This window comes from Streptopelia decaocto, assembly GCF_964273445.1.
Source record: "Streptopelia decaocto genome assembly, chromosome: 1".
Classification (NCBI taxonomy): domain Eukaryota; kingdom Metazoa; phylum Chordata; class Aves; order Columbiformes; family Columbidae; genus Streptopelia; species Streptopelia decaocto.
In genome coordinates, this window is record NC_138663.1 from 74504972 (window position 1) to 74793329 (window position 288358).

Below are 288358 nucleotides of genomic sequence, written 5' to 3' on the forward strand. Positions count from 1 at the left end.
ACTATGATGAGAAACTCAGGATTCTGCTCCAAGTGAGCACAACAAGCACTTGATCATACTTCCACCTTTCCAACCTCTAACTTGGCTTTCTAGCCACCTCTGTCTTGTTGGGCCATGCATATTCATTCATTGACTCATCATTTCAATGAGCAGAGAAGAGAGTGTCCTAATCCCAGTCCTGCCTGTCATTTAAGCACTTCCCCTCATCTAGGGAACAGGGAGGTGCAACACTGAACCCATTTCAGTTCACAGGGGAGGAGGGAGCTGAAAAGGGAAACTACATCTCCTTGCTTCCTCTCATGAGAAAGGTGATACAAATGCTACCCAACCCATACTGCAACAGATTGAGTTTCACTAGAGCCTCACATGGTCTTTGCTAGGGAAGCTGAATCACTGATTCTGATTGCTTATAATCATATTATAATCAGACAATAAATCCTGGTCCTTCCCCATCCCACCTTATATAATATATTTCTTTTAAATGTGTTGCAGTTCCCCAGGACACAACATCAAGTTTGTTCCTAACACTGAACTACCCTTCCTGCGTATGCCTACTCTTTTTCAGTATCTGTTTTTATCTCCTTGGGCTTCTCCCTAACAGGTCTTGCAGTTTCTTCACTACATCATCTCCATCTTAGCAAATAGCTTCTCATGCAAAGAAAAAAAAAATCAGCTGAGGTACACATAGAGAGAATGGATGCCATTTCCCTTCCTAGGAAAAGCAGCTGTGTCATCAAAAAGGTAGATTAGTTTGACACACTGAACCTTTGGTTATGTCATCATCACTGGTTGTCTCATCTCCCTTTATCTCCAGGCCTATAAAGATAATTGTCCTTCTCCCCAAAACTTGTTCTAATCCCTTTTTTTTCCCTTCCTTTTTTTTTTTTTTTTTCCTTCACATTTCTCAGTTTATTCATTTAATTCCAATTACAGATTTAGCTGCCCTGCACATAGCTGTTTAGGATAAAGATCCTAGAGCTAGCTCTAAAATCTGGGACATCTGAGAAAGCTGATGCTACCTCATCACAAACACTGCCAACTAACCCTACTGCAGTTGTACAATATGCAGTTTCAAGATTGTCCCATTTATCTCAAGTATCACTACATAAACTGTGCTGCAATCTGTGTTGTAGGCACATGCTAAATCCTTTACTGAATCCAGTCCATAATCATTTCCCCATAACTCCAGGAATATGAAGTAAGGCCTGAAAGGCCACGTGATGAAAAACAAATATAGTTTTATGGGGGTAAAATCTATAAGGAAACCTGCATGCAGTTTACAAACTTTGGTAAACAGACACCAGTCTAGCCCAATGTTTAGCATGTAAATTCAGCGGGCATTCAATCTATCCAGCATTTAACCACCAAAAGCTTTTCCCTTAATCCTTTCAATTTAGCTACCACATTAATTATGGTATCAGCACGCCATTTTCCTCAAGTACAGATAAAATCAAATCTACCATAGAAGAAACTGATAGTGCACTCGCAAAGTGCCTTTAGCTCCTTAGAAGAAAGGTACCTTTTAGGTACTAGGTTAGATGGAGGCACATAATTGATAGCAAAAGGAACCACATAGGATAGAGCACCAGCACGAGGTAATGAGCACTACTGAACGGGTGGCAAGTCATCAGATCTGAGAACTTGGCCAGCCTTGAAAATCTGATGAGATTTTCTGTCATTGGAAAGAGAAGGATATGAGCTCCAAGAGACGATTGCCAAGCCCTGCTTGGAAACAGTGAATGTTTCCTATTACCTTTTTGACTTCCAGGGATTCATTTGTAATCATTGATTTCTCACTTTTCATAAAGCATTGTAGAAGAGATTGCTATATCATGATAGCCATCTTCATGGGGGAGGTGGTAAGGGATACCAGTAGTGAAGTTGAGCCAGTATCGCTCAGCAAGGACAGTTTCAAAGGTGGAGGAGAAGCCTGATTTAATGAGTGCTAAGCCAGATCAATAGCCTAGCACTTCTCCAGAAGGACAACAAAGTACCTACTAGAATTTCTGGAGCCCAGGAAAATTGCCTTAACTTGCTAATACAGTCTGTCATGTGCGTGACATTACTCTGGCCTTACCGAGTGATAATCTACCTAATCTAAAAAAATCAAGGCTTCATCTCTGCCTAACACCTTTTTGTGAATGCTCTACTGTGAAAATTTTCTGAAGAAACACAAAGCATTTGTTGGCACAGTTTAGGTGCCTTTGGTGAAAAATGCAACCTTGTCTCATGATAGAAACCCATCTTCTCCTCTCCCTAAAAGGATCCAAAGAGCAAAACTTGCTTATACTCCCTTTGAGATCTCTCATATGCGATGTTGCAAGTTTACCCCTCTTGTTTCAATGCATGCAGGGGAGAAAGTATGAGCTATGTGGTCTTTCTTATTCTGCTAACTCCTGTTTGTGTTTCCCTGAAGAAGCCAATTCGTCCCAGAAATTATAATCAATAACAGAGATTAATTTTACTCCTTTTGTATGATCATCCTGTATGATTATCCTGCTTGGGCAGACTATAAGGGAAATCCTACTGAATCAGTGGCCAGGAGACTGTTAAACAGCCTTTAATATTTAAAAAGCACAAGGAGCCACATGGCAGAAACGGAGAAGTGTTGAGTTACAGAGGGAGGTAAACTGAGGACAAATACTGATCATAACCTGGGTGAGGAATCCCATTGCACTCCTTGTGCCAACGCCCCACATGCACACTGCACCACTCTCTTCACCCACTTCTGCTGCAGGGCTGTACACTGGGGAGTAGGGACAGAGAAAGGATATTTAAATTTTCCTAGCCAGAATAAGTTCTCATGGTTTTTAATCTGCTTGCAGCACCATCTGAAATACCCTCACTACACTCTACACTAACCTTCACAGAGAAAACACACTTGGCACAAGCATTGCTCTTGTTCTATTATTGGCCTCCAGCAAAGACATAGGCACTTTGTGAGGATGTTTTTCTCTTTGCATGTCATATCATGGCCCACAAAGCTTGCAAAGGTCTCACGGTAACTACTCTCAGGTTTCTTTGGTGAGACATGGAAAGTAGGTCATTTCAGTGAAAGCTGCTTTTCCCTTGGGCCTGATCTTCTAGCATTTGAGTAAGATTTTGGGGTTTGGGTTAACAGTCCGGTGATTCTATTCCTAAGTGATTATTGTAGTGCATAGTAAAGCTGCAGAAGTTTAAGAGTAAGGTCTCAAAAGTTGACTTGTACACATCTAATACAGTAGACGCTGACAGTTTGAACAATTTTAGTGTAGCTTCCAAGCTTCACAGCATAATCCTAATGATTGCTTTGAGCTAAGCTAAGAGATCTGTTCTCCGAGATTTTGTTGTGACTGTGGACTAACAGGCTCCACTTTGGGCAAAGGGAAATCAGCTATGAAGACCTGTATGAAAAGAGCAATACAAAATCTAAAACCAGACAGATAAAGCAACCTCTGGAGTTTTCTATAGGCATCTGCTCTGATCTTCTTGAAAAGAAAAAAAAAATCAAGCATCTATTTCACATACCTTTTGCTAAGATCTAACACTAAGTCATTCTGTAGAGGCAGACCCCTATTTTCTCTGTAATATGGCGGAAGTATGGGGGCAGTAGGGCTAGCTTTTGAAAAAAATCTCTTTACAGGCCCTATTTCAAGCTGTATGTTCTTAAAAAACTGGCAACTTCATTTTGGAAGCTTTATCGGAAGTATTTTCTCTTGGTACTCTGCCTGGTATTGCATAAACTATTTTGTAATTATTGATGAATCTCAAAATATATAGGAGGTTCTCAGATTCAGGTCCATCTAGTGTCCTAAAAATTCTGTCTGTTGAAATCCTAATTCTGCTGCCAACCCTCACTTACTCCAAGTGATGTGGGAGGGAGAAATGTGGCAATCGAAATTTAGAAAAGATAATACAAAAAGTGCTAACTAACAAAACATATTGAGTGCATTTGCCTTTGACCAGCTTGTTTGTAAACAGGTCTCTCTAAAGAACATAAACTGTTTTAAGTGACAGCAGCGTTAGGGAATCGACTGCCTGAGTGCGTTGAGCAGCAGGTTGAGAAAAGCACGGTGCAACAGGCACATATGCACCATGCGCTTTGCAGCACTGTGCAGCTGGCAAGGGTCTAGTTAATCTAAAGCGCCTGTAATCCACTCACTGATAATCAAAAGCTATCCACCCCATGCTAAAGGAATGAAAACAGTGACTGAGCACTGTGACCACAGTCTTGCTTTGTCAATTTATTTCTAAAAGCAGGAAAAATTATCTAGTACTTAGCAAATTTTCGTATTGGAGGGTGGCTGGAAAGCAGTGTAACTGGTTCTGGTAGGAGAAGTGATGAGTTTTCATATCTTGAATTCCTTGGTGTGACCTGTGTTTTTCATTCTCAAACAGATAAATCCTGAGAGTTAGAATTTGCTTCTCAGTCTGTTGTCACAACCATTGCCTTTTCATAATTTCAAAACTATTGCACAGAATAAATAGCATAATACTATTTCACATGAACATGGTCCATTTTTTTAATATTTTCACATTATTTTTGTTTCGTAACTTTGTGGCCTGATATGTATGTGGCAACAGTTTATTGCAAAAGATCCCATACAGCTTTATATATCCTACAAATGAGAGAGAGCAATGACCGTGCCCATTGCCAACTTGCAACTTTATTTGATTAGTTACTTTTGAAGGATTTGTTATTCTTTAAGACAGAAAACTAAGAAGAAAGAAGAAAGAATGTGGATAATAAACTGTGGGGGAAATTCAGGTAGCCATCAGACTTAACTTTTTCAAATCTCGTCTTGCAGAGCACAAGTTCATTTTTCTGTTTGTAACGGCGCTATTGTTTTCTCTCATAAGCTGTGTCATTTCTATGTTAACTATATAATTATTTTTAATTACAATTATGGATATTTATCTGGTAACTGCTAGGTGACAAATAATGTTGCATCTTGAAGACCTACTATCTTGTCATAAAAAGACCTAATAATTAGCACCTTAGAACAGCTGCTGAGACAGATTCTCAGCAAAGCCTCCTTCTTGGTCTTGATCTAAGAAAATATTTCAAACCTGTTATTGCTCTAAAGACTAGACATCTGTCTTCCCAGCTTTTAAGACAAATAATATTTAGTGAATTATTTTAGAGGTAGATAGGTGTCAACTGCCTGAGGGACAGGATGCCATCCAAGGGGCCTGGACAAGCTCCAGGAGTGGGCCCATGCAAACCTCATGAGGTTCAACAAGGCCAAGTACAAGGTCCTGTACCTGAGTTGGGGCAACCCCCCGTAACAATACAGGCTGGGGGATGAAGGGATTGAGAGCAGCCCTGCCAAGAAGGACTTTGGGGTACTGGTGGATGAAACATTGGACATGAGCCAGCAATGTGCGCTTGCAGCCCAGAAGGCAAAACATATCTTGGGCTGCACCAAAATGAGCGTGGCCAGCAGGTCGAGGGAGATGATTCTGCCTCTCCGCTCTGCTCTGGTGAGACCCCACCTGGAGTCCTGTGTCCAGCTCTGAAGCCCTCAGCACAGGAAAGACATGGACCTGTTGGAGAGGGGCCAGAGGAGGCCACGAAAATGATCAGAGAGCTGGAACAGCTCTACTATGAAGACAGGCTGAGAGAGATGGGTTGTTCAGCCTGGAGAAGAGAAGGTTCAGGGGAGACCTTATTGTGGCCTTTCAGTACTTAAAGGGGGCTTGTAAGAAAGATGGGGACAAGGGGTAATGGTTTTAAACTAAAAGAGGGGAGATTCAGGCTAGACATGAGGAATAATTTTTTTTACAAGAAGGGTGGTGAAACACTGGCCCAGGTTGCCGAGAAATGGTTGATGCCCCATCCCTGGAGACATTCCAGGCCAGGCTGAACAGGGCTTTGAGCAACCTGATCTAGTTGAAGATGCCCCTGCTCATTGCAGGGGATTGGACTAGATGACCTTTGAAGGTTCTTTCCAACCCAAACTAATCTGTTATTCTATGTACACAAAGAACAATTTATCTGGCAGAATATTTCACAAGAGTTACGATGCATTTTGAATCTTGTCTTGCAGCAAAACTATCCATCAGCTAGGAAATACACGTGAAGATTATTTTATATTCACCTACTTACAGAGGTTCTTGTTCTGCAGAGAAACTGTGGACACAGAAATAGCTGATCCTTTATTTAGCACTCCTGAAACATAGAAACTCATGAGAACAGTGTGGCACTAACATTTGTAATAAAAGGAAATTATTGTTTGTGTAAATAGTAACCAGTAAGCTGCTTAGTGTGTATTAGCTCCTTCTTAACATTTGAAACTGTTGTAAGAAATTCTGGAGAGGAGATTACGGAGCTGAACATAGACGAAGATGCCGTCAGCAGAGTGTGTGGGTGGGATATAAACATATGCGCTCTGCTTAAATATAGGCCTTCATTATAGTAGTCCTGGTTCCCTTGATTCTTTAAATACCATGGATTTGAAATTCTCTGATTTTTTTCCTTCCAGTTCAAGAAGGGAAGAAAATTATACTGAACAGTTGCACCTTGCAGATGGCTAAGCCAAGGCTGGGTGACAGAACCTCATAATGCCAGCAAAAAAGGAGCAGGGACTTCACAAGTGCCACAGAAGATTGCCCAAAGGAGTTCAGGCAGTTTGTCTTGCAAAACAAGAATTTCTAGTGAGCTTTTGGGCAACAATACCAACCTGAGCAGTCACTGCCAGCCTTCTGCCACCCTTGGCTGTGCTCACAGAAACATCCATGTACAGACCAGCTGGAGGAACTACATTGCCAGGACATAACTTTTTTTCCCGTGGAATGTCTCTCAAACCATTCTGCTGAACAGCTAAACACTTGTGGCCTCACCTTGGACAAGCTTCCATGCTGTTTTTGTAAACCAGGTGACCTGGGGAAGGACACTCACTGGCACGTAACAGAGGGCGAGGGGAGCTGAGAGACTGGGGGTGGGAGGGGAGCTGCCTACATGGGGGTGATGTAAACTGTATGCTGCACAGTGTTTAGGAACCTTGCTGTTCAAATCAGCTATATTGGAGATTTGAGAGACTTAATGAAAGTTATCCCTGTGTTGTGAAGACAACCAGACAGTGCCCATTGTGGCCAGTCACAGTTCTGTAGCCTGTAGACTTCCTAAAAATGAGAGTAAAGAAAGAACATAGGGAATATGCCTTTTCCCAAATGGTCTCTGAGGACCCTGTTTGTGGAGCTGGAAGTTTGGAGCAGTTATTCCAGAGCACAGCTAGAGAAGAGCGACTGACACCATCAGAGCTGGTTACAGCTGCATCTATAGGCCAACCAGCTGTCTTACAGGAGCTGTCATAAGTGATCTTCCTCAGCCTGGACCTCTGTTTTAATCATTGAATTATAGTTCAAGGAGGAGGACTTGGGGAAGGCTCTCCATCCTATAGCTCTGCTTTAACAGGAATAGAGAGCTTTTTCATTTTGTTTATAGGGGAAGGATGTCATCTAAGGTCAGTGAGGAAGGCATCTAAGCTATGCATCTCTCATTGGCTTAAAATAAACATCCATCCTCATCATCCTCCTGTCAGTTATTTTAGGCAGCCAGCTGTGCAAGGCCCTGGCCATTGTGAATCCCATTTTGAATAATTCACTATTCTTCCCAAGCGTCACATAGGAAGTGCAGGCACAGCCTTAACTCTAGGCTGTAAATTTTATCCCAGGGTATCTAGTGTTTCAAGAGAGCTGTTGAAATGGAACATATAACAATACCTAATTCTTTTTTTTTTATCTAATTACCATTTCATTTTCATCTAGGTGGCACTAGATATGATCTAATTGTTTAGTAGGCAAATAATCTATACAGCAGAAAATGAGAACCTGTTAAGTTGGAACCTACAGAAGTTCACAGTCAGCAAGAATATTACTGTAGGCTTCCAGTGTCACCAGTTGCTTAAATGCCATTGTAAATCAACAACTCTCTATCCATTGGTATCTGGATTTAAAAGTAAGCGCCAGGTCCGGATCTTCAATTGCTGCAAATCATTGTATTCACATTTCAAAACTGCTGGTGAATTTGTATTTAGTTTTAGAAATCAGTAAACTGCTCTCCTTGAGTAACACTTTTACTTTGAGTGGTCCCCCTTCTGTGATGCTTTTCAGTGAGAAAAAAATAGTATAAAATTTGTACCAGAAAGAAAAAGTGCTGTTCTGTACCCATAAAACAGGATGGCAGTGATTAACTGAAAGGAGACATGCCACCTATGTGATATGGCTGCCTGAACTTCAGGTGAAGAGCAGGGATAACTAGAAGAGACGCTGCATGTACTCGTGGTGTGGTTTGAGGTGATCCTGAGCAAACATGCTACTCTGGATGGTGAATGATGGGATGGTGACTGCTGCCATTCTCTTCTCCCACTAAAACATGTCCAGAGAAGGGGCTCTAGCTCCAACTTCAAATGAAGAGAACAGCAAAGAGGAGGAACAAATGTAGGGGTAGACAGTGAGAGCAGAAATTAAGCAAATCTATGAAGTCACATTAGTTGCCTTCTACATGTAGAATGCTGAGAAGTTTGCCCAGTGTCCCCAGTCAATGGTTAGTATGCTCAGACCAAGACAACTCTTTATCAATTTTGAAACAGTTATATGAATAGGAATTTCTCATAGCACACTCAAACTCACACTTCAGTCTTACAGTGATAAGTGAAGCCAGGGAAAGTCTTTCCTCTGACTAGAGACCCTGGAGTACATCCTTTAAGCATGACACAAAGCTTTGGAGAATTGAAGTCTTGGTTTCACACAATGACAGTGTAGGATGTGATAATGAAGGAACACTTAAACAACCATCTGTTTACAAAGTAAGCACTTGTCAGGGCTTACCACTTCTCTCACTATTGTTCAACAATCTTACAAGCAACTCAGCAGAACAAATTAATGAGGGATTTGAGAGCACATAAGATGACAACTGAAAGATGGATTCCCCTCCCCAGCCATTAATGTTTATAATTAAAATGTGACTAGGTTTACTTCTTCAGCTAGAGACAATTTGCATAACCAATAATAGCATCATGGTCTGCATCATTCAAGAAACTTTTATTGGCCTCCATAGGAAGAGCTTGAAGGCCTCATTTAAAACACTGTGGTGACCAAAGGTGTCCGAATTGCAGCCCATCCCAAGATTTATCTGCTAAATAGAAGCATCTAATTTCCCTGTTATAACTGAATTATTCTGAAACTAACTAATGTAGCTCGTCCAAGAATTTGAGCTGTATGTAGAGCAAGTTCATTTTAGAGTTATTTTTATAGGTCAGTGCTGACTGCCACAGAATTTTTTGTTGTTGTTTCTCAAGAAGAAATTGCATGCATGTTCTCATTGTATGTTTGCTGGTTTTCTACTTCTGGCTCAGTCAGTTCAGTCAAATTCATACTACAGGACTCATTGTCTACTGTTAAATGAATAGCCCATAGTAATACACATTTTATAATATAGATTTTAATTTGATAAGCATATGTGTTCAGAATTTGTCACTGGAGAAATAAATTCATAAAAAGAGTTTTGACTAAATGGTTGAAGACTGAAGCAGATTTCCCAAACAAGCACTGCCAGTTCATACACTGTGCTGATGCTCTGCTAAATTTTTGTTTCACTGCCACATCTGATCTTCATTTAAATATTTGCTAGTTTGATATGAACCTTTTCCGAGCATGTTTTTCCTCTGACCTGGTAGTCATATCCGATAAATCCTACTCTTGCATCAGCAAAAGAGAAGCTGTAAAATGAGAACAGAATCAATACATCTTCTTGTAGCTGTTTGGGGCTCTATTTTTTATGATTTTACACCTTCCTTCCTCTGAGAAAGTCTAATATTTTCAACTATTATTGCATTCTGGTTTAGAATTTAAATGAGATTACTTTTCTTTCACTGTGAAGAAGAAAATAAATGATTATTTGAACTATTTCAGTGTGAAAATTCAAATATTTCCTTTAAATAAGTGGGTTTGATAATGTTAAAATATATGAACCAAATTAATGTTAATATGGAGCTAAAACCAAATGGGTATAAATATTTTACCTTACTGGAAGTAAATTGTTTACTAAAGTTAAATACAAAAGCTGAAGCAATTATTTTGTTCTTTTATCACTGAAAATTGCTGAAACTGCCACATTCCTGTGATTTATTATTTCCATAAGATTGAGTTTTCTGAAGGAAGAACCTGTTCTTTGTGGTTTTTCTATAATTTAGTTGGAACTGAAATATAACTTTATTTTTATCGGTCCTCTGGCCAAACTTTAAATCACAGAAGTTTGAATAATCCTCATCTTTGATCTTCACTTGTGCTTACAGATAAGGCCAGTGACAATTAAACTGAGAGCCACATATAGCACATGACAGCCTTTATTCACCTTAAACCAACTGTCCTTTCCTCCTTCTAATAATAACCATTGGTATCTACAGATGCCCACTGTTTCCACAACAGAAATATGTGAATGTATTCCTAGTACATAGGGTTGATCACTTCTTGGCCCCTATTTTGTAATAGTTTGTCCATTTGCTCAATCAGATTTGCTCAAACCCCTCATGTAGAGGGACACCCTGTGACCTTGCTCACTATTTTATCGTTATTTATAAGATTTCTTGTTCTGAAATAAGGAATTATGCAGGTGTTTCTTTGGACCGGGAGTACTGACATCTTTCCCAGCTCTGCTCTACTGCAAGACCAAGACACTTCACTTCTTGATACTTCCATACTTCATCTCTTCGCTCCTTGTTCCGCTCCCAATTTCCCTGTTCCTTCCTCCTCTGCTTCCATGTTTGTATGCTCCCCATCTTCATTTCCTTCTCCTGCCACTTCTCTGATCCTAGGCTTAGCCAATTCAATTAGCTAAATTCAGAAAGACTAGAGTGGGTGAGAAAGCTGCATTGGCTTGGCAAGGAGGAGCTCAGCAAGTACCAGAGCCAAGTTTTTCCCTTCCTGGCAGGAGCCAGCTGGTGGCCTGACTGTCTGTAGCATAACTTCACCTTAAGATGGGGGTCACGGCAGTGAGGCCCTGGGCACTGAGGCACATTTGTCATCGTCTCATCTTGCAACTCATGGGCAGCCCCTGCTTCCCTCACTTGGGAGAGGGCACAGCACGGTGCCAGCAAGAGCTGGGCAGTGGGTCAGACTGACCTTCACCTCCTCTGCCCTCTGCCATTCCCCAAAACCACATGCCATAGAAAGCAGACTGGTGCTGTATCTGCCCTCAGTTCTTTCAGAAGCCTAGTCTTCTGCAGTTTCTGTCTCTCCTGTGACAAAAGAATGACAAAAGGGTGGGGTTTTTTGGTCTGTTCGCCCTCACCTCCACATCTGCTCCCTGTATACCCCAGGCACATATAGATGCCACTTGATGCACTTCTGATATCTGTGTGCCTGCTGAGGAATGCCGCAGTGTACCAAACTGTTTACATTTTTAACCATTTTAAGTTGTGTACAAACCAGTAATCATCACCTTCTCATGCCTTAAGTTCTTGTCTATATACTAGGAAGACACAAAATCCTTTTCTCCCTTTCCCTTCCCTAATCCATTCTAATTTATTAATCTAGGCCACTGTGTCACACCACCACCCCATATTCACCACTCCCCCTTCTTTCCCAGCTGCAGAATGTTGGTATGCTGTAGGAAATTTGGCTGTGGAATGACATATCAGTTCTGTTGTGAAACAATCAGACTCTGATTTAACTGCCAGCTGGCACATTCAGAGAAATTCTTAACTTCAACTTTACCCACAGTGATAGATCTGGCCCTGACTTGTCACATGGAATGAGTTATGTTATTACAAAAATAGAATAAATACAATGATTGTCCTTTCCTGAACTAAATATTGGCTTGGGTCTACCTAAGAAGCAAGGTTTGTTTGCTTCAATCAATTTCAAAAGCAAATAATAAAGTTTAATCTCACTGGCGTCAAGTTCTGAATAAGAAAATTCCCTGTTTCTACCCACACGTCTTCCAGGGAATGCTGGCTGCCAGCCCTCTGCCTGCTGATTTCCCACTCAGCCCCGCTCAGTGTGCACACACAGCGAGGCAAAGCGCAGTCCCAAACCCATTACATCTAGCTGAACCGTGCTCCTCAGTTCAGCAAAAGATGATGTTCGGAATAAGACACTGCAGTCCTGATAGCTAGCAGATCAATCTCTTCTTTGCCACCTCTAAAAGGGGATAATATGCATCTCACTGTACAAGAGATGAGGCTAATACTGATTATTGTTAGGAAATACAGCAAGGTCAGAGGAAGCTCACAAGGACAGCAGCAGTGTGCCCAGGTGGCCAAAAAGGCCAACAGCATCCTGGCTTGTATCAAGAATAGTGTGGCCAGCAGGACTAGAGAAGTGATAGTGCCACTGTACTCAGCACTGGTGAGGCCGCACCTTGAATCCTGTGTTCAGTTTTGGGCCCCTCATCACAAGAAGGACACTGAGGTACCAGAGAGAGTGCAGAGGAGGGTGAGGAAGCTGGTGAGGGGCCTGGAGCACAAGTCTGATGAGGAGCGGCTGAGGGAACTGGGGCTGTTCAGCCTCGAGAAAAGGAGGCTGAGGGGAGACCTTGTCACTGTCTACAGCTACCTGAAAGGAGGTTGGAACATGGAGAGTGTTGGTCTCTTCTCCCAAGTAGCAAGTGACAGGATGAGAGGAAATGGCCTCAGTTGTGCCAGGGAAGGTTTAGATTGGATATTAAGAAAAAATTCTTCATAGAAAGGGTTGTCAGGCACTGGAACAGGCTTCCCAGGGAAGTGGTGAAGTCACCACCCCTGGAGGTGTTTAAAAGGTGTTTAGACAAGGTTCTTAGGGACATGGTCTAGTGCCAGAGTTAGGTTATGGTTAGACTTGATGATCCCAAGGGTCTCTTCCAACTGAAACAACTCTATGATTCTATGTGCCAGGCAGAGGTTTTTTTTGGGTTTGGGTTTTGTTTGTTTGCTTTGTTGTTGTTGTTGTTGGGTTTGGTTTTTGTTTTGTTTTGTTTTTCCTGAAACACAACAGTTTTTTCCTACTGCAGCAAAAGTGTTCTGTCATTTCTGGATGTTTCATGGAAGCGGGGAGATAGTTCTAGCCTACCACAGAAGAAACACCACTGCTTTTGTTCCCCTGGCCCAGGCATACAGCAGTATAAGTGAAGATTAACTGGGAGAATAGGAGGAAGAAAGAGTACAGGTAGTTAGGATAAGCAATCTTATCTTTAGATGACCTCTTTTAATCTCAATTGTTGCCAAGATAAACACAACCACAAGCTCTGCATATTCAGAAAACAAAAAGACAACGCACTTGGTAGCTTTAATCTCTATCTTGCATGAAACTTGCCAAACAGAAGTAGAAGCTTAGCATGATTTCATGGGGGCATTTCAAAGTTCAGCTAGATAATCATGCTTTATGCACAGGATCTTTCAGTGTGTCATCAGGGTAAGCTGTTTCTCTGGCATAATTTAAGGCACATATTTTGATCTCTCTCTACTAGAGAAGACTTCTATGTGGCTTTGCTGACCTCCATTCCACCATGAAAAATACTACATGTATCTACAGAACAAATAACAGCATAAGCAGTGAAATACAATTTTAGGTCTTTTGCTGCATCGTAGGTTTATAAACTGAGGTGTTACTCTATCACAAACTATTAGCATAAATGGTTCAACTACATAGACACATATATGCTTATAGACACACTTACTAACGTTGATGTCTGCTTACATTTTTCAGCCTTTTTATGAGTACCAAGATAATGCTGTTCTGTGTGGGGCCATGGAAATCCTGACCCCAAAGAGCAGGGTGCAGTCTCTGGAAATACCAAGATTCAGTCATGATTAGCTGCCACAAAGATTAGTACAATTTGTCCCAGTCCATGCCCATTGTCTGTTACTGGGCTGTTAATTCAATTTCAGCAAACCTCAGACCACAACCCTTGCTAAAGACAAGCATATAGAAGACAATACTACAGCCTACAGCAAGTGTTTTCATATCCAAAGTTCTACAGGCATCCTTTTAAGGGCCATATCTCACAGCTAATAGTTACTGAGGTTGAGATATGTTTAGCAACATAATTAAGATTATAATAGGGAACAGCTGAAGTAAAGGTTGCCTTTTCTATTTGCTCTCCAGACATGATGAGAGGTTATTTCTTAAAGAGGTACTTGAGAGCTGTGTGCGCTAAAGTCAGAGAGTTATGGCATATCGGTGGGTGTAGGGAGCAAGGAACCTGGTCGAGAAGCATGTCTAGCTAGACAAAGGGTGAAGTCAGAGAGAAAGAAAAAGATCGGTCTTGGGAGCACTGTTTTGTAAACACTTGGCTCTGCCCTCTAGGCTTAGTAAGCCTGTTGCAACAAAGCATGGCAGCTCCTCATGACCCCAGTTACCTGTACAAGCTTGCAGGACCTGCTCAGGTGTCAGCAGCTGCTCTTTTCTGTGACTCAGTACAATAATTGCTAGAAGAGGACACCAGCTGGGTTTACATTACCAGGACTACCATTTCCTGGCATTAGGACTGCTACCACTTGTGCTTCTGCCTGTCCTTGAATGCGCCTCTGCCTTGCCCTTTTCCTTTGCAGACAGCAGACTCCTTGCTCTGTTGCTATAACACCAGGCAGCGCTACAGCCTTCCTCCAGCATGTGCTGCAACTCTGTCCCCATTGATCTGGCCAACAGGCTTTTCAAAGTGGAAACACTGACAAACATGGGACTTTTTCCTGTTGTTAGGGGCAAGCAATCTGTTCTCTTCATGGAAAATATCTATTAGCAATGGGTAAGCTATGAAACCCAGCCCATGACATCAATACTCCAAGGGCTGTCTGCCCCATGGAAAATTAAAAATCCAGAAAAAAAACTTTTCATGGATGCCTTCTTAAAGAGGCATTAAGAGGTTTACTGAGTCTACAGCTAAAAATATTTTCATGTAGGTCAACACTGATGGGTCAGCTGAGATTAGTTATCATTCTATAATTCTTTCAAGGAGCATGTAGAGACAAACCACTCTTCCTGGATCCGTTTTTAAATTGGTGGGGTAGGGGTGTACCTAGTCTGGAAGGATCTTTAGACAAGTCTAAAGTTACCAGTCATTTTGTAAATCACAATTTCATATAATTTACATTCAAATCCAATGTCCAACAGAAAGAGCATTTGGGGATGTTTTTCCCCATTGTTTGATAGGAAGGTCCAGCTAGAAGCTCTTGGCTGTCCAGCTGTTAATCACTGGTGAATCCTAGAAGTACAAAAGGTCCAGTGTCAGATGGAGGCCTATTGTACACAGCTTGCCCAATACACATCCCAAACTGCTCACAAGCACTTTATCCATCCTGAGTTATAGAGACCTCAGTCAGCTCTCAGCCCAAGACCTCAAAAAGCCTTTCAACATAAAACCAACACTAATAAAACACATTCCTACAACTCCTAATCTTGTGAGTTGGCTGTGATGTCCCCTACCGAGGGGAAGCATCCATTCCCTTCCTTGTTATCTGTTGCTAGCTTCAGTGAACCCAGAACTTCAGTCCCAGTCTTCTGCTTAAACCAACACCATTATTCCTTTTCCCCTCTTGAGAAATCAAACCAGACCAAAGCTGTCCTCAAAATTCACCAAGTCTCCTGACTGAAGCCATAACATACTGCTTCCTAGCTTTGAAGAACACGTGCCTACTTCCAATTCAGCTGCCTAAGAAACATCCACAGAAAATGTGGAAAAAAGGTAGTTGTCCCCACATCTCATTTTCATCTTCCAGTTGCATCTAAGTGACTAATTCCTCAGATCCCCATACCACCTTTAAAAAGAGCGAGACAGAACACTTAACTGCCAAATAAACATAAGGAAATTTGTTCAGTATTGCCATCCTGGTCACCAGGTAATACCAATTAAATATTAGATTATAAATATTTTTATTTTCCCAGAATGGAATGGACATGAACATGTTTCCATTTCTGTCAAGATTTCTCTCTTCTCTTTCACGTATCAATAATGCACAGGCTCTAGGTCAAAGAAACAGCACCCTGCAGTAGCAACAGGCAATAGTTCTATGCTGCATTGTTCCTAATACATATATATTTCCGCTTTTCTTGTAAAGAAAAATCTTATTCTGTATGACTCATTCACTGATGTTCTGCTAACCAGAAGCCCAGCTCCCTAACAGAAAATCATTCTCAGTTCAGTGCTTAGTGTCAACAACCGCACACCTTTTATTTCCTCCTCCCAATAAAATCTCTGAACTTAGAGAAGGCTGCAGCTTATCCTCTCTCATCATGCTGTGTTTTGCAAAGTGAAGAAGCAGCCACAGAAGCAGTCAAATAACATGACTGAGAAGCCGTCTCAGAAGCAAATAAGCAAGAATGAACAGCTGAGGTTAGGCAAAAGAGGGAGATGGGCAAGTAACTGATCAAGAGAAAGTATGGTGGAACAGCAGCCTGAAACTGTTCTTTAATATGCTAAGCTTTTTGTGGGATCGGGGATATGTGCTGTCTTTGCCTCACAACAGGAATGATTAAGTTTAGTGCACACAAAATAGCTGCTTTAATTGAGTTTAAGAGATAGTCCTAATTCTATTTAAAGATGTTGTCTTTTGTTTAAAAACATTCCTGATGTCAAGTAAGCTTGATTAATTTGTAGTTTCCTGTAAGCACAAAATAAGTTAGATCCTTAGAGCAACACTGCATAGCATGACGATGCAACCCAGTTTGTCAATTGTTCATTTCATAATTAGAATAGCAGATTAAAGGACCACTGAATGTTACCTCTGTATTCATTATTTTTAGCGCAGAAAATATATAAATATATATATATAAATATATATATATATATAAAATATAAAAAAATTTTTAGCGTAGAAAATATAACTCTTATTTTTCTCATTCTAACTCTTTCACTTTCCTTTACAGAGAAGGAATAAAAAGCAGATCTAAGACCTAACTGCTCACCCACTTCTTGCAAACTACAAGGAATCATCTATACAAATAGAACTCTTTTGGTTGAGGCTTAGCACTTCAGACTAAGATTTGTTATGATCTAATGGACAATGTATCACTAAGCATTTACAGAAGGAAAAACATAGTGCTCAATATTTAGCTGATATAAATTGTCATAGAGCAAAAAGTGAATGGTGTTATAGTATTGAAAAGTAGTGCAATAACTATTGTTTTGCTTTATCCTACAGCTTTTCCTTTGTAATGCCAACAGCAGTAATCTGGAAAGCAGGTCTAGCACAGATTAATGCAGTCCTACTCCCAATAGGGAGTTTACAGTCTCAGTAGCTGGAAGGCACATACACAGGCAATGTGAATTCTGGTTTCTCAGTTCCACAGCCAGACCTAGTAAGCCAAGTTTTCCTTTCTTATTAATTTTTTTTGCAGTTTAATTTGGATGTAAGAGCATATAATGCTGATACAAATCCAGTGAGAGAAAATCCAGGTGCAAGAGAACTAGAATGAAATTAATTTAGTTTGTTGTACAAGAAGGAATACTCCCTTTCACGTCAGATTTTCAAAATCTGGCAGGCTGAATTTCTTCCTAAATTCTGACAGTCCCATTTGACATGTACCTGGCTTTTGCAAATGCAACAGTATAATAAAGGACAGTTTGAACAAGAGTTACAAAGGTTAGGTCATGCAGTACCTAGAACTGGGGAGGACAACAGACCCTCTATTACAGCTTAAGTGCCACTCTGTCTTCTGTTTATGTGCTTTTTCTATGCATATATTATTTACTTAGGCCATGAGGTATCCTTTTTTAACCAAAAATCATTTAAATCCATATTTAAATCCAAGACTGCCGCATCCCTATGACAGAGATGAAAAGCAATGGAGTTTACACTCAATGTGTTCCTAGTGTTGCAGAATGACAACTGGTAGTCACAGCTGTAGTCCTCAATTGGAAACCACCCCCTTGAAAGAGAAAGAAGAATTTAAAGGTGCAGCAGTCATTGCAGTTTCAGTCTGTGAATACAAATTGCATTGTCTGAAATTGCAGTGTAGGAAGTGATACACTTTTTAAAAAGTTGCCTTGAGTTATGCTTCTGTTACGTGTATTCTCTAGCACTGGAAATATTGGCACACGAAACACGAGTAGTGGATATTTCCTTATTATTTATTAAAATAAAAAGTATTCATTGAGATGCAGCAATTCTGATTCTGATAATGACTTTTGCTGTGCAAACCAAAAGCAATGGAATCACTGAAGTCCATGGACATGCTATTTAATTTGTAAAGCATGACCCTGGCCACAAGTTCCTGCTGTAAATCTATGGACCAGTTGTATCTTGTTCGTCTCCCTGCTACCCCTTTCTGGAGATGACTGCTCCCATGGCAACACTGGTAAAAGCAATGGGAGCTGGCATTATTTGCTGCAATGTGGAGTTACGCATTTTAGTTTAATTTGCTATAGAAATCCAAGGCTGACCTGCTAGTAAAGCAGATTAGAGGAGTGCTCACACAATGGATGTACATTGCTCCTGCAGGACTGGCTGAGGAAGCAGGGACACCCATCCAAAGAACGGCAGCTTCCTATCACTTGAAAATGATGACTCTTTCTTCAGGTGATGGTTACATCAGGAATGAGTACACAGTGATTCTGATCAAAAATAGTGCTCCATTTTAAAACTTAATTTGAAAAGAATAATCCAGGCTACTTGTTCAGCCTGTAGTGAACATGGTGGTGCTTTGGAGAACCCCTACAGGCTATCTACAGCTTCAGTGCAATTCACAGTGTAAATACCTAAGCAGTTTAGGAAACATTAATTTTTTTAACATATGGCTCTCCATTATTAATAAGAACTTGAAGCTCGACAATGGATTTGGGCCTATGTGTGAAACGCAGAGCAGACCTCACCAACGAGCATTTCCTGCCCAAATGTACCACCATCACTGAAGACTTTACCTCCCTTGTTACAAAGGAAAGCCTTACTTTCAGCAGCAATCCAGAATATCACCCTCAGCTTCAGATTCTGAGGAAAAAAAAAAATAATTAAAAAAAAAATCAAGCTGTACTTTGCAAAATTATAGCTGAGCAAAAGGACTTGAAGAATTCCACTGTTGTTAAAGTTTAAAGAGTACCCCTGTGCATTTTCCTCTTCCTAGTGACTGCTTCAAAAATCAAGCATAACTGTTGTAAAGCATAAGATGTTTGGCACATGAGTGCCAGTTGCACCTTACTACCTAACAACAATGTGAACTTCACAGCTGCAATATGAAAAATTAAAGCGTTCTGGCTTGGTCTTTAGAGACTTACAGAATAAATTTCTCCGTAACATGCTAGCTTGAACAGCTGGGATTGAAAAGCTCATTTCATATTTTCCTGTTTTGCTGGCAGGTTCCCAAGAGCACAAGACACTTGGAGTTGCTTTTGCAATTGGACTAAACCTCCCTCCAACTGACCTCCACAATGAAAGTACTCCTCCTGCCACAGCCTTTCAGAACACCCATCACTGATTTAGTAACTACTGGTTTGGAGTTACATTGTCCAGGAGGGCTTTTATCTGCATTAACAGCAGCTGAAAGCCTTTCATGTTAATTTGCACATAGCTGCTTGAAGGTTTTACTTCACATTAATTTCTCATATGCATCCAAAGAAATTGCCTTTACTACCCGTCTCAAAGTAGTGGCAAAGCAACTCGGTGACAGCTGAATTTATTTCTATCTGCTATTTAATACCTTGCTCAGTACAGCACCTTCAATTTTATGTAGAACATATTCAGTTATGACCTGAGCTGTATTTATTATGACTATTCAGTGTAATTCAAGATAGTTTGATGAACTCTCTACTAGGATTTTTAAGAACAAATAGGAGAATGAAAAAATAATACAAATTTCATAAAAAGGGTCCTGGAGCTCTGTACTAAATCACAGCCTGTTCAAAACTGCATTACTAAGCCAGCCAATGCCCCCAGCTCTCTGCTCAGTACCATGGGAAAGAAACCCAAGACTCCCGGGATGCACTTCTGAAGTTTTCCCTTCTCCTGGCCCCCAGACTCTTCTAGCCTGCAGCATCCACAAGAAGCATAGTGAGGGGGAGGACCCTTCATTTTCACCCAGTATATGTTTGATGACCAGGCCACAGTCCAAGGACATGGCTGATGGGGATTTGAAGCTTTCTCACAAATGTGTTTTTCATCTTTGTTTGCCCAGGCCCTCATTCAGGGTCCTTCAGTGTAAACACAAGAAAGGCTCATCTGTGAGAAAACAAGACTTATTTCTGAGGCTTACTGTAGTTTGTTCAGATGGCATCGGAACACATGCAGACTTGGACACCTTGCCTTCTGCTCCTGGAATGGTTTCCTGCACAAGCCACTCAACGTACTGGACATAACCAGAATAGCTTGCAGTACTAGGTCAGAAACTCCCAAGTCTTTCAATGCAGAACTTCTTGGGCAATAGCTTCCTTTTAACAGCTTCTTTCCCTAGCAACTGTCCTCTCTGTGTCAGTGCTTGATACAAATTTCATTTCCTCTGTATCATCCCCACAGGAGATTTTAATTATGTGCTCACTGCAGCTGCCTCTCAACGAAATGTCAGTCTTCGCTCAGCTTTCCTAGGTCATAAAAGCAGTTTGCCTGTGCTTTAATTTCTCCAATTACTCTGATGCCTCCTTCCTGTCTTGCACAAACTATACCAAACACGTGCAGATCAAGTGTTCTCTGAGTGGATTTGTACTGTTCACTCACTAGGTGGTCACACATACATGCCCTGGTGGCAAAGTTACAAAGCTTGCAACAGAAGACAAATAAGAGAAGTAGGCTTTAATAGTCTTCCTCTGTCATTGTTGCTCGGGTGTGTAGTTGAAGGTTGAACAAGTATGAAGTATTGGGAGCTGGAGTTTGTGGTGAGAAGAACACAGCACTGGATGTGGTAAACACTCTCACATTTAGCTCAGAAGAGGCTGCTGTAAGGAGGAGGCTTTAGTAAATCCATCATAAAGACTTTGAGACACTAAGAGAAAGACATTCGCTACACTTTACAAGTATGGAAAGAGGAAGTTTAAGAACTGGAGTAAGAACATCAAGTAAATAAGAGCAAAACTGCAATTGGGAACTAAGACTTCTACTTCCCATCTGCATGTTTAAGCATCAAAAAATAGTGTCTCTCCTGGAGTACATCTGGTTTGTATTGGTTCTCTTTTTAGAGATGAAGCTTACATCTCTTCATATGATCAGTCCCATAGAAACTAGTCAGAAATGAATCAGGATTCAACATTTAAATTACAGTCCTAAGGATTTTTTGGCACTTTTTTTTTTCTTTTAACCCAGCACCTATGCTTTCTTAGCACTTGGTACGTAACTTACGACAATAGAAGTAATTAGGAATAATAGCAGGTATATTCCGAACGCTCCAAATTACATTTAGCAAACAGGTACGCTTGCTACTGAGAGTATAATGTAAGAAAAACATACAGAGCTATTTGCCAGACTAATTAATGGGTTTGATTAATATAAGTCATAGTACACCTGAGCATATGACATACTCTTCAAAGACTGTGACCTATACCCTCATTACAGGTCCACCCACAGGATATGAGTGCAGTCATTTGCAGAAGACACATTATCTCTGAACTACTCATGGGTGCTTTCATGATGCAGCTGACAAAACATCCAGAATAATCACGATACTGCCACAGGCCAGCAGATACTGTATCATAGTCCTTGTGATGTTTGTCTGAAGAACCATATTGCTAGCTGTACATATTAGGATCAGGATGGAGCTAGAGGTGGTCTGGAAGCAAAAATCTCTTGACTGTGTAATAGTCAACATGTGAATTTGGCAGGTGAAAGATCAACTCCTCATTTCCAAATGCAGCAATTGCCACTAGAAGAGCCTGCTCTTCCATTTGTATATCACTTCAAACCTTGCAGGGCAGAATGGCCTTGAAGCCCGGCATATAGTAATGCAGTAATGTGTTTTGTTAATCTGCATTACAAGACACTTGGGCATGATCAGACCACTATGGATTAATACCGCTCTTATCGCAGAACCAGTTGTGGCATCTTACAGAGAAGGTTCAGTCAGTTTTGTGTAATCACTCTTGGGTACTTGAGGGTTGTTCTCTCTGTGCCTTACACAATCCATGCAGGTGATGATGTAGGCATTGCTCACATCTCTTCCTGCTCCCTGCTGAGCAGACCCTTTTGTGGTAAGAATAGAGGAAGAGCCTGGCTTCCATCTTCCTGTGCCACACAAGCCTTCAGGGAGTACAGTTTGCACAAGGAGCAACAGGCAGGATCAGAAAGAAGATGCGTCCTGAAGAACACTACAGTGGCTGTCACCACTCACACAAGAAGCCTTAGCAAAACAAGGGAAAAGTCTAGGCTGCAATTTCTGAAGTGCTAACAGCCATTCTGTCTGCACCCAATTTACATAATAAGAAATGTTATTCAAACACTTGTATGAGAAAATATATCCCTCCCTTTCAGCAGTACGTGCCTGCTACTGTGCCAGTGTCTGGAATAATTGTAAGGGAGATTTATTTTGTCCTGTGTTCACCAAGCAGCAAGATCATGGTCCAATCCTGCAACTTGTACTCTCTACAATGAGAGCTATAGGAATGATATTTTGATGCTTTGAGCAACTACCTTCCTCAAAATATCTGTCACCACACTTCCTTCTGCCTTTTTAAGTTCTTTCCAACCATTGCGCTTTCCCACTGCTGAATATTCTGCTAGAATCTAGCAGCCCCCTTTCCTCAGAGAAGCTGCAGCAGCAGCAATTGGTAGGTGTCCAGGATATTTACCCCATAGAGGTTGTCATCCTGGACTGACTACAATTACAGAAAAGGAAACAGTCCCTTAAAATTCCTCTTTCTCCACCACACACTTAGGGATCAAATGAGTGACTAGGGAGATGAATTTCAAGCTCAGACAACAAAAAACCAAAAGGTTTCTCTGAAGATTGAAAAGAAGCACTCTAATTGCATGATAAATAATAGATGGTACTACCTACCTTGCTTTGAGAATGTATGAGACATGTTCAGCTGAGGCCAGTGTTGGATGGCTGTACTGTTGTGGCTCAGGTTCACAGGTAACATGTATCAGGCACCACCTGCTCCAAAGATGCTTACCAAAGAGAAGGAAGGAGAACTTTTGCATTGATTCTAGTATGCAAGAATTCTGTTCTTACAAACAGGCTGTGTACGTGATAGACATTTTGTCACTATTCAGTGTCTCACATAGAATGAAGGCAGCCCTTAGCCCAGGATTGCCACAGGAGTTAAAAACAAGAAGCAGGCCTGTTTGTGAGAACCATGTGAGCCAGTTGCTCCATGTCTCTCATCACATTTCTTCAGGTGTATGTTTTGAGGCTGAGGTGACATAACTCACAATATTGGACTCTCTGGGAATGCCTTTGAGAATGAGTCTAACCTTGGCAACCATCATGGGTTCTGTCTGCTCACATGCACACAAAATATAAAGTAAAACTTGACAGATGGAACCATCAGGAATGACACCAAGAGTGACTATTTTCTTAATCATCATATCTAGCCTGACTCAAATCTGTTCTGAAGTGGTAGATGACTAGTTAAGTGCATATGTGATATCCATGAACATACAGAACATTGTGTCAGTTGTGCCACTGATGACATTACTACTATCAGTTCCCACTCAAAGTTTGTACATTTTAACATGTCCATGAAAGAGACTACTACTGCACATGGTCATTTTAAGTATGTGAATAGCCATATTCATGCTAATTAGTGCTCATGTAATCCAAGTCACATATTCTTCAATGTCGGCATCTTAAGTCCTAGTCAACGTTTAGAGTAGTTTAGTATGGATCACATTACTATATAAATCTGCTCTTACCTTCTTTTAGGCCTCTTGTGTGGTCTTCCATTTCCCACTCACCCTCAATTTCTGTCATATGTTTCTGGGACCTTTAATGGTCCTGACAGCAGCAGGCTCAGTGGCAAGCCACCACCCATTACTGCAAGCAAGCTGGCACATTCATTTCAGCATCTAGATCCTTCCACCTCTATCTGGTAAACACTTCCACTCTTCCTAGACTGACGACCTTTATGTTGCCTTTCTGTGGTTGTCCTGTCTCTTCCTCGACATTCTAGCTTGCTCACCTCAGTAGCAGAGATATGTTTCTCTTTTTTTTTTTTTTTTTTAATGGTTTCCCCTCAGTTTCTCTAATCTCTTCCTCTAGCCTTTCCTTTCCCAGAAATCCATTAGTAAATGAGGCAGAAAGCTGCCTCACAGTTACACACACCCATTCGGTTTTCTGTGTTGACGTGAGGCAGGGGTGTCAAACTCATTTTCACTGGGGCCCACACCAGCCTCGCAGTTGCCTTCATAGGGCCGAATGTAATTTTAGGACTGTATAAATGTAACATAGTTTGACACCTGTGATGTGAGGCAATTTTTGTAATGAATGTGTAACAGAGACTGTTGTTCTGTAGGTTTCTGAAATCATATAAGAGATTGTCTAGGATGACATATTACTCCCTTCTGAGGTAAGTGGTCTAGAACCATGATCAACACCTGTTGATTAAAGCAACTCTGGACACACCTAGGAAGCCCAGCTGAGCAGCATCTTTCTTTGCTGTGACCTTTTATTGCCATCTACAACCTCATTGTGAAAATGATTTCACAGCTATAGTAGCTAATTTCCTTTAACACTACCTTTTTTCTCTTTTAATTTCAAGGCTAGAGGCGAGATTTATAAAGCTGTAATTGCTAGGAGATGTTGATTTGGTATCTGAGTGGTTTTACAAAAGTGCCTGAAGGGTAGACATTGCAAAGCACAGCGCATAGTCCCTAGTCCAGTACCATCCGAAGCCTTTAAATCCGCACACAGTTGCTCAGCTGCCCCAGAAGGCTGAGCTGTTGTCTGGAAGCAGTGAAGCCCCCCTACATCACTACAAAAACTTGGCTACACCAAAGCATGACTTGTGCAGAGTCAGCTCAGAGTTGTCTTTGCATGTACAAATGTATCTGGACATGACATTTCTGCAGCAGTTTGAATGCCAGAAAACCAGTACAAAAGCATGCACTTTAAAGGCCATTCAGTAGTTCACAGAGTCTTGTGTGGTTTAAGGCCCATGACTTGAAGATTACCTATCCTCATACCTCTATGTCCATGTTTAGATAAAAATATTATACTAATATACTTTTAGAAGCATGATATAAATGAAATGTTTCTCACTGATTCTCATCAGGGACAACTGTATCTGTGTCATTTCTACAGTAGCTTGCTTTGAGAAAGATAAATTCAGAGGCATTTTGAAGGGAAAATAACTCTCAGTCCATAGCACTAAAGCAGCCACATCCAGTTCAGCTGCTATGAGTCTTCAGTATCTATGGTGTTGCAACCGTAACCATCACCAAAAACTCCTGTAGAACTGACTTGTTTGAGTGGTACTGAATCACTGAGATGTTCAAATCAGGCCCCTCAAAAATAAACCAGTTTAATATGAGATAGTTGCACAACCTTTATAATGAAACCAGCATATCCAAAGGCCACTCAGTTGTCTGCTTCTCCTAACACACTGAAAACTAACAGTTACTACATGAATACAGTGAAAGCCACACTAATTACTGCCTTAAAACAACCATTTACCTTCAGTGCCCTGATCTTACTTGAGACCATTTACGTTATGCCCAAAATGTTTCTCTTCAACTTTAATAATGACACAAATAATGAATTTAAGACTTCTAATTAATAAGCATAGTTAATTGATAGCATTGTTCTTTATCAACATTGAATTTTACTTTCTCCCATGAACACATAAATATGTTCACCTGTCTATGTCCCCATTTAAAATGAAGGGTGACTTAAGTGAAGCGTGGCAAAGCAACTCACCCAACTTGACCTACAGAAGCAGCAAGAGTTTGCAATGGAATCCAGATCCCCTACATCCCAGGCCAGCACTTTGCTTACAGGGCCACACTGTGAACATTTCCAATGAAACCTAGGGCAGATTAAGTCAGAAATTTTCTTTCCTTACAGCTCAGTCCCAGCCATAAATTTATGCTACAAAAAAAATCCCAAATTAAAAATTAGCTCTTTTTTAGAATAAAAGTTGCTGTTAAAAATAGCTACAAATTCAAAATTGCGGGAGGATGGAATAGAGATAGAAATGTGCAGACACCTAAAGCCATCTACAGCTTAGTGGGGAAATATTTACAGTGTGGCTAGCTGAGTTATGCAAGGTATCCCATACTGTCTTGTCTGGTGGAATTATCATTGCACAATTTGTGGTGGGAATCTACAAAACTGTAATTCTGACCTTTCAGGAAAGCAAAGCCATTAATACACAGCGCTGACTTACATGCTGCTCATCTTCCTCTCATGTGATCTTTGTTTTGACTCACCCAAAATATTGGTGTACCTCTTGCATTTTTCCTTTGAAGTGATACCATAGCTTGCTGATGATTTTTAGTTATTTGTCTTTTTATGTTACTTCCTTCATTTTATACGTAATCTATACCATGCATCAGCAAAGTGACCACACGTTTCCTTATACTGTTTAGGCTGGCGGTAAGGCAAGCTCATCTGAAAGTCTCTCCCTGCACAGCCTACTGGGAAGCATAGCGCTAAGAATAAAGATGATACATGATGTCTACACGTACTCATGATCCCAGTCTGATGACTTTTAAATGCTGCAGGGTATAATTTTAGAAGCACCGTACATTTGTGTAAAATATGATACAGTAAGGACCTGTATCAGAGTTGCACACTGACTGATTTGCATTGCTACTGAATCTAATGCTAGTGGTCTTTTGCAGCCTGGGAGTGAGCAACTGGCTCTCTCTTCAACTTTATCTTATATGAACACTAAGCAAGAAATACAAATCATATTGATCAGGATCACTGCAAAGAAAACGTTATTTGCATCAATCTTGCCTCCTAGAGAGACCTTGAATCTTGTGCTTAGGTAATGAGAGGCAAGAGATTATCTTCACATAGCCTTGTGAGGTGGATTACAGTACTTTGACTGTTTTGACATTTGGAAATTAAAACACAGGGAGACTCAGTTAATTAAAGTTATATAGAAATCCTAGCAGAAAAGGGATCACATTCCTTAACATCCTAGATATGAGGCCAGAACACTCGTTCCTGGTTACAGGTACTAGAAACAGACAAAAAAAAGAGATGGTGACTGCTGATTAATGGCTTGATCCTCAGCAGAATTAAATGCTGTGTTAGGATCATGTGCTCAAACCTCACAGCTATGGCTCATATTTGGGCTGAGTCAGTAAGAAAAATTCCTGAAAGTTCATGCGTACTCACTGAACAAACATAAAAGACAGCAGAAAAGACAGTAGTGCTTTATAAACACCAATCTACTGCACAGTTGTTTACTGCATTAATACAATACCACATGCTGTTGTTAGGGTATCACTAAATCAGCTTCACATGTAATACTTGAGGTAGCATTTACAGATTTCACATCTAAAACTAAACTGCAGTTGGCACCCCAGCATGTGCAAAAAGTCTATCTTCCTCTGAAGATGTCCCTTCAACCTTGATGCAGGTTGCTATTACAATGGTTTAATAAAGAGGTGACATAAAACATTACCACGTTTATATTTTTTCATCAGGTAGATTTTGAAAGCTGAAACTCCATTTTGGTGTGTGCAACAGTACACATACATCTCAAGACAGGGCCATTCTTTACAGTATCTTCAGCTAATAAGTAAGCACATCTGACAGCAAAGACAAGCAGACACCTTCTGACCCTTCAGCAATACAAAAGTATAGGAGTGCTTTTTGTAGTGACAGACCACAGAAATACAGGTATATTTAAACAGCACAGGAACACATATTCTTCTTTCTAGGACTAAAACCTACTTTCACAGATCTTAAAATGACAACATTTTCCTAATGTGAACATTTTATTCCTTTTATAAGATCTTCTTTTCCCATGTCTCAACCAAGTTTTACAGAGAGGGGAGTCTAGTGACTTCTGTGAAGTTGGTCCCAGTTTACAGCACTGTGAGAGAATTCAAACTTTTTCACCTACATTTCTTTCTGCTGCTTCATGGGAACACCGAATAGCTACATATTCTGAGATCAGTTACATTACAGAATAGTCTAACTGTTACAGAAGAGGCTGTGAACACATTCAAATAGACTGAGATGCTGTTAAATTTTTTCTTTTAAACAGGGAAAAAAAAAGGCAATCTACTAAAAGTAACTTTGCAGGCTACATATTCTGATTCCCTCTAAAACTCCTCTCTAGTTTGAAGGTAAGTCAAACAGTACTGCATGGTTAAGCTGTTATAGCATATTTTATTCTTATTTAGCTCTAATGCTGGATCATTCTCAAGTTGTTTGCAAATACCCTTTGGTAACTGAATGAAAGCCTAACAGCTTCAGCATTTTTGTTGTAGACTACCCTGTTTGCGAAGGGTCTACTGCCTCTGGGCACAATGTGTAGGTTGTTGTGGTTTTTTGTTTTTGTTGTTTTGGTTTGGTTTTGGTTGGTTGGTGGTTTTGGGTTTTTTTGTTTGTTTGTGTTTTTGTTTGTTTTGTTTTGTTTTTTTTTTTACAGGGAACTCCCAGACAAACCACTGTCATGCATTTTGTAGTTCAGCTGTCTTTGAATTCCCAGCAAATCAGATGTGTCTCAAATATGTCAGATGTGAGTAAGCACTGGGCTGGTGATCTGCATGCACACAGTAAATCCTGTATGCTTAATATCCACATGCATACATCAGCTGTGCAATTTGTGCACCATAGGTCCAACATTAGGATTTACTGCCCCATAACACAGGGATGATCTTTCCAACTGCAGTGAATCCAGGACGCCTGCTTTCTCCACCACACTGGGCTCCGATTGCTCTTTCATTTGAAACATTATAAGGTAAATAAAGCATCCATTGCTAAAGTGACAGCTCCAATTATTGTTGCATCCCTTGTGGTACTGCCTGCCTGGCTTTTTTGCTCTTCAGAAGCTGGTATTCCACCCTGAGTTATGTTTGTACAACTCCTATTAACTTAAAAGAAAAACAAACAGTTTTTCTATTGTCAATATGGCTCTCTCCACTTGATGTATTGAGCAAAGACCATATCCACAATCAAGGACTAAGTCAGGAATTAAAAAAACTAAATTAAAATTTCAAAAAATAATAACAGAGACCTGAATTCAGGTCTGTGTGTTGTGTTGGACTTTAAAGTTATTTATTACTAGTATAGCTTAATGTTTTAACCATCAGAAAATACCAATAAATTTTGCCTCAAAGGCTGGCTAGAAAACCCCACAACTCTACTTTCCACAGAAAACTGCAGGTTTGAATTATTTTATTAAGCAAGGAATAGAAGAAATCAAGCAATTTAAAACACCATAGGAGAAACAAACAAACAAAAACAAAAAAACCCACAAAACAACAACAACAACAACAAAACAACAACAACAACAACAAAACAACAAAACACAAAACAAAAACAAACAAACAAAAACACAAAACCAAACCAAACCAAAAAACAACCCACAAACCAACAAACCAGGCACCAGTGCCAGGATGCCAGTTGCTTCTGAGTTTACAATATTATCTTAAAATACAGAATGCCAGTTGCCCAGCTGCCTGTTGTTGTCAACCCAAGATGTTAGTTTTTGGTGTACTTTTCCTACCAGCTCTAACCAAAGTTCCAATGTCTGCAGTTTATTATTAATAGGAACAAACACAATTAAACTACAGTAACGGTGTTGATTTATGCATGCTAGTAGATAGAACTACAAAGGCTGAAAGCAGTTACTGCCCTCAGCTGTTTGCACTGTTGCTTTTCATAAGATTGCTTCTGTAAAAGGGACAGTTGGACAGGACACACAGCCACTGTCTGGTTGCTGTTTAAAATTCAATAAACTCAATTAAAATTAGCTGTAATTTACTCTCTAGTGCTTAGATGCACATATTTTCTAAGTCATCGTACCCACTTCCCTTGCTTTATTGCTTCTTTATATACTTCAAATATACATCTTCTACAGACACTTTGTATCTGAAGCTTTCAAATAAATTCTATTCTATTCTAGCATTATTACAGAAGCATACACAATTGAACACAAAGTAGGTGTTATAAGGCTGAGTAAGCTAAACCAAAACTCTTCACTGACTTTTTTAGAACTAACAGAAGTCTTAACTTTGTTTAGGTAGTTAGCTTTCCATTCATGCCTTATCAAACAGCCAAAACAGTCTTCATTTCAGTAATACAAGTGGATCTCGGAGGTGTTAGAATTTTTATACTTCCCCTTCAAGCACCAAGAGGACTTAAATACTCTGAACAGCAGCACCTGAGCTGTCTTGTCCATAAGCCCAGCTGGGAGTTCTGCCTCAGGCCTCATTTATGCTGCTAGGAGCAGTGAGATTGGAGTTGCTCTAATAAGAAGATTGAGGGATGTGCAGACAGGGCTGTGTCCTCACTAACCAGCCCTCTGTGATGTTGTGATAGGGGTGTTTTCTGCTGCATAATGACCACTAAACAAGGTAAGTTAGAGTCAGCTCTGATGGCAAAGGAGCAAGTCAGAAGGTGACATGCTAGGTACCTGCCCTTGCAGGGGCTGGGTGCCCAAGCCTGAGCTCACCTGCAAGATGCCCCAGGCTGTAATGAAAGCTGTTACCATCCCAGAGAGAGAGGTGGCACCCAAGAGATTGAGAAAAGGGAGCCAGGATAAATGGCTTATTGTGTAAAAAACAGGTATGGGTTTAAACCTGAGTATTACAAGGACTGAATGATCTGTGTTGCTGGAGAAGCTGGCTGTGTGCCCCCTACCAGAACAACGGAACAGGCTGCCCAGGGAGACTGTGCAGTCTCGTTCTCTGGAGACATTCAAAACCTACCTGGACACACTCCTGTGTAACCTCATCCAGGTGTTCCTGCTCCGGTGGGGGGACTGGACTAGATGATCTTTTGAGGTCCCTTCCAATCCCTAACATTCTGTATTTCCTTACTCTCTCACCCTCCCGATGCATTGTCCTGAGGTTCAGTGCAAGGACAGCAACGACTGCGCGGCTCAAGCCCCTCTCTCGCACATCTTCCCCAGCCGGCTGCCTGCCTTGAGGCCGGGCCTTGGCGCTGCTGCAGCACCGCAGAGCACCGTACTGCAGGCTAAGCTCTGAGGTGAAATTGAGGAAGGCAGGTCTTTCTCCTGCCCTCTGCCCAAGCGGGCTGCGGCCCCAGCACCGCGTGCGTGAGGAGGCCCGGCTGGGAAGGAGAGGTGCTGAGGGGCGGACAAGCCCAGCAGGGAGGGCAACCCAGAAGGGGCTGCAGCAGCCCGGCAGCTACCCGCCGTTGGCACCGCGCGCTGCGGCTGCCGCGCATGACATCACCGCGCGCGGGGCTCATGCGCCGCCGGGCGCGCGCCCCCTCCCCGTGCGTGCGTGGGGGCGTGCCGGGGCAGGGGCAGCCGCGCCCGCCGCCGCTCGCCCGCCCTCCCGCCCGCCGGAGCGCCTGCGGCCCCCGCACCTCATCCCCCCTCCCTCCCCAGCCCCCGCTCCGCGTCCGGCAGGGAACAGGATGGCGGAGAGCGAGGCCGAGACCCCCAGCACGCCCGGGGAGTTCGAGAGCAAGTACTTCGAGTACAATGGGGTGCGGCTGCCGCCCTTCTGCCGGGGGAAGATGGAGGAGATCGCCAATTTCCCGGTGAGGGACAGCGACGTCTGGATTGTCACCTACCCCAAATCAGGTAGGTAGGCGGGCGGGCTCTCTTCTCTCCCTCCCTCCCTCCCTTCCTTCCCCGCTGGGTGTGGATGGGTGGCGGGAGCGGCTTCCTCTCTTCCCCGCTCACAGGGTGGCCGGCCTGGGGAGGGGCGGGAGGCGCCCCCTCGGCCCCGACCCCGCGGCAGCCGGCCCTGCCCGGCGGGCGGTGCGCAGCGGCCGCCCGTGCCCCCGCGGGAGGCCGGGGCGAGGCCGGCGCTCTGCCGCCACAGGCGTGTGCGGGGAGAGGGGCTGCCCTGCCGGCCGGGGGGTCCCGAGGCACCTCGGAGTTGAGGGGAGCGCACGGCCCCGGGTCGCGGGCACCTCCCTGCCCTCGGGGGTGCCCACCGGGTTTAAATACCAGCCAGCGGCGGGTGCTGCTGCCGGTGGTCCTCGCCTCGGTGGTCCCGGTGCCCGCCAGCCGAACTACTTGGGAAGAGAGGCGCTTCTGCAGGCGACGGATATCTCGCTCTTCTGTGTTAAAAAATGGGGATGTATATAGCGTGCACGCAGGTTTCTGATGTGACAAGCAGGTTTACTGTCGGCTCTGCAGACCTCCGTGTTGTGCTCCCGAGGCGGCTGCCCAGATCGTTCTGGGAGAACATGTGCTCCAAGTACATTCTTGCTGCACTGTCTGAATTACCAGGAATATCTCCTGTTAGCAGCACCAGTGTGCATTTCTCCAGTAGCTGCATCCTGTGGCCGTTTTATACCATTTGGGTGTCTGCTTTTAATATCCTGTTTCTTGATTTCTTATCGTCTCCATTTCCAAGTGAAAATGTTTGAACAGAATTAACACAGATAAAATGCTGCCTGCAAAGAGGCAGACAACATGGTAGCTTTGTAACCCACCTGATAAAACCAGAACTGAACAGGGATGGATAGGCTCTTTTCTTGAGTGACTTTTTTCCTGGCAATAAGATGATTTCTTTCTAGAAAATTCAGAGTCCACTGGAGATCATAGCTGTTAGCTCTGTAAATACCCTTGTAAAATGATGTTTTATTATTGTGGGTTTCTGACTTATTTTGTAAGGCCAACATCTTTCTATTTCTTGGTGTGCAGTTTCAAGCATATAGACATTTTCTACAATGTGGCATCTATTAAGCTATCATTTTTTAAACAGTTTCAAAAATTTGTGTTCACATTTTTGTGGTATTTTGATACTAGTGATGCTGTTAAAGACCAGCTAGAGCTTGATAGAGGCACAGGTTAGATAAGGGATATTACGTAGACTGATTACCCCCAAAATGCTAGGGTTAGAAGCAGACAGCTGCATCTTATTGTTCTTTTAAACTGTTTTCTTAAAGATTTATAGAACGCAGCAAGAATGCTATTTAATCCTTCCAGTTTTGCAAATCTGAGTTTGCAATGTTCTTGTGTTAGTATAGTACCCCAGCTTCATATTTGTGGATTGTTACATATCCTCAGCTAACCTCTGTTTCCAACAGCCAAGCACAATATAACTAACACATCAGCTGGCAGTAGCTTAGTTTCGATGGCTATACAGTTGGCCATGGAAAGCTAGCCTGCATAATCGTATTTAATTTGCTATTATTTTGTGAGTATAGCAACATCATATTAGGTCTCTTGGGGCCCCAGCTGAGGCCAGTCACAGGGAACTGTCCACTTAAAAAGTTAGTAGCAGTGCTTACTATAAGTGGATTTACTAACAGTGTGTAAGAAGGAAAAGGAAGGTTGAGAGCTGGGGCAATAAAACTGAAGGCAGAGTGTTGTGTGGAGGAGCTGGGGGAACAGCCTTGGGATAAAAGTAGTATTTTACTTGCCAGGAAAGAGAATATTTAGGTCTTGAGGAATCTGATGTCCTTGTCATGGGAGTAGGCTCTAGACAATAATAATAATGTCTGCAAGCTTGACCTTCAGGTTGCCTGATGTTTACTGACACCCTTGGAATTTGTTTTGTCAGCTGATCCTGTGTGGCTTACAGCTCGGTGCCTTATTTAGGGCTTCTGAATGAATTATCAAAGGCTCTGCTGACTAGGGACAGGCATGTCAGTAGAAATTAGGCTGTCCTAATATTCTTTCCACTGATTTAGCCAAGGTCATGTAGGAAGTCTACAGCAAAGCCAGAAATTGAATCCAGAACCCCAAGCTTCTCTGCATTACCTTAACTTCGTCTTCTTGTCTCTCAGTAGCATTGACAAAGACTTTTCTGTTTACTGGAACTAATCAGAATTTTCATAATATTGCTGTAATCAAAAAAGTAGGTTTACAAAACAGATTTCATGGACAAATAGAATTATTTGGGGTGAAATACTTTGGGTCTTTTTGGTGATATTTATTGTTAAAACATGGTTGGGATCACTTGTCTATTCTAATGAAATACATTTGAACAAAATTTCAGTAATATTTTTGACAACAGAATTTTAGGAAAAGAAAAATGCACTGATGTCAGATAGGTTCAATGGAAAAAAAATGTTGTTCTTAAGGAAAGCAGTTTTGTTCAGTGTTTCACCAGCCCTCCATCTGCTCAAATTGTGGAAGATATACAAACAAGACCTGCTGGATGTGTGAGAGGCCAGAGCTTCTCGCTCTTACTGAGCCCTATGCTGCATTCTAATAGCAGAACGCTGCATTGGTTGCTGTTGACCATATGTTGGTTTATCTGGCAAAGAAAATACACAAGTGACTTACAGGGTCAGGACTGCTTCAGTAATCCTAGGGACTGGTCAAGTAATATGTATACCATTTTGAAGACATACTCTGCAAGACTATATGATACAGCTCTAAACATAAGTAATGCAGATAGTGCTTGGAAATAGTTATGGATATTGTTAAGTTGGGAATGACCCAGGAAAACGTTGGTCCAATAATGGCTGAAAATTGAATGTACCAGTGGCCTTACTGGGAATAATGTAATAAGCCTAATGGAAAATTAATCTGCTTTAATGTTATTTCCACTAATAGATGCCTAAATAATGATACCCCTTATATATTTAATTATTCTTCATACCTGTGTCCAGTCAATGGTAACAGCTTTTGGGAGCTGCTGGAGTAGAAGCTTATGCCTAAAACCCAAAGACTCATTTGACATGCAAATATGTGGGGGTGCATATATGCTTGTACATATCTATACAGTAGAGCTGTAATTACAGAAAACATTTTTATCATGATGCGTAACTTAAAATCAGGTGTACTTCTACTCGTGTAGAAATGACAATTTTCATCTTTCATGTAACTTCATAGTATAGAAAGGGCAGGCTGAATGGGACACACTAAGATCTACAGTAGTTGCCAATGTAAAATGGAATACATTCTCTAGAGCATTAAATAATTGGAGCTCACACAAAGTATTCCTTCACAAATAAGTTACAGATTAAATGTTCAAGTGAAACAATGTGCATTTGTCACAGCTTTCCTTGAACCCTCTCATACTGTGGGCTTTTAGTACCCTAGTTGAAAATTAAAACTGTTCTCTATGAACTTAAACTACAGAATTAATGAAATAAGCAAATTCTTTCATGGTGTTTCCTCAGTCACTGTGCTAAGGGCTAGATTAACTGTTTGTTAAGGTCAATTATTTTAATGGAATTCAATCAGTCCCCAAAGTATAAATTGAGTCCAGGTTCACTTAGTATTTTGCTATGTCTTAGGATGATAACCCCTGACTATACATGATCTGTCCATTTGCTTTACTCATAAGTGGTACACAGTAGCTCTCTTAATACCATCTTGTATCTCTTCTAAATGAATGTGCATTTTGCATTCTTGGGTCAAAGCCCACAAATTAATGCTTTTTGCAAAATTGGTAATTTGAGAAAGTGAGCTATTTACATTAATAATGAAGCTGTCTCTCCCATGCTGAGTATTTTGCCAAATAATTTCAGCGTTCTGTGTGGGAAAATGTCATTTGTTGGGCAAACACCAGCTTCAAGTCCGTAGTTCTTGCGTTTAGCACCAGACAGCAGGTCAGAAGAGCAAGTGCTGGGTGTGGCCTTTACCTATTTAAAGGTGAATTTTTTTTTTATAGGTAGCATTTTGAATTTTCCTTGCAGCATATATTAGCTTGTAGGGAATGTGATGGCTGACTCTAGGCCTTTGGCTTAATGAAGTGCCAACAGTAAATTTGCAGATCAGTTGAAGGAGAGTTTTCCTGTATGTACATTCATTGAATTCTCCTTTTTCAGATTCTTTAACACTTACCTCCAATGTTGTATGAAGTCGAGTTATCCATTATTTTATTTGCTTTATTTGCTTATTTTATATGTACAGAAGGAGGTCATGCTTCTCAATGTATCTGTTAGTAAAGTGCATTGCACACATTGTGGGTTTTCTGTTTCTTCCCATTCTGTGTGCCTCTCCCACTGCATGCATACCACTCTTTTATTATCCTTTTCTATTTCCAGTGCTACTAAATGGAACACCTCCTTTTGCTGGGACACTAGTAAATCCCAGTCCCATCCCTGGCTGACGGGAGGAGCTCTGCTATGGTTCTGGCCTTCTCCTTTCTCTGACACGTGTCAGGGGCTGTGTCTGCAGTCTTCCATGGCCCATTCCCCTCATACTATAATCCCTGTCAATCTTTGCTTGCCAGGGACACTGTGTGCCCCTGGGCTTTCTTCTGTTATGGGGAAACAGTTGTTTGATCCATTGGCCATTACAGCAGTGACAATCACAGCTGCTGGGCTCTGAACCAGATACAAGACAGTACAATGTAAACCCCACTTCTCTTGTTTGTTTCTTCACTTGAGTTAATAGACTTCTGCTCATCAACATCTAGAATATTCTTTGGCTCAGACTCAGCACTCAAAAGTTATTACACTTTGGGCAAAGTGAGGCTTGAACCATTGGGGATGTAGACATGTGCTTTTTCTTTGTCTGTGAAAACGGTTTAAGGATTTCTTATTTCTGGCCTCTTGCTTCTTCCCCTACATCTTCCAATCAATCTTAGCTGTCTATGGGACCATGTTATAAAAATGTATTGGCAAAATGTCTCAATCTAAGAAATACACCATAAAGAAAATGCACGAAGTGACTATGCCTTGTGTGAAATTTTTCTTTGTTTGTTTTGTGCAATCCTGCACTTCACATTTTCCCCAGATCATAAAAATCTCTTGGCAGGGATGTTATATTTACCGTCAAGGTTGGTTTGTGGTTCTTTACGCATTAATGTACTGCACAATAATACCCTTATTATTTAATATAAAGAGTATTACCACTTGACTAAAATTACGTGGCAACACATGACCTGTGCTTGCAGGGATGTCCTGCAGTCTGTGGACATCTAACCCACCTGCTGACATATCTGCAGTTACCTGCTGTAGCAAGCAGTGAGTAGGGGACAGGTCAGCACAGAGCTACGTCAGTTGAGTATTATGCCAGGGTATCACTGTGCCTGTGTCTCCTGTTGCCTGCCTGGCAGACCCCACTTATGGCTTGGTAAAATGTGCTTTTTGGTGCCGTGGCTTGCTGCCTAACTGGCTAACATGTCCTAGTAGCCTCTACGTGATGTGACAGACTGAAAAGCCTAAGTACAAGGGGTCCAGTTCTTCCTACCTACCCGAATACACACAGGTCCAACACTGCCGACAGTCCTGATTTGCACAGTCATCAATGAGAGGAGAACCAGGGTGAAAGTTTACCCCAGGATGTGCCCAAGTTGGAGGAGTTTCTAGGCTGGGGGGTGTCAGACACAGTGTTGTGAAGCAGCTGTGGTGGATTGCAGGGGTTTACCCTCGTAGTGGTGGGTCTTAGATGGTCTTATGCCATTGTAGCTAAGGCTCCTCAGGGAACGTGAGCATCCACATGGATGTTTGTGTGTTAAATCAGTTGACTTGCCTTAATTTCCAGTGTTCTCCTGTGGAACTCCTTCCAAGAGTTTTGTTGGTGTTTTTTTCTAGCAACAGCGTTGCAATGGCAAAAGAGACAGATTCTGCTGTTCTGCATTTATGGTCCTGTTCTGTTTGCAGGATCTTTGTGTGTTGAGCTTGATCCATTTTCATTTAAAGAATGAATGCACATGTTACTGGCCCAGAGGCATGCCGCAAGAAATCATGAGGTTGGCCCCAAAACCAAGAGGTTTTTATACAAAATACATGTAGGATTCTTTTCCTTTGACCTCTGTTTTTTTTTTTTAAGGCAATATTATGCACACTTACAAGCTCTTCCTTGTTAGATGGAATGATAGGAAACCTCAGTTAGTTTCATGAATGTGGATGAACAAGTTAGTTAATGTCTTTAAAATCAGAATATGGTATTTAACTTTTTTACAATAAAATCACAGTTACTTGGTTTATCTTAAGTAATTTTTAAAGCTCAGACATAATTCTATTTTAATGCTATATGAATGTGCATCCATTCACATGCCAGCTGGCCAGAAAGAACAAATTATTTAGGCAAACAAAAGGGAACAGCAAACTGCATTAAGTTATGGAGATATGTTTTGTGAGCTGTTCTTTAGTGATTGATGTACAGGGTCCATATTTGAATCTGATTTCATGCTCTTGGTGACTGAAGTCATGTTCCCTCCACTAATTAGAAGGGTAAATACTATGCTGCTTAAATTCACTCAATTGAATCACAGAATACCAGGTTGGAAGGGGCCACAAGGATCATGTGATCCAACCTTTCTTGGTAAAAGCACATTCTAGACAAGCTGGCCCAACACGCTGTCCAGCTGAATGTTAAAAGCGTCCAGTGCTGGGGAATCCACCTCTTCCCTGGGGAGATTATTCCAATGGCTGATTGTTCTCATCCTGAAAAATTTCCCAGTTGTGTCTAGTTGGAATTTCCCCAGGAGTAACTTGTACCCATTGCCCCTCATCTTTTCCATGTGACTTCTTGTAAAAAGGGAGTGTCCATCTTCTTTGTAGCCACTCTTTAAATACTGGAACATGATGATGAGGTCTCCTTTAAGCCTTCTTTTCTCAAGGCTGAACAAGCCCAGTTGTCTCCACCTTTCCTCATATGGTTGCTTCCCAGTCCTTTGGTCATCTTCATGGCCCTTCTCTGGACCCGCTCCAGTCCGTCCGCATCTATTTTGAATAGCAGGGACAAAAACTGTACAGAGTGTTCCAGATGTGGCCTGACAAGCACTGAGTAGAGTGGGACCACTCAGGTGCAGAAAGTAACACCTGCAGACAAGTGTTTGTGGACATGAGGGCTGCTGGGTTCCTGTGCTTTGAGAGTCCTTTTGAAATGAGTCTATCTTTTGTTTTATTTATGAATAGCTCAAAATACTTTTTGGTATTGACTCAGTGTTAAATACTGCCAGGCAAAGAAATGATAAATATAAACATCAAATAATAAGTAATTGAAGACAATGTTAACTTTGCCACTGATGTATTTAACTTTATTTCAGTGGGAGCAGGGTTGAACGGGTCCTTACATGCCTCAAACAGGAAATAAAGGTGGGGAAGAAAAATCTGTTGTTAAGGAACACTCGTTTTTGTTATCTGTCTAGCAGTGTTTCTCTCCTGAGCCTTTTATCAAACCAGTGAAGAGATGTTACTAGAGACAGAACAAATTGTTCAGAACAGGAAGAATTCTCCAGCTACCTAATAGGTTTCACTGGGTCTTTCGCAAATGTAGCGTAATTGCTTCCCTGCTGTGAAGTAGTGCAAAACTTGAGCAACTTGCTTTCTGAAAGCAGGCCCAGGATGTAATAAAAAAAAAAAAAAAAATAGCCTGTGTAAAAGGTGTATTCTGGACATGAGAAGTCACTTTTGACTGGATTAGATGATAATGACCTCAAACACTAAAGAATTAGAAAATGATGCAAATCGACCAAGCCCAACAGCCGGTCATTCTCATTTCATGTTAATGTTCATCTTTCATAGTGAAGATAGTAATGAAAGGAAGCAAAATGCACGAACATTGGACTGAATTAGATTAAGCACACATAATTTTTCATTCTTATTATGGAGTCTTTTATTAAGTGGAGACTTTTCTCTTATTGGATACAGTAGGGATTCATACAGCCCATGCTGAGGGGAAGGAACTACTGCCTGTGTTGTCCCATCAGTGTTGCTTTAGAAGTGATGCAAGGTTTGGTACACTGGATGTGTGATGTGACTTTTTGACTAGAGATTCTGTGACCTTGGATAAGTCTTTGAATCTTTTTGTCTACATTTTCCACTGGAGGCATGTGAAGGTATCTGTTGCCTACCAGAATTTTTCATGTATAATGACAAGAAATTATCTTGGTCAAAGGGTGTCTATATTTTTATAGAGAAACTAGCAATTTATGGCTTTGAAATGGAATTAAGTATCCAGGTATTAAAGCCGGGCACATAATGCTAATATGTAGGGATATGTTTTTCCCCTTAGTTAGACGGAGCAATTAACAGAGGATTAATAATGTGAAGCACCCAGCATCTCATCACTGACCCTATTTGGAGTTTCTAGAACATCTTGGACAATCCAGGAAGGTGCGGCACAAGAGCTGAAATAATTATGGTTCTGTACACCAAAGTCTTTTACAGACTTTTACAAAAGAAATAAACCATTTATGTCATGTGTTAATCCTGTAATACATTGCAGATTCAGAAGCAAGTGAAGTGTTTCTGCTGTGTGCAGAGAAGACAACATAGCAGAGGAAACCATCCATTATTATAACATCTTGGGCAAACTAGGCTGTAGGCTTAGAAAAGCTACTGCGAGGGGAGTGAAGGGGTACTGAGGAACATCAGGAAGGAAGAATGTCACATGGCTGAAAGTGCGTAGAGCAGGTTTAGCTAGTTAGGTCTGAGGCAGTGACTGAGACCTTAAGGGTTTAAAAGTAAAAAGAAGAGCACTGGAGAAACAACTGAGGAGGGATTTTTTGTCACTAAATGACAAAATCTATCTATAATTTGAAGAATGCAAGCTGATTTAATGTGCTTTTATCCACTTGCTGTTTATAGTGCAGGATATGAAGGCCATCATCCCTTCTAAGGTGTCAAGTTCTAGATGATATATAGTGACATTAGATCACTTTATAGGATATAGACAATGGTGCTGAATTAGCCTTTCACTGCATGAGTAATAAATTCATAAAAGCCGACAGAATGTGACAAGCGTGAAGCAGGTGAGATGAGAATAGTGTTCAGCAGATACACACAGACTATACATGCGGTGTCCTGTTGTTGCAAGGCAATCATAAACCCAGGTTAACCCTCCAGTTAAAAGCCTGTTTACTGCTGATTAGGGTTGCCAAAGTGGCACAGAACAGCTAGAGGCATTGCTAAAATTGGCTTGCTCTTTGCATATATAGCTGAAGTGCACATTAATAATGATCAATGTCAGTGCTACTATTGGATCACCGGTGCTTTCTATCAGAAATAGTGTGTTCTTTTCAAGGATTTTGCTGCAATACTGAGAAAACCCATGGTGATATAGATTGGCTGATCCCCTCTTATACTCCCAATTAGATCTATTTCTGTTTCTAATTCTGAAAAGCAGCAGTAGAGATAGAATAGAAATGGCTTTAATTTGCCTAAAACTGCAATTCAGCAGACAGAGGGAATGACTGTGTGCTAAATATGAGTGGAGGCATAGGTACCTTGCGAAGAATGGTTTTGCTTAGGGCAGTTATAATTTGAGGGGGATTTTGTTTGAGACAAAATGCTTTACTCCCTGACCTTAGACAACCAACAGCTGACTAAACAGACTGCCTAGTTTCATGCATAGAGTGTAAATAGTGTTTCTTGAAATTTTGAAACAAATTTGGTGGTTTTGAATGTATAACTCTTATCTGCAGTGGTTTCACACAATACTATTGCTGTCTTGTCTTCTTGCAATTTAATTGCCTAATATACACAAATGAACATTAATGTGTAGGCAGGTTTTGCCTAACAATTTTCCTGGAAGAGGCTGAGACTGAAGCATAGGATTGCATTTTGAGTAGTGACAGACTCCCACTGAAGTACACTTAGCAAATGGGGAGAGAAACACGTTCTCATCAATGGGTGTGAGAACTACCTCAACACTGGTTTCAAATGCAAGTGCCCTCTTGTCTCCTGTCTTCTGATTCTGTAATATTTGAGTCAGCAGAGCTCACTATGAGGCTCTGCATTCAGCCACAGACCATATTATGACTCTGTGGAACACAACACATAGAAATCAGTGGTGCTAAGGGTAACTGTGCACTTCAACATAACGAAGTCCTTGAGAGTGATTTTAAAGAACAATGACTTGTCATTACAGTAAAGTTCTTTTCTGCATTGTTATCTTGGGTACAGCGTTATGTCACCTGTATGAAAATGAATGGAAATTAGACACAGGTGGGGGGAACTTTCTGTTGGAGATTGAGCTCCTGCTGGGGTAAGGTATGATGCAATTTGGGCATGTTTTTGATATAGGCTCTAAAAGGTTGGGAGAGTGGGACTGCCAGAGGAAGCCGGGGGGACAGGATACAACTGAGGTGAGATTGGGGTATGTGTGCTCCAGAATGGAGGTGAAATTTGGAAATTTGCTAAGACACCTTTTGCCCATCGCTGTCAGGAGGTAGCATTGTTAGTTTACTTGGCCAAAGTTTGACAGATAGTTTTCAGATATTTGAGACAGAATCTGCCCTGTGGCATGTATTAGCCCATAAAGGTACCCTTCCTCCATGAATTGCTGTCCTGCTGCCCAACCCATTGGTGTGACTACATGATCCTACGTGCTCACCCTATTGTCATGAAAGGCATGGTGTCTCTGAATTGGGTCGTGAGGATGTCCATCAAAGGGAGGAGCCTGGGGAAAGAAGGTAGCAACTGAATGTAGGGGGTTGACTTTGGATGTGGTCAACCTTGAATAAGTGTAGGAAGGGTGAAAAGAGATGTCATTCTGTCAGGTAGGTGGTAAGGGGGCAGGCAGGCTTATCTGTTATTTTTACGTTCCTGACGTTATATTGTCCTTTTTTGTTTTTTTGGCATGATAGGTGGTGTGCTCTGTTATACCATGGGGGCATGTTTGGTTGATAACTAGAAACTGAGAGAAATAATCCAAGAGTATGGGTAGATGCCCTCTTTTAAAAGCATCTATGCTAGTGCAGGATGCTTAGCCTGTTGATTGTCATTTCTCTTAAAGAACAACCTGCAGAGTACTCAGGGTGAATGCATTCTAGTTTGTCACAGGCAAAATTTGCTAGGTGAATTGGTGCCAAGAATAAAAACTCCTTAAGCTTACTTGGCTGATTTAACTTGGAGTAACTTCATATGAACAGCTTCATTGGCAATGGCATCTGGTGCAGACACAGCGGACATATTTTACCAGCCCAGCTAAAGCTTAAAGAGAAGACTAAAATACTTTTCCCTTTGAATATCTGATACCAATAAATATCAGTTACCAACCAGTGTCAGCTGTCAGTGAAGGACTTGTAACAAAATCTGGGACACCTAGATACGATGAAATCATGGATGTCGTGACAGGCTTGAAGACATGAATCATGAGGAGAGGAAATGGTCTCAAGTTGTACCAGGGAAGATTCAGATTGGATATTAGGAAAAATTTCTTCACGGAAAAGGTTATGAAGCGCTGGAACAGGCTGCCCAGGGAAGTGGTTGAGTCACCATCTCTGGAGGTGTTTAAAAGACACATAGATGAGGTTCTTAGGGACATAGTTTGTTGACAGTGTGAGGTTAACGGTTGGACTTGATGATCTTGAGGGTCTTTTCCAATCAAAATGATTCTACGATTTATCAATTGGAAGGCAAATAAAGACAAACTGGTGCCTTGTCACTTTTAATCCCTAGATTTTGAGCAATCTGTGGACCTGACTCGTTAAGGCTGTTAGTATACTACTTACTTAGTCTTTGCTGCAGAGCATGTGAGGATGTTGTGGCTTATTGAGAGGGATAGAAAAGAAATACTTTTGCTCCAGCTGTCCTCAACAAGAGGCCTTTGCCTTGTGGATCTCTGTCTTCTGGGACAGATTAGGGTAGCCACAGGTTAGATTCAGTGGTTAGGGAGTATGTGGCTCTTGAACTATTTTATTCTGAATTCTAAAGTAGGCACCGTAGACCATGCAGTTACCTCCTTCACCATGGCTATGCTAGTAAACATAAGTATGACAGAGGCTCTGTCAGGCTGTCATCCATGCTATTTCCTTGCTAGCACATTCCCTGATGGTTTTGCTCTCCCCTGGTGCATTCCCCAGCATGGTGTGGGAGATAGGTGGAGCTGGGGACTCTTCCCAGGAAGCTGTGGATGAAGCTGCCTTGCTCTGGGGAATTGATCTCCATGAATGTGGGTTTGGCTGTCCTGCTTGTCCTCCCAGAGAACAGGCCCTGGTGTGTTGTATTTACTAGTGTTACTCCAGCATTAGGATCTAGCATGCTCAAAAGTGTCAGGAGGCCTTCTTTTCTGAGCTGCTGCGGTTGGCGTTAGATGTGAAACATGCTTCATCGCCTGTCTTGCTGTGTGGAAGTAGAGATGCCTCAACAGTTGGTGCCTGGGCTGAGATGTATTGTGGTCGATTCTGCACTTTTCATCCTGTCCTCTATTGAGTAGATAGTGTGCTAATGTACAGTTAGGACTCAGGCAATTTTTTTAAAAAAGTACTAATGCATTAGCCTGTACTAATACATAACACTGTTTTGTAACCTGTTTATTAAAGTAGAGCTTTAGGATACTGTATTACAAATAATAGCAATAATTCTGTGGATGATACATGTGTGTACACAGTTAAGGGACAACTTTTTTACCAAACAGAATATACATTTTAGTTCTGAATTGAATATGGTTTTCTTAGTTTGCTGGGTACAGCCTCTGGTGAAACACATTTGAAACACAGCTCAGACCTAATGGACCTACTGCTGTGTTCTCTGATACAAGTCTAGTGAAAGGCAAGCAGAATTTAGCTTTTCAGTTTAGTTTTAAAAGCCAGTAGCTGCAAGTGAAAACTAAATGGATTAATAAGTCTAAAAAGCCAAGATCTTGCTTACTGAATGTTACTGGAAATCGTGCAGTTAACATTTGTTTTAAATCCAATCTCACTTAAGATGTTGCCATCAGTTTCAAAAGATCTAGATTCATTTTCCTCATGTTCCACAGAATCCCTTGACAGGTCACTATTGAACTTACAGGCATTTAGGCCATGTAAAAGGAGCTTAATCTTAGATGATGAGTATTCAGTCCTTTCTGAAAATCGGGCCCTCATACATATTTAATTAGGCAGTCAAAAATATTGACAATATAACATCATAATTTCAGCATTTATTCTGAATCCCCAGTATCATCTAGGTACAGAAGAATTGGAAAATACGGTATCAAGGTGTATACATTATTTTTATTATTAAAACCCTATTTGCTAATGAAATTCCCTATTCTTAAGCCAGCTGGAATTCCAGGATATAGAACTACAACTTAGAGGCCTCAAGAGGAGATATTTTTATGGTTTGGAGATTGTTTTAATGGAAAAATCTAATTTTCCCTCCACTATTGCAGGATGAAGATGAATCTGTCATATTTACCTGGAGATATACACTGAAACTGGTGAAAGGGGAATGAGCCTGCAGGCAATTAGAGGAGCTATGTGGGGAATCACTTTACAGCACTTGCTAGGCCAATCTGACAGCTTTAGCAGCCCACATTTTTAATGAGCACTTACATCTACTGATGCTATAAAAAAAAAAAAAAAGGAGTTGTAATGGGTCCATTGCATTGTATTAGCTGAAAATTGATTGAAGTGCAGCTAACTGGGAGTGCTGGAAGACTGTTAATACTAACATTAGTATTTATTTATTTTTCCACATGGTTTCCAAACAATGGGTGAATAAAAGGAGCATACCAAAGATCTTTGCATCCTTGAGCTGTAGGTTTGTCCCATGTTAGCTGATATGGGTATATTTATGATATAAACTACATTAGAAAGCATGTAGGGAAGCGAAGTTTCACAGGAAAGGTTATGTTTTTATATCTGCCACTTCACTTTGAACAAATCTGTGAGGTTCAGTGGCTTCATGGCAGTGTGCCAGTGGCCAGGAAGTAGTGAGAGGAGCCAGGGAACAGCTGCACTAAAGATTATTTCTCCCTCCTGCAGAGTCTAAATTTGATGTCAAAAGGCATCTAATGCATAGAAACAGAAAGGAGTACCTGTGGTGTTTCAAAGTTTCAGCTGTCTTACTGTGCTGGCTGGCTTCTGCTGCAGCAGTTACTCTTGCTGATAAGCAGGGGCAACATCACCATGAACTGACTTTGCCATTGTTGCTGAGGCTTTGGCCATGAAAAAGGGTACAAATGGAGAGTTCCCATTCATCATGGACTGCTGGAGGGGTGATAGGATTCTTAATGAGTCCTGATTTCTCTGCATCATTAGGCATCATGGAAAAGGACAGTGCAGTCCAACTAGCGGACTTTCAAACTGCTGTCATCGGGCTGCTTTTATACATACTCTTATGCAAAGTAGAAATGCAGGTTCACAGATAATTTTAAAGGCTGTCCTAAAACCCTGCAAATTCTGACAGTAGCTTATCACCATTGTTTCCCATCCCGTCTTTTCCCAGATACTATGCAATAAACTGGAACACTGTTTTCTCCTGGGGTGTTGTATTGACATAACACAGGAGCTTGTCAGGGAAGAGCATTTCTCAGGTACAGTGCACCGATGTTCCTCAGATGCTGCCTGGGTCCATTTCAGTAGGAGCTGGATAAATGTAAATGAATTCCACACCTGTTTGGCAATATGACCTTGGAGGTAGCAGGGCCAGCAGTCTTCCTCCAGGATCTGCTGCAAGTGGAAGTAGGAGGGATAGAATTGCACGGTGCTTAGGAATGTTAAATCTGGTGCCTCATGCCTAAAGGCTGACCAGTTAATTCTGGTTGGACTCTTCCTGTACCATTCCAAGCAAAGCATGTGCATACATGCGCATCCACAAGGAGAAAACCGCATAAAATACTGGAGATGCACAAGATCCACTGTTTGTCTGCAAGAAGGGCCTTGGCTTCATATGCATACATGATGGCTTTTCCATTTAGTGACCTAATCCTTTAATTTCACTTTAAAAGTAACCCTAAAGCAACAATAAATAGTTGTTGGCAGCCAGGCCAGAAATTTAGGGAGTATAAAGATAAGTTCTGAACCTTTTTTTTTCTTTAGCTTCCTTCATCTTTTTCTGCTCTCCAACAAGTGCCATCATTGTCCCTTTTACTAAGAAAATGTCAGTGGCATTTAGATTTGGCCAAGTTTTGTGATAGACTGGGTTTATTGGAGGTTATTCCCATAATCTCCTTTGAAAAATCTCAGTTTCAGCAATTTACTCTAGCTTCCACCAAATGGTTGTTCTTGCACATCTCCACAGACATGAGTCTAAGTCGGTTGGCTGAAATGGCCAGTTTCTGTGCACTTTATGCATAGATAGGGAATCAGGGGCTACAGCAGAAGACTTGCATTCACCTCCCACCATGGCAAATTTAATAAATTCTGCTAGCCCTAGTCTAGGCCCAGACCTGTCATCACATGCATAGGTACAGTATACCAGTTTGATTGGCTTTACAGCCATCTGGTGTTCCCAGGGACTAGAAAATCTTACCTTAGCAGCTGGGTCTGGAATTTGGGTTGCCATTCGTGTATTGCTAGGTTAAGCCATCATTTCTAAACCAAAAGAACATTCAGCTCTGATATATGCAATTTAACTTGGGTTGTTTTTAATCCTAATAGACATGTGAGGAGGTTATATGTATTTGTATATAAAGACTTTTAGATATTTGCTTTTCTTTTTAAACAAATTAGCATGTGGTGTTTTAGGGTTTCTTTTTAGACAGGAGATCCGGTCAATAATTTTTTATATGGAGATCTTGGGAATGCGTGTGTGGGATAAATAAAAATTGTTTGAATAACAAGTTAAAAAAAATCACAATTCTCTCAAAAGTTAAATCTCTAGTTTTCATTTGCATTAAGACCCTGTAAGTCCTAAGCAAAGCAACTGGAGTGCTAATGTGGAAGAAAATCAGGCTAATATAGTGGGTGACAGAAGTGTAAACTAGCACAGAGATCATGGGTGGGACAATTCAGGATCAGTGGTCCTACTGCACATGTAAGGAGGAGGAATTCTAACCTGCTGAATAGCCAGAAGCCAGACATCTAAACTGTCAGCTTGCAATACTTTCCTTTGTAGAAGAGATATTGCAGAAATACTGCTTGCTGTGTGATTTGAAATAGGATGCTGAAATATGTGCAGCACTACATGCGTAACCACAGTAATTTGTGTATGTGCACGCGAATAAGTAGCACTGAGGTTCACAGATATATAGCACTGTTTTAAAAAAACCTGTACTTGATGAGGTTTTCAATTTTCTGCCTTGAGTACTTGCCACGTGCCCAGCATTAGTCTGTCAATGAATCACTGGTTTTGATGGAAGCACGTTTAGATGAAGACTTACGCGCTTCCAAAGGCCTACTTCCTTCTGAATCAGAATGCTTCTTTCCTATGCCTCATACATTAATATGTCATTTCCTATATCTGCAGTGCTCCATGGATCTGCTAGTGATTAAGCCAAGCCTAGCACGTGGCCTCGGGTGTGAGCAGAACTAGGTAAAGGCCATGGGGGCTGTGCACCCTGGCCCTCACCTCCTACTTCTCTGGTGGACTTTGTGGGGAGCTGGCAAGGAACATGCTGCTCTCCTAAAGTTTCAGCATAATTCTGCCTCAACCTTGCAGCCTTTTTGTATTCAGAAGCACAATGGAGATGGCTTCTTTTTACCTAGAGAGCAGCTGAGTAATGAAAAATTAGAAAGTCCTGGTGGTGTTGTTGATCCCCATGCAGTTATTCCTATTCCTTTCATGGAACAAGGTTGCTACAATAGCATTTTTCTTCGTAGGCAGAATTGGAAGTACGGAAATAAATTATGGAGAACTAGGATGTCTCCCGTCAGAATAAATATTTAATGAGAAACAAGGGTTGTGCTCATTCAGAGTCACAAGGACTGATACTGAAGTACTGTATGTATGTGAATTCTAATGTATAAAATATATGCTTGGGCTTAAAAAGGCAGAATGAACAGCCTTAAGGGCAAGTGTGTATTAAGTCTGTGACAGTTGTCTCTGTGGGTGATGATAATGTAAGAGTGTCTTTTTTTTCCAAGCCATTTCAATTTACCCACCAATCTGTCAGGAAACAGAGGAATCTTTAAAAGTATTTGCTCTCCAAAGCAATTCTTGGAGACTTGTGATCTTTTGCATTGTACCCAGACTGTATTCACTGTAAGCAGCCTCTAAAGTACATCAGCTTTTAACTCTTCCTAGCTCAGATTTAAGAAACAAAACCAAAACTAAAACAAAACAAAACAAACAAACAAAAAAAAACCAAATAAAAAAAAACACCACAAACAGCCTGAATAATGTTACACTGTTTTCTTAGTGCTGTAACAACACACAGTTTGTACATACAAAATGTGTTCATTAGTGTCTCCAGTCATGCTAGTTAACGTGAATTAGCGAGTGACTGTTATAAATTACTTGCAATTTACAAATTATTTTCAAGTTGAAACAGAAACAAAATGCATGATCTTGGAGTTTGCAGCTCATCTTCCCAAGGACATGGGATGTTGAGGCAGGCTTGAGCTCTGTAAAGAGTTCTGAAACAATTACTTGTTCCTTTCGGCAACATGAGAGAATAAATCCTGATCATATTTTCCTTACCGCTCACGAATCCTAAATAATTGGTCGATCTGCTGCAGTATCCAGGATGCACCATGGACATGTGACTTGTCATCTGAAGTGTGGGGTCCCTTCCCTGCTAGGTCACTTTGACCTCTCCTCATTCTGTTCCTTCATCTCACCAAAAGCCTGTGCCTTTCTCTTCATAAGCCCTTGTCAGATATCTCTGAACCTTTGTTTGCCTGTTTTGAGGATTTCCTACCTGCTTGAAGGTAATTTGAAATAATTTCCCTGTTCAAACTCCTGTTTGGAATACCTATTAATTTTCCAAAGTGCAGTCATTAAGGCTATAGTACCTAATGTTTGCTTTGTAAATGTCCTTGGACTGGAGAGAGATACATAATTGGGGCCTCTAAAGCTTATGACTAACTTGTGATACATTGATGCGTTCAGTGGTTTGTCCAGGTCATAATGTGGAGGTATAAATAGACTCTCAAATCATTGCATAACACTAGAATTGCCTACAATTTAGAGAAGAAGACACTAGCAGTCTCCCAGTACAGCCGCTAATGCATTTTTGTGAACTTCAATGATCTCTGTCTGCCTCTTTCTTTTTTTTTTTTTTTTTTCATTTTTAAAAATGGAAATAGTAGTATTTGCCTAGCTAACATTCACAATGGAAAAACTTTTCAAAAATGCTTTCCAATGTACAAGTAAAATGGTTGGGAGACAAACACATTTAAATTGTTACTGAAGAAAATCTCGGGTCTCTTGGGTGAAAGGAGATCTTTGTGTGTCTAAAATAAAACTAATGAGCAGACATACTGTGTTAAATAGCAGTTACAGACTTAGTTCACGGCAGACTGCTAAGGACGAAAGTTATCATTTTTTCTGTGTCTAGGTCTCTCTTCTGTTTAGATAAGAATTGTAATACAATCTGTTCTCTTTCATTGTTTGGTTTTTGCAGGCACAGGCTTGCTGCAGGAAGTGGTATATCTAGTGAGTCAGGGAGCTGATCCAGATGAGATTGGACTAATGAATATAGATGAACAACTTCCAGTCCTAGAGTACCCTCAGCCTGGTCTGGACATCATCAAGGTACAATTTATTGCAAAGAAAGTCTTTTCAGCATTTGGATATATTTTTCTTTGGTTCCATATTTATCAGTTCATTTCATCCCGTGTTCTTGTCCTTTTCATAATTAGAGTTGCTCTGTTTGTTGGAATGACTCAGAATATTATTAGGTTATTTTAAAATTGCTTTTATTAAGCTTTATTCTCTATTGAATGCTGTAGGAGATGTTTCTCCATACCCTAAATATCTTGGCAATGGGTTTCCTGAATAAAAGTTCCAGGCCTCTCTTGCTTATGTAAACAGAAGCCACCCAATTGAGGCAAATTTACTTTGATCCATTCCCTGAATTTGTGAAAGAGGAACTACAAATACAGATATTTATGGATCTGTAGACCCACTACTCTGTATTTACACATCTAAATCCTTATAGAGTTGGGATCTGTGGATCTGCAGACTCCATAGTTGGAGGAGTTTGGGATATTCTACACGAAATGAATTCTACATTATTAAAAAACACTGAGAGACTAGTGGCATGGCATAAAAGTGTGATCTTGTTGTTGCTGTAACTACCTCTGATACAGGCATATCTTGGAATGATTGGGCAAATTACTGGGCTTCATCCTAGAACAACCACAGTGCTTGTTGAATTGAGCTAGCTAAGATTGGCACAGATAGATTTAAGCTGCTTCTGGTCAATGACAACGGCAGCATCAGCCTCTTTCAGGCTGAGAGTGTTTGGACGTCAGAGGTTGCTTTTCTTTTTCATCTGCGTGAAGCCTAATCTGATGAGACCTCAGTGCTACCTTGATGCAAATAAATGGTGGCAACAGTGAGAGGTTTAGTTTGAGATTATAGTAAAATCATTGTGATCTATATTATGTGCTAGCAACTTGATCCAATATGGATTTTTGCAGTTTTTTAACTACTGGAAGGTTTGTGTCATAAGATGATTTTGTCTAAATTATAGAAAAATACTGTATGTGAAAACTGTTCACACGCTCAGATAAACCTTTGGATTGTCTGGGCCTAATTCTGAGCATAAAATAAATTGCAAGAGTAAAATTTTGAACTGTGATAGTTAGGGTAGGTTTTTCAGAGCTTTTAATATTTTTCAAGGCATTTTAGTGGAAGCATCATTGGAAACAAAATTAGTTTGATTAACTATTACGCTGTCTTCCTGAGAAGGTCCTACTTTGAAAACAGAAGGGGGGAGGGGGAACAAAACCAAAAAACAACCCACCAAAAAGACCTCAACACATTATCCAGCCTTTTGATATTTAAAATCCAGATGTAACTCCGTGACCTAATTTCTAGACCCAGACCCTTAGTAGTTTAAGAAATTAATTTGTGAATGTGACTCAGTATAGTAAAGGGCTTCAAGTATGACAGTTCAGGACAGCTCAGGATGCGCCAAACACTAATGCACAATAAGAAATGTTTCTGTCTGCTTTATTTAAGGAACTAACATCTCCTCGCCTTATAAAAAGCCACTTACCATATCGATTTTTGCCTTCGGACCTCCATAATGGCAATTCAAAGGTAAAAATGAAATGAAATCGTGTTTTTAACTGTATTGACAACAGTTGTTTAAGTGCTTGGGAAACAGAGTGGGGAAAAAGTTGTCAATAAGATTATTTTTTTTTTTTCCCCCCTCTCCCCTCTGTCATAGGTAATATACATGGCTCGCAACCCTAAAGACCTGGTGGTGTCTTATTACCAGTTTCACCGCTCCCTAAGGACCATGAGCTACAGAGGAACATTTCAGGAGTTTTGCAGAAGGTTTATGAATGACAAGTGTAAGGAGCTGTTCTCTCTGCACACGCTGTTACACATTTATTTTCATCTCTGCATTCCTTCTGCAAGTACAGAAATGAACTGGATAAAGGTGCATTTGTTTTGCATATACAGCAAGGAAGTTGCTACAGATAGTGCTGCGTGGACTTAGATTTGGCCATGCCTTGTCAATAATTGCCTTACAATATTTGACCCCATGGGCTCAGCAGTGTTCCACATGGCTCAGGCAAAACTGTGGTCTACTTTTCTAGAATTCAATTTGCAAGGTACCAGGTACCTTGTGAAAAGTGAATGTTCCAAATATTGTTTGGTTTCAGTTGTACCTCACTGTTAGCAGCTTCACAGAAGTCTTTCTGTTCCTCCAGTGGTTATTTTTTTTTTTTTTCCTGATAATTCCTTGGATGTTTTTATTTCATCCAAAACCTTGAAATTTGTCCCTTTCTAGGTACCAGTTAAAACAAAAAAATCTCTAGTTTGCATGAGATTGATCTGGAGTACATCAGTAAGTTGAAGTGAGCCACTGTAAGAAGGCAGTTGCAGTCTGCTACTATCTGAAAAATGCACCCCTATGTTGAGAGTACAGAAACCTTCTTTACAACTACTCATCAGCTGCTCACCCAGTAACTCCTTCAAGTGAGGGCTGTTCCGTGGCACACCCGCTGTGCTCCTGCTCAGGCTGCACTGCCTGAAGTAGCTCCATTACACAAGCTCAGTAAACTTACAGGGAGGACAAGCCCATGTTCTCACATAACTGGCTGCCACTGGGCTTTTTGCCAGTGGATTACCACACTTTCTAGCTAGGAAGAGACAATTTTTTTACTGCCTTCTATTTCTCTACAAAATCTTCTCTATGATACCTTAACATGACTCTAACAATTCACTAGGTGCCTTGTGCTCTGAGAGCAGGATCTCCTCTAGATCCAGTGCAGTAAACTTTCCTTCAACCTGAAATTTGGAGGAGTTGATGCTAAAGGAGCTGTATAATACTAAAAGGAAGAAAAATGTAAAAGCCCACCAATGGAGGTTACTTAACAGGCCTTAAAAACCTTTGCAGCTTTCTCCTGCAAGTTTGTGGAGGGAGGGTAAATGCTCTCCTTCCATCCCAGCCCACCTTCAGCTTTTTCTTTTGCATTTTCTGAGAGCGGGATATTTGTCTATAGACCATGATCAGAAACGTCTAGATTGGCGACATATGAAAGATACATTAGAAGGCCTTCAAAGACAGGAGGAAGGTTCATTATTCTTTTTCATATACATATACCAAGAGTTATTTATAGCTCCATCTTGTAGCTGCTAGCTGATGTACCACAACCTCCTAGAGTCAGTAGAACATCACAGCATGTTGTGTGTCCATAATTGTGCAAATTGAGTGTTTTGTAATACGATAAATTTAGCATTTAGCTAAATGTTTGCATCTCATGGAAGCAATGCAGCAGCAAAAAAACCTTCACAAGAAGTCATAGGATTGCTAGAGAGAAAAGCACTGAACGTACTCTTTTTACCCCTCCTTATACCTGACCATCTCAAAACAAATCCAGTCCATGGTAGCTATATTGTTTGAAAGCACACAGTTGGATAGGGATTAGTCTTGAATGTTCTAATTCTTTGGTATTACCCTCTAAAGGTAAAGGGACTGTCTTACATAAAGCATAGGTATATTCTGCTAATGTAGTCTTAATGGATTCTTGCCCTGTACCATTAAGAGCAGCTAGGAACAGTTTTTGTTTGACTGATGTGTTAGTTACATGCATGAAGTTTTTTAGGGGTGTATGGAATAGCAATAACCAAAATGGAATTTTTCCAATACCTTTATAAAAATTGAAAATTAGTCAGCTTATTAAAATAATTTTCCTATGAAACTGACCTCTTTGTCCATCAAAAATGTTCCATTTACCAAAACTAAGCAATTATTTTTTCCAAGAGAAAAGGTACCTTCAGAATACAAAACTATAAAGTTTCGTATTTTTCCTTAGCTTCTTTGCTGAAAAGATAAAATTGACCCCCAAAATAATTGGGAAATAATGTGAAGAACTGCTCACCATATTTGCTTAACTCCTGCCTTGATTATTTGAAGTCCTTTGGGTGAATTTATCACTGGTAACAAAGAAATATGCAGAGTGTGTTTCTCTTTGGGTTGTCTTTGTGGTAATATTGGCAGCAAAGTCATTCCATAAGTAATAAATGCTAGTGTCTGAACCTCTGCTAGACACACATAAATTGACTGAAATCAGTGCAAATGTGGACTTCATCAGAGAAGTTAAAAACAAAGTAGGAAAGTTTTGGGGAGAGGGTTAAGACTTCCAGTAACCACTGTCTCAGCAGTGTTGGGAGCACAGACGCTCCCAGTGTAGCACCTCAACTTCTCTTCAAGTCCCAAACCCCACACAGCAGATAAGGGGAACTGAAGAGAAGCTGCTGGTGGTACACGGGAGGTAGGAGGAATAACCTTTTCATCATTGGCAAGCCTGCACACTGGGCCTGCCCACAATTTGAGATATATGGGGAGTATATTTGTGATATATGGGAATATATCTGAGATACATGGGGAATATACCCCATCACATGGCACTAAGCTTTTGGTAGAACCTCATAGGCATCTGGTTGTAGTCTGGATTTATTGTGTAATTGAGATAACTGCTAACACTATGACTGAAACTGTGTTCTGGCATATCTGCAGAAGTTGTTTGGAAGTGTTCAGAAAATAACAATAGAAGAGAATAAGTCTTAGATTTTTTTGGGGGGGGAAAGACATAATGATAAATACAATATTCTGTCAGTACATACTACATTTTTGGGAATGACCATGAAGCATTTTTATAGGCATATTTCTTTAATACTTGTCTAATTAAGAAAGGACAATGGTTGGTAGCAATTCTTTGTTCATAATAGAGGATCCTCTATGGAACTTTCCACGAATGCTGTATATACCTTCGAAGTGAAGGATCCTGCAGTGTGATACGTTAATTGCAGTAATTCACACAGATTGGAGCCACTGGAAATTTTCCTTCTGCAAAGCTATCTGTGTAATTTTTATTTTGGCTCAATTTCCATTCAAAAATCAGGCATTATTAATACTGAGCTCCAAGAGGTCCCTAATGAAATATGGTGGCATTTTCAGTTGAACAGTTTATGGTAAGTTAGTTATTTTGAATATTCCAAAATGGTAGAAAAAACTCTTTTTTAAAATTAAGTTCCTTGCTGTGCATGGCAATGGGTCAAAACCAGATGCTTTTCTCCTGGGGCTATGAACCACTCCAGTTAATTTACTTTTCTCCTTTTTTTTTTCTTTTTGAAATGGGCTTAATAACAAGTGTTCATTTCCCTCATGCCAATCATAATGTCTTTGTAGTAGGATATGGTTCGTGGTTTGAACATGTGCAAGAATTTTGGGAACATCACATGGATTCCAATGTACTTTTTCTCAAGTATGAAGATATGCATAAGGTAGGTTAGGTGTAGCAAAAAGGTATTATAATTACATTTAGCATCATAATCTGTAAAATACATAAAGTAAAATATTTGCTTATCTCCATGTTTGGGCTCCCTAATGTCTGATACCATTTTTAAAGCATTGATATTCAATAGCTTCTATGGACTTTCAGCTCTCTCATAAACCCGGTAATTTGCTCAGGAATCTGCCTGTGTCCATGCGCATTAAACTACTCAGAGAAGGCAGAAATGTGTAACTGTTCAGTGCTTGCTACGCTCAGCCCTGGACATTCATTTAAAAGAAGTGTCTTGCAGTGTGTACTGTGTCAATGAGAAAAAAGCATATAATCAGTGTTTTGTCCTATATATTTGGCACTTACTCTGATTATTTGCTTGTTCTTAGTGTCTTCTGTGAAACAATGTTGAAAACCATTAGGGATGATCATGTAGCATAAGGTGAACAGAATTATTTGGTCCTTATGGTATGCTGGCTAATAAATCCACTGTATTTTAAATCAGAAATTTAGTGGAAATACTACATAGACTATTGGTTTCCATTTCCTGTTGCAATAATATATTTTGAGAATTAATGAAAATACTTCAAAATGTTTATTTGAGTGGAAAATTATTGCAAACATGGGAAGAACCCAGCTCCTATCTCTAAACCTCAAAAAAGCAAATTCAGGAGAGAACTCAATAAAGCTGAGTAAATTATAATTTCAGCTTTACTGAGCCTTCTGATGGAGTGGGATGCTAAAAGAAGATGTAATACAATCAGAATAATTTAAAAAGCTTAGTAGAAATTATTTCAAACCCATGGTTTTGAATAATGATGTATTCCTAGCTGTGCTCAATGATGGGTGCTGCCAAAAGCTGGTGGCATCACAGTATCCTTCTGCTTCCTGATAAACATTGCTCTTTTGTCCTTGCAACTCCAGAAGTCTTACTCATACTGAGGAACCCCGGAGTTTTGGATGTATAAGTTAATGACTGCTTATTCTCAGAGGCCACCTCACTAAATCATTTCCGTCTACATGAACTTAGCGCCAGAAGCTAATGATGAAGGAAGAGCTGCTCTAACATTTGTAGTCACTTATTTTACCAAGATCAAAAATCAAAGTAACTTTTAATTCCTCCAAAATACATTTGTATTCCAAAGTGATCAGTTAAGGCTGTGGGGTTGTCTGAAGTGGGAGGCATCACAGTAACTTTGCAGTTCCCCATTGTAGTATGTGAAGAGGTGAGCTTATGTGACTGTGTTTTCTGCTGATCTGTCTTACCTTAATTACTTCAAATGTGTTTATTTTCAACAAGCTGAAAGGTGGCAAAATTTTAAGACGATGCTTCTACAGCTTCTGCTTTTTTATTTTTCACACTCATCAGGATATAATTTGAAATATTTAAACTCATTGAAAAAAGGTCATTTAAAATATTGTAAAATAACCTATTTTAAAATATTCTCTTACAGGACCTAGCAACAATGGTTGAGCAACTGGTGAGGTTCTTAGGAGTTTCTTATGACAAAGCACAGTTGGAATCCATGGTGGAACACTGCCATCAACTCATTGATCAGTGCTGTAATGCAGAGGCACTTCCCGTTGGCAGGGGTATGTTTAAAACCCACAGTAAAACTCTTGTTGTGGAAGTTGCAAGAAGCAACTGACAACTTAGTAACCTCCAGGATGTGTTAAGATGTTGGTAAAATATTGCTGTGTAAATGATGGGAGGAAGCTGACTATCGGTGCAGTCTTGGGGTTGTTTTAAAATAAAGTTAGGTAGAAGTGACTAAAAAGAATGGAAACATCAAAGATCAACAGTGTATATTCAACGCCATGCAAACCACCCTGTTAGAGGGTCTTTGGCTTACTTCAATGGATTGAGCTATTCATGCTGAGAAGACTGCACTGCTCCTTCTGACCTTTAGCGTGTCAAAGCCCACACAATTTCATACAGTTTATCTTGGCCTAAGACCTTGTGTTTGAGTGTATCAGATTTTCTAGAATAACAGATAATTCTAATTTGAAGGCATCAAATGACAAGGAGCTGTAGTTTTGTTCATGGGCTTTTTCTTGTCGTTGTCTACCTTAGCTGTTTAAAATGTGTTAAACTTCTAGATGTTTATTCTGGTAAGGTGTCTCTGTAGGAACCTGAAGTGCCCTTAAAGCTACTGATGCATCTGGCCTTTGAATAATGTCAGGAAATCAAGTCCTTTCTCAGTCTTCCTTCTGATAAGCATGAAAAGTCACTCAGTAAGTCTCCCTCAAATTGTTTTCTCTAGGCTGCTTTACAGAATTTAAAAGTTCTTTTTAAAAATGAGGGCATAAGGTGAAGATGGAGAATTCCTATGTTAGCCTCACAAATGCCTTATCCAGACATAAAATCCCTTTATCCACTGATTTAATCCAGTTTTAACTGGAACTTTCTCTGCCCGTCTCCCTTGTTTGTCCATCCATGGCCACACTAGCACTTTTTGCTACAGCATCATACACAAAATGTGTCATTTGTCATGACCACACTCTTTTCAGAAGAACTAGTAGCAGGGTCTTGTCCCTTAGTCAGGGAGCCCGACCTGAATACTTTGCTCTTAGGTTTCTGTGTAGGAGCCCTTTCCATACTACCTCTCTCAGCCAAACTTATTATCTGCAGATTTTATCACCTATAGTTTTTATGATTATTTTCAAATCTCTGATAAAAATAATATGATCAGACCTCCTTGACTGCTAATTCTGAGTTAGCTGGTTGTTTGTTCATTTGTCATGCATTTTGTTGACATTATGTAGTTCTCTTAAAAAACATTGAGAGGGCACGCCTTACGAAAGCCTATTGTATCTTTTCATTCACCTTTAATACAGTCAAACTGTGATCTTAGGAACACTTAATCAGGTCTGAGGGCAAGTTTGCTTTCCCATGAAAGCAGTTTCACTGATATTCTACACTCTGTTTGTGTTTGTCTTGGCAGAGCCCTATGTCAGTTTTTTCTTTACTTGGCTCAGACTATCATCAGAGTAACTGACTTGAGAACTTGTTCTGTTTGTATGTTCGCACAAATGTTTCAGGATGTCATACTTGGAAAAAAAGCCATTGCTCTCCCCTCCTTGCTTTTATCTGTGAGGTTGCACACCTGTTATGGAAGGGCTCGTAGCATTTTATGTATGGGCCGTGTACTCCAGTTCTTACAGTAGGACCTAGAAAACAGATTTCTATGAGTAGTTTTCTGTCATAACTCTATATGCCACCTCATTTTGTCTGAGTTCACTTACATTATGGTAAATGATGAGTTCTTGAAATAAATATCTCAAGTTAGTTGGCTTGAGGTAAAATTCCAGTGAAAATAAAGGAGTTTGTAGTTTCTCTGAAAGGCCTAATCTGTTTGCTAATGTTCCTGGTAGAATCTCTACTGAATGGTGTGTTTTCCTGCCCTTAGTTATCTTGCCTTCAGCTCTCATCCTACCATCCTCTTATTACTTCAAATTGAAAATTCAGCATGTAATACAACTTATATCTTGTGTAAAAACAAGATACCGTCTCATTTGCAGTGGGATTTTATGGCACATTGCCTGTTTACCAACCCACTTCTCTTCTATGAAGACAAGATCACAAAATAATGAGTCTGGTAAGAAGACATCCTGAGAGCCTTGGATAAAGTGTTCGATGTCAGTGCAAGGTTTTACAAACAACAGAGCTGTATACTCCTCCATTGACTTGCATTTGACACAAAAACCTAGGTTTGTTCCTAACCTCCACGATGTGGACATCTCTGGAGCAGCAGCACTGCCACACACTATGCACAGCACAGAACCCCCCTCCTTGTCCAGTGAAGGCCAGAAAGGCATTTTTTAAAGAAAGGCAAGGTTGTAATACACAAGAAAAGAGACCAGAACTGCTGGTGAGACCTTCCACAGGCAGAAAGGTCAACTGCTGTCTCTGCTGGACCGTTCCTCTGCACCCAGATAAACAGGGTGATGTCCACTTCAGCTGCATGCACCGTTTGTACGTGGTGTTAGTGTTCATTGTTGTGCAGTGGAGTCTCCAAACTCCTAGTCAAGTGTCAGAGCCTCATATTTATACCGTCTACAAAGCTTTCAAAAAGAAGCCTCTGTTTTGTGATAGAGAAGGAAGGGAGCTACAGCAGTTAATGTAATATTTTGTCATTTGCTCACTGTGTGCTTTTTATTGAAAATATTCTTATTTCGAATTTCTTTTGTTCGCTGTCTCTAGCTTTTACAGTATTTCATTACTTCAGAATGCAGCTTCGTTAACAGTGCTTTGTTCCTTCTCTGTTTGTTTCTGTGACAAAGAATGGTGTCAATAACGACAGCTTATCGTAATTTGTTTTAAATACTTTTAATTTGTCATTCGTTACATTTACTTTCTTATTTTGCTTTATTTTAGTTCTTCATTTTTTTTTCTTTTAGCACATTGATCTTTACTCTGAAGATAACCCTGAGCTGCTGTGAAAGCAGAACAATGGTTAGATATGTTACTTATATTTGACTGTTATCACATCCTAATTTACACAGTTGCATGATTCAAATCATAAACCAGGTGGGTGACTTTTTGACAAGCTATCAATTCATATGGTTAAAAAAACAAAAGTGACAAATAATCCACTGTATATGTCCTTTATAGAACTTGTCATCTGTCCATACATGTTGTTAGGGAGATTCAGAAATAAAAGGCTTATCTTTCCCAAGCAGAGGAAGAAAATGTTTTATTACAGTTATTGAAAGGGAAATACAGGATTTTAGGTTTCATGCTGTACTTTATGCAATTATAGTTGCCAGAGCAAAACTGAAATAAATATCAGATGTTTGATTGCAAGTGTTCTCTTAATGTTTTTTTTTTATACAGGAGAAATTTTGTGAAAGCAATAAATGATGCATTTTCAGTGAGATTCGGGTTCCTTTGATCTTTTGATCCTGAAAACAAACAAGCACACTATCGTACCTTCAGGAGTTACAGGAAAATCCTAATTTCATAGAACAGCCTTTGCCACACATACTGCACCATCATGTTAATATGTAATTTGTAGATGTTTCTGGGAGTTTTGTCTTTGGACTCAATTATAGAGCTGCTGCATAAAAGCAATGGTAATTAAATTAAATGGGTATTCTCTTTATACATCAAATGCATAATTAAGCTCCCTACATGTAGTTTTGTTCTTGCTGTCATGATTAAACTCTCTGGTAGCACAGTCCCAATTCTCCTTTCATTTATTCCAGTTGAACAAGCCTGGATTTTGTCTTCATTTGTATCCAGTACAAATGAGAAGAGAATTGGGCCTCTCAGTCTAGTTACTCCATGGCTTATTCATCAATAAGTGACCTTGGCTGACTTGGTGTTAAATACATTTTGGACTGCAGTGAAACAGTGGTTAAGGGGTTTGCAGCCTTTGACTGGTAGGTTCAGCAGTGTCACCAGATTACGTTACCAGTTGGGTTCAGTAGAGTAAAGAATAGTCCATACAAGGCAAAAGTGTTCAGTGTTCATATTGCATCCACCAATTCCTGTGTACAAAATTTAAATTGCACAAACTGGGTGTACGGCATTTGTTCTCTTCTATAGATACAATCTACACACTCATGTTTAACAATTCTCTTCATACTGAGAAATGTAAATTCATCTGTTGAACTTATCTTTAAATATAAGACAGTAGAAATTAGTAATGATAATATTATATCTCAATTAGAATTCAATAGTCAGTTTAATACACCGCATTCCATGTGGCTTTTGGATAGTTCTCTAACCAATGTATGCTGAAAACACAGTAATTTTGAAATGTATTGTTTTTAGCTGTTGAAGTTATTAAACAGCCATAGTTTGCACTGAAACCAGAAATCCACTTGTAAATAAACACACAGACCAAAATCTGTATTCATTTCTAATTAAGACTAAAGCAAAATCTCACAAAAATCTGAATTCTTGTATAATACTTGCCTGGTACAGATGACAAGGTGTTTGGTGCTTATCTTGAGGCTTTGCAAGGGTTGTAGCAGGGGAATTGGGTAAGGCGATGAACAGCCTTAGGACTCGTTGAGCTTTCAATGGAAGCCAAGACTGATGAGCACCTCACAGGTGATACTTGATGCTCTGCACAATTAGACTGTAGATACTTGGTGTCCTGTTATGTACGTTCTCTGACTTGTGTTCCTTCTCTGTGTTTCAGGACGAGTTGGGCTATGGAAAGACATCTTCACTGTTTCAATGAATGAGAAATTTGATTTAGTTTATAAACAGAAGATGGGAAAATGTGACCTCACGTTTGATTTTTATCTATAAAAATGCATGCATATGATATCCAAATATAGCTAGAAGTGCTTTATGCATTCATTTATTACCTGCTGGACAAACTACTGTGGCTATTATATGTAACAAGATTTAAAGAAAGAAAAACAATCTTAAGTAAACCATATCAGATACAATTATCTTTGATCCTAAACAGCTGTTTATCTTCTGGTATTTTAATCCTTTGTCCACATGCAAGAACTTCTTAGACTATACTAGAATATTCAGCTGTTATGGAATGTATTATATAAGTATAAGGTATGTATCATATATGCAACTAGAATGTACACCTTTTCAGCCCCACATTGATTATTTAATGTGTTTTATAAAAGCTTTTCACTAGAACCTAAATAAATGTCCATAAACCAAATAAAAAATTATTGCAGAGGGAAACAAGTAACAGGCCAAAACTGTATGCTAGAATGATCTCAGGGGTTAAACGTCACATTTATTTTTATAGCAGGTGAATCGAGTATAAATAAATCCCATTCCAAAATAGTAACTAATCAAAGTGGGGTTCACATTAGCTTCTGCACACCTTTATCTGTATAATATGAGTAGGTTCTGTGCACTGGCGTACTCTGCAAGACGGGGCTTGTTATGAACTATAGCTGCGATTGTCACTTGAATCCCAAAACCCACCCATGCTTTCATGGATGACAGCACACAGCTGTCTTCCTGACGGAAGAAGTTCAGCTCCATGCCAAAGGCCAGCAAACAGAAGCTCCTTAAGCCCCCAACTCCAATTCAATCCCTCAAAATGGGGCTTAAAAGCAAGGCATGTGGTGCTGGGTCTTTCTTGAGGAATTGCTGTCTCTGACCTATATCATTTCGCTGTGTAGATGTGAATTTCACCCATTACACACAGTAAGAGAAGATAAGGTGCTGGGCATCCTCTAGTTCCACTAAAAATTAAGGGCGCTTAGCGCTGTTGGTGGTTTGTGCTGCCGGACTCCATCAGACTAAAGTGGAAGATTGATATACAGGCCACTGTAAGCAGGCAGAAGAAACTGTGGCACTGAAGGAGGAGTTTAAAAATACACCACCAGATGGGAGTATTGCACAAGTAGTCATGCAGAGTAGTTTCAGTAATATTTGGCCATGGAGGGTCTGGATTGTAAGCAGGATTCAAGTTTATTTCTGTATCTTTTTTATTCTCTACGACAGGTACATAAGCAGCCTGAAGCAGGCTGCTATCACTATAAAACTCTCCAGAATTGTTTTATTGTTAGGTAATGACAACTATGCTTTATAGGTTCTCAGCTGCAGAAGGCCCGTTTTTGCTAGTCAAATACTCAGTCTCACTAAAAGCCGTGAGGAAGGACTAGCAGGTTTTTAGTGTTTCAGTTATGTTGGGAAACAAACTGTCAGTTCAGCAACTGGCAAGTGGTGTAGCATGATGTGGCTTGACAGCACTTTTCCTTGTATATTTGTGAGTGAAAATGCTTTCAGTGAAATTTTATTTCTATTTTTATATTTTTAGTACTGTATGAATATTAAGCACTACACATTCTACTTCTGTGCTTGCTTGCTTATTGAATAAAAGATGTGTTCCGTGCATCGTGGTTTGCTCATTTTGTAGACCTCCTACTCAGGCCCGGTTGTCTTAGTACAAGCCAGAGATTGTGTCCCCTACCCACACCTCCTGACTTATGACAGAAGAACCACAGAAAGGTGGCATCAACTCAAACCACCATCTGACCCACTGAGCAGTCTCTGACAGCGGCCCATAGCGAATGCCTCTGCAAGAGTACAATAAAGAGCACAAGACTCTGTGAGGACATTTGTGTTTAATAGCCCTTCTTGGGGTTTTCCTTCCCCTCATGCAACTACTGACAGTATCCCATGGCAATGAGCTCTTCGTCTAAATACATGCTGTATGTAAAAGGACTCACTTGCTTAGAGACTGCCACCAGGTAGTGCAATTTGGTGTTCCTTTGCTCTTGTGTTATGACAAATGGTACACAGTCACTGTTCAATCCACTCAAGACTTTATATGCTTTTATCTTGCACCTCTTGGGCAACTCCATGCTGAGGGGTCCTACTGGTCTCTGTCATACAGGAGGCCAAAACCCATGAACTACAGCAAGCTGTAAGAAGACAGAAGAAGGATAATTCTTCCTTGCTACAGAGGAGCACAATCTCCCCACAGTTCCTGTGGATTAGAGTCTGAAGAAAATTTCATTAACACCAAAAATCTACTTAAGTCACTTAATCCTGAGGATGTATGAGTGATGTATCTTCACTGGCTGCCTAAAAGGCTTCTCACATTTTTGAAGGCACCAGGCCATCCTGCTCCTGTTCCCAGGCACAGCCTGTCTCCTTCGCTGCAAAAGAAAACCAGCCCCCAAAGACAAAAATGTCTTTTTAAGGGCACATTTTTAACAGCCAGGTGTATACACATGCCATTGACAAACTGAGCCTGTGTAGAGGGCCACCAGCTGCCAAACTAGAGGGGAAACAGCTAGATTGGGGTGGGGGAATCCTTCTTGTAGAGAGTAATAGCCTCTGTGACAGTCTATTGCAGGGGTGTCCAACTCATTTTCACCAGGGGCCAGCCACATCAGCCTCAAAGGGCCAAATGTAATTTTAGGACTGTATAAATGTAGGAGTAGTTACATTTGTACAGTCCTAAAATTACATCTGGCCTTTTGAAGGCAACTGCGAGGCTGATGTGCACGCTGGTGAAAATAAGTTAGACACCCCTGATCTGTTGTGCACGTACTGCTATGCTGGTGCTCCTTGCTTCAGGCAACAAAGTTGCTGTGTGCTAGGAATCTGCTTGCTAGGACCAGAAAGACTGTCCTCAGCCAGAGCTGTTCTTTCCTAACCCTTGACTCTGTTGCCTTCTGTGCTACTGGGTGAAATTCATCCAAAAATCGAAAGGCTGGTCAAAGCCCATTCCCACATAAACCATGCTGAAATTTGATCTTGGAATTTCTGGTCCTTGAAAGCATTTTGGTCTTTCTGTTAAAATCCATTCACGGCAAGCTCCTTCCTATTTTCACAACTTGAACTTTGCAGGACTTGGCCAAATGTCACCATGACTCTATCCAAATGCAGACACCCCTTGGTCAAGTGTGCTAAATTATCTCTGGAGAGAATTCCTCATTGATTCGAATGCACTGCAAATTAAGAAGAAAGATACCAGAAAATCAAGAGAATTATTTTTTTTCTCCCTTCAGCATTCAAATTCGGTCAGCCTCTCCTGCTGAGGTAACTGCCACAAAGCACAGAAGTCAGTGCTAGCGAGATCTATTATGGTTGTGCAGCAGGTAGCCCATTCAGTGATACAAATCTGCAAGACACGGGAGTATCTGGATGGCTTCATTGCAGTGGTATTTCAGAGCACCAACGGGCATTCCCCTTTCTTGTAAAGCTCTGAGCACCCTTGACATTAGCTCAAACCAACCAGCACTGGCCATATTCCTTCATGCAAATACCAAATATACCACCTCACTAAGCAGGTGCACATAAAGAAACACTTGAAAGGCCTTGTCTGTAAGACCAAGGTGTCAAGAGGATGGGGCCAGACTTTTCAGTGGTGCTCAATTACAGGATGAGGGGCAACGGGCACAGACTGAAGCACAGGAGGTTCCGTCTGAATATGAGGAGAAACTTCTTTATTCTTGAGGGTGCCAGAGCACTGGAACAGGCTGCGCAGACAGGCTGTGGAGTCTCCTTCTCTGGAGACATTCAAAACCTGCCTGGACGCATTCCTGTGCGATTTACTCTATGTGTGCCTGCTTTAGCAGATGGGTTGGACTAGATGATCTCCAGAGGTCCCTTCCAACCGCAACCATTCTGTGATTCTGCCCCCAGCAAGCCCCCGGGCTGTGCTGAGCACTGCCATGGCTCCTGGCTGTCCAACCCTGGTGCTCCAGCTGGTGTGATGCCTCCCATGCCAGCAGCACTGAGTGGCTTGCCTCAGGAAGAGCCTTCCAAAGTGTTAACATGAAGGAACTGAGTGAGAACTAATCTAGGTAAGAATTTTTGCACAATTTTGTATAGAAAAGGTTTGTGTTTGTTGTGGTGAAGCTGGGCAGTAAAGAGGAAAGACAAGAAAGCTAATGGATAGCCATTAAAGATTCTCAGCACTTTTATGTAAACATCTCAACACAACATGGCACCAACCGTTCTGGCAATGGTTATAAAAATATATAGGCTTGAGTCACCATTATTATAAGCCATTCAGTCTTGCCCGGGCTGTAAATAATGTCACTCAGTAGCTACCAGAGAAGATTTAGAGGCAGGATTAAGGAACAGCAGTTGCCTCTCCAGTCAAAATAAAAGGGCTAAACAGAGATTCAGCTGAATCAAATAATAACAAAAAAATTCCCAAACCCACTGACCACACCCATGGGAGGGACACAGTACAGACGTGATGATTTGTAATCTCACTGCATCCTTCTCAGCTGTGGGTGTGCTCACTACATAATCCATTTGATTTCTTTACTGCAGGATCTGCAGACTGGTGTCCTCTAGTGTTTGAATCATAACACATATGCAGATGAGCGTTTTCAGCTACGTGTCGTGGTCTATACCACACAGACAGAACAGAAAAAAATGCAACCAATAGTCCGCTTCATTCTGACAATGGAGTCTGCAAAAATGAGCACTTTCGTTTAAAAAGAAAAATTACCCAGTTTTCAGCATAATGAGGTTTAGACCTCAAGTGCTGAGTCATATTATGGTAAAAACTGCTGTTCTGTCTTCGGGAAGTGGCAAGAAAGTCAACAACACTAATGCCACTCTGCTCTTGTCTACCTGTGCATAAATCATCCCTCTAAAACAGGAGTGTCAAACTCATTTCCGCTGGGGGGCCACATCAGCCTCACGGTTGTCTTCACTACTCTACCACTCTATAAATGTAGGAGTAGTTATATTTATACAGTCCTAAAGTTACATTTGGCCCTTTGAAGGCAACTGCGAGGCTGATGTGGCCCCCAGTGAAAGGGAGTTTCACACCCCTGCTCTAAAAGATGGGAGAGCAATGGCAAATTCTGCAGGCAGACTGGAACAAAACCTCTTTCCAGATCTCAGGCTTGAACCATACATAGGTGTGTGTGTAACATCCAGCTTCCCTCTTAAAGCATCTGAGCTGTGTGGTATTTAAAAATGCATATGAGAAATGTTTACAAAATCCAGGGTACCTTTCTGTACTTTAGGACCCCAACATGCAGGACTCCTGACTATAAGCTGGTTTTAGAAACAGTGAAGCTGTTTACACCAATCAAATAGAGAAAAGAAAGGAAAAGCCTCTGTACTCCCTGCTTGTGCAGGAACCTAAATGAAGTTCTTTTGGTAAGCTGTGCTGTTTCAGTACCATTTTTCTGGATTTTGCCACCTCATCAATAAGTAATACTGTAAAGCCAAGCAACAACTTTTGCTGGATTTCTCACTGTGCACAGATGATAAGCCCTGGCAGTTCACACTAGAATGATTTTAGAAGCTGCCACCTCTAGCTGTCCACTCTGCCTCTCTGCCAGGAATTGCCACCGTGGAGGAGAGACAGCAGAAGCACACATGTTGTGGCTCCTCAGCTGCTTTAATTTACAGGCTGGCACGTTAACTTAAAACTGATTGGGATGATGGTTTCAGATAATAGGCTGATTTGTTAACTGCAGCTGTAAGGCGTCGAAGCATGTCCTTGGGTGCTGCCCTGGCTTGGAGGTGATCTCCCGAGTCTTTGTCAGAGCTCTTCAGAAAGAGCTCTGCAATCAGCTGGATGCTGCCTCTGCTGGGGAACAGTCCATTTCATATATGGACCAAGTTTCACCTGCAAAAGACAGTATATAAAGGTAGAGTTGTGTCCTTCAGTAAGAGGGGGAGACAGACCCGCACCACCACATGGAGTGAATTAACTAGAACCCACTTTTGGAAGGAAAGTTGTTTTGTAGGAGCTAGTGCTGCAGTACGACATGCTGTGTGACAGCGTGCAAGATGCAGAAATAACAGTAATGTAACGGCAGCTGAGCGCTCAGACCAATTCCAAGCTCTACCACTAATATGCCGACTTGTCTGATATGTATGGTACAAGTGATATTCAAAGTAACTGCCACCCAGACGTTAAATCCACTGTCACCATCTCTGTCACATACTCAGCTTTTGCCAGCACTGAACATAAGACGACAATTTAATCCTCACACGCAGATAACAGTAACACAGCTGGTGTAACAGTGTGCTGAGACTTCAGCCCTCACAGCCTTACATCTGCTTTCCTACAGCTTTGGAAAACAGTTACCTGTAAAGTGAGAGCTCTAGGAACTCAGCACAAGTGAACCAGTTAGAACAAAACAAGAACTAGGGAAAAGGTTTAGATTTCAAGCTCCACCAGGAAGACAGTATTTTATTTTTCCCCATTCATCACATAATCAAATGGCTGGGTCTCTCTCTCTCTCTCTCTCTATATATATATATATATATAACAATTTACCAGAGGAAGCAAAGTTCATGATGAATATTCCCTACTCAAAACTTGCACCACTCCAGATTTTAACTTTTCCCAGGTGTCCTGGTTTTGTTAAAAACAAGTTTCTCTTTTAGTGAATTTGCCTGTCAGCTAAAGCTTTCATATTAGCTGCATTTTCCTGGAGAACCAGATACATGTTTTGGTAAACATAGCAATGGAATGCGAGGTTATTGATAAGCATGGATGGACATCTCGCGAGAAGGGCAACAAGAGACAAGTGACCAAGAAACTGACCAACTGTGTATAACATTCCATTCATGTGAATACTTCATGTAAAGTGGGAGATCACAAGGATCTCGTCCTCCTTTGCCCTTCTTCATCCCTTCTGCTTATGGCCAACATTAGGAGAGGACCTTGCTAGTCGTCCCTGCGAAATGAGGCCTAGTGGGAGACTGAATCCAGTTTCAGTTGGCTGCAGAGTCCAGTCCAGGACTTTGGGTGCCGGCTCTGCAGTTGCTGAGACTTTCAAGATTGGTTTTGTATATTTTGCATTATTTTCTCTATTCTTATTAGTAGCATTAGTAAAACGTTTTTAATTTTTCCTACTCTCTTCTCTCTGTCCTCCTTTTCCTCCCGATTGCCTGTCCTTAGTGGGAAGTGGGGAGAGGGAGGGGAAAAAGGGGGAAGTGGGGGAGAGGAGGTTAACAATACATCTGCCAGGGTTTTATTGTCACCCCGCAATCTAAACCCTCGACACCAGGGTATTTATGTACCACTCTTGATTGCTTCTTCACCTTGTTTCTTGTTCTGCAACCCCTCCCTCCCCCACAAGAAGACAGTTCTAACCCTACTTAAACAGATAATCCTGGAAATGCTGCAGGAAACTTTCAATTCCTGGCATTGCCACCACTAGGATTTACACACAGACATGACCACAGTGGGTTTCTAGTTCTGTTCTTTAACCACTCTCTTTCAGCCACACATGCTTAGGGTTTGATCTCTCTTAACAGCAAAACCCTTTTGGATATGTTCATTGTTCCCTCAGTAAGTCCCAGTGAGATTAGAGATTAAAACTAGTTCTGACTTTGTTTTTATTATTGAAGATCTATGTAACCCTCTGTATTCTAAACAAGATGAAAAAGAGTATAAACAAAAATATAATATGGCCCAATTCAAGCTGTTAACATTTTAACCATGCAAGTATGGATCATTTGGTCACTTTTTTACTCAGTAATCTGTAGCAATTTACATGAAGTCTTCAAAATGAAGAAATAATTTCAAAACTATTCTTTTTGGGTTTTTTTCTAGCAATAACAATGATGCTATGTATAGCCATTACATTCCTGCAATCTTACTTCTGCTGAAGTTATTGTCTCTAAATGAGTACTACCACTGAATTCAAAGGGACCACATGAAAGTCGAGTTACATGCACAAATGTTTGTGGGAATCAAAGCTTTAACGTGCTCTGCAGGGCACGAGTCTACATCAAGAACTACTGAAATACTGAACTTGTTCATGGGCTTTTGAAAATAGAAAGCATTATCAGTTAATTGCTGATGCGTGGCCAGTGTGTCTAGACTCTGCAAGAGACTGTATTTTTTCCAGACAACAGCTACAATATAGTTTTCAACAAATTTCATTCAATTTATTAAAAAAAAAAATACACCAAAGCTTAGGGAAGGCCTTAGAATGAGGCCTCTTTTCTCATGTCGGCCTGCAGTAATTTATGCAACCCTTTTGGAATTAACAAAAAGGGCTTAAATCATGACAGTAACACCCTACCAATACTTTACATGGATCACCATACCATGAAAAAGTATGTTTTATACTGAATCAAAGTGGCTCAGTTTCCCACTGAAGTGCTCCAAGAAACCTTAAACATAAGCCACTCACACAACAACTGGGCAAGCAGGTACTAATACCTCCTTGGCTGCTCCTCAGTTTGGGCCTGGCCAGCAGTCACACCATGGCCATGGCCACCAGAGCCTGGGGGCGATCTCCAGTTCCCTACTGGAGGCTCTCCAGGGATGGCCATGGGGGCACCTGCCTCCCTACATGAGGGACAACTTGGATCACTCCAAGTAATCACTTCAATTTTCAGGCAAGCACTGCCTGAACCAAGGCTGTACAGTTGGCTTGCTCTGGAGGTTTGGGTCAGGGACTCCGCTGGCCCAGGGGCTCTCTGCAAGGGTGGAGGGAAAGGTGCCTCTGGACTTCGTGCTCCATCAGATTTGGGCTGAAGAGAAGATGGCATGGCTGTTGAAATCCTCTGCTGTTGTGTTCAAGGGGAGTAAAGAAAGAAAATAAATTATCTTAGGAGGGAGGCCATCCCTAAGTGCCTCTGATGAAGAAGAATCTGGTTTACATGTAGTTTATTCCACAGTTCTGTTTGCCATGAGTTCTTTCACCTTTTCTCTGAAGTACCAGAGAAGCATTATAGTTCAGGACCTTTGTGGACCAGTAGTCTGTCCCTATAGCCCAACTTAGAGGATGTCTGATAATCAGAATGACCTGCTACACTCTGAGGTAGGACAGGGCACTAGAGGAGGCAGACTGTGTGCTGTTGAACTTCTCTTTTTGATGTGTTGCAGGTTGGCTTTAACTTTGGGGAAATTTCTGCCTTTGGGATACAAAATCACACACTGCCTGAGCTCATAATGTATACAATTCTCTTTGCAAAATTAAATGCACATCCTGTAGATTATCTCGGTCTTTTGTGTTACTCATCAGAAACAAATCTTGGAATGCCCATTTCTATATCTGCTGAAAAACAAGATGGTTATTAGCACAGATTAGAGTGGTGCCACGTGCCTGCCAGATCAGTTGAAGGTGTGTTTCCAGCTGATAAACACAGGAACAAGTGAACATGCTCAGCCACTTGAATAACATACCGCCTTTTAGGAGGCAGAGCCCTTGGAAGCAATTTGTCTGTGTGAAAGACACATGTGCTGGAATCCAGAAAGCTCTACCTTAGCCTGTCACACAGGGACAGCCTACATGCAGGAGAGGATATGGTTCTTTCCAGAGAGCTTTCATGTTTATTTGCTTCTGTTTTGCATTTGCCATAAAGTAAGTGCTACTACTGTTTCCCCCAGATTGTGTGAAGTGAGAAGACTTCTTCAGTCAGTCTCTTCAGCATTCTATTCTAAATCTTCATTTGTTCTTCTAAAAAAAAGGATGTGGTCCCATAGGTCTGACTGAAACACTATAACAGATCCTCATTATCCTCTTAGTTAGAATTTGCCTCTAATTTCCTATCTAAAGTGGCCAGAAACATGTTTATATCATTTGTGAGATCCACCCATCTTGTAACTATGGAAAAACATGCCGCAGATGCAGGAACTTGGTACATAGATACTTGGGAAACTCTTATCAATTAAATTATTGAAATGAGAAGAAATGAGGGCCAAATCCCTTAGTGGCTATAAATGCTGTAATTCTTCTGAAGATAGGAAACAAGCAGACTTATTCTGATTTATGGTAACTGAGGATCTGGCCCTCAGACTAGTAGGAGTGTACTTAAAAATGTAAGCAATGGATCTGATTTATGACTTTGCATCGGCATGAATTCCAAGTAACATATAAATCAGGACCTATTCAGTGCAGGTAAGTTGTTCTTTATTAAAGCACTGATATTTTGCAGGTGTAAAGGCAGTGTATGTGAGAAGAGAACCAGGCTCTTTATCTGATCAAACTTTAAATTCAGTTGTTCTGTATCAGTAATCTTCTATCTTTCAGTTTATGGACTTCTTATGGACCATGGACTATTTCTGAAGGATCTGTGAAAAATAGCTAAGAAAGCCAAGCTGGCTGTTAGTAGACAAAGTGGACCACCACCACCACCAGAAAGTGTCTAGAGTCCAGAAAAATACCAGTTGCACTTGTTTTTTACAGGAGTGGTTTAGAACTCCATCCTGATTTTCTGAAGTCAAAGAAAGCTTTGCTAATGACTTCAGCAGCAGCAGGATGCTTTTCTACTTACCATACTTACCATTACTTACCATTGGTGAGGCCACACCTGGAGTATTGTGTTCAGTTCTGGGCCCCTCAGTTCAGGAAAGACATTGAAGTGCTGGAGCGGGTCCAGAGAAGAGCAACACGACTGGTGAAGGGACTTGAACATAAGACCTATGGGGAGAGGCTGAGGGAGCTGGGGTTGTTTAGTCTAGAGAAGAGGAGGCTTAGGGGTGACCTCATCACTCTCTATAACTACCTGAAGGGAAGTTATAGCCAGGTGGGGTTTCGTCTCTTCTCCCAGGCAGTCAGCAATAGGACAAGGGGGCATGGGCTTAAACTCTGCCAGGGGAAATTTAGGCTTGATATTAGAAAAAAATTCTTTGCAGAGAGAGTGGTCAGGCATTGGAATGGCCTGCCTAGGGAGGTGGTGGATGCGCCGTCCCTGGAGGTTTTTAAACTGAGATTGGACATGGCACTTAGTGCCATGATCTAATAAACGGACTAGAGTTGGACCAAGGGTTGGACTTGATGATCTCTGAGGTCTTTTCCAACCCAGTCGATTCTGTGATTCTGTGATATTCTTGTTGTAGCCTAGATACTGAGCCACATAGCTGTTGCTGCCTTAGCTGTTTGAACGGTCCTTTTGCTAACAAATTGATTTAAATATGTCTGCTGAACCTATAAAAAGGGCAGAGTAGTATTGAAAAGTCCGTGAATTTCCCTCTGGCTTGGGCATGGTACAAAGGGCTGGCACAGAATCATCAAGTATCAAACCCCTAATACCTGAGGTGGAGCTTGGTGGTGCCTGAGGAGGCAAAGGCAGAATCAGCTTGTGTATGTTTGTTTGTTTCAAACACACTTATTGTCTTCCATTATTTATGATGGGTTTAATCTTGCCGCCAGAACCCATTTATTTGAGCTCTTGGTCTCTGAGAAATGGACCCTCCTTGTTCATGGTTTCTAAGAAGCCAAACTTGCATGGGTGCACTGCAAGTGCATCAGCCAAGTGACTGTGGTAATGATGACACTGAGCCATGTATCAGCTGAAGAAAAGGTTGTTTTCCACCTGACTGGTGGAGAAAGAACACTTGGAGGCTGATTTCTTTTAATGGATGGTTACAGACCTAGGACATCTGCCAGGGGTTACTGCTGATAGGCTGATACTGAAGATAGGCTGTGCTAGTAAATTAAGTGTGCATGTGACTGCTTCTTGGCATTGAGCCGAACTGGCATAGAATAGTCCATGTCCAGACTGTTAAATGTTTCTTACCCTTTGAAACAGGATAGCTGCACGCTAACTGCCCATTGGGGATGGTTCTTGACTTCACTAGCACCCCAAATGTGCCCAAGAAGCTGCTTGACCCAAGCTTGGGTCAAAACTCAATCAGAGATTATTCCAAAAATTTGAGTGTATGGAGGATGAAGATGCAGTGCCCAGTGACAGTATCCAGCAACTGCTTAACTTGCCACGTGTTAAGCAGTGGGGATGGTCTACTAGGATCTATTTCATTTCTGTTTGATAATGTGGCTATAAGATTGCTTAAGTTGTCAGAAGGTGTTATTTCTTTTCCTCTCCTTTGAAGATTTGAACTGTGGTGGTTATGGGTTTGGGTTTTTTTTGGGGGGATGGAGGGAGGTGGCATGTAGGGGGCAGAAGGGCTTTTCTGCCTGTGTAAAATGCTGCACGGTGCCGCATTTTTGCTAGAGGACTAGTAAGCTGTGCTCTTGTCCTGCTGTTTCTCGCTTGGCTGTTCAATGTCTGCTTTTTTTTTTTTACTTCTCATCTCCCTTTACATAGAACTATCTGAGCCTCCTTACATAGCTTTCATCATTTGTACACAGCATGCTGCATTTTCAGAAGGCTACAAGTCATAGAATTCCCTGTGTTAACATTTGCTTTCTATACTGTGGTAGCTGAAATCTTGAGCAAGGTGCAATTGATTGGCACATATCAGAGAGAGGAGGAAATATGTTATGCTCTCTGATGGCTCCTCAGTTTGGGGAGAAACCAAATTTTAATTTTTGAATTAAGTTTTTAATAGAAGAACAAGGCCTTTTAAAATATTTCCTTTGAGGCGTCTGATTGGGTTAACTACCTAAGTATCAGTAGAATTACCCTGTGATCCAGTGCATAAGACTGCCAATATTTGAAAGTATTTGTGTGACTAATGACTGTAAAATGGCATGGAAAAGACTGGGTGATAGCACCACCACCTGAATCACCCTTATTTTATTAGCACTCAAAACGTGTTCCATGTGGGCAAGGACAAATGCCCCCTCATACCTGCAAAAGCCCCAGCGTGGCATCACCCAAAGTTTTGAGCTCTGTCACCTCTCCACATCCCTACCAGGAGCTTGCAGAAGAGTGTTTGTGACCACAGGCGCTGTAGGAGCTGCATGGTTGCATGGAGCAGATGCCAACGGTGTAACATCGCCTGGCGGGTCACCAGTGAGACAAGTTGACGAAACCCTTGCATACGCCATGTAATACTCTGTCTGTCAGTTATTTTCCCAGTTAGCTCTTCTGTTTACACTTACAGTGCAGTTTGCCTCAGATTTCTGGGTGTGGAGAATTAATAATAGCTCTTCATAAAACAGAGTAATTAGTGTAATCAGCTGGTGTCTGGTACATGCATATATCTCCTGCAAAAGCTTAGAAGTCTAAATAAACATCTAAGCAACTATACTGCTTAATAAAATAGCAGGTTTTCTTAACTAAAAGGTTGTGTTTTTAAAGATTTTTAGAGTACTTTAATGTGCATAGTCTTCAATATAATGGCCAAAAACATTTCCACTTCTGTGTTACTTGGTAAAAGATCTAGTCTACCATTCTAGTCTCCTACTCTAAACTGCATATCTGAAAGTGCTGATATAGGAAATGGTACCCAGCACAACCTCAGAAATTGTGAACTCCTCTCATTTGCTTGCTGCTGGTCAGCAAGAACTATCTCAGTCAATATTTTTATCAGCAAATTAGATCTCATCGAATCACAGAATACCAGGTCAGAAGGGACCTCATGGGTCATCTGGTCCAACCTTTCTTGGCAAAAGCACATTCTAGATAAGCTGGCCCAGCACTCTGTCCAGCTGAATGTTAAAAGTGTCCAATGTTGGGGAATCCACCTCTTCCCTAGGGAGATTATTCCAATGACTGATTGTTCTCATCCTGAAAAATTTCCTGCTTGTATCCAATCAGAATCTCCCCAGGAGTACTTGTACTCCCCCAGGAGTAACTTGTACCCATTCCCCCACACCTTTTCCATGTGACTCCTTGTAGAAAGGGAGTGTCCATCTTCTTTGTAGCCACCCTTTAAACACTGGAACATGGTGATGAGGTCTCTCCTAAGCCTTCTTTTCTCAAGCCTGAACAAGCCCAGTTGTCTCCACCTTTCCTCATATGGTGCTTTCCAGCCTTTTGATCATCTTTGTGGCCCTTCTCTGGACCCTCTCCAGCTTGTCCACATCTTTTTTGAATAGCAGGGACCAAAACTGAACTCAGTATTCCAGGTGTGTCCTGGCAAGCACTGAGTAGAGTGGAATAACTACTACTTTATCTCTGCTGGTGATGCCCTTGTTGATGTAGCCCAATATCCTGTTGGCCTTTGCCACAACAGCACACTGGTCACTCATACTGACTTCTTGTCCACCAGGACCTCCAGATCACTTTCCACAGAGCTGCTCCTCAGCCAGGTAGATCCCAACCTGGATTATGTTTTCGCAGGTGTAAGACCTTATACTTGTCTTCGTTGTATTTCATAAGGTTCTTGTTAGCCCACTCTTCCAGCCTATCGAGGTCATCCTACAGGGTGGCTTTCCCTTCCAAAGTGTCCACTTCCCAATCAGTTTGGTGTCATTGGCAAACTTCATCAGGGTACACTTGACCCCATCATCCATCTAGTGTCAAGAAATCAGTTTTTGTCTCTCTTGTTGCTGTTGCCAGCCACACTGCTTCTTTTTATGTTCTAGATCCGGATGTATTCTCATAATCCTGTTTTAAACCCGGGGAGACCATGGCCAGAGTGACAACTGTAGCAGAACTCAGCACCTTGCACCCGTCCTCTCATGGAATTATATTTACCTCAGGGCCTCATTCTACAGAAAACAAAACATTATTGTGTGGCAGCAGGCAGTGCTCAACTAAATCAGCTGCAGGTTTGTACTGATGTCTAAGTGTTCACAGTCTTGAGACTTTAAATCAAAATCCTTCTATTGCTCAGAGGACAAACACTGTGTAACTTGCAGGTGGCATCTTCCCCTCAGTCTTTTCTGTCCTATTTGCTTGGGGTTCAGCGATGCCTTTCAATGCAGCAAGTTGCAATGGCCAAGAAGCCCATGTGCTATTCAGGGTTTGGGACACACTTCCCTCACTACTTTGAGATAAGTTATCTGCCACAAATCCACCATGTTTGTTGGGTCCTGTGGACATGAACAAAGTCAGTCTAGTCCTACTGATGGAAAGAGGGTGGTAGAGGGAGCCATGGTCCTTCCCACCCAGCTCTTGTTCCTCCTGCTTCTATGTGACGAAACAGGGTCTTTATTTTCTTCCCTTCTCTGAAGTCTATTGGAACTTGAGAGAGATGCCTTCTTGGGACCACTGTCTCACTTCTGTTCTGAAGTCACTACAAGATCACTGATGCCAATTATAACACATTATCAGATGTGATATACATCTTATCCTTTGGGAACTCATTTAAAATGACTATACACTTACCAGAGAAAGCTAATTTTCTGGAACAGTAAGATTTATAGTTTGTTCCAATCAAGTATGCATTTGCCCTTAATCCCAATGTGAACATTCTTCTTGCAAGAAGTTTTTAATTATTATCATGCAAGGCTTCCGCCATCACTGTTCATTTTGCTTTTCCTACTCTCCTTGCCATGTGGTTTTAGATTTAGGGTCAAATTCATTGTAGAAGTAAGCTGTGACAGCTCTATTGATTTCACCAAAGCTGTATCCAGCTGTGAATTTGAATCATTTCTTTTTTTGAAATGGCTTGAAGTTGAAATGAAATGTGCAAGGTGTCCATGATTGTATACTTTCATTGTATGAAAGGATGAGCATAAGAAAAAAATTAGCTCTCATAAAAATGCAGCAAAGCTGTAAATAAAAAAAAAAAAAAAAGCTGTATGTTGCCATCTTGTTTTTTGTAAATAAATCTTCTTCTGAAGGCAATTACATTTTGTTTAAGAGCAGATCCTAGACCGAAGTTTGGAAAAAACAGAAATGCCTATGAACTTGCCCCAGTGTTCAGTTTTGTGTGCAAAACCTCCTTTGATTCAAGTAGAAGCTAATTAATTGCTCATAGTGCTGGCTGAATTTGGCTCATTATGAATCCAAAGGAAACATCAGGCCAAATCTTTTGGTCCTTGTTTAGTTCTTATTCAGGTTTAATGAAAGCCAGAGGTATCTTAAGTAATATAATAACAGGCATCCCTGCACAGTCAGGCACTTCCACTTTCTATTGCTGGTTATGCTTTTAGTGGGAAAGGGGCTGGCATTACTAAAATACTTACCAGCCAGACACACCATATGCAGGCAATAAATGCTGACCTCACTATTACCTGATATCTCTACCCGAAGCTAAGTAGCTGAATAAAGTGTCTCACTTTTACAGGGTGAAGAGATCATCTCTGTATTTTGAAGTGGGAGGGCTGCTGTCATGAAACACATCTGTGCACTGGAACTTTATTGGTTTTTAACCTGTAAAATTTAAGTGTATACTCCAACTTACTGTTTTGACTGGAGTAGCAGAAAGAGACACCTTGGAATCTTTTATTTAAATACTTACAATTGTGTTTGGTTACTTTTTGCTTTCAAATCAGTGGACAAACAATAACAGACTTACTTGTTTATTCCTAGAAATGAACTGATTTGTATTGAACTCTTCAGAAAAATACGTGATTCTGCCAGACTTAAGCGTATCTGATGACTGCCTAATATACTTAATATCTATGCCTGTGTGCTCTGTTCCAAATCTCACATTATTCTCCTGGGACAGCAGGCAGATCTTACTTCAAAAGACAGCTGAAAAAGAAGATGAACTCAAAAAATCATTTCAGATACTTGATATTGGTCAGACCCTGACAGTCACAAAAAGGCAAATTCAGAAGAGTGATTGAAACCTTTCTCTTCCATCTAGCAGAAGCTGAATTTGATGCTGTGCTGACAGAGATATGCTACGTCATTGCTGTTTATAATAATTTAGAGGCTGTTCCTCTTTACACCAAGAGCAAAATTTCAACAGGAGCAGGTTCCAGACCAATATTGTCAAAAAGGTGCTAGACATGGTCAAAACCTTCTTTGAGAACCTCAAGTGAAAGTCCAAGAAAACTTGCAAAAGTACTGTGAGCTACATTTGATGATTGGTATGTTTACATGAGGATTTTGTCTGCGTGGCACATCCCATTATTGGGAAGAGTTGCAATTTACTGGCAGGTTTTTTTCAGTGTGGGTTTTTTGTTTATTTGGGTTTTTTTTTGCAGGGGTGTTTGTTTTTAAAGAGCTCACAGCTTAAATGCACATACATACAGTGTTATGAATATGGATACCTTAGGTTGTGAACTCTGAGTCAGAGACCATCTGCTTTTTGTCTGAACAGGGAGTTTCTCAGCTCACTTTTGGTATTTGCTACGTTAAGAACCATCATCAGGTTGGACCTGAAGGAACGTTGGGTGTTCATATGATATTGTGACTGATGCTTATAAAAAAAAAGGGGGCGGGTGGGGGTAGGGGGGCAGGATTCTGATGCACAATCTGCACCAGTACTATTATACAATGAAATCCTTGTCCTGAAAGTGTAGGTGACTAAGTTTTATATAGCTTTTTTTTTTTTTTCCTAATGTACTTGAATCTTGTTTGTTTGATTAATTTGGATGAACTGATCTATTACATTTGCATTTTAAATTAGTCACTCTGTAATGGGTTTAGCCCATTTCAGCTAAGATTGATGTTAAATCCTCTGCTAATGCTAAATTTCCATTGGGGGATGCACATACACCTGAAACACATTTAATAGTCTTTTGGAACAAAAGAAAGATGCATCAGTAAGGCTAATGAGAATGCATATACTTTCATATATACATGTGAAAGATCATAGAGCTAGTAGAGAAATCTTTATCCTATATGATTGAAAGACTTGTGAGTTGTAAATTTTATGAAAAGGGTTTATCAGGTATTAAGTAAAGGCTCTTCTAAACAAGTTGCTGAGAAGTAGTAATGTGTAATACACAAAACAAACACAAATTTATAGGATAAATTTATTTTTGCTGTTTAAGAAAAGACTGAGTAATGCAAATGAAGTATTTAAAAAATCTGATATCACTGTAGGACTTCTACTTATCCATGTATATTGAAATACAAATCCCAAATACTGGCAAAGTTACTGTGCCACATCTTGACTTCCTGTCAAAAAGTCCACAAAAATTGCCAGAAGTACCAGCATGCTCAAAAGGTAAGTAAGTGTTCCATATTATGTAGTCAAATTGCTCTTAAATGTAGTCATGAATCAGTTGTGAGCTGTCTAGCTCTCAAGGCAGAATCTAGCTGCTAATGTGAGCTTCTGCTGACATAGAGATACGATGTACTTTTTTCTAAAATTGCTTTTTCTGTACGTTTAATTGGGCATAGTTGCTGTAGGAATGTTACCTTATTGCCAAAGGGAAAGAAATGGTTTGCTGAGCCACTGATCTGCTACTGGAAAAATATGAACCTTGAAGACTAATGAGTCTGTTCTCTAAATTAAACATGAAAGTTATTGTGTATGTTGTGTATGTGTATGGAAGAAATGATAACTGATTCAGTTTAATAGGGATTTGAAAACATATGACTCAGCTTGACATGTCTTCAAGGGAAATATAGAAACTAACCTAAGGGACCCACTAATGGGCAAGTTATAATGTTTCGGGATTCAGTCCTTTAGGAGTGGATAACTCACATTGGTCTTTGTTTCCAGTGCAAGTAATTTTTTCAATAATGAAGTTGAGAAGACACCAGCTGTGTGCCAACTGGGATTAAGTTTGGATTCTTACCTTCAAAGAACTAGAATGGAAAGTAGAGGCACACTCTACATCTAAAAAAACAACCAACCAAACAACAACAAAAAAAAGCCAAAAAAACCCCAATAAGAAACCCCCACAGAAACAATAATAACAACACGCCCCCCCCAAAAAAAACCAACCAACCAACCAAACAAACAAAAACACACCACCCAGACAAAACGAAACAAAACAAAAAAACACAAACAAACCAAAACCACAAAAATCCCCGTGTTTTCACAGTAACTTTCTTAGTGGAGCATTAAACATTTTTCACACCACACCGCTCCCCCCCCAACCTCCAATGAAATACAAAGGGTGAAATTCTGCAAGGGGATCTGCAGGGAAAATCCTTTTCCTTCAGTTTTTCCAGTGGGTTTGTATGATCTGGCCTTCAATAAAGAGTTGCCTCAAAAATATTCTGTAAATTCCAGTCGAACTTTGTTCCCAGCAAGTGCAAAGCTAAGGAAACTCTCAGACAAAGAGAGAATGAGGGAGTGTAATACTGAGGATACAAAAATGGGATTAGGAGTTTGAAAGGAGGCAAGAGGAAGAAGAGGAGCAGCAAAATAAAAGAAGAAAAAGGGAGGGACCTAAGCTACTTTCTCCCAGAGAGACAAGGGAGCTTAAAAAATCCTAATTAATTAGTGAAAACTAATTAAATAACAAATGAGGGATCTCTCCTGGAATCAAAGGGTAATCTTTTCTTTATTACATGCAATATAATAAAATGGTAAAGCTTTTTGTACACTCAAGAGTTGGATTTTCTTCCAGCGTTCAAGGAGAATATATGGGATGTTACTCTTGATTTCCTCTCAAACTCAGTAAAATGTGGGAAGTAAGGATCATGCTTAGACGGTCTTGTCTTTTGGCCAGCTAGTTTGTCAGAGAACTGCACTGAAACTGTGTGTAATGTAGAGAAGTGAAAATACTGTTGGGTTTGTTGGAGATCTGGGGCCTGGATAAATGTGATTTCACCACAGGAGGGCAGTGCAGGTGCTGTTTTCCAGGAGTTCTGCTAGGCCGCATTGTGAGAGCTCCTTTCTCTCCCTGTTTAAAACTCAATCAACTAATCCCACTACATTCAGAGGCTGAAATGATGGCAGAGACTGGCTTCTGGGACTTCACTCCACAAATACAAGTATAGACAAAAACGCATAAGGTTTTTCAGAAGCAGTTCCTGAAGGCTGAATTCAGAGAAGGATGTGCAGAGAGCAGAATGTGGCACTGGCAGAACCCATCAGCGAAAGTAAACTTGACAGGTTAGTCGCCTCTGAAAATGACCTGCTCTGGTGTGTGATGCAAGTCAATAGCATGAGGGAACAAAAGCAAAATCAAAATCAAAGCAACGCGGTTTTAGTTTTAAAGATAATTGTAAAAGTTACTGGTGACAAATGGATCTCGGGTTTCTGCTGGGGGAGGAGGGTAGGAGGTGGTTCTTCTCTGAGGAACAATTAGAGGGAGCAGAGGAGGAGAGAGCTGGCACCATAACTTTCTTGACTTTGGGACTTCTGAGTACTCTGTTATCCCAGCTGGTAATAGCCTTTTTGTCCCTTATGGCAGCAAAAAACAATCCCTGAAGAAAAAATATTTTGCACTGAAAGTCATCACATTTGTGATAGAGGAGCAGCTGTTATGTATCTGTTTTACTCAGGGATCCAGATTTGTGGTGACTTTTCCCCAGGAGCAGTGCAGAGCTGTGAAGAACAGCCACAACAAAGGCACGACAAAGCTACTTTATTGCATTTTTAATTGTTCACAAGCTAAAAAACCCTCTCCCATTGATGTCCCTACAGTGGTCTTCAACAGTACCGTGATGCACTTGTGGTTTATGTTCACCGACGCACTGGCGGTTTATGTCCATCTAATCTTTTTTATTATATTTATTTTCAGGTTGAACAGCCACAGTTGCCAAACAGTGACATTAAGTCAGCTGGAATCCCTGCTCAAGCAGAAAGTATGTTGACCAGGGTAATAACAGAAACCACATGCTGGGGTAGTAATTCATTTCAAATAAGTGGATGTTGCTCTTTGTGTACTGGTATCAATTTAGTAACATGTTTAAAAGGATGTCACGCTGTTGTATAATGAAGAACTGGTCATACTTGTGTGCTTAAGGCTTTGTTTCTTGCTGTAGTGTATTTGGGGTTTTTTGTTTGTCTGTGGTTTTTTGTCTGGTTGATTTTTTTTTTTCTTAATTTTGCTAACATACTAAGTAGTATTTTAAAAGCCTCTCTAATCTACACTGTAATTCCCTTTTTAGCATGAAAAAATCTAAGCACTCTTTCAAGCAGTCTTGCAACAAATCTCTGGTGTAGAACTGGCGTAGTCCTACTGTGATTTTATTTCTTACTTACTTAGATGCTTGTGGCTTGAGTAACAACACTTGACTTATTTAAGAAACTAGATTCTCCATGGCAGTACAATTTCTGTAATTGTTTAGCCTTTGCAAGACTGGTGTAAAACATTCTGTCACATTAGAAGAACAGCTTTTTAGGCATTTTGTACTCTTAGAAGTATCCAGCCACATGAGAGCTCAGTCTACTTAAATCTCGTTGCCAATTTGAACAGCACAAAACCACTTTTTTAAATCAAGGAGGAAGTGGTGGTGTGAGTATGGGAAAGCTAGTTTTTTATTATTTTATTTTTGCACAAACCAAGCCATGAAAATCCGTTCATCAACATAATGATATTTTATTATATTTGGGCATTTGCAAGGTAACCTAATGCCACATATCATGCCTAATAATAGTTATTATTTACAAGGATACAGAAGAATACTCAATGCCTTCTAGAGCACTGTGTGACACACTGTTGGCTCTACCCAAAGACTGTTCATAGAGGAAGAAATACATTAAACATAACCTGATGTGAATTCCAAGGAAAATCCAACCTCCTGCTGTGCTTGGCATGGGCTTGGCCTGTAATTTGGGAGTCAGAAATAAAATCTTTCTGACTTCACAGCTGTTATTGCACCTCAGGGCTGCAGTAGTATTTGCAACCCATTTGCTTCTCTTCCACTGAGTAGGACATCTGAATATATCCTCACTTTAGTCTGAATAAAATATTAACATATCGCAAGGCTGTTAGGACAGATTGTATCCAAGACAATCTTTTCTCGCTGTAGAAAAGCCTATCAATCATAACTTGGTATAGTTGTTATTAGTGTCATAGCTTTTATTCATTTGGCTATATGCAGCTAACTGAAGAGTAACATTTACGTTTTCATGTTAAGCATTTCCTATCACAAAAGAAACTGCTGAAATATCTTCTTATTATAGAATTTATGACTTGAAAATGTCCTCCAAAGTCCTAATTAGAGGTCCAGTATATTTAATTTACAAGGTTCTATGTTATTTTTTTAACAGCATTGTGAAATAGAGCTGTTACATATATTTTAGTACATTAACAGAAAACCTCATTAACTTAAAGCAAGGTTACTGCTACATATATATCCCAGGAGCAATTCAGTTTAAAATGTACTGCAAGAGATGATATACACAGATAATTATTCAGATACACTTAAGAGTTCATATACTAGTTTAAATATTTATCTGTAATGTATCACAGCGGTTATTCCCAAGCCAAACCTCATTCTGCTTCTCTTGGGTGCACATCATCAGTCAAGGATACCTTTATGGTGGTAACTCTGTTTTTTTTGGGGGAAAAAGAAAATTACACACACAAGAAAACCCACACCAAAACAACAACAACAACCACCAGCAACAACAAAGAAACCTGAACAAAAAACATCATGAAACCAGAAGAAAAAGTTCTTTGTGTCCTCACTAAAAGAAGGCGTAGTAGTTTTCTCCTTGTATAAGCAGAAAGCCACACTTGGACCACCTACCACATGTACCTGTATTTAGACATCTTAACTACCTTAATGGCCAAGACCAACAAAAGCAGGAGGTGGTTCAGAGCACCTTCTGGTCAGTGAAAAGACACAGGGGAACCAAGACTTGGGAGGCAGCCTTGAATTTCTCATCACTGTCCTGCACTTAGAAACTCCAGCCATGCAGACAGTTCACTTAATCAAATGATTCAGAGCTGACCTTGCCTGGTTTTGTGACACCGAAGTTATTTGTTGTAGGTAGGTCTTCCTGCCTTTTTTAGTCATTGCTCCATTACTTGCTCAGTAAAGCACAGATAAGCTAGGAAAAGTTTTTGAGTATTTCAAAAGCCAGTGCAAAACTCTTAAGTTTAGTTTTGACTATAGGGGTCCTTTCATCATTTTTAGTTAAATGCAATAAATGTTGCTTCTGAAGGTCACTGTCTTAGTAACAGCAAACTGTAGGAAAATGGCCACAACATGCAGGATCCCCAGTGCTCCCTCCTAAGCAAAGAACTTAGGTGTGAAGGAGGGTCAAGTGCTGAACAGATGTGTGCCTGGGAATATAAATGATGGTGTATGAAAGAGCTCTTTTCTGCTAACTCAGTGAGTTTTCAAGGCAGTAAGGCAGCAATGTAGTTGGGAGACTTATGCACTTCTTTATGTGCTGTGAGTAACAGGAACCAGAACTTTGACACCACACCAGAAGCCCAGACTCTTCTTTTCCATGCTCCTGGCCAGCTGATGCCCTGGCTGCATGCTATGGCTCTAGCACAGCAGATAATAACACAGTTCAATAAAGGGCATCGTGTCCTCTAAGCACCCAAATCTGCCACCTTTTTCTTTATAGAATACAATTTCACTGACCTGGTTGCTGGGACTCCAAAATTAGGGGCAGGATTTGTTCCTCAGTAACACTTGCAAAAGTGCAGGACACCACAGAAAGGAGCCTCATCTTCAATGACACGGTGTTTCTAAATGTTAGAAAATAAAACTGTGTTCAAGAAGGGCTTGCAACCTGATACAGTTGTTTTTTTTTTTAAGGACAGCTAAATTACTCTCCTGAAGTTAGTCCCTCCGTGTAATAGTTATCTTAGGAAAGGAATCCATAGAATCATAGAACAGTTTGGGTTGGAAGGGACCTTCAAAGGTGATCTAGTCCAACCCCGTGCAATAAGCAGGGACATCTTCAACTAGATCAGGTTGCTCAGGGCTCCGTCCAGCCTGGCCTGGAATGTCTCCAGGGATGGGCATCTACCACCTCTCTGAGCAACCTGGGCCAGTGTTTCACCACCCTCAGTGTAAAAAATTTCTTCCTTATGTCTAGAATCCAGCAAGTATGAAAAAGAAATTATGAAAACTCAGTTTGTTGGAGTGTATAGGTGGCTCTGTACTGCATGTGCACGTCCATTTTACGCGGAGGTCTTCTGCTCATAGCTGGTTGGTAGAAGTGGGAATATTACATTAGCTAAGTTCAGCCTCCAACTGCTTCTCTTTAAAGATTACTGAAGTAGTGAGATTGATTCACATTTACAACAAAGCTGTTCATGTAAAGAGGACTGAAAATGGATTTATTTTGTGTACTCATTGCACAAATTTCAAGGTCTCTAAAAATTGTTAATGGATTGTAAAGGGCTATCAATATGGATAAGCATCAGGCCCATATATTTTCCTTGCCCCACCCCTGCTCTAATCTACCCTCCCCCATTATTTTTTTATTTTATGTTTATGAGGATCTGAAAATAGTCTAATTCTTTTCTATCTGGTTTGGGCCTATCTTTACCAGCTGGTAAATAGGAAATGTTCACTGTAGGAAGCCAATACTCTGCAGAGTGTAAACAGATGGAATCAATATAAAGTGACAAGTTAGACTGTGCTACTGAGAATACAGAGCCAAAACTAAGAGCATAACAGTCACGATACTTATTTTGTTCCAATTCATTTGGTACTGAATAGCACTTCATATATGCACAGCTGTGTCCTTCCGTTTTTTACTTTCTTTCTTCTGGTTTGATGAGGACAATTTCAAAGAAAAACTTTAATTAAAGATTTTACACAAAATGGCCCGAAGTAGAATATAGGGAAAATGAGCACTGATGTGTTTATAGCAAGAGAAGAATATTTTTCAGGCATTTATTTTCTTTATTCCTTTCTTCCTTTTTTTTAACAAAACAAACAAAATCTGATGTGTGTATCTCTCTGTGTGTAATATGCTAGATTGATAGATTTTTGCAGATTGAAATCTTCCATTTGGCGATAAGGTATAGAACCATAACCCTAAAAGCTTCCTCATCTCCCCCTTTCTTCCCCTGGTGCCTGTTACAGCAGGGTACCTTGGAGGGCAGGAAATCTAAGTGTACATCTCTGCATGGGTGTGCTGGCTGAAGGGGACTGTCAGACAAACAGACTGCTGTCAGACTGTCCTGAGACAGTCTGGAAGCAAAGTGACCAAGGGTCTTCCTTCTCCTGCCCTGGCCAGCTTTCTCACGTGCTTCTCCTTCACCCTCAAGAAGGGTGTTCTGGAGACCGTGGATCTGATACACAGTCCCTTTGGGGATGGTTAGCGGGGTGGGAAGCTTCCAAGCTGTCCTGTGTTCTGGATTTGCCTTGAAAGCACATCTGAGCTCCAGTCCTTTTGCCAGAGAGAGTGCCAGGTGTTATAGGATGGGTTTTGCTTTACTAATTTATGCATTTTTGACACATTTTCACAAAAATGGAAGAAGGCAGCATGTTTTACCACTCTGTCCCCAACTTGTTCTTAGCAGCATATTTCTTAATGTTGCCATTAAAAATTTGCTATTTTTGTTTTCTTGGCAAATAATAACCCCAGATTTCCCATATGTTGTTTATTAGGGTGACTGTACGGCTCTAATGAGGGGCAGCAACCACAAGTTTGAACACAGATTTTGCTTCTGATCCTCGTGTCAAGGGCAAGCAGCTTTTGTTTCCCACAGAAGAAACACCAGGGCTGTCCCGGTCTCCTCCATGCATATCCCCCTAGATAGGTAAGCCATCGTAGTGCATCTGTGCGGAACTTCTCTGTTCCCCATCCAGCCAGCTGCCTTCTCTGCAAAGCACAATTCTTCTCCTAGCTATAGTGCTAGGGGCCTGTTTGGCTCAAGGATTCCCTAAAACCTCTTTCAGACACATTCGACATCAGAAAGAAGATATATGTTACTGTAGACAGAATTCAGGAGTTTGGAGTAATTTGAATGCATAAAAGCCCCTTTCCAGATCTCCTTCCCACCCTTGCCAAATACCCTGAGCCACTAAACAAGTTCCATAAAGGCTGAGAGAAGCAACAACTGACATAAGTGGCATCTTACAAGCCCAGATCCATGAAACACACAGTTGCTGAGGAAAATGCCTTGATATATGATGATTTGCAATACTTCAGTGGGTAACAAAATGAACTTAGATTTGTGGCAGGAAATCATTTCACACTAAGCCTGTGTAAGGGAGAGTCTGGTAGTTCCTCTTGTTGCAATGCCTGTAGGGGATGTTTTCAATGGATATCCTTTGTTCTTCTGAAGTATAAGAAAATATTTAAAGCATTTATTACCTTTCTTCTTCCCAAGGGATGCCCAAGTGCTGCACATGCATAAATGCTGCTGAGATGCAGTCACTGCTGGGGTGGGGAGCAACAGCCAGCTGGCATGTGTCAGTGACAACAGAGCGCGGTGTGCCAGACACGATGGCAAGGCCCTGTGCTTGCTAAAAGTGCTGTGATATCACTAATGCTCTGGAGAACAAACAGGAACATTGCTTCTCATGTCTCTGGTGAAAGATTCTGATAGCATAAACTGGTTGGTATGTAGCTTATCTAACCTGTAAGGACAAATGATCGTATCAAGCTGGCAGAAAAACGTACCGCTGCTGCCAGGCACCACAGTATCCAGCCCTGTGCTTCACTCAGTAAATAATACATTTCAGTTAAATCTGCTTACAGGGAGAAATGAATCAAGATTGTTGCATTTCTTTCTCCGTGAGAAGCTTGGAGTTGTGGTGGAAATGTTTTGCCAGTCATAGCAAGAAAGAGAAATCCTAGCCTACCCTGGTGAGGTCTAATCCTTTCTTTGAATTTGAATTTCCTTTGTTGTTTTATATCTATCACTATAGGAAAATACTCTTTTTTAAATAAATGAAAACTGTTTTTCTTCCTTCATGTCTTTAGCTAGATAAAAAGCTTTGCCCTCTTCCACCCTTTTTCACCAGGCAGATTTGCCAAGGAGCAGTCGTCTGCCTGATTCATAGCTACTTACTTTGGGCAACCTTTGCTTGCATCAGTGGATGGTTATAGCTACAAATAGACCTATTTGCTCTGAATAATGCTCTGTAGTGAGAGTATGGGTCTTGGAATAGTGACTCCTTTGGTTAAAACAAACAAAATATGAAATATTTGCTGCACTGGAGTACCAGCTTCATTGTGATCAGCGTTTCCTCCAGAGACTTACCTCCTCCTTACTCTCGGTAGCACTGCAGAGCATATGCAACTGAGCTGGACTGAATTCTGTCTCAGGCAGCCGCATTTGAATGAGTGAGTAAGGACCAGTGGCAGAATCTTTATTATTGCTGCTATTATGTGAGCCAGAAGGAACACAGCCTGACTTTCAATTCCCCAGTTGCATTTGCAGAAATAGCAGTTAAAAAGAGTGATATTTTTAAACAAGGCTTTATTCTTGTAAGCTGAACAATTCAACACAGAACAGAGTAAGCATAGAAGCTTTCAATACTGCTTTTACTGTCAGTTTTCAGTTTTTAAGTGTACTTTAAGGTCCAGGTTGCCGAGGCTTTTAAAGGACTTGGAGAAGACAGTTGCTATTGCTAGAATGTCAATATGTTTTGTCAGTTTGTCCAATGTATACATTTTCTTTGAACCCTAAATCTTCTAGATTTTTGTGATTTTTGAAGTGAAGTGAAAAAAGAATGCTTCTGTATATGTAGAACAAATAACTTGCTGTCATTCTGAAGTTCACTGAGACTTATGAAATATATACCTGCCTTGATCTTTGATATTTGGTTTCCAGCAAATCTTTAAGTTTCAGTCATTGAAGGAAGATGATCCTCTGCCTACTGTTTAAAATATATTAATTTATCTGAAATTCATTGCTTTGCCTAAAAGAGTTTTGTAGTAGTGCCACTTGAAGAGGAAATTGCCTTAGACAGTGAGTAAATGCAAAATATTCATTTCTCACAAAGTGTTACTGTAATATTTCCTACTGTGCCAAGGAAGGTTGTCCTGTATTATGAAAATAGGTATAAAATGGCATTTTGTACTATATGTTAGCAAAGCTTTCCAGTGCTTGCATTTGTGTCAGTATTGGTTTCTTGTTCATTGAAATCACCTGTAATTTGTAGGTTGCAAAGAATGTGAAAAACATTATCAGGTGCTGCAGACTTTTTGGATACAGCTGTGCAGGATGGATATAGAGGCACAAACTGAGGCGAGTTCTTGAGATCACCTTGTTCTGTGGTGAAGGACTCAGAATTTGAAAAGTAAGTAAACAGCCACGATTTTTTTTGTGAGAGTAATAGTAACAATAAATGATGAGGCCTTTGTGATCTTCTGAATGACAGTGGCTGGGGGCTGCTTGCAGCAGGCTAATTTGCCAGTTTATCTTCGGTATGCAAGTTGCAGCCTTCAGCTTTTCTCTGACTAAATGGATGCAATAGTATGCAAGGATAAATATGTTGGTAATTCATTCTGAAGGGATGAGTCCTTCATCAGAATTCAACCCAATCAGCTTTATTTTCAAAATGGAGGTTTAGATACTACAAGCATAATGTAGGCATCTCGTTGCCTGCAGTTTCAGAATGACATTGGCTGTGGACATTCTTGGCCTCAAACCCAGGACAGGGTTGAGGAGTGTGCATGGAGCTTCTGGCACCCGCTTCACTCCGAAAGCTGAGAAACTTGGAGGCTCTTCCAGAGGAAGAAGTAGTGAAGAGAAGAAAAGATTTCCTTACTCGGCTTATAAGAAGTGTTAGGACAGCCTGTTTCTTGACCCCTCCAGTTTCTTTGGCTGATGTAGGATATACGTAACATTTCTTTGAAATACTGTTCAGCAGAACCAATGTATCAAGGGGATAAAATACATGTGCAGGACATACCTGTAGGAGCCAGGACCCTCTCTGTTTAACCAGCTGATTTGAAATTGCTGTCTTCTCAATGAGAAAGTGGCTCCACACTCCTGCTGAGACCAGTGAGCAGAGAAAGCTGAGAGCAATTGACTCTCACTGGAAAAAAGATCCTGACAACCAGGTGAGTCATGAAATCTTGCCTTTGAAAAAGGCAACAGGCCTCATCAACTCTGTTTCATGATTTTGCTGAATTCCTGCAAATGGTTGGAATATGACTATTTTTTTTGCCCACGGGCTAGAGGAATGCTGTTATTTGTAATAAAATAGTACTATGGCACATCTCTGCATCCTGTGCAGCTTGAGGTGGTTAACATGGAAATGTTGTATCATGGATGCTATAATCTGCTTCCTCTCCCCTCAGCATGGTTTTCATGTGAATTCATATAGTGAAATGAAAGCTCAGAGGCCACCTGCAAGTAGGGTGAAGCCAGAAAGCAAGGAGCAGCTTGATTCAGTGACACAGTCATCTAGGCCTGGCAGTTGTTTCACCAGGAACCTCAGAAGAAGCACTCAAGCTTTTAGGGCTGTAGTTTGCACAGCTACATAAGGCAATAATACTTGCTGACTTCAGAGGTATGATGTGAACCTTGACTAATGTTTGTTTACCATTTGGAAGCAAGATTGCTCTTCAATGATAGTGCAGTGGCTAAGTATTTATATAGAGAGCCAATATGTGCTTCAGATATGGTGGATCCAGTGCGCCTACTGGTTTGTACAGGCAGGAGCTGTAGCAGATTGTGATCTCTCAGAGCAGGACTTGGGCATGTAGCAGGGACAAAGGGAAGTAGCGGGAGCTGTGGCTGCAGGGGGGATTGCAGGAAGAAGGACGGCTTAAGCGTGGTCAGGTAGGAGAGCACATGTGCAAAGAGCATGTGAAATACTTGCTTAGCATCTTTGCTGGTGGGTTCTGTGAAACTGTGCTTCTAAGGTACTACGCTAGAAATGTTAGATCAAGTGATGACCATGCCTGTGAATTGATGCCAATTACATGCAGGGACATCAGCTACAAACTGCCTTACACAAACTGGAATCTGATATTACATGCTGTGTTTCCAAAGCATGTTTAGCGTCCTATAATTTCAAATTACTTTCTGTGGATTTTGGAGTCCATGAAATCCATCAGGAAATACCACTGGAGATACTGTTTGCTGGACAGGAACGTAAAACAAAACGAAGCAAATTAGGATGGTACCTTATTGCTTGAGGATTTTTGTTTGGATTTTTTTTTTTTTTTTTCCCACTGTGAACAACTTCCAAAATAATCTTTGTCAGTTCATATTGCCTGGCTTACACTATTTCATTCTGTGTATTTTTTCTGGTTGGGATACTTTCCAGAATTAGATATCAACAAAACCAATTAAATAATTTGGTACAGGCAATTATGGAACATAAGCAATACTACTCTAAAGCAGGCAATCAAAAAAAACAAAATGATGCTTTATTTGACAATAAACCTTGTGTTTGGTACTGCAATTTGAAAGGTAATAAATCTGTAAAAATGTTACTACATTTCATAAGTACTGAATAACAAAAAAGAGCACAAATTTTCATTTTGGGGGTTTAAAGCTCTAAAATGACGAAGTTTCATCAGAAAAACTTCTGGAGCTTGACAAATAAATATAATGGTACCGTGTTACCTCTCTATGAAACAACAGAATATCAGAAATAATGGAGAGGTAAAATGTAATATTTATTTTCTTGTTGATGGAATATCACACAAATGACTCTTGAAGAAGCCTATTAAATTTGAGAGTGTTTAAATATACCCAAATTATACCTTAATTTCTTATTATAGATGAACCTTAAAGCAACTGAAAGTGTATTCTCCTCTCAAAGTACAAATTGCAAGATAATTAATGTTAACAACATGTTTAGGGAAGGAGAACGATGGCCTAGTCAAAGGAATAAAATGCTTTTCTTTTGAAAGCATGGTTAAAACCGTGGGCTAAATTCACTTCTGTGCTGACAATTTTGCACTCATCTGGTTAAATCTCAAGGACAGCATAAAACAGATGAGTGTACTCTTCTCCTCTGCCTGCACATTTATTAATGTGCAAAAATGATACATCCTGTAATCATCATGCCCTAAAACAACATTGTCCAGGTGACTTACATCATTTTGACTGGGTTTGTTTTATCTGTATCATAGGTGTTTGGGGAGGCACAAGCAATCCAAGAAATTTGAATCTAAATGTCCTCCACTATTTCAAGCGTATATATGTCTTCCTCTAAATTCCTGATAAATTGGGCAAGCACAATACTTTTTCTTGTATATTAGGGACCTTATTGAGTCACTTGACTGTTCCAAGAATCTGTACTGCTGATAGTAGCTAAGAAACTGGAAAAATCCAAAGCAAACAGCAAAAACTCTAACCAAAACGGGTCTCCCACAGAACATTTCAATTTACCAAATCACCATCCATGAAATTCCTTTTCAAAAGTCAGTAAGTCCCAGGCTTCTTACATGTCAAAGGCAGGTATGCAGGCTGGTGAAGTAAATGCTAAAGGCCTTTTTAGAGTGTTTAGATGTATCTATTCCCACTCAGCTACCCTCCTTGGGCAAAAGATTGGAGTGTCATAGTCCAAACCCAGCAGCCTGAAATGTTGGTTTCATCAGAAAGAAATGTTGTTCTATTTTTGAGTTTCCTGGTGAAGTTTCTCTATATCTAAAGAACCTCTGCTTCAAAGCTGTGGGTCCAGGGATGTTCTAGGGCACTGGATGCTCAGCTAGCTGCTGGGTCATGTTACTTTGATATAATTGTCTGTAACATTTTTCTGGAGAGTGTATCTTTCATAGCGTGGACCTGTGACTGTGATTTTTAGAGAAAATGCATCTTATTTGATAGGGCCTGGGGCACTGCTGTCTTTCAGGTTTTCTAGTTTTGAACTAGATATAATGTAATATAATGTAATGTAATATAATCCACTTAAACTGCTTCTTTCTACGTTGATCTGGAAGAAAATAAAAGTAATATCGTTCTTTGGATCAAGTTCTGCTGCCACTTTTCTTCCTGCTGTCCCTTCACAGTGTGGTCTCCTGAATTGATTTCTGCTTTTGGACTCTGCAGCTGTTTCTGATTCAAGCCAGAGCCTGCTGAATATTTGCCCTGGATTTATTAACAAATACTTTTTGCCATAATCCTGTTACGGTTGTTCTGGGACACAATGTTGAGTCTCTCAATTAACTTTAATGGACTTTGGGCCAGTCCTGTGATTATTAAGAGCACTTTTTCTGTCAAGATCCTGACATAAGGCACTGCCCATACATATCTTTTGGACTGGGGACACTTACTGTGTAGTCAGGGGAAACTATTCATTTTCAGAAATGTGTTTTGGATCCACAAACTCTACCAGAGAGCCCTGTGTGCACTCATAGCATTTCTTTCAGATAGGCCAGCCCAGCTCCAGGGAGGCAGAGTAATTATATTAGCTCACCAAAAGGATATTAAAAATTTTCTGATAAAAACCCGCAGAATCTAAGAGTTTTGAAAACCAGCCTCTGCTAGAAAGAAGTAAACTTTTTTTGGATGGACCTCCCATCTAAAGATTTGCTTGATTATGTGAAAAATATAAATCTCCTAGATGAGATCCCAGGACTTCAGCTTTTAGGGTTTCATGTTTGGGCAGTCTTGATCCTAATGGTCAGGACAGTTACGCCGGTTTCATATCAGGGCTACATTCTCCAGTTTTGTGGGGTAAACCACCCATGAAATATATATACCTTTTTTCTTAATATCCCAATTAGATCCTGAATTCCTTGCAGCCAGGCAATACAAGACTTCATTATTAGATAAAAGACTGAAAACATAGAAACAAAACTTGTCCGACCTATTCCTATATGCGCTAACTGGATTTAATTTAAAAATCAGAGAAAGAAAAGGGATATGGCAGCAATTTTTAAATATAGAACTTGAAAGCTTTTTCTTAAAAGTCACATGCTCAAGACGAAGCTGTCCCTAGGCACCTTTAATGTACTCATGTGGCAGTTATGTAGCAAATAACTCAAGGTTATTTTCTTTGGCAGCAATTTTAGAGCAAATCTTTGTGTAAAGAATGATTTCTTTTCCTTGAACAATGGGCTGGATTCATAAAAAGTATAATGGGTACATTTGTTTGTTTTTCAATTTTAACAATTAGGAGATATTTGTACTTGTGTAAAAATAGAAAGTAGGAAAATAATGAATAGTTGTGCTTATAATTAGCATATTTTGATACTTAGGAAACCAGAAGCCATTTCTATGCTTATTAAATGTGCATTGTCAGCTTCAATGTTTTGAAAATTACTAACTAAAAAAATAATTTCAGATGAAGTGTTGCTTAAGGAATATATGCTGAAATTAAAAGTAAATGTAGACTTTAAAATGTATAGAACAATACTTAGCTTTCTTGTGCTTAGAATCACAGATTAGTTTGGGTTGGAAGGGATTTTAAGAGGCCATCTAGTCCAACCCCCTGCAATGAGCAGGGGCATCTTCAACTAGATCAAGTTGCTCAGAGCCCTGTCCAGCCTGACCTGGAATGTCTCCAGGGATGGGGCATCTACCACCTCTCTGGGCAACCTGGGCCAGTGTTTTACCACCCTCATTATAAAAGATTTCTTCCTTATATCAAGTTTGAATCTACTGTCTTTTACTTTGAAACCATTACGCCTTGTCCTGTTTTTACAAGCCCTGTTAAAGTGTCTGTGCCCATCTTTCTTATAAGATCCATAAGAACTTACAAGCATGTTTGCGTAATAGTCTTATTGGCACTGAGATATGTGTTAGCCTTCTAATTTTTAAGCAAAACTTGTGCAAAGATCTCTCATTGTGGATCTGGGTAGTCCAGCTGTATTCATGGCACTGATTAAAGAATATTATGGCTGCACAGGACTAGATGCTTCATCCTATCAAAGCCAAAACTAGCAGTAAAGTTAAAGTAGTTGGCATGCACATGCTCTGAAAGACTGTATGTTTGCAAGAACAGGGCTTTAGAGAGGGTCTGATCCAGTGCCCTTTGAATGTAATGAACGTATTTTCATTATTTTCAGCTAGTTTCTATGCAATCCTTCCATCTTGGGTGTAGAGAGGAAACAGTGATCAAATTCAAGCAGGTATAGACCATAAGCAGGTATGGGAATCTTTTTCAGATGATGACCTATTAATTGGTTTAGGTTTTATAAATAAGGAAATGGAGAAGTCATAGAAATAAATAGGGAAATCATTTAATGAGAGGAAGGACAAGACAAGCCCATGACTAACTTAAGATACCTGAGGCTTGTTGCCCTTTCCAGTGAGTGCAAAGATATTAGCATAGAATCATAAAATAATTTCAGTTGGAAGAGGCCCTCAAGATTGAGTCCAACCGTAACCTAACTCTAGCAATAAACCATGTTATTAAGAGCCTCATCTAAACGCCTTTTAAACACCTCCAGGAATGGTGACTCCACCACTTCCCTGGGCAGCCTTTTCCAGTGCCTGACAACCCTTTCTGTGAAGAATTTTTTCCTAATATCCAATCTGAACCTCCCCTGGTGCAACTTGGGGCAGTTTCCTCTCATCCTGTTGCTTGTTACTTGAGAGAAAAAACCGAGACCCACCACATCCAGAGAGCAAGCAGATGAGGACCATAATTTAGGATTTCTGAATCATCCTGTGTGTAGTATTTGTTTTCCTCCTTCCCTCTATAGAAGATAATAAAAAAAGCTGCTGTCAGCGTTTAAAGCCAGTCTTTGGGAATACATTCCTTTGTCAATAAATTTATGAAAACAAACTAATCATTGTGATGATTAGGACCAATAATTTGGGTTTTTTAAAGCATATTAACATAGATCAATCAAGAATCATGCTACATAATTTGTGTTCTTTTCATATGCCCAGAAGAGGGCAAGAGCAAGACTCCTATTGATTTCTATCATGAAAAGAGGCTCTGGCCCAATTTTAATGGCTGCTGCAAAGACCGACGCAGTCTCCATTCGTTACAAGTCCAGACAGCCACATCCTTACAGAAGGGGCAGGATACTAATGGTGTGCCAGGCATGACAGTGGTCCTTGTCCATTCATGGGGATCCTGCATAAGAAGCTGGAGTATTAAGAACAGAGGGCAAAAGTGTGATTTTTGAACCACTGATTAGTTCTGTATTTCTATTTGTTTATTAAATGGGATTGACTTTCCAGCCTTGTTATATGCAGATCCGTAATAAGCTATCTTGTTCAAAACAGCAGAAATTGCCCAAGAGTAGCAGTAGAAAGTTCCTAGGGGAAGGAATGCAACTGTTTTCATGCAACAGAAAGCAGAGTACCCCATGGGTTGCTGAAAACTGTCACTAATGTAAGATAATGACTGAAGAGTGTTCCTGTTCCGTTGTAAGGCTGTGGTAATTTGTGTACGTCTCTGTTTTCTGTTTTAGGTTGGGGTTTTTTTTTGGTAGATCAAAAACTGAGCTGTAAACAAGGGAGAATTTCAGATGCTTCTAAAATATGTCAAAGTATTATTCCTGATGTGAGATTTACTATTAACCTGATCTTTCTCATGGCGTTTTTGTAAAATAAAACTGTCAATCCTCAAATAATCTAGTTGTAAAATTTTTTTGAAGTATTCCTTTTATTTTGAATGTATGCATGAAAAGCTTGTTCAAGGTGGAATCAAATCTACCGATTTTGTCATAGACATATCACATTCTACCACACTTAACATATGTCAGAGTACTGTCTGTATATTCATTCTGTATTTCCATATATACAACTCACAGCTAACATAATCTTAATCCCTTTAAAATTTTATTGAAAATAAATTCACAGATAATCCTTGCCCTCTAGTAAGACACAAAGAGAAGGCTCAAGGCAAAATATGATGGGGGAATTGCTGGGGAAGAGAAGTCCGCTATGAATTATGCATATACCCATGGCTTATATGCATCAAAAACAGGTGTGTGGTTTGTTGTGATAGTCAGGATAGCCCCATGGGTTAGGCAGGATTATAATTCAATTGTTACAAATGGGAAACTGAGGCAAGAGACAAGTCAATGCCTTCCCAAGTTTATAAAGTATATTTAATATTGTGATCAGGAATTCCTGTCTTTCAGAACCCCACAAATGTGATGGAATTATAATGAGTTTAGCCACTAATCATACCTTCACACTGTGCCATACAACCCAAAGAGTAGAGACAAAGATAGGGTATGTTACAGTGCAGCTCCCTTTTCTTGTCCTAAATGGAATTTACCAAATGGCTAACCTGGTTCTCTTTATCACCTAAATGGTCCCATAAATTGCAAGTGGAATTTCTCCTCCTCACTCCCCATGTTGATGCAAGTAGTGGTATTTGTCTGTTTTCATAAGATCTTGGCTCTCCGAAAGGATTAACGTCCCAAAGGTGTCTAGAAAAAGTACTGACTAGAAATCAGGCTTTTATTTTCAGATATTGTCAAAGTCAAAACCAAAACACAGCCTTATTCCCAGGATGCTGGAAAGCTGTGTGTGTGGGGGGGAAAAAAAAGCTACAGTCGTGATTCAAGGGATGTTGTGAATGCTTTAGAGCTTCATGTTAACACCTAAACTGTTTAGCCTTTGAAAAGGGAGCTTAAGAGGTCACTACATCTTATGGTGTAGTATCTTCACTAGATAGACAAATTCAAATGAAAAAATAAAGCAATCAGTTCTTCGGCTATTAATCCTTGGAACAAATTTGTCAGAACTAATGAGATGCATTTTTGTCAGACATGCTTTAATCAAACAGAAGTTGTGATGTGTTTAGAGATTAATTATGGGGCTAAATGCAAAAGAAGTTGAGAGAAACTTAGTTGCTTGTGATACACAAAGTATTCTAATAGTACCATTTTAGCTTTAGACTTTATGGATCCTCTTTATGCAATGGAATTTTAATTTTCATTTTAAAAACTACATCTTTCTAGGTTCCATCATTAGGAAGATGAAACATAAGCATGAGTCACAGCAGTATTTTCTGAAGGGGACTGGAAATAAATCCCACAGTAACATGATAAACTGATCCTGGATTCTGTAAAAAACTATAATTCTGAAAGGTGAAAACTGCTCGTTTTTTTCAAATATTTCATAGAATTATAGGATGTCCTGAGTTGGAAGGGACTCACAAGGATCATTGAGTCCAGCTCCTGCCCCTGCACAGGACAACCCCACAGTTCACACCATGTGTTTGAGGGTGTTGTCCGGTCTCTTCTTGAACACTGTCAGGCTTGGGGCCGTGACACCTCCCTGGGGAGCCTGTTCCAGTGCTCCAACACCTTCTGGGTGAAGAACCTTTTCCTAACGTCCAACCTAAACCTCCCCTGGCACATCTTCCTGCCATTCCCTTGGGTTCTGTCACTGGTCACCAGAGAGAAGAGCTCAGCGCCTGCCCCTCCTCCTCCCCTTGTGAGGAAGCTGAAGCCGCCATGAGGTCTCCCCTCAGTCTCCTCTTCTCCAGGCTGAACAAACCCAGTGACTTCAGCCACTTCTCATATGGTTTCCCCTCTAAACCGTTCGCCAACTTTGTAGCCTTCTTTGGACACTCTCTAGTAGCTTTATATGCTTTTTATCCTATGGCACCCAGAACTTCCAGCTCCTCTTGCTCGTTCCTCATGCTGCGCACATTTGTGCAGAAACACTTCAAGTGTGGTTCATTGTGCTGATTACCTCATGGAGCAGTATACAATCTGAGGATGGCAAGTGTATACAGTATTAACAACTTCAGGGCCAATAAGGAGAAATACCTAGAAAATAAACATTTCCAATCAAAGAGTAATTTCCAAGCTGTAGAAGTTAATACCATCTGGAAATGAGTTCTAATTGCAAAGTGAGGTTCCCATTTAATCCAAATTAAGCTGCTGCAAATTTTCTAGCCTGATATAAAATCCATACAAATTGCTTCAGAGTTTAGGTATGACTTAATCATAAGTTACACTGGAATTTGTTTAAGAATATCATAATATTCTGATAGTATTAGAAGAGAAATATCCTTGTGCAGATACATTAAAATTCATGTTCATGTAGATGGCCAAGAAAATGGCACTGTATGTAGGATTTGAATGATATTATACAGACAACTTGTATACTATAGACAACCTCCGGCAGAGGAAAGAGACCAGAAAAAAGTGTAGTAGGAAGGTATAAAAAAATAATTCACAGCTTAGTTGTATTTCACAATCTTTTACATATTACGTTTATAAAGATTTCATAAATTTCCTACTTCTGCAGTTCACTACAAGTATGATCTAGAATAGCTGTGTCCTCTAAAAAACTGCTATTTTCTCCAGGCTTTGGAACTGTTACTGTGTTAAAGACTCTAATGTGATGGGCTATAACCATTTCTGAAGAATTTTGGCATGAACATAGACAGTTAAAGAAAAAGCACAGATAATAAAGTTCCAGGTATGTGCTCAGAAAAGGAATGGAAACTTGGGTGCTTTTCCTCTTTCCAGTTAAAACAATAGAAGTAGTTCTGTTGACCTTGATGGATTTGGTTTGCAATTTTGTAGGACATTGATAGCCTCTGGTTCTTACCAGATACAACTAGGACAGGGAGGAAAAGAAGACAGATTTCCTTTGGCTTGGAAAATTCCACCAACTGTGTGTGAAAACTGTCTTTAAAATCAAAATGTAACACATTACATGGACCAAAATTTAAAATCACCATTACAAGCTCATAAACCCCAGATAAAACATTTGTTACTGCAACCTGGAATCTTGCAGCACTTGGGAACCTCAGTTTTCACCCTGTATTCAATCATACTGATCTTCACAGGTGGTCTTTGTGAAAAATAACTTACACTCTAAGGAAACAAACAGTGAACTTGGACAGGTTGGGGAGGTCCAGGTGACAGTAAGACTTTTTTTGTCAGCATGACAAGAGTAGTTTCAAGAACAGCAGAAACCTAATTTATTGGAGTGTTGGGAATGCCTTTGTAGACCTTAACCGAAAGAAAGGTGTTTAAGAAGGATTGATGGTCAGTAACTAAGTCAATCTGTGAATATGTATGGGCAGGTTCTCTGAAATATGAGGGTCAGCATAAGAGTAGATACAAAATGTATTTGTTTGAAATTGCAAGAACAGGACAATCCAAGGTCGCACAAGGGTCTTCTCTGAGTGAAAGGTGATTGGTATGGAGGATGTGAGCCATGGAGATCCTTAAAATGAGGGCATTAGCCTATATTTGTTGTTTATGGAAGAGTCATTGATAAGATCAGGACACGGTTGTTTTCCTCAAAGGCAGAAAAAGTGTTTCAGTAATCCAGTTGCTGGATGAATGGAGGCAGTGAAGAGATTTAGCCCTGTACATGGATGAAAAAGCTTGTGTTTGAGAGGTTACACAGCAAAAATTTGCCAGATTTACCCATAATGTGAATGTAACTATGAGTTTAAGAAGGTGCTCAAGATAGTGAGAAAGGCCCTTTCAGTACATATTAAAATAATGTCAATCTCTTTGTATACCTTGAAGTTTAATTTAGTGTATTTAACAGGGTATTTCTCTATCACATTTGTACATGTATGATATTTTGGCAGTAGGATTTTTCATGAGTGTGAGGTTAAATGCTAACTATTTTAAAATTTATTTTTGTTTAAAAAGAAGCATTTAAACTTATCTATGCCGAAGAAAGCCAGTAAATATTACTTGTACTTTGCAGGCTAAACAGCATTAGCTTCAAACATTGTTTCTTTCATTTGTACTACTTGAAATTTAGCACTTCATTTAGAGAACTATAGAAGAATGAAAAAAAAAATCTGTCCTGCTCCAGAAAAGAGAAGCCAGAAGTCCAGAGTGTGAATTATTATTATCCTCTTCCTGACAAGAAGTCTTCCTTTGAGTGGCAGGAATTACATTAGAACCAATTTTGAAAGATGGCCCAGTGTTCAAAGGCCCTGAATACCAACAGTTCACATTGACTTCAGAAGCTGAACACTTTTGAAATTATGAAGTCACGATATCTAGTATTTTAATAATACTTTTTCTTCACACCATTTTACATGGCCATGGTGTGACTATATAGAGGCTTGTAAGTTTGTGCAATACTATCAAAGATTGGTTTGAAACCATTAATAGAAGTAAATATAAAGATTTTTTCCAGAAATAAAGATTTTTTTTCCATGTGGGATACTGAAATTGTGGAGGAATAATCTTATCAGTTAAGGCACCTGGACCTTGCATTGTGAATGATCAACCCTCATAATTAACCCATTTAGTTAACGGGGCATGGGACACAACCTTCCCACTCATTCCACCATAGGGTGCCTCAGACATTCAGAGACCTTGCCTATGGGTTGTTCCTGCAGCCCTACTGTACTGACAGTGTCTTGAATTCACCTCTTGCCCTCTGATTCTCAGTTTCATCTCTTTCACTCACCCACGTGGAGAAATGAAGCCTTGTCCATGTGAAGTAGTTACATAAAAAAAATACTGATCAAGTCGAAACATAGATTCAAAAATCATCCAGATAAACGAGTGGTAACCTCTCTGGTGCGCTTTTGAGGTGCAAAAATGAGTGACATTTGTTCAATAATTATTAGTACCCAACCAGAACTAAATTGAAATGGGGCAGTTCTAAATGGAATTGAGCATTCACACAAACAATTTTCAAAATTTTAAGTCACAAGAAACACAGCTTTATTTAAACATGAGGGAAAATCTGTTTTTAGCAGGCAACTGAACAGGCAGAGGGAACAGTGGAGAGCGTGTCCTAAGCACAGAGCTGTCACACTTGAGTATTCTTTTCCATACAGAACAGCATTTTTGTTTCCTAAGTATCCCCACTGGAATAACCTTTGAAAGAGTTTGCTGCACATACTCTTTGTGCACCAGGTTCTCAAAATACCTGTGTCTTGGCCATCACAGTGGTTGCTGCTGAGCTCTGAATCAAATATAACACATCCACAGCAGAATCGTTACCCCAAGGAGTGTATGTGCCAACAGCACATTAAATAGAGCGGTATACAACAGATCACCATCACAAAATGAGCTGGGTTTTTTTTTTTGATGGGGCATCACTGAGGAGAGCTGTTTGATTCATAGTAACTGCAAGCTCTTCCAAGGACTGTGGGACAGTGAGATGGGAGTATGTGAAGGGAATGGGAAAGAAAAGAGCCTTTTGAAAGTCAACAGGCATGTTTATTATGAAAGGTCTGTAAGGACATTGTCTTCCATTTCCTGAAAATACAGGGTGTTTCAAAAAGATGGACCAAATTTCAAATATAAGTATTTTCAAATTGGGTCCATCTTTTTGAAACACCTTGTATATTTTTGGTAGTGAATCATTTTGGAAACATACTGACAAGGAAAGAGTTTCCTTCTAGTGGTGCCTTCTGATATTAAATGTAATAAAATTACCTTTTAAGATTGTAAGTTATGTGAATTACATTTTAAACAACAAATGCACAGATTAGTTAGCATAATTTTGAACTGCTGATCAAGTTTGAAATACAAGAAAATATAATGAGGTTGTATTTCAGGTTTGGTTTGTTCTGGTCTGTAGATAAAGATTGATCCAGTTAACAAAAACAGCCTTTAAGGGTTTTAGATGGCTTTATTTCTTTGATAAAGCTGTGGACTTTGCCAAATTAGTTTTCTTAACAGCACTAATCTGCCAGAAAGTAAAAGAGAAGGAACAGAAACAGAAAAAACCTTTTCTACAGCCTTTACCAGCAAAAATTTTTCTACAGCATTCACCAGCTGAGTGAGCTAATACAGAGTGCAGTCTGGAGAGCCCTGAGAAGGCATTTGAGAAAAGGTGAGGGAGTGCCATTGATACCTTGGGATATTTTGACAAGTGGAGAAGCTGAGACAGGCACCACACAAAAATTGCCAAGCATTGAGGACAGTTAATTATATTAACGTCTTTTATGAACTAATTCCATGCACAGGGTTTCTTGTTTGCTTTTAAAGTCGGATAGCAAAAGCAGCAGTTTTGTTTTATTTTGTGTGTTCAATTCTTGCTTATTAGATTCACACCATTAAAAACATATGTATTGGAACTCCAGATTCCTTAGGTTAAAATGAAATGAGAGTGCATCAAAGCTTGATGGCTAAGGTGTTTCATAATGTGAATTGCTAGATCACTCTGTCAGATCAAAATAAGTAATGATTTACACTGAGTGATGACTAGTTATCCTTGTCTGACAATGGTTTTCTGACCTGCATGAAATAAATCATTAGTGGATAGGTGTTACTGCAGAAACACACTTTTTCTAATATGTGGTGGCAAGCTTTGAATAGAGACTGGAGGTGGAATGGACGTGGCAATACAGCTCTCCTTGTACCCTTAAATGTGACCTTAATTGAAGAGGGCTGGGGAGTGTGATGATGGAACATAACTGTGTTCCACCTGCTTTATTGGGAAGGTGAAAAGAAACAAAATTTCCCAACACTCACTCTTGTGCCTTTCTGTCATGAAAATCCTGACTCTCTAAGAAAGAGAAGCCCATACTGTGCATTGAGACTGCATATTCTGCTACAAACTCGATTACACAGACCTGTTACTGTGCTTTCTCAGCCTTGAAAAGACAGGAGAGGAGGGACAAACAAGGCTACAGGGACATTCAACATCTTGACTCTTTTTCATCTTGTGTGTCTTTGATATGGAGGTCAAGGCCTGGATTGGAAACACAGTACATCTCACCTTACAAGCCTTCCCAGTCCTTGATGTTTATTTTGGGCTTTCTAAAGTCTCTCTATACATTATCTTTACACTGGGATTTCAGCAGTTTTGAATGAACAATAATCAGCTTAGAAGCAGATGGGGTACTTGTCAAAAAATGGTGGGGGGAGAAAAGCCTCAGGGATGCTTGCAGTATTCAACAACCCAGTGTGAGCTAACATTTTAGAAAAACAAACCAGTCTTACTATTGTTTCATGAGCCTTATCAAAATCTGCAGTAAGTCAACTTCCAGGCATTTTACAGGTCCCATAAGCAAAAACATACCCACATAGCTCCTTTGCAACAGCCCATGAATTAAAAAAAATAACCAAAGAAATGTGTAATATGTTTACACAACAGCTATGATAACTACTCCATGTCTTCTAACGTTTTCCAGTGTCCATTGTGCTAACAACCCATTTTAATAAAGGGAACTTTGATACTAGGTTATGCAGTGGATGGTTTTAAAGTTACCTTAAGACAGATGTTATCAAGCAGGCTGATCCAGCAAGTACTTTTAGCTCTGAATTTTGAGACAGAGTTATTATTTGAGAAACTTGTCTGACCTGTCATTTGAGAGTGTGTGACTGGGAATACTGTTTTGTAGTGAGCTTATTAATTAAACATCTGACGGTCAGAGCATGCCAGGGTAACCTATTTGATCTGTTCACAGAGAAAAACATTTGAAAAAGTCTTGTAAAAAATGCATCATTGTCTTAAAAGCTTCATGAACTTGATTTTTCTGAACAAAACACTATAAATCATATTCATTACAGCTGTGTTCATCCTATCAGGACATTGAAAAAGCCTTCAGAGCAATTGATGTCAGTTGGAGTAGATTTGTACCTTTGGATTACCTGAAGTCAGTCATAAATGGCTTTATATTTCTTTTGCCAAATGAAACTTTTCAAGAGTTAATGAATAGGTAAGAATCATATTATTTTCTTAGGGGACATTTTTATCACTGCCACCTTATAACTTTGTTATTGCTTTTTGCGACTACCATCATTAATTCATCTTACTTGTGCCTGTGTTACAGTATGTAAAAGCTGATACAGCTGGGTATAAAACCAAGTTTTTTGCAGTATATAGGTTTGATGAAGTAGAAGCTTTAAGTTGCTGCTTTCTTCTATTTGCTCACAAATTTGGATTTAATTTCCTAAAGGGAGCATTACTCTCCTGCATTCAAATGACTAGTGATGTAGGATGGTGCGAATTTGCTGGAAGAGCAGCTTCATGACCATGAGCACCATATTTGTATGGTGACAGTGTGACTCTACAAGACTCTCCTTTAAAAATATGCTGGTGTGGCAAGGAAAAGAAAGGGAGAAGAAGTGAAACTAAAGTGAAGGAATGAACGAATGCTGAGAGCTTTCACTCTGCACTGCTCATTATCACTGGAAAAGATAACTAAAGGGACACTTCTGTGCTGCACAGTTGTCGTGGTTTAACTCGAGCTAGCAATACAACCATGATAGCTGCTCAAAGGGAAGGGAGAGACTTGGATTGAGATAAACACAATTTAATAAAATAACAAAATGCTAATACACTACTGGTAAATATATATATATAAAATAGAAATAAAAGGTACTCGAGGCAATTCCTCATGAACACGCTGAGCAGCCGGTCCCAGGAAATGGCACCCGGTCCCGACAGCTGATCCCAAAGAGAGAAGAAAGAGGAAAAAGAGGCAGAAAGGTTCAGAGGCCTCTGCAAAATGGTAAAAGCCGAACCAGACATCCTGACCAAAACTCCCCTGGCTGTGCCCTAGAGCGAGAGCGAGCAGAAGGGAGAAGAGCAGAAGGCCCATCTCTCCTTATATCTGAAGCATGATGCTTATGGGATGGAACACTCTCATTGATCAGTCTGGATGTCAGTCAAGCTCTGCCCCATCCATGCCCCCCTTCTCAATGCCTCACACCTGTAGGCAGAGTCCTCAGAGTGTCCTTGGCTCTCAGACCACAGCAATTAAAAACATTAACTCTGTGCTGGGGTGTTATCTCTTGTTCTCAAACTAAGTCCAAATAATGAGCGTTCTAGCCATGGAAAAACAAGGTTTTTAACTGCATGAAGAAAATTAACTCATTTTCAGTCAAACCAGCACAACAGTGAAGGAATTTCATACCTGGAAATTTGAATTTAAGCTGAAATGAGGCAAAAAAATTTTGAACTTAGGTTTTTACGTTGTCAATATTTTTATTAATACTGCTGTGAAGCTTGAGAAATCATGCCAACTACTGGGTTCAAGTTAATGTACTATTTTACATTAACAAGGCATCTTTGCAGTTTTACGACCAAAATTCAAGTCATCTTGTGGGCAGTATAGGGTATAGAAGATAAATGGATAGAAAACATTTTCCAGCCCGGCCTCAATGATCTCAGCAGACAGAGTTTAGGCCACAGGACAATTTCCAAACTACAACTTCCTGGACAGGATCATTTCAGCTTATGCTGACTAACTTACTAAATTCATATTTCCTTTTAGAAGCCAAAACATCACAGCAATGGATGTTTTTGTGGCTTTTGGTTAAATCTAGACCAGGATCTCTCATGATTAATCTTTTGTACTCAGAAACCAAAAACTGTGAGAAGAAAACTGCCAGAATATACTTTATACTTGTTGGCAACAGTGCCAAGGGCATATGGCCAGTCAAAGAGAAAGGAAGAACAACTTAACTCTTACACAGCATTTTTACTCCAAAATGTTGCTTAAGCTTACACCAACAGGACAAGGCACCTGTCGGGGATCGAGACCCCGGCATGGGTTCTGGCCTGCAGCGACGGAGGAAGAAATGCAGCCGACCCAATGTGGGTGATAAGCATACTTCGATTTATTGATGCAGAGCACAGACTTTTATAGCAATGCTGAGCACAGACCTTTATAGCAGTTCTATTTATAGCAATTTTATTTATAGCAGACCTTTATAGCAATTATATTTATAGCAATTCTATTTATAGCAATTCTATTTATGGCAATTCTATTAATTATGCCTACTCGTCAGACACCGATTTGATAGCATACATAATGAGCCCATCCCCTTCTGTGGTTTCTCTGGTATGTGACTCCCTCATTATCTCGGAGCTGCCTCCTGAACTTTGTTTACTGAAGCTCTCTTTTGACCGAGAGTGACCCAGGCCTCTCTCGGTCAGTACCTTCCCACTTACCCTTGCTCAGCTCATGCTAACTGAGGCCTACTCATGCTAACTAGAAGAGATCCTCTTCGTAGAGAGGGTCTCTGGAGCCATGCCCTTTCTCTCTTAGCCATTCTCCAACAGACACCTAAATCATACAATGTGAAAGAGGTCAGTTACCAAATCATGCATTACTGCGTAAAGATTCCACAATTTATAGTTTATCAGTTTTAAATTCTTGGAAGAATAGGATCATCCATGTAAATAATCAGTTGAGCGGGGTTTTTTTGTTGGTTTTTTTTTCTCTTTATATGCGCTAGTTAGCTGTAAAGAGCTCAGTGCAGATATACGTTTTACAGCAGCAGATGCTGTATGAGAGTGTCATCTGCAGCAACCATATTGCTTTGTGCATTCAGCAGATAAATTTGGTTTGCTTCTAGTCATTCGCAATGTGATACAACAATGATCAACTATTACTTTGTCAAAAAATTACTATTATAGTTTTGGTTGATTTTTTTTCAATTCATGTCACTTGCTAGTTTAAATCTCAAAGCAGATCTTGCTCTTAAGAGTAGTTTCATAATGGAAAGCTTTCTGCAATGTATTCTTCCAGTGGAGTATTCTCTAGGATTTGAAAAATATAGTGACATTTTAATGATGCTGTAAACAGAAATGTTCGAGCCTGTGTATGCTGTATCTCTTAGGAAATATTTCTCAGATAATGTAATTCAAAAGATCCACCAGGTGAATGGAGCAACAGCAAAAGTTCCTCATAGTAATCTAATTCTAATAATGAAGTAACTTCATTGTAGCTGATAATAAATGTAATAATAATTGATGGGCAAGGGACCTGATTTCAGTATTTTTAAGATCCTGTTTAAATAATGACATGAGATGTGCCAAGGAGCTGTTTATAAGAAATAATACATGACAGCATTTTATGGTTGTTTGAGGTATTTACATCTCATGGGCTCCTGATATAAAATTCAGGGCCCATTGAAGCTGATGCAATTTTTCCTTAGACTTCAGCTAGGATTTCATCCCTGACTGGTTTAGGACCAGATTACCCATGCACTTATCTCTCAGTACATGTCCCCACTGTGGCAAGATCAAATACATCAGAGACAGACTATTGAGGTGAACTTCATCCAAAGGACTCCTCGAGTCCTGAGTTCTCTGAATTCTATCATTTCTACTCTTGAAAATTCTTTCACTTGGGAGTAAAATATTGTGAACTTGAGGTTATATAAAGAGTTGCATAGACTGAAAAATATTTTGGTTATGTTTTGGAGTTTCACTGTGGATTGTGCCCCTTTACAGGCTGAGGGGTGTGAGTGAAGGATACTTTTGCTGATGGCTGGGAGCAAATCATACATGACCAGTATGAAGGTTTTGCCAACAGAGGGACTAACTTTTAGGACTTTGTTTTCTGGTGGCTGCCAGGATTTCTAATTGGTGACTTTTATTTGTGATATAAGGTAAATCATTGTGCTCAGTTGGTCAAGTCTTTGGTGAACATAATATCAGTTTAAAACACAAGGGCATTTTTCAGCAGCAGAGGTAATTTTAAACTCATGCGCTATTTCTTTAATATTTGTATAGAAGTATCAGATGCTAAGGCATTGACGATTAAAAATTTCTCAATTAATAGTATTCTGTATTGGATCATTACAAGGTGATACATCATGTGTTTTTATCAGGTATCCATATTGCTACAGCTCTAATCAGTCAGTTCTTTTGCAAGTATACTCTTTTGTACTTGGACTTAACACAAGCATACTTCCAAAAAGCCATGTAGAATTCATTTTTATTACTTTAATAAGTTAGCTTGCCTACTATAGCAGATAAAATGCTAGATTACTACTCAAAAAATATGATCAGATTTTCTGGCCCTACAGTCTATGCCACAGTTATTCTGCCTATGGCACCTAAATATTTTACTTTTTGCCCTTCTGGCACAGCTTGAAATTTGAGGGCCAGAATTATGAATATAAAGAGGAATTTTTTTGAAATTAAAAAAACCCTAAAACCTAAAATCCTCTCTCAGTTTTTATTCTCACTGACTTAGTTTTGTCTAAATATCAATTTCTTCAAACTGTTCCTCGAAACTTAATGCTGAGGAGCTCCTCCTCCCCGACTGTGAGGACCTGATTCATCCCTTCCCATGATTAAACCTGCAAGAGAAAAGTGCTGTGCTGGCCGGCCACAGGCAGAACTGGAAGAGCTCCACCATCCATTACCCATCTGCAGAATGGAAGAAAACCACTGCACCTTGTGGACTGATCAATGGCACCTAAATAACAGTTGGTAATGTCGGACATTCACACATCCACATTAGTGTTTCTTCCCAAGTTCCCTTCAGCTTCCAGGATTTTGGCAATTGTCACTGCTGAAGCCTGAGAGGCAATTGCAGGGCTTCTGAGAAAGGAGGCTTGAAGTGGAGAGGTCTGTTGCTCTGATTGACGCAGCTTTGGCTGGTTGCTCATTTTCAGTGCAGAATTGCTCTCTGGAGTGCGATTTGAGTGATTTAGTAGGCCATAGACATTTGAGTGTGAAGGGATCTCAGTTGGGGGCTCAAAATAACAGTTGTTATCTTGGCCTTATTGTAAAGATCATCTGTTATTTCGTACTGTTTGTTTCATATTCATTTATCCAAGACAATAATCAGATAGGAAATATCTCTCTTTCCCACAGCTTTTTTTAATAACCCATGCCTCAATAGCATTGTTGGCAAAGCCCGTCCCTGCAGGGTATGAAATGGCTCCCCTGGTAAAATTTGAATGCTGGCACTGCCTCTGTCTTCATTTACCTTCAGACTTTGGTGCCTGGCCCTTCCCAGCAACTTTTCTGGGCTCCGATGCAATGGTGCTCCCTGTGCGGTCAGAGATGCTGAGCCCTTGAGTCACTGAGCCATGGTGCGTGCCTGCTGTTCGCAGGCAGAACCACCGTGAAAAGTCAGGTTCCCTCCCATTAGATGCCCCGTGCTGTCAGGTTACAGTCAGCCAAAGCCTGAATGCTGCGATTCTTGTAACTTTGGGGTTTTAGCTTTTTTGGCTGAGCTTGAGAAACTGCCTCATTGTCCAAAAACTGGAGGGTTTTTTGTAAAAGATCCAGGAAGTCTTGCATACCTCTGATGGCATTTGGTAATTTTTTAGCTTTGTCCTGTGCATCCCCGATTAACAAACACTCTAAACACCATCTGCCACCATTCTAAGGAGCATTAGGAGTTTTTAAAGCCTTTCTGAGATGACTAGAGTAGCGAGTCAGCATGTTTCTGATAATATGTGAGGGATGTAATTGCCCACAAAGTACCACCTGAAATAGGAGTTCATTTAGCCGGGCTCATTGGAGCTTTCTGCAGTACCATTGAAACTGAATAAGGGATATGCCAATGGTTTGGGGGGGGTCATGGTGTCAGGGCCTTATTGATTTTAAAGTAATTATTCATGGGATATGATACTAGTTAACTTCCCGCAATTTTTAACATAGTTTAGCATTTCCAGTGCTTTCAAAGTTTTCAAATTTGGATACAATTTACATCATGACATTTTAAAAACCCCAACATACTACTCCCCTTAGCTAGTTTCTCTACTGTTATGTGTAAATAATGAGAAGAGATGCATTAAATACTATCTCATTCTAGACATGTGTAATGTGAACATCTATGCCTGAACTGCTCCTCCTAGACTCCATTTTATAGTCACTGGAGAGAAACAACAGGCAGGATTCATGTAAGCAGTTTTAGATGTCTACTTTAGGATGAGATGAATCCTGTCCTGCAAGTGCCTGTTTCTCCCCAATGACTATAAAGGCAACTTAGAGTGACTCGCTCAGGTACAGGCACACACATTTAGTTAGATGAATTCTCACTTGGGGTCTAGTTCTTCCACTGTTAGACATTTGGAACTGAGAAAATAACTTGGCTCAGTTTACATATTTAGTAACAAAGAAAAGCTAAGCAAGCTTACTCAAATTATGAATGCTGTATACGTTGATATTATAGTGATGATGTGACGTTGTAACTCAAAATACTACTTGGAACATAGAGTGTTTTTATAAGAAAATATTTTAAATCTCTTTTCCTATTTAATATCAGATTTGGACTGAAAGCCACAGGTAAGATTGCTCAGCAACAATTTTTAGAAAAATTCCAGGATCCTGGGAGCACATTCGAAAGCAGGCAGACAATTCCTAAGAGAAAAAAACATAAGCAGAAAGTTCCTTTTTTATGTGAGTAACCTGCGGTATACATATTTATTGAAAACAAGGAGTGTATCCACTCAATGATAGCCCTTGATTAAATTCAGTTAAAAAATTTTTTTTGCAATGCTTTCTCTAGTGCACACAATTATTTGAATCCTATCAAACCCTGAGTCTTAATGAGGTGATTTATTCTTCCCGCTCTGAGCAGAACACGGTGAGCGAAAGAGTTTAAGACATGAAAGCACTGCAAAGACTGTGTTTTTTCCTCTTGCAGAGGAAATCCAGCTAGAGGAGATGAAGCTTTCTCCAGTGACACTGTTCTTCAAAAGCTGTGCAGATACATCCAAGATGCTTATCCCTCTTTAAAGCAAGAATTCCTTATGCTTGATGAAGTAAAAGCAATTATTTTTAGGTGTTGTCTTAGTTAATTACTCTTACAGCTAAACATTTGTGTCTCGTATCTGCTTCAAAGTGATCTGGTGGCTGCCAGTCTTTGTTTTCTATTACAGCAGCACAGAGAGTCTATTTTTCAGGTTTCCTTAACATAGATATGTGCAACCGGGGACTAAATAATCTGTAACAACCTCTCTGATAAACAAAAATTATTGACCTCCTACAATATCACTGGCAGTCATGTTGGCCAGTTCTTTAATCTTCCCTGTGGCTGCCTTTGAACCCCCGCTAGTTTTTCTGTGTGTTTCATGAAATGTTATGACAGAAATGAGAATTGGCACTTTCATCAAAGTTGCACTGGCACCAGAAAAATAAATAATATAACTTCTCTGGTACTGCTAAGCATTCCTCTGTTTCTACATCCAAGGATTGCCTGAGTCTCTTGTGGTTAACATCATACTCACAATTTATTTATGCGTTGATTATATATTATGACCTGCAAATCTTTAAGAGCAACTGCTTCTTATAATTAAGATTCCACCTCTATTGTGTCGTATTTTCTCCACTACTCAGTGTAGGACTTTAGTAGAAAGCCTATTCTTTGCTTGTGTTTATTCTTACCCATCATTCTGTGTCGGGGGGTTGTTCTCTTCATCATTTTACCATTCAATTTTTCTTTCAGTTATTTATGGTCATCTGATATTTTAAAGTTTTGAGGTTTTTTTTTTTTTTCAGGTTGTTTGTACACATGTGTATGCATACATGTGTGTAAATATATATTCAGAGACAGAGCTCTGTGTTTATTCTGTTTATACATACTCGTACACACAGAGACACACATATGTAGCATGTGTGCATAAAAAGCCTGCACAGCACAGCGCTAAAAATCAGCCCCTGCAAGACCTCGTTAGAAACAGAGAATGAGTTATTATCTACAATTCCATTTGGAGGTTTCTATTATCTAGTTCTGTTATCTGTCACACTTGTTTGGCATCTGCCATTTGTATCCATAGTGTTCTCGTCCCTCAGTCCCACCGGTGTGCCGCTGGGCACAAGTCAATTGTGCCATCACCTCAGGCAGCCGACCGCCCTGGGACAGCAGCACAGGCCCCAATGCCCCTTTTGCCTCTGCCAGAGTCCCAGGCAGCCCTGTTAGCTGCTCCTTCCAAGAGAGGGATCCAGATGTGTTACTTTGCAGCTGTGGACACCTCTGTGTTGACCGAAACCATTGGTTGTTTCAGTGTTGGACATTCCCTCTCCCCACTCTTCCTCCCACTCAGGGCTGTCTCTGGGTCCAAGTGGGTCACCTCCTCTCATTGCCTACTGTGGTCTATCGTCAAGTGTGGTAGCTCCCAGAAAAGCCATTTCTGCAATATCTACTGGCTTTGAAAATTAATGAAGAAGGAATGCTATGAAAAATGTTCAGTCTCATGTGATCAACACAAGAAAAGTCTTCTTGGATGTTGTATTTCCTTTTCTTACTGAGATCTGCATGGTAACATTTAGCAAATACTATTCTGCCGCTCAGCTGCTCTGTGCAATAGTTGAACAGAGCAGTGATCTCACCAGTGAGCTCATTATTAATAGTCTAAACATGTGCATTTTTAACATTCCTAAATATTTATCTGTGTGAGTGGGTTTTCAGCTATTATGAAAAATCCATATAAACCAAATAAAGACATTATTACATGTCTTAGAGTTAACAAAAGTAAGTTTCTTGCTTTTATTTTTTTTTTTTTCAGGAGATAGAAATAGATTTGAACTAGAATGTCTTCTGTTTCAGAATTTAAATACATTCATCTTCTTATCTAAAAGTTTTCAATAGATTCATGCAGCATGCTTCTAAATCATCATCACATTACTGCCCAGGCCACAAGCAACTGCCTCTTCCCTTTTTCCTCCTACCATTTTTTTTCTGACTTATTCTCGATGTGTTGGAGTCTAAAATGCTACTGGTCCCTACCTGTTATCCATATTCTGGAAACAAAATCCTAACCCATTAGCAGTGTTTTCTGATGTGCAACCTAGAAATATAATGTTCCCTGTAACTGCACTACAAATTTTACTTTAAAATGTTGTGTCAGAATGATGTTTTATAAAAGGATGAGTGAAGAAACCTTTGATGTTCTTTTGTGAGTCTTGCAATATTTTGTGATTTACTTTAAAACTCAGATCCTAGAAAAAATAGTTATACAAGTGTTTCAACACCAAAGAATTAATAATAAAACAACTTCTCTAGTCTCTAGAAAGTTTTCAGAAAGTTTCTCCATGCTAGTGCGCGGCTGAGGAAAACATGCGACCAACCCAATGTGAGTGATAAAGCATGATTCAAATTTATTGCCCAAGATAGCACATATTTATACCAAATACCATAATTATGCATACTTGTCTTTATCTAATAGGCTAAGCACTAAAAGGTTACATTCACTTACTCCACCTACTTGCAGTTAGCTAACTATACACATTCCGCACTTTTCTGGCCCCTACTTTCTCGAGTTGTTTATCACCTCTTCGAGGGCACGCTGACCCTGTTTTAATTAGTACTTTCCCATTTCCCCTTTTCCGACGGCCTACTAGTAAAGCAATCTAAGGCCTACTTATGTCAACTAGAATGGGCTCTGCTCGTACAGTTGCTCGGTGGGCTCATGTCCACGCTCCTTGAGCCAGCCCCTAACATCTCCATATATTCTGAAAAACAGAAAAAGAAGTCATTAAAAATAATTGGAATGGGCAACATTCAGTATAAATTCATTGAGCTTTTTTTAAAAAAAAAGAATTATTATTATCATTATTATTACTAGATATTTTTATTCATTCCATTATGTGGAGTGCATTGTTTGATAGTTCTTGTTCTTGATGATGTGTGGTATCCCAGTCACTTAAAGCACTGGCACTTGTGTCATTTGAAGATGTGTCATCACAGGTCTTTCAGAGTCATATTGTTGATTTTCCTGCAAATTTAGAAATTTAAAATTGTGATATCAAGTTATACATTTTCACCTGCGTTATTTCATTGTTTTTATTCTAGTCTCTTGTCAAAAGAGATTGTTTACATCAACGCAAGGAGTTCAAGCAGTATTGAAAAGCCTCCTAACTCAAGTTCTTACTAAAATGCATCAGATTAATGAGATCAACTAAAATGTTTTTCATCATGTGCAGAAATCTGGCATCAGGTAAACTTCAAAATGTTCTGGGCATTGCAAAAATTTAAAGGAACATAATTAATAGTTGTAATATTATAGCTTAATACTACAGAACATGAATACCTATTTAACGTTACATGCTGAAGGAGACCAATTGGTCATAATTGACATTTAAATTAAAGATAGGCATTAATACGTGCAGGATAAGGCTACACCCTAACCTGAGATACAGCATTTCTGAAAAGAAGGGAGATGACAGAATTGTGTACATCCAAATACACCACTTAGCAATGAATATCCATCACCATGGTCACTGTGCACACAGGAGAAATCACAGATGAGGTGAATCTTTTCCGATGAAGGGATAAAATCACTATGAATGGTAAAGTTAATGAGAATCAGAACTGTGCAGTAACTATTACAAGCTCATATAATATAGAGAGTGCTATCACGTGGTAGTAAAAGGCTTATGTTTGCAGTTTGTCACCCAACAGGTATACTGCAGCTTACGTCTGACACTGACAATGTTGAGACTACTGTTCCATAGTTCCCTTCAGATTGAAATGTAACTTTATCTGACTTTTTCTATACTTCAGATTACCTTTTCATGTTGAGTTCTGGAGTATGAGCTTTTGATAAAGAACTGTCTATCCTTACCACCTCTGTGGCGCTCACGATGTGCAGAACTATGCTAAAATGCCTTCCTGTCAGTTTTGATCAAATGTCGTGATATGTCTGTCCCATGCACCAGATCGTGTGATCATCCCTTTAGTGGACAAGCTGGACTTTTTTATTACTTTGATTTGCTACATATTGCACTTCTTAAATTGTAGACTCTGTATTTCTGAATTGAATGAGCAAATAATAGACTGAAAAAATTAAAGCTCTCAGTCTGGTTGACACAAGCAAAAGGAGCACTGGGCATATCTTCAAAAGTAGTACAGGCATTTTTTTTATTAGATGGTTTTATATAGATGATATATCACAATTCCTTTCTAATATAATTACATAAAAACTGTTCTTTTTAGCTCTGCAGTATTTCATCTATATACATATATATATGACCAGAACAAGAAAGAATTCACTCAGCAATTTATAGGAAAAGAAATCAGTTTCATACAGTGCAGTAGATAATAACACCTACAGCATTCAGGCCATGATTCAGTAAGGCACTTTACTACGTAATTTTAATTCATTTACTGAACTGCAGCATTACTGAATGAAATTGTTAACACAGGCAGAGGTATTCGAGGTGGTGGAAAAGCAGGCTGAAGAAAGAACTACATAATTCACAGAATCTAGAGGCTCTCACAGTCAATGTAATACATGTGAAAATGGTTTATATTTATACATAACATAATTATTTTTTTGTTGGAATAGACCAGTACATCCCCAGTCTGATGCTGGTCTGACTTAGTGTTGTGCGCAATAAAATTAAATCCTTTTGAAGAAATAAAATCAAACTTGCAAGGTGGCCAAATAAGCGAATGCAACATGCTTAATAAATCCTGATGTAGTGTATCTTAACTTTCCCGTATTATCTAAGGTTTGAACAAAACATAACTTCTTTTTATTGTAACAGATATCTCATCTTCATGGGTAAGACCTAGTCATTCTGCACAACTGTTTCTTGTGAAGTACAAACTATCTTTGTAGCTTCAGTACTGGATTCCCTAACTTATTTACTGGAGGAGGTAGGTATATTACCAGTTTTTTCTTCCGTGTGATTTAATGCAGTGACAACAGTCTCTAAAGAAAATTCAAATACCAGATAGTAGTTTCACAAGACCATTATCTTTTGATTGCAAAACTTTAAAGTATTTCCCAGACCAACTGATGAAGTAAATAATTGCTCATCCTCTATATTATTACTGCCACCCTGGATCTCTGTGGGGGAGTAAAGGGAAACAGAATTTTCTTAGGGTGAATTTTATGAACAGAAATATATTTGTCTAGTGCTTAGCCAGGAAAACTGAATCACTGAAGGAACTATTTACTCCTAATTTTTCTGTTGTTGTTCCAAAACCTTTATTCCACTCTTTCTTCTTCTTTCCCCCAGTTATAGGAAGGAGTGGTATAAACCCATATTTAAAATTCTTCTACATATATTATGAATATTACTTGCTATGGGAATGAAAAACAACCTATGCCTTCAGTGTAGCAAAATAAAAATACCCTGATTCTGTTGCATGAACACATGAACACATGCCCATTACCTTGCAGTTCAAATGGGTATCCATTGGCATGACAATGTGACGGGATGTCAGACCTCAGATAAAGAATCTCCCTGAGAGCTGGTTTATCCTCTTTAGCAAGGTCAAGAATGCCAATAGACCCAGCCTAGCAGTATAGCTGATTTAAAGGATCCATGCTTGGATGCAAAGGAAGCATGAGAAAGGAAAGAGGAAGTCCAAGGACAGTAGGTCTCAAATGTTTTGGATTAACACATCACTGTCAACAGTCAGAATTTCTCAAGGCTCACCAGGTACTTATAATGGCATTTTTAACTGAAATCTCTGTAATGACCTTGGTATTTGCACAGCATTTCCTCTGGCCTTATGGACCATCATGGTCATGGACCACATCTGAAAACTGCAGCCCTAGAAAAAGCTGTGCCCAAACATAAAGTGTTTAGTTGAGTTTTTCCTTGTTTTTCTGAAGCTAATCATGAAGAAAATTCTGTGAAAGATGAGTGAGCACTGATAAATGAAGTCTCACATGCTGTCTATGAATGTGCTGAGAGCTGTATTAGGCTCTAATGACAGACATCACGTGATGGACTTTTGCATGGACTTAAGGAAATTGTTGGGGTACATGGTAATAGCAACTTAGATTCAACTTGACTCACATGTTCACTCAGATCCAGCAACTATTCAGTCAGGTGCAACTTTGTGTGAACATTGATTCCAGACCAGGTAAGGAATGAAATGCAGCTGATAAACTGATGGAACGTGAGCTGGTCTGTGCAAAGCAAGTTTACATATCCATTCACTTGTGGCACAGTTTACCAGCAAATTATGTAATCTATCCCAAGGTAGTGGAAAGATCATTGTAATCTCATTCCATAGTTTTGGTCTTCCATCCAGTAAATATTGCAGTTGTATGTTCACTAGGAACTGGAGTAAAAGTACTAGATTCAGTATATGCAGACTGTTGAAACAGCTACAGAACTCTCAGCTATTGCAGGTCAGGATGATCTAGCAGTCTAGAATGGCATGTTGGAATTAGCATTGTTGTAGTAAATGTTCACTCTTTTTTATGCGTGGTTTCTTTTTTATTTTAGAAATGAGATGGAAAGATCACAAGAAGTTACCTTCATCATGTTTTATGTAACTTGTTATTTCAAATGAAAGATAGAGACTTCCAGGAGTTGACATGATTGATCCAGAAGAGACTGGGTACCTTGACTGCCGTGATTTTTTTAGACTTGTTTGAAGAAAAAGAATCAGTAGTAGGTGTTTACTTTTAGTACTCTTATCATAACATCTTCTATAATGGCTGTGGCAAAATGCTGGATTGTGTTTTGATAAAATGTTACGCTCTGCATAGTTTTTATCTAAGTTGTTACGTTCACATTCTTTCTAGCAATAGAATAATCATAATCAGCACTTCTGGACTCTTCTTTCTGAAGCATCAATTGTAAAGCAATCTCACGGTGACTGAAGGTGTTTGAACACTCCAGCAGAATCACTGGCTTATGCATGTGTGTGCAGCAGAGGAGGAGCAGCAGTAGTACTTCGTAGCTTTCAGTTGTCAGATCTGTTTTGCTGATATTTTGCTGTTTCTTGTTTTATCTATTATTCTTTATAATATACATTGGTTCAAAATATGTTCTATATACTACACAGACATTGCATATTTTCTTGGGTACAGCTTTGACACCTTCTGAATTTGCAGTTGTCTTATAATATTTTCCTTTAGAACCATTCACTGAAGGTATAGAGAGGTTATAGACTGAAACCCACAGTCAGTATTTTGGTGCAGTCTTACCATATCCTTTGACAGAAATAAGTCAATACTTTTTTTGCTTACTGAATTATTCTAGGAAATAACCTAAACCATAGTTTGCAAATCTATTTCCTAATATTAAGAAGCTGTTCATTATTTTTAATAATTTTAATTATCCGATCTCTTTTAGGTTTGCCTCAGTATGTCAACTGACTAACTCCATATTTAGCTTTGTCTTAGGTAGTCTGGATAGTGGTTTTGAGATATATCAAAGGAGAGCAGTAGTGGCAAGAGAGATACTAGAAACACAAAAAGAAGGTCCCGTTGAACAGCCTTGAATGGTGTGCTTTGCTTTGAAACGTTTTGATGTTAGGAGCTGAAACAAGCTGCTTTCCACTCTGATGGCTCGGACAATAGCAACATTTGATGCAGCAACTCAAGTGCCTTTCAGCTGGTCTTGAGTAGAGTAATGGTCTGGCTGAAGTTTGGAGGCAACCTTTAGTAGTTACAAAGTCAGCATACTGGGGAAAATGCAAATGCTGACAGTGTCTACTTACACAACTGATGTGCACACTAAGTGGGATTTACAAATTAAGCTGGTTAGGCTCATATTAGATAAGTACACAGATACCTACCTATTTTTGTCATTTGAAATAAGCATCCCAAATGAAGTAAATGCTAGCACAAGAGAAGGCAGGTAAAGAAAATGTGAAACATCAAAGGCCATTGTCACCTTGGGATGAAATACCACCAGGGACGACACAGTAGCCACATGGGACCCTGGTGACTGTGGTTTCAGACTTTGAGGGTGATTCTGCCTCGAAGAGTAGGCTTGTTCTGCACTTTGTGGCTGGGTTTGTATGCAGATTTTGATGAAAAGCAGCTGCAAGGAGGCCCAAGCATCTGAGAATCCTTGGGTTTTGTGTCCTGAGTGGTGATGCCAGCTCCATTGATGTGGTTCATCCTGTAGAAAAGGCAGATTACAGCGTGCACAAATGAAAGAGGACAACTTTTTTCAAGGAATCCCTTCATTTTTATCATTTGTCAAAAATTATTTGGTCAGAGGAATCTTAGAAGCAGCAATGGGCAGAACCAAGACGTGGAATCAATCTGGACCCCCAGCCAGCTAAGACAACCCAGGGGGCATCTCCACCTCCTTCCTCTCCCCTGAAATTTTGCGTAGTACAGGGCATGATCAGATCTGCAATTATGCTGAAATTTTCTGTCAAAATGTGGTTCTGTGTTTCTTTCTTCTCAGAACCTTCTGGTTTTAATGTACTCAATTTACAAGTGAAAAACACTTTTATTCTAGCTGCTAGTGCTACAGACAGTCCTAAAGCAGGTTCAATAAGCCAGTTTTTGTCATTATTTTCCCCTGTGCAAGCCCATTGTCTTCAAATTACGCCCTGAGTAAGTTGAGTGCCACTTGACATTCATTCCATCCTGGTGGACTTCGTTTTACAGGACTGAGGGGAGAAACAACAGTAAAAGCTCAGCGTTGTTCTCAGGAGCAGACATGCCTCTTCGGTCATTTAAAGAAGCAGCTCTATGCAGTGAGGTATATGCTTTCTTGCAGCCGCTTTTCATTTAGTTTTCAGAACAAACATTTTCAAAGATAAATGTGGGGCCTGATGTTGCATCATGCTTTGAAATGAGTACACTGAAATTGTTTTAGTTGAACATAACTTTCTTTTAATCTAGTTGGTTCATGAGTAGCTTAATGAAACAAACCAAATAAAGAAGCCTGCTCTTGTTCTAGCTTGTAATACTGTAAGTGATAATATGATTTATTTTCAGTAAGTGTTGGTCTTCCAACATTAGATTTGTCATTTTAGTACATTTTTTCATGTGGCAATGCTATTATAGTTTAACCTCAGGGATGCCTCTTTTTTTTTTTTTTTTCATTCGATTGCTAGGTGTAGGAAATCCTTTCAGATAAAATCACAGAAAATTGGAAAGATTTTCATAAGGCTTTGCAGTCCTATGATCCTAAACATACTGGCATTATTAACAGAAGTCATCTAAGAAAAGTCCTACAGCTGTGTTGTCCCTCTTTGTCAGATCAGCAATTTATTAAGTTGATGATGTGTGAATTGTAAAAGATTTAATGTAATTCCTTTTCTTACTGTATCTTTCTACCTGTCTTTAGATATGACAGCTATTGCTGGAGGCATTAAGTATTTCGGTTTGCGTTAAGCATATAGAAAAGTAAAGGTTGGTGGAAGACGTGCCCTATTCCCAATGTGATCAGCTTGTAAGTCTCGTTTATTTTCATAACAATTCCATGTTAGAAACTCTTGTGAGTTTGACATTATTTCAGCATTTCAAAGGCGAGACAAGCCTTTTCTACAAAGGAACAAGTGATGTGCTGGAGATCCAGGATGTTATCAAACGTTATTTAGTATTTCCAAACACAATGTAATACAAAATTAATTAAGTTAATGTTATGCCTTTCCTCAGTAGACTATTATCGTATAGAACAAGGAACTGAAATTTAATATTGTCAACATGAAATCTCATTTTCAATACGACCAGGGTCCCCAAAGTGGGGAGTCAAAAGAGCTACAAGCATGGGGTCAAAATATTTATGTCCAAAGAAGAGGGAATAGTGTTAGGCATTTTATTGCAATACAATTTCAGTCAGGTTATAATCGGGTCTAATCTACTCTCTCAGGAGCTCTAGTTTTCTCTGCTTGAAACTAGTGACTTTCAGAAAGATGTGGAATTCTTTCCTACCTTTGAAAACATAATAGGAAAATCAAAGAAATCAGTTCCAGTCTGACCCTTACAGCCCGGTGTCCTGCTGATCATTGTGTGTGAGGAGGAAACACAACAGCATCAATAGCAAATGGCTTTTGGAAAATAATCTTTGATCCTGAAATATGAATGAGCATGAGCGTGATCAGTAAAACCAATTCTACTGTCTGCATTTTCCTTTCTATAAATGTCTAAGAGAAAACTTTGGGTGCTATGCATTGGGTTCATAAAAGTCACGTACCCAGCACAGTGTGCTATAACGATATGCTTTCATCATCTGTCAGTTTTATAGCTGTGTTTTGTAGTATATAATCAGTGGTCATTGATCAAGAGCAAGTAATTATCCTTTGAATTACCTGGGACTCAGCAGTTATACAATTTTCTAAGTAATGTTTCCACCATTATTTGTGTCAATGAGAGATCTGTACTATGAGAAAAGTCAGGAATTACAGCCGCTTTGAACTGGAAAGTGATCTTTACTTGAAATTCTAAACATTCCCTATAAGAAAATAATATAGAGTGAAGCAGTAAGAGGCTGTTTAGGTTTAATTCATCCACCACAGTCAACGGCTGCTTTGCTTTTGTTTTAAAAGGATGCAAGATAAGCCTTGTGAGATCAGTTTAGAGAAATACTGAACACCGAGGTGATATTGTGGCAAAGCACAGGAAAAGGTGGGTATGATTCTTTTAGGATTTCTGTTACAGTGAACATTGAGCACATTTGTGTATTTGCATTATTGAACTGCGGCAGTGTTGAAAAGTGCAGGTATCTGTTTTTAGCAAAGCAAGATATGCAACACCATAGATGGGTTGAGTTAGGAATCTTGTTATAGGAATAGTATCTAAGATACACATCTAAAAGATAAGATTTAGATTCCATTGTCAAAGACTTTCAGGGACATATAGTCTTGCATTGGCCGTGTTCAATCTGTGGAAACAGGGTCTCATTCACACCATATTATTAATTCTACTTTAGTAAACATTTGTAAAGGCACCTGTTCTTAGCATTATCTCTCATCAAGATAATGTTCTAGAGAGCTGATGACTACACTGGAGAAGAAAAGTAATTCTTATAATAAGATGAAGAGAGAATTTATACTTAACAATGCAATAGATCGCCTACTTGAGAAGTATTTGGTTTTAGGATAAATGAGTAACTGCATATCTAATTCAGTTAGAATGGCTCATCCACAGGTGAGGAGACATCTTGAAAAATCTACTTTGTTGTGATCTGCTTTTAGAGTTGCTATTCTGTGATTTAACCTGACTCCTTAAAACTACGTTTTGACTCACATCTTTTTACCAATCTATATTTCTTTATTTTAAATGGGACATAAAATGCTATGCCAAATCTTATTTAAGACTATCCTAGGAAAATGTTGTGGATTATGCAGAGAAACAGTGGATGGCACTGTTCATTCGCTGCTCTAAAGTGGTAAAAACTGCCAGGTTTAATAAGGTTGTATTTTAAAATAATAATTAAAAAAAATAAAAGTAAATTACTTCTATAAATGCATACACACTGGACTTAAGCTATCACATCTGTGCTGGAAATGTCATAACCAGATTGGGGATTTAGCACGGGTGCTTTAAGGGATGCAAGGTTTTCGAGTAAAAGGTGATGAAGTGACTGAATTGCATTCTGAATTCCAGTGGTTCAGCTACATCAGTCTCACTTATTTAAAATGGTACTTCTGCTTGGGGGGGCTTCTCCTGTAATTGGACTTTTGCATTGATGTGACTCATCCTAAGGCACTTGAGGACAATACTGCTATCGCTGCACAGAATAGCTGGCATGCGTGTCCCAGATGGCTTCCTGTGAGATGACATTCAGACTGGGGAAAAGACGGAACAATTTTTAAGGGCATTTTGAAGCCTTTTACGGATTACACTCACAAAGCAGATGTTGCTCTGTAGTGTTTCACAGCCATTTTCTGTTTGAGGGCTACACTTGTTTTAGCTGAGCAGGGCTTCACAAATATTAGAAAATGGAGACTCTCTCCCCGCTTTCCTGTCCCCCTGACACTTTCTTCCCTACCGTCTACATGGTATGGATTAGATTTCTCAAAAGAAATTTTGAGCTTTGATTTCTCTCTTTCTTATTTTTTCCCCAGAAGGAAGTTACAAGTGGTTTTTAACCACAGGTGTTTCTTTTAGTATCATTCTAAATAGAACAGGCACTTGGGGTAAGATACTATTGTGTGTCCCCAGCACAAGGACAGGATCCTTCTGCCTTCATCCAGGAATGCCCCAAAGCTTTATGAACATGAATGAAACCCTGGAAGGTTGAATAGCTCAGGGAAGAAGTGACACAGTGATGACAAGGGCTCTGATTCATGAGCCCTGCTATATAAATAATTTATATGACAGTGATTCAAGAGGGTAATTTAGCAGGCCTAGGGAACTACCAACTCAACCTCTTTGCTGGAAGTTACCCTCAGAATAACAGAATGGGCTGAAAAACATTGTGTCTGCTCCTGGGCTGCTAAGGTTCACATCCAGGAGTATTAACTTAAGCTGCTAGTGATTTCATTTTATCTTCATATGCTAGGCACCAAGTTAAGATAAAGAAGGGCTTTCATTCATGATTTCTGACAGATTTAGTTGCGCAGTGGCTGTGATCTTAGCTCCCTCTTCCACCAATGCAGCTGGATTTCACAGGTCAGTGTCAGGTGAGCCAAATTTCTTCCAAGTGTACACTGTATAATTCAAGTGTTAATTACACAGGGCGTTCACAAAGGGTAACTGTAGGTAGGGGAGACTTGTATCCTTAGGCTCCTCCTAGAGTCAATGGAGTTCTTCCGGGTAATGATACAGTGTTTAAGTTAGGTTCCTGCTTTCTCTGTAGGCTACAGAAGGAGCCTGGGAAGGCTAGTTTCTAGTGCCTCAGGATAGCCCTCTGAATAATGCCCCTAGCTGTATCTAGAAAGGAAATGTGTTACTTTGATCATCTTTGCCTTAAGACATTTGTATTATGCATTGTTCTCAACCTCCCAAATTATTTTAAATTCTTATTTTTATCCAGGTTATGCTATAAATACAAGGATAAGTCTTCTGATGGAATCTTCTACAAGATGCTTTTGGATAACTTGAAAGTTGCTGTTCTTTCTGGTGACTTAAATGGTATCAGCTCACATATATCAAAGTAAAAACAACAAAGAGAAGAAAAAAGGCAAACAGAGCTTTCAAAAAGATACTATTATTACAGACAATTTTCTGTTCAATGTAAAGAAAAAATATGTATAGAAAGGAGACTTTCAGATAGACTGAGGATACATGCTGTCTTTCTAATGGTAAGTACTGTCCTGTGCTGATCTCTCATTTCATAGAGATATATTCAAAATTGTACAACACTCAAAGCACTACATTGGGAGAGCAAACACACATGGATCATTCATCAAAGACTCTTGGATTCAGGTAAAAATGGTAAAGGTCACTTTACAGGGTCCACAGTGATTATGTCTCACTGCATTGTTCAAAAATTGGGGGTTTGCCCTCTAGATTACTCCTGAACAGTAGGTTTGTGATTCTCTGTAGAATCAGTGCAGCTCATTATTCAGGAACTGGATTTGAACATCCTCAGAGGATCAGGAACTCTGACACATCTGATGGCTGTAACTACTTCAGGCCATAGCTACAGCTTCCAACTGAGCCAGCGTCGCTGATATGGGCATCCAGGCTACAAAGATGTATGACCTGTTGATTCTCCTCACTTTTTACTTTTGAATATATGTAAATGCCTGCATAATCTTGGTGGGGGGAGCAACAAACTTTCTAATGGGTTGAGCTTCTGTTTAAAATATTACGTATATATATATTTGCAGGGTAATCTACATGCATAGTCAGACCTAGGACACATGTATTTCTTTGGCTTGAACCCAGATAATGCGTTACTCTAATATATCCATGAAGGCATGCACACTGCCTGTCTTCCCTCATTTTTAGTCTGGTATTCCATAACATAGAGTGCACTATGCAAAGATCACATTTCTGTCAACAGCTCTCAAGACAGGAGTGTGCCCTGTCTTGCTCCAGATTCTCCTCAGACTTCTTTGTGTCAATTATCTGCCCTTTCTGTGTTTAAGTCCCCATCTGAATCCCCTTCAGAGCAGCTCTAGAAGTTGCCTTGTTTGTGCATTCATGTCAGAACTGGCAGCTTATTCCTATGGCTCAAAAAATTTCTGTTGTCTCTGTTTTGTTGTCTAAGATTTGTTGTCACAGAATGTCCACACACTTTTCAAAGGAGGTCAAGTTTTGGAGGGACACCAAACATAGTTATAAACAGCCTCACAGCTCTGACCCTGTCAGTGTCACTCTTAAAGCAACCTGCAGCAAAGCTCTCACTAAATGGTTTGTAGGCCTACCAGGACCTTCATGTTTCCGTCAAGAACACAGAAATTGGTAGTAGATATGTGGCATTTGGATCAGCAATATGAGGATTCAACTGCCTGCTGAACAGCCCTGCTCAAGGACAGCTTGCACTCACCAGAATTCACTTACTGCTCTTTGCCAAGCTCTGCTGTAGAAAGGCAAAGCAGAGGACGAACATGCTATCCATCTTCTGAAGGCCTCTCAGGCACTGGGACATCCTTCTGCCTCTCCTGGCAAGGTCTTGGGATGACATAAGCCTTCTCAGATTTTTTTTAAAAGATCATAATCTCCTTTACCTTCTTGCCAAGGTGACTGTTGGGTATGAGACCTTTGAACTGCATTATACAGTGTGGTCAGTCGTGAGCTATTGGGAAGATGTCAACTGTTTGGAAGTGTTACCTGGCTACCTGCCAGCAGTTCATGTGAGACAAGTTCTCAGGCATATGCCTGAAGTCATTTTACGATGTCAGGCCGGCACAGGAGTGCAGAAAGCTGGGACCATACTGCAGATATACCAAGTCTGACCTTCTGTTTATGACATTGACAACAACTGTTAGTTTAGGAATTCTGACAAGTTTGAAACCAAACCTTTGAATGTTTCGTTCCTGAATTGGTGGGTGTCTTGGAGCTATGTCAGATGAGTTGCTCCTACTGTAAATATAAGCAGTGCTTTACATCTTCCCTTCAGTTCCTCTTGTCCCAGTGATGTTCTGTGGTGGTCAAATCAGTTCTGGTACCAACACCTTCTAAGCTTTCTAGCCTGGAGTTCAAGGTTCCTGTCCCTCCTCCTGAAATTGCTAAAATGAAAACTGAGTTTCCTTATGAATCTTAATATTGCTTCTTATTCTATAATGGGTACTTGGTGGCTCTCATTTGCCAATTTCTGTCTACTCCATTCATTAGTGAGAATTCATGACCAGGACTTAAAAAGTAGTATTACATGAAGTCTCTAGGAAAGCATGCCTGGCCTCTTTCTTGCCAAAGTGGTGATTTTGGACAAACAGTCTACAACGGGTGAAATCTTTATATTTTTACATCTTTCCATCTGTAAGTTCTTTAAGAGGTTGGGGTTGTCAAGGCACCCTTGCCTGTGAAAGATTCTGTTCTACAACGGCCTTTATCTTAATCTTCAGAGGCAGACTGCCTCTGTCTTCGAAATCTTTTCCTAATTTGCTTTTGTGAGACACTAGGATATATATAAGACCTTAAAATGGGCTCCTTCTATGTATGTTTTTTGGGAACAGAATGTTTCTCCAAGTGCATTCCAAGATTGTCCCTACAGCAGCTTACAAGCTTTATCTTTAATCAAGAAATCAACCTGTTTTCTGCAAGCTCTGTCCCTCCTGTTCTTGAGGTCAAAAGATCTTTCAGAAATTTCCCATAGTTATTTTTTCTGGGGTCCAATGCCATTTCTACTGAAAGACTGTCAAAGCAGAGACCTGGCAAGATAAGAAAAAGACAAACAGATGACTCACCAACATGGGATACAGTTCTGTCAATAGGACTCAGTACACTAAACTCAAGATAAATCAGTGGCTTCACTAATAAATATCTCTGTCCCTACCTTCTGCTGAGCCACCATCTGGAGCTTTAACCACACCTTCAGCAAGCATTCTGGCACCCAGAACTGATGTGTTAGAGTAGGCAGTTAGGTTAGGTTCGTCAAGCCCGACTGAAGAGCTTTGACATCCAGACCCAGTGAGATGGGAATGTGCATGGAAGAGGGTTTGGTGTCTCACACAGTTTGTAGATATACTTGTGGCTTATTACTTGAAGGTAGAAAAAGAACAGACTTCTCCCTGAGTACTCCAAGCTGTCAGCTGGGCAAGAGGCAGTACACGGCTAGCCCAGAGAAGCACATATGCTAACTGTTTGGCTAGCTACTAACAAATGGAAAAGATAATGTCCCTGCCTTCCCAACTAGGAGAATGAATGGTCTATCTCTCCTTTTCATGACTGTCACCTTCACAAAACTTGTAACCACTGTATCTGGAGAACCCCTCCCATCTCAAGTTCGACTGAAATTGGTAGATGGACTCTAAATTTAGGGGAAAGGCTGACAGATGTGGATGAAAAGGCTGATTGCATTATTCTTATTTCCCTAGGAAACCAAGGTAAAAGTGCTGCTGGTTAGAGGAGGGTATAATTTAAAATACAAGCGTGCCTGAAAATCAGGGTAGATCTCAAGGATCCCTAGTGGCTCTTGTGTCTCTTATCAGGCTTTGAACTCTTTGTGACTCTGTAATTACTGCCTGAAAGCAGGAATAGATTTCTTAGAAATATGTCAGTAACTCTCCAGTTCTTCTCTTTCCCTCTTTTTAAAGCTAGGTAGTGTGTTTGCTTTTCTGCATAAATTTGGGAGACAATTTTAGCCAATTCTTTAAGAACTAATATGAATACATAGCAATATTCTGCAATTTGTTCTTTCCTGATTTGTTATTAGTATTCATTGTTCAAGCAGCCTGCTTGTATTTGACTCTTTATTGAAGACCAATACAAAAAAGAAGCTTGACTTCAATCAGTCGGTAGTTTTCTTCCTCTGTTGAACAGGAAGTCAAATTTTTTCTTGATCCCTCTTATATTACTGAAGCATTTATAGAGTGAGTTCTCATTACTCTTGATATTTCTGATATTGAATCTCACCTTGTGTTGTGGCTTTTCAGATTTTGGTCATGTATACTCGTGTTTCTCTCTTATACTGTGATGGCATGTTCCATTGACACACTGCCAACTCTCCTTAAATTATTTTCCCTTTAGACCTATTTCCCATGAGACTTTAGTTCTTTGAGAAGGTAGAAATCTACTTTTTTTCATTATCCTCTTGCCTTCCTTTTACAATTGTCGTAAGCTTTGTCACTCCATCATAATTCCTGCTTAAGCTGTATTTCACCTTTTCAAGCAGTTTCTCTCTGTTAATTAGGACAAAAATTAGAAACTTGCCCTTCACTAGATTTTGCAGCAACAACAGGATGTCACTGACACATTCTGATAATCTGCTGGACAGCAGGTGTTCTGCTGTAATTACCCAACCAATTACAACCAGCTCTTTACCCTGGCTGATTTTGCCTCTGCTTTTTACCTCAGGAAAAAAAAAAAAAAAAATCTCCAAGAGCTTCAAATCCAAATTCTGTTTTCCCTGTTGATGTAAAGTAGGCATCCCACCATTGTAGCACTCATGTTCTCAAAGTTTTTTCTCAGCAGAACTCCAAATAAGGTACAATTTACTGAACTGAAAGATTCCAGGATCTTCCAAGAGCCATAAGGACTTCCAGGTCCCCTTCTTTTTAGCATATTTCTTATATTTCTGTACTAACAACCAGCATGCTTGATCCATTCTGTCTGGTTTTATCTCTTCTATGACCTTGTAATATATAACCCTATTCCAAATAGTTTTAGGTCCTCACCTAAGTGCCTGGGGTAAATACCTTCCTGTGAACTTTTATGTCAGCTTCTTTCTTCAATCTAGTGTAAGGCTTCCTTACTAGATTATAAAGAGAGCTTTTTGTGAATAAGCCTCTGACAGGGAAGGTGATCTTTTTGATGGCATCCTGCAAGTAATCATTCATTTATTTCCAGGACACATCCAGCCTTTGCCTCAGTCTTGAACTTCAGTAAAGAGGAAGGGTATAAAGAGAGAACTTCATCATCGGTCCTGTAATTACTTCTTCATTTTCTCAGGGTCATTCATGGCAAGGCCTACATTGATAGTCAGGAGAATATAACAATCAGTGGTGCAGGGCAGGTGAGGTTGGTAATGTTTTGGCAACCTCTTGCATTCAGGCAAGATAGCAGATATCTCAGAAGATCAGAAGACTCAGAAGACCTTCAGCAGATGAGTCCACCTGAGATCCTCACTCACCAGTCACTGTCATCTTTTGATCTCTTTCAGGATGCTTAAAGTTAATCTTCTGTGTGCTGCTCAGATCAAAGTAAAACTCTTTTTATTAGCATACTTTTAGAGTAAGAGTTAAGAAGTTTATATTATCTTCAAGTTTAGGGAGTACTATAAAACACTTAATAAATCTATAAAATAAGACTGCTGAAAATTTCTGCATTTTGCTTATATGGAAATACGTGCTCTAAAATTTAACAAAAATAATTGTTCTAACTTTCCTTTTCATGGGTTATAGTAAATCCATAATGGATGTAAAATAGGTACAAGTGAGATACATTGCATACCCTTTAATTTAATTTCTTCTCTTTTCTATCTTTAAATGTTATTAAATATTTAATTGTTATTTATTTTAATGGCTTATTGATGGAGGTTGTGGTATTTCAGTAAGAAGAGTGTATAGTCCGTATCTATGGACTTTCTTATAGGGCCCAAGAAAGAAAGGTATTCTAGCCATTCCTCCGAAGGGAAAAAGTGTGGAAGTAATTTATTTGGGATTCAGAAAGAGAGAACATGTCATAAGATATATATTTTTTTTTTCCTTTTAAAATCAATGCAAAGACTTTCATTAACTTCTTTCATGTTAGCTTAGCTATCTTGTGTTAACTGGGGAGGTATTAAAGGATAAAGGTGGCTTCTTGTCTGATGTAGAAACTTGGGCTCATTAGAAACTAAGCCTGTGATTTGGAGATCTCCATTTACTAAAACAAACAAACAACAAAAACCAAAACTGCAGAGCAGTATCTCTCAATTTTTGTTTTCTTTTCCACAAAACAAGCAATACATAAGAAACGTTTGCACAATATGGGCCTTGGAATCAATGTGTTCTCTAACTTGATCAATCTATCATTTTGGTTTGCATCAAAGAAGCTTCTTCCTGGTCTATGTCATGTTTGCCATTAAAGCAGTCTTGTTCTTTATTGTTGAATCAAATGTTTGAAACTATAAAAATAAGTGGCTTGTCTTCATGCACAATCCTTCCATTTTAGAATCAAACAGATTGAAGATCAAGCTAACAAATATGCCCAGAATAGTCCTGTTGATGGAGTAATTAAAAGGCTGAAGGACAGAGTGACACAAAAGGCAACAACTATTAAAGACAGCTATTTTGCCTACAGTGAGTCTACAGGAGAAAATTAATAAAGCTAGCTTGCAGAAGGTAGGAAAAATGTTACTTATTTTTCTCTCTCCTGTACTTCTCCCAGAAAGATACTTACTGTCTTAGCAATGTGCCTAGACAGCTAGAGTTAAATCCTCCGGGACTGTTTCAGTTACCGATGAGCTGAACAGGTCTCATGCAGGTTATTGTATGAGAAAGAATCTCAACTTGTCTTTAAAGACATAAAATTGTCATCCTGTAGCAGCACTACACCTTGAAAGCTTCAACTGCTCCCAGTTGCCAAAAAGAACATGTATTAATTGGGACTGGCAAGACTCAGTCGAGACTTGGAGGTCTAATGTCAACCAACAACACACCTCTTATGCACAGTGAGTGGACATACCTTAAAGTATCTCTTAAGCCTTAACTCAGAGTCCTTAGGCCCCTCTTTGCAACTCCACAGTGGTAGCTGGTAGGAAATGGATATAGGTAGGTGAAGAATAAGATTCTTAACAAATACAGCATGACACTTCAGGGAGAATGACCTAAGCTAATTTTATACCATCTTTCATATTTCTGGGCCTCAGATTCCTCTGAACAACTCTTGGACTGCAACATGGCTTGTAATCATGCTGGGAACAGGGGGCACCCCCTGGGGTCCCCGCTCTCTTCCTTGCTCTACTTTCACAGGAGACTGCAGTGATTGTGCAGGGAAATCTCCTCTGGACATCTAGTAGCATTTCAGGACATAAACTTGTCCTCAGCAGGAGAGGAGAACCTTTCTGCAGCGCTTATTTGAATTCAGTGGATTTGATCATACTGTAAATTTCCATTGGAATTATTTGATGGTGGGTGGCTTTTAATACTGGGTTAGCTGATTTAGGTACAGCATCTCAATGCTGAGAGGTTCCACAACAATACCAATGTAATGAAATTGTACATTTTTTACCTGCCAAGAATTCCAATTGAATTTTGTAGGTGTCTTTTATGAGGTGGGGTTTTATGTGGTGTTCCCAGGGCCCATCACAACCTTGGTGGCTTATCTGACTGACTGCATGTTGTGCTTTGGACAGACTTGTGAGGTCGTGGATTTGGGATTGTATCTGTGATACTGATGGCACCCAGCTGTACATTTTTTTTTATTTTCACAATTCAAAGCAAAATGCTTTGCTGCAAGCTGAGTTTGGGCAGGAAAAGAGACACGATGGTAGCAATATTTCCCTAGTCTACCCAGGTTTAAGCAGAAGTTGCTGCTGCTGAATAGTGTTATGACAGTAACGCATGTTCTGCCCTTTGTCTGGGCACTGAAATAAGCAAAGAGTCAGCAAAGATCAAACCAAAATTATAGTTTTGAAAATGGCCTACCTAGTCTCTCGAGAAACTTTGTCCCAATCCAGTTTTACTCCAGTGCAGTAATAAACATCATCTTCTCATCCATGTACCATGGACTGTGCATGTTTTTGCCAGCTACTGTTGCAGGGCCAAATGTACAGTCTGTGAGGGGGTGACAAGCTGTCACCTTCCTTTCTCCCTTTCTCAACATAGACCCATGAGGTCTGCGCTCCATGCCATGTGACAGGACGAAGGTTGTTACTACAGAGCCTTCCCTCACAAACACTGATCTTCATTCAGCCGCACATCTTCTTACCCTGGGGTGGACATCTTTCTGCAATTGTGTGTGGGAAGTGAAATTGCTATGAAATGAAGGGGAGGGAAAGAGGAAGGACAAAACACATGAAACATTTTCCATCCTTCTTAATATTTTCTTTTTAATAATACACTTACTAAGAATGTGTTAAGCTGCAACCCTTCCTCCCATACAAATCTGACATCTGTCACACGTACCTTTGGGACATTGGCTTTAGTTGCTGTGATTCACACTACAATGTGATACGTAAGAAGCTTATATGTTGCCTGCAGCGAATGCAGTAACATGCATTTTGTCACTGTTAGGGAAAATAAACTCATTTTACCTGCTGCTTTTTCTTCTGAGTTGGCTATCTGTGTAAAACTCACATTCAAGGTATTTGTCTAGTACCAGAAGCTATTGAACAGCCAGTCTTTGTGATTTCGTTGTTCTTTTATTGCACTATGGATGATGCATTTTTAAAGTTTTGGCAATGCACAAAGGATAAAAAATCATCATGTACCTGCAGCCGGGTATAAGCATCACTGCACTGTGTTGTTCTTGGACTCTGCAAATTCAGCAGAGTACAGCTGGCTGGAATACTGCCCAGGAACCCTGCCCTGCTGCCGCTGATTATCATCGTGTAAAAGGGACATGCTTCCCCGCTATAGTTCTGTGCCCTGCCTTGGACTGAGTGAAATCAGCCTGCCCTGGAATGAGTGAGGATGAGACCTTTGTGTCAATAAGGGTGATGAAAAGGGATTCCTCATCAGAACTGAAGTGACAGACTACCTTATGTCTCTGGGAACTGCCTGGGCATGTGTACTTTCAGGTGAAATGCAGACTGAAACTGATTCTCCATGACTTGTGGTCTTTAAAGATCTCTGCACCTTTTGCAAAAGAAAGGATTTTTCCACCTCATTGTCTAGGTAGAATTCCAGCTAGGAGTTTTCATATTCTTCCTGCTTCACTTTCCCTGACATTTCTACCAAGATGTTCATCAATCCTTGCCCTGGGAGCACAGCTGCTCTTCACCTCAGAGCTCACAGAGTTTACATGGTAGGTAAAGAACATGTAGAAATGGGTGTCTTGTAGGTGATTTTAAGCATTGTGGGGAATTTCCCCTGGCCTCCAACTGCCTCTTCAGAAGGATGTAGGACTCTCTGTATCACATCTGCAGCTGCAAAAAGATGGTTTAGATACATCAGATTATCGCAAGTGGGTAGGCAATATGACATGTCCCAGGCATGTTTGGGTGGGTAGGTTGTGAGGCATTTTGTGGTGCCACTGAAGTTAAAATGATCTACAGTGGCATGCTGTTCTCTGACTGGATCCTGACTCTGTAGCTGGGTGGCTGTGTCAACACCATTGCCCACCTTATTGGCACGTCTGAAACTGCTACTCTCATCTACAGCTTCATTTAGAGCAGCCAGGCAGCGAGTGTAGAGCTGGGCAGAGTTGCTCATCCTCAGGGGTGGGGTAGTTTACTCAAACAGTAATAGCAGAGTGTGGTAGTGATAAACATAAAAGCATACTCATCTTCTGATTTTTTTATTCCAGGCCAAGCCCTAGAAGTGCGCAAAAGCTGTCTGCCCAACTTGGAAGTGGATGAGCTCTGTTTGTTTGTATAACATTATGTTACATGGGCTTTTGAGGGGGCAGAACGCACCCTTAGATTCTTCTGAAAGGTAGTTGATCTTGGTATGCCTGAATAACACAAAAATGCAGATATAAAATCACCAGTTAACCTTTGCAGAGTTATACCAATGCTGTCGGTTCTCTGTGTTTTTCTTTACAGCTTACAGCATAAGGACACCAGTATAAGTTGGGGAACGACCTACTAGAGAGTACTGCAGGGGAAAGGGACCTGGGGGTCCTGGTGGACAGCAGGATGACCATGAGCCAGCACTGTGCCCTTGTGGCCACAAGGCCAATGGCATCCTGGGGTGTATTAGAAGGGGGTTGGTTAGCAGGTCGAGAGAGGTTCTCCTTCCCCTCTACTCTGCCCTGGTGAGACCACACCTGGAATATTGTGTCCAGTTCTGGGCCCCTCAGTTCAAGAAGGACAGGGAACTGCTGGAGAGAGTCCAGCACAGGGCAATGAAGATGGTTAAGGGAGTGGAGCACCTCCCTTATGAGGAAAAGCTGAGGGAGCTGGGTCTCTTTAGCTTGGAGAAGAGGAGACTGAGGGGTGACCTCATTAATGTTTACAAATATATAAAGGGTGAGTGTCATGAGGATGGAGCCAGGCTCTTCTCGGTGACAACCAATGGTAAGACAAGGGGTAGTGGGTTCAAACTGGAACACAAGAGGTTCTACTTAGATTTGAGAAGAAACTTCTTCTCAGTAAGAGTGCCAGAGCACTGGAACAGGCTGCCCAGGGAGGTTGTGAAGTCTCCTACTCTGGAGACATTCAAAACCTGCTTGGACACCTTCCTGTGTAGCCTCATCTAAGTGTTCCTGCTCCGGAAGGGGGATTGGACTAGATGATCTCCATTCCAGTCCCTAACATTCTGTGATTCTGTAATTCTGTGACATCTTTTAGCTGCTTGCCTGCGGAGTATCAAAGGTGTGAGGTGGGTTAGTCAAGGGGGATGCTGAACTCCATCTCCTTTACCAAAGAGTATCAGAATACCTCTGACTTCACTGGTCTGGCTCTCTTGGGAGCTGAGCAAGTTGGCATAGACCCATCCTTTTCACCTTTGGACTTTGTCTAATTTTTCATATAACTTAAAATCAGGAAGATGGTAACTGAAGCTCTGTCAGGGGTCCTGGGGTAACATCCACAATCTGTGTGTGTGCCTTCACTTTTGTGAAGGATTACAATAACTCCTCCCTGCAAGGTTGTCATCAATCCTATTCCTTTGAATAAGGCTTAGAAACTATGCCTTTTGTGAGCCATTCAGCACAGGACAATGACCTGGTTGTACAAATTACTATGACTTCATCTTGTATGCAGTATTGGCAGTTTTATCACTTTTTTTCTCTAGATGAAAGTGCTAATAGTTGAGACTGTAGTCACCAACATTACTATTGTGGCTGATTCTCTCCAGCTTTGATTGGATTTGTGCAGCCAGATTTCCTTATCGCTACTATTAAGCGTTTGATTTGATGGTAAATACTTGTTCAATCGAACATAAAATGTGCTTGCTTATCCAGAAGCTTTACATTAATAGAAAGGAATGATAATTTGTTAATTATTCTCACTTTTTAACAGTCCTTTTGCTGTTCAGCTGTTTAATGATTTTTTTCTTTTAATCTGTACAATTAACTAAAATATAATGGCAAGAGTAATTGCTGTAAGAACACTTGGAAAGTCAGGACAGAGCTGTGCAGGGCAGTTATAAAGAAATGCACCCAAATCAGGAGTTACAAAGCAGCTGAAGAAAATTAATGATTTTGGAGAAAGCCCTCATCAGCATCAGGGGTGGCAACTACAACTTTTCAGGGAAACAGGAGGTGGGAAAAGCAGAAGAAAACCAGGGACCCCTCCATAGTCAACTGACAGGTAACATTAATAGGGGTGCTATGGGAGACAGCCGCCACTCCAGATTGCTGCACCTCTGAGATACAGAGAGGTAGAAGGTCTGCAAAAATCAGAGAAGGGGACATGGGAGGCACGTAGGAAGATCAGAAAGTTCCTTGCCAAAATAAATTACCTAAAATGGATCCCCAAACCTGCTTTGAAGATCAGCAATGCAGAAGGAATCATGCCTTCCACCCCACTGTAGTTGTATGTGGTTCAGGGACCTGAATGTATTCCGCAATATTTCTTGTCCAGGAGGTAGCTGTGGCAGGCTTCTGGGGAAAAGTGATAGCAGCAAATTCTACAAATAACAGTTTTCCTCCAGTCTGTTAAATGAGCTAATGTGATTTCTTCTGGCACTTTTTATTTTCCTAGTGAAGTTTAATCTTAGCCTGTCACTTGGTGCTTTTGCTTAAAATGCCATTCTCAAAAATATAGTCAAATTTTGCTCTCTTTCTGTATAGAATTGAAGCTGTGCACAATAGAACTATATTTAAATGGCTTACTGTAAATGTAAGGAAGAGAGATCAATTTTCAGAGTAATTTCAAGTTGATCCATAGGATAGAACACTGAGGTATTTAGTATTCAAAATGGCATCTTAAGCAAGAAAATAGTCCAATATATAGCTTATTTTATTTCTGTTCTAACAGGTGTTGGAAGATCGTGGCATGCCAATGGATGACAGTCCCTTTAATCTACCAACAGAAAAGCTAGGGTTACCAGATGGAGGGTTGAGTTACCTGAATTTTGTGGTGATACTGGAAGGTAAAGGAATTTTAACACCGATAAAGCACAAAACAAACCTTTCCTGGAAGATCCAGAGCTTTTCTCTTTCGAGGCTATTGGTGAAATGAGGAAGAGATCAGCGATATGATTTTTAGCACCCAGATGACCTTCCTGTCTATAATTATGTGACTCCTGATGCAGTTAAGCTGCTGAATATCTAACTCAGGGCTAGAGGGAAACTGGAACATGTGGGATGTGACCTAACTAAAGGTCCAAAGAGAGGTGTGATAGAGTTGTCACTGACAGATTGTAAAAAGTGACTGATTGCTCTGCTTTGAGTAGATTTTTGTCCTCAGCATTAATAACTCTTACTCCCAGTTTGTACATTATTATGTTGTATCCTAATTTGAAGCGGGTGATTTTGTAGTACTGATGTCCAGCAACATTTTCTATTGAGTGTAAAAAGCCAAAAGACAGTAGTTACTCTTCTCAGAAAAGAAAGATCTGCTAGTAAACCATTAGTGATGAATTTTAGTGGCAGTATAATACAACTGGAGTTCTGTGGTGTCATCTGGTTTCTTATTGGTTTATGGTTTTAATTTAAAGTATTGCTTTTGGATGTTAAAGCTGTTAAGGAAGCTTACTACTAATACTAGAGAATTCTGAAATGTGGTTATCTATAAAGTAATTGATAATTTTATTGGAGTATCAAGAATTCCAGTGAGAGAGTGAGGTTTACTGTTTGTTTAGATATAGATGTATTGTCCACCCATATAATGAGAATGTGGTCTCCATTGATTTGGTTAGTAGGTGGAGAAAGGTTCTCCTTCCCCTCTACTCTGCCCTGGTGAGACCACATCTGGAATATTGTGTCCAGTTCTGGGCCCCTCACTTCAAGAAGGACAGGGAACTGCTGGAGAGAGTCCAGTGCAGGGCAACAAAGATGATGAAGGGAGTGGAGCATCTCCCGTATGAGGAAAGGCTGAAGGAGCTGGGTCTCTTTAGCTTGGAGGAGACTGAGGGGTGACCTCATTAATGTTTACAGATATATAAAGGGTGAGTGTCACGAGGATGGAGCCAGGCTCTTCTCGGTGACAACCAATGATAGGACAAGGGGTAATAGGTACAAACTGGAACACAAAAGGTTCCACTTCTGTGTTCTGTGATTCTGTGTGTGATCTACTGTTGTTGAGGAATGAATAGCAGAGGAATACATTCATAATTTGGGAGCACATTTTTTCACCTAGCTGAGGTGCCTTATCCTATCAGTAATTTCACTGATGTCAAGGCACTGTAAGTAAGATGTTTGATTTCCAGCACTTAAAAATGAGGCTGGTAGAATCTGAACTGATTTCTTAGGATGGAACCCTGAATGCAAGGCAAAACTAAGAAGTATTTCTCATTTCTTTTACACATCTTTTATACTTCAACTCAAGATTTTGTGGGTAAAATTCTGATGCCACTGAAGTCAACGGGAATCTTGCCATTGTTTTTAAGGCCTGTTTTAAATTCTGTATTATGCCTCTGATATTTTTCTCAGAGGTACACACTTTTTCACACGGTTACTATTATTTTCTGCTGTCATTATTTCGTTTTCAGAAGTAAGACAAGGAAGAGAGCTGACTTGTATCTGGCTGACATAATATTCAGGTTTTTCTTCATACAGGTCTAGAAGTTTAGGAAGTTATGAATATAGCCAACTAATCATCTGTCCACCAAAATATGTGTACCTTCATCCATTAGCATAGTAAAGGATGTTTGAAACAGGTTAACTTTGGGGAAAATGAGTGTGCCAGCTCTTTGATTTAAATCAAGGATCAACAGTGTTTTGTCTGTATTTAAAGTTTTTGCTTTTGTCAATTATGAGAATCACAGCTTTTCTTTCCATACATGCCTATACTGACCTACATTGAACATAAGCAAAGTCTCAGAAACTAGAAGACAGAGAAAAATCCCTCCTAAGTTTTATTTTTCAATGATTTGTGCTTCATTTGGATGGAGGGTGTTCTGTTGTTACAGAGAAAAAGGAGACCTGATTATCTTCTCATAAGCTTTAATGGGAAGATAACACAAGTACAAATATGTCTGACTGGACTTCAGTAGAAACTGGAATTGGAAAAAGGGAGGGATAGCACATGTCTGTAGTGGGGAGTAGGATTTGAAAGGGTAAAATCAGAAGTTAAAATGATTCAGTGAATACTATTTTGTGATTCTTCAGAGTAGTTGTACAGGCTCTTGTGTGTCAGTGTATGTAAATCTTTTAAAAGGCAAAGAAATGTTTCTTTAGAACAGACTGTTAACTTAACATTTTTCTTATCAATCAGGTGTAGGGTGTTGTGAAATGTCAGTGTATATATTTTTCTTTCCAAGTTGTTAAAATCTGACATGAATTGCTTCAAAGTTAGTATAAAATACACTAGGAATTTGCTAAACATATGAAGTAAGTATCTACAAGCTGGTGACAATATTTAGTCAGTGGCAGGAGGTGTTGCTGCTCCTATTTTCTTCTCATCCAAAGGTTTCTGGGAGGCAAAGTGCTGTACACTGTGATCTTGCTCTAGCTTAAGCTTTGTAAACCACTTTGCTGCAAGGGGATGGCTCATCTTTCGTGACAAACTCTTGTCTGTACCAACCTGAGCAAATCCAAGTTCAGGTTTAGTGTAAGAAACACCCTTTCAGCAATGCAAACATACCAATGAACAGTGTGCATATCCATGTGAGATGGAACATCAGGATATAACATAGCGATTTCATGGCCAAGAGTTCTTTCACAGCAAAACCTCTGTGGCTTTTTGCCACTGACCCTTCAGTTCTATCCATGTATCCTCTATATGGCTCGTATGTGGCAGAAAATTTTTAAGATGCCCAAGAGACTAAAAAAGATGCTTTGTGGTTTTTTTTCCCCAGGAGCAAGGCAAAATAGGTTCCTAGAGTATCACTGCACAATAAGCAAAAGGAATCAGATCTGGAACGGTGACCAGAATAGCTTTTCTATGGCCTAAAACTACCTCAGGCCTTCAGGACTGGAAGTACATGAGTGCCCTACTGGGAAGCTCGCTGTCTCCCTTTGTTGATCCTGCTGGGCTGTGGTATAATAACCTTGTAATAATATGAAGCTGCTGTTTGTGCAGGACCGAGTCTTGCCAGAATGGAACATCAGGCTAAATAGTTTTTAGGGGTGACACTCCATAAAGTCAGGAGTATTTCAGGAGTCCTGAAATATCTTGCATTGGTTCAAAATGGAGGAGGGTTTAGCCAGGATAGAATTGCTGTAGGGTAGATGGTCTAGCATGCAGCGGTTGTGCTACATGAAGACATGCCAAATTACTTTCTCTGACACCATCTGCAGCTCCTGTGTTCCCTCAGTGAGACAGGTGGGCGGTATGACAGCAAATCATGGCTTTCACGGTGCTTCTTTCTCCTCCTCCAGTCTGATACTGCCCTTCCTCAAAGCAACCAGGCACAGAGAAGGTTACAGCAAAAGAAGAAGACCTCGTCTCAGCTGTGCTTTCTTCAGTTGAGATTATCTTCTTCTCCTTGTGCTGGGAAACCTATAGCAGCTGAGGCCATTACTGTGAATCAGGTGGACACCACTAATACTGCAAATAGCTATTGGACTTTGTCATATTTGGGCTGTAAAGAACACAATTGCAAGGTTTCTTGTTTTATTTGTGTTACATTACAGTGCTATTTATCAGCTACATTTAAAATCATATTTTCAATGTTTGCTATACTTTGATTTCTTTATTGCAGATACCAGATTGAGTAGGCCAGGAGCTACATTATGTAACAGCTCAAACCACAGAATAAAGGGTGCTAAATATCACTACGTGACTGCTGAAGAATGTCTGAGTCAGGTTAATGATAAGCTGATAGAAATCTATAGGGTAAATACCCAAAAACCATGGCTCGCTTTTGGCAGTGAAGCTGGTTGTTATTTTGATATGAACATTTGTTTTAAAAGTTGGTTTGGAGAAGCTCTCAGGAAAGTGACTCCAAAAATTATGTTGGATTTCATGTCGTCTGTGTTCTCAGAAACTTCCAGTTCAAATAGATTCAGTTTTCAAGGCAAGTTGCTTTTTTTTGCTTTTTTTTTCCTAATTGTCTTCTCTGCAGCCTCTGCCAGGAAAATAAGTTATTTTTTCCCATCCTTTTGTGAGCATAGCTATTAAAGATTCTGCAATTAGAAAAGAATAATGCTGTACTCCTCATTCATGGAACAGTCCATCTATTCATAAGAATCATCTTTCAAGAAGATATTCTTAGTCCCTAAAGTCTGCAACACAGTGAGCTTCATCAAAAGCTGTTTTCCAGCTTTTCTGTGTTTGTTTAGTATTTTCTGTTATTACTGTTAGAATGTGCTCCTTGAATTCCCACCATGGATATGCAGAGTAAGACAGATCACATTTTACAAAGGAGAGAAGCTGCAGTCACTACCCCTTTGCTCAGTTTATCCCATCCCATCCCTGTTCCTTGGTAGAAGTGGAAAGATCAGTATTCAGGGAAGGGATTCTCTGTTCAAACCAGCTTGGACACCCCTCACAAAGCCGATCATATTGATCAGCATTACTTCAGATTTCAAAAAAACTGCACCATTTTAAAGGGGTTTGATAATTTTGCACTTGTTTTAATGGGAGAAGCTGTTCAGCTAGTAGATTGATTGCTGTAAAGTCTTTAAGCTTTCTAGGAGTGTGCCCAGCAAAGGCTAGGATATGGAACCTCTCAAAATAGTACTGATGGAAAGTGGAGGTTAATTTGTAAATTTGTATGGGGGTGGCTTTTTGATGTTCCACACTCTTGCTCAGCTCTGTACATGCTTGAGATGAAAGCAATAAGACTGCAGTTTACTGCAGACTATCCCAAGCGTTCAGTAAGGCAGTACTATAAAGGCTTTGTATTCTCAAACTGCATTAAAATATTTGTTTGTTGTCAAAACAAGTCTAGAGCAGACATTTTTTATGTTTGAAAATATGTAGTTGATGTGTTAAAGGTATTTAGTTAAATATTCCATGTTAGGACACCTATTCTGTCTTCCGTGAAACAGATAGTAACCATCATGGTATCATCAACATAGTGGACTTTCAGCAATTCTTGGGCAGCTTTCTGCTCTGAATTAGAGATAAGGAATTACTGCACCTACTTAGTTTGATGTGAGTTAACCTGGCCTCCATGTTAAATTACCAAAAATTATGCCAACTCTTCCACACCCAGGAAAATAAGGGGTTTTTGCTCATGCCACCTCACAAGTAAGAAAGAAAAAGTTGTGTAGTACTTACACTAACCTGATGTCTTTATGGAAACAAATATGCTGTGTGAAAATTTGCATTGGGAATAATTAAAAAAAAAAGATAGTATTAAAATATGTCTTTGTCAAGCTGAAGCTCAAGTTCTCAGTGATTTATTACTCCATTAAATCAGATTTTGAATCCACCACTAGGTTAAAATGTCAGAATGACCCCTGGGGACTGCTTGAATCTGTAAGGTCAAACACATATACTGGTGCCAGAGCTGGAGCCTTAGAGCTGAGCCATCTTCCAAACTGGACAACATTGCTGCATCCTCCAAGTTTGCAGAGCTGGGGACGTGGTTTGGGAATCAAATGTCATTTTGGATTGAGGAGCAGCCAGGGTATTATGTATCTGGCACAGTGTCTGTCAGTTCTGAGACTAATATAGTTGTCAGCATCCATTACAGCAGCCCAAACCCTCATGCTTCCAAACTTCAGTCCGCCAGGGCACTGAGTGTAGAACCACAGAATATCCTGAGTAGGAAGAGACCTGCAAGTATCATTGAGTCCAACTCCTGTCCCTGCACAGGACAACCCCACAGTTCACACTATGTGTCTGAGGGCCTTGTCCAGTCTCTTCTTGAACACTGTCAGGCTTGGGGCCGTGACACCTCCCTGGGGAGCCTGTTCCAGTGCTCCACCACCCTCTGGGGGAAGAACCTTTTCCTCATGTCCAACCTAAACCTCCCCTGGCACATCTTCCTGCCATTCCCTCGGGTTCTGTTGGTCACCAGAGAGAAGAGCTCAGCGCCTGCCCCTCCTCCTCCCCTTGTGAGGAAGCTGTAGCTGCCATGAGGTCTCCCCTCAGTCTCCTCCAGGCTGAACAAACCCAGTGACTTCAGCTGCTCCTCATACGGCTTCCCCTCTAAACCGTTCGCCAACTTGGTGGCCCTCTTCTGGACACCCTCCAGTAGCTTTATGTCCTTTTTATCCTGTGTTGCCCAGAACTGCACACAGAGCTCCAGGTGAGGCCGCACCAGTGCAGAGCAGAGCGGGACAATCTCCTCCCTCGCCCGGCTGGCAATGCTGTGCTGGATGCACCCAGGACATGAGTAGACACGAGTGGGTGAGGTGCACAGAAGCACTGAGGTGCTGTGGTGTGGGCGGAGGATGTGACGAGAACAGTGCTGCAGCCTCCCTGCCAGAAGTGATGCTACTTAAAATGCCTGGAATTTTAAAGCTTGAGCTTAACCTTAATGATAAATAGCATTTAGGCACTAAAAAATTCATTCTAAAAACTCAGTGTGAAACTCTGTTTAACTATGCAAACAGAGATAAATTCATAAAAACAATGACAAGATACAGCAAGACTGAAAAAGCTCCTCATCAGCAACTCATCTCTGCTGTGGCAGTGAAGATGTGATATATACACATAGGCTTATTTCCCAGTTTCTATTTGTCTCTTACAGCATTACTGTTGGCTCTGATGTTAGTAATATTTATGTGCTTGGTTTGTTTTTCTTTTTTCCTGAATTGGACAACTGAGTGAATCAAGGACATCAGCCTAAAACAAGAAAGGAAGCTGGTGATGATTGAGTCCTGCTAACAGTTGGAGTCTGAGACCAATTACTATTGCGCTCTAATTTCTCTTTCAGTTTGGACTTAGCTAGAAATTGAACCATTTTGAATTAAGTTCCAGAATTTCCTCATTTCAAATACTATTACTATTCCAGAAGCCCAGCAAAGAAAACACAGTGATTAAAAGCCTTAAGAGCATTTGCATTTTCCCAGCTAAGTTTTCAGACTACTTTTGCTGGTCAGTTGTTTAGATTCATTGAATGAGAGCATGGAAAGCTCAGAAGGCTCCCAGGCACCTAAAATAGATTAATATGGCATTCATGTTTCTAATTCCAAATGGACCCCTCAGCACAAGCTGTCAAGACCCAGGGCCCTGAGAGCTCAGAAGTAGAGTCTGCAGTGTTGCAGTTCTCCAGGACCTAAGTTCTGGTCTTTGTGTGCCATGGGTGGTACAGAAACTCAGTGGGTAGGTCAGATGTAGTTATCACCATCTTACTTGGTCTGCAGCCCCAATATTCTTCTGCCTCTCATTTGAGAATTTTGGTCCAGGGAGCATATTCCTGGAGCATGGCTGAACTAAACTCTGAAGCTGTATGGCTGCAGCACTTCCTTACAAAGCAATAGCTGGAGAAGAAACAGGTGCTAGGATAAGGTGAGCAGCTGTATGTTAAGAAAAATGACCAGCCTTTCCTCAGTTTTCTAGCTGGACATGCTTACAAAAGCTAAAGAGAATTGGGCACCAAAAGAACGGCTCTTCTCAGGTGAAGGAAGGTGCACTGTTTCAAAGAACGGTGAGATGCAAGGTCCTCTCAATTCTCAGATAGGTATGTAGCATATGGATTTAATCAGCTTTCGGTGTAGTGCAACAGCTATGCTGGATCCTAATCATAGAATCACAGAATCATTTTGTTTGGAAAAGACCTTTAAGATCATTGAGTCCAACTGTTAAACCAACACTGTCAAGTCCACCTCTAAACTATGTCCCTAAGAACCTCATCTACGCATCTTTTAAACCCCTCCAGGAACGGTGACTCAACCACTTCCCTGGACAGCCTCTTCCAGCGCTTGACAAGCCTTTCCATAAGGATTTTTTTCTGATGCCCCCATATTCCTCTGCATGGTTGGATTCAACCAGAAGCACCAGGCCCCCAGAAGTTAGGCACTTGCAACGGTGGCTAAATTTGCAAATGTCATTCTTAATCCCTAGACTTACTAGCCATGCCTTTGTGACTCACAAAGATAGTTTTGATCTAAGTTATTGATGTAAATCAAGGATAATCTTCCTGGAGTCACTCCAGGATATAATTGTTTCTGAGATAATTAACATTTCCTTCTCTGGGTATAAATGATCTGTGTTGGCTCTTGAGTTTGAGGGAGAACTGAGCAACATTGATTTGAAAATAAATAGGGAATTACCAAATTTAAAACGCCTTTGCTAACCTGCAGCTAGGGAAATAAGGCAGTATTTAAAGAATTAAGTTTACACAGATGTAAAGTAACAGTCTTCCTAAATAGGAAGCAAAACCAACATTACCATGAAGACCAACAAAAGGGAAGGAAAGTTGTGGAGATTAAAGATCCTACTAATGTAAAACATAGTGAGTTGGTTTTTTTTTCCTTTTTTGAGAAAAAGAAACCCAGATGATAACAGATACAGAGCTAGCTTGTGATCATGCTCATTACTACCTTGTTATCAAAGAAATAACCAGATGGGATGACCTAGCAAGGGTAAGAAGAATGTTTTCTTTAAATAAATAAGCAGCACTAATAGATTTCAGAACACTATGCAATGTTGATCTTCTATACATATTCAAAGAGACCCTTGCAAAATAGCTCATTAATGATAAAAATTTAGTATCTGATAAAAAAAAAAACAATTTGAATAATATTCCATTTTTCTAGCATTGATTATGTTTTGATTATGTTGGAGATGCTATTACAGTTATTTCTAGAAGTGTTTTCATATTTTACTGTTGTTTGTTTGATGTGTCTATCATAAAGTAGTAATGGGGTTCATCTGAGGCCTGTTTGATTGTGTGCTGCACACAAACACCACCCTACTCCTATGCTGACACCCAGTGAAGGATTGACTGAGATGCCTGCACCATCCAAAGAGACTCTTACAAAACTGCTCTATAAAAATTATTTCCACCTCTTTTTTTTTTTTTTCAACTTGTTAAATAGTTGCAATATTTGGACAACAGAGTAGCAAAAGGAAAAATGAATGTAATTTTTCTTTAAATGTTTGTGTGAATCAGGTAATAGTACTGGTAATATTAGTTTGCAAGATAAATGGTAAAAAAATACAACGAACCCAAACAAACAACCAAAACCTAAAGCAAAATCTAATTCGTATTGAATACAGAATAAGTTGGGGAGAAAATCTGCAGGTTTGCCATTTTCCAGTGCCTTCATTCTCCACCCGCACGCTTCAGCAGTGAGCATACCCCCAGTGGCATTCATGCTTCTCACGCTCGTATCCCCTGTGTTTGCCATCAGTGAGAAACACTTCACACTGAGTACATCACCTGAACACCTCTGATGTCAATCCCGATTCAAGCTTCTGAGAATTGCACATCCACAGCAGAAAGTAGAAAACAGTAAAAATCAAATTAAAAAACATTAAAAGATTAAATTCAGACATGCATGATTTTCCATTTCTTTTTCAATTCCCGTGATTCATTAACCTTATAGAGAGATCAAAAACTTTGTCAAACTTGTTGGTTCTTGTTAGTGATGATTTCTTTTACCTTTCCAGAATTTTCAGGAATTTGACAGTGAAGGAAATGACATTATACAGCAAAGGGACTTGAAGAAAGTCTTCTTCAGATTCAGCATTCCAGTCTCCCTGGAAGAATTTAAGCAGCTTTGGGCAAGGTATGACAACTCTAAATGATTAGCTCTTGCAATAATGCATCTTTTATAGGATTACAGAGCCTTTGGTAGCGCAGTGAATGACAATAGATTACAATGCACGAGAAATCTTTTATTTTGTTATGATTGTGACCTCAGATCATGACGCTGCGTTACAGTCTTGTCATACTAAGCTCAAGTATACAATTAGATCCAGCAGTTCAAACACAGGATGTTCTCTTGCCTTCAGTATTACCAATTCCTGTAATTTAATGTGCATTTTCTTCTTGGACAGCACCTTAGGTCACTGGTTATATTAACTTGTTTTTCATCAGTTTTGTTTCTACACACAAACACCTACCTCGGTTTGTGACGGGTGAAAGTCAGTTCCAGGTGTCTCGGTTCAGGTGGGAACCGCAGACAAAGGTCCCGTCGAGGAGCCCTGTGGAAGGTCTGCATTGCAAGCCTGTCTGAAGGCAGTCCTATCAGCCTCTACTTTTCAGAGCACTACATTGTCTTACAATATTTTCAACCTAAATAAAAGTGATTCAGTCAAAAGAAAAATGCTACATACCCAATGCATAACAAAAGAAAGTAAGGTAATTTCATGCTGTGTAAAGATGGCAAGTGGTATCATGGAATGTTTTTATAGACAAGTAATTTGTTGTAAAGTGGGGGAAAATACTTGTGTGCGTTCAACAAAGAGGAGCTGTGCTATAAACTGTGTTTGAAATGGCATAGATGTCAGCTGTATGTGACATTATATAAAAAGATACCTTCATTACAAGTCTGTTTAAAAAAAAAAATCACTCTCTACCATATAGAACTTGAGTGTATTGCATTTTGGTTTCAAACCGCATTAACTATATAGATTTTTCTTAGCACTGATTCATCTCTGAATTACTTTCTACTCCATTAGATTTTACTTTCCATTCTTATTCCTTATGGATGCCATGGCACATTGAAGAGTATCCTTTTCATGCAGTTATCTGCTGCACAACTTCACTCCTATCAGCCCCTCCTTTTACAGAATAGCTAAAATCTCTTGCGTGCCTGATATGTCTGTAACTTGAATAAAAGAATTAGAGTGAAGCATAGGCTAAATTAGGCATTACCATGCACCAGAGCACTATCAGGGGGAAAAACTGCAGGGGAAAAAGTGTATGGAAAGGTTTATACCTAAGAAAATACAAAAAGTGCTCATGAAGCTAAACCTATGTTTCTGTAGAATTATTACAATTCTGAGCTTCTCAGACTTGTGTGACCAGTTTGAGACACATGAGACTGGATTTTTAGGAGCCCAGTTCCCTGCATCTCAAGCCAGACACTGAAAAGCAGCAGTACCGAGAGATGGAGAACACTCCTGACAATTTGGTCCTCAGGGTAGTGTTTTCATAATCAACTCTGTGATTACAATGCATAAGCCCTATCTTTCAAGTCTCATCTGAAGTCATTCATTCTCAGTGTGCTATGGCACCTCTATAAGGAGGGGAAGTCAGTGAGATTTAAGCTGTTAAGTCACTTAAGGACGTCTGTAATGCCTTTCTATGAGGAATACATGAATATTTAAAAAGAGCATTTCTTCTGCAAGGTGTGATACAGATGCAAAAAGATATCTTACTCACCAAGAATTTTTATAGAGACTGGGGATAGAGTTTGCATCCGCTGGCACAGGGCTCAGCAGACACATCACTGAAGACAGCTATGCACATTTACAAGCACATTATAATGATCAACAAAAGAATCATTCAAAGCTGGAAGAGAAGCAGAAACAGCAAACTTAAGCTCTGCGTGTAAGAGAAATTAAAAAGCAGATCAAGTAAGTTATTTATGAGCTTAGCACATAACTTTCTAAGTTTGTGTTTAGTTTGGAAAGATGATACTGTGTACAATATAAATGTAATTTAAAAAAAAACCAAAAAACAAACAACTCTGAAAAGGAGTCTCAGAAGGTACTGGACCAAGCTTATCCACGGTGTTATTCTCTTGATTTGCTGAAGTTAAGCCTAGCTCAGTGTACAACGTAAGACTTTTTTAATAGATATTCTCCATGGCTTATATTGCTTATTTTACAGACTTTGTGGCAGCTTCTATACTGACAAATCAGAATATCCAGAGACATTCCCAGACTCAGTCATCTATGTTGCTAGACTGACAAAAGAGTCCCCATCATGCTTTGGCCTTTCTCAGCTAATTTTTTCCCTGATCCCTCCCAGAACCGTTTAGGAAGAAGAATGCTTCAAGGACTGTTCCTAATAGGCAGTTTGCAGGCAGCTGCTCCCTTTCGGCACCTAAGAGGGTTCACTAGCAGAGATGTGCCAGCTGGCCTCTGTGCCCGGAGCAATCAATCCCTGGCCTGCTTGTTGGTACAGTCTCAGCTTGTGGTTCCAGTCCTAGTGCTGCTGTCAGCTCAGATTGAGGGAGAAGAGCAAGTGCGGTTGTGTCGCCCTGCAGGTCTCTTAGACGGCTTCAGGCAACGTAAACTTAGAGCTGATTATGATCAATAGGGCCTTTTTCTTGCAGCTGGAATGGTTGGGCATGGAGGACACTGTGGTCCCATAACCTATCCTGAGCCTTGGATGAGGGCCAAGTAGCAATCACAGTTGGTTTCACATGCCTCTAGCAGCTAGTTAAATTGTTAATAAATGGCTCTGTAGATGCAGCAAAAAGCAGCCTGGACAAGGATGGACCCTGGCTCCATATGACAGAAATAAGCATCTTGTCTCCAAGCAACAGGAGTCTCTGCCTCGAACAAAATCAACACTCACGGAGTTAATAGGTCATTGCTCCTGAGAAGACCATTTGACAAACAAATGACAAAATTATATCCTATTTGGAGTGGTGTCTGATGATCCATGCTTGCTCCAGTGAGTCAGCAGTGATTAGCCTGCTGCTGCTTCTGCTGCTATAGGATTCCTGAACCTGCCAGCAGATTGAGGCAGCAGGAGAATCCTCTATCCCAGTACAGTGCTGTTAAAACTTTATACCTCCAGGTTGTAGATAGATACCACCTGGGTGCATATCATGTTTTCTTCTTGTGCTTTCACTCTTCTCCTGAACTGTTGTTTTATTATTATGATTAGTAGTAGTAGTATTTATTCATTTATTTAGGAGTACAAAACCTCAGGAGCAAAAAACATGTAAAAATATATCCCCAGGAACACACATTTTCTTTCTTTTGTGCTTAGAAGGTGTCTGGAAGTTATAGAAACCAATAAATTATTATTGATAAGAATGATAATTCCCCATGACATTGTTGGTAAAGGTGATACACCCATAAAACAAAGATGAGCCTTGTCTTGCAGATACAGAGGCAGCTTGGGAAATGAAAAAAAAAAAAAAAAAAAGAAAAAAAAAAGAAAAAAAAAAACCAACACACAAAAACGAAGAAGAAGAAAAACAAAACCAAAAAAGTCTTTTGCCTTTTTATTCTGATTTTTTTTTTTTTTTTCTTTTTCTGTATCTCAAATAGGCTGAAAGAATCGAGGGAAAGACTGTCCTTTTTTTTTTCAGCATCACGTCTCTCCCACCCGCGTTGCAGCTCGTACTGCACCTATGACGCATAGAGGTATCAGTGTTCCACCTGTCAAACATTGCATAAAATACAACAGATATGGTCAGGCAGCTGCTGTGTTATAGGCATTGTTGATTACTGCATTTGTAAATGCCTGATGTGAAACTTAGGCCCTGTCTCATACTGGGCTCTCCCACTCCATTTGTTGTACTGAACAGTTTTCTCTAGTCTTACACTTGGATGAAGTGCCCTTTTGGTCAGGAAATTTCCATTTGTTTCCTATTAGTGCAATGCCAAGTACAAGGCAGCCCTGCCTCCAATCCTATAAATAAGAAGCAGCTCTGCAAGTAGGGAAGATGCTGTGCTGCAAGCAGAAATTATGCAGTGTGGCTCAAAGATGCAAATACTCATCCTGAAGCAGCTGGAGAGTAATTAAATCAATGGGGAAGACATGCCGGGTAAAAATAAAGTAGTCATGATGTGACATGCTGGCAGGTCCACATCATTTAGAATTATTTAGTTTTGAGAATCTACCGTAACAACAACCATGTATGGAACTATGTATATGGCAAATAGACACATGAATACATTCATATGTATGCATAGCAATTGTTTAACCATAGTTTGGAGGAAAACAGAAATATAGTACATTATATAGTATATAGAATAAGTATAACTGGATTTGGTTACCTGCTAGCAACTGAGCCAGATGTTTCTGGTTGAGGTGGAGCAGCCTTCTAATAGATGGATATGGAACGTTCTGCATGCTGCACTGCAGCTGTCTCATCCTCGGCAATGATGGAGTTTGGCTTAAGCCTGCAGATGGACTTTTGTATCCCTTCCCAAAATTATGTTCTAATTGTTTGTTAGATTCTGGCTTTTCTTCATTTATATGTGTAAGACATCCAGTTCTGTTCTTAATCTTTTGAAATTTCTGCCATCTGCAGCTTCCTTTGGGAATGAGTTCAGAGCTTAATCACTCGTGGTCTGCAAAAGTATGTCTGGTTATCAATTATTGCCACCTTTCAGTTCTTCTGAACGTTCTCTTCTTGTCTCCTACACTTCCTCACCTACTTCCTAGCTGGTGGGAGCAGCCCAGTGGTAGCAGTTCCTGTCTGATTTTCTCTCTTAGAAAGCTGGAAGTGCAAGAGAAGCTGAATCCAGGCCTCAGATTTCACATAAGGCCCTGGAAACCCATAAATTACTCTTAAGCCAGAGTCATTGTTTGACAGATTAAATCCATCTGTGTGGTGGCTGTGGAGGCAGCAATCCAGCAGAGTGTCAGCCTTCTGCTCCAGGACCACATAAGACAGCTGAGATACAGGATGCACAGGTGGGCACCATGCCCTTCTACCATAAAGGCCAGTGTAAGGAGATCTGCTCTTAGTCAGGAAAACAGATGCCGTGGCTGCAAAACCTAAACCTAGTGATCTGCATGGGTCTTGGCCCCCACTCCATTCTCAATAAGCTGATTCCTTTCACCTGGCAAATTCAGAGTGAGAGGAGGCATTTGCTGATTATACGACCCACAGCAGCAGCACTGGGAGCAGCACTCACTCCACCTTTGGTGATTTTGCTCAAGCTCTCTTGTTTCTATTTGCACAGTGGCTGTGTCCACCCTGTGCCCTTTCTTCTGGCTTTCTGCAAGGGCTGTGAACTTCACCCTGGCAGTTTTGGAGCAGTCTCAGTGCCCTGTGACTACACACTGTGAGGCAGACAAAAGCTCTGGATGTCTTACAATTCCAAACATACCGCTGTGCACTTTTTTTTTTTTCCTTTTTGCTTTTGTTGTAACTCACAGGAACAAATTGCCCAAATTAGAAACAGACATTGAACAGTGGCTCTCCAGCTCTTCAAGAAAAATACAAAACATTTGCAAGAAAATAATATATTTTGGCAATGTAGCTTATCTATGGTTTTCTCCACGCACATATTTACTGCTGTGAGTGGAATAATTACTGCTTGGAAATCTTTTATCAGTCCAAAAATTTTGAATGCCTCAATTTTCCAAAAATATGAATCTCAAAAATTGTTTTGATTTTACTTCAGCCTTTACTTTCATTGGGAAGATTTAAGTGGAAGATGATAGTGGTGATGAAGAGTGGCACTCAGAGTAATGTACGGTTGAAAAGGGTTACAGAAATTTTCTGCAATGAGGGTACAATGTGGATCGTATCACACTTTCAAAGCACACCCTTGCAAGATGGAGGGAGCAGTGCTGGTTTTCCAGGGCTGTCGGAGAGCAATCTCTCACAGAAATCACAAGCTTCCCTTGGGGTGATCAGCTGGTTTTGGCTTTTAGCCTGCTGGATTCTGCTTCTCAGGCATGATTCTCTTGGTGTCTTGCTGGGTGTCAGCACTCATCCTCCTCCACCACTGCACCTTCACAGTCACTGTAAAGCTGTGATTTCTAAGCTGTGACACACTACAGTAACTCAAAAAAACCCCAAAGATTAGATTTGTGTCTCTGCTGCAAAGTCTGTAGGCTTCTGAACATAATAAAAGTTAAGACTCAGAGATGTAATTAGCAGATGTTGGATCTCTGGGGTCTCACATCTAAGAGGAGGCTGAAGGAGCCTGAGCTGGTTCGTCAGTAATTAGATAGATGGAGATTCAAGACAGTAAAGTCAGCTTGAGTGCAACGCGAGTGCACCCTGACTGATGTGCACCCTCTGCAGCAGACTTCTGGGCTCTTTCCAATATAAGTCTTGCTTTTAGTGTAAACCAAATACCACATGGTAGTAGGAGCATAATGTGAAAAAGAGGAAGGAATTAACTGGAAAAAAAGAGATCTGAAAATGAGATAAAAAGTGATAGCTCTTTAGGGGCTTTTAGAGACCCTAAGGCACACTAGTAATCTTGCAGTTTCCCTGAAAAGATTCACATCATGTTTTGAAACCTATATACAGTGGCTAGATTAATCATAAGGAAGCTCACAACTATTTTCTGGAATATCACAGGAGTAGGAGCTATCGAAGTTTTTAATGGCATGAAACCAAGCCAGGGTGAGAGGGCAATCCATGCAGCTACAGAAAGTAAGTTGAAGGAATATTGCACTCCCAGGGGAACTTGAACTTCTGAAAGACACATTTCATATGAGAATGCAGAAGGAGGAATCTTTTGAAGAATTTTTGGTTCATCTTAAAATAACTGATCAGTCAAGTTATCTATGATGCTTTCAGAGATTCCATTTTAAGGAATCAGATTTTGACTGGCATCAAAGATCCATAGATACAGAAAAGATTCCAGGAAGGAAAGATATAAAAACAAAACAAACAAACAAACAAAATCTGTTCAGTCAAGCTAGGATAATCATAAGGGACAATAAGGAAATATTACAAGGAAAACAGGGACATGCTGTCTGTCAGGAAAGGAAGCTAGGAGAGTTTTGAAGAGACTCTCCAGAGCTATCTGCAAGAACTAGCCAAAGTGAAATACATGATAATTCACAGGTTCACATTATGCCCAGGAGTTTAGGAATTCTACAGCAGCTATAAGAAATACAGGTATTTTGCGAGACCTTGTGACTGGAAAAGCAGAAGCAAAAGAGAATACCCTCCATATCTCCAGATCTATGTGATGGTGCACAAACCAACATTACAACAAAACACCACATAGAGATTCTGTGCAAAAGCTACACAATGGGGCTGCGGACTAAGAATCAATAGCTCTAAATTCAAAATTGGCGCACAGTCAATGTTACCTCCAAACACAGAGTAAAAAATCTGGCTCAGGAAGGTCTACATATGAAGAAAGAGTACTGAAACTGAGGGTGTCTACTGAGAATCTAATTCCTACTAAAGGTTTGTATGAATTTAAAACGAAAAGTGACAATAAATGCAGTATTTAAGTTTACAGGAAGAAAGAGCTAATATTTGCTCTAAAATATGCTTAGACCTGGTCTTAGTTAAAGCAGTGAGTCTGATGAAGGACCCATAAACACAGAAGGTCAGTACTCAGAAATCTTTCGTGTCAGAGATAGACACAGAATATAGAGATGTATTTTCACAGCAATGTCTGCAGCTGGTAATGTTCCTCTGGTTATGAGAGAGAACCTTGTAAAGGAACTGGATTATGTAAGAGTAATAGTGGGAAGTTTGAAAATGGAAGAGCCAATTAGCAACAGAAAGATCAAAAGACAAGTCATTGAGGTTATCTTTACATCCAGTGGAGCTAAGTATATGTTTCAGGACAAACACTCTCATAGAATGGTTATTTTCAGGTAAAAGGACTATGTATATTTTTACAGATTTTAATAAATCTTTACAAAAATTACAAATTCAGATTCTTTGCCTGGATCCAAGCAAACTTCCTTGCATGACTGGAGTTTAACACTACGGATTTTAAGACCACTTCTGTTTTCAAATACTTTCTTCAGCCTTAAAATCCATTCTTTTGTTTTCACAGGAAAGTGTTGGAAAAGCCATTCACTTGAAGCATCTGTGGCTGCTTAAGAAGATACTAAAGATGTAAAGCAGAGAGAAAACCAGTAGGACATCTGAAAAAAGTGTCCAAGAGGGCCTGAGAAGTAGAAATAGACAGGTAATGCAAATGTAAGCGCAGAGAAATAACATTGAAGATTAACTGTCAACAAGACAAAACAGAATCATTACAAAAAAGCCATCCACAAAGATAACAAGGGTGTCCAGAGGCCTGTTTGGATGTGAGTGTTGCATGTGAGTTCGTATCACGTGAGCAATCTGTGCCAGTAGCTTTTGAGTTACTATACAAAATGGACATACAGGGCTGTAAATCTGGGAAATGAATTCCCAAATTAAAGGCACTAATAAAGTTAAGTGAGGAGATCCATGAGAGTCTGTAGAGCTCTCAAAAGACTTATTAAGTACTTCTAAAATCATACAAGATTTAGCATGTCCCATGTTAGCCTTATAACAACTGATTACATGCCTGAAGGACAGGATGCCATCCAGAGGAACCTGGACAAGCTCAAGAAGTGAGGCCATGTGAACATCATGAGGTTCAACAAGGACAAGTGCAAGGTCCTGCACTTGGATCCAGGCAACCCCTGGTATGAAGACAGACTGTGGGATGAAGGGATTGAGAGCAGCCCTGGGGAGAAGCTCTTAGGGGTACTGGTGGATGAGAGATTGGACATGAGCTGGCAATGTGCGCTTGCTGCCCAGAAGGCCAATTGTACCCTGGGCTGCATCAAAAGGAGCGTGGCCAGCAGGTCACGGAGGTGATTCTGCCCCTCTGCTCCACTCTGGTGAGACCCCACCTGGAGTCCCACATCCGGCTCTGGAGACCCCAACAAAAGAAGCATATGAACCTGTTGGAGTGAGTCCAGAGGAGGGCCATGAAGATGGTCAGAGGGCTGGAGCACCTTTCCTATGAAGACAGGCTGAGAGAGTTGGGGTTGTTTAGCCTGGATAAGAGAAGGTTCCATGAGACCTTATTTCAGCCTTTCAGTACTTAGAGGTTGTTTATGAGAAAGATGGGGACCAACTTTTTAGCAGGGCCTGTTGCCATAGGACAAAGGATAAGAGTTTTAAACTGAAAGAGGTTAGATTTAGATTAGATATAAGGAAGAAATTCCTCACCATGAGATTGGGGAGGCACTGAAACAGGCTGCCCAGGGAAGTTGTGGATGCCCCATCCCTGGAAGTGTTCAAGGCCAGGTTGGATGGGGCTTTGAGCAACTTGGTCTGGTGGAAGGTGTCCCTGCCCATGGCAGGGGGGTTGAAACTAGATGATCTTTGAGGTCCCTTCCAACCCAAACCATTCTATGATTCTGTTCCTACAAAGAAGAAAATTTAAGGCTTGGGTGCTGGCTGATTGACATTGGCTTAACAAGGAGCAGAGTGAACTGGTCTGAACTGTTAGATCCACAGACAGATTTGGTGAGAGGCTGAGGCAATGAATCATGCTTGATTATGTCAGCTACACTGTTGAACTGAGTTATCGCTGTAATAAGTCTTTTATACTACAAATCCTGACTCTCTAACAAACCCAGCCTCCACGCTGTGTACCCTGGGGCTATCAGAAAGAGCAATCCCAGAGCAAATGGAGTGCAGCTGTAGGTATTAACCCAGATTCAAATTTGTTGGTTTTGCCATAAGGGTATCATCTTGTAAGTGCTTAATATATATATGGTTTATATACATTTGGTAGTTTGCATCAAGAGGTAATTCACAATTATTTTAACTTATGTTAATCTTAAGTGAACTTGCTAGTTGAAGACATGCAGTAAGGAGAGATACTTGTGCCTGCCTTGTCCTCCTGAGCCAAATGTGGAGAGGCTTTTATTGAATCAAGAGGCAGAGAGGAATACTGCTTGGGTTTCCAAAGGTTGATCAAAAGGTCCCTGATGTCAGTGAAGTATAAATGACAAAGTGGGAAGAAGAGTCAAGATTTTGAGGCCTGAATTTGTTAATGTGTAAGAAATGATAAAGGTCTTAGAGAGGTTTTAGGGTGCTGATCTGAAGTCCACATGTGTCAGCAAACGCTCTGCTCTTCTTCCCTTGGGCAAGGATCAGGCCCTGTGCTACTCCAGATTTTCCTCAGGTGTTTTTGTTGAAATAGTTCTTACTATGTCAAAGTTTCAGGAACCTCAAAATGCAGAAAGAACACTGCCAAACCCTTATAATTTTAGCAGATGTACTAAATATTTTGTAAATCTGATCCATACAGGCTTTAAAAGGGAGCGCTATGTTTTGTAGCTGCACTTCTGTATGGGGAGAGTAACCAGTTAATCATGCAAGGAGCATTTATTTACAATGGGAAGCGTGAGCCATGCAATTCCGTGTGCAAATTAAATGGGGTGGATGTTGGGCTTGAGGTTGGTTTGTTAACAATTTGGCAGTCTTTCAATAAATTATACGAACTTACCATGCACAAATAAGCTCAAAATCTTTCTCTGCCCCTCCACCCCTATTTTGTATATTTGTTTGTATCCTTTTCATCTGATTTAACAAAGGAGCTAAAATAAACATCTGCTCTCTTTCAGGGATAAATTTAGGGATTACTTCCAAGATTTCAATAAGGTCTTTCATAAAATGGGTAAAAATAGAGATAGCTATGTAACAGCGTGTGACCTGCATAGGATACTACAAGAATCCAGCTATTACCTTGATCATGATCAGTTCAGCAGGCTTCTAAACAGGTTTGTATTATTATCTCCTAAGCACTTCTTTGGCCACACCCAGCAAAACCTAGAAGTTTCTACTTGGTGTTAAGCATATAAGAAACTGTTAAATACTACTGGAGATAGATACCCACATGCTTAAAACTGCATATGAGTGAAAAATCGGTTGAGGTAATGTATTGATTCAGCAGGTAATGAGAGTGAAATGACTTCTTACACAAAGAAAGCATGCTTTGACTGTGTGAATTTGTTTACCAGTTTGTTTTATTTAATTTCAATTTAATAGAGCAAGTGTGTGAAACAGATCCTGTTCAAAATAGAAACAGAATTAAATCGGGTTATAAAACATGAATAATTTTCAAATGATCTAATGTTGGTGCCAAGCAAAACCATGCTTTTAATTCTGTGCATGAGTAAGAAGAAAGATGTCTTTTGTAGAGGCTGAAGAACACAAAGGACCTGCTCCAACACTAGGTACTGCAGTTCTCTGCACCAAACAGCCCGCAAAGGCCATGTGCCTGGCAGCAACTGGGTTTTGTTCTCCAGAGCCTGCCAGACCAGACCCTTTTTTTGAAAGAAAATTAACAAAGTCTTCTCACAGTTCACCTTTAATTGGGTGATCAACTTTTTATGAATTGAAACCTTAATAGGAATCTGCTGCTTGTTTCTTTCTCAAAGACCTCTTGATGATAAACACCTCCATTCATTGTAATTTTGTGCAGATTATTCCTTTCTTTATCCAAAATAGTATTTTCTAAATAATACAGAGTAGATTAGCATATGCATTTAGTTTTATTACTAAAATTTTAATGCCCACTTGGCAATTTATTTCTCCACTGAAATGGTGTTGATTATTTCCTTTTCCACACAGTGTCTCCAATATTGGAGCCAGCTTGACATGGGTAGTACGTGGGAGTGCTGTGCAGCTGCAAGATGCAAAATCAGGGCTCTTGAATATTTTTTTTCTTACTAGCAGATATGGGGTCTATAGTTAATTTCTTTTCCAGCCTGTTTTATAAAGCTTCCTCTTTGTTTTACTGGCTCTCCCCATTAATTAGACATTCTTGTAACTGGATACTCTGGTGATTGGTAGCTGAGGCATTGGTCCCCAGTGATTTACTGTGGAAACAGATGATACAAGTACATTACAGTAATTCAGTTTTAAACAAGAAAATCAGGGTTGTGTATTGGGGCTATCGCCTCTGTCAAATCTTGGCACTCAAGGACTTGTCTTGACCATAATTCTAACAAAAAAGCTGAATGCAAGGCTAAAAGTGGTCCAGCCTTTCCCCTGCAGCATAGGAATTGTCTACCTAATACATGTATGTAAAGAATCTATAGTTCCCATAACTTGCTATAAAATTATTAAAGTCTATTAAAAACCTCTCCATAGATGGTAACTTTAAGGTCAGTCTGGAGTAATTCCATCGGAGCCAATGGGTCTGTATCAAAAACACTTAATGTATACTCTATAAAGTCTGGAGACTCTGTGATTGTCTTTCAGTGGTAGGAAATTCCATAAACTGACTGTAGTGGCTTTATACTGGGTAAGCAATAGCAGAGCAAGCCCTTGCTACTGTATACCTTGTGGTGATTAACTATAGGCTCACTACACAAGTTTGAAGTCCTTGTTTAAAATATACCAGGTGTCTTTTCATTAAGTAGTCACAAGTCACAGTACACTGGACAAAAGTAGCTTTTCATGTATTTGTTAGTGTTACTAATCTCAGTCTTTCATGTTAAATAGCTTTTGTTTTCACACATTTTCTGCACATGTGTAGCTTGCCTTAATTCCATCCTTTTTATGGCAAAACCTCTTTGAATAAAAGTTAATTCAGTTTGGTAACAAAGTCCTCCACAAAAAAAAAATTAAAAAAAATCCTCAAATCATATGCAAGAGCTGATCTTTCCCCATGCTGATATTTGATGCAAAAATATATTAATTGTTGTTACCTGGAGCTATCTGTAGTCAGCTCTGTAACCCACTGAGTTTCCGATGTGACAGAACATTAAATTCCCCAGTGTCTGTTATCTGGCAGATGTTTCAGTTGACAGACAGAAATTTGGCAAGTTGTGAGCGCAGCCTGCAGAGCCCCTGGGCTGGGCTATTGGGTACAGCCTGACCACAAGTGACCACCAGAGAAACCCTCACTGGACACAGAGTGGCCACCAGTCAATGACAGTGTCTTCTGGGCCAAACGTACCAGCCCTCTGTGCAGCTCAGTGGACACGCCAAAGGAGGGAGGTCCAGTTCCTGAGACAGTGAGGTTGAGTCCTGCCAAGAACGTGTAAATGATCCTCTAGTGGCCTGACAAACAGTGCAAAGTGAAGTGCAGCCTGAGAGTGAAGGTAAGCCTTTCTGTCACAGCCATAAGGAGAAATGTTGCATGGAACCTGGTTCGGTTATCTTCCATGCGGCAGAGAAATCTTGAGGGATTACCTGTGATGGTACATCCATGAAATGTATAATGGAATATCCAATGTGGTAGAGAAATCACAGAGCATCCTTGTGAGGGATATACCTGTGCTGTTACATCCATGAAACGTATCACAGAGTGGTGTTGGATGTCCTAGCTTGTGTCTGGTAACAGCTCACCAGGTTGTACATGGTTCTGCTTCTTTTTCTCACAACTGTAATGGTCACAACATATTGTGAGACATCAGCAGCACTTCAGCATCTGTGAGTCAAAGGTATCTTTGTAAAGCAGAAAGTCAAGGGGAAGTACCAGCGCTTAGCATAACAACCATCTGCTCCTCAGCAGAGTCTATTAGGCTGTGTTTACACTGTGATGTGAAAAGGAGAGTCAAGGACAAGTTTGGGAGCTTACATGTTCTCCAGCCACATTGGGAATGGGAACCTCAGCAGTAGATTGTGATCAAAATACTGTGCTGTGTTTAAAAAGCACAGACTTAATGCTGATAGACTGGAAGGCTGTGCACTTGGGTTAAGGCAGTTCTGTTGAGCATCTGGAGACTGGCCTGCATCTGCACCTGAGAGCATGGTTGCATTTAAGTGATAGGATTGGTGGTTTGGACCTGAGAAAGCGTTTAGGCTGGAACTAAAAGGTTTTATACACTGACAGCACAAGCATATCCTGAACTGCTACTGCAGAAGAAATAATACATCGTAATAATTAATCAGTACAGACAACAGTGAAATAATTATTTAAAATAATGGATATGTCATTCTGTGTTTTTACCTTAGCTTCGGAATCAGCATTCATGACAGCAAGCTCTCTTATTTTGATTTCCTGAGAGCAATTAATGATGGCAGAGCATCTAAGTACCAACAGAGACAAAAAAAAAGGCTGCACAACCTGCAAGTTTTGCAGCACTCAGTTTAGAACAAACCCTAATTAAGATAAAAGAAATAGTCACATCATCTTATGATTTGTTGTATGAGATAAGTATCATGTGGTCACTGCAACTTATTTAATCTTCATTTTTTTCTGCCTGGGTGGGGCCTAACCCAAAGGGTTTAAAACTTTCCTGCTGTTAACTGAATACTATCAACAACCTTGGCTTATGTAGAAGCAGCATCTTCTGACCACTGTAGACTTCTTAATTGATTGTTTTCTGTTAACTTCACCAAACAAGCATATCAAATCAAGCTGAGAGGTTTTGTGAATGTAAGGACTGGGAAGGATAAAGAGAATAGCAAATTACCAGGACCTTCTTTTTTTCCCCAAATCCCTTTTCTTTCTCCAGTTTTCTGTAAATTTTGTCCCAAGCATGTAAATATCACATCTTTCCAGTAGCTCTGTCAAGGTTCCTAAGCTGAGACTTATTATAAGTAGATATGATTTCTACTGCAGGAAGGTATTACATTTTTATCAGATGAAAGGATCATGTAGGAACTGAGGATAAAGACATATGATCAGATGTGAGCACATTATAGTGGCTGTAGAAGTTAGCACCTGTCAGGTCTGCAACTATCTGCATTTATGCTCTTGGCCACTTCTGATTCTGACACAGACAGATAAGGTGCATTAGCTGTTGAGCAGCAAGTTTCCTGGTTTTCCCAACTGTAAAATGAGAACCATAAAAATAACCGCTTCTCTCTAGAATTTTGAAAGCCTTGAATGAAAAAATGCTGTATATTAAATAGCCTTAGACTCTTGTGTCAGAGTTTACTGAAATGCAACAGCCTCTAGAGTAAATAATTCTTGATGCCACAGTAAGATTGTTTTCAAGCGTGGGAAAGAATAATCAAACAGACCTTAAAGGAAGCATTGCTGTCACAAAGAACTGTAGAGCCATCTCATCTGCACCTGCAGTTTCAGGTCCAGTTTGAGCTCATGAATTTAGAGGGAGGCTTGTTCCTGCAAAGATGGTCTCGTTACTCCAGTGTCCTCAGCAACGTGGTCCTCCTGCCTTCGTTGTGTCAAAACCAGCACTTGTCTTCTTGCCCAATGACCTGGGTCAGGGAACTTCAGCCTGAGAAAAGCCTGATGGGTTGTGTGTGGCCATGGGAGAGCTGCTGCCTGCACAAGGGAGGGGAAGGGACCAGTGGCTGGGAAGACGATGGGAGTAGAAGTTGCCTGACATCAATGGCTGCATTTCTGAAATCTCAATCTGTGGAATCTGTCCTGCAGTTAATAATAACACAGGCTTCCAGCAAAGGCATCGCTGGTGATGTCATTGGTACAAGCACAGCCCTCCCCAGGCTCCCCAAAAAAGAGTAGTACCATGGGAGATGCTGTTTCTTTACAAAAAACTCTTTTCACACTGTTCGGAGACTCCTGTGACATTTGCAAACTTATTGGGGGCCATATTGCCATTTTTGACCAGATAGACTAACTATAGAATGGGATACTGAAATATTTACATAATCACTTTACATTTTTCACAGTAAGGGGTGTGTGGGGGGGGAATCCTTCCTGTTCTCTGCATTATTGAAATAAGAAATAGATAAATTCAACAGCATAGGTTAGTGTTCATTAAATTTAAATAGAAGACAGTACCTGTCCTCTCATCCCTGGGTGTCTTGGGAAGGAAGAAGGTCACAATTTTGTCTGTTGAGGGTGTGATTTGAAAATGACTTTTGGCAGGAACAAGTCGTCCATTTAGTATTTTTGGATACCATGCGGTGGTTAATGTAACTTCAGGGACCAAGGGATTTCCTCCATGAAGATCCAGACTTTGTCCACTATGCCATGGAAAAGCAGAACTTTTTCTCATTTCACTTACATGATAAAATAAGGAAGTTCTCAGTTTTCTTCTGAGCCATTTTTTGAGTAATAATTGCTGCCACCCATGTGATGAGGTACTCTAAAAACATAAGCTTATAACAAAATATTTTGTCAGAAAGAGGCAGATCTGAAAGCCCAGTTCCTAGAGTCCAGCTAGTTGGGGAAAATAATCACATCCCATCCACAACATTTCTAAAACTATATATAGACCTTGGAAGTTTCATAACAAATAGTTTAAGAGTTAAAGTGGATCCTTTCTGTCCGTATAATAATTTCCCATGCATTTTCACCATACTCAGTACAACACATTCTATAACTCAGTGCTTTGTTTTACACATAAGAATTCCAGTATGTAAGCAAAGATCAAACTTTCATGTTAGGAAGTTAGAGTATTGTGTTTGGTGTTCAAAGGATTCCTTTCCAAAATCCTTTGGATATGGCAGCATTTGTTTTGCCAGTAGATGTGGTTCATGTACATGAAACACATTTTAAAGCCCATTATTTAGAACAGTTTTAATAGTAAAACAAAAATTTCTGTATTATACCAATATGTTACAGTGTTAGCAGACTAATAGAACTCTAACTTGAAGTTTTGAAAGGTGTAATATTCATTTACATTTATAGAATTAGTGATTTGTGTGCAGCATCATAAATAAGGGGCAGAATAAAACAAGGAGGCACGGTGAGTTAGAAGCAGCCAGGCAGAATGGCAGTGGATATGACCCACAACTTTTCTAGACCTTAGTAGTCCTGCCACTCATTTAAACTACTCTCTTGCATGCCTCTTGCTGCAACTCTGTTAAACCTAATCTGTTTCACCTGGGAAACCTTCAGAAAACTCCCACAAAGAATAGGCTGGGCGTTTTGTGCAAGGGAGGATGAGAAGAGAGCATGTAAGGCTTCAGGATGAGCCAAAGCTAACAAGGAGGAAGGACTATTGAGTCCTTTACAGAGCAGAAAACAAACTTGCCCTGCCATGGACAGTCCTTGGCAGAGGGGAGGAACAAAGGGAAAATTGAATATGCTCAAGCGAGTTTAATAAAAAATATTTAATTTAAATTATTTAAGGCAGCCTTCCAATATTTTTGTTTGTTTCCTCTCTTGTCTTAACCACTACCTTTTCTGGAATGTTTGGATACTTGATATAAAGCCTTTTTGCTTTTATTGCACGTTGTTGTTTGTTTCCACATTTACATGTGGCACAGAAATACAGGGTATATTTGGCTTACTTCAACAACTGCATCTCATTCTTAGAAGAAAGGAAATCTTCAAAATAAGTAAGGTTCTGAGAAATGTGTTTTGTTTCTTCATATATAAAATACCTGCAATTAAAAGGCATGTGAGTCTCAGGCATTTCCATGTCAACTGCTAAATGGTTGCTAAAAAAGAGTTCTCTTTTGGAATGTCTAGATTTGCTGAAATAATTTGATTCTTCCTTCTCAGGCATTTTCTCTATTTGATAAAGAAGACACTGGAGCAATTAAAGCTCTGGAATTTTGGCAAGTACTTGACTATTTCTAAGTTAAATTATCAGTCAAACAGTTCAGGCACCTTCTCAAGAACTGTAACCCTTGTTAGGACTTCATGGTAGAGTGGAAATTATTTCTGAAAAATATAAGCCACCTCAAAGAGGTAAGGAGAGCTACCAAGCTATAATATATTTCTTTAAAAGATACAATCCTATGTGCTAGAAGTGACTGACTAACTACACACGTGAATTTCACATATATTTCTGTTGATTTCTGTTGAACTCCATGAAGCCCTTATCCCTTTACCACTCTAAGGAGTCAAGTCTTCCGTAGATTTAGGTCTGTACATGTGGCAAGCTGAAAGCATGACCATGGACACAACCAGATTGCCCCAACGGGATGATGTAGGATGTGGGATACCCAAATATGCCCAGTGACCCCTGTCCTGTCTTGATGGACTGGCAGGGGCTGGACAGAAAAGTGAGTGGAGTGGGAAGCCCACCAGTTTCTTGGTGCCAAATGGTCATCGCAGTGTATATGTAGCAGGAAGATCAAACACAGATTAGTCAAGAACAAAGAAAATCTTGACTGCAGTCATGGACAGAGTCTTCTGATGCTCTGAACGCACATGTCACAACAACTCAAAGCTGGAGTTGCTGTTTCTCTGCGGCAGAGGCTCATGTCCACGGTGCCTCACTTGGAGTAATTCACTTGGTGCAGACTGCAGAAACAGGTCCTTCAGCTCAGAATCACATCCTTTTATCAGTGAAGCAGTCCTCACTGTGTTTGTAAATAGCAGAAACTTTATCAAAAGGTGTAAGTAAAAGAAGTCTCTGTCCTATTTTAATTTTGCACTCCTTCCCTGTCCTTTGGCTTGTCCCCTCCTAGTTTGCCTTACCAAGCAGGAAGTGGTTGTAAGTAGATCGGAGGGTGCAGGAATCCAAATGACATTACCTTACAGCTCATTTCTGAATTTGGCTAAGGATGTGAATGCTGGTTACTAGCTAGATAAAAAGCAGTTATTGGGGAGAAAAAAAATCTTATGTTCTAAGAACTATGTTTCATTTTCAAAAGGATATGCTCCAAGCACAAATAAAATGAGAAAAATAGTAAGCATCACCCAATGGAAAAGCATATAAAAAGCCTACCACTTTATTGCCATGGAGATAATAGAATGTTGTGCTAAACAAATCCGTAGAAAGCTATACAATTATTAAATCTTGTGTCATAAAGTAGAAGCTGGAAAACCAGTGAGATCTGTCTCAGCCTCTTTGTGTCCCAAGTCAAAGTCTGTGAGGCTTCAAATGATCGCAGGGCTTGAGTGACTCACAGGCAGAGGAGGGACCACGGGTCTCGAATGAAGAAGGACCCATAAACAGCTCCAAATTCTTGTAATGTGTTATAGGATTTTGTAGCAGGTTAGAGACTTTATCTATGTGTGCCGTTTACCAATAGGCATAGCTTTGCCAAAGCACTTATTGTAAGCATAGCTTTATTCAAAATCTTATAATGTTGCTTACATGTATTTTATTCTCTGTAAAGTTAGCATTAATATTTATAGTAGTGCAACTGTTACTATGTCCTTAGTGGCAGGAATACATTTAATTATAGTTATTGAAAAAATAGATGGGGATTTTTAAATATTTGTATTTTCAGCTTATTAAAATTAAAAAGCAATCTTAACAGATATAATAGATTACATGGTTCTTAAGTGTAAAACAGTGGAATACTTCATGTAGCTTCAAAAATACTTCATTTCCCCCTTTCCTGCTTTTATGCTGGTACAAATTCAGTAAGTTTCATCTGAGTCCTGCCAGCACAAACAAAATTGTATGAAATATAACGTATCTGTATAATTATTTTAAGAATGTATTTGTGTGCTCTAATATGGACCCACCAGCAAGCTTTTGTGTCAACTTTAGCATAGGTAGCTGCTTTCATTAGGGACAGTTTTGCTGCAATGTCTCCTCATCCTCAAAGTAGGTGCTAAGCCTCCTTAGCAACTTGACACAATTCCTGGGATCAAATTCAGCAAGAGTCTATGTTTAAACATGAAGCCTCTTAAAGAGAGTTTTAGTCCTCCAAGACCTCGAATACTTTCCACCTCAACAAAACAGTAAGTTACCCCCACATCTTTTAGGAGGCACTCGGTCCATGGCAGGACTAGAGCCTGTACTGCTTTTTTCAGCATTGTACAGTTCACCTTGAACATATTTTCTGTGCTGTGTTAGGGGTAGAAGGGATAAATCCATCATTAAAATCTCAAATTAATCCACAAGGGAACATTTCTGAAAAGACAAAACAAATATGAACCAGGTTCAGAGTGCTGGTTCAGCTTCCAGATGCTCTCAAATCTCATGGTTTCATTTTGGGCTCAACCCAAAATTTCCCAGGCCTTTGCAATTTCATCCTACCCTGGGTTCACACATATTCCTGGGCTCCTGTGCAGGTTCTGAGAGAAGGCTGGTTGTTAAATTATTCACTTCATCCAAACATGCTACAATCTTGGCCTGTAAAGTGTGTATCTAAATTAATGAGGTATGCAACTCATTCAGGCACGTAAGGAAAACTGATCATTACACTATACAATTTGATCACTGAAGTATATTAAAAAGTAACAAGTAAAGTATGCAGCTTGATCATTAAAGTATGGAAAATTTACTGAACTAGTAAAGTATGAGCCTGGGATGACTTTTGTCTCAAATGGCACCTCATAAATAAAACCCACAACCACAAAGGCAAACATTCACAAACCCAAAAGCCATACAGGTTTAAGTTGTATTTTTTTCCTTAGAAAACAGCTGAATAAGGAGAGACGAAAAAAATCTTGCGGAAATTATTTCTAAATGTTTTAAGCATCACATGGATATTTTGATGGCTTTGACATATGCTGATGAGCTTTACCTTCTGATTAGAATACATGCTACAGCAGCTGTATATGAGCAGGATGCCCCCTGAAATACAGGTCTGTAGAATTAAAGAAATATAAAGCATTTTAAGCAATATGATTGCACCTTAATATTCAGATGAGAAAGAACCGAGGTTATGGCACTGAGCTTGGATGTTGCTAACCAACTGCAGGAGAGCTGAGGAAGGAGACAGAGAGGACATTGTCTTGGGTGGTGAAGCTATTAACCACCAGTGGACTCTCTGAGGATATTTGTAAAAGTCCAGACCCTGGAGCTGGGAATACGCATCATGAACTTTTCTTGACTGAGTTGCCAGTCTTGTGATTAATAAGGCCCAAGTGAAGCTCTTCTGCATTAAAGTGGTAATGCAGTCCAGCCTGATGAAAGCTGCACTTGGGAATCAGATGCCTCCAAAATAAAATGTACTCACGTCCTTCCCCACTGTGAGCTATTTCAGTTGTGGAATGGGAAAAAAAGTAAAGAAAGCGTTAAAAAGCAATAGTTCGGGGTATACTGGTCAGGTCTAGAGCAGCAAGGGGTCCATACAGGATCAGCACAGCTGCACTATAGAGGGGAGTATATGGGAGTATGTGGGGGAAGGACAGATTATCATCAGAGTCAAACAATTTGTTGCTCAGCCTTTCTGAAGCCGAGAGTGCTGAGGGGTTTGCTGCAAGCTTAGTAAACCTTCACCTGTCAAGTCCAACAGTGAGTAGAAGGAGAGTAGGTCAGGTTGAGGTGATAACAGAGAGAAGGGACAGCTCATCGCTTGTGCCCATTCAAGGGCAGGAACAACAAGGGTTTTGCTGACACGTGTGTCTTTCAACTGACAAAGGGAATTACTGAGGTGAGTAGAAACATATTCATCTGTAATTATGAAATTTGGAAATCAGATTGACTTCCAGGACTTCTTTGCAGAAAAATTTGCAGAACATTTCAATATTAAATCAAGCATTTGATTTAGCTTCGTCCTGAACTTTCTGATTCCACACTAAATTCTCCATTTTTGCTTGTGTTTAGCTTCATGTTCTGAGTGTCTCTGCAGTCTGTCTCATGCTGCAGAGTGCCTTCTTCACCAGCTGGGTCCATTTTGTTTTCAGCCAGTTCCAGTCCTGCAAAACTGCAGGCCTGTTTGTTCATCCTTGATCCTTTTCCTGTCAGAGAGTGGACCAGTGGACCAGTACTCATGAGAGGATTTACCCCAGTACAGCAAGTTCACATCTCTTCTTGAAGCCTGGCACTGTGAGAACTGTACCTCCGGGTACCAGGACTGAGGTCCAGGACTAGTTTCTGCTGTTTGCTAGTGAAAAGCATGGGTACATCCTCGCTGTCTCCAGCTTTCCTGGGCATGTTGCTGGTGGAGATTCCACAGAACTAAAGCCATTTGCTCTCATATCTCATTGCTGTCAGCAGTGTCTACTACAAGCCCTTCCTTTAAAATGCAAAGAAAATAGCTTCCTTGTGGTCTTGGAAACAATTCCTAAGTCAACAGAGTGGACAGCACTGGCACAGCTTTAAGCTCCATGAAGGGGGGGTGACTGTGCGTGACTCCCCAAACACTGATTTACTCATCAGTGATGAAACACACAGAGTGCAACTCTGTGGTGTATCTGTTGCAACCACATAGTATCAGAGCTCAGAAAGCTTGTGCAACAGAGAAGTGACATCCTCAGTCTTTTCACAACCTTGCTTCCTAAATTCAGCAGTGTTAGTAACCCAGACCTTGTGCGCTGTGTTCATGTGTGGGGAGCTGAAGTTCATTTTGCTACCATGAGGTACCTGTGAAATTACAGCAGGAATATGCAAGGACCTGCTCTACAGAGTTGGTGCTTTTCCCTGTCTTGAGGATGGTGGTTTTACAGGTTTATTCATTATGCACTATCCTCATCTGTTGAACCTCTGAGGCCTCCCGTTCTGGGCCACTGATTTGAGCAGACAACCGACTGTCATCAGTCATGACCCATTGCACCAGCAGCAGAGATTAGCAGGTCTGCTATGTCCCTACCCTCAGTCAGCAGGGTCACAAACTTCATCTGTCCTCATGTAGAAGAGCAATGCTCCAGAGAAATACCCCTTTTGGGATACCTGCAGGTTTGCATCTGTTTTCCAATATTACATCTGCTTTGGGCTGCAAAACATTAAAGCTTTCAATACACCGTAATTTAACTCTGTGTTTCTCTTTATACACAGCAAAACTAGTTTGAAAATTCCCTTTCCTCACCCCCGCTCTCCTGTGCAGGGCCGTCCTCATGACTACAATGTGCCGACCCTCATTGTGCTGGGATGTCTGGTTTGGGATCTTTCCTTGTTGACAAGCCTGCCAAAGCTGTACCTGCCTTTCCTTCTCTGTTCCAAGTAATGAAGAAAAGGACCTAACAGAATTTTAAAATGGCAGATTGTTCCTTGAGATGGAAGCCTTTCACTCTACTAAGAGTAGAAGAAAAGGAGAAAGTAGGGATAGTGGAAAGTAGGGAACATAATGTTAGACCATCAGGTGTACTCCTGATGGGCTTAGACACTGTTGGGCAGACAGGGGAGCGAGGAAGCCTTGCAGTGGCTGCTGCTTCTTTCCCTAGTTCTATAACTATTCTATAGTTATTTAATACAATAGTTATGTTAATTACATTTAGAGGGATGTGGCTTTTTTCTAGACAAGGCAGAGATTGGCATGTGAGCCACTTTTGGCTAATTGTGTCAAATAGTTTTGTCAAGCCATCGTATACCACTACATATTGTAAACACTACCAAGAGTATTTTATCCTGCAAATGTGACCTCAAAACTTGAATCTGTCTGTTGGAAACAGTTGGTCAAAAGGAAAATGGTATATTACAGACTGACCCTCAATGGAGTTTTCATCTTTTATTTATAATGGGGTATATTATTGCAAGCTCCTGTTGCACACCAGCTATCAAATCCTCAGCAGGCGTAAATCAGCACTCAGGTTAATGGAGCTAGACTGATGGCTGCCAGACGAGGATACAGCTCTACTTGTAACCCAGGGATGAAATACAAGCTTATCTATAGTGCTGAGACTCTGAGAGTTGGAGCGGGCTGGGTGGTGAATTACTAGTTATCTGAACATGAGAATAAAATGCATTTCTACCCCAGTCCACACTCAGGCAACTAACTCTGCTGCTTCCACACATCTTTAGGGAAAAGCATTTACAGAAAACTACTAGAAAACACACGTTGTTAGGGTAAAGGAGGGCCCATGGGCTAAGCACAGCAGCCTCTAATACTGTGTAAACTGTCAAAAGGATGATTATTTCTGGCAAAGGTCATTCTCATGGACAAAGAGAAAAATGCATCCTTTTTCAGGGGAAGATAGAAGGGCCTTCTTGTGTAAGCTGTTTCCCAAGACCTTTGCTTTCTGAGCCTCCCCAGAAAAGGATGAAGGTCAGACATGTAACAGGGTAGGGAACAGGACCAGAGAAATTGTAATTTATCTTGAGGTACCAATCGACTTTCTAATTAAGAATTCCTCTTAATAGAAAAATCTTCCAGAAACAGGAAGGAGCTGCAGGAATGGAGCTTCACTAAGCAGGTGTGGGTGGCAGAGCCTTCTTTTATTACTAATCAGCATAGTTATGCCATTTATAGAAAAGGACATGAGGCTGTGCAAGGAACTTTCTAAAGAAGGAAAATACAGCTCTGCTTTGAACAGCGAGTGAGCTACATAGGGTGGCCCTTAAGAAAAGCCTCATAAGAATGCCTCCTCTCTCTTGGTGAAAGCACGAGGTGAAAGTAGATTCACATGGTCCTCTCAAGGTGCTCTCAAATTCTGTTAGAAAGGGTGAGAAAGCCTGTGAAGAGCTGAGCAAGCCAGACAGGTAATCTGGACTTGGCAGCCTCGGGTGGCAGCTCCTGGGAGCCCAGGTAGTGGTCGGAGAAGCTGCGAAGCAGGAACAGGTTGCAGAGTCCTGGTCCCCGAGCTCTGAAGTGATGTACAAGACAGAGCTTGATGGGACATGTGGAGCGCAGGACAGTGAATATCAAGAAATTACTAAAAGAGAAGTAACTAGGTTTCCTATCCAATGGAAACTCTTCCATAAATGACCTGTAAGCACCGTGAGGGCATAAACTGCGCAGCCCTGAGGCAGTTTCATTCCTCTTGCTCACTTTCACTCATGAGGTTAAAGGCAGACACAGCAAAGCTAAGAAACGTAGCCACACTGTGTATAAGGTTAGTTTCAAATGCAGAAATGGCACTTAAATGTGCAGATGCCCAGTCCAGAGTCTGAGATTTTAGGCTCCAGCTCTGTTATTTCAGCTAAAGGTGATAATTTTAGCTGCAGATCATAAAGTCATAGATACACACTGAATGCACTAGCTGCATGTGGTGGATGAACGTAGTGCAATGAATGAACTTAAAAGGTTTTCTAGTTTTCATTCTGTGGTTTGTGAGAAGAACAAGTGATTTACTTTTTATGGCTCTCTAACCATTTTAAGATCAAAGTGCATGAGGTCTTATGAAATATTAAAAAAAAAAAAAAAAAGAGAGAAAAAAGAGGAAATAAAAAAAGAAAGAAGCTCTTAAAATTAAATACATTAGGAAAGCTTGCACTTCCAAATATGTTTCTTTAAAATGTTACAGGGCAGTAACACTTTACCTGAGTCTTTGGCTCCATTAGAGTAATTAAAAGCAGCAGTACAGTGCTTTTTAGTTGCAGTAATGTCAGGCAGGCAGAAGGTGCTCCCTGTGCTGGACTGTGCCAGGCTTCTGCGTCAGTTCCGCTTCTCATATTTCTTCTCTTAATAATAATGCAGCTGTAACGCCTGTCCTGCATGCATGTTTTATGTAAAACATGGTTAATACTGAAAAGTGTCATTTGCATCTGAAGATAGTGGAATCTTTTCTGATTAGGAGGCAGGTTTCTTGCAGTTCTGTAAGAAACATATTTTCCATCCAGTTATAATGATCATGTGAGAAGTGACAAGGAAACAGGAGCTCAGGACCAAAAGCCATCTGTTTCTTTTTTGGTATTTCATATTGCATGGAGCAAGAAGGTGGCAAAGCTTATATGCTTAAACACAGGGGTATAAAATATGATAGCAACATTTAACATGCGGCAATGTCTTTGAACCAAGAACAGTTTTTTGTTGTTGTTCTTACCATGACCTCTTGCCATAGCTATAGTAATACTGGCTGCCGCTTGTGTCTGTGAAAACTCTGCTTTCAAGATATTTTACATATTTAGTTTAGACAGCACAGTGGGTGGAAAGCTGGCTTCCATTCCTGAAAATAAGTAGTTTCTTCTTCAAAATTATGATACTGCTTTTTATTAGTCTTATTATTATTCCACATTGTACCATTGCTGAGACTAATTTTATAAGTAAAACTTGGTTTCCTTCTAAAAAGTGAAGTTTACTGCTAATTCTGGCAGTAGAATGTAATTGTTGAATAGACCTCATTGATATTTAACTTTATGAAATGTAGCCTTCTGCATGCACAATTAGACTTTTGGCATTCTCAGGTAGGTCCATACCAAAACCTAGCAGCGCTTTACTGTGGAGTTTATTCCACCCAACCGCTTTTTGTCTTTTTTATTTCTGCTTGCCATACAACCTTCTACTGTATTCACCCAAGTGTGGATTTCCACCCTGCAGAATGCCTAATGGGAGTTTAGTCAGTAATAATCTCCAGTGGTCGATTTTAAAAACCATACCCCAGTGCTAGATTTGAAAGCAACATGCTGGGAAAGAGAAGGGGTTGTGCACTTCTCATGCTAGCGCTAACACACTTGTAACCAACCCCTTCTCTGCTTTCCTCTCACACATTCTGTACCTTTGCAGCCTTCAGCTGCATGGTTTAGTTGCAGTATCCCTACTGCAGATGGCCAGATTAAAAGTACCGCCGTAAATGTACCTGGAACTTAGAAAGAAAAGGGAAATAATTGCCCTCTCTTTCATCTCAGGGCTGAAGTGCCTTTTCAATCAAAGAGATTTCCACTGCTTGCTAAAGACTATTCAGATGAGAAGAATACGTTTGGGATATTTGGTCTAGTTAGCGCTCACTTCCTTTTTTTTCTGCATTAACAGAATAGCCCTCTTTGTAAGATCACCCAATTTTTCAGACCTTTGTAGAAGTTTAGGTCAGTCTTGAATCCTGTGCTTTTGTTGGCCTGTCACCAGTTGGATCACGTTTATAGAGAGTCTATTTTTTTCCCTTAACTACTTGCATAGCCCCTTTTCTCTTTTGTGGTGCAAGCCAGAATTCCTGGAAGCAGGTTTTACTGCCTGTGGGATCTCGAAGGCCACCTTCTCCACAGACGTTTCCCTCTTCAACTGGCTGACTGCCACGCCACGATTTATAATTTATTCAGTGGATCCATTACTGATTCTCTGTGTATGTTTTTTGTCTAGACTGAGGAAGGGCAAAAAGTCATTCTGCCTAAATCTTCTTGGGAGCTCTCAGAGAGAAGCATCCTCTCACAAATACAAGATGTAGTGACTGCTGGCATTAACAGATTTGCACAAGATTTTAAGGATATCAACTCTTCAAAAGATAATACAATATCAAAAGAGGAGTTCGGGGATATATGTAACTGACATTTTCAGACGCTGACTGAAGAACAAGTAAGAATACTACATTAGTTTGCCTTGTTAATTCAAGTATACAACTGGGTAAATTGGCTACGGCTAGAGACGTGTTTGCATACTGTTGTGTATAGGCAAGTCATCTAAAACTTTGGATGGAGTGAAAATGTTTTAAAACTATCATTCCATGAACATTTGCTGCTACATTTGTGGGAGATAATTTTTTCCTTATCTCTGAGTATGGTTATGAACTATAATAATCTCAGGCTTTCTAAAGCAAAGTCACGGAGACGCTATTGCTAATAGCGAAGGTGTGAATTTAGAGCACAGTAGTTCTCTTTCGCTAGTTCTTTTATCTATACATTTGCAATTTTAAAAATTTCTTTCTTCAGTTTTAAGCTAATCCACTTCCAGTTGATGGGGAAAACGCCTTCTCAGCATGGTATAAAAAGTACTTCCATGGGGAGCTAATGCAAATTCCTTTTTCTCAGTAGCTATTTTGTCCTGCCCTCCCTGGACAAAGAAAGGGGCAAGCATTTGACATTTCCTGGCCACCTCTCAGCTACGTTTCTGGGTTAAAGATTCCCCCAGATTAGTGTGAGCAGAGTTTATGTAACCTTGAATTTAGCTCGAGTGACTGAAGTCATGACATGAATCTGGCAGTACAAACCATTTGATTAGCCCAGTGCTAATCTCAAGGGAACCCGAGAGGCCAGTCTTTCATAACATTCTGCTTCTGCTGAACTTAAAATGAAAAGAGACATTTTTTTAGCTTTGTTAATGCTGGTTCAATGTGATTTTTTCAAAACCCAGTGACTAGGTGAATAATAAAACAGAGGGAACCTTGACTGAAAGATTTCAGATTTTACTTAACAGCATCCTAACCTTCATGCTCATGGTTGCAGCAATGCCGTTTGGCAGCCAATTGAAGGACAAGACACAGAGCCTCCAAACTTGAATGCCTATCTGCAATGCAGAAAATTATTTTGGTACTTCATAGAATGGTTTGTACTGGAAGGGACCTTAAAGATCATCTAATTCCAGCCCCCATGCCATGAGCAGGGACACCTTCCACTTTGCCCATTCATATACATCCTCGGATTTCTTGGCCCTGTACTTCCCACTAGCATTTTTGACAATAAATTGCAGACAGGAGTGGGGTCTGCTTGTGATTACAGTAAAGAGACTGTACAGTCTGCCATGTTATTGGGCACTGCTATGCATGTGTAAAGTTGCAGACAAAAGCACCGAAAAAAAAAAAAATCCACTTCCCCCTCGAAAATAACAGAAAAAAACCCAAACAGCCTGTGTTCTCTATTCCTAGTAGCCGCAATTCTGGTGAAAGCAAAGTGAAAATGTGGTGATACCCCTTCCTCATCCCTGTGAACTGCTGAGCAGAAATGCCAGGGTGAGCTTGTGGTTGAGGAGAACACACACCTTCCTGAGCTGTGAAAAATCTCTTTGCTTATTTCTTTTTTGTTTTTGTAGCAGTAAGGCAAACATATCCAGCTGAAGAGTCCTCCAGACTAGATCCTGTCTGTGCTCAGTAAGAAGCGAAGGGACACAGGAGCTATTTTATACTTAAAGGAGCCTCAGACAAGTGAAGAAAAAAAATCTTGATAGAAACTGTCATCCGTAACAGCAAGGAGAAGCAGGTCTGAGGAGCCTCATTTATATAAGCAGCAGCCTCTGTGTGAGTGAGACTCAAGCCCTCTTCTCCAGAGATATTTTGATTTTGACAGGCCTCTCAAAGATATGCCTACGTATATCTATATGAAGATGCCCCAGGAGAGCCTTCCAATCTGGGCACAGGGTTTGCCATTGCTAATCCAAACCCCTGCCGTTCAGGCTGTTGTTGCTGCTCAGGGTTGGTACAGAAGTTTTACTAATAGTCATAGTCTGGAGGACTTCACAGAAAATGTCTTCTTTTATTCTTCTCTGGATGATGGCCACTTACTGTTCGCTATTAGCAAGGCTCAGCTGGAATCTGTATCGAGCAGTGGATGAAGAATTTCTTCCTGAAGTTTGTCTTCTTGGTCTTCTGAATTTCTGAAACTGTGACCTTTTTCATAAAGGGCTAAGGATGGTAAACACGGTGCAAGCAAGGTGCTCATTAATATCTTGCTGACTGACATTCTCCTTTTTATCACAGGCACTTTTCTCCTCTCTGCTTGAACTCCCTTGACTTGCTTGAACTATCTGCAATCCCCAAAATGACTAAACTTCATTGGGTGTTGAAATAGTTTCTAACTATAACTAACCCAGCTCATCAGGGTATTGTTCTATTTAATTGAAGTTTGTAATACACTTTGAGATTCCTGTATGAAGTGTGAAGTATAATCACAAGCACAAAATAGAATTGTTTATGATTCATAATGTGGTAGCAGCCAGGCCAATGGGGGAAAGTTGAAAGGAAATTCAAAATGTATCCTTTGCCCTTTGAAGTTTGACTGCAACTTGGCACATGCATCAAAGAGGTGACTAGTTTCCTTTAGGGTTTAAGTCTCTGCCGAAAAAGATCAAATCAAAAGCAATCTGAGGTTCCCAATTAGATTTATATTAAAAATCAATAATGAAGACCCTAAAAAGGCATACTGATGACTCTTGAAATAGTCACAAAATGAGTGCAGCTCATTTAAGGGCAGGCTGTGATAATCCTTGCTTTGATTAGTAGCTTATATCATGAGTAGTCCCATTTAATTCAGTGCAGCTTCTTACTGAATAAAGTGCCGTTCAGCAGGAAATCAGCCCAGCCTTGTCCTTACAATTCCATATGTAGCTCAGAATGTGGGCTACCTGCCCTGTGTAGGGCCAAGCAGACACACAGGCAGCAGAAGCAAGGATATCAACCAGGTCTTCTGTAGGCTGGCTGCATTGTAGAGGTACCATTCCTGGCCATACATTGTAACTGTATGTGATTCTAAAGGCTGTAAAGGTTTCCTGCTATGATTTTCATGCTGATTCATTTCTGCTCTCAAGGTGAAATAATTTGTTGATGCAAATACAACAACTGAGGAACCTTAATGGCCTCCTGAGATGGTGGTATAACTTAGGTGCACCTGATAGCGTGAGAAATTTGCCTCAATGGTACTTAGCCAGGATACTGGTGCACCATGTATTTGATTTACATCTCATGTTAAAGTGTTATTCTTCTATACTGCAGCTCAATCACTGTGTCTAATCACAGGGTTTAGTAGTTTAAACAGCACACTAAGGGCCCAATTCAATTAAAAAATGTCCTGCAGAAATCCTTCTTTCATTGTTTCCCCAGCCTTGTGTAGGCTTCTGCAGAGAAGCTGTGATTTTTTTTTTCTTTGATAAGATGGGCCCTAGGAATCCTCTATTCCAAGCCATTCTGTCTCTTCGATACGTTTTGTCATACCCATAGTACATAAGGAGATTCTGTTTAAAAAAAAAAAAAACAAAAAAACTAACATTTACAAAAGTAATCTTTTGCTTCTTCATTAGTCTGAAAAATCTTTGGAACACATTGGATGTGAGCATTGGTGGATCATTGAAGTACTAAGATATTTCAAAGAGATTCAGCTCTAAGCTTGTGACGATGCCATCAAACACTCCCAGTGCATCCAGTTCTGCAACTTCTACCAAACCAGCTGCCCATCCAGTGTAGGATCCACGTGTGTCTTCTCAGCCTGAATGTTCCAAGACATCATCTTCTCTAGTAGGGCAGAAGAGCATAAGTGTGGTCAGCTTATTAATTTTCTGGATTTTCTCTTTTGCGCATAGGCTGAAAACAATAGCTGTGGAACTCCATGCAGGTATTTCTATTAATTGCCCATGAAATCAGGCACAACCACCATTCAAATGAGGTAATTTGCAGAACTGTTACAATAACAAAAATTGGGGCAGATAGTAACTTCACTGAAGTCAAAGGATATATGTCCACTTATACCAATAGCATTCTCTGCTGTTACCTCACACACATCCATCAGAGCTGTATAACAAATACAATTCCCGTGTTTAAGAACAATTGGCTTTCTGAGAACAGCCTAAATCACAAAAGCTCGAAAGTTGCAATAGCAGCATAAAAAAATATAGACAGCAAATCTGTGGTCATCTGCCAAAGCTAGGCAGGATTGGCAATTGCAGTTTTCCAAAAGCAGTTTCCTGGCCTGTCCAAAAAAAATCTGGAAGCCTAGTCTGTTTTCTTGTGGATGCCAAATTGCAGCTGTTAATGCCTGATAGTGTAACTGTTAAGCTTGTCATACAGGCCAGTGGTCTGAGAGAGGTAAGGGAAGTGGGTTAGGAATGCAGTAGCTTTGCTTCACTTTTGCATCCATACCTATACCTCATGTCAATAATACACTTTGGTCCCCTATACTGCCATGCTGGCCTCTTACACTGGTGGTAGAATTCACAGAAAGGTGGGGAAATCATTGCAGGCTGAAAAATTATATTTCCCCCTTGTGGATCTGCACCTACCTGTTTCATGTTCTTTGGCTACAACCAAACCTACAACGGGAAAATAAAACATTTAGGATTATTCAGTGCCTGGAACACACTTGGGTTTTCTGACTACTTATGCATGGATACGTTTTGCTACTGAAAAAGAAATAACAGATTGAGCGAATTAAAGATGCAAGCAACTTGTCAGGGCTGGTAAATCTAAACACTGGCCCATTGCTAGTTCAGTTATTGCATTAACTATGGGTTCTTTCTTGAAAAGCCCAGACAATTAGTTACATGCAACCTTTGTGCTTTGATCCAGTTCCCAGAGAAGGCAGTGGAAGATTCCTCATTATTGTCAGTGAATGCTAGATTGGGCGGTATAAGACAATAGGAAGGGAACTTAAGCCTCACCAAACTTACAGCTGTTGCAAACACCCCAGCCAGCACAGACACCAACCAGGATAAGTGTTCCGGCAACATTCATTGCACGGAAATGTATGTGAGGTCTCAGCAAGTCTGCACCAGTGAGATCCTCAAGAGAGCGCTGGGAAGTCTCACTAAATATGAGATTATATGTTGGATCTAGAAGCATAAATACCACTTGTGCACATATTATACAGTGTTAGGCTGAGGCTTTGTTTCCAGCTCACCCACCAGTACTGCTAAGGCAGCAATCAAAAAGACACCAAGTACGAGGATTCTCTCATGTAATTCCTTTTGTGGCTCTGCACAGGATCACTGCAGAACTGAGTCCTCCCAGTAACAAACCAGAACAATGTTGTTTCATAATTCAGTGACTTTGCACTGTTTGGGGTTTGGTCTAAGATTGTACTACATAGCTTTTTTTGAACACAGTATCTGTTATCTAATAAGAAACACTTCAGAGAAACTATAAATTATTTACAGATTAAGCCAAATTAAGAAAAAAATAGTCTAGGCCCACTAAATGTATAGTGTAATTTTGACACTAGGAATGTTCTCACGTTTTTACCTACTGTTGTGCAGACACAATTCAAATCAAGCTTAGAAGTGTCTCAAGTGGTACAGTAACCTCAAGTCTGGAAGACTTGATTTGTCATCTGGTGGTTTGTGAAGGTGTACTTCCTGTGAATGTAAAATGAAAATGACATGTTACCAGTCCCCTGAAACCCTGTAAAATGTGAACTGCCACCCCATAAGTACAGGCATATGCATATGCCTGCATATAGCAAGATCTGCATAACACACGTATGCAGCAGTCACCACACCTGATGGCCTGTCACCATAACCCTGCTAAAGCCTATGAACACAGGACAACGACTGGCTATTTTTAAGAATGACAAAACTAATACTCTTTATTTGCATTTCAGATATAGCAGGGAAGTTAAATTTAAATTTAAGTGAAGAGGAAATTAACCAAATGACAAAATACGTTTTAAAGAAAAAATGAGAGATTTGCATACTATGACTTCCTTCAGAGTTGTATCTCGTTAAAACCATGGGAAAGCTCATTGCTACATAGGGTGATTATACAGAAGCCATAAAAGCCCGTAGGTACAAAGCTTATAAAAATAAAAATGACAAATTTTTTCAGTTTCTGCTGTACTGACAAGATATTTCATGGTCTGTTTCTATAGTCACTTTATACAGGGACTTTCCTGTATTCTCTTCTTTAATCTCATGATACTAATTGCCTGGTTTTCATTTGATATATCGTTCAGTTGGAGGACTTAACTCCTTGGGATCATACACTGTGTATCCAGGTTATGTGGTAAATTGGCAAAATTTACTAAAATTTGGATAATAACTCCAAATAAAAAACCACAGGAGCTGACAGCTTGAGAGTTTTTGTTGAACCAGTACAGGTTAGGGGTGACCTGCTGGAAAGCAGCACTTCAGAGAAGGACTTGGGAGTTCTGGTCGACAACAGGCTGACCATGATCCAGCAATGTGCCCTTGTGGCCAAGAAGGCCAAGAGTATCCTGGGGTGCATGAGGAAGAGTGTGACCAGCAGGTCAAGTGAGGTTATCGTCTCCCTCTACTCTGCCCTGATGTGGCTGCATCTGGAGTACTGCATCCAGTTCTGGGCTCTCCAGTTTAAGAAGGACAAGGAACTACTGGAGGAGGTCGACAATCATTAGGGGACTAGAGCACCTTTCTTATGAAAAGAGACAGAGAGCTAGATCTGTTCAGCCTAGAGAAGAGAAGGCCGAGAGGGGAGCTTATCAATGTTTATTAATACCTCAAGGGTGGGTGTCAAGAGGATGGGACCAGACTCTTTTCAAGTGGTGCCCAACGATAGGATGAGGGGCAACAGGCACGGACTGAAGCATGGGAGGTTCCATCTGAATATGAGGAGAAAATTCTTTACTCTGAAGGTGCCAGAGCACCGGAACAGGCTGCCCAGAGAGGTTGTGGAGTCTCCTTCTCTGGAGACATTCAAAACCCACCTGGACAAATTCCTGTGCAATATACTCTCGGTGAACCTGCTTTAGCAGGTGGGTTGGACTGGATGGGTTGGATGACCTCCAGAGGTCCCTTCCAACTCTAACCATTCTGTGATTCTGTGAAAAACAAGTTAGAAATAAAAAGTACGTGGAATGTGTCTTAGGATGGCCTCGACTAGAGCTCTTCTCAGCAAGCTGCACCTCTGCCCCACGCCCAGCGCTGTAAGAAACACCCAGAGGTAGCTCTCACTCACGCTGCTCTTAATGATCACCAAAAACATCTGGTAGCCAGGACTGGTCAGCACACATCTTGCCCTTGCAGATCTCCCTGCCACACGCACCAGCTGCCCAAGCTACAATGAAGCTACAATGAAGGTAAAAGGGTCCCAGCAAGATGGCAACACGGGGGCTGCTCGTCTCCTCTCAAAGTGCCACTCTAGGACAGTAAAAGCTCAGAAGAGACACAGAAATCTGGCTTTTGTGGCCCAGAAAGGAAGGCATCGGTAACAGCATCCCAGTCAAGTTCTGTAGTAGGAACAGTGCCAAATTCCAAATCTGCTCATTCAGCGAGCCTGCTACATTTTTAGGCTGTTTCTGACTGTGCCTAATTAGCTTAGATATGGTTAGTAGCAGCATTTTATAGAGAAATGACATTACCAAACTGTTTTCAGATGTAGGACGAACAGATTGCTACCAAGGTATGAAGAGAGCATCATTAGGAATTATCAAGTATTCACTACCAGTAGGGAGAATAAGGTAAAACTATTAAGTTTTGCATCAAAAAACTTAATTATTTTACATAAGGTTTCCTTTATATACAAGTTTGATGCTGTAAAACTCAATCCTAGTATTCTGGAGTGAATAAAGCAGTAATTTCTAAGCTCTTATGTAGTCGTCTTGAATATTTTTTATTTATTCTATTCAGAAAAAATAATGAAGGTCTCAGTCCATGCTCTGAGCATCTTTATGTAATGTAATATTCAGAGCGAAATTTCCTCATCGACTGCTCAGTCCTTTCCACCTAATAAGTGTACAGATACACATTAAAAGGAATTTAAACAAAAAATAAAAATCTTTTTTTTCTTTTTAATTTTCTTCTTTGGCTGGAAGGCACAATTCATTCTCTTTCTCAAAAGTCTGAGAGAATTAATGGCCTAGGAATTCATGGAAGTATCCAGGCTTCAGCTTGCAGTCACTGTAATGTGTCCTTTCCCTCCTTTCAGCTCACAAGGGTACTCTGGGTTGGAAACGGCATTATTCTTGTACCCCCTCATTCCTCAGCTACACGGTCTGAAGGAGGAATACTCCAAGAGCAAAGAAAGAAGGCGCAGTTGCCCACCAGTCCACTTCCAACTCAAGCGGGCGCAGCACAGCCTTGTGTCCATGTGGCAGATGTATAAAGCCAACTGTGCATTTTCTTCCCAGGGAGATGCCGGTAGAGACACCAATGACACGTGCAACCAACGCAAACGGGGCACCATCAACTTCCCCAACCACAATAATAAATACCAGGAGAGTGTAGGGGAAAGCCGAGATGGAACTGTATTTTAAGAAAACAGTGGAGCAGACTAGAGCCTACAGGTGGATTGAGGCTTGCTGATATTTACCAAAGTCTCTCACTCATCACTCTTGTGTTAAAGCTTTCTACGGGTGGAATTAATTCTGCCTTGATTAATAGTTCTGCAGTTCACCTGTGTTCAAGGTACCTCCACATTTAACAAGTTTAGCCAGGCTAAAACAACAGGCCATAACATATCCCAAGGAAAATTAACCCTAGGCTCCAGCCGGAACCACAGAAAAGTTCAAAAGCTGGTTACAAGGTATTTTATGTACTGGGAAATGTGTACAGTAGGTTTTGGGTTTTCTTTAATACTGTACTGCTCCCACAGTTGTCTTATGCAGTCACTTTTAAGAAAAATCTCACTCTGAAAAATTAACGCAGCTGAGAATTAAAAATTACTGAAAGAGAAGTTGAAACAAGGACAAGAATAATACATGTGAAAACACTCAGATCTGAGCAGAAGTAACACTGACTTCAAAATCAGTTTGAAATAATAAAAAAGTTGGGGCTTTGACAGTGATTAAGTAAACATACCATCTGCACTTCCCAAGAATATCAAAATGTTATAGGTTAAAAGAATCTTGTGTAAAAAGTGTCTTGTGATAATTTGTAAACAAGTATTCAGCAGCCAGTCACAGATTAAGGCAGCATTACAGTTCAACACCTTTTTGTGCATTATAGTTGTGCCCAGTTTTGTTCGTGCTGCTGTTAGTAAATGCGAGTCTTTCTCATCCAAGTTTGTGACCTGAGTCCTGAACCGCAAACCACACTGTTCTTCAGCACAATGCTAAGAATTCAGCCCCAGATCTTGCACCGCTGGAGACCAATGAAGTAAACTTTTAAATACTATGATGAAAGTCATACTGGACCATTAAATATTGCAGATTTCAGATAAGGGAGTCACATTTAGCAATTAACAGTCAGAAAATTACAGTAGTCTAATAAGAGCTTCCTGGCTGAAAATTTTCTGAAAAATTGTACTGAACCAAAGCACATAAACTCATCCTGGCCCCTCTTTGTGACTTCGGCTCTGGCCATTACTCACCATAATCTTTCTTAACATGTGATTATCCTTCCTTGAGGTCTGAAGTCTTAGTGGGGCCCTGAATAGATAAAAGAGAGAAAAACCTTAGTCCCTATACAAAGTTTAAATGCATAACTTTCATGAATGCATGGGAAGGGAATAGAAGTGGACCTTCTAGTAGATGTCCCTTCAGGCAGTGCTACAGCTGCAGGATCCTGTGACCCTCCAGCTGGTGTGGTTCCTCCTAAATGTGGAGCAGGCTCAAGCAATCCCCACTTGAGAGTCTCTGTTTCTCATTTCACTCTCCGCTCTTCTGTGTGCAGCACAATTTTGTACTAGGGAAAGGATACATATCTTCTGCAAATATTTCAGTACCTTGTATCTCCTCAAATACACACCTGTTTATTCTGGATATCAGTGATTCTTCATCTAGATCAATCACAGGTTTGATTTTTGCTTAGCTGTACTAGTCTCAAAACTTTTGATATTGTTTTAACTAGGAATAATCATCATTATTGCTTCTGGAGTAATTCTGAATATTTGCTATTCAGCTGTAAGAAAAAAAATGGCATAGGGCCCTAAGCCTTAACGCTGTGTGCAGTAGGACATCCCTTGGTATTGCTACTGCTTCAAAGAGGTGAGGCGGGCACTGATCTCTTCTCTCTGGTGACCAGTGTCAGAACCCAAGGGAATGGCAGGAAGGTGTGCCAGGGGAGGTTTAGTTTGGACATTAGGAAAAGGTTCTTCCCCAAAGGGCGTTGAAGCACTGGAACAGGCTCCCCAGGGAGGTGTCACGGCCCCAAGCCTGACAGTGTTCAAGAAGAGACTGGACAAGGCCCTCAGACACATGGTGTGAACTGTGGGCTTGTCCTGTGCAGGGACAGGAGTTGGACTCAATGATCCTTGTGGGTCCCTTCCAGCTCAGGACATTCTATGACAGAACTGCTCAGCTAGCAGTCAGGATGCTCAGTCACAGTTGGCAAACACTTGGCTGCAGTAAGCAAAGCTGAGGTGTGCTTCCGATGCTGCCCTTCCCCTGCAGCTGCAGGAAGCCAGCTCCTTGCCTGGTGGACTGTAAACCTGGTCGATTATACCAGTCACAGACATGTTATTTTAAATCTTTACTTTTTTAAGCCTGGTGGGAATGAGATGTGTTCTGGTACTGCCACATAGCTAAAAACTGAGTCCCTGTCTGCCCTTCTACAAAGGCGAGGAGCAAGATGGATCAATGTGCCCATGTCAGCCTTGTGCCTGAAGCTCCCTTTCTATTACTGCAGCTTTCTGACAGCTTGGGGACGCCCTCAGCAGACCAGGCTCAGGGAAGAAGGCATGACAATCAGGCCCATTGCATTTGATTTTAATTTGTCGTGTTCCTCTAGGACATGTGATGATTACCATTTCTAGTTAAAGCAATGTCGACAACTTTCAGATCAAGCTTCCTAATACAATATAAGCTAAGGAAAAAAACAAAACAAAACAAACAAAAAAAACCCAACCACCACCACAAGAACCACCATAACCAACAACAACAAACAAACAAACAAAAACCAACAAAACCCACACACTAAAAACCCCAAACCTAAAAACCCTCATGGATCTAGATCAAGAAGCAATCATCAATTTCAAAATCCTACTACAAAGGTGTTAATCTGCTGTTTGACAAGATATCAAGTGATTTGTGGAGGTACAGATCCCTTTATCTCCTAGGTAACTTAATTTACTGAAATGGGGAAATTAGCTCTCTACTAACTTCAGTAACACTGCTATTTATGGCTGTACTGTCTGCAAGGGGTCATTAGTGATTTCTGATGCTGATCTGTTAAGAGGGAAAGAGCGGCTAGGCTGAGTTTGCCAGAAAACTGATGACAACTGGCATAGCACACAAGGACACACCACGCTGCTGGTCACTTTCAGCATTTAAATTCTCAGGTACCTCTAAAACCAGAAGTAATCCTCACAAAATTAATGCAGTCTTTCCCTTCACATTGGGGCATTGAGAACATTTTAAAATGTTGAAGTGCTAAAAAAGTGCACTGGATGAAATATTTGAAAGATGCAGGCATCTAACCTGGCTTTTAGCATCAGGTGAACCAAATGTGTGGTGTTCAAGTCGGCTTCTCACTGCAACGTTAGGAAGGCATGTTCGCAGTCTGACCATTTGTCCCATGAAAATTAAAAGCATCGAGTGCATCATTTGCATTATTATACACATAAGGGTTTGCACAGTTTGAGCGACTGGATTATTACTTCTGATTCTCCATATGCAAAGGGTGAGGTTCACCTAAGAAGGAGAGAAAGGAAGAAGTTCCACCTCTTTATCTCATCTCCAGATGGTAGTGAAAGCCTTTTAAACATATACTTTTGTAAATCAGCTTCTATGCACATGGGTGCTACCTGGTTCCCAATGCTCCCTCAGGTAAGTGCTGGTTGGGCCAGTGGACAAAACCCACGTGTATGCAGGTTTTCAGATATGAAATCCAGGGAGCCAGTATTGCTGTAGGAAGACTAACAGATAATAAAGGAGGGGTTTATGATTCTAATGGTCTGATAAACCTAAGACAGAGTGGAGCTGAATCATCAAGTTATTTTGTAAATAAATTTTAGCAAAGATAAACTAACGTTTATACTTTTTGCTCACCCAGAGCACTGGAATAATTTTTAAAGTTGTCTCTGTCTTTTGCAGGTTCTTCGTGAGTACAGCATTGACCTAACTGGATTTATTTAAGATTTTGTAATAATATGATAAAACTTTGTCTTCAAAAATATTCTATAATGATGTTCTCCAGGCATTCATCCAGTAGGATTTGGTCAAATGCAGATAAAGAGAGTGACTGATTTATAATTTCAAATTTCAAACTAATAAATGAATTGAGCATGGCATTTTTGTATCTATTCATTAGAAAACTCAAAATAGTTTAAAATTCTGACAGTGGTCCTGTATTGTGGATTAAATCTACATAGTGAGGGAATTAATTTTGCATAATCCATTTATCAAAAAAGAAAAAGACAACAATTAACATTGTCAAAATAATGCTTTCTAAGACATCTCCAAAAGCAATTCATTTAAGGAAATTTTTTTAATTTTATGCATTTTATTCATGTCATCGCTTAACTTCAGTAAAAAGGTTTACAAGGCATACTATTCAATTTCCTCAATTGTCATTTTCCATGTGTATTACTTTTCATTTGTTATCCTTCATTATTCAGAAAAATCATCCAATTTCTCGGTGCAGCTTTTCCCCTACTTGCAGTGCCATATTTGTACTGTCAAAGACATGTTGATATGGACCAGCCATTAAAATCTGAGCAGATGCCAACTGCGTGTGGACACCACAGCTTTCTCTGTTAAAACTGTTGTTCTACATCCTTCAGCACAGTTCAGAAAATAAACTGCTTTACCAATAAACATCAGCTTCTTAACTGCAGAGAAATACACATAGTGTTAGCTGTGAGGCTTAGTTTTTTAAGGATACCAGATATATATTTATAAGATAAACAGTAAACTCCAAGTGAAAATCTCTGGTTAGATTTCCCTGATTCTGTTTGCGTATTTTGGGAGGTATTAAGAAATAATTGTTTGACTGTTGAACTCTTGTGATAATTAAAGGATAATATAATCATCAGAGCCTGCTTTTTGGGATTATATCAACAATTAAACACTCACCTGCTCTGAAGAATTTTTAGATAAATATTTCACTATCTGGTTCCTGAATTAGTTTTCATCAACACACCAAAGAGCCCTGTCCTCATCACCTGAACTGATTCGGTACCTTTCTTTCTCCCAAGTAACATATAAAGATAACTCAACAAAAATTAATAAAACAAACAAAAAAAGAGAGCAAGTTATGCATGCACAAACACATATATACACATCAGTGGAGGGTATTGGAATGAGAAAGGGCAGAGGAACAAAATCCTGGTTTTCTTATTATTTCTAGTGAACATGTGAACCATTGAGATGAATCCAAAAGGTTCCCAGTGCAGAACACTTTAATGCATATTTTTTTCTGAGAAAATGTTTCATTGCATTTGGACCTTTCAGGACATACTTTGAAAATTCTGAGTAAAAAGCATTGGGGAGGTTTCAGGTTGGATGTTCTATATTGTTTCTCTTTTAGCTTCTAAGATTTGTGTAATTTGTACCCTACTATAAAATAAATACATTTTGAATTGAATATATCTGAAATAGTAATATAAAAAGTGCTTGCTAGGCTGTTTCTCTGACACTGCTGGCTATTTGTAAGTCCCTGAAATTGCTGCTTAGATATTTGATTAACAGACGAGATCGAAACTATCATTATTTAAGGATGTTCTCCCATACTAAATAAATACCAAAATTCCACTAATAGAAAACAGCAGGCTTTAAGAACACACGAACATGTGTCAGCAAGTGTCTAAAAAGGGCTGGTCCCGGTTGAGTTGCTTGACTACAGGCACGAGTCAGCTGTTCCCACCTGGTCGCCATGGTGGGTCCCATGTCAACACTGTCCAGCCCCACAGGAATGTCCCCAGCATTGGGGGCACCCCAAGCTGCAAGAGGTAACTGTGCTTCAGCAACCGAGCTGAGCACAAGGGGCCTTCAGTTTAGCCCCACTTAGGATCCAATTAGCCTATTTTTGCTTAATTTTATCCTTGAAACTGATGTGAAGCTTCAAACTGCTCACTTCCTTAATGGCAACTTCTTTCCTCCTTCCCAGTCAGGTGCAACATGCCTGACGTAATGTCTGTTATTATTTCATACAGTTTAGGTACTGAATTAATAATTCATATTCATGAAAGAATTGCTATTTTGGAATACTTAAGATTATAACACAAATTTTACATTAATAATTTTTGAAATAGTCAATTTCACCGTACTGATATAACAGAGGAGAAAAAAATAAACTACTTAAGAAATTATTGGGTAGTGTTGTTTGGCTTTTGTGTTTGTTGGGGTTTTTTTGTGAGCTGGTTGGTTTGTTTCTTTTTCCTGTTTCTGTTTGTTTGTTTTTCAAACTCTCTTATACTTCATCTTTGATAATGTGGTCCAATTTTATATTCAAATACAATAAGACCTCCATCCCTGTGCTGCTTTCTGACACGGAGTGGGGTTGCTGTGTTTCACGAAAGGTTGTGGGAGTTGTGTCCCTTGCACCCCCATTTCCAAGATACCCACCTTGTTAAGGAGTGGCAATGTGATGGATGTCTTCAGGTTTCCTGACACATCCTGCCAGAGGATTTCTCATTAGTTCGACTGGCAGGAGTATCAAATCCAACATCTCTGAAGAGATTAAAGAACAATCTTGTCACTGTACAAACAAATCAAGTCCTGCTGCTTTTTTTAGTGAATTCTTACAGGCTGGGATGGCACTTATCAACTGTTTATCCAACATCAAAAAAAACCCCCAACAAAACAAAACTCACAAAATTGAATTGCAAACTGCCAGCATTTTGAAATAACAGAGGTAATTCTTCACATTAAAATTGCAAACTGCTGGATGGATACACTTTGTAATAGAGAGCACTTCTTTATTTTTCGCAGCCACTCCCCCAGCCATGGGTCAGCCACACAGCCAGGAAGGGCTGGCAGAGATCCCCTGTGTTTCCACTCTGAGACATATAATGTCAGCGGAACTGAGCATTATCCCAGGGTAATGGTCTCCCACTGCTGTACATATACGCTGCAGCAAAGATGAGGCAGTTACGAAAACAAAGAACATCAGTGCAAAGCTCAGAAATTTCACTTCCATGTGGAGGACAGCAACACCATGTCACAGTATCACAGTATGTTTAGGATTGGAAGGGACCTCAAAAGATCATCTAGTCCAATCCTCCTGCTGGAGCAGGAACACCTAGGTGAGGTCGCACAGGAACATGTCCAGGCGGGTTTTGAATGTCTCCAGAGAAGGAGACTCCACAACTTCCCTGGGCAGCCTGTTCCAGTGCTCTGTCACCCTCCAGAGGGATCGCCATTTGCTCTGTTGTCCCCACAGCTACTGCTTGGGGCAGGAAGCAAGGAGGACAACGCCTTGGAGGGATTTTGGCAGGATGGGTTCCCATCAGAGCCCCCTGCAATGTGACATCTGCCACCACCGAAACACAGGAGCAGGAGATGGCCTCCTCCCTGCCCCTGCTGGCCATCAAGGCACAGAGAGCCATCACTGGCTCTTCCCTCCAGACATACCTCTTCTGGGCTCAGTAGTGAAGAGCCCTTAAGCGTGGTCTCTCCCTTCCCTCCCCAAGGGTCCTACGGCTATCATTGGAAGGGAGGCATCAGCTCTCGCACACCAGAGCTGGGCATGGCCTCCTGGCTGCTCCTGGCTTCCTGACCAAGCCCTCACACTTGGCTTTGTGGTGCACAGCCATCAAGCATCTCACCGGGCTAATCACAATTAACACCACCAGACACCTTGCAGGCCAAGCACACTCTGTTATCAGGGCAGACATCTGCCTTCAGCAGCCTCACCAGTAAAGCCTGGAGAACAGTAGATACAAATTCCCCAGGGTTATCTCAGCTGTGGTCAAAAAGCTGTTCCCTCCCAGATCACTGCCAGGCACCTGCACTCAACCCCAGCATTTCCCTTGCTGCTCTGTTCCCCAAACCAGCAGTCCCTGCAATTGCCTGTCAGCCTCTTCTAAGCTGAAGACAAAAGGTTTGCTGAAACTAAAGGAAAATGGGTCCTCTGGCAGTGTTTTAACATTGTTATAAGGTTCACTTCCTTCACTTCAGAGCAGAATAAGCTAATTGAAGGAGGCTGAAGCCACTAGCAAATCTGCTGCTGCACAGGAGCTTCATGTCACTGCCAAGTCATGCCCTCACCCACCAGACCCCTCTTGTCTCCCCAGCTACACATTCAAGTTTTGATCATTGCTAAATCACTCAGCAAAACAGCTGCTCACACATAGCAGCTCTAACAGGGCTGGTGAGCAGGCATCTCCAGCTCACCACTGCCAAATTATATAGTCTGACTGTTTAGAAAACCCTTTCACAGTAAGAAAACACCACAAAGAAATACTGACCACCTGCATGGGGAAAAGCCCCCCAGAGCTGCAGCTTGCCCAGAGGGACCAGGTCACCACCAGCCATTATGACCCTGCACCACAAGAAAGCTTACACCAGCCAAGCATCATAGGGCTTCCAGGCAATTAAAATACAATATAAATATCCCTCACCACACAATAAGTGAATTCCTTGTAAAAGCAGGCTATAAAATAAGAGAGAGTGTCTGTCCCCAGCTTTTCTTTCTCCCCTGTTTTTCTTCTCAGGTGGTTCTCACTTCGAATCTCCTGCAAATATGGATGCTCACCAGTAACATGTGCTGCTCATTAGCACATCCCCAAGCCCACCTGAGCTACTTGGCCTCTTAAAATCCCCTGCCCTGAGGCCAGCCTGCTGCTCTTGCCAAGAAACAGGGGCTGTTTTGGGGGAGGGGACAGCTCCAGAAGAGCTGTTTTGGAGTAGGGCAGAAAGGCTGAGGCACAAAAGCTATTTACTAAAAGCCTGATGAAGCAGGGCAAGGGGTGTGAAAGGTAGGAATTGGTCAGAGGAGAGGAGGAAGAAGAGGTTTGTAGGCTCTGTACCAGCTATTTCTATCCTAAGGCTTGGCATGGAGCCTGTTAGAGCACAAATAAAGCATCTCTGTGCTCAAAGGATGAAGAAGTCGGGAAGGGCAGGGGGAGGACCAAGGCTAGGCAAAGGCACAGAAGAGAAATGAAAGAAGGAAGAGATTCATGTGGGCCATCTTCTACACCAGCAACCGGCATAAAGCCTGCAAAGCTAGAAATAGACTGTGCTTCAGGAAAAAAAGAAAAAAATCAAACTTCTTCAGAATACAGTAATTTCATTTGTTTGATTAAGGCATTACTGTGTGAAGTGCCTATATCTCTGTGCAATTACTGTTTTTATCTGGATGATGTGCAGCAGGTCATGAGCAGTAAGGGATGCTCCAAACATGGGAAAATGAAAGTCAGATTAAAAAAAAAAATCCATTTTCTAAAAAATAACTTTCTTCAGTCTTTGAATTTTTCTATGCTAAAGGCTGTCATGGAATGGAAAGAGCATTATTATGCTGTGAAAAGAGTCATAAAAAGAATTTTGTATTATATCAATACTTAAAATATGCAAATATGAAATCTTCACAATGCCCAAAAATTATGCTTGGCATGAATTCCTAGCAACAATACAAATATCATCATCTTCAAATAAGCAGGTATAACATGCTGCTCAAATAGCTGTAAAAACAACCTCATCGCAGCTCTGGGAGCATCCAGATTTCGTCTTTGATGTAGGTAGATTTTAAGTAGGAAATGAAAGGAAGTTATCATAAACATCAGGGTGTGTTGGGATGATCCTTAGCGGAGCAACTGCATATTTAAAGTGGAAAGGAGATCTGCTGGCATGCATTTACTGTTGTCATTATAAAAATCAGGTTGTGGTTCTGAGAGCTGTGGCACAGCCTCCTCATTCCCTCCTGAATCCTCATGGAAACAGGGTTACCCCCAGGCTCCCCTCCAGTGCATTTGGGCCTTACGTTAGCTAGTGTCTGTCTGTATTGCCACCTGTGAATTGGCTGTGATTTTTTAATAAAAGGGAGGGGAAAATGGTAAAAATAGCATAACATGGAAGTTTCCTTGTCAGGTGGATACTCTTTTGCACCTTTTTTCAGAGTAGGTACTTTTACAGGGCTTGATTCTGATCTTGTTAAATTCACAGCATACTGTGATGACACTGAGAGCAGTGGGTTAGTCCCAGCATTTGAGATCAGGATCAGACCTGAGCGCTTTCTTTTATTTTCACTGCAATCAGGTTTTCAAAAAAGTAGCAGCTATTTCTGCTCACTCCAGAGCAAGAGTGGCAGGAAGGTTTTGCCTGAGGAACAATGCATCCTTCTCCATACACTGTGCAGAATTCCCATCTTGTGCATTAGAATAGATGTTGAAACAGTTCTAATTAACATTTTTAATTTGCATTTTAATTGCCTGCCAGGGTGTGAAGTGACATGTCTGGGTAAAGGAGCGTTCTTCTTAGTTGCAGTAGTTTGCACAGTCCCAGCAAGGTGAGAGGGGCAGAAGCACTCTGGCCACTGGTCATTTTTGCAGCGTTCTCCATAATCCACAACCCAAATAAGTTAAGATGAAAGGGTTCACGTGGGTGTTTGTTTGTTTGTTTATTTTTAATGAAGGGGACTCCCATAATTAATTTTTGTCTGAAGATACACATCAGATCTTGATTTCTAAATTGTCAGTTGCAAAGAATCAGTGCAATCATTCAAAGGTTGTTTTAGTGGCTAATTACTCTCTTTGTAAAGAAAACACCATATACATACATATGAATACATATATATGTATTTGTAAGGTGATGTTATTTCAGATATTCATTTACCTCTGTGCAGCTTCCAGCTTGTGCACCCTGCAGTTACATAAAGGTCATGAGGAAATCATCCTGCACCTCTTATTTTTTCAGCAAGACAGAGCGAGCTATCCAGATTTTTACCTCTTACGGCAAATTTTCAATTTCCACGGGTCCTCCTGAACTTCTGCAAATCATGCTAGAGTCAGAGATGTATGAACTAGGAGGTTTTCAAATCTCAGCCATAGGGATGTCAAATGTGGGGGTCATGTAATCTCCTTCTGCCAGCTTTGCCCACTCAACTGCTGCATTTGCTCTTCTGGCCGCAGAACCATCTGGGCACACCAGGTCCTTTCTGCCAACCAAACCCATATCCAGGTCTTTTTCTTTTTTTTAGAGCTCTTCTCCCCAAGGCAAACTCACTCTGGTCCATGTCCTTGGTGATATGACTTCATATGTGGCCACAGTGAAATGTAGACCAAGTTGCTGTACCTCTAAAAAAAAAAAAAATCTATATCAGAGTGTACCTTTGAGCCACCCTATTCAGTATTTCCTGCAGTCCAAAACTTGGTTCATCTATAAAAGTTTCAGTAACACCTTTTTTTTTTGGGGGGGAGGTAGGTTTCCCGGTCAAGATCTAGCAGTTAAATCATGTCGGGACAGGAACCACTACCTGGAGGACCCCAGAAAACATATAGCCTCTTAAAGATGATTCCCCTTTTAATTACATCGGTTAGGTGGTTTTAAATTCATTTAATGTGTGCCATGTTGAAATTATATCATTACCGTTTCCTCCTCAAAATACTAGGCAATGGTGCCAAATCATGTGCCTTACAGAAGTCTATTACCTTAACACTATTTCATTTGTCATCCCAACTTGTAATCTCGTAAAAAGATATCGAATTAGTTTGATGAGATTCATTTTACTTAAACTCACCTTGATTAGCATTTAATTTTATTAGCCCCTTCTAATTCTTTATTACTCAATCCCATCATTGCTTTTTTCCGGGGATCAAAGTCAGGCTGACACTCTCTTGCGTTGGCCATTCTCTTTCTCTTTTTAAAATATTGGCACAATCTCAGCTTTCTCTGGGCTACTGAGACTTCTCTCATGTCCTAACGTGTCTGAAAATTCATTATTAACAGTTTAAAAAGCTCCTTGGACAACTTCTCGGATACAAAGTTCCCGATTCAAAAAATTCAGTAGTTGCTGTTTAACATGCTGTTTAAGGACTGCTGGGATGAAAAATACTTGGTCACCAGCAGTGTGTAATGTTCCACTACTACCTGGCCTTTTTGTCTGCACACAAAAAAGACATTTATTTAAAAATTCAACCTTTTTAATAGGACTGTTGAGGAATCTCCCATTCCCATTTGCTTTTGTATTCTTATCATTGCTGTTTCAAGCTATTGATACTCCCTGTGCGCATTTGCTTTCGTCATCACTGTTTAACATACATTTTTCACTTCATCAGTTCGGTGTGTATATATATGTGTGTGTGTGTATATATATATATTTGTTTGTTTATTTATTTATTTTTAAATTTCCCCAGTGTGCTTTTATTTACCCTCAAAAACAGGATTTAAAAAAAAAAAAACAAACTAGTTTGGATCTTTCTGGATTCTGGGACTGTTCTTTGGCAAATTTGATTAGAGCTTGCAAATACCATCCATATTTTCACGCTTGAAAATTCTCCTAACTGATATGTTAGTATTTGTCTTTGTAAAATCGCCCTCTTGAAAAACAATTTATCTGACTTGTTCTGTCTCCTTATTTTACGTTCACACAGTGGATGTGATTGAAGTCATGGCTGCTGACACCTCAAGCTGCTCCAGCATCCTTGTTCTGTGAACAATTCTCCTTGTCCACCAGGATGAGACATGGTGTAGATGTTGTTCTTCTTAGAAGTAGCCTTTTTGTCAGAAAATTGAGATGTGGGAGATTTAGAAACTCTGCAGACTGAATCTCTACTTTCAACCATTCAGAACAAACTGCCTTGCAACAAACGGTGAGGGGCATGTTGCAAGTGTTATTGGTACATGTGTAAGTAGTAGTCATCCTCTATAGGTATGACTCACAAAGCTCAATTGAATTTAATGGTGTCAAGTGCATGTCACCTGGAGAACAGTAGATACAACAGTAGATACAACAAGCTTTACTTCTTAGGTCCAGTGGATAAATAAATACTCCAGTTGACTGACTTCATGGTTGCCAGGAACATCATTTTATACTGTGAGCCTGTTTTATTTCCCTTTCGACGAGTTATCTTTTCTAAAGAGACTATAAACAACTTAATCAACATTCCTGTCATGTGTCATCCTATTAGGTTTCATTAATATCAGCTAGTTCAAATGCATGTTTCTAAACAAGCAATTTCTATTCCTTGCATTTATTACTTGTGCTTTTAATCTTGATACATAATCAATTTATGAATTTCTGCACAGCATAGTCTTTGTTATACGTTGCTAACACAAAGATCTTGTACAGCCTAAGGGTTTGGCGGTCTCTTATTTTCACACACCTCTGCTAATTGAAACCCCTCCTTGCAGCTCCAGAAAGCCTGGTCCTTCTGCAGAAGAGGAGCTCTTCCAAACCCTGCAGATTTTCTGGTGTCCTAAAAACCCAAATCCTTTAACTTATACCACTAAGTTAAGCAGCATTTTCATTGTCAGGTCTATGCACCTTCTGATTTCCTTCATTTACTTCCAAGAGGATACCTTGGACATCCCTCTCCCTCAGCTCCTTGAATCAGTGCAGCGGTGTGTTCTGATTTCATGAGGTGGTGTCCTTTGTGCTGTGACTCTTCGTGTCAGTTCATCACTCTGCTGCCAGTCTGTCCCCTGGAGAATGTTTCTTCCTCCTCTTCTCCATGCAACAGGAGTCCATCTGCCTCCCAGATTTTGTCTTTTTCTGCTTCTTTCCAGTACCTCGTGTGGGGATCTCTCTACATTTCACCATCCCAGTAGAAAAATTTCCTTAGACTTGGGTTGTGGAAGTAGTAGAGGCTGTGCACTGTATTAACTTATCAAAGGCAATAATCAGTTGAACAACTTGTAAAGCAAAATCCTTCCCCAAAGAACAAAACATTTTGCTTGACATAGCTCAAGTTCCTGCATTTGAAGTCTCATATCCTGGCTAAATGTGAAACAAACTGCCATGGTTTGCAAATAACTACATAGCCCAGCACAGCGAGCATCTGTCTCTCACAAGGATAAAACTGAGGTGATGCAGGGGCAGGTACCCATGTCTCACTGATGAGTTGTTCTGCTTTGAAGATATATTCCCTCAAAAAGCTGAAACGTTCCTTGGAAAATAGTCACAAAAATAAAGTGAAAGTGGGCTGTAAATTCAGGCATAATGAGTACAGTCTTTCATTAAACATGATCAGAGTGTTTCCCCTGGAAAGGATACTGCTCTAGTGTGGCCAGGTGAAGCGAAGGTCTGGCGCAGAGGGTATTTCTCTTGACAATGCCAGCTCAGGGCATAGTGCAGAGATAAACATGGCTACTCTTGAAAACATCCCCAAAACAGCATAAGCCTTAGGGTGCAGTCATGTTAGGATGCTCTTGGCTCAAACTTACTGAGTTAGCCACTCATTTTGCTGAAGTCGGTTCTCACACTTCCACTGACTTCAGTAGGACCAAGACTTCTTTTCCAGCACACATTTCTTCAGAGTAGGTTTTCTTCCTGCTCTTCCAAAACAACCAAAGCAAATCAAGCTGTTGCACTGAAGTCGTCAGAGAATAAGAAAGGAAAACAGCATGCTCCAGAGCTTTGCTTTGTCTCCCATCAAATTTTGGAGCAGCTGGGGCAGCCAGATGGACATGCCAGCTCCCTGGAAGCCACGTGCCAGCTCTGAGCCAGGCACAACACAGGGCATCACCAAGCAGGACGTCACCATGCTTGGTGGTCCCTCACCATGTAGCCATGTGGGCTGAGGGACACTGAGGACAGGGAGCAGTGCAGGCACCTTCCCTTGGGAATGCAGGACATGAGCTTTCCCTTTTACAAGGAGGAGTGTTTTTCACCATGAGCATGGTCAAACACCCACACAGGTGCCCAGAGAGGTCATGAGATCTCCATCCTTGGAGATACTCAAAACTCATCTGGAGGAGCCCTGAGCAGCCTACCCAACTGGGTGAGCTTCAGGTTGGAGGTTGGGCCAGGTACTGCCAGAGGTGCTCCAACCTGAGCAACCCGGAAACCAGACTTGGGTCGTTTTGCTCATCACAGAATAAATTGGTTTCCAGATTGCATGGACCTTGGGCTTCTGACACAGTATGGGATGGGTTACACTCAGATTTGCCCTTCTCCTGGCATCAGCACCCTCCTCTTGTGGGAACAGCTTTGCAGGCCTCTGTAGACACATACACAGGAAAGGAAATGCCGCTGAGAAGCCATTGAGGAGTCAAGAGAAGTAACTGCCCTTTACATATATGGAACTTTTAAAGATTTTTTTTATTATTATTAAAAAAAAAAAAGCCACATACCACCTTCTGGTTTCAGCTTTACATGTGGGCTGTGATTTCCTCATGGCTTTTAGATGAAGAGCACAGTTGCAGAACACAATCGCTGTTAATAACTACAGCACAGAGACTACCAAGACAACACTGTTCTTTAAAGGACACTCTCCTTTTTCTCTCAGAAACAGAAATGAAGCCAATAGGGAGCATGAAACGTCACCGTCACTTCTGAGAGCCCCATTCAAGTCATTTGCTTTCATACATTTTGTTGCCTTCCATCTCCCGGCTTTGAGTTCCTTTTGTTGTTCCTGCTAGATAACACCAGCTTCAAAGTTTGGAGGAACCATTCTTCTGCTGCTGCTGTTGTCCTTTTTTCTTTTATTCCTTTAACAAATGTTGATTTTTTTTTTTTTTTCCAAGTTAAAAGGAACCGCTTTAAGAAAGCACTCCCAGTACCCAGGAGATCTGTGCCTCTGGTGCTGTGATGTCTTGAGCTCATGGAGGGGTGAAAGGAAGTGAGCTGACCAGCAAAGTGAGCTGCACCTGTTGCCCCTCCAGTCTACCCAACCTTGGGGGCTTGGCAGAGAAGGTCCTACATTTTAAATTAAAACCGGTGCACTAAAGTTCCTATGCCTTTACTTTAAGGGATGGCATGTGCCCGTGAATTAAAAGCAATTAAGAAATCCTCTATTTTACCTTAGAAGCGAGCACGGTATTCTCAAGTTCACCTCAGCACTAGTGAGAGCTCACTGGTTACAGCTGCCGTGCAGCAGGCTCAGCCAGCGCTGCCTCGAGTGCAACACACTGACACAGAGCTAAAGGCAATTGATGAAGTGTCTTCATCATCGTTTGTTGAGTGCCTTGTCTATAATTTTATGATTTATTACTTCCCTGACTTTCTTCGGTGTTGGGAGGAACAATGAATCAATCCAGTCATTTTCAGAGTAGGGACTGCTAATTGTGTGAGCTCTGTTTACTGCTCGACAGCTCCAGTTTTGACAAGTCTCTTGACCGCATGTTAATACATATGATTAATTATTGTTACAGGTATCCACAGAAATGGACCGGATAAGTAACACTTCAGAGCTATTATTTCTTCCTGACCAAGCAGTAAACATAATTATGTACACACTGCGTTACAAGCATAACAGGCAGGGAAAGAAGGTGCTTTTGAAGGTGTGTGGGCAAACCATCACTCCCCAGTGATGGGTACCCAGATGGCACCGGCTGAAATGATGGGGTGGCAGGTGCAAAGCAGTTGCTTCTCTTGACTCCTTGGTGGCTTCACAGAGGCTTTTCCTTTTGTGCTGCATCACCTGGTGTGTGAATGAGGGGCGAACATCACGGTCAGAGTGCCAGAGGCAGGCCACAAGTTTAGCGAGGTGTCAAATTTCTGCAGTGTTTCACAAATGGAGGGGACTTCAGTGCCAGGAGGCTGGTGGACCCTGCTGGGCACACCTCTACAGAGGCTTGTCCAGCTCTGCCATGCTTTGCACTGGCCACCCTGGTGAGAAGCTGCCTTTGCTCTGGCTGTTGTTGGTATTTAATCCTGCTGGAGCAGGACTTTTCCCTCCCCACAGAGCAAACTCAGCTCGTATGTGGGTAACTGCTAAGCCAGAGAGGCTTGGGGTGATGCTGGGAGATGTTGCAGGCTCACTCCAGGCAGAAGGACCTGTTTGCCTTGTCCTACACCACTCTTGGCTCATTGCTGGTCGTTGGAGTCGGTGCTTATGGGGGAGGCAGCAGGGTTTGTCTGTGAGCTCAAAAGCAAGACCAGAATGGGGTAAGGTTTGCACATCATCCCCGGGGAGACCATATGGGTACCCAGGGTGGGGGTGGCCATGGCGAGAGGCTGTTCAGGGAGTCCTGTCACAAATGGCACAAAGTGGCAGAGGCTGGCAGGACCAACCATGGGAAGCAGAGGAGTCGGTGACAGAAGAAAGGTAATCGACAGCCAACACACGTCTCTGTGAAGCAGCTCTCTGCTCATTTTAAAATATCAGGTAACAGATGCAATCAGAATGGCTGTGCCATGCAGCAGCCTCGTAAAACAGTAGAAAAAATATAAATACAGGTTTAATTGCCCACTCCACTTAAATTGCTTTATCCTGCGTAACTTCATTATTTCTAGAAAATAATGACCCAGGCCATTATGGTGAGCAGTAAAGTTTGTAGGAGCCTATGAAATTTCCCACTGCAGCAGCAGCCTTCCCCGGTGGGTTATTCCACCGGTTAGATAAGAGTATTTCTGCTTGCACAAATCTCTCGGTCAGCATGCTGGAGGCAAGGCAAAGCGCCATGCAGCTGGGGCCCGACCATCACTTCTTTGCGTCCCTTGTGTCTCTCGGCAAAGGGGCAGCACCACCCATCTGAAATGAAAACCCGAAAGGACAGGGGAAATCCTCTCTCCAAAATCCACAGCAGATGACACCAGGGCTGCCCGGCTTTGCAGAGGTCAGGACAGAGTCACCTGCCCCATGTTGTTGTCTCTGGCCCAATGCACCCCCAGGAGAGGTCCCCACCAGGGCACTCACTGCAGCATCCCCAGACTTCCCTCATGAGAAGGGGGAATTTGTTTGGGGGAGGCACCCAGGGCTCTCTGTGACGCCTTCCCACCACTCCAGTGGCCTCTGCAGAAAGGTTCGTACCATCTACCCCAACAGCCTCCAATATCCGATGAGGCACTCATCAGGAAGTGGGGCCAGCCCCGGTATCCATCTCGGACCCACAGAGAGCCCCTGGCCAGGTTCGCATTGCAGTGGGGAAGGGGAAGCCAGAGCTGGGCTGGTGGGAATGTGCTTCCATGTCACTTTCGCTCCTCCCCTGCTTTTGCTGTGTAGCGGGTAGCTCAGTTGGTGGGGCAGAACACTTTCCTTACCCTGATTTTGCAGTTTAATGCTACCATAAGCTGTTGCAGCAGGTTTATAGCATACAGCATTTTCCCATCTGGCCCTCCCCAAGCTCCTCATCCCATCCAGAAAGCAGAAAGCATTAAAAGAAGAATGCAATCAGAGTAAGCGAAATGGAACCCTGTTTGGGTCATAGCTTCCTACGGCTGTACCCCTTCCCCTGCCGCTCACTGCAAGCACAGCCTCATGGTGCAGCAAAACTGGGGGGAAGCAGCTGCATTACTGGGTTTGCTCTGATGGAGTGTGTCAGTTGCACAACCCGATGAGATCCAGAGCCTTCAATAGTGCAGCTGATGGCTCTTCAGCACCTTTCGTGCCCCACTGTGCCTGTCCCCACATACACACCTGGGATGGTACTGACAGTCACCTTCTCCCCACTGGTGGCAGAGTGACTTCACCTCCACGCAGCTGGGGGTGGGACCCTCAGTCAATAGACAGGGTCCTCAACAAAGGAGGTGCCCAGAGAAGCTGAGAAGCTTCTGAACCAAGTTGTAATGATCACAACCAGATCTGACCAGGCTATAAAACGAGGCCTCTAGTTTTGTTTCTCATGAGTGCATGTGTGCACATTGTGGATCGTCATTATTCTTATGTTGTCATACCCCAATAATCTCCTCAACTGATATCCGAACGTGTTTTATGTTGTTGGAGTGCTAAATAATTTGTACAAGCCCTGTTTCTAGTCGGTTTATTTACTATACTTTTCTGGCTAGAATAAAGTCTGCTTTGGAACTTGTCCGCCTAAACTGACTTTTGTGGTGCCTCCATGACAGGGAGCGAATGTCACTTTGTCCAGTGGTAGGAAGCACTTTGTCCACTAACTGGGCCTGGACTGCACTGAATCAGAGCAAACGGCACAAGGGTGAGGGCATGTTGTGCACTGGCCCAGTGGCCGGTAGCGAGGTTAATTACTCTGTTCACATTTGGGCCATTGTGCTCTAGAGTGGGAATACACTTTGCTGGGCAAGTGAAGAGGGGAAAGCCGACTGGTTTGTGGAAGAGAAAAGCCTGTTCCTTTAATCTATTTGAAAGCTTTTGGTACATCAAAGTCCTGGTGAGAAGAGATATCTCTGATATATAATTGGTGTGGACACTTGCAAAGGTTTTGATAAAGACCTTTGCGAGAGAGCTATTTATGGGAGGCAAAGAAGGGTCATGGGTTAGGAACTAGCCAAGAAACAAAAAACCCAAAAGCAGGATGAGGACTGGGCAAACATCACACCCTACCCAGCACAACCCCACCATACAGGGCGGACAAGGGGCCCCCGAAAGCAAAGCCAAATCGGGGATGATTAAGATTGCCAAGGCACCACCAGATCCAGGGGAATGGGCCAGAAAGGGAGAAGGATCTCCCCATGGACACAGCCTGCGCAGGGCTCCCTGGGAGGAAGGGGGTGATGGTTGTGAAAACCGGCCAAGTCCAAATCAGTCGTCATCTCAAAGAGAAAACACAGCTAAGGCCATAGGCAGCTCACCAGAGTCTTCCATGAGGGGCTGCAAATATATATTATGACCCTCAAAAACCCTAACCACACAAAGAACAGAACTGGATAAAGATTGGGAGAGAAAGTAGCAGGGAACTGTGTCCAAATGTTCAGAGAGGAAGGAAGAGGAGGTCCTCTTCTGGCATTGCTGCCTTGTGCTAGCTCCTGAAGGACACATCAAAAGGAGAGGAGGGGAGCATTTCCGAGATGGGAAAGTAAGAGAGGTTAGAAATAGAGTCTAGCTAGAATTGAAATTGTTTTAATTTCTAGACAAAGTGAGTAAAAAGCAACATAACGGCAGTATACAAAATAACTAATGGCACAAAGAAGGTACATGTAAGTACTCCAATTTACACTTTTCGCAGAAAAAGAGAACAAAGGGACAGTCAATAAAGCCAAACAGCAGCACACATACAAGGATAAGCGAAATACTGTTTGTTTTAAAGCACTGTGCACAATCACCTGGGGAGCTCACTCTTCCAAAATATCGCTAAAATCGCAGATGCAGAGAGACTTGCAAGAAAGGGAGAGGAATGTACCTGAAAGAAAAGAACATTTGCAGTTATATTTGCTATATGTGAGTTACGTTAGCAGTGAGCAATAATACAGGTTTTTAAGAGAGAAATTCTCATACAAACAAGAATAAGTGGAAGGGGGGCAAGGATCCCCCTGGGCAGATTATTTCCAAAATTACCGTCTAAGGAATGTCTTGTTCCTTCTTCCTCTGAGGCATTTGCATCGGCTGCTGGCAGCAGTCAGTGATTGGAGAGGAACAGCTACTTCATAGCCCCTGTGGCTCCCTCCTGCAGCAATACCAGGCACCTTCCCACCCGCTCTGTCCCCGTGCATCGCCCAGAGATGGGGATTTTCACCTTCCTCCCCACAGCCACCTTGCCAGAGGAGCACCCGGCAGGGCCAGCCCTGTGTGCTGCTGCCACCAGCCTCGCTCCCTGCAGTGACCTCCCTGAAGACCATGATAGTTTTGGGGTCTCTGGCTTCAGAGGCTACCAAATAGCACCATGTGACAGCCAGTTCCCCAGGCCGGGCTGCAGCTGCGGTGGGTGGGGGCTGCCTGGGCAAAGGCAGCTGCTCAGGAGGGTGCTGAGTCCCAGCCTGCTCGTTCCTTGTAGCCAAGGAACATTTCACATCCTCAGCCATATGTGACTGAGAGAGGTAAAAATAATCATCTCTTTTTCCTTTTTCCTTTTTTCATTGACATGCAGCGATATCTCCCATATTCGTCATCAAGATGAACTGAAAGTAATCTCTGTAACAATTCTACTTGGTGACGGGAAGGCACGTATTGGTGATACACATCAGCACACCTGCAGGAGTCATAGTACCTGGATAGATATCACTGAAGGTCAGTAGTGAGGAGATGGGGAGGGAAATGATTTGAGAGACCATCCCTGAATTTAAATGGAGCTGACAATTGCAAAACTGTGTTTGCAGAATCCTTCCTTTTTGTGGCCTTGCTAATCCAAGGTAGATCAGATGCAGGGAACAAAGCCCAAAATCACAGAATTACAGAATGTTAGGGATTGGAAGGGACCTCGAAAGATCATCTAGTTCAATCCCCCTGCCAGAGCAGGAACACCTGGATGAGGTTACACAGGAATGTGTCCGGGCGGGTTTTGAATGTCTCCAGAGAAGGAGACTCCACAACCTCCCTGGGCAGCCTGTTCCAGTGCTCTGGCACCCTTACTGAGAAGAAGTTTCTTCTCAAATCAAGTGGAACCTCTTCTGTTTCAGTTTGAACCCATTACCCCTTGTCCTATCACTGGTTGTCACCGAGAAGAGCCTGGCTCCATCCTCGTGACACTCACCCTTTATATATTTGTAAACATTAATGAGGTCACCCCTCAGCTTCCTCTTCTCCAAGCTAAAGAGACCCAGCTCCCTCAGCCTTTCCTCATACGGGAGATGCTCCACTCCCTTCATCATCTTCGTTGCCCTGTGCTGGACTCTCTCCAGCAGTTCCCTGTCCTTCTGGAACTGAGGGGCTGTCAATTGTGCCACAGTTTAAATAAAAATAGCCACCTTGTCTTAATTGCCTTCTCTGTGAGGGTTGTGCTCTTACAGACTCAACCCAGACCACGAACCATCTTTCCCCTGATAGCTGCTCGTTCCCGAAGCACGGCACCTCAGTTCCCTACTGCTTCACCGCTCTGTTGCAGCGTTGGCTTCTCCGTGCCTCACAGGCACATCTGGTGCATTTCCCCACCAAAATACCACATCAGTGGAAGCGGCTGCTGCTTTCCCTTCTCTCTGCAACTCCCGACTTGTGCCCTTCTGCAGGAGCTGCAGAGACCTGACACTGGCAGATGGATCCAGGCACCTTCTGCCATCCCCCCATTGCCCCCGCCCCCTCTGCCAGCTGCCCCGCGCGCTGACCCACAGGGGTGGGTCGTGGTGACAACTTCAGCATCCCACAGGCTGGCTCCTACCTCTTGAGCCATGTGGGCAGCCTTTGCCCACATGGAGCTGAATGCATGAGGTGGATATAAAGAGGCGCTTTTTTTTTTTTTTTAAGACTTTTATTTGTCTAACATGCTTGACCAAAAATTACAACAACAATCAAGTTATGCAAAAATGATTAAATAACCTTTAAGCTCTCATACCTCAAGTACTTTAAATGATATTTTGAAGTAACAGCTGCTTTCGTATCCTTTTCACATAAAAATACACAGCATTTTGAAGATACCTTAGGAAAAAACTATTTTTAAGAGAATAGTTTATGGTTGGCATAGAAATTTTGTTGAGGCTAATAAAAGGACCTCTTCCCCCCACTTAACATTTTAGTCTCTTTAAGTGCCGTGAGCGAATGTAAACATTTCAGACTTCTTTAACATACAGCCAATTTCCTGCCACATTTGTTTCAAGCCACTTGAATTGTGACTAGCTAAGACACTTTTATTCTAACTACATGCTATTGCTCATCTTCCCAGTGAAAGCGGGAGTTCATATTCAACTACGCAATTCAGTCCTTGCTGATTAAGGAGCTGATCCTGCAATTTCTACAGCAATAGTTTTGACAAAAGTGGCCCCATCTGAATTCATGGCAGACTGCTCACGCACTTTGTGAACTATTCACCCAAAAACCAGTTGCAGGTACCACCGATCATTCTGGGTTTCTTTTCAGGAAAAAGAAGCAAGTTAATGTAGACTTCAAGCCACCCAAGAGCTTACAAGAAATGTCAGAGCTGTGACTTGTCATGTTGTCTGGTGGGTTTCTGGTGGGTCCACAGCACAAGTTAGTTACTGGGTTTGCATGTCGCTGGTCTCGGCAGCAGCTGGAAGAGCTGCTGCACATGCAGAGCCAGACAGACACCATGTTTCTGCCCACCTTGCTTAGAATTGAGGCTGACATAGCCTGGTTTTGCGACACAGCTATTTCTAATTGCGTATGCACATAATGTACATGCAGCTGCTACGTGAGGCTCACATTTCCATTCATATATCAGGCAAAAAGTAACATACACAATTATCCAATGCATGTGTGCAGATGTGGGCTACGCACAGACCTGCTCACAACCTGCTAGCATCGGCAGTGCGATGATTTGCACAATGTGTGAACAAGATTAACGTCTAGATGCTGTCAGCCCCAAATTCAGGATGTCCACATTCAGAATACAGCAGTTATCTCTGTCAGGGCAAAAAGGCTCCTTTTTGAGAATGGAGATATTTGTTAGTTCAAGGCAGACCTATTTCTTGTAGGGCATGTTGAAGCACTTGGCTTTGGAAATGGGTTTGTCATCAATTCTCAAGCTTCTGCTTAGGATGGGATGGAAATCCCAGCAGCTTCAACACCACTGTTCACCTGCAGGAAAGCTGCATGGGCAGCCTTGGCCACTCCAACCAGCTGCTGACACTGCCGTCACATGCAATGTGACAGATGGATTTCAACACGGTGGACGATTTTGTCTCAGGCCTCTCTCAGCAGTGTCTGTGAGCGGGCAAACAGCAATGACAGGTTCTGTGAGGTGAGCCCTGCTCGGTACCCACTGCTGTGTACTTACTACTCATCACACTTAGGATGCCCAAACTCCACCTTGGGATGACCCCTTCCCCCTGACATCCATAACGCTCCCCAAGGACAAAACTATCACAATGACATTTAATTGCTTCTGAGTGAGGCTAAAGTCAAACCAGGAATCTCATCATTGGCTGTATGTCACATTAACAAGTTTTAAACAAACAGTCCCAGTGGGCTTTATCTAAAATGCCACTGCTGAGTATTGGGTGGGGGGTTTTTTTTTGCTTTTTACATACAATCACATACCGCCTTACCAGACAAAAACACAGTCATATTTTTTTCTTCCTTATTTTTTTTTTAAGGGAAATGTAATTTTTTTTTTTTCACAGGCGAGGCCAGGTTACAAATTCCTGAGTTTATACTGCACTTAACACAGTCTCCCTTCTTGAACGTTGAGCTGTTTACAGCATGCCGGCAATATGCACCATTTCCCTTACCATCTGTAATGCCAGATGTAGTAAAACTTCATTTCAGTATAGTGAATTAGGGCCTATTGCATTGGTTTTGAATAGATGCAAAGACTTAGACCTGGAGGACTTCAAGTAATAGCTTTCCTCCTGTGACTGGTCATTCGTGCACCATCTTTTATACTTGCCATGTTAATTAAGGGAAAACATCTTTACCATCATTTTTCTTTTACCAAGAGCTCACTGGGAAACATCTGAAATGAGGAAATCCTAGTCTAAACACTTAAGTTTAAACCGCAAACTTTCTTAAAGAAACACTCCTTTGAAAGATGTCTTTTAATAAGTCCAATATAATGTACGGTATATACAAAAGTCCCTACTTGAGAGAGATATATATGTATATGTATATATATATATGTGGAATGCATTCACTTTTCTGTGTTCACAAATATTTTAATGGTGAAATGTTGAAGTCTTTAATCTGTTTCTGGCACCAAAATGTCTTTGTTCCTCATCCACTTTTGTCACTCAAAATTTATCTGTGAAGAGCTAGCAGGGAAAAAGAAGAAGGTTTTTGCTTTTTTGTTGAATGGTTCCCTATTGGGATTCTCAGCCAGCAATACAAAGTTGCTAATGTGTTGGGTACAACTTTAAATCCTCATTATAATCATGTGTTCCTTGGAGTAGGTAAATCAATAACTATAGGTGGATTAAGCGGCTGGTAATTCACAGTGCACACAGATGCATTCACATAGGTAGTAGTTCCATCAGCCATGACACCATAACCTACAAAGAAAGAAGAAACCACTCTGGTTACTCTCATTATTATTATCTTCTTTTAATTATTCACCTTTATCACACAATGGTAAGTGCCACATTTATTAGTCAGAAGGAAGTTAAAAATCCCCTACATGCAAAATACAAAAGTCTCCTGAATTAATACCATCTTTGTCCTACAGCAGAACCTTCTGCCATCTTTTAAATTGTGTAAGAAAAGCAAAATGGACCCTCACTAGTTAGTGGCTGCTCAGCAAACCTCTTTAGAAAGACAAATACTTTTCTCAGCAAAGCTTTTTTCTTAAAACCTTCTCAGTTTTGGAAAGGCTTAGAAGATAAAGCTTAGGCCATTGCAGCATTGAAGAAAACATACTTCTCGTCATTTAGGTTTGCAGCCATCAGTGCAGCAAACTTTGGGTAATTTTCATCTTTCCACCTTTTTTCTTGTCCTGTGTTGTACACCAATGAAGAAAAATCACTGCTGGACTAAGGGGAGTATATGTGCATGTGCACCTGGTTGGGATTTGTCTAGCGGTAACCTCTTTTTCCCACATTTTAACTTGTTGACCAATTTCCACCAAATTTGATGGAAATGCCTGCCCAGGCAGAGGAAAACCAGCTTTATTAATGCATTCTCTGACATATAAGGTGAATTCACACCCTAAGACACCATAACATTTCCACAGGAGAAAACCCCCTTCTGTATGTCTTCTCAGTGGTGAAAAAGCTCTAACTACATCTCATGCCTGACCAGACACCCAAGCCAAACAATTCCAGAGATAAATCTGCAGAAAATCAAACTTCCAGCTCTAAGGCCTTTAGAAATATGGTGAAATGCTGTTTCAGAAAGTGAAGAAGCAGCCCTTTAACTGCCCTGGTGTTATGAAAAAGTAGACATACTCTCCATTGTCAAAAATCTTTTCATGAATGGCTAGGAAAAAAACATAAGCTTGATCACACTAAGACTAGAAGCTTAATGCTGGAAATTTGTGTTGAAATGTTATGATCAATATGAAGAAATGCATTCAGAATCAGAAATATATGATTTTGGGGAACTCACCTGGTAGAAAGCATTTGTACTTCAATTCAATCTCATCATTAATGAAGTTAACAGTAAAATGTATGCATTGCTGCACACACTGAGTTACAGCTATTCAAATCCTAGCATCCTACAGTTTTTCTGGGTGCGATTTTGTGTCTTATAGAAGCATTGATAGTTGCATAATTTAAAACAAAACAGTAACCAAATTCCTTTCTTTCTTGTTTCTCAAAATATCCTGAATAATGCAGGGCCTCCTGGACTCCCCATGGAAAAACCACACTATAATTAGGGACTGGGGAGGGAAGAAAACTCTGTCAGGTTCCTGTCACAGCCATTTCTTTAAATCATTTGCTGTTTGCCACAGAACAATTGTTCTGTGTAAAACACAAACTGCACGGAGGACAGTCAGCATTGCTGCTGGGACTTTCTGTCTCCTCACCTACACGTTCAGAGAGAACGGAATCAGCTTGCTAATAGGCTCTTTTTGCTGGAAGATTCCTAATGCTACAGTTTTCCCTCCTACCCCACCGCCAACAGAGTTTCCCTGGCCATGACCTCAGCCCAGATCTGGCTGTAATGGGCTAATCAGGATTTTAGTCAGAGTCCCTGCTATGCTGCTTGACACTTCCATGGGTCAATCAGCAGCAAGCCCAAGTGTAGAGGTATGTTTTTGGCAGAGACAGCAGTGCGGAGGGGGAATAGGGAAGAAACATCTCTTCTAAGCATCTCTTCCTCACGGATGTTCAGTAAATGACTGCTGCAGATGTAGCTATGCTCAGTCAGGGGAAGAACTCATCTGTTCAAATCACGCGTTCTCTCTGCAAAGAGCAGCTTCGTTTGCACAGGCTGTCTGCAATGGGAATTCTCCTCTGCAGAGATTTAGCATCCCACTGCAAAACAGGCTATGCAGTTTCCCATTTGTTTTCTCTAAATTATGATAGTTAACAAGAAGAGCATCTTGTTTCTGTGTTCCAATACCTACCGTGCCAACTGTATAAAGTGACCAGATTTACCATTCTGTGGAGGTGCCATTCTTTTCCCCTGGGAGCCAAAGTTGGGCCTGGTCTTAGCAGATGTGGTTATGTTTACCTGCCTGAAGCTTCGTGGCTTGCTAACTATTTGCTTATATCCCCTGCAACCCACTTGGCTTACGATTTCTCAAAAGATAATACGTTTGAATTGTATTTACTAGCTCTCTTGTATGGAATCTCAAAGACTGCTCTAACAGCAAAGGGTTAGGAAAAAATACTGCCTATGTGTTGTTTGTTTATTCAGTGATTTAAAAGCACTTTAGACATTAACTAGGTATTAACAGGTCACTGGAGATGAGACACACGAGGAGAATGGACTTAATTCCTGAGCTGTAAAATAATGATCTGAATGTCCACCGATTTTATACCATCACACCTCTCAGCCATGTCACTTCTAACTTATAAAATCATAGAATCATTTTGGTTGGAAGAGACCCTCAAGATCATCGAATCCAACCACAACCTAACACTGGCATTAAACCATGTCCCTAAGAACCTCGTCTAAACACCTTTTAAACACCTCCAGGGATGGTGACTCCACCACTTCCCTGGGCAGCCTGTTCCAATGCCTGACAACCCTTTCCATGAAGAAATTTTTCCTAATATCAACTTAGCATGGTGAAAGCCCCAGCAGCAAGTCAGAGTGGGATTTGTTCAGAAGGATAAAATGGTTCTTCACAAACCCAGAAGTATCTGAAGGCCAGCTACTCCAGTTTTTCTATTTGTTCATTTCTACACTTGCGAGACCCACAGAGATCCTACATCAAAGGCTGGAGCAGTCCCAGAAGCAGAAAACTGGCAGTTGTGGAGCACCTTTTCCTGCCAATAAGTTAACACTGCCAAGAACTAAGCAGCTGGCAATATATGGCTACATACCACTGGGTACACTCCTGCACAGCCCAGTGGTTTCTTTTGCTGGGGGTACTGTCTTGTTGCCATGATAAGTGAACAGGACAGACTTCTCTACAGCGGAGAGCATCTACCTTTTCCTTTGTCTGGAGAGGACCTCTGGCTGTCACTGACTTCAGTGGTGCATATTTGTCAACATTTACAGACTTATGCAAAGGAAACCCAATTTTTTTTCCAGTTAAAAATCAAATAGTCAAGAGAACTGCTTTGTTTAGTCTGGGCACAAAATGTTTTCCCTGCCAAAGCAAATAAATACATGAATAAATATCTTGAACTTCTACACAAGTCAGCAGTGACATCCCTCTTGATTTCAACTTTGTATAAGCACTGATGGGGAGAGACAACTTTTATTGTACAATCTTGAAGATTAAGCCTCAGAAGCACCCCTCAAAGCATTCTTACCCGTTTTATAAACAAAGAAACTGAGACACAGAAGGCTTACATTAATTATCTTAAGTCAGAGAGATTCAGCAGAAGAAAATACAATCCATCAATCCTAATACTTAGTCGCTTTCTGTAACTACTGGACTTGTGTTCTTATTTTAAAATTCACAGTAATCCTCCCTGTGAAGGAGGCATCACCCTGTTTTATAGATGTAGAAACTGAAAGAGAAGCTTATTTTGCTGCATATATAGTACAAATACCGAAATATGGGTATCAGCAAGTTTCATCGCTATACATGCAGCTAAATAAGTATTTGAATTCCGTAAGTGCTTCAGTTCAGACATTCAAGTTTGAAAATGTTAGTTAAACCAGACAACTTCTGTGTTTGTGGTTTCCAAATATATATAGAAAGCAATGTGTTCTGACCTTCGTGGATATGTCCAAAAACATGAAGCCTTGGCTGTATTCGTCTCTGGACTGTGTTCAGCAGCTCAACACATCCTACTCGCTGCATTTTCTTAGGAACCCAGTCTAGAAAACCTTTGGAAAAGAAAGGAAAGCTTTAAAAGAAGACAGGTTATCTGCAAAGCTGTACTGCTACACAGCGTTTCTGAGATTTCACGTCTCGTGGCTTTTCATAAGCAGCAATGGAAGAATTGACATGGAAAAAACAGCATTTACCTTGATAAGTAGCGGAAGGAAGGAAGGAAGGAAGGAAGGAAGGAAGGAAGGAAGGAAGGAAGGAAGGAAGGAAGGAAGGAAGGAAGGAAGGAAGGAAGGAAGGAAGGAAGGAAGGAAGGAAGGAAGGAAGGAAGGAAGGAAGGAAGGAAGGAAGGAAGGAAGGAAAAGTACTTGAGGAAAACCATAAAAGCCCATCTGAAGAACACGCCCTATAGCTCTTGTCAGTTGTTTTTCAAGGACAAAAGAATTACTGCAATTAAAGCATTTTTGCACTGCTGTTAATGGGGAAACTCAAGGCTTTATCCATTCTTCTTCCTTTCAGAGAGTGAGGTGTAAAGAGCAGTGTGTCCACAGTGAGTCTCCAAAGAATCTAAATCAGCATCTATCTATTTAACCCTAGTCCTGGGATCCAGTTTCTTAAATTGAACACTTTAACTGATGTCATGGAATCTGTGTTGCTAATAATAAAACTACATTGCTATCACATGGAATTTTAGAGGAGTGGGACTCAGGTGAGGGACGCACAGCATGCCTAAAAACAACATCCTCCAGGAAAACTGGATTAAGTACTTCATGACACAGCAAGCCTAAATCTATGGACCTCAGATAGGAAGAGAAACTCAGCCCTTCCGCAGTAGATGTGTTTAAGTGCTATATTTACTTGCACAAAGTTTGTATAAAACTGCAATTTTTACAAATACAGACAAAAATGTACACCAACTTGCTCAGATGTCTAAAAACATACTGCAGGGGGATGCTTACTGCCAACTGAAGTCTCACGTTTCCCTCAAAGCAGTAGTATAAGAAGGATGTTGTTGTATTAGAGAGTTTACAATAACCAATCTTGTTTTCTTTCTGTTGTTCTGCCATTTTCATCAGGCCCAAATTTTTCTTTAGCTGGTACTTTTCCTGTGTGCCTGTCATGGATTTGTGTCTCTTACAGTGCTGCAATAGCATGAATATACTGTGCCTTTGAGAAAACAGTTGTCAACCAGAGAGGTATAGAGACTGGACCTCGTTTTCCTGTGTTTACTTTTGATGCCCACTTAGGCGTGGCTAAACAGCAGCTAACCCACTGGCTTAAAAGACCAAAACTGTGCTATTCAAGCTCTTGGAAGAGCTCTCAGAATTTGTTAGAGTATCAGGGTAGGTTCACACACAGAAATAACTCTTTAGATGCCAGTGCTTGATAATGTACATTGTGCCCTTTTACAAAAACGGTAAAAATTTGCCCTTGCATCATAGTGACTCGGAGAGTAAAGTCCAGCTTTCAGAAATGAACTGGGACTGCAACATCCTAAGTGTCAAAAAGGAGTTCTGATAATGGCCACAGACTCCCAATTCATTCAGACACCTCTGAAGACACTGCTGGAGGGATGTGCAAAGAGAAAGCCCCACTGAATTACAGACAGAGCAGAGCAACGCCCAGCCGTAGTAACCAATTTTACCAGTCACTCTTGGTATTTGAGGCAGGTCAAAATTCACTGTAGGAAATAATTAGTATTTAAGATATCAAAGTGAGGCCAGCAACTCCTTTGGAATCCAGTCGTGCTTTTTTCAGAGCACACATGCTATAACCATAGGTTTTGTTACTACAATGATTTGAAACGGTTAATTGTCAAAATGTCTGTGGTGAACATAAAGCCAAAAGTATTTCCACTTCAAAAACTTCACAAACAAAAATCCATAAAATTAACTTCTCCATTAAATTAAGCATTATTTATGTTGAACATGTTTTTGTTTACATGCATTATCACCCTTCTGAAGCTTTCCCATATGTTTGCAGCTTATTATGTACACCTGACTACACAAACTAAGAATAATTGATTACACCTAGCTAACAATTAGAGCTCATCTTAGGGGTTTTTTAATGTTTGGTTACTTGAAACAGGTTTCTGCAGCTGTCAGGAGAAGTATAAATCTTTGTCACAGACAATCAAGCAGACAGCGACAAATGAAGACTTAAAGGTGAAATTAAATTAAAAACAAAGAAAAGTGAACTTTTTGAAGAGAAATAAAAGAATCATAAATGCAGATCTTTAGGAATGAGATAAAAGACTTAAGAAGTTATACTATACATGAAAGTAACAAAAATATGCTGATAGAGAAATGAGCATTAGCACTAATCCCATAATCATGAATACTGTATTTCATAAACTATGAAATAGATGGTGTATCTTTATTAATATTAAACAAGTTACTAATAAAATGGTCAGTAATAGCTGTTTTAACCCTTGTTTTCTGTGTGAACCTCCTCCATGTCCCTGTCCCGGTTTCATCAGAAAGCACTACTCTAAAACAGGAAAAAAAAAACAACAAACCCTCAGATTTTTATTACGTGCCTAACTGACTTAAACCCACCACGTCCATTAACTATCAATGGTGCTTCTGCATCTAAATCATGCAGGCAGTTTGAAATGTCTCTAATAATGTAGTATTAACTAGTTTAGGAGGATGCACGCTCTTTTGAAGTGAGGGAATGAGATAGCAGCACAGAAAATGGATGATAGACAGAATTCAAGTAGCCATGCTGGAGAAAAAAAAGGAATTTGCAAGAGCACTGATTTCTATTTGTGATCATTAGGAACAGCTCTAGTTATGCTGTCCAAGATCAGAACAACAGTAATCAGCTTTCTGGTTAAAATAACTAGCTGGGCGGGTCAGGAGGATCCTTTCTCCTGAAACGCCTGTGGACAGAGCTACACAATAAGGAGGTTCTCTAAGTTAGGCGGAGTGCTAATTTCTTTTGAAGCATCACGTATTTGTTGCTACGGGTGTCAGGGGGACCAACAGCTGATGCCCTCAGGGAGAGGGTTCTGTGCCTGAGCCATCTATTAATGCATCAATAACAAAAAGACAAAGAAATGGGAACTTTAGAAAAGAAAATCCTTGGAGGATGGTTGAAGCTTAAGAAATTAAAAAAAAAAAAAAAAAATTGAACAAATACTGAGATATGGAGATGGGGGGAATTCACATTATCCCCTTACAGTCAGTGGAGAGGGACGGCTCTTCCTCAGAATTACTACTATTATTAAATTACTTTTCAATTATTAAATTTACTATTAAATTTATTATTAAAGCATGTCTGTTGAGTGCCAGCTCTGCAGTGCTCCCTAGAGGTTCTCCTCCCTCTGCTGGTCCCAGAGGTTGCCTGGAGAGGCCCGGTGGCTAAATTAGCAAGGTGGCTGACACTGGGTGGTGCCAACCACTCTCTCCCCTTCCCCACACGGGATTTCAAGTGCTAGATACAGGGATGTTCTGTAGATCAGGCAAAGGTTGGACTTCTTTACCACTGATGAGCTCGTTTTAAAAATGGCTTTAAAAGTGCCAAAAAAGCTTCTGAAAAGGTTTTAAATATGCCTTATAAATAAAACTATATCAAAGACCCAGCAACATGTCTTGGATCCTAACGAGGATTAATCTCCAGTACTGACTGTTTGGAGCCAGTATCTCAAGGTCTAAACAATTCCTGCCATGCACTTTTACAACACAGGTCCATGTTAAAAACCGCCTATGGCATGGCATGAGACTCCACTGAGGTGAAGTATCAAAACACATGCCCTTACTGTGAGAAACCGCTCACAAAGAAGCCCTTTCCATCAGGATTAGTGAGCAGTGGAATGCAAACATGTCTTTCTAAAGAAAACAACAAAACACAAACCCTTTAGATACTTTCTCCTCCAAGCTCTGAAAGAGAAGAAAGGGTGGAAGACAAGAGGGTTTTACCTTCAGGAAACTGACTAATCTAAAGGTTTAAAGAAACCAACTGCCTTCATTTCACACAAAGGACTCCTCCACAGTAAGACTCAGCAGAACACTTAAGCACATGCTTCATGTTTGTGTCCATTTATCAAATCGGTGAGAGTTAAACACACAGTTGCCTTAATAGAGCTTGCTATATGTTAAATACACTGAAAAATACATTAAAAGCCTTAAGCCTTTACTAAATCTGGACAAGTTTCTGCGACTGTATTATTTCTATATAATTTCACTATTATTTAGGAATACAAGATATCTCTCCTGGGTTTTACAAAACCTACATTAATATTTTTAAAACACAAATACAAAACTATCTCTTGTTGGCCTGCTAGTGTTGCCAGATTGTATAGCAGACAGGCAATTCACCCATGCTACCCAAAGAACAGGCAAACAATGGCAGCATTTGGGTTTTTGAAGCAGAAGATGCACCAAGTCAGCATAATGAGGACAAATACAGACTCTGGGTACTTGTTGGTGGGGAATGCTACTGCAAGGGAGAGAGAAAGACAGTGCTAAAAATATAAGATCCCAATCCTTCATTCTCTTCAAGCAGGCTCCATGCTTTAAATCTACTAATTTCACCAGTGGCAGACTGGACAGATGCACAGGAAAACTAGACTTTGCTTATTTATAAAGCTCACTAAGGCTTTATGTGTTAAGGCTTTATTTTAAGCCATTATTTAATTTCCTACCCTTGACCATAGGTCATCATGAAACATAACCTGAGCTGAGGTCCTGGTGCTGCTGAAATCATTATAGATGTTACTTTTAACTTTTCTAAGTCAGGATTGCACTCTTTTCTAAGGAGAGCCATCAGTTACTCTATAATCATCTGAAATACACAGCTAAGAGCACTAGTATTTTCTTACCGAGAGGTGGTCCATGTGTTATAAGAATATCTATTCCATCTGGAATAAGGTTCCATTTCTCTAATAGTGCTTGGCCTCGTGGAAGATTAAAGCCCCAGCCATAAAACCAAGGTTGCCTGCCAAGAGAGGAGGAGAATGTCTTCAGTGCTACTTCCATGTACTGGTTATCTAATTAAAATATGGAGATTGACTCTCCACTAGCATGGAATTTGGAGACACAAATAGCATTCATTTTCTTTATTGTGTGCACAGCAAAACCCTCTTTCCATACATCCAGTGTTATTTAACTTGTGTGGCAAATCAGTGCAGTCCTTACCGCTTTCAGTAGGCAGCATACAGTAAAATATTCACGGTATTCCTCTAACTAGGCGAAAAATAACTCTTATGAGACCTGGATACCAAGATCTCCATCTGTGGATTAGTGAGCTGGACTCTCACAACATGTAGAAGAACACCTGTCTCAGATACCTGGGTGTGGATACATGTTTCACATTGGCTCCCACGACCTTTGGCCCTCAGCCTACGACCAGCTGGGCAAGGACAGACACTGGCACAAGGAGAGATCCTGCTCCCAAGTCAGGGACATCATCTACGCTGCTTTGTTTCCCTACTTGGAAGCATCCCATCAGAACAAGAATACTGCTTCTTTTCTCACACACAATTTTCTTCTGTTCTCTGGTGTGTGGGCTTGATTTTAAGGAAGACTTTACATATTCAGGATTTCTTATCAGACAGGCATTTACATTTTTTAAAATGTGCTCATGATGGAGCAGTGCGACAGTAACACTGCCAGTTAGAACACAATTTATCCAGATCTTGCTATCCCATTGATTAAAGAACTGTATTTCACAGCAATTCTATCACACTGGTAAATTATGTCTTGCTGTTTATGCTCTAATTCTAGGTCACAAAATTGAGGGGTTAGTTTTAGGTTGGAATTTTTAAATAATTTTTTGACTGATGTCTTCTGGCCATGTCCATATTTGGAGAACAACAAATAGGCTGCTGTGATTTAATAAGGTTTATGATAATTGCAGCCTTAGTGTTTATAAATACATACACATCAACCAGAATTCTCTTTGAGATGTTACTTTGTTGAAAAAAGCTTTACACTCCCTCACTGCATCAAGAGACAGAAAGAATTCTTTCAAACAAATTCTCTGAACTCCACTTTACATCATGTATGCCAAAGACAAAAGAAAATGCCCATAAAGCTATTATTCATCCTCTTCCACTACTGATGCTTGACTAACATTTCAGAAATTAGCACATCTTCATGATGATATATTTTCCACTTTTCTTTCTGGAATGCTGTAAAGCACATGCCTATTGGAAACAGCTTTTAAAACACAGATCTTGCTAAAATACAAAGGCATGTGGCTTACCTGAGGGAAGAAAATAAAATTCTGGTAAAAGGAAGAAGGGAGCTTTGCGGAAGGTTCCCTGCCTTTCTTTCACAGACAAAAAAGAGCCTCAACCATTCTAGACAATGACTGAAAGGCTTTCTGTTTCCACAACTAAGAGCTCATCTCCCAGCTTTTCATCACACACCCTGGATAACCAGGGTCTTGATAAACAGGTGTCCCAGGAAAAAAACAAGTGAGGTGAAGGAGTATGAAGAAGAGATGCTAATAGCAGCAGCAATGAAGCAGAAGCCTTGTTCCAAGTCAGGCTGCTCAGATCAAGGCACCTGGCTCACAAAAAAGCATATCCCTATGTCAGGGACATGAAATCACACTTTTTTGGTTACCTGTTCAACTCCTAGCAGCTTTCCTCATAGGAAGAACAGCACCTAACTCACATGTACATGTTTTCTTATCTTCCTACTGCTGGGGTGGTAACTCATGGTCCAGTTAGGAGGCTGAGGGGAGACCTCATTGCTGTCTACAACTCCCTGAAAGTAGGTTGTAGTGTGGAGGGTGTTGGTCTCTTCTCCCAAGTAGCAAGTGATAGGACGAGAGGAAATGGCCTCAATTTGCACCAGGGCAGGTTTACACTGGATATTAGGATTAATCTCTTCACTGAAAGGGTAGTCAGCCATTGGAACAAGTCACCATCCCTGGAAGTGTTTAAAAGACGTATAAATTATATTCTTAGGGACATGGTTTAGTGGTGGACTGGCAGTGTTAGGTCTGTGGTTGGACTTGATGATCTTAATGATCTTTTCCAACCTAAACAATTCTATGATTCAAGTTACTGGCTTATTCTGCAGTGAGCTACCCATGACATTACCATGTAACACTGTCACACAGAACCAAACCCCAATCTGGGGAGCTTGATCACCCTGTCTTTACATTCAGCTCACCACTGACAGAATGGGAGTATTTTTATCTCACAGGAGAACACTGAAAATAAATAAACTGAAGTCTGTGACGTGCTCGGATATTACAGAAAAGAGAGGCTTTGTAAAAATATAGAGATGTTAGATTTTTTCTAAACTGCCCATTCATTCATGTCTTGGGATTGTGTTTCACACTGTACATGCCGAGTATGTTTCTTCACCAAGATGAAAATACTCAACCATTTGGCAAACTGTCTTTAGGCCCAGAGCAAGCTTTCCGGGAGCAAAATCTCACTGACAGAAAATATTTGCAAGGGCAAATAGGAGACAAACAAAGTGTCAGCAGAGTAAATCATGCTTTTAAAGTCACTGACAGATTCAGTGAATACAAGCCCCCGCTCCCTCCCATCCTTCGCCCCGTTGCTGCTGGGCACAGACAGGATTGTCCCCAGGTCCCCAGTGGGAAGCTGGGCGAGGTGCCTTCCTGCGCCCCGCACGTCTGCCAGATGCAGCACAATGGGCCCCAAGAAAGAAACCGAGGGGAAAGATCAATATTTGCCCAAGAAGGAAAGGTTAAAAACCTACAGAATAATTATTTTAATGCCACAATGAAACATTTATAAAGAAAAATAATCATGACTGTCACAGGTCTCGCCAGAAGTCAGTGTAATCCTGCTGAAATCCAATGGCGCAGGCAGCTGTGAGAGCCTCTGCCAGGGCCAGCCCGTACACGGCCACTTTTTAAAAATCCCGTTTACCCTTATAAATAGGCATGATGTGGTTATTAAGACAAGCAGCACTTTCCCCCCGTCCCTCCTTCCCTCCCTCCTTTTGTGGTGACGGCAGCGCGGAGCCGCCTGCGTGCGGGGCTGGTAAGTTATGCATGCTGGAGCTGTTCTTTTGTGAAGGGGAGATGTTACAACTTGTGTGATTTGCCATTATGCTGTCTTTTGTGACAATCCAGAGATCGAAAGAAATGTCTTGAATATTTCTGGTTAAAAAAAAAAAAAATAATAATCTGAAGTCCAAGAAAGGATTCAGCAGAGGATGTTGGTGTGTTTTACATCTGAGAGAAGAAAGACAAATCACACACTTCAGTGCCCCCACCCCCAAAGCAAAACCATCTTTATATGCACACAGGGATTTTACAAATCCCCAAGTCTCTTCTGAAAATTTATTGCAAAACAGCCATCAAAGTTTCTGAGTAGGGGAAAAAAAAAAATCTTCTCTAATACCCACTGATGAGTCTGTGACCTGGATATCATGCAAAGACAACTTTCTCTAAAATTTCCATTTACGATGGAACCTGAAAAGAAAGTTAAAGTGTTTGTATCACACACCAAATTTCTGGATCCCCAGTTACTGCTTGCTCAGGAAAAGCATCATTTTTTAATATTTTTTTTTCAATAATACTTTACATTTTACCAAGAAAATGCTGTCATGTATGTTCCAGAAGAGAAAAATCCACTGTTCTCAAAAAAAAAAATTCAAGAAAAACATATTTGGCAATTAAAGACATACATCATGAGTGTATTTCACCTCTGAGGTGAAGCGCTCATGTGTCGAAATGTACTCTGATTTCCGTCTTATGTTCTTAAAGTGAACAGTTTGAGTCTTTCCACATACTACTGAAATTCAATGGCATTATTATTATGGTAAGTATAATGATTGTCTACATACAAGACTCTGGGGGGAAAATACACTGGAAGTGAATTTGTTTACAGCACAATTAACCTTATGTTAAAAACATATGAACAAGTTTTGCAGGTCAAATAATCTACCATACAAAAAGGGCTGAACTATCAGAATTTGTGCTAGCAATCGGATGTTGCTTTATGTACTGAATTTCTGTCTTTCTGTTCTAAAGTAACCATTGGAATAATTTTCTTACAGAATGATAGTTGCTATGACAACCATAGCAAATTTTCCTTTTCTGAAACAGATGTCTCATTTAGTTGAAAATTAGAATGTGAAAAACCCATGGGAAAAATTAATTCAAACTTTAACAGAACACTGACTACAATGTAATCTCTTATAGGTTAACCCCTTAACATCTTTCTACACTCTTATAGTAACCTTCTCATAAATTCTAATTAAACCAGTTTAACCTCACAGGAATGACCTTCTTAGCTACCATTAGTGCTTTAGTTGTCTTTGGAAGAAGCATTTCTGTTACAATTATAACAGAAAAAGTCATAAAAAAAAGAAGCGGTCAAACATATTACCTCCTTAATTATTTATTAGTTTTTCTTCTTTTATTCAGCCACTCCTGGAAAGAGCTACCATGCAGACCAATAATTCTTTTGTCATTTAAATGTGGCATAACTTAGTTTTGGATGTGATTTACTGTAAAGGGCAGTGATGCACTACACAGATTTGACCTGTAATTCACGTGAAAATTGAAGGCTTTCAATTTTCAAGCCACTGGTACCCATCTCAATCTGCTCAAAAGATGCACAAAAAGGGGACACAAAAAAGGATACTTGACCAGGGAAACCTATCTATGTGCATGGATTTTTCTACTACAAGCAGTAAGAGAGTGAAATCTGATTCTCCATTACCTTGATTCAATTTAAACATCTTAACTTCAAGAATGGATTCCTTCCTCTCCGTACACTTACCAGCTCTGGAGGACCCCCCATGGTACTTGGTCATCAGCTACAAATGAAGGCAGCAAGCAGCCTGCAGCCCCTCAAAGCAAAATTCCCAGCACGGCTCAGCTTGCAGTGCTTGCGGGGTGTCAGCTACCAGAAGAACTTTGGGACTGCAACATTTACTGCAGCAGCTGCCTCCAGGTTGTCCAGTTGAATACAACAAATCCTGCCACCAGCAGGCGCTTACTTTCTTTGACTTCAAGGGAGAAGTCCCTGGCACAGGCCAATACCCGTGGAGAGCAATAGGTGGTAACTGACTGAATGGCCCTTAGCGTATCAAAGGGATTGGTGGGCAGCATCTTGCAAACATCTTAATAGCAAAAAATGCAAAATGAAAGCACAACACGCCTCCTCATTTCTGTAGTTTCCTGCAGAAATCTTTTCTGCAGCTCAAAGGCAGGTTGTCTCCCTAGAATTCCTTTGCTTACAAAACACACTTAAAAGGTTCACAAACACATGTAACTTGCTCCAGTGTTTCCTCCGCAGCAGTTGGCGTTTTTCTTGGATAGGAAAACAACCAGATATTGGTCAGTGCCTGTAAAGAAGCTCAGTGGGAAAACAATGGACCAAATCAGTCTTCTCATTTCTGTTCCCCTTCCTGACAATTGTAGAGCCACATATATTGAAAGTTTAGAAGACTAGACTATGCGCACTGAAAGTCACACTGGTTAAAGTGATAGGTCATGGAGCAATGAAATGCAGTTCGATTAGGCAGTGGCGATCACAGGTAAAATTCCAACACATCCTGATTCCCAGCCTAAGAAATCTCACTGTTGGAGACTGAAGTCTAATTTTTCCTGGTCTTGACTTAATCTTACTATTGTAACTAGCTATAGACCTGTGAACACAGATACACAGTACTATATACGCTGCATCCCTGCCTGGTGTTCACATCCTTCAGGTGTTCATATTTTTACATTACTTTAATTTACCCAGTGTCTGTAATTACCTTTTTAGCCTTTCCTCACTACATAACTGTCCAGTTCACTGAGTCCTTCTACTGCTTTTTACTCAAATTTCCCTCCAAGTAAGGATTAATAAAAGTTTGCTTTTTTTTGCGGGGGGGGGGGCAGCAATATTGGCTGTTTCTGCATCTGAAGTACTTGTGAAATAACACTCATTTTTCTAGACCATTAGTGCGAAGAAGGACTTGCTGGACACTGTTTATGGGCTTTCAAATACCGTTCAACATCTTGGTATCTGAGCATTTTAACAGTGAAACTGAGATTTATAGAAATATAGGTTTCAGAACTTTCAAGGAGTTTTAGGAGACATATAATGATCAACTTCCATGTGAGAGACAAGGGTAGTACGATTTTAGAGAAGAGGTACAAAAGGAGTGTACAAAAACAATTAAATTCCTCAAAAAAAATACTTAGTTTCACTCATTCATAATACTGGAACCGGAGCTTTTTTTAATGAAAGCTAAGGCCTTATACTTAAAACTAATAAATGCAAATGATGGATAATCTCATATTAGATTATCCCCTGGAACACATGGCCACAAAGTACAGCTCAGCAGGGGGAAAGGAGAAAGCAGAAGGGAGGGGAATGTAGGAGCTAAGACAGGAGATGGTTTGCACAGCGTTACTTTGGGGGGCTGTACTGAGAAGCAAACTGAACTCAGACCCTCCCTCAGTCTGCTGGCCACAACAATGTTTCTTCCTTGGGAAAGTTCTGCTGTGTTCTTGTTTTTTTGCCTTACTTGCTTTGCATCCAAGGTTGTCATTCTTGAAACCCTGAATCAAATTAAATTATTGTTTTGAAAGGAAAGGAGGGTAAAAATCAGAACATGGCCCTTTGTCAGTAATTATTTCTTTTGCAATTTGAGTTATACATGAAATCATTCATCTTTTGTTTAGTAAAGGATTTCATACGTCTCTGACTGGAAAAAAAAGAATGAGCTGTGACTAATAGGAACTGATCATTTCTGAACATTAATCTGTTCTAAAACAAAGGAAAATACAATGAAATCTACTTTGTCTTCATAATAAGAAAACAGAAGATAACAGGTAAGGAGAAAAAATAATGAAAGACTGAATTTAAAACATGACAACACCAAATGCAAATTCTGCTGGGAGCCAAACGATAATATCCCGTCTGATATTTTTAAAAAATAATAAAATAAACCCAACAACAACAAAAAGTAAAAGCTGATTTGGAATAGTTAGCCAAGAGATCCAATGCTGAGAGTACAGAACTGTACAGACTTTCAGTACGGTCTTAAACATTTAAAGCAGGCTAAGGTCTTGAGTTGCTGATGTCTCGGAGTCTGTCCCCTCAGTCTCTTAGACTATCAATATGTAAAAATATAAGTACAGCCAGGTTGTGCAGACTGTACTTCACATACTGACAGCTGACAGTCACAGAAAGAAGAAGGGTTAAGAGAGAGGAGGAGTTAACAGCCTCTCTGTCCACAGTAGAGTCAGCATCTCATTTTAAATGTAAAACTTGCCGTGAATGGGCCGATCAGTAAGGAAAAATAATTTGAGGCCCATCGATGCGTAGCATCTTTATTGTTTTTCACTATCAAATGACCCAACAACTGAAGAAAAACAATGTTCTTCCACCCAGCCAGCTAGTTAGTGTTTGCTGCAGTCCTCTCAGACTCTGCAGAAGTTCGCTAACTGTGGAGCTGGAATATCCCTTCAAATACAGATCCTATACTTGTGGGTTTTTTTAATGATGCAGCTCCTGGAGGGGCTATCCTAGATGAAACATGACTAAAACACATAGGATGTGTAATAGGTGCACTGAGAATCGATAAAAAAGGCCCTCACGGTAGCCACTTCTCAGTTTAGTAACTCACCAGGTTTACATTCTTTTCTCAAAACACCAGGAGTAATTAGACCATATGGACTAACTGTCTGCCAGTTCTTTTCTTGTTTTTCCTTCCTTTTTGGTTTTTTACCTTCTTTTCCTTAGAAAATTCAAAGCCATTTTGAGTTAAACATGCATGAAAGTGCTTCCAAAACTAATAAATTAATCTAGCACATGTGCATATATGCATAAAGTGTATTATTTTTAACATTTTCAATTTAGCAACAGATGAACTTCTTGTTTAAAAAAAAGCAAATACTGATACTTCATACACCATGTTTTCACCTGAAGTGCAAGAAATCTAAGCAATCCTAAATTCCAAATTTATGTTTTCCTACAGTCCTAAATTCACCCTACAGTACAGTGGTGGAAACCAACTGCTGCAATGTAACTTCTACATCAAAAACGTACAGCTTTAACACCTGGATGCTCATTCAGCTAGCGAGGCATTCTGAGATAACCTTAAAAAAATCATACACTTATCTGATGTAAATTATGTAATTAGAAATACCTGACATACACAGCTGCAGCCCTCTGTTTTAATTTTGGTTCCAATTTATTCTAATACCTTACTGGGGAAGAAAATCCTCATATTAATTCATATTAAACAATGCTAGTTTATTAAACAAAATTAATTTATGAACAACGAATCCAAAGGAAGCGTTACGATGTTAAACAGCTTCACAACAAGTGGTAAATTACTTTTCCCCTTAAAATCTGGTCAGGGAAAAGAGAAAGAACTCAGAGAACTGTGCTGCAATTAGTTCCTGTGACGGTGTCTCTATTTACAGTTCTTCACGTTGAGCACAGTGTCAAGTCACCAGCTACTTCTTGATGTAGTAACACATGTACCGTGTAAAAACCTAGAGAAAATGCACACATAGAAGCTACTGTGAAGTAAGGGGGCAGATTTTCACCAGGTGTAAATGGCTCAAAAGCTGGTGGAGCTCTGCCAGTTTACTACAGCTGAGAATCGACTCCATGTAGATTCCGCTCCAAACTAGTTATCTGTTTGTGTTTCTCTTGGAATATCGCCAAAGGGCTCATCGCAATACCCAACTGTGTTTACATCTTTGAAACATCCTGAAATTGCTGCTGTCTGAGACTACAGCCCAGACTACAGATAGAACTGGTAGTCCTTTTGTTCAAGAAAAAATGAGGGAAAAATGTGCAAAAACAACAACAACAACAACAACACAAAAAAGCACTTTAAACTTTAAAATCAGCTCTGTCTCATAAAATTAAACTTTCGGCAAATGTGAAAAATAAAGAGAAAACTGCTGTGGGGGATTGCAATTTCACTCTTGTGGTTTATGAACTGCAGGAAAGTGAAGCCAATTCCCTGTAGTGAGATTACAGGTCTCCTCTTCTATAGGTATTAAATTAAAAACCAGCTGAATCCAAAGTGAGCTAGTTTACTGGATCAGAAGATTTAATTATTTCTGCTAAGTAACCGAATGTGAACTACCTCCTTTTAATAATATACAACTAATAATTACTGCCCAAGAAAGGACTTTTTTCTACCAAGCTAATTAAACTAAAGCAATATATTTTTTCAACTGCTCTCAAATTTAACTAAAGCTAGAAACATTCGCAACAAAACAAGCAAATACAAATCTCCACTCACAAACAGAAATATAAAGCCACACAATGTGTTCAGACAGCACAAAAAACACGATTTGCCCAAAAAATGTTACATGAAATCACTATAATTTCTGGTCTATATTCAGCATACATGCACGTATTGGCAGCGTTAACGTCCTGCACTTGTACAGACACAGTGGAGTAACACAACTGCAAAGTGGATGCAAAGAACCTTTGGTTTCAGCAACAGATTAAGGTCACTCTGCAAGAGGTCACCGTGAAATGTGTTGAGAGAATTGATCCATATCCCTAATACGCAAACACGTACAACCAGCATGTGAAGGAGTTTGACTTGCTGGTTTTCCTCTATTGTGACTATTCCAGGATTGAACTGTTCCAGACTCCTCCACCTTGGGCAACGTTGGGAAGAAATTTTATTCGGGAGAAAACATTTTCTGGAATGTTTGCTAACAAGAAAAGAGAAAAGGGATACTCTAAACTGCTGTGACCTTAAAAAAATCTTGTGGGAAATGGAAAAATACAATTTCTCTGGAGCACGTAATTAATAGAATTTATCACATTGGTCTGACTTTTATGATATTTGTGGGCTAAAGTAGCTGTAGTTCAGTTTACATTTTCATTCACTCATATTCCTATTGCAGAGCTTAATTAGCTTAATTATAGTTAATAACAACTAAGTTCCTTTAACGTGCTAGAGAAACTTCACTTGGAGTCTGCAAAATTTTTATTTTGTTCAGTACACTTTTTTTCAGCAATGTTAATGATTCTTGCTAATTCATTTCAGTCACTTAATTTGTACAGCAGTGTTCATTAAAAAGACCTCTCCTGAATTCAGTATGATTGCCCACATGAGCAATAGCACCTGTGTACCTGCTGTCTACTGAATGGGACTCACATTTCCTGTATTTCCAAGATGTGTTTATCATACGAAATGCAACAATTTTAGCAAAGTGCTATTTGGTTGGTTGGTTGGTTGGTTTTTGTTTGTTGTTTTTTTTTTTTTTTTAAAAAAAAAGGAGGTGAAAAATTATCTGTTTCTGATGTTAAAACAACCAGAATGCACTCTTTATGTCTCACTTTCTGCCACTGAAAAGCCTTTCACACTTCAGGAGTTCAATATCTTCCATTTCTCCCCACCACCTTCCCTGAACAGCTGAATTTAATAGATCAAAATCATTTTGCAGGAAAAACCATTCTTACGATCTTCCATATGCTGCAAGCTAAACTACAGTGTATTGTGGTTTTATGTATTTTTAGAAGCAGCACTTTCCAAAATGGAAAATGGTTTCTGATAGGTATGGAAGAGGAAATAAAAATATCACTCCAGCATTCTATTAAAATACAATAAAACCTATATCTATGTGCCTCAGACTGTTAATTAATATATTTTAACAGGATGATGAATTTTGCTTTCTCTCTTCTAAACACGTTGCTGCTTCTTACACATCTGTCACATCTTACCTACCTTTTACTGAATGCCTGAAATAAAACACCTGCAGCATTCTAATCATAGTAATGCAGCCGTATCAGGTAGTCTTAGATGCCAACCTTCTCCCCAAAATTTCTGAAACTTGAGATGCCTCAATTCTAAATTATGAGTGGAGTCTATTATTCCCACCCATGATTTTCGTTTTCTTCAAGAACCGTATCAGTCTACCTAAATTACTCACATTGCCTGCCTCAAAGTCACAAATTAAAAAAAGCTGTGAATGGTTCCCAACTTCAAAGATCAGGGAACATCTACCATTTTTAAAACATACTTCTGATCAAACAAAACCCAGCACGCCGTAATATGCCCACATCCAGCATTTCCACATCCATACATACAAAACTGTAGCGCTTACAGAGCTAGACACAAAAACGAGCCACCTGCTCAAAAATCTATCTATTCTGAGGTTTGCAAGAATTTTAGAGTGGTATTTTATTGCTTTAGAAAACAGTAGTTATTTGTATTTTTAGCTTTTGAACAAGTGAGGGTGCAGAAAGAACACAGGAGGATCAGCTAATTTACATAGAAAAACTTCTAGAATGGTTTTGTCCAAAAGTCACAAATTTTTGAGTCCCTACATATATATTAGCCCTGTGCAAGGTACTGAATAGGGTTTTTTTCACATTTGAAAGGGGGCATAAGAACTCAGAATAGGAGTAGCCACTTTGAGGCACAAGTTATTATTTTCTGTGAATTTTACAGGAAATGAAACCTACAATGTAACGCCTTGAACTGCTACTGATGCTGTGTCTGGAAGCCACGCTCCCAGTTTGGGATACATATTATGTTAAATGGAGTCAATATTTTATATTAATACAGCTTCATTTTAATTGATGTTCACCTCAATAACTGTAAAGATTTGTACAATGTCTGGGAAAGTAAACATTAGGTGATTCATCACTGGCAAAATGAAAGCGTGTCCTTCTCATGAAATGAATCTATAAATCTTTGCTACATGATTTTACTTATAGAATCTGAGCTCAGTGAGGAATGAAAGAGACTATTATTACAGCTGTTCTTGAAAAGATGGAGGAGGAAGGCACTGAAACGGAGACCTAGGGTATGGTGGTCTAGAGCCTGTGGGGAACAAAAAGAAGTTTGCCCCATATTGCCTTTTACTTGCTCTCTGAAACAACCCAAATTATACATGGAAGTTACCAGCTTTGCTATGCAAAGTGCACATACACACACACGTTTACACACACAAAGAAGAGAGGGAGTATTTGAGAAGGAGTAGAACAGTCACCTACTTCATGATGAAAAAACAAATCAGTCAAGAAAATATTAAATCAGGTGGGAGTTACGCACCTCTAGTTAAGCACTCAAGATCACACTGGGCTACACAGCTGAAGTAAAGATACTGGAATAGTACAGATAGCTGCAGTGTACCAAGGAAAGGGCCAACAAGTTGGAACAGATTTCCGGCCCTCACATCCAAGTGGGATGAAGATTTGGAGAATAAGCTCCCTGTGAGGGTTGCTTTGGGCTGATCTGGTGGCTGACACTCACTAAAACAACCTCCAGGTTGATGTCTTTTACACTGGAAGGAGTTCAGCCTTCTTCTCTGACATAGCCAGAGCTCACCAAATGGCCCTGACCCAGAATGCTGAGCTCAGTGAAAACAATACTTGAACAGAAGAAAAACACTCCCCATATACATACCCCTAATCTCCTTCACTCAGTTGCCATCATCAGAACAACAATGTTGTACAAGAGCTGTTGGCCTGCGTGTAAACACACGGGGGCCACATCTCATCAATGTTCCACTGAAGAGAAGCTGCCAAAACCCAGAGTCCAGCCCAGGCATCTGTCACTTCAGGACAAATGGTCACAAATGTCTTTCTAGGCTGATATTAATCTTTGCACTCCCATTTTCCCTGACTGGGAAATAAAAGTTTCTGAAGTTCCAGATGGCCTTTAACAAAAGAATGAAGGAGGAAATGAGGATACATAGACACTAGAAAAAATGGTAATTCTGCAAAAAGAAAAATGAGGTTCTGTTTCACAGGCGTAGATCCCTCCAGAAAATCAAAGCCAAGCAAAAATTCACTCTCTGGATAATGAGTCTGGAGGCAATCTCATTCCGAAGGGCTTCCTTACTCTATCCAGGCCAATATGTCATTTAGAAATATGAAATTGTCATATGTTTGGCAAGAGGGCTTTGATTGTCCCTTCCTTTCCCACATTGTGGAGAAGAAAAATATAAAAGCTAAAAGAGATATAATGCTCTCCTGCCACCTTGTAGGCCTGTTTGAGGGTAGAAGGGGCAAAGTTTCTCCTGCAGTTCTGTACAGCTGCTTAGAAGCATTATGGAGATTCAGTGGCGAGGAAGACGTTTTCCTTCTGCCACTTGCATTTCTCTTGCTATGGCAAGTAAAAGGTGTACTCTTACCCTGCCATTAATACACAATAATCCACGTTTTAATAGAAAATGCCACTGGAATTCCTGCCATTTTCCACAAGATCAGAGCATACACACAGAATACCTGTTCTGCAGATGCACACATTTTCTGTAGATTTGGAGCAGGGGTGCAATATTAGACAAGGGGGGAACAGCCAGCATAGCCTTTACAGACACAAACAGCAACTGATTATTGATCAGGGATCTTATCAGTAGTTATTGCATGCAACAGAAAAACAGAAAGCCAAGTTGCTTACTCATTCAGTTGTAAAAAACTCAATGGAAAAAAACACATAGTTCATTATCGGAACCTTGTGCAGCAAAGAAGCAGACATAGCAACACTCAGGATCACACATGCAAGTATGAACATTAGACAGGTGTTCTCACATTCATACAAAAACATACTTGCACAATTAAAGGCATTTATTTTTACATGGCAATTCTGAACAATCACTATCAAAGGAATAAAATACAGTTGACTCGTTCAGCAAACACAGATCTTGTGTACTGAATGCATCAGGGATTTTTGTGCAAACAAGGTGTGTGAGTGTGCAATTAAAATCTTCAGCAGTGCAGAGGCCCAAGTGGATTGGATGGCCTATCTTCATTCCCACTGTAGCCAACGCTTAAACTCTTTCCTGAAAAATAATAACGCATTGTAGGGGTAATGAACCATAATTGAAGGCTGAAAACCTATAACTGAAATACTCACTGATCATTTATTAATATGGTTCCATGAATGACATCAACATAGAGACAAAACCCAGTCTGATGACACAGGAAAGACCTCCTGCTTCAAACTCAAATTCAAATTTCCACTATTATCTTGGCTTCTTGGCTTCCAAACCACCTGTCAGGACCATCTACTGCTTGTAGCATGTTTGGTAACAACAGCAAAGCTCACTATTGTAAGGGCTCTGTTGATACCTGTTCAAGTATCAACACTGATATTAGCTCTGGCCCCACAGAGGGACTAAAAGAATCACAAAAGCATTGCTCAAAAGAGACCTTTGGAGATCTTTAGTCCAACCTACAACTTCCTACCACTCAGCACCACCAGACCTGGTCAGCCATGCATGTCTAGCCAAGTCCTGAAAACATGTAAGGATGGTATCTCTGTCACCTCTCTACAGTAGAAGGAAGCACGTTGTACTCTGTCTGATGCCCTGCTCATCCAGATTTGGCAACAACACTGGATAGTGCACTGTCAAATGCATCAGCCCTCTAGGCCCAGCACAGCCAACCTTAAAATTCCAGATTGCACTAGATGCATTTACCACATTGGTATTCCTCAAGTTTCTCATTAAGTATTTAATGTTCTTATACTCCTCTCCCTCATCATCTATACTTATAGTCTGTGGTCCAAGATACCAGTGTTGCAAATACTAATTCCTAAGTAGCAGATTTTGTGCTGTGCAGCTCGCATTTCAAAATGGCTGCTTCTTGCTTGATGATAATACTAGCATAATTAACATTTAAGGCAGTCAAATTTTCATTAGTCAGTAGAGGGTCAATCTGGCACTTGAAATCTTGCCCTTGGAGCCCAGAAGAGTTAGAGTATTGGTTTCTGAGACAAGGCAGTGTCTCATTTCTTCTATGCAATTAAAAATAACCACTGAGTTTTAGATAATAATAGAGGTCAAAATACCCAAGTGCTTTTGAAAATATTTAACCACACACAAATGGTACATATTTAAAAGGCCTTAGAGACTGGCATGTTACGCAAACCAATCAAGCTCTCATGGTGTACTTGGCAACTAAAACATCTTAAGCAGAAGTACAAGCTAATTGTGTACAGGTCACATATAAAACCACAGATGGCTACAGGTAAACACGCATTACGTTAATGCTGGTTAGCATTCACTCAGACCTTACTCTAGAGTTCTCAAAATACTTTGCAACTACTAGTCAACCTATTTTATAAAGGAGGGATATCCATAACTTGTACTTATTTTTACACACGGTGAAGTAAGACAGAAGGTCAGGGCTGTAACCAGAAAGGAAAAGGCAGGATCTGGGGCCAGAGACTTTTCATTTCTAGATTGCTTACCTACTCAGTAAATAGTGTCATGTATGGACAACAAACATAAACTGTAATTGGGAATTCTCCAATTAAACAAATCAATTCAAAAGCTAGATTCCTATTTTCAAGGCTGGAAAATAAAGTATTTTAGGATACTGGAACAGCAACTGCATGAAATTTAGCTTTCTTATTGAGTTCTGAGATCTCAAAGAGCTCTAAATTTTGAAGTCTTGACTAGGATAATAAGCATTTTCTAAAGGACTAGCTTCATGATGCAAGGGCAAAAAAAGATTCGCCAGGGAACGTTCACCGAAGTTCTGTAGTTCTTCAGAGATAACACTACAAACCTCTCTTTTCAGGGTGAACAAAGTACAGAAACAAAAGGAAATGCTAAAGAACAGTAGTGATCAGTAGGCACAGACTTGTACTACAGCCTTCAATCTAGAAGGCAGCAAGTTTAACCCACACAAAATAGCTGTTTCTCATCCTAAGTTTTCTGACTGGTGGGCTGGTTGCTGTGACTTCGTTACTTCTGCATCTGCTGTTCTGATAGACTAATGAAGAACAACTTCTTATTGTTGTTGCTGTTTTCACTGGACAAGACATCAACTAGCAGGGAAACTTCATGCAGTATTGCATCATAACAAACAAAAACCACAGTTTGGCTGGAAGACTTGCATCAAGATTTTCTCCCACATGGAGTAAGCAAAGATCTTCAAAGGACCTTACAACACTCATCTTCCAGGAGCATAAGGGGGTGGAAGATGAGTTAGCAACACTGGCAAACATGTTGTGTGGAAGTTTAGATATAACCCGAAGATGCATAAAAGATGGAAAGCAATCTTTTTTCATGAAGAATAGCTCATGCCAGATAGCTTAGACAACTTGTGCAAAATGACAGGATTAGCACACAGAGGGAATGAGGCAGATCTGATTTTACAGAAACATTATTTATGGGTTAGTGGGTGGACAAAAGTTTTCTCAACAGATGTTTACAGATCTAATCACACACAGAAAGTTCAAATGGTTTCCTTTAGCCTCCACTTAGTGCTACTTTATAGATAGTGTTTTACTTTAATTTATCTAGACTTTAATGAGACTTTTGGTACTTTACTGCCTGGAAAATTATTACTGACATTGGAAATATGGTGCTTGGTTACGAATATTGCAATGAAGATATGAAGTTGCCAGACATATTGTAAACAGAGCATAATTACGGTATTTACAGTTGAACATCAAAATGCGAAGAGATGCCAAGTGGCATTTCTCAGAAGTTAATATTGGGACTGATACCGTCTAATATCTTCCCTAATAATTTGGAAAATGAAGTAAATTGTACATTGATTGAATACAAAGTAGACACAAGAGGAAGATGAACTACAACACAGCAGGTGGGTAGGTTGAAAAAAACCCAGAAAGATCTGGAGATCTAAGAGGGAGAGAGAGAAATGTGCACTTAAGACAGGAGCTATTTAATGTAGACAAATGTAGAATAATAAGCTCAGAGAAAATTAACACCCATCTCAAGTAACCAAATGGGAAAATGCCAATTTTCATTTAAAAACAAAAATATCCAAGAGATTTCACAGTTTATTCACACTGAAAATTCACATTGGGGTATATGCATCAGGTTTGACAACTTGTTTGCTACATTCCAGCCTGATGTGATTTTAAAAGAATAACAGATTCCCTTAAAAACCTACCTTTTAAAATATTTTTTTACTTATTTTAAACATATACTGATTGCTCATAAAAGACCCAATTTCCAGTCCTGTTAGCAGAAATAACACAGTAGTAATGTAATGCAAGAGACACAGATGCAGCACATCCAAGGTCCAAGGTGGAGGTCAGGAAGCCAAAGCCCATCTGTCTCCAACACTGTCAAGGAGTTCTGAGTGTTCACTCCATACAGTAGAGCAAAATCCATGAAATACTACATTGCTACTGATTTGTTGACTTTAGTCTAACAGCTCAACTATACCTTGAGGAAAGCTATTACTGTATAAAAGAAAGCAAGATTCTGAGGGATATTTAAAAAGAAAGCCTAAACAAATACTAAAACAAGCTTGCTGCGTTAAGTGACTACTGTAGGCACTAATGAACCTTAAATATTACCTGTAGGATGGAAAATGTCAAAAGAATGTACCCTTGCAATAAAATTAAACTGTAATTACATAAACGAAGTATAGAAAACATATTTTATGACACAAAAACCCCCTACATGGACTACATTAGAGAACTGCTCCTGGTTGAGAGTTTAAAGAGCACACTACGTTTTTCCCACCATTATTCGGTTAACAATACCAATAGTACATTATTTTGTCACAGGAATGATTAATTTTAAGAAAATACAAAAACTTTATCGAACTGAGTATTACTTTTCTTCCTAACACAGCAATCCAAATATAGCTGATGCATACAAAATGGCTGATGCGATAGCAATCAACAATATTTTTTGTTATGTATGCTTAAAAACCTGCTTACCAAGGGGAGCCATATATTCTGAATCCCCTCACCGTCACTTCAGAGTCTTGAAGATAGATGCAGTTTGTTAGAAGAGACTGTACATTTTCATAGCTCTCTGGCTTCAGCTTAGAAACAGAGGGGAAATAGTAAAAGTCCTGCTTGATTAAGTCAGCCATGAATTCCTGGTCAAAGGTCAATTCATGATTTCCTGCTATCACAATCTTGTATTCATAGGGCAGGCTACCTAAAACAGTGAAAAACAAACAAATTACTTGTTTTGTGGAAAATCTGATAAAAGAAAACAGATACTCACAAAATACTATTGATTCCTATAACATGCTCACATATTTCAAACAATCTAGCATATCCCTACTATGTGTTACTGTAATTGCTGGTGATTTCAGGTAAATGACATCACTGTCCTTTTCATGGCATACTATGATTTAGCATGCCTAGCATTAATGTGTTGAAACTACTTTCAACTCATCAACCTTAAAAACCAGTCTGCAGACTTCTGCTCTACTATTTACTTCTACTTAATTGCCATTTATGCTGCACGTATCACTTACTGTGACAGTGATGATAACTCTTTGACAGAAATTAGGGTTCAAAGACAATTGGCCGTAACGCTCCATAAAATAACGTCAGCTCTCTTCTCCCAGAGCTGTGGTCTGAATCAGCTTGTACTGAGGAGGCCTTACAGACTCAGAACTTGGGTCAGCAAGAGGGGTCTGCCACCCTTGTTGCCCTGACATTAAGATCAAACCTTCAACCAAGACAGGGATTGGGTTTAGCTGTCAAAACTCCCCATCCCACAGAGAAGTCTTGCAGTTTGCCTCTAGCCCATGGTTTTTTTTCAGCTCCATTTTCTCAGTGACTTCCTTAGATCCATGGACTATAATTTCAAGTGATTCATGTTCAAGAGTATTTTACAACCTGTATTTAGTGAAAAACCTTACAACAACCTTCTGCTGAAGGCAAGATTATATATATGCCCACAAATGTGGGTTCTTCCTGAGAGCAGCACTGAAACAGAAAACTTTCCACCTAACTCCACATTTGATTATCAACTGGATTCTGCCCTTGAGAGCAGGCATTGCCTGTCTCAAAAAGCTCATCAGAAACCTTCTAAGTATATCTGAGAGGAACCAAAGACAGAAACTGTGTGAAGCTGCGTTCATTAGTGCTTCTGCACTATTAATTTGCATCAGGATGAAGACATTCAGAGCAGGAGACTGGGAGCAGAAATAAATATTTTGTTGAAAATGAGACCCACCTTGCATAGCAGCAATCTTGTAATTTTTTAAATAAAAATTTTAAATAAAAATTTTTGGTAACATAGAAACCTATAGCAATGACCCCAAGCTTAAGCTAGAGGTAGGATGCCTAGAAAAAGTAAACCACCAGTCAATATGTAATGGCAAAAGTTGGCATGAGTAGGATTTAAGAATAAAATGCACCAGCGTGATTCAGAGTTATGGAGACAGAAGACAGAGAACAGTGCTAGCCCAGAGGAGATGCCACATGGCTGACTCATTATTTGCCAAAGGAAAACATTGTGTAACTCTGAAGTTTAAGTTTCAGATACTTGTAACACCTGTATTAGAAAAATTGATTGTATAGGTTCCAGTCTAAATAAATATTTAGAATATTTATTAACAGAAACTCTTTTCAGAAATTTATAATTACACATTGAATGCTGGAGATCCAATTATTTACCTGAAAGACTACTTGAGATGTAACTGTTGTCATTTTTGCTTCTCAAAGGCTTAATATTTTGCAGATGTGCGCTCCGCCTCCGCAAGTTTTGGGTGTGTGCACATACACAAGTTAAAAATTTTACTTACATGCTACAATGTATATGGGCATTTACAGGCCTTAAAGCGTTCTTGGGATTTAGGAAAATACAGCAATATTGTGTGCCGCACTGTTGTTAACAATTCAATTTCTCTTCTGGTTTGCAAATCTTTTCCAGCTCATCTGATCCATCCATCTAGCAGCCAAGAACCTGTACGAGCTGGTTATAGTTGTTGCTTCCACTAATGTATTTATGTCATGTTGCTGTCTGTGGGTGTTACTTAGGCAAATTAGCAAATTACTCTAAATGTACAGTTACATTTATTATAGTGGCGGCCAGAAGCACTGCTGTAGTTACAGGTCTGTCAGCTTTTCAATTAACAACTGTGTTTTTGATGAGTTTGCAGCTCAGTTTGTCTTCTTTTCATTCCATACCTGGCAGAAACTTGCTAAACCTATTTCCTTGGTTTTTGTCTCCTCAAGCCCACTTTACCCTTTAAATCTTAATTTTGTTGTATACCTTTAAATCTTGATTTATTTTTGTCTAACATGGATTTTTTTTGGTGCTTGCACAAAAATTTAACAATATTTTGTTTCAACTTTCTTCCTTAGAAGACTTGTGAATATGCTTTGCTTTTTACCCCAAGTGCGAAGTCAACTTCTGGAATAAATCTGTGAACCTTGTTCTTGGCTGGGCACCCCTGTCATGAACTGTATGTGCAGAACACCAGCTGAGCAGCTGCAGATGCAGAGCCTCAGCTATCAGACCACAATATTGATTACACATTTCCCACCTTCCCTGCTTCCAGCATGATCCATACTTACCAGTGCTCACTCTTGTCCACATGCAGAAATCAACACTGAATACTAAACATCTTTGCACTAAGTATGGCACTCCAACCACTGCCCTCAGAGGGACCAATACCACCTTACTGCAGCATCACCACAGTCAAACATTGTGTGTCAGCACAATCCTGAGAAATGGTGACTGTTTCAAGTGCCTTTATAGCATGAAGATCCACCAAACATTATAAATATCTGATCAATATTTACCTGAAAACTGCTTTAAAGCATAAATTCTTTCCTCTTTCTGACCTACAACTTCTTACTTTTCCTTTTTATATGTTATTATTTAAACTCTACTGTATTTTCTTATTCCATTTTGTCCTTCCAACACAAATAGATGGTTTTCTATTCCTAGGCACAGACTACTACACAATTTGTAGCCTTGGCTCAGCCCTTGGCTAGGACCAAGACCTCCCCAAGAGCACATAGCCTCATAAAGTCACAGAATCATAGAGTTGTTCGGGTTGGAAGGGACCTTCAAAGGTCATCTTGTCCACCCCCCCCAGCAATGAGCAGGGACATCTTAAACTAGATCAGGTTGCTCAGAGCCCTGTCCAGCCTGGCCTGGGATGTTTCTAGGGATGGGGCATCTACCCTGGGCAACCTGGGCCAGTGTTTCACCATGCTCCTTGTAAAATCTTTGTTGTATGGCTGTGTTTCTACATGTGTTCATAGCTTTAGAAAACTGCTTTTCCATGTATTATATTTTGTGCCACCAGCTCTTGATCAGAGATAATTAAAACACTTCCGGATTGACCAGTTTATTCCCACACCTGCTAGTGGATGCTAATGACAAGCTGAGTAGAAGACACTGGGCACATTTCCTGTCCCTTGTTAAACAAACTGAGCTGAGAATGTTGAACTCTTCCTCCTGCAGGTTTTCATGGCTTCTTATAACAATGGTGTTTTGCTTAGAAAGACTCTGATTGAAGACAGCAGTGGCTACAATGTATGCATTGCAGTGGGTTCCTTTTGTCTTCTGTTTACAAACTTCATGAAAACAAACCTTAGTAAAGGCACTGGCTAACATTTTCATTTGCTAAGCTGTTTTCCTTGGTTTATTTTCCCTTCTTCTTCTTTTCCAAAACAGACAACTGCTAAACATTAAGTTCCCTGACTCTTCATCCATGTGGGCACCAATGGTACCATGAGAGCAATTTTGAGCGCATCAAGGGTGACTGACAGCCCTGAGATAACAGTGAGGGGCATGTGACCCTGGTGGTACCTCCTCAGTCATCCCAGTGAGGGGGATCACTGCTCAGCTGGGAGTGGACGCATCCCACAGTCAACACGGGGCTGCGTGGCTGGTGCTGCAAGCAGGGTTCCAGCTTCTATGACCACAGGACCATTTTTGAAGAACCAGGATTGCTGCACAGGGGCGGCAATCCCCTGGCAAACTGTAGCAAGAGTGGCTTTGCCAAAAGGTTCAATAATACAGTAGGAAGAACTTTAAATCAGGTGTCTTGGGGAAGGGTGGTTGTGCTGTGAAGGGCAGTGAAGGCGTGGAGGCAGTGAGGAAGCAGCCGGGGAGCAACAGGATGGCAGGGGCTCTTGCATTAATCTTGCAAAAGCAGCCTCACTGGGGCTCCTCTCAGGCACAGCATGGAGAACAACCAGGAGGAACGAGAATTCCATACACACAGAGAGCTGTGACATCTCTGAGATTATGGAGACACGGTGGCATAGTTCACCTGACTAGACTGCTGCAATGGATGGACATAGACCTGTCACCTATCACAGGTCTATCACCTTTGAAAAGGATTGGAGAAGCTCCCAACAGCTGGAAAAAGGCAAATGTCCCACCCATCCTCAAGAAAGGCAAGAAGGGGAATCTGGGGAACTACAGGCCATCAAGCCTCACATTAGGCCTGGGAAAATTATGGAGCAAATCTCCCACTAAGTAATTTTCTAGGCACACAAAGGTCAGAAAAGTGATTTGGAGCAGCTATCTTTGGTTTAACATGGGTAAATCATACCTATCACAACTGCTTTCTACAAGGAGATGACTGGCTCAGGGGATGTTGTTCACCTTGATTTTAGCTTTTGACACAATCTCCCATAGCATCCTCATACCCAAACTGGTGAGATAAGGATGGATAACAATGTGGGTTGAGTATCGCCTGGAATACTTTTCTCAAAGGACTAGAATCAGTGGTGCAAAGTCCATCTGGCGGGCAGTCACTACAGGTATCCCTCAGGTAGTGATGCTGGGGCTAATACTGCTCCTCATCTTTATTAACAGCCCAGATTATGTGATGGAGTGCACTTTCAGCAAGTCTGCAAACACCACCAAATTAGGGGTGGGGATTTGCTGCCCCACTCCGGAGGGCATGTCTGCTACTCAGAGGAACCTCCAGAGGCTGGAAAAAGGGGCTGACAGGAACCTCATAAACTTCATCTAAAACAAGTGCAAGCTCCTGCATCTAGGATGGAGTAACTTCATGCAACAAGCCTCAGCAGTGTGTCTTTGTGGCAAAGACAGCCAACCACATCCTGGCCTGTATTAGTAAAAGTGGAACCAGCTGAACAAGGGGAATGATCCTTCTCTTCTGTCTCGCACTTTTGAGACCACATCTGGAGAGTGGTGTCCAGTTCTGGGTTCCTCGGTAAAAGCAAAATATTGACAAACTGAAGCAAACCCAGCAGAGGACCACCAGGATGTAGCTTATGGGGAGAGGCTGAGATCTGAGTCTGTTCAGCCTATAGAAGATGAAGACCTTACTGCTGTCTGCAACTACATGATCCAAGGTTCCAAAGAAGGCAGAGCCAGGGTCTTCTCAGAGGTGCACAAAGATACAAGAGGCAACAGACACAAGTGGGAACATGGTATAAGGAAAGACTTTTACTATGAGGATGGTGAAAAAGTGGAATAGGTGCCCAGAGCAGCTGTGAAATCTCTACCCTTGGAGATACACAAAATTAAACTGGACAAGGCACTGAGCAGCCTGCTCTAACAAAAGCTGCTTTCAACAGGAGGTTGGACTCTATGTCCCCTCCATCCTGTGTGATTCTAGGTTTCTTTAATTCTGCACTGGGAAACAAACAAGAATTTTAAAGAGACTGCAATGCTGAAAGAAATTAAAAACTCATTCTGTGTTGTGATTCTAATGGAACAAATCTATAGTAGACAAGCAATTTAACAGGACTAAAGATTATGTTCCATTAACTTTGGTATAAGTTTCTTGTGCCATCCATTTAGCAGATGAGTAGGACTAAATACCCAACTGATTGCCAATTAACATTTGATACTAGCATATGGCTTTGCTGGTGGGCAGGTAGCAAACTTGGTATTAATACAGAAGCTCTATGTATACAAAGATATTAAAGAAAATGTATGGCTGTCATAGGAATTCTGCACACATATCCAGGACAAAATTCATTCCCCAGTAAAATTAAGGCAGCAACCATGTAAGAAATAGATCTGCCCTTCAGGAGTGCCAAGAAACACATGCAAGAACATATGCTATGGGAGTCAACGATGTATTTTCAAACCAAAAAAAAAGGAAAAGTTCTGAATTTGGGGGAAAGTTACTTTTTTTTTTTCTGATCTCTTACTCTGACTAGCCGAAACAAGCCAAGTGGTTTTGCCCAAAGATCGGGGATCCCCCTGGTTTTGGCACCTGAGAAGTTTCTTCTAAAATATCCCTATAGCCTGGAGATGAACTACACCTAGAATTGGTAGGAAAAAGTTTACCTAAACAGTTTTCTCTATTAAAATACCACTTGGATGGAATGGGATATATTTGGAAATTCATGTAGTGATTCTGACATTACCAAGGAAACAAACTGAAGCAAAATGTCAGTTTAAAATATTTTGGGGTGAATAAAATAATCATTTCCAAGCAAAATTTCATTATTTTTTTTTTTCTAAAATAAAGGGTTTTTTCCCTCCCATAATGTCTAACTTTCAAGAGATTAAAATTATTTTCCTCCATAATCAACCTCTAGCCACTTCACCCTATTTGGCTTTGGAATCAACAGAAATGTTTACACATCAAAATTCTGTCAGAAACCCACTGGCTCCAATTCTGTCCTGGGCTTCAGGGCTTTCTCTTTCAGGCCACATCCAACTTGCACCTTCTGCCAATTTGGAATGGGGCTTCAAGACACCACCCACTCTTTCAGCCTCTATCTTAACATGGGATAAGAGATTTTTCCCTTCCTTCTCCTTCTCTGCTACATGGTTCTTCATTTTTTCCCTTCCCTTCCCTTCCCTTCCCTTCCCTTCCCTTCCCTTCCCTTCCCTTCCCTTCCCTTCCCTTCCCTTCCCTTCCCTTCCCTTCCCTTCCCTTCCCTTCCCTTCCCTTCCCTTCCCTTCCCTTCCCTTCCCTTCCCTTCCCTTCCCTTCCCTTCCCTTCCCTTCCCTTCCCTTTTTTGTAATTGCAACCTGTATGCAGAAAAATGCTGGAGACATATTATCTTGCACTTTAGCAGTTCCAGCAAAGAGTGTCTTTTTCTCACAGAAACAAAATCTGTATCAGTACGATGCTTTACACTCCTGTATGCTTGTCTCTCAATAAGCCTCTGAAAACACCCAATAAATTCAAAAGTCATTTACTGTATTCAGCAGAGGAGAAAAGGCCTCAAAGATAATTATGTTCCTTTGACTTTCCTGTAAGTGTCTAAGAACACTAACGCCAAGTCTGAAGGAGAGGCTTCAAAGGAATTGGACACCTTCAGTATCTCATGAGACACCTAAGAACCCACAGAAGTCTACGAGACAAACTCCAATAAGTCAGGCAGCAGAGTGGTTTTGCTCCCAGAACAATTCATCACGCACATTCTACCCCAAATCTCCTAAATCAATGTCATCATTATTTGAGATTATTTTACTATCAAAAAGCCTGGGATGTCATATTTAGCTTATATATAGCCAGATGGTATTATCCTCTTACTAACTTCTTAACTAGATAACATGGAATTTTTGGCAGTTCTGGCGAGCCCTCCTCAGAAAGTTTCTTACCCTTTGTTTGCTTCGTTTAAGAATCTGACAGTAGTTCTGGTAATATAACTTGCGTAAGAGTATATATATTGTTTAGCTGGTAACATCTTTGTTTATTCCTTTCATTACTGTAGATTACTAATTAAGAAAATCAACTGAACATCTAATTGTTTGCATGTTTATGCACCAATTACAAAATTATTACAGCAATTCTTAACTTCTAAACTACAGTAGGTCCTTTTTATGGTGAACATAATTTTTACAAAATAACTTGAAATGCTTGGAAACCAATACTTGAACTACAAACTGCATAATGCAAAGCACTGCACAATGTGCCTTTGTTTGCTATTTCTCTGCATCTGAGTTTGTTCAAAGTATAATTCTGTGTGCTTAAAGATCCATCCCATTCTATCAGCTAGTTGTCTTCTCTGTAAGTTAGATCAACACTGCAAATAATTCAAAAGCAAATGCATGATGTTTATACTCCAGGCTCCTCTTGTACTAAGAGGTCAGGCATCCTTATCAACCAGTGACCTCCTTTGGAGCTTACAATTGTTATCAACTTGCAACTTCACCAAGATAAATGCAAACTTGTACCAGCAGATGTGCTTTGCTTCTCTCCTGCTATTGTACTGAGCAGGATTTTTAGTATTCATTAAAAGCAGTGACAATCATATAAGTGCCCACTTAACGCTTTTTCCCTCTCATTTCAACCTTTTAGAATAGAGCAGTGAGTGATATAGTAAAAAGACTGCATAACTGTCTCAGATTGCTTTTTTAGCATCTCTTTGACAGTTCTGTGTTTAAACACTAGGGCTGATGTCTGGGAAATTCACATTAACATACTTTTTGTATGGTGCGTAATCTGGAATAACATTGTAAATGAACACTCCCTCCTAAGTCATCCATAACCTGCTAGCTCTAGACATTCTCGCATTGTAAAAGCCAGCAATTGTATCAAACACTAAAACAGCAAACACATACAACACTGCTCAAATTTGCAACACAGGATTTCTTAAAATAAATACATAAAGACAAATCAAACAAAAAAAATCTGATAATAGTCCAACGTAGACTCTTTGATATACTGTGTTTTATATGCACCCACACATATGTATAATAATTGGCCCAAATTACTTCTAAAGAAAAAGTGGCTTCCTTTTACTCTGGTTTATTTAATTACCCTGTAATTATGCTGAACCAGCCCAATTCATGCTGCAAACTAGGCCCCTAGAGTAGCTGTAGTCAGACAAACCAGAAGATTACATAGCTCTGTACCTTCTGTCCACTAGTGGTCAGTAACAGATGCCTAGAAAATTATACGACTGCAGGGTTTACCTAGATTGAACCTTCCTTGGATATGTCCCCTTAGATTATGCCAATTAATGGTTTGAGAATCCCCAACTACGTAAGTCACAGGGTCCATTGTAGCTTTTTTTCTTTTTTACTTCCTGGAATATAGAGTTGAATAATACACCTTTCTGAGGAGATAATTTTTCTACAACAGCTTTTTTGCCCTTTGGAATATTTTAGTTTTGGTTTACAACATATATCTGGGGACAATGAAAGCAAAGGAGATGGAGAACTGTGTTAAAAAGTAGCAACTGAAAAAATCTTTAAGACTTCCTACATGGATCTCTCTGCACACTGATACATATTCCTATTCAGATCTTCAGATCCAACAAATATCTCCCGCTTGCCACCTCTGGAAGGGAAGACTACAAAGAGCTGTGTGTCACGTCACTCTACGAGATGCACCACACCAATAACAATACTTAAAGTTTGTGTGTAGTGCTTTGCAGTAGGTGTTCAAAGCGCTGTACTGAGAATAATTAATAGTCCAACACATTCATGTGGTAGGTGGGATCAAGCATCATTTTCACAATTTTACAAGGGGGAACAATAAAGAGGCTGTCAAACCTGAAGAGGACAAACTAGAATATGGTTGCCTGCCTTCCTCAGGTTTTCTCAAATATCTCTGCCAGAGGCAATGACAGTTCACAAAATCAATATTCCAGATCTTTCAGTTCCCTGGTTGCTCCCCACACTTCTGGGTTGAGTGCCTTCCTAAAGCCACACCTGTCTGCTAGTCTGGAATAAGACTGTTTACTTGTACTCACTTGCTTATTTGGGGGGTCAGGGATCTCAGTATTTATGAAAATCGCAGGACGTTTTTAGGTGAGTCATCCCGAAGACTCAGAATCTTGAAGTCTGGCTACTTTCCACTCCCTCAGGGGCAAGAAGCAATCTCAGTATTAGTACAAAAAGCAAGAAATCCTCCCAAAGCATACCTCTGTTTGGAAGGGGGGGATGAAGGAAAAATCCTTTAGCACCTACCGCTCCTATAGCTTCTCACCACTAGCATGGGAGGAATACCTGGAAAACAGTTGTTCTGGGTCATCTTCCCAATACAGGGATGTAGCTTAAATACTCCCTGAGACTCCCGGCAACCAGTTTAACCATCACGAGTCTCCAAGACATACTAACTCCCCAGAACTGGAGAAATATTTGAAGAGTGTGTTGCAGTGCACTTTTCTGTACTGCACTGTCTGAGCCTTAGAGGTACAGACAGATCTGAACCATCACACATTTAAGAAATGCAATAAAAGAACCCAACACTTTTTTTAGTATGCCCAGTCTTTTAAAAATGACATCTGTTCTAAATCCCTACACAGCTCAATGTTTTTTCACTGCATTTCCAAAGCCATTCTTTTGTAAATAGATAATTAGTGCTTAAATACTTCTTTCAAGGGGTTTCTACATTAACATAAAAATAGTGTAATTACCGATGGTCAAAATGGCATGACTACAATTTATAAATTCTAATTTCTTTTGCTGCTCTGAAGCTTATTTTCTTTCTTCTTCAACACAATTTTGATCTGTTTTAAATTTATTCTTGAACCTAAAAATATAAAATACCTGTTAAGAGATGAAGAAAAATAACTACCATCATTTTGCAAGACTGAACAGTAAAGTAAAAGCAAAGCTAAGCCTAGTCTTTCAAGCTTTTCTGAAGGTATTTTATTTTTTTATCAAGAACTTAGAAGTAGGGATGACATTTATTGACCAAAATTAGCCGATTTTGTTCTACAATCTAATACTAGAAACAGGTAATTCTAGTACTGCTAGTTACTATAGCTGGGAAGGCATCTTCACTCTAAAACACTTTTTAGTCTGAAATGAAAATATTGGCCTTCGAACTGAATCTGCCCAGGTCAGTTCCTGAAGTGCATGTCAAATAATTTGTTTGTGTACAATATGCAAGTAACATTAACATTTTCAGGAAAATACTCTGAACAGCTAATTATTATTTTCAACTACAACGCAAAGCCACCTTCTGTTTTTTTATTTCAAATTTAGCTTGAACTTGCATTTCAAATAGGAAGACTGACTTTGACATTGGAAAATCTCAAGCAAACACACTGAGACAATGCATAGTATAAAATGTGCTGGTTTAAGTCATCTTTCCAATCCATGCACAGAAGAGAATTCTCAGAGAGAATATGGAAGCATGTGTTGCAGCTTATATCACAGATCGGCTATTTAGTTAAATTTCCAGGAAAGTAACCCACAAGCTTAAAGTGACAGTGAGTCCTGGAGCACACACAATTTGGAAACTATATTACAGACTTCAGCAAGGGGAATTACAAGTGCTACTGAGCCAAGTGGGCAATCTGCAGTGCCAACAATATGGGAGATAAGAAATAGAGACAGTTTGGGAGTCATTATTTGATGAGTGCACTAAAGCAGGACATGACTTTGTCCTACAACATATTTGATTTATATGCAGGTAGAGAATAAGTAACAAAGGCAAAAATAATGATAAATCTGAGGACAAGAGTAACTATAGTGCATAATGAGCTTGATATATTTTATGATACAATCTACCTTATTTAGCCTTGATTACATAGAATCATTGAATGGTTTGGGTTGGAAGGCACCTTTAAAGATCACCTAGTCCAATTCCCCTGCCATGGGCAGGGACATTTTTCACTAGATCAGGTTACTCAAACGCCTGTCCAACCTGACTTTGAACACTTTCAATGATGGGACATCCACAACCATCCATCTGGGCAACCTGTTCATTGTAAAAAAAATATTTCTTTATATCAAATCAAAACATACCCTCTTCCAGTTTAAAACCGCTGTCCCTCCAGTCAATACAGGCCCTGGTAAAATGTCTTTATTCATCTTTCTTATAAGCCCCTTTTATATAAATATATTGAAAGGCTGCAATAAGGTTTCCCTGGAGCCTTCTCTTCTCCAGGCTGAACAACCCAAACTCTCTCAGCCTGTCCTCACAGCAGAGCTGTTCCAGCCCTCTGACTGTTTGTGTGTACCTCCTCTGGACCTGTTCTAACCGTATTTAGAAACGACTCCCATTAATTACTTTCAGCTGTTTAAAGTGATGTCATTAAAATCTCCTGGACACACTGGAAAATTAGCCCATGTTCAGAGCTGCCATACCATGCATCCTTACAATGTCGTTAGAAAGTTTCACTGGTCTCTTGGCCTTCTATTTGACCCTACCATGATACATTTGTTGCACTTCATTTTTTTGGATGTTCAAACTTGGAAATAAAATACAGTCAGATAAGAAACTAAGTTAAAAAAAAAAGGAAAAGATGAAATATAAAAATAGGAGAAAGATCATTTTGAGGAAAAAGAAAAAAAGACAAGGAAATTACCAGGTTGGCACCATTGGCAAGTTTTGTAAACTGACTATTCATCCCTTTTTTCCCTTCTTTTTCTAAGCTACCTTGCATAAGAGTAGCAAAATAGAAATCTGACTTACAGAAGTACATCATGATACTGCATGACTGGGCAATAAAAGGACAGATGAAACTGAATATAAATTTATGCAGAATAATTCAAGTGCTGGAAAAAATATACCAACTACAGATACACACTGATGGGTTCTGAACTAGATATTACCATTCAGGAAAGAGTTCATAGAGTTATAATAGGCAATTTTATGAAAATGCCATCTCATTGTTCAGTCACAGTCAAAAATATAAACAGAATAACCCACAACACCAGAAAGGAAAAGAGAGCAAACTAGGAATTTCATTATGCCAGGGGATAAATCTGTGGTATACTCAGATCATGTGCAGTTCTGGTCTCACCATTTTTAAAAGGATATAGAACAAAGAGGTACAAAGGCATTTAAGGACTTCTAAACAGTCTTCAGCCTGAAAAATATCTTAAGGGCAGATATGGGAAGAACCTATACATTCTTAAGCAGAATGAAGAATGAAATTGTTCCATTGTGTCTTTCTGTATTAGGAAATACCAAATGAAACTAGAAGATGACAGGTTCAAAATAAGCAAAGTTCTTCGCACAATCCATATCACATTGTGGAACTCTGATGCAAGACTGTGTCAGCACTCAAAATTTGCATCGATCCAAAAGGCAATTAAAAAACTCAGAGAAGAAAAATCTATATATTAAATACAAAGTAATGCTATGGCTCAGGAAGTCCTTGGACTGCCTACCAGAGAAAGCCAAGAAAATCTGCACAGCCAGTTATCACCAGCATTTAATCTCCTCCATAGAGTTATGCATCAACATAGTCCTAGTAAAGCTTCAAATCCCTCCCTGTGAAGGCAGGGAGGAGGTTTTGAGAAAAAGAATAGTGAAGGAAAACTACTATTACTGAAAAGAACAAAGCGAAATGGAATGAAGTGGAGAACTTTAGGGGTCAGAGGATAAAAAGCATAAAACCAGGTGACTAAGGGGCAGACAGAGCAGAGCACCTTGGCTGCTAGCCACAAACACTGGGCTACAGAGACATATTATCTGAGCTGGTACAGGCCTTCCTGTGTACTCACATACAGTTAGCCTAAAAAAGAGAGAACATATTTTAGGGTATGACTCAACAAGCCAACATGCCTCTATTAGCACAACACTTGAGCATGTGCTCGATGTAACCAGAAGGTCCATGGAAGTTAACGATGTTAATGTAAAATATACTTTGCATCAGAAAGGCACAGAAATTTTATGTAGAACAGAAAGATAAAATCCAAACTTGCTGAAAGGCCTCTTGAAAAGATGTAACAGGCTGATAGCCCAGAGTGGCACGGACCCAAGAGGGTATGACGGAACAGAAAGCCAAAGGTAGGAATCAATGCTACATAGAAAGATACAGTGCAAAAGCAGGAGGAGGAGATATCCCTAGTGCCTAAGAGAAAGCTGAGATCAAGGGAAGGCGTAACAAACATTCTAGTGTGTATTCCAAGGCTTTAACAGAGTTATAGTCTAGCAATGGCAGAAGACATAGATCTGACACAGAACAAAATAAGTGGGAAGGAAGGCGAGCCCTGTGCTATGGGATGAAGGAATGGACAGGGAAATTGGGTGACGGTAAGTAAGAAATATGGTGGAGGTAAAAGTCTGTGCCAGGGTCTGTCAATCACTTTCTCGAGAAACTAGTAATATGTTAAGACAAGGAAGAAGGAGAAGGTTGAGCAGGCTGTGGGAGTTGCAAAATCATGGCAGCTGCTGGAAGCAGCTACCTGGAAACTCCAAACTGTTGCAGACTAGTGCCTTTCACAACACAAGAACAATCAACAAAAACTTGAAATCTCTTCTTCTCAAGGAGAACGCCTTTAACCATTCTGCCATTTACTACAGGTTTTGCTAACACTCAAAGTATTTGAGAGTTGATAAATTGTTTATTTAAAACAAACAAACAAAAACTTCCAAAAAAGGTAAAGTTTCAATTTTGAAATCTCATTGTCTGTAATAAAAGTTTTCCATTTTGAACTGGAACAAAACTTTAAATGCTATCTGAATGAAACCCATGCAGTGACCCCAAAACATTTTTCTACTGGATATTGCAGAATGAATTAAAAAATTAAATTTGCTATTTTTTCAAATGGCCAAGACACTGAAAAAAATCTTTTAACTTGCTAAATTTGCCTACCTCAAAGATACTCTTTCAAAAATATAACTCAAACCACCACGATCACCTTTTCCCAAAACGCACACTACCATGAAATTGGAAGCATGCCTGAAAAGTCAGAAAATTAAGCCTTCTTTCGGAATAAAAATGATGAAGAGACCATCACAGAAATGCCTTGGGAAATCTCCCCACCATACTGAGAGGATTTCAGCTTAAGGACTTCTTCAGAACACTGTGCAGCTGTGACCAGCAGGGAGGCAGATGGAGAACTAGGGAGAGAAAAACTGTGCAGCAAGTAATGTGCGTAGCCCCCATCCTTGCTCGCTAGCAATATCCCAAAGCACTTTTCTTCCCACACTAGCAGATAAATAAAATGGGTATTATTTAGAAGGGACAGCCATATGGTTTGTATAATCTTTATATGCTATTTTCAGTACAGTATTATAATACATGGTAGAGACCAACAAAATAGGATTAAAATTCGCTTTCTGTTTTACAACCGACCTGTGCGCGTTTGGATACAGAGACAGAGGGGAGGGCTCTAGGTGTTATGTTACTTCCACATGCTGTCCCTACCCTAATACTCCTAAAACAACGCAACTGTTCCATGCGGGGCATATTATTGGGTTCCCAAGCTCCAATAAATATTTATCAGCCTTGCTGATAATTATTTGCTAGTAAATATTTAAATTGTGAAGTCCTGACTTTTTTTAATATTCCATTTCAGCCTACATGCATCTGTCCACTTTATGCCTTCCTAGTGTGGAATGCTGTCATATGTAGCAATAAGAAAAAAAGAAAAATGCAAAACTATCAACTACAGGAAAGAAAATCAACCTTAAAACTGAAATCCATTACCCTTAAACTGTGTCCTTGCTCCCTCCAACTCCTTCATTTCCTGTCGTCCTTTTTTTGATAATGAAGTATCAGAATCAAGAATCAATTTTTATTCTAAATTAAGGTATCCACATTGCTGCAGGAACAATACCGATCAGGGCTTTTGTCTGGATACAGTCTATGCCTTCCAATTTTCACTGTCATTTTTTTTGGCATATACAAAACATTGCCGAAGCACATGTAAATCACCACTCTCTTGCCCAATGGAACAGAATTTCAGTTACCAATGCCAACAGTTGCCTACAGAAGGCATCTACATCTGGTCTGCTACATCCAAGACAGCAACCACAGGCACACGTTTCGCTTTGTTTGGGAATTCATCATTGTGGTGCAGCTGAGCCTCAGATAAAAAACACTATGAGCCTCCGGGGTTAAACAGACAAATGTTTTCAGTCACAACAACTTTTTTTTGAGGGGAAGCAGAGCCATAACAATGTATGTAAGAGGTTTTATGTAAATCATTAAAGGCCTACTGACTTAAATTGTTGCTAACACCAAGAAGTTGCTTAATGTACACTTGAGAGTGTGAAGGCAGAACAGATGAATAGTCTCACAAATCTTATTTGCTCAGTTGGAAAAATGCAAAAATATTTGTTAAAAAAAATCTGATTCCTGCTCATTGCCATTCAAATTTAAAAGTCAAATTAATATTCATCATTTTTGAGTGCATGATGGTTTTTACTGGGAGGCAGAAGGGTAGATACAATCAGTAAACAAACTTACTTTCAAATCCACAGAGAATTCAATACCTACCTAGCCACTCGTTGAATTTTTTTACTTCACTAGGAAGTCCCAGCTCAGTAAAATCACCAGCATGTATTAACACATCTCCATATGGCATTTGGATGGGATCAGTTCTTGAGTGAGTATCAGAAATACAGACAAATCGTGTATATCCTGGAGGTTTAGGAGCATCATGGGGCACCGGATCAACCCTGTAGGAAATGCATCATAACAAGGTTATGTACTTCTTAGTATCTGCTTTGCAATTCTAATACTATTTTTTGCCTTTACAAAAGATTACACAGACTCCTAGGTCTCTGTGATGGAAAGGATTTATTAAAACAAACCTAACACTAATGGGAGGTGTAAAAACTCTTGATGTTCACATCACAACATTTTCAGTATTTGTAGGGTAGATGGATTAATTTAAAGAGATTAAGAAAAGGCTGCAACTCTGAAACAAATACTTACAAATAAATCAAAGGCATTGCCAGTTTCAAAGGAACAGTAGTATCCCCCTCCATTGTTTAAATATGATTACATGGTACACAAAGATTTATTTAGATACATAAATACATTTAAATGCATTTTTTCTAATCATAACTTTTTTTCTGCAAGTTATATAATTCCAGCAAATTTAATTAACACATTTTGGAGATACGTTTCAGTGCATGAATGCCAAGTAAGATAAGAACTCTCCTGACAACAGCTGTAAATGTATGTTCAAGCCTGACTATTGTTAGGACAAATGTGGCAACTTTCTGGGCTTAATTATACTAAATGAAATCAGATGCTATGAGGGGTACGGCTGCATTGTTCAGAGCCCAATCTCGATATTCAAAACTGAGGAAACCAAAAGATCTGACCCAGTTTGATGAGACTTACTTATGATTTAGAAGAGAAAAGCAGAGAACACCTCTCTGCTATATGAGGAATATTTACTTTCAACTCAATCTTTTTACCCTCAATCCATATTTTATTGGAATATATAGAAGCACATGTATCTATATGCAGCTATAACATATCTGCTATTCCAGTTAGGGAATTCTGGTGGAATAAAATGAAAAGGCCAGATGCACAAGATTTACATTTATGTCACTAGAAACTAGAGATATATAGAAAATTGTTATGAATTATTTTACTTTTACAATATTTATTTTGAAAGGACAAATAAAATTAGTTTTGTTCACTGTTGCAGTATGTAATACATATTCCTATTCCTTGCTGGTTGTGCTTCAATTTAGGAGCTTACTTTTATTTAAATAAACTCATAAAAAAGTTTGAGATTTTTGCTGTTAATAATATTACTCCTGTTTACTGGGTAAATTTTCAGAAGGTATTTTATTGCTTGAAAGACACACGATAAACATATTTAATCCCACAATCTTTTCTCTAAGTGGAAGAAGAATTCTATAGGCAGGTAAACTGAGCTGGTTTTGACAACTTCACAAGATTAGTGAGTGAGGAATAAATCTAAGACACTCAATCTTGTTAAATACAGAAAAAGTTCTTAGCATTTTCTACAATATAACTACAAAATTAGAGTATAACAAATTATTTTGTACCCATCTTTCCTGTACCTTTTTAGGAAGAAGAAATGTTGGGTTTTTTTACAGCAGCACTGGAGAAACAGCCTTTTAGTACAAGTACCTTGTAGTTGTCTTTCTGAAGTTCCAGTTTTTGAGCAGGAAGTAACCAAGTATGAGGTAAGGAGTAAAGCCAGCTGTGATCAAATCACACCTAACGGACACCCAGCACTATGTACATGCTAGCGGGATATGTAAGCAAGCACGTACTGGAAACTGTAAAACTTGGCAGACAAAGAGTGGAACGTTTGGACCTCGAGAGAGACCAGCTGCAAACACTGTGTGTCGGGCTGAGGGAATGTGCGTGTTGCGAGAGGACCACAGCCATGTGTAGAAGGACAGATGGGAAAAAGAGATGCAGAGGGAGTTAGGCATAGGAGGTCACAACCCCAAAACAGTGCAGCTGCATGACTGCCATCGCTTGTTAAAAATACCTGTGTTTTGGAGGGAAGATAGCTGCCGTAGCACGAGTTCCATGGGTGGTGAGTGTGGAGGTAGCAGGGGTGCAAAGGCGTATGGATGGTGAATGGTGGGGTTTACACTACTGAGTCTGGCTTGTCATAAGGCGTTAGCTGTGTGAAGGGTAATGCATTCAGTTCATGGAGTTCCTCCACAAAATGAACTGGGATTGCTGGATAAAAATGATGAGGAGCTGACCCCGGCTATCACTGCAGCCATTCAAGCTAAAAAGATTAAACATCAGTTCAGTAAACAAATTTCTGATTACTACTCTCTCTGCCCAGCACTTCTCAAAGTGATTTACAGGACATATTATTAAGCCAGGTTTAAATTATGCATACTACCCTGGCACAACTTAAGGATATGGACTGGTCTAAACTACCACTTTTGGGCTTTTCATGGTAGGGTAGCCTTTAAGGCTGCTGCTTCTGAAATCTTTTGAAGCTCAGCACACCAGTAAATTGCATGTTGGGGAGCAGCATGCATTTCACATGTTGCTCCTCTGAAGCTGAATAGAAAAAACAACAGACTTACCATGGCAACCCATGCAGCACATAATACATACGCTTTTTCTTATAGTTTGGGTGGGGATGAGGAAGGTGTGGACAGTACTTTCCTGGTTGCTGAGGTATGTATAACTTTTAAATCCTGTGCAATGGGCCAGAGAATTTTCATGGCAAAAAAAGGCGTCAATACAAAAAAAAAAAAAAAAAAAGGCAACAAATAAATGAGATGCAGATTTTCACACTGAAGTAATATGCACACACTGAGGCCGGATATAGGTAAAAACATATGTCAAGTTTCACAAGCGCATCTAAGTTGTATGACTGGAAATAATTTCTGAAGGCTCCATCCCCATACTCTTGCGTAACGCATTCCCAGAGCAGCTGTCACACCAACACCCAATGCACTGCTTGCAGCACAAGCAGAGGAATAAAGATCTGCTGATTATTTTTGTGCTAATGCTTTTCCTTTTCTTTAAAGCAGAATGAAAACTTGCAGAGAAATTGAAAAGCAAAGTTAAAAAATCTCAGAGCAAAATCGCTGCCAGAGTTTCGTTTATACACTAGATCTCAGTAGTTTCACAAAGGAGCAAGGCAGGAACTTCCCAGAAATGACTGGTGGACTTGAAAACACTATCAGAATTTACCACCCTTCTTGTCAGTGGCAAGCCAGTCATCTCACAAGCAAAAGCACAAGCACAGGAATGCCAGAGTGAGATGGGGCTAGGAAAGGGGTTATGGGTGCTAAAAAGTAAAACAAGAAATATAAAACTGCGTGGAGGACCAAGGAAGAACTGCAAGACTGAGTTCAAAAGAAGCATAAAAATAACCCTGTGCTTAAAGTAGTTTACTACGAGTTCAGATGTTAACAGGTCTATGTGAAATCTGTTTATGATTGTCTGCAGCATCACTAACCTATCCATTTTGAACTATACATAAAGACGAGACAAAGCCTTCACCTTCCTGAACTTAACAAAAAACTTGCATGGACTAAAACAGGGCTAAGATTTCACTCATAACAATCACATGAGTAAAAGGTGCTTTTGTTACACTTTTCCGTCTATTTTTCCCTTCTTTGTTATTAGTCTATTCATTGGTGGGAGGCAAAAGCATTCCTGCTGCTATTCAGGAACACTTCCTAAAATTTCTGTACCAAGAGAAAGAGTAGGTCAGATTGTGGCAAATGTATCAATTGATTTAGTCTGTTCTTCTATTTGCACAAGCTTCTTCAACAGTATTAATCATTCATGAGAGACCTCCAAGCTCTTCTGAGAAGCCTTTTTCTAAGGACAGTTTATTTCTAACTTCTTGCTTAGGTGATGAACTTCTATCATGCAGTTGACTGTCCAAGCCCACCAGTAATATGATTTGTTACTGGTTAGAAATTTAGACAGCATATTGTTGAGTAACCAAGCAAATACTAATAACTTATTTTTCACCCAGTAAAAATATTCAGCTTTAAGTCCAGTGAAAAAATTCATGAGTGCCCAGGAACTGCCTGAATACTCACAAAGAATGGCTAAGCCTCAAAAAATAAAGCAACCTGCATTTGGCATTTTCATTTGTAAAAGTATTTCTGAACCCACATTTTTTGTTTGTACTTTTGCTACCATTTGCCAGTTCTATAAATAAAATATGTTTCCCAGTGCTAATACTCAACTCATTTTACTGTTTGCATTTCAATAGTACCTAAAAAGCCCCAACAAAGACCACAAGCTAATACAATGCCCCCACAAACTGAGTGTTTGTTCGCCACCCTGTTATATATGTTAGCCTTTGGAATTTTCTAATATAATATTTTGTTTACGCCAATGAATGCACATAAGCATTCACTAAATAGACAAAGATCATTCAGCCAGTCATAATTGCTGGGGTTTTTTAACTGCAGAAATCATGGCCTACGTTTGTAAATTATCAAATCATATTAAATATAAAAATGTGCATGAGGTGATTATTCAGTCTTCCTAAAGGAAAAAAATTTCCTTTAAAAAAAATGAAAACCAGCCTCCTGATCTAAAGATAAGGCTGCTTCTCTCTTTAATAAACACAATAAAATGGTGCAGACATTTTTATTCCCTATAAAAGTATTTTACAGTAGAATTTTATACTTAATTTATTTGTAATAGCTTTACTGTTTTGTTCTTCCTTCTGGCTTTAAACTTTATGGCAGGTTTCATTTTGTAATTATAATTCTCCACTTTACATTACAAGTAAATCATTTAGAGCAGTTAATTTTACTGATGTTGTCATTATATAAGAAGTCAGAAACAAACACATTATTTTAATTACTCTTTAAGCACTTGGCATCTTCGGCACATCAACAGGAAAGTAAGTTGTCGGATGGGTGCCCACAGTATCTTATTTATTGATGTGATTTCTCCCTTATATGTAGCTGTAATATAACTAACCAAACAGTATGTGTTGTACAGATACAGGCTTGGTATTTTCAATAGCCATTTACATCAATAAGCAAGTGCACAATGCAAACAAACGTTATTAAGTTTGCAGAAAGTATAATCTTTGAAGCATCTCTTATTTTATTACCACTGCTTGTTATTTCTTTTTGTAATACATATTATGTATAGAAGTTACACTGGTGGAGTCATCTTTTCCCCATCCTTTAGCAAAGTACTTGTACTTTCCAAACAGACTGATTTTGTATCCTTATTGTAATTATTATTAGGAAGTCGGCAAAACAGTGTTCTTTAAGCTCTTTTTGACTGATCCATCAAATACCACATCGACAAGGCAATAACAATTCAAAAGGCTGTGCTGGAGCAATAACAAAACTATAATACTTACATTTGCACATGTGGGGGCTGAAAACGTCCCTGGTTAATGTTGTAGAACGTGAAAGCCTGTGTGGGGTTGGAGCTGTACTCATCCACTTCAATTATAAGTCTACTGTGCTGATGCCTTCTAGCTGCCATAATGTGCGACTGGGCGAAAGCCATGCTTGCACTGCAGGGTTTGTTTTGTTCAGGCGATCATATCTGCTATCTTCCTACATCGACGGAAGAAGACCATGACATCTCCTTACCTACTCAGCACGCTCCTCTTCAAAAAACCTACAAGCAGATTGAAGAGATGGAGCATAACTGTTCGGCAGTTAATCTGTTTGGAATTTGCATTATTTAATATGAGATGAAGATGAAGGGGGGACGTGGAGGGACGAAGACACACAGCTCAAAGATCCCATCACAAATCCTTCCACCTCAGCATTTTGATGAACATACTTTAGTTGGGGATGGGAAGCAGTGAGTGGAAGTAAACTCGTTAAAGAAACACAGGGGCAACTTGCTCAAATATCTCAGACATCTAACACAAATCTAAAAGACAAGGCAGCCATTCTTCAGAATGGTGTGTCAAATAATAATGCTTCTTCAACAAAATCATTTAATTTCTTTTTTTTCTTTATTGCATTGCTGAATGTTTATTCCCCATCCTCTTTCAAAAAAGGCCCACCAAGCCCGAAATTGAATACATTTTTGTACAAGACTAAAATGCAAGTTAATTAAACAAGAATCAGTTCAACCAATTCTTCAGCAAGTCGGTGCCATTTATTACTGGGAAGCATTGCAAGCGGTTGTTCTTTACATCCTAAGAAATAAAATAAATGGCCTTCTATGCACTCTCTCCTGGTTTTACAGTATCAATGAAGGAACTCCTGAAACAGAAGAGCTCTCCCCTTCAAACATTCTCTTCTCAAACAGCACTAGCCCAACATTCTGGATTCACTGGAAAAGAAAGTGATTCAAAGGCTAACACACAGTTAAATGTTATTAAATATTTAAAAAGTAAAATCCGTACAGGTTTTATGGTTGGGAATAAATTTTTCCCTGAAGGTTATGCAAGTCTAGAGCAGCAGCACTGAAAATGGGTAGAGGAACAGCAAAGTTAAACCAACTGGAATGCAAAGAGCATCCCCTAGAAACAGCAGAAAGTAATTTACATGTGAATTTTGGGTTTATTTCCCAGTTTTAATAAAAAATGGATTACAAGCTATAAAGGTAGGTATTTTTACAGTATAATTTTGCATCCTTTTTAAAAGTTGCCTGTCTTAAATATTTGCTTTCATACAAGCGAGGGCTCTTTTCTTCTAGGGAATCTAAATAATCTGCTTCAGAAGATGTATTTCATGAAAAGCCATGCTAGAATGCAGCAATTCACTTAATATGTGCAGTCTCTAGAAAGCAGGACTACAAGTATTTTATGTGACCTTGCTGATATGCCTTACTTCCATTCTGAAGGGACCAAGAGTGATAGATGCAGCAGGTCTTCCTAGTCACTCAGAGTTTTAAAGCGATTTACAGGTACTTAGGTCAATTCAGTTCTAGTGGCAGTCAAGCACCTAAGCATCTTTAAAAATCTGGGCTTCAGTCCTTTGCTTAACTACTACAGATGTTAAGTGCTCCAAGAAGTGGCTGTGTATTTTTTGTTTTGGGAAATCTTGTCCTTAGGAAACTGAAATGAGAGATTCAGCTCAGTTGCTGAATGGCTGCAAAATTATGACAACTTGCTGTCACTAACAACCCACAGGAAAACAGTTTGAGAATAAAAGAGCAGACTCCATGCTGTCCCCTAGAACTGAGTGGTTAAGGAAATGGCAGAATAACAACAAAGAAAATTTTGGATTTTAAACACTCTCAGATGCCGTGTTCAGGCTACAGAACAAGCAGCAGCACAAAGGAATGTGCCAGAGCAGGCGGATGGACGGGAGGCACGATCCTTGTAAGAATAATCAAGTACAAATTGCTGCATTTAGGAAATAAGAAATTATGATGGCAGATGTGAAGAACCCTCCCTGAGGAGCTTCCTGTATTAAATGATGCATTTGTAAAGACGTTTGAATAGGCAAGGTCAGAGATGTTATAGGGGGCAAACTCTTCTAAGTGAACCTACTTCTGTTTGAAAGAAACTATTAGAACTGGTGACCTCTAGAAATATTCTCTAGTAAGATTAATAATTTATGATTCCACAGCTCTACATAAGGATTTCAAGCTACCTGAAAAACACAGCCTTTGTTTTATAATTCAGGGATTATGCCCACTTTACGCACAACTGAACTTGAAAAGGAGTTAGGGCACTGCCTTAGGGACCCAGAATCTCCCTTTGGCCTTAGTAAGTTCTTAGGAGCTCACAGCAGCTGATAAAACGCCTTCTGTCAGCTTCTTCTTTGGGTCCTGTCTTTTATGACTTCTCTCAAGCTATATATCAGATCTGCTGCAGAAACAGCAGATGTATACAAGTACCCCAATATCCACCTTTAAACTCTGCTTCCTCCTTCTGGCTAACTGGAAAAGAGTACTCACCCAGGCAAACTAACCCAAAAGAACAAATTTGTTTGCAAACAGAAACAAACCACAGCCAGCACACCACTGGTATACCCTTTAATGCTGAAGAGTTCTTTTAAACAGGGAATCAATCCTTGCACATGGGAGAGTGTGTGAATTACACCATTAGGCCAGCTTGAGAGGATGCTAGCCACAAACATTCAGCAAGAAGTTCACCATATAAACATTTAGAAAATGGGATGATAACATATTTCACTAGAGGTAAGGAAAAATAAAAAAGATGCCACAGCACTGCTAAGCCTTCTGCCAAATGACAGTCACCCAATATCAACCCTGGACATATAAAAGGCATCCAAGACTGAAGAAGAAAGAGCCAGATCCTGCAATAAAAAAAACCAAACCCTAGCAATCATATGAATAGCCTATGTTTAACAAAAATCAGATCTGTAACACACATAATCAGTAAGCATAATTCAATAGCAAACTTAATTCAAGCTCATTTCAGAAACATACACAGATGTCTTTGAACCTTACCTTTCAGTCTAGGGCATTTTCCTGCCTAAGTGGTTGGCTGGCTACTAACACGCTTGGTGTTCGACAGAACAAGCTGTCTCTTTCCAGCTTGACTGATAACCAGACTGACACCCATTACTCCCCTCTTTCTGTTTCCATTTCCAATAGTCCCCCAAATCGTAACTTTTTCCTTCTTTTAATATATTAAAAATTCTTCCCTTCCCAAACCAGAGTATAAAATGCAGCAGGGAAATAATTATCTGCTTCTATAGCATGCAAGGTTTTAAAATTATATGCCCAGCATTTCCAACACAGAGCTTTAAGACTCAAATCCCCACAGCAACAACATGCTAACCATCCTCTTCCCCCAGACTTATGGAGCTGCGGGATGTCTGCCAGGGAAAAGCAGAGAAATGTAAAAAGGACTGCAAGAACATGAATACTAAAATAAATATCACAAACCTGGCTGTTAGAATCACAGACTGAGAAAAAGCTATTAAATCTGCTAAGCCATCTTCCTACCGATGGCAGGAATATTCTCCAATACACTATTTTTCTGCTGCTTTCTCCAGCACATGTTCAAATGTTCACAGAGCTCTGACCAAATGCCCACTGTTTTGGACACTGCTCCACTGTTTTCAGAAGGCTTTGCATCAGGCCATAAACTATGTGGACTGAAACATGTCTCCAGAGGAATAACTGAACTAGGCAGGTGTTTAAATCCAGACATACAAGTCCGTTGATGAGGTCCTCAAATAAATCTTTGTCTTTAGATTTTTATACTTTTTCACCCTGACATTTCTGGTATTTTCATCTCACAGCCTTCTTGTATAGCTGGCATAATTATTTCCCTCTTTTACATGAATCTTCCAACCTTTTTATGCATCGTATTTCTCTTTTTTTTTTCCATTCCAAGCCAACATTTTATTTTAATCTCACTTCTTCACTCACAAATGTTGTTTTATTCTATGTTCATCCTTCAGTTCACTCTCACATCCACTGTCTCTCACCATATCTCATTCCATCGTCCCCACTGTTCCCTCCATCACCTACCCTTTGTCTTAAGCCTAAAGAAAACACTGAGACTTCTTGAAAATGATTCCAGCAACACAGAATACAAGTCTAGACTTGAAAACAACATGGTTTAAGCAGATGTCATAGAAATAATAATTAGAAACCAAGATAAAATACTGATGATGATGATAAAAAAGAAGATATAAATTAAGAGGTAGTATTGTGAAGGAGTTATCTGTTGAGCAATAAACTTCACTAAGTCATAAAAAATCTGGAAGTCAAGAAGCACAACATGGTTATAGCACATCCTGGCAAAAGCCAAAGAAAGGCAGTTGCCAGATTCTGCACTAATAACAGTGAGATGACATAAAGAAAGAAGAGGATGCTGGAACTGTCGGCAACAGCAAGATCAGTGGCAAAGAGCTAGGTACAGAAAACATGAGTTTTGTTCAGAGAGTCTGACACACTGGGATTTGGGGAGGCAGTGAAGAAATAAAATATAGTATTAAAAAAAGAGGCATTTTCATGCAACTATAAAACATCAAAGCCGTATTTTTTTCAGGGAAAGACAGTAAGACCACAGCAGTAAAATATCTTAAAGAAGTGCATGAGTTTGGGATAGACCACGTAGTGACATACTTGCTTCTTGTGCAAATCTTGTATACTGTTAACCAGAAACCCTTCAAAGAGCTTCATCAAGGGTTCAGGTCTTCCACTATACTGCACACTATGCACTCTTTATAAACTGCCAGGTCATCCTTTACACAGGGAAGAAGACCTTTTATTTAAACCCCTCAAAAAGTGCTATAGAATATTCTGCAGCAATTGTCCAAATTGTCATAGTAACATTCCTATAACCACTGGTGATTGGCTTCATTATCACAAATTACTATTTTTGTTTTAACCCACCCCCAAAAAAGCTTGTTATAGACTGACCAGCAGTAAGCAAACATAATGGAACCAGTAAAGCAATTCACTTACTATGAGATATATGCTGAAAATGCAAAAGGTTTTTTGCTGTCTAAAATACCCATTTCAGATACTTCAGGTAGAAGCCAATCAACGGAATTACTCTGCTATCTTCAGTTCTGCCATCGGGAAATGAATAGTGAAATAATCCTAAAAAGGCATTTATCTGTGGGAAAGGATGAGCCAAACAAATCACTCTGCAGACGAAACCTTTTTCCAACATGATACACTCTCTTCTTCCTCCTCATCATTTTCTGAAACAGAATGGAAGTCCTGGCAAATCAAAACCACTGAGTCTCCCCTTAGCCTGGTTTGGACTCACTTGACGAACGAGGATTTTAAAGTGAAGGCAGCATAATCAAATGTCACTGAGACACTTGTAGATTTTAAGGTCGATCATGTACCTTTCTACTGATGGAATCATTAGGCTTTCTAAATGAATACAATTTGTCGTCAACAGAAACACTTCCCATTGCATTTTAAGAATCAAGAAATAAAACTACAATGTGTTGAAGTGAAATACACACTTATAAGCCGCCTTTTTCCAAAGCAAAAGCTTTATGTACCTGCAATTTGTGTCACTGAGAACTGAACAACAGCGTTAAAAAAAGAACAGACTCCTCGAGGATATCTGAATTACAATCTCATAACCTCTCGCGCCATTTAAGGTGTTTCCCATCCTTACAAACCTCCCAGAGCTCTTCAGGATGAATGCAGTGACACAGAAATCCTGCCAGGAAACCTAACCCCACTTCAGCTACAAAGGCAGCACAGCATTGGAGAACATGAGTTTTCCTAAATACCGGTTTAGCGGTGGTGAAACGTGCCAGTGTGGCAGCCTTCAAAAGCCTGCAGGCCTCCATGCCCAGCACAGACAGCACGCGGGGCCGGCCCTCACGCCAGGCCTGGCCTGTCGCCCCAGCCTCCGATGCTGAGACCGCCGGTGAAGGACAGCTCTGACTTCACAGCCACGCTGGCTAAGAAATCCCCGGGTTTAAGCAGCCAATAAATATAATGCAGATTTCTCTCAGGAAAAAAAAAAAAAAAGCACTCATCAATACATTCTGTGAGTACCATGAGATGGCAACATGCTCCTCGGGGCTACAACATGGACATATATTGCTGTGCAAGTTCCTGAAGTTGTCTTAAGGTCAAAAATTGGAATAAAACCTTTACACGTGACTCTTTACCATGGCTCTTACCATGGATTTCACAATCCTTATGTGGTAACTTGAACACATATGCTCCAGTGTGGTATGACCAAAGACCTTTGCCTGTGGTTTATCTTTAATGGAAAGAGATCTTAAGCATCCCATTTATAAGCCTCCACTCTCTTCAGTGGCTCCTGCTGAAAGAAGTTTTACCATCTCCATGATTTATTAAGGCGACTCTTTGGACTGTACTTTTAAAATGTGTCTGAGACAGTTTGCTCTGCCAGCCAACTCTTACCAGTCAAATACTACTCAGTTCTGTGACCATATCTTTTCCCTGGAAGTCAGAACTATTCCCACATGTGTAACCAAAACCAAGGGGCCTAATTCTGAGCTAATTGTATGCCTCAAAATAGTACTGAGTTCCATGAGAAGAAATGGAAAATCTATCCTGTTAAGAATCTCCTATTTCACCTATAAATGTGAATCAGTGCCTCATCATATATATCACATACTTGTTAACTGCAGATCTACAGGGTATTGCTGATCAATCTGTTTCGTAACACCACAAAAATCAGTGACTTAAATAAGACCTCTTATTTCTCTGTAATTACAATTATCTTAACCTGCATTAAAAAAACACAACAAAATCTCCCAAGATATTTCTCACCATGCTAAAATACACACCATTGTTCCCTCTGCTGATTATAATGACCTGTCAAATACAGCATGACAAAATTATTCAATGAAATTAATTTTTTCTTCAAATTAGTTTTCTTTCATTGCTCTCAAACACAAGCATTATACACATTTCTCTCATTACCTTATTTATAAAGAACACTAACGTACTTGTTAGCTTTAGCTGTCATAAAAAGATTATATAGACACAGCAAGTAGGAAATTAGATCAATTATTTGTCTTTTGGAACTATGCCCTAACATTCACTTCTGTGGAGCTCCCTCCAAAAATATATTGCACCTACTATATGCCAAAGTTCCGATCGGGCAGCCAGAAAAAGAGATACATGAATACATCCAGAAAACACCAGAATTACACATTTGCCTATGAAATCTAATTCTGAATTTATTTAAAGCAGTTACCATTTAGACACCTTCCTAGCTAGTCTTATGTTGAATGATGATTGTATGATTTTAAATTACTTGTTCTCATTTCCCTACCTAGGGTCCCAAATCTACAGTAACTGAATATTCTATTTTAAAAGATTTAATTTTATTTTGGCTCATCAGCATTATCATTTTCTGAATCAAATTCTCATCCATACAAATAACTGTTCATTTATTCAATTTACAAAATAAACACAACCTAATAATATTCCTTTGTTTTTACCTTAAATGTTCCCTTTACAATATATCAAATATATTTTAGATTTCAGCACTGCAATACTCTAAAATTTACAAACGGACTCAACATTTGTCAAGGCTAAATGCATTATTGTAATCCTACATGTGATCTTGTCTGAATGTGTAAAGCATTATCGTATTTGGATAAAATACTTAAATTGATACATTTTTCTTAAGTAAAACTGAAACTTTTCCCTGAAAAATATACTGGTTTGGCCAAATCTTAACTCCATTTATACACCAAAATACCTGTAGAGGTAGCTAATCTATTTAGTAATTACCTCTAGGGAAGAAAATCTAAAATAAATAACTAAAAGCCACAAAACCCATTCCTTACTCTAAAACATTTGCCTTAATCTCTGGCAGTATTTCAAAATCTACTACTTTACTGAAAATCATAAGTGTACATTCATAAAAGACAAATTACAAGTCCCAAAATGGTAATAGTCATTCTAAAGAAAAATAGCTGAAAATACAGTTTATGTGGCAAAATTATCTAAAATGGACATTCCAACAGGAGTAAATTAGGGTTGCAGGGACTTGATTCTACATTTCAGTCTGTAATTTGGGCATGTCGTCTGATTAAGCTCTTGAATCTCTTAAAATATTATGTCCAGAGCAGACAAAGTACTGAAACAGGATATATTTAAGAAATGGTTTGGCTTAATTTTTAACTGAAAAATGTTCTTTTTCTTCATCCTTTTGTGACAACTGGCCTCACACTCACATCCTAGCCTTTACCTGTACAAGCCCCGCTGGGTCAAGTCCCATTTGCCTGTGCTACATACTTTATGCAAATGTATTTCAATGGAAATTTTGTATAAATGCACAGAATTTGGCCAATTTGATCATTCACGCATATCTGAGAGCAGAATACATCCCATCTGGCTTAGCTGTTCACTCCAATACCAAAATTGCGTTGGAATATGTCAAAGCCTAACACTGAGCAGCGGATTATTTTAGCAGACAGCTCGAGTAGTTTTCACGCACGCATTCAGAAGCAGCATTTGTCACCAGCGGTGCCAGTCGGTGGGGTCGGTGAAGGATGGCAAAGGTGCTGGGGTGGCTCAAGGTGGAGGCGAATGGCACAGAGCACCCCTGAAACAGCCAGCAGCAGAGGCAGCAACTCCCCTGCTCCGAATTTAGCAGGAGCTGGGAGCTGCTGCTTCATCCACAGGCACGTTAATACTGGTGAGACAGTACCCAGGGTCTTCCCTTTTTGTGCAGCAGCACCTCTCAGCTGCAGATGAATTTCTATTGCCAACATTGTCATCTGATTTCAGAAAGAAACCTAACACTAACAGCTCCTGAGAGGTTGCTGATCTCTATGTCAATACATAAGAATGGAAAATAGAAGTGGGCAATCTATTCTTGTAGTTCGAGATGAATGAAATGCCAAAGCAGCAGCACACAAATATATATAAAGTGGAAAGCAGAACGCAGCTTACATGTAAATGTATTTATAGTGATACTACTTCTGAGATCACTGTATCTTTTTCTATTAAGGCCAGGAGTTAAATTATAAAATGAATCAAGCAAATCCTTAACAGCTACATTTTTTTCTCTTAGACACAAAACTTTGAAAATGAAGTACACTGTCCTATTGATTTTGTTGTTTCTGCTTTTCACTCATTTAGCTGCATCCATTCCTTTGAAATCCTGCATGTCAGCCGATTAATGTTCAGGGAGTCACTTGGTTTGTTCTATTTATTTTTCCAGATATCCTCCCCGGGACTGATGTAAGGAAAAAATACTCAACAGTTGTTTGGGGCACTCACTCCTCCCTACCCATAAAGTCATGTCTACAAAGAGCCCTCCTACGTGGTCCACAGGAAACTGAAACAAAGGCAACTAAACCCTTTCCTTTCCTTCAAAGAAAAAGAGATAGTATGGGGGGAGTGCCAGACGCACAGTCCTGGGAGGGGAGCATTTCAGATTAAAGACCTCTGGATATTCCCTAAGACCTAAAATGGAGCCTACTGATTAGCAAAGCATCCAGTCCCACAGCACCTTTCTCACACAGGGATGCTTCAAATCAGTGCTCTCCCTGAAGCTGAAGAGGGTACTCATAAAAGAAGCAAGATTCAGAAGAGCTATTCGGAGAGTGTGCTCCCAGTGCTCCCTGGTAGCCAGGCTGGCTCAGGTAGAAGCCATCATGCTGGCTGAACAGGCACTGACTTGGGACTCCGGGCTGTGTGCACTGTGCATCAGCCGATAGGCTGGCTGCCTGAAGAACTCCTTGGCAAATTTTATTTGGAGTGACTACAAATTTTTGCGTGATGCGAAAGATGCTAAAATAAAGCTGAACAGTTCAGGGGTGGAAAGTAAAGGGAGATCAGAATGAAAAAATATTTAGGAGGAAAATATCCAAGTAGTGAAATGCACCCACTATACGGTTTTGGCTTTTCTTTTCCCTTCTGTTTTACTTAGTTGACCTGGTGAAACCAGAACGTTTTTTTGTGTTGCCAAATCTGAGGTTTCCACTGAAATCTGTTGAAAGTGACATTTTTTTGTTTCATTTCTTGTTCAAGGTATTAGACTGCTAATTACTGGCAGTGGTTGAGTTTTAATCCATCCCAACCCTCTACATTAGGCAAGTCATTTTAAACTTTACCAAAAACTAATCATAATAGGGATGAAGTGTTGATGGTCAAAACTCAGAAGAGCAATACAGTGAAGATAAGCTCCAAGTGAGCATTTTTTGCTTTACTATCAAAGAACCAAAAGAAAGGCTTTCCACAAAATTGAAATAATCCCAGTATTACTATTTATTATCATATGAGTGTCCACAGACCAGAGGAAATCCAACAGCAAACTATGCTAGGCACTGTACAACCATAGACACAGTCTCTGCTCCAAACAGCCTGCAGTCTCCAGAAACTCAACAAAAGATATGGGAGAAAAATAATACAGCAACGCAGAGAAATTATCAGTGCCATGGTAGAACACTATGTTTCTATTTTATTTGACGGAGAAGGAAAAAAATAAGCAGGATTAGTGTCACAAAAGAGAGAGAAGACGGGATATGATAGAGTCGGTGAGAGGAGGAATAAGGTGATAACAAATAAAGTGGCATGCAGGATGTTTGAGCGACACAGCACATTAAGGAAAGTGAAGCGACTGCGAGAGCTGGCAAAGAGGGAGCTTGAGAAAAACAGCCAATTAGGAAAAGGCAGAGAAAAAACAGTCAAAAATATCAGTAACCATCAGTCTCCTTCATATGCCACTTCTACAGCTGCTCTGCTGGCTTCAGTCTTTGGCTGAATGGCAAGACCCTCACCTGCCATAAGGGAAGCTGTATTGGCTGTATGGCAGAGGAACTGAATTTAAAAGGTTGAGCGACATGCCATACAAATACTAAATATAGTAAGCTTGGTTTTAGCGGAAATGTATAAATGTATAAATGAAAACTACATAAAAGTAACAGCAAATACTTGCAATTGAAATGTATTATACATATGTGTTAGATTTCTGAATCTGAGTAAAAAAGAAGACAAGTCCTTATCGCACTAATATTAGTATGGCTATATTTATACACAGCACAGCATATTTAAATGGCGTTACGAACCAAATCTTACTCCCATGATAAATAATGGCATTTTAAATAGTGACTGAATGGAAAACGCTAAGCATTTTGTATTTAGGTTAGTGTAATGAATCCCAAATCAGTTATGACTGCAAGTTACTACATAAACACTGTGATGGTTATTTTTTAATCCTAATACAATTTCCATTGTTGTTCCAAATCACAACAAAACTGCCACACTTGTTGACAGCTTCAACAATTAGGTCAAGCAGTGAGCAGTTACAAAGAATGAACTGCTTTACCCTCCAGAGGTGGTCACTGGAGAAGCAGGTGAATAGCCATTCACACAACAGCTCTGCTCCTCCTTGTGATAGATTTTATACTGGACAGTCATTCTGCAACCTTGCGCAAGGATTACATTCACATGTTATTTTATTTGTAATAACATGAGCCTGACAAAATGACTTTCTAAGAGGCACTCAAAGCATCGACCTTTAAGGATTTCCTTACATTACTAAGCTTCCTTGTATTTCAAAACATTACCTAGAACATCCAGAATTTAAACAGAAGCATGTATTTAAGTTTGAAATAACAACTGGAGACTACCTTGCCCTCAGACACTCTCACGCAGACCCAAATTACCTACTAACAATGATGGCAGAATCCAAACTAGTGTATGAGCCAGAACATCCAAATTAAGGTTTGCAGCATTGTACTTTGTCTTATTCTGAGAGCTCAAACTCTACATTGCAATATTCTAATATATCTTAACATTACAGGAACATGTGAAAAGGCTCTTCCCTCGGATTACCTTATGCATTCTCTCTGAATTCTTCAGAACAAGGTTCAGCAAGAATCAAACAGACTGCATTGATTTATTTTTTCTATGTTTATTAAACATTTAGGATGAAATGGACAAAAATATTAAAATTCTCAATTATAAATGCACTTTTTCATTTACTATTTTCTATTGTTTCCATATGTCTGATAAAAGAAACTGCTTGGATAATCGACTAAGCAGCTACCTGGCTTCAGGGGATTTGAGTTTCCTTCCTTGTAATTCAGCAGTAAAACTCTAGCTGACTTAAAACAGTAACCTTTTTATACATCTCTACATGTTCTACTATACAGAAGAGCCCACTCCCAGTGTAACTCTTCAGGTGAGAAGGACTGCACCTGAGGAGGCAGATCTGATCATATATGGTTCCAAAAATTACATAATCTGGACTTTTTTCTAATTCTGTATAATTAATTCAATTAAATAAATATGATCACGAACAACACTATATTCTATGAACCATTAACTCAAGAAGTAGACACATCGATGTCAGAACTGGCCATGTGTGCCAAATCAGAATTCCAGTTCGCTTCACATTCCTGTTGACAGTTCCTGTAATTACCACACAGCATTAAATAAAAAGCATGACCTGTTTAAACAAAGATCAGAGCACCAGCTTTATCTGTGCATTCTCTCATGTTTGCTGTTTGGCATCACAAACTAATACCAAAACAAGTAGCTTATTAATACCAGTTCAATAGGTTTGCATACAGGGCATGAGGGGTTTACTCTCATCTACTGAGAAGATCTGTATATCTTTAAAATGGGCACTTTTCTTCACACAAACATGTACAGGTATTCTCAGCAGTTACTCTCCTTTAAACTAGACCGAAGGAGAGCAGGGAGAGAAGACATACAAGGAATAATGTACGAGCAATAAATTTTAGGATTCTTCCTTCTCAGATAGCTTGAGACAATGAAACAAACCAGAAGAGCCAAGCTAAAACTGTTTACACATACTATTAAAATTTAATGGGTAATAATTAGTAGAAATCAATTCATGTATATATCATACATGGGATAGCCACTACATTTAATATTTTTTTTAAATACATAAAATATGAATTAATCCCCCTCATTTTTTTAGTACTCTACCAGAAAATTTACAGTGCCTGGCATCATGTAACTGTTTATTACAAGTGGGTGCAACACGGAGTACCGTCATTTAATGACTCTAACGGGTCTTCTCAAAAGATATACTATTTTTTGGTAGTCAAATTTCAGACATGCACATTTTAAATGTAGCCTTGCAATTTTACATATCTACAGATACTCTTTCGCAAAACTGAGAGTACACTTTATCAGGAGCAAGTTACAAAGTTTAATGATCTTGCCTAGTTATAAATTTATCCAGAATACCCAAAGATCCTTTATACTAGTCTAAATTACCTACTATGTTCATTAAGCCTTAACTGAAGTTGAAATGGCTATCAACACCGCACATTATCAGAAGATCCCTTAATAATGATATCATCAAGGTATAGACTGTGCAAGCAGAAATCTTCAACTATTGATCTTTCGCCAAAGAGAATGGAATGTTTAAAATCTGTCTAGTTTCTGCATGTTCCACATCCTTATCCTCTGTGATATTCACAGACAAGTATATGCATTTTTAAATGTATTCCACAATACCCATCTCAAAGTGCAAAATGCAGGTATTAAGAAAGCAATGTCTTAAAAGCAATGCAATCCCTACCTAAACGTCCCTGATCTTTTTTTTTTCTGCTCCGCTGCTTTGAGCGTGCTGGACACCAAATAAACAGCGCCACAAATTACATGAAAATTTGCATGAACCCTGAAAAACTTATTGAGCCGTTTCCTCCCCGAACAAAACTTCGGAGGTCACTAAATCCTCTCCTACGACAAAGGAAAGTTCCTCCACTTCAGTCACCCCTTCCCCCGGCTACGTAAGGAGAAGCTATCGGGGAAGGCACACACGGATTTTCCTCACGGGGCTCCCCTACCGGGAAGTCCCCGCTGGCGGCCGGTGACACCTGAACGCGCGGGGATGAGAGCGGCTCGCCCGGGCCGAGCGGGCGGGCTGGTGGCGGTGCCGGGCGCCCGCGGGGGGGTCACCGCCGCCCGCCCGCGGCAGCCCAGCCTCCGCGGGAACTCTGCGAACAAAGTAACTTCCCGGCTGGCTGGCGGGAGGCGGCTGGACACGCGTGGGGCAGGGGAGCTGCTCTCCCCCTTCGCCAGCCCGCACTCGGCACGGCCCGAGAGGCAGGCGCGGGCAGGGCAGCGGCAGCCCGTACTCCCGGAGCGCGGTGACAGCCCTTACCTCCACACACCCCCTTGCTGACGGCCGGCGGCAGGCGAGCGCCGGCAAAGGAGCACGGAGGCAGAGCGAGGGGAGCTACGAGGCTCTCGGCGGCTCTCCCTCCGCCTCTCTCCCGCTCCTCAGAGAAGCCCTTCCCCCCCACACCCCGACCGCCTCACTCTCTCTAGCTCTGGGGCATATATATCTATTTTTTTTTTTTTTTTTAAGGCGCAAAGAAAAGCCACGGGGAAGCTTGGTTGGGGGATGCAAAACCCTGACGCGCTTAGGGGTGGGTAGGTGGGGGGGATGAATGTGGAGGGGGGGGGTTCAGACCCTGGCAGACCCATCCCCCAGTCTCCTCAGTCCCCAGCCGGGGAAGACAGCGCTGAGGCTTGAACCTCGCCGCCTTGAGCCGATCCTGCACCAGGGAACGGGCCCTGCGCACAATTCTCCCGCCCCGAGCTGGCGGAGAGACCCCGCCCGGGGCGGCCGCACGCATCTCTCCCCCGATTCCCATCCCTGCAGGGACAGAGGGGCGCCCGGGGCGGGGGAAGAGGGGGGGGGCTCCCCCGAAATACTTACCCTGCCCGCCGGGGCTGCTTTGAAGACGCAGGATTTTGTGCGAGCGATCGTCTCCTTCTCCGGGAGCCCAGCCTCCCCTTTCCCCCGCCTCCCCTCCCCCGCCTCCCCCACCTCCTTTGGGGGGCCAGGAATCCCCCACTGCCGGCCCTCCCCTCCTCCCCGCCCGGCCGGGGAGCTCCGCCGGCCGGCTGTGCCCCGCGCCGCCGGAGCCGTGAGCAGCCGGGGCTGCGCCTGGGCCGCGGTCGGGGCGGCCCGGCCGGCTACGGCTCCCACGGTGCTCCATGGCCACCGGCCGGGGCCGGGACGCGCTGCCGGCCCGCGCTGCGGCGGAGCCGCGGGTTGGCGCCCTCCCGCCTCAGGTGGGGGTCAGCGGGGGGCGGCGCGGGGCCGCCTCCGGCAGGAGGGGTGGCTGCGCCCCCCCGGCCCTCGCCTGAAGAGCCCGCCGGAGCCCGCCGGCGGGGCTGCCCGCCCCGGGGCAGAGTTGAGGCAGCACTCTGGGGAGCGTGTGTGTGTAGGGGGAGAGGTAGAACTCCGCGCCGGTCTTTCTAGGGGATTGTCGGGGGGCGGAGTGGGGGATCCCGGCCTCCGGTGCCCGGCCGTCCCTCCTTCTCCCCTCGGAGACCAGGGGGAAGTTTGGCAGCGAGCCCCCGGCGATGTGTGCCCGCAGCCAGGCCGCGCCGCGCCGGCTGTGAGGCGGGTTGGCGACCGTTAGGCGGGCGGGCGGGAGGCCCGTTGGGGTCAGCGCCAGCTGTCCCGGAGCCCGCGTCCCCGCCGCAGCCGAAATGTGCCGCTCCGGCCAGCGCCTTGGGGCCGGGGGAGCCGCTTCGGCAGTGCAGGTGCTTGGTGGTGATGTTGGGCGAGAAGGACGCGGGGGCTCCGAGGTGGCCGAGGAGGTCGGGTCCGATGTGAGGTAGCGGTGCGGAGCTCCGGGGTTACACGAGGGAAGGCCCCTTTCCTGCCAGCGCCTGGTGTGTTTCTCAGAGGCAATGAGCATGCACAGCTTTCCCTACGCTTCGAAATCAGGCCATGATAGAATCATAAATATATAATATTACGTTCCTATGATATTATGAGTAGAGAGCAGGAGAGTTAAATGCATACATCGAGGAGAGGCGAATTACATATGAAGGGCTTTCCTGCACAATTGTCGCACAATTCTAAACCGAAATACTTTGAAATCCCTCCAAGAATAAATTTAATTCCTGCACGCTTGTTCCCATATCGCCTACTAGGCAAGGAAGCATGCTGGATATCTAGGCAACAATTAGTGGAGTTACGTCTGCTTTTGGTGCACATGGTGACTTTATCAAACAGTCTTTTTAAAAATCCGGGGCTGGAAAGTGTCCATTCGATTAAAGAAAATTGAGTTTTGGGCATCTGTTCTATGTTAGAATGAAATAGAAGGAGTTAGGAAATTTTTTGGAGGTTGTGGAGTCTCCTTCTCTGGAGACATTCAAAACCCTCCTGGATGCCTTCTGGCAGAGGGATTGGACTAGATGATCTTTAGAGGTCCCTTCCAATCCCTAATATTCTGTGATTCTGTGAAATAAAGGAATGCATCCTAGCGTAGCCCCGTGGTCAGTGTATTACCAAAGCAGAGGCCAAACGTGAACACAGGCTTCCGCACATGGAGGGGATACCTCAGCTACTCACTGACCTGTTACTTCTGTGTGCAGATGGAGATGAGGCTGGGCTGTGTATCAGAAGCCAAAAACTGGACCTGAGAGCCTTCCCACACAGTTTCTGTTACTGGCAAAACATATATTTATCTTGAAAGTTTTCGTTTCGACATGTCAGCGTTTTTACAACAATATAAATGTGCTTGAAAATTTTTTGATCAGCCTAATGGTTAGGACCTATTAGAGGCTGCAGAACATATTCACAATCAATTCACTTATTCAGATGCATGAATATAAGCTTAGAAAAGTAATTACAGGCACCTTTTTTGGAAATCTTGAGGCTGTGTAGTTTCCCCATGGGAAATATGAGTAATAAATTCCTACTAAAGAAAAAAAAAAAGGCCAATGTGCTAAGCATTGTTCTTATTTATTTTTGTCTTTAATATTAAAAATTGTTGATTAAATGTTTCAGAAAGGGTAAGGGTGGTGGGATGTAAATCCTTCATTTTAACTATTGTCTAAAACAACAAGCAGAAAAAAATGATCTTGGTAATTTAGATATTCTTTTTAGTTTTTAAATTTTAGTTGTCTTTCTTAAGAGAAATTGATTTTCCTTTTTTCGTGAACATGTAAACATATATTTGCAAATATATTACCAAATCTGGCTATTCTGGGTCTAAGAGATGACATTGTATCTATACACATTGAATTAATCTGTGTTAGCTTTAAGATCTTTTATTCAGAATGTTAATTTCTCACCCTTTATTGCTACAAAATAGTGCATGGTACTTTATGTTTTTAGTTATTTCTTTATGATTTCTGTCAAGTTCTGTTTGTATGAAAACTGACATTCAATTAAAATTTACATGACATAATTATAAATTGTTCATTAAGACCACCTTAAATATGCTTGATGCATTTCAAAAGCAGTTTTGCATTTTAAAATGTTTAATGAAACAACTGAAATAATGATCTGTAGATTGGCAATTAAATTGGAAGCTTCTAGTGGCCATGCCCTTAACAATCTTGAAGCAAGTAGATCTTATCCTCTCATACTTAGGTTTAGCTGTAGATTGACAGAAGAAAATAGGCAATCTTACTTTTTCTACTCTTACGTTGATTTTTCAGCTTTGAGTTAAATAGTTCTTAACTGAACTACGTGAATGGATTGAAACAAAGAAGATATTCACCCTGCCAGCACAAGGTACCGCAGCTCTCAAAAATGGCTTTCCTGCATCAGTTACATCCTGTTCATCTGCTCAGCTAGTGACTTCAGTCAGTTCGGTGGCATCACCTTCAAAACTTCCGCAGCAAACTTATCTTTTGATTGACTGTCTTAACTCACTTCAGTACATGACAGCAAGTGTAAAATCTGAGTTAGGTGCAATATCAAGTATAAATCAAAGAAATACCAAAAAAGTGATATTTGATTTTTTTTAAATAATTAATTTTGAGGAAAATATTATGAAATAATGTCCAGTTAGGACAGTACTTGTAATGTGATTTTGATCAAATTCATGGGATAACGAAGGAAAGAACCCCTAAACAGTTACCCGTGGTTGTACTAAGAGATTGTTGCTTTTAGGTGGAAAAGGCTATATATGTTATTTTTGAATGATTAGTTTTGACAACAGAAGGTGCTCTATGTGAACCTTCACTTGCATAGCAATGGACAAAAGTTAATTTCAAGTTATATGGGAGGAGATTATCCCCTTTTCTGAAGTGGAAGGTAGTTGGGCAAATGCAGTATTCAGGATAACACTGGGGAAAGCAGAAACAGATAATAAATACAATCCTGTATAACAGTGCATCACTATTTCTGCTGGATTTTTGTACTTAATTTGCTTTAGTGGGTGACATTTATGTGTAGCTTGATTTAAATCGGTACTTCAATATCACCCATTAAGTGAACAGATCTAGTCTACTTTAAGGGTTTTTGTGATTCTCAAGCGGTTTGATTTTTGCAGATAAGAATTCGTGCAGACTTCTGTCAGCACTGTGTCACTGAAGAGGAGGAGCAGTAGACCACTTCTGAGTGACAGCCTGTAGCTCTGAAATCTGCAATCCATCCTCTCTTACATTATCCAGTTCCCATCCTCTGTGCTTCTTTCACATGTCAGACTTCCTGCATGTGCAGTGCAGACCCAGTCTACACATGTGAACTGAAGTCAATACTTCCTAAACCTGTCTGACATATGCTCCTATGCTGCTTTCCTGAAGGGTCAGATTTAACATACATGTGGAAGTAACAGCTGACCTGTACATTCAGCGTGGTCTTAGCCAGGACACCTGCATGTATAGTGTGCAAATCAGAGTTAGTGTACCTGAGCTCTGATTCATTGCTGTATGTCCATAAACATGAACAAATACAGAAAAACATCAGGTTGTCCCTGGACATAATAACCACACAGAGAGAATTACGTATGTAGGAAGCCTTGTTTATAAAGTAGCCTTACCTCTTCATTGTACAGAATGGAGAGACCTGTTACTGGGGCATCAGAACTTCTCTGCTAACACAGAAAATGTGTTACAGAGGTTTTGCCCTAAATTTTACATCTTTTCCACGGAAATTTAAAACTGGGTGTGCTACATGACTAATATCCCATTGTCATTTCTTTAGTGGGGAGGAGGTCTCTAACATGCATTATATTGTTCATCTAATAAATTAATGGCTAGGTCTTAACACTAAATATATCAATCAAATCAGTCTCATGTCATTATCCAGTAAACCTCATTGATCTTTTTTTCAACTGTGGTAAAGTGTTCCCTTCAACTCCTCATAAAATATGGAACTGCGGTACTCTGCCTATGGGGAAAAAGCCTGAAGGCACATAGTGGTGTATCTGTTCAACAGTGTGAAAGAAGAATTCCCTATTCAGAGTCCTGCATAGTCAACGTTACCTGCTGGTAAATGTTAAATTGCCTGAGTTGCTTAACATTCTGATTAAAAGCCATTTGTTTCTTGTATTATGTTGTGTTTGACAAAATAGAAGAGACACAAATCTCACAATTGCTTTCATATTGAGCAAACAATTGTACATTGTCCAATTGTACAGGTTTTTCTTATTCTTAAAACTATGGTCTAGTAATACTGTAGATACCACAAGGCCTTTTAATTTATCCATCTCGAGCAAAATGAAGGGCCGAAGTCTGGAACCCCAAAGCACAATTATGTGAATTGGGAAACTGAGTAGGTATATCCAGCAGCTACAGAAAAATGACAGGACAAAACCTCAGACAAGCCAGCATTGTTTCACCCCAAAGATGCTGAAAATGGCCTTGGAATTATATTCAGCTTTTAATTAAGACAAATAAGAAATGGCACAAATCATCCATTGTACAGGTCACAGCAAAACCACGTAACTACCGTAGAATTTCTCCTTCTTAAACACTGATGTAGTTCCCAGTTTAATTTAACTGGAGTTTTTCTTGAAGTTTACTGCTGTGTCAGAGGCTGGGGTGCTACAAATAACTCTAAAGCCTGAATAGCACTTGCTTATTGTTTCTAATAGTAAGACAAATGTCTGCATTCTCCTGTATTATAAGGCAAAAATTAAGTGGAGTGAGTAAAAAACCAACCAACCACCACCACCAACAACAAAAAAAAAAAAACAACCACAGAAAGTATTTGTATTTTGAAAGATCTGGAGTTACATATTTGGAACAGCTCCAAAGATTAGCTTCTTTTCAGTGTTATAAATTTTAAAATGTAACTGAGATGCCATCTATAGCGATGAAAGGTGTTCTTTTATTTACCAGTGATACATATCCTTCAGCTCAGGGGAAAAAAGTCCATTTCAACAATCAAGTGGACATATTTGTGCTCCTATTTTAGGAACACAGATCCCTTTTATATACATTAAACAGTTTACTAGTGGAATTTTTTCATTTATTATAACTGTTTCATGTAATGTCTTTCATGTAAACATTATAAAAAGGATTTAGTGTTGGATTTAGAAGTTGGGGGTTGTTTTTTTTTTGCCCTTTGTTCTTGTTTTGTATTTTATTTCTTTGCAGAACCCTTTTTTCCCCCTTTCAGGAAATTTCACATAATCTTTTCCATTCGTCATCAGCCAGGTTGCTGATTACCAGAGGAACTGCCAAGCTTTCAACTCCTTGTCATCAATGGGCTGTGAATGACAGACAGCATTAATGTTGGCAAGCTCCCACTCTCCTTTTCGCCTTTCCCAAATGTAATTAAACTGCACTAATACAGCAAAAGAAAAGCTGCAGCTTTATTTTACTCACCCTAATAACATAACAATTAAATCACAGAAGCACACAATACAGTCAAACGAACCCATCATGACAAGGAAATTCAAAGGTAAGGGAGGTGTGTATCTATCATTTAAAGAAAAACAGGAGTGAAGAGTCTTTCTTTCCTAGCACTATGGCGACCATGCTGTTTGACCTTCAGCAAGATGATACTGCCAACATCGGAGTAACCACTCTGTGGCAGCCTGGTGAAAGGCCTCAAGTGCTTCCTCTTCTGTTGCACCTTTGGTTTAAGCATAACGGGAATCATTAGCTTCTGCTTCAAATGATCTGTTATCTCCCTAGTAGGGGACAGCTGGATAAGGAACAGAAAGGATGTGGGTCGTAACATGGAGTTCAAACGGAGTTACGCACTTTGCCCACCCGAAAGAAGTGGGATTATCCTGACCTTCAATGAAGTTCTGGGCCTTTGGTTTAAAGTCTGTAGGTGGTAGAAGACAGCCGAGAGTCTGGAAGAGGGAGAAAACAGAGTCCTCGCTCACTTGCAGAGGATTTTGCAGGCTCATAGAATGTACAAATACCACTGAACATTTCTGGGGTAGATAAATTGTCAGTAGATGAGTTTATATATGTTTCTCTGGACCAAGGCAAGTGAAGAAGCTGCTGGCCCTCAGAAAGGCAATGGAATTTACTCATAAACCAGTCATTCATCACAACAGTGTTTTAGGATGGGAAGGAAGCAGCACAAGGAGGCTGAGAACTCATTGCCACGAGCTTTGTAAGCACAGCCTACATACATAGCCTGTCTCACTTTTCAAGCTATCAATAAAAAGGATACAGTTGGCTTACAAGACAAAGTAAATTTGCAGTAACACAAAGAAATAATTAAAATAAATGCAGACAGAAGAAGATACACAGGTAGCCAGAAAGAAGGGGCACCGTAGTCAGTAGGGAAAGCAGGGAAGGGCCAGGACCATCACCAGCATCTACTTGGACAACAAGAAGGGGAACTTGGTTACTGACCAAAGGAGACCCAGCTTCAAACATGGCAATTATTAGGCCAGCCAGGCTAAACAGACTCTGAATGAGTCTGTATGCTTGTGCAATTTGGTGACTAATAGTGGCTGCTGGTTGACAGGTGGTACCTTATAAATCCAGCCCGTGCCAAATTTTCTGAAGATCTGTTAGTGTGGAGTAAGTAATCTACCAGTGTGAACAAACTGTCCTGCAACACTGAAAGCAGTTCAATAATATGGTAGACTTCCAGAGGAAGAAACCTTTGGTTGAAACCAGCTTTTAGACAAAGTTTACAGCAGGATGTTATGTGTTACATCTTTAGTAGATCTGGAGCAGGGGTGAATTTTTATTTTTGATAATGTGGCTAATTTGTAGTGAGCAGCAAAAAGGGGAAAAGAGGTGCATGTGAAGTGTAAAAATGTAAACCCACTGGAGCAAATGAACAGTGTACAGGAGGAACACTAAAGAGATGGAGTTGAAGGTTTCTGTTAGATTTGTTCTGACACAGTACTGTTGTTTTAAACAAGCAGTTGCAAAATGGCCCAAAAGACCTTTTGGTTAAGTGTCACGATTTTCTTCTTGATTCAGCAAAGACGGAGGCTGCAGTGTTCCAAGCCAGCTTCAGGCCATCGGAGGGAGAACCAGCACATCAAACACCCACCTCATCTGTTTTTGCCATCAAGCAAAGAAAGAAGAGGCCACAAAGGACATAGAAAAAAACATATCAGAAGAGCATGAGTGAGCTGTCAGCTGTGTTTGTGCATCAAGCACAATTCTTGTTAGAAAAAACCATTATGGCAGACTTGGTTCCTATGTAGAAACTACCCTGAACACTTTAAAAGGCTGAGTGACTATGAATAGATGATTCCCCAGACCTATAAAAATTAGTCTGATTTTTCAGACTGAATATTAAGCCAAGATTGACAATAGAAATTTGCTCTAAAGATGAGAGAAAGCACTTTATTGCAAGCAAGGTTTGCAGCATTTCGGTGTGATGGCCTTTGATTTTCATAGTGGGCAGCTACATTTGAGGTACTACCAGAGGAGGCTTTGGTCCAGAACTCCTCCTGGCCTGTTCACTACACCTAGATAGTACCCTAGGCACATGCTAGAATCTTGGAACAAATTTAGATGTATTTACAACTATACTAGGATCAGCTCAAGGCTGCTGGTCTGAAACTGGACCCAAAGCAATAGTAACTGTGTTAAAAAGAATGAATTTAGGTCTGGCACACAGAACAGTGAGGAGGAAAAATCTGCTTTTAAGATCTTTGAACACCAGCCAGCTCCCCAGAGACTCCCAGATGTGCAGTTTTGTGGGCCTTTAATCCTACCGAAGGAGGTATATTTGTGTGTTTCATAATATTACATAACATTTGCATAAAAAGGGTAGGAAAAGAATGTTATTTCAGTGGTCAGTGTGTGATTTAGCATTCAGATATTAAAAGGTTCTCCTGACTTTGTTAACTGACCAGGGCTTCAAACCTCCTTTTCAATTAGACACAGATGCTTTGGGCTGGGTATTGATACAGGAATGTAAATGACTCTAGAGGATGATGGTTTATTAAGAGTCAATGGATAAACTCTCCTGGAAACAATTATCATATGCTCTGCCAGTGATTAAAACTATAGAACATGTTCGCACCTACTTGTATGGAAAGAAGCTTACAATGGGAATGGACCAGCAGTGGTTCTTCAGATTCAGAACCAAAGGGGCATCTTACTCCAACCGCAGACTGGAATAACTGTAGTGTTACGGTTTTGTAGTAACCAAAAAGCATGAATGCAGGCTTGACATTGACTGCTATTGATGTTTTGTCCAGATAGCTCCATTGAGGGATTGATTGCAAATGTCAGTCTAAACAAGCAAGGAGCAAAGAATTGATTGTTCTGGGGAATTAGCATATTTGGGAAGAGACGATTGTTTCCTCCCTTCCTGTATCCTGCAGAAGTGCAAATCCAGGGTAACAGTGACTACAGGGATTTCCTAAGAAACAAGCGATTTCCACAGAGAGAACCTGATACCAGAGTACTGTGCTATTGGCAACAGCTATCCTGGAATATAGTCTCTCCCTTAGCATACCGCAGCAAAAACTGTTCACAGTGGAATGGCTCAGGGTTTAAAACAAAGTTCTATATAAAAGACGGGAAGAAAGCAGTAGATTATAAGCTTTATTAGCTAGCTCTAGATCCATTGAAAAAGAAGGCTGCAGTGTAATGTCATCATTTAAAAACTGCTGGATATTTGAGGGGTTGCAAAGTAGTATGATTTCCTTTGCATGAGTTACAAAATATATGTATAAAAAGTAGCTAGGAACTGTTGAGACAGGAAAAGTCTCTGTCGGGCAGTATTTTGCCAAGCAGATATTTCTGATGTTTTTGAACAAGGACTAGTAATCATTATTTTTTAACTAGTTCACAAAATGGCATAACGATTACTTAGGATGGCATTATCAGGGCCCTGAGTGCACTAATAAGTCTTAATGACCTTGACCGGCCTCACTTGAAGCCTCCACCCACACTCATGGGCCCAGGAACTCTATTTAAGCCCAGCCCTGGCCCTTCAGTATCTCCCTAAGCTTTGCTGGAGAAGTAATGGGTCATGACCATGTTGTGCAACCTCTTGATCTGGATCTTAACCTGTGGCTTGACCTGGGACCTGCCTTGTTGCTGTGGACCTCTCTGGTGACCACTGAGCCCATAGTAACTCTGACATATGGGCTGACTTTCTAGCTAAATCTGAGGCCTGCCTCATCACCACGGACTGCCTTAAGATCTGGATTCTTGGTTGGACCTGGCCACCGTCTCTGGGTTTGTCCTGCTATGTCCCTTGAGTTCTACGGAATGGGCCCTGTCTAGTTAGGCACCTGTCTTGGTGGCCCCAGCGTTCTCCTTGGTTTACCTTCCTTTATGGAACAGCCTGCCCTGCCTGCTCCCTTACAGATAAACAAGTAGAGCAGACTGTAGCAAAAAAGATAAATTAGATTTGGAATTTTTGGGGTGGGTCATACACAGGTCAAGGATGAAATTTTGAATCTAAGTGTTTCTGTAGATTTGTGAGACTATAGGAAATCTATTAACTACCATCTCAGTGCACCAACTTCTGATGAGATAGTAGAGGAATTCAGAGGGGATACTGGCAGTTTTTTGTCCACAAGAGGCAGTAATTAACATTTTGTGTTTGTTTTAAACTTGTAGGCTAGCGGTCCTTGCTCTTGGTTGGGGGCTGGAGACTTCTAGAAATCTTCCACCTGGAGTTCCTGTAGAGTAACAAATATTCGGGTCATTCCAGAAGGACAAACTGAAGTGTCCTGTGCTTGCTGGAATATATTTAAAGCCAGCGTCTGATAAATGGGACTGTCTACTACTGATGCTTCTAGTGTGTAAGCCAGGAGTGCTTCCCCACTCTTTGAGTGTGGGTGCTGTTGCAGGGACAAGACCCAAAGTGCACCAGCCTTTTGCATACTTATTTTCACTGAGAGATTCGAAGCAAGCTTGGAGTTTCTCAGCTGGAGAGATCAGGACTGCAGGGTGTGCCACAAATGACACTTTTTCAGCAGTGTTGTGGTTTAACCCGAACTAGCAATTCAACCACAATAGCTGCTCACTTATCTTATTCCCCACTGCCCCCTCAAATAGGGGAGAGAATCGAAAGGGAAGGGAGAAACTCGGATTGAGATAAACACAGTTTAATAAAATAGCAAAACTAATACTCTACTAGTAGATATATATATATGTATAAATAGAATATAAAAGATAATCAAGGCAATTCCTCATGAAATCTTTCCACACTGAGCAGCCAGTCCCAGGAAGCAGCACCTGGTCCCGAACAGCCTATCCTGAAGACAGAAAAGAGCAAAAAGGCCCAGAGGCCTCTGCAAAATGGCAGAAGGCCTAATTAAATGTCCCAAACAGAACTACCCTGGCACCCACAAAAAGAGCAAAGAAGAATGCAGCAGAGAGGGAGATCCCAACTCTCCTTAAATAAGAAGCATGACACTAATGGGATGGAATACTCTCATTGCTCAGCCTGGATGTTAGTCAAGCTCTGCCCCATCCATGCCCCCCTTCCTCAGTGCCTCACACCTGTGGGCAGAGCACTCAGAGTATCCTTGGCTCTCAGACCAGAGCAATTTAAAAAATTAATTCTGTCCCAGGGTGTTATCTCTTGTTCTCAAACTTAGTCCAAATAATGACCGTGCTAGCTATGAAAAAGAAACGTTTCTAACTGCATGAAGAAAATTAACTCATTTTCAGTCAAACCAGCACAACCAGCAACAGTGCCATTCCTGAAACAGAGATAATTTGCTAGAAACATCTCAAGCCCTGTTCCGTTTTACTGGATCTAAGACAGTTTCTGAATTTCTAGCAAACTTTGGAGACTATCATGTCCTCCCCACAGAGCAAATCACAGATGGAACTACTTGGAACTGGGAGTTTGAGTCCCTATCACTGCTTTGTGAAGTCAATGCTCATTTTAGCTGTGATAATCACTGAGCAGCTGAATGGTTTGGGGAACTTCCAGTTCAGAAGAATTCCTGAAAATATCTCACTTAGATTTTATTTGGACTCCAGTCAAATCTGAAAAGCTCCCTCAAATTTCCATTGAACTGCAAATCTTGCCTTTGAGCCAAATCTGATTGGAAACTTTAAACTGGGTAAACCTTGGATAGGACCCCACACAGAACTGGTATGAATACAAACAATGTCATTTTAGATAATCTGGGGTTCAGTCTTGGAAATAAATTGTCGTGTTCCACTGAAAGCATTTCCAGGGTTAATATTATTCTCCTCCCTCTCTCATCCTAAAAATGGAGAGAATACCTGTCAATCTTCAAATTTCAAAAGCTGTTTCAGTAACAAGCTCCTTCCCTTAGGATACTGTGGGGGGTGCCTCAGCCAGCAATTTCCAGTCATACAACAGACATTGTTCAGGAACCTGTTGAAAGGGGTCCCTACAAGTAGACTGAAAGAAATCTGTGTGAGGAATGGAAAACTCCAAAGACAGATGCAACAAGGTACAACTGGTTTGGAGTGGCGCATGAAAGCATCCTAATAGAAAGGGTGCAACTGCTTAAAATTATATAGTTTGTAATGAATCTTCTATATAGACTCTTTTATTTTCATTTCCCTATAAGGTGACTTGTAGGTGTCAAACTTCTGTTCTGAGTTGCGGTGATGAATAAGTGAGGTCAATGGAGATGTGGCTATGAACTGCCTTGAGTCTGATCCTAATTGCTGCCTTATACTTCTAGTAAGTGGTAATAAGCTGTAAAGCTCCCTCATGAAACACTGGAGCAAAAGTGATGGAGAGTTCAATCCAAAGCTCATTGTCCAGAAACGATACAGAAAGCAGTCTGGGAATTTACAGTACGTGGCCAGAGAGTCTTCAGTGGGAATCCCTTTGAAGGGAATGGAGTATATGTGTATAAAAATAGAGAAGAGAAAGCTAGGTATGCAAAATGAACAGGTATTAGGAGTGTGGTCCTAACAAAAAGCCAAAGGAGAGCTTTTGGGGCTGAACTATGTCAGATGACTGGCATTGTGAGGAAAGACAGTCTCCTGCTCTTTGAGTCCTCTTCTGTTCAGGCAAATAGAGTGTCACCAAAGAAGCAGCCGGCTCCTTCACCAACCAGTTTCTCCTCCTAACTGGAACAACCTGCAATGCCCAGTGTGATTCAGAAGGTAAGAGGGATTATAATACATATGTGTTACTTGCTAGAATAGTTATGATAGTTTATAAAATAGTTTCTCTCCTCTACTCAGCGTATGGATCCAGTCTGACATCTCATTATTTGCAAATGGACGATAAGGGGAAAAAATAGTACTGGCAGAGAGAGAAGTGGATCCTGCACACTGAAGTTAAGGAATTGGGACAAGTGCAAAGGAAAGTCCACAGTAGGAACATTTTTGTTCATGGTGCCAAGAAAAAACATGAAAGATTATACTATTAAGCTTGGAAAATAGGAATCTCATGCCAGTGATGTTAGAACCTAAGAAATGTGTCGAAGATGTTGGAACATTTAGAATACAATCTTTTACTGTTTCAATGTCATCAACATGTTGTTCTCACTATTTTCTATGACAAGAAAATTTATTGAGTCAATTTGTCTTCAACATGTTAATGTACTATGTATAGGCAGGTAAGCTAACCTTACTTATATAGTATTACAAGGCAGAATGCTAACTACACTCACTTTTGCACTCTTGAAAACTCTATTTCTTCTAACAGAAAATACCACACATCCATTTTTCAGAGTTACAGACTCCAGCAGGTGTGAGAATGCTGTTTCTTAAAAGAGTGGCTCTATGAAGAAGATACTGAGGGCAGGGGGTAGTCCTATCTATGATGTTGAAGTTACACTGAAAAGTTTGGCTCGTCACTTCGCTTGAACTGCTCTCAGACCAGATACTGGTCCATCTTTCCTACAAAAATGCTCTCTCAGAATGAGACCCCAAGATATCTTTCCTTGCTGACCCTGAAATATCTGTTGCCTTTCTGCTTCATGCATTACTACTTCTCAGCTCCACCTTTTTACTTTGTTGCTTTTCTTGACTTACAGGGAGAATTTATTGTCTTTGCCTTTATGTTAATTTAGTTTTTGTGGTCATTCCCCTTCCTACCCCTAGGTACTGATAGAACAAATGAATACTCAAGCCTGTGTGTTTTCCTCATCTTTAACCATGACCACTTTATATCTCCTGTGTGATCCAAAGGTCTCAGTTCTGCAGCCTGCTCCTTCTGACTGAGTTGCTTTTTTGTCACTATGTGGTATAGCCTGTGCAATATGACATCCCTCTGCACCACTGCACATGCTCAAGTCCAAGCGGAAACAGGGCTTCTTTGTGTTCATTGCACATCTTATGGCACTCTCTAAGGGACTCCAGCTCTCTAAGAGTTGAGTCTGACTCAGGTGGTCTTCATACTACTCAACTTAGGTGGCTGTTCTTTTCATTTTTCTCTACTTCGTGTCTGCCTACCTTCTTTGGTGTTTTCCCTGTCACTTTTTCTATATACCTGTTCACTGTACATACATACAGCTGAGATTGTGACTCTGTGTATTCCTGCACCTGTGTTCCCTGACATTTTCCTGCAATATGTTTGAGATCAGCAGTTGTTTATGAGAAATCTCACCCTGAGTATCTAGTTTAAGTATATGCTCTTTACCTTTTTTTACCTTTGCCCTTTCATTTTTCTCTGCACAAATTTCCTGTTCTCAAAGTAGATAATTCCTCCAGTCTCATCTTTTTCACTTGCTTACTTTTGTCTTTTTTTGCTCTTCAAAGGGCTGTTGGTCAAAACCCAAGACATACATTTCAGCAAAGTAGTCATCCTGTGCAACTGAAATCTCATAATAGCCCTTTTCCTCCCTAGCAAAGGTAGGCTTGTAGTATTTCTAGACAATGAATAAATCTTTAAGCACCTTACTGTTTCTGAGAGGGTGCCATGTGCTGGACTTCTCTCCTTCAAGCAGAGGTGATGTAGCTGCTTTTGCTTATCATATGAAAGGTGATATTATATGCGGAGATAGGATAACAAGCAAACTGGAGCCAGACTGGTTCAATGGCTTCACAACTTGAGAAGCAGGGTCTGATGCCTCATTCCTTCTCCTCCCCAGTCTGCCAAATATTTCTTCAAAACATTACATTGAATTCTTCTCTCTCTAAGACAGTGGTCCTTGCCATACCGTATCTCTTGTCATAGATAATACAGTCTGCTGTCATTTGGCTTTATAGCAATAACCTCACTTATCCAAGCTAAGCCATTAGAAGCCACAGTCCTTGCATGTTAGTCTCATAGTCCAGTCTCCTTTCCCTCCCTCCTTTAAATCACTGCATTGACTTTCCACACCAAGCAGAAACTCATCACTGTTACCTTTCAGCACTTGGTACCAGTCTGCTGATGTATCTGTCAGCTTGAACCTGGCAAACACCCTACTTTTACAAACTGATATGGACCATCTTGCTTCCCTGCTGTCCTTCCTTTAAGCAAATCCATGTGCGGAGAACATTGTGCTGGATGTTGTGCCCTGCAGCCTCACACTCAGATTCCCCCACCCAGTTTCACTGCAGTAACCTCTCCATTCTGCTGAATTGTGCTATAATGATATTAAATGTCCAAAAGAAACAATCTGCTCCTTAAGTGTCAAAACTACTCTGGTGCCTCATGGAGGTGTACATCTCATCATTCACTGACTATCCTGTCTAAGGAAGAGCAATCTCTGATTGAAACTTTTTTCATGGTTGAGATGCTCATATGGTCACTCTCCCACACATGGATATTGATGTCTAAAAATATCTTAACTTAAATGGCACTCTTCTCCTCAGCAGAGGCAATTGTAGGGTTTCTGGTCACTTGAATTCACTAATGCTGTAAGAATTCAGTTACTCAGTTTGGGACACTTGTTCTCTGACAAATTTGGTTAAAAGATGTTAATGACTTGTAGAGGTATTCTGGGAGGGACAGATGTGCCTGTGCACACCAAGAACATGATTGATCAAGTAAAAAGCCTAGAAAGAAGCTTCTAATGTTTGTAGGCATGGTATTAATCTCAAGCTGTTTTCTTGTTGCAGACCTTGTTGTTTATCTTCTCTCACTATCTTACGGTGTCATTCCTGGTAATGTTGCCTCCCCTACTGCACCTCTTATTAGGCGTAATGTATTCTTATACAAGCACTCCCTTCATTAAGTGTACGTGGGTATAAGATTATAGGTCACATCAGCTGTTGCCCTCTGTTGTTATTCAGACCATCACCTGCCAAAACAGGTCTGCAAAGAAACTAGTGTATGTATATTTTAAACATGACATTATGTATGTAAACTGCTTTCGAGAAGTTCTACTAGTTTGTAGATTTGAGGATTTTGTAACTTAGAACTAGGCAATTAAAAAAATAGTCTGTACCAGTGTGTGTAGATGGAGAAGTAGGATACTTCTTTTCTCAGTTTTATTGTTTTTGTTGAAAGAACAAAGAGCTCTGGTGGCAGAGGTCACATCTGTGTCTGCATTTTGTACAGTGGCAAGCACTCAGCACATAGTCATTGATACATGGGCAGGCCAATTTGCAAATAGAGATGCTTTAATAACATGTCTAAACACAGAACTTGGGCACTCTATTAAGGTCCTCCAGGGCTGACACAGTTTGAATCAATTTGACAATAATGTTGGGCACTTTATAAAAGCAAGACTAAACAAAAAGAAATTTTAAAGAAAGACTCACTTGAGAAATGGAAATTTGGATATTATTCAAACCACAAAGCAGAATGGGTGCAGGGCAATACAACTGGTAGCTGTTGAAATAAATCTGGAAGCTGGAAGAATCTCCGCTTGGTTTTACTGATGTAAATCCTTTCAAAGGCAAGAACTCAATGCACTGCAACTTTCCGAAGCTATAGCAGATAAAAAGATTTGAGTGATTTCTCTAAAGTGGATGAAATGACAGCAGCATAGAAACATCTTTCTGATACCTGCTTGTTAGGGCTTTAGCTAAAGTTTAATTACCCTAAGAAAGGATGACTCGTAATGGGACACTGTAAAATACAACAGAGGTCTGTGCACACATTGTAACCTTCATGTTGTTTAGATTTACTGCAAATGTAACGAACTACAGAAGTAGCTTTGTCTAAATATGGGCAATAATGAGAGAAGTATGCAAAATTCAGGGTTAAAGAAGAAAACAAGTAGATGGAGTTACAGTGTCCATGTAAGCTCCACGGGGCAGGGTCTGATTCTTTCTCAGCATTTGCACCATGCCCAGATTAATAGAAGGACGCTGATTATGGATCTGGAGCAAAAAGAATTAGAAGATAAATGAACCTTTGAGACACCCAAATCACAAAGAAATTGCATCTGAGAGGAAGTGTCATTAAATACACTCCATACATACTAAAATTAAATCCACTAACGGGATTCTTAGTCAGAAGACTTTACAAAGTGGGGGGCTTTGTATACAAGATGCGTATTACATTCTGCATGTGTATTAGGCAATAATTTCCAGCTTCCTTAATTTGTTATTTGTTTACATTTTTCCTAATTACCATCCTTAATTTTCTTTCATTACTTCCCACAGTGTTAAACCACATAAAAGAACATCTACGAAGTGAATAGTACTTAGCACTATCCCAAACGGAAGCATAACAAAACCTAAACCTGTTAATTCTGCAACTGTGCTGAGGCATCTGTGCGGTAGCGAGGTCACAGCAGAAGGCCCGAGGGAGGACTAGGTCTAGTCTCAGGTCTGCCAATAAGCGATTCTGGATGCTGTCCAGCTTTCACTGATGTTAATGTTGAAACTCGCACCGAGTCTAGCGACTTGTTTCAAGTCACTCAGTCTTCCTACGGCTTGATTTACTCCGACTAAAGAGGAATAGAATGAAGAATAAAATGGAGGGAACTTTTTTCCCCTGCAAAAGCATTTTCTAGGGGGAGGAGGCAAAAAAGGGGAATAAGCAAGCTACTGGAACAGTCAAAAATATATCTAAATAGGAGAGAAATGGAGTGATATGGGCTGCAATACAAAGGACTTCTAAGCAATGTTCTGATGCACCCTTTAACTTTCTGTATTGTACCTTAAGTATTTGTGGGGCAAACCTGAGTTCATACCTCTGGTGCCTGGCTCTCGGGAAGTTAATAGATTCTCTGCTTTCCTGGAAAAGCCCTGGCCAAAGAGAAGAGAATTTTCTGAAACAGACCCATCTTCAAAACCCCTTTCTTATTCTTCCTTTTTCTCCAAAGCTGTCCTTGCCACTAAACTACACTAGGGCAAATAATAACCTCCATTTTATTTGAAAAATTTTCCTTATGAATGTGGTCACTTCTTTCCAAATTTTCATTTTTCAGAATTAAAACACTTCAGGTCAAACAGAACATTTCATTTCACTTGAAAAGGAATGTTTCCCTTTCCATAAAGCCCAAAGTATTACTGTGGGTCATACTGAAACCTAAAAGTTTATTAGATTCAGCTACCAAAATCATTTGTTCACACAGCTCCATGGCAGGGTGTTTTTCATGGCAAATTAACAACTGAAGTATGCTTTGGGACCTTTGGATGAAAGGGACTATAGAACTGGAAACGATTATTAGGTATATTTAATTTGCCTTTAGTAACATGATGGAGGAAATAATCAGTATATTAAACATACATGAAATATTTTCGGCATGCGTAGCCTGTTGGAAAGGAATGAATGGTTCACGTTATTAGCTGGGAAGTGAAGTATATATAATCCACGGTGTGTGGTTGTCATCAAAGCCTTACCAGGAATACAGGACTAAATGTGCTATTACTACCTTATTTTTCTTTCCTGCTTTGTTTGTGGTTTTGGCAGAACAAAAAGAGACCCAGATAAAATGCGAAAGATTGTTTTGTGTATATCATTTGAGGCATTTGAGGCACTGTCTTCAGTATGAAGGCACAATAAGCTTTTCATTTATTATTTGTATTACAGTAGAACATAGAAGCCTAAGCTGATATTGAAACTCTACCATCCTAAGCACTCCGTGTACTCATGAGGAGGAACAGTCTCTGCATCCAAAGAGTTTATGATAGTTATGGCAAACAATGAGGAGTGAACCGAGTCACAGAGGAGTAACTCTGTTTACCTCCTATCTGGAACATAACAAAACCAGTGCTTGGGTTGTGGTCTGCTGCCTCCCCTGTTCCTTACTCTCTTGAAATGTGCTGCCTTCCACCGGAACTGATCTCCGAACAGCACGTGATCCCAATAGAAGTATCATCTTTTCTGTCCACAGATTTCAGCAGAGGCAGTGGATGAGTGTGATATATGATTCACTAGAAGGTACCTGTGTTATTTTAACTTTATTGTGACAGAAATTTAAAAATAAACATATTTCTTTCATCTCCCAGACCTGACCTGGCAAGAACATTCATTTAAAGAAGCTGGTGATAATGCTATACAAGAGATTAATCAGCTTTAAATCCAAACCATTTGTAAAAGAAAATGGGATGGTACAAGCCTAGTCTTATTTTATTTCAGTATTTTAACAACAGATGCAATGCTGCCTTTGTTATTATCCTTTATTCCTCAGACAGTGTTCCCCCTCCTAATTATTACTTGTCATCTTTAGTAAGATTGAGAAATGGCGTTCGTTGAGCTCAGGTAAATATCAAAGCAGTCTTACTTGTAATGACAGAGCTGCTTTCACCGGGGAGTGAAGAGTAATGAACTAAAAAAGGAATTTATATGCTTTCCAAATTAAATAATGTATTAATTTCTTCCAAACAGAGGTCCCCAGCCCCACTTGAAAACAACGGTGCTTATAAATACCTGCAAAGCTTGAGGGCAGTCCAGCAACCAGCAGCCAAGAAGCAGAAGGTGTTGGGGCCACCTCCTTCAGTGCAGTGCTGCTGGTGATGAACAGAGCTGCCCATCGCACCCCTGCGTGAGCTTTGTCCCACTGCTGGCCCAGGGCAACCTGTGTGGGGACTCACTCTGTGGACACTACTGTGTCAGTCATCTCTTCCTTGGTTTTCGCCCCTTCAGCCGCCAGCAGTGACGCACACCACAGCCACAGCTTTCGCTGCAGCCCCCCACCACCTGAGCATCCCTCCGCAAGGGCCGCCATCTCTTGCGGTTTGTCACAACGTGCAGCGTTTCCCTGGCTGCCTCTGTGGCTGGAATCATGATTATATCCCCTCAAAAATGGCTGGTTTTGTGATTGCAGCAAATAGTTTGAATATAAAGATTCTAAAGGTTTTTAAAATCAAAGGCAAGTTAAAAAACAGGTACCTTTTTCATGTTTTTCTTTAGGCAGATACTCCTTTGTTTTAGGTATGTGTTTATTTAAAAGGAATAAGCGAAGATAAGAAACTCATTCAACTCAGTGCTTTTAACCTCTTGGAAAATTCTTTAGAATTGTGTTGAATGATTATTTTTTTTTCTGACAACATTTTTTTTCCTTGGAACATTTTTTTTTTTCTTTTTTTTTTTTTTTTAATTTCAGGAAAGGTTTGGAACAGCAATTCCAACCAGTTTTATGCAGAATTTAGTGATTGATCTCTGTTGAGCGTCTTGAGGTCATTAAAAGTGACGTTGCTGAGAGCAAGCGTGGATCCAGGCATGCTTTGCTACGCAGAGATGGAACCACAGACTTATTCCAGCAGAGACGTGAAGTGAGAACTGTGACTTTTTAATCTGTCTGTCTCCATGAAACTCCATGTAGACTGCTCTGAACACATCTATATGTGTAGATGTGTAAACCTATGGATGGAAACAT

General features: G+C 40.4%; 3 protein-coding genes across 8 annotated transcripts; 2 read left to right on the top strand and 1 right to left on the bottom strand.

Annotated features, from left to right (window-relative positions):
• The first annotated feature begins 31263 nt into the window (after nt 1-31263).
• SULT4A1 (sulfotransferase family 4A member 1) lies at nt 31264-63223 on the top strand. 6 transcript variants are annotated; one of them, XR_014183160.1, is made up of 8 exons: nt 31264-31552; nt 50051-50181; nt 51616-51696; nt 51827-51953; nt 55301-55395; nt 56849-56987; nt 59796-59925; nt 61547-61680. XR_014183160.1 is itself a non-coding variant. In XM_082043558.1 (8 exons), the coding sequence occupies exons 1-7, from the start codon at nt 31384-31386 to the stop codon at nt 59801-59803; spliced, it is 750 nt and encodes a 249-aa protein (XP_081899684.1). In that variant the 5' UTR covers nt 31264-31383; the 3' UTR covers nt 59804-59850; nt 61547-61677. The 6 variants fall into 6 exon arrangements, 3 of the variants coding, with proteins under 3 accessions (XP_081899684.1, XP_081899682.1, XP_081899683.1); XR_014183161.1 differs by having other exon boundaries at nt 60603-61673; XR_014183162.1 differs by having other exon boundaries at nt 59796-60779; nt 61547-61609.
• A 14764-nt stretch (nt 63224-77987) lies between these two features.
• EFCAB6 (EF-hand calcium binding domain 6) lies at nt 77988-182159 on the top strand (the record flags this gene model as incomplete). Its single annotated transcript, XM_082075704.1, is given in 33 exon segments — nt 77988-78128; nt 78130-78311; nt 81963-82026; nt 104441-104589; nt 110893-111030; nt 111274-111391; nt 117893-117952; nt 117954-117986; nt 120406-120578; nt 124266-124386; nt 124390-124433; nt 130493-130620; nt 133790-133854; nt 136407-136521; nt 140236-140369; nt 143991-144111; nt 144915-145015; nt 146046-146164; nt 147732-147777; nt 147781-147921; nt 147925-147959; nt 156622-156777; nt 159965-160058; nt 160061-160162; nt 163395-163469; nt 163473-163515; nt 171788-171804; nt 172694-172871; nt 174356-174413; nt 178698-178793; nt 180927-181138; nt 182002-182096; nt 182100-182159. Coding segments are annotated over 33 exon segments (3414 nt in total).
• A 20868-nt stretch (nt 182160-203027) lies between these two features.
• On the bottom strand, nt 203028-268346 carry MPPED1 (metallophosphoesterase domain containing 1). Its single transcript, XM_082072213.1, has 7 exons — nt 268276-268346; nt 253570-253835; nt 248246-248431; nt 232128-232349; nt 214370-214485; nt 209487-209600; nt 203028-205702 (listed from the first exon to the last, which is right to left on the bottom strand). Exons 2-7 carry the CDS (start codon nt 253719-253721, stop codon nt 205584-205586), a joined length of 909 nt encoding a protein of 302 aa, XP_081928339.1. The 5' UTR covers nt 253722-253835; nt 268276-268346; the 3' UTR covers nt 203028-205583.
• Between the last annotated feature and the right edge of the window lie 20012 nt (nt 268347-288358).

What these genes read in the sequence shown, in the direction of transcription:
- SULT4A1 (XM_082043556.1), top strand. Translation starts at nt 31,384, where the DNA reads ATGGCGGAGAGCGAGGCCGAGACCCCCAGCACGCCCGGGGAGTTCGAG. An exon ending in CTGGTCTGGACATCATCAAG is followed by an intron (nt 50,182 to 51,615) that starts GTACAATTTATT and finishes GCTTTATTTAAG; the next exon opens with GAACTAACATCTCCTCGCCT. An exon ending in TCCATAATGGCAATTCAAAG is followed by an intron (nt 51,697 to 51,826) that starts GTAAAAATGAAA and finishes CCTCTGTCATAG; the next exon opens with GTAATATACATGGCTCGCAA.
- MPPED1 (XM_082072213.1), bottom strand. Translation starts at nt 253,721, where the DNA reads ATGGCTTTCGCCCAGTCGCACATTATGGCAGCTAGAAGGCATCAGCAC. An exon ending in AGAATATATGGCTCCCCTTG is followed by an intron (nt 214,486 to 232,127) that starts GTAAGCAGGTTT and finishes CTCTCTTGGCAG; the next exon opens with GCAACCTTGGTTTTATGGCT. An exon ending in TTTTGGACATATCCACGAAG is followed by an intron (nt 205,703 to 209,486) that starts GTCAGAACACAT and finishes CTTTCTTTGTAG; the next exon opens with GTTATGGTGTCATGGCTGAT.